The sequence below is a fragment of the Erythrolamprus reginae genome, chromosome 6 (assembly GCF_031021105.1).
Source record: "Erythrolamprus reginae isolate rEryReg1 chromosome 6, rEryReg1.hap1, whole genome shotgun sequence".
Taxonomy (NCBI): Eukaryota; Metazoa; Chordata; class Lepidosauria; order Squamata; family Dipsadidae; genus Erythrolamprus; species Erythrolamprus reginae.
In genome coordinates this window covers 90,998,247-91,252,293 of record NC_091955.1, presented here as the reverse complement: position 1 = coordinate 91,252,293, position 254,047 = coordinate 90,998,247, and the positions used below count along the sequence as shown (strand labels likewise).

Here is a 254,047-nt window from a genome sequence, read left to right as displayed (position 1 = left end):
AGTGAGGCTGCTATAAATAGCAGCCTATGGGTTTGGCCATTGTGGAGGATTATCTGATCGTTGTGTTTCGTGACTGCTTTACTGACTTTGACCTTTTGTGTGCTGATTTTTCCCCGCTTTGAAACTAAACCAGAGCAAAGTGTGTTTCACTTTGTGAACGAAGAAGGACTGTGAATTGCCTCACAGCTGCAAGCTAAGTATCACAGAACTGATAAGGGACTTGTACAAATTACCAATTTGTTTGGAGACCATTGCTTTTTGCTATATCAAAAGAGGGCTTAGGTTAAGTGAATTTTCATTATAAAGAACATTGTTTTGAATTTTCAAACGTGTGTGTGTCTGAAATTTGTTCCTGTGAATTTTTGGGAGGAGTCTACCAGAGAGCCCGACAGAACAATGTCCACCACTGGTGATAATATGAAAAGTATTTTACAATAGGTCCTCACACTTGCCACAGTTGTAGCATGGTGACATAATCAGAATTTCAGTGTTTGGCAACCCACATGTATTTACAAAGGTTGCCATATCTTGAGATGTTAATGCCCTTTGCAAGAATCCCAGATGGCTTCCGACAAGCAAAATCAATGGGGGAAGCTTGATTCGCACTTAACAAGTGCAGTGATTTGTTTAATAATTGTGGCAAAAAAAATGGTTGTCAAATTGGGAGAGTCACAACTTTACTCTGGGTGAGATCATCCAAGGGCATGGGGTGAGGTATCATCAATATGCCGATGATAACCAGCTATACATCTCCACCCCATGTCCAGTCAATGAAGCAGTGGAAGTGATGTGCCGGTGCCTGGAGGCTGTTGGGACCCGGATGGGTGTCAACACATTCAAACTGAACCCAGACAAGACGGAGTGGCTGTGGGTCTTGCCTCCCAAGGACAATTCCATCTGTCCGTCCATTACCCTGGGGGGGGGGAACTACTGACCCCCTCAGAGAGGGTTCGCAACTTGGGCGTCCTCCTCGATCCACAGCTGACATTGGAACATCATCTTTCGGCTGTGGCAAGGAGGGCATTTGCCCAGGTTCGCCTGGTGCACCAGTTGCAGCCCTATTTGGACAGGGAGTCACTGCTCACCGTCACTCATGCCCTCACCACCTCGAGGTTCGATTACTGCAACACTCTCTACAAGGGCTACCTTTGAAAAGTGTTCTGAAACTTCAGACCGTGCACAATGCAGCCGCGAGAGCCATCGTGGGGCTTCCAAGATTTGCCCATGTTTCCTCAACACTCCATGGCTTGCATTGGCTGCCCATCAGTTTCCGGTCACAATTCAAAGTGTTGGTCATGACCTTTAAAGCCCTACATGGCTTTGGACCAGATTACCTCCGGAACCACCTGCTACCGCACGAATACCAGCGACCAATAAGGTCCCACAGATTTGGCCTTCTCTGGGTCCTGTCGACTAAACAATGTCGTTTGGTGGGCCCCTGGGGAAGAGCCTTCTCTGTGGCGGCTCCAGCCCTCTGGAACCAACTCCCCCCGGATATTAGAATTGCCCCCACCCACCCTGTCTTTTGTAAACTACTCAACTCATTTATACCGTCAGGCATGGGGGAGTTGAGATATTCCTTCCCCCTAGGCCATTACAAGTTATGCATGGTATGTCTGTGTGTATTTTTAGTTTTATAATAAGGGTTTTTAGTTGTTTTATTATTGGATTGTCACATGCTGTTTTTATCCTTGTTGTTAGCCGCCCCAAGTCTACGGAGAGGGGCGGCATACAAATCCAATAAATTATTATTATTATTATTATTATTATTATTATTATTATTATTATTATTTACAACTGCCTTTGCAACAGACATTCTGGTCCCAATTTTCGCCTTAAATCGAAAACTTCCTGTGTAGAGAATTTTGTATTTTAAAAAATCATTTCAAAATGATTGCTCAAAACAAATCTGTCAGACCAAACTGCCAATACTAATAAAGATAATGACTCCCTTATAATGATAATAGTAATAATTATTTTGCCACCTCGAGTTTATAAAGTAATAAAGGTAGGATTTAAAAAATCTAATAAATAAATAAATGTTAGGAAGAGATATAAAATGGAGCACTTTGCAATTTTCTGTTGCAACCCTCCCTGGTTACCTATCTATACGCCAGGCTGTTCTTATCAAAGGTACCTTTGCTCCTTTATAGAAAATTAAACCTCATTATAACTGAAATAGGAACCGCTCGCCTGCATTATGCAACTACAAAAATATGCAACCTTTGACTTCGAAAGACTTGGAATAGAATGGAGGTGAAATGAAATATCACAATATGTTCCTGTCCTACTTTTTTGTGTTGTGGGGGGGAGTGTTATTTTGCCACTGATCTCGGCCTACATTAAACATAACAAAATATTCCTCTAGAAAAATGGTTCGGTCCAATTAATTGAATTGCAAGATTTTTCTACTTTTAAAAAAATATTAGCATTACAGTGCATTCATCTTTCGTTTCATTCATATTGCTTCTCTCTGTCTAATCTAGTCAAGTGAAAAGAAGGACTTGAAAGCAGGCTGAAAAAAGCCTTGAAAACAAGCTGGAAAAAGCCTCAAAAATCGATCACAAAAAAGCCTCAGGAATGGGCCAAATAAAGGCCTTAAAAACCAGTCCCATAAGCCCCACAAAACCAGGCCGAACAAAGCCTCAAAAACAGACTGAAAAAAGTCCCCAAAATTGTTGTGGTTAGCTCTGGCCCAGCTCCTGCCCCAAGGAATGTGAAGATGGATGTGGGGGAAACATCCACATGCCGCAGGCCTGTTTTGCTCCCGATGGAATCTGCTGATGAAGGCTCCTCTGACCAAGAAGATATGAGTGACAGGGAGGAGGAGAGTGGGGCAGACAGCTCAGAAGGAGATCAATTATCTAGCTCCTCCTTGGATTCAGAACAAGAGTTAATGATACAGCCACGCATGCGGAGAGCGATGCATAGGCAGCAACAACTGAGAGATTACTATCAAAGAAAATGAGGCCACCTGTGGTTGGGTGGGGCTGTGGTAATTAGTGAGGCTGCTATAAATAGCAGCCTGTGAGTTTGGCCATTGTGGAGGATTATCTGATACTTGTGTTTCATGACTGCTTTACTTTGACTTTTGTGCTGATTTTCCCCCGCTTTGAAACTAAACCAGAGCAAAGTGTGTTTCACTTTGTGAACGAAGGACTGTGAATTGCCTCACAGCTGCAAGCTAAGTATCACAGAACTGATAAGGGACTTGTACAAATTACCAGTTTGTTTGGAGACGAGTGCTCTTTGCTATCCCAAAAGAGGGCTTAGTTTAAGTGAATTTTCATTATAAAGAACATTGTTTTGCATTTTCAAACGTGTGTGTGTCTGAAATTTGTACCTGTGAATTTTGGGGAGGAGTCTACCAGAGAGCCCGGCAGAGCACATACATACATACATATATACGAATGAATGGAAGGGGCAGCAAGGTGGGACTATTCCAAAGGCTGAGTTTGCTTTCACCGCAACCAGACACAGGATCTTCTGTCCCATCTCAAGTTGGGTGGGTGACCCTCCTCAAAACAGTTCCTTTCCCTTCCAGCTCTTCCTCTCTCCACAGTTGGCTACCACCATTTGTGTGTTTTGTAACGTAAAATAATCTTCAACAAAGCGCTCTTTTCATGGTTTTCTTTCTAAAGTAAAGCCACCTGTAATGAAATATTTTCAAAAAAACGGATTTCTAGGCTCACCAAATAGAACTTTGGCAGGAAGAGAGATTACGCCCAAGAGCAAATATTTGGGGGAAATTAACCTTAGAACAAAATCTGCTTTCTTTTCAAAATGGTAAAACTCCAGTGATACATTTCCTCCCAAATTGCTAAAATCCAGCAATTTTGTTAAATATCCTAACTATGTTGTCAAGAGACAACCAATGTCCTTCACATCTCTTTGAGCTGGCAGTAAGCACATGGCCTTGAAGTTTAAAATTGCCCAGAAAACTGGTAGAAATTTAATTCTAGGTTCTACCTAAGAAGTTGGTACCCAGATTATTAAAACTGCCCAGAACATCATTGGGCTCCAGCTACCTGCCCTGGATGACATCTTCACATCTCGCTATTCTAGGAAGGTGCATACTATTCTCAAAGACTCTTCTCATCCTGCTTACAATCTTTCTGAACTGTTGCCTTCTGGCAGAAGATACAGAACAACTAGAACTCGGACCACACGTTTCCTGAATAGTTTTTATCCCAGAGCTATACTCACACTTAACAACAAACTAAAGGGTCATCATCAGTGAACTGTTGGACAATATTACTCAGTTTGTCATGTAGATGGTTGAGTGCTTTAGGGTGGGGGATTTGTAGTGGGTGGGACATTTTATTCCATTTTTTAATTCTATTTTTAATTCTATTTTTAAATTTACCTATTCTAATTTTATGTATGGTGGGACTGGTCTCTGGGTGTCACACGATTTTCGTTGCCAATGACAATTCGTTGTTTTGACAATGACAATAATTTTATTATTATTATAGACCCTGCCAATTTGGAAACCTTTGGTCAGGAATAAATCTTATCATCTTTCACTCAACTTCTCAGCTAAACTAGGTAGAAGATTCACAGGTGCAATAATTGTAGGCCACAATAAACCAAGCAACACCATTCTTACTGGCTGTAGAAAGTAAAGAAGATAATCTTGATAGAAATATACCAGTTACAACACGATAGGAAAGTGGCTGGAAGAAATTCTGAATGAGGAAATTGAGAAAAAAACAGAATTATTTCTACTAGGGATTTTTAATAAAATTTACAAAAAGGCAATTAAATACTTGATTATCCACATTTTAACAACGGGCTCTTTCATTGTTACTCTCTGCAAATAATGTTTTCCAAGCCCTAAGTCTTTGCAGGATTTTTTTCATTGCTCTAACATGCTCCGAATAAGTTTCTTTCCAGCCCTAACCAGGTGCTAACGATATTCCCAGCTCTTACCGGCATTATTATTATTATTATTATTATTATTATTATTATTATTATTATTAATTAGAGTTGTATGCCGCCCTTCTCCGGAGACTCGGAGCGGTTTACAACAGCAAAACAATACAAATCCATTAGTTTAAAAAAGACCATTTAAAAACCCTTAATATAAAAACAATCATACATCTCATGCAAACCATACATAAAGCGGAAAGGGCCCAGGGGAATCAATTTCCCCATGCCTGATGACAAAGGTGGGTTTTAAGAAGTTTGCAAAAGGCAAGGAAGGTGGGGGCAATCCTAATCTCCAGGGGAGTTGGTTCCAGAGGGTTGGGGCCGCCACAGAGAAGGCTCCTCCCCTGGATCCCGCCAGACGACATTGTTTGCAAGCTCTTTCATTGTTATTCTCTGCGAATAATGTTTTCCATGCCCTAAGTCTTTGCAGGGTTTTTTCCATTGCTCTACTTGCTCCGAATGTTTCTTTCCCAGTGCTAATGAGGTTCCCAGCTCTTACTGGCTTCTTTCATTGTTACTCTCTCCGAATAAAGTTTCTTTCCAGCGCTAACCAGGTGCTAACGATGTTCCCAGCTCTTACTGGCTTGCAAGCTCTTTCACTGTTACTCTCTGCAAAGAATGTTTTTCAAGCCCTAAGTCTTTGCAGGGTTTTTTCCATTGCTCTACTTGCTCCAAATGTTTCTTTCCAGCCCTAACCAGGTACTAACAATGCTCCCAGCTCTTTCCAGCTTGCAAGCTCTTTCATTGTTTCCATGCTCTGTGAAGAATGTTTTTCAAGTCCTAAGCCTTTGCAGGGTTTTCCCCATTGCTTTACCTGCTCCAAATGTTTCTTTCCAGGTGCTAATGATGTTCCCAGCTCTTACTGGCTTGCAAGCTCTTTTATGGTTACTCTCTCCGAATAAAGTTTTTTTAAAGCCCTAACCAGGGGATAAAATAATGTACTGACTAAGGACACCAGCCAGATGAATACCTGGTAAGCACATTCTTTTCCTTATTTCCCTCCCCCAAAACTAAGGTGCATTTTATACTCCGCTGCGTCTTATACACTGAAAAATACAGTATGTATCATTACCCATTGAGCTGCTTTCTTGTCATGTGTACATGTGTGAGCATGTGTACATGAAGATTTGTCTAGAAGTTGTAATGCTTCTTTTTAATTTTATTAATTTAACCCCTAGTGATATTGGACTATTTGCCCAACTTCTCAGTTCAGAAAGCCAGTATTATCCAAATGCATTACTAGGTAGCCTAATCAATCATTATTCAATTACAAAATTCCAGTTATTGATTGCTAATGAAACAGTCTTACAGAGTGGAATAATCGATTAAAAAAAAGGTTTTATTACAAACTCACGTCTGGAATAGGCGATGCATTCTTATGGGGCCAGAGAGAAATATTTCCACTCAATGTATGGTTAATTTGATTAGTTATTGAAGAAGCAGCCCAGTCTCTTTTCCTTAACTCAAACTTGAATTAATCTTGAAAGGGAGATGAAAACATAATTTGATTTTTTCCAAGGGGCTAAATTGGATCCGGTTATTTTATTTATTTTATTTCTTTATTTTGTCCAATACATAGTAATACACAATGAAGGTAATAGAGGACACCTTCGAGGAAATAGAATTAGAGAAAGAATAGAAGAGAGAATATAGGATAAAATAATCAATGAGAGAATAGAAGAAAGATATAGGGATAGAAGAGAAGATATACGGGATATAGGAGAGACAATAGGACAGGGGTCGGAAGGCACTCTAGTGCACTTATGCACGCCCCTTACTGACCTCTTAGGAATCTGGAGAGGTCAACCGTGAACAGGCTAAGGGTAAAATGTTGGGGGTTAGGGGATGATACTACGGAGTCCGGTAATGAGTTCCACACTTCAATAACTCTATTACTAAAGTCGTATTTTTTACAGCCAAGTTTGGAGCCGTTAATATTGAGCTTGAATCTGTTATGTGTTCTTCTGTTGTTGTGGTTGAAGCTGAAGTAGTCCCTGACAGGCAGGACGTTGCAGCATATAATCTTGTGGGCAATACTTAGATCATGTTTAAGGCGTCTTAGTTCTAAGCTTTCTAGACCCAGGATTGTAAGTCTAGTTTCATACGGTATTCTGTTACGGGAGGAGGAATGTAGGGCTCTTCTAGTGAAGTATCTCTGGACATTTTTGAGGCTGTTAATGTCTATGTTAATGTCTAATGTTTGGGTTTGATGCTTTCTCTGCGGTAATCTATGTAAAGGTTTGTTTCACCAAGTTCATAGCATCTCTTGAGTTCTGCCCGTAGTTCGCGAGAGCGAATACTTTGGAGGAGAGAATCCTCCAACGTATAATATAATCCTACGTAGCTTCTGCTCTGGCAATCTCTCACTATTTACCAGAGCTTACAAAACTTTTGCCAGACCCATCCTCAAATACAGCTCCTCTGTTTGGAACCCATATCGCATCTCAGACATTAACACCCTTGACATTGTGCAACCATCGTAAACATGAACCAGTAGCCAAGCATCTTAATTTTAATCTTGTGACCTTGGGGATTCTGCAATGGTCATAAGTGTGGGAAAACAGTCATAGGCCACTTTTTTCTGCCCCGTTCCAATTTTGAAAGGTCACAAATTGATAGGTTGCAAGTCGAGGATTATTCATACTTGAGTAATCGAAGATGACCTCTTGGTGGCAGCAGATATATACTGTATACAGGATATGTATTTAAAATTGCTAATCCTTTGCTGCCATCTGCTGGACATGTGGATTTGGCAGCCTAAAGACAGTAGCTTTGAATGTGTGAATTCTGTGCCACTTATCCAAATATTTGTTCCAGCTACCAAGAAAAAACTGGCTCTGGATTCGGTAACATTTTTGGCAAACGCTGTGTAATTGGCAAGGCTGGATTATTCCGGCAACGTAGCAACAGTTATTTTTGTGGCAGTTTCTCACCAACACTGAAAGCATCTCTGAGTGATTTTTTGCAATACGGAGCTTTTAACTGGGAGTGGGAAAGGGAAAACACTAATCTTCAGCCAAACTTTCACATTCACAGTTGGTTTAATTGCTTAATTGCTGTTATTGACAATCTTGTTAAACAATAATGAAATGCTTGTTTACCTTTTAAAGCTTGCCCGAAGCTTCCCATCCCGCCTGATTAATTCCAAGCTTGTTATTTACAAAAGCTGTTAAATGCCTATTGATTAACTTCCAAAGAAAGAAACTTTAAAAATAAGTTCAAAAGAAATACCCACCGGGCAACGTCCCGACTAACTAAATCGTAGTTAATTGGACAGTCGCTTTCATCCCGTATGTCAAGGATTTATTTATTTATTTATTTATTTATTTATTCTTTGTCCAATATACAATACATATGGAAGAGAAGAGACATTAAGTAATATATATAAAAATAGAAAGTAAAAAAGAAGAGAAGTAGATGGGAGGGAGAGAATATATATGATATAAGAGATAGGGAGAGAATATATATTATATTACATCAAACCACACCCAGCCACCAGTATTTATAGAAGGAAGGCAGCTAAGGTCTCGCAGTGTTCGCCTGAGAACAAGGACAGAAACACCAGCCTGAAGATGACGAGTGGGACCTCGTCGAAACGTCGCCAGAAATTTCCAAATCCTACACGGGAAGAAACCCGAATATACCAAGACCGTCATATATACACACACACACACACACACACACACACATATATATATATACAGAGAGAGAGAGAGGGGGAGAGAGAGAGAGAAGGAGAGAATATATATAATATATGAGATAAAGAAAGACAATTGGACAGGGGACGATAGGCACGTCAGTGCACTTATATACACCCCTTACTGGCCTCTTAGGAACCTGGAGAGGTCAATCGTGGAGAGTCTAAGGGAGAAATGTTGGGGGTTGGGAGTTGACACTATTGAGTCCGGTAATGAGTTCCACGCTTCGACAACTCGATTGTTAAAGTCATATTTTTTACAGTCAAGTTTGGAGCGGTTAATATTAAGTTTGAATCTGTTGTGTGCTCTTGTGTTGTTGCGGTTGAAACTGAAGTAGTCGTTGACCGGAAGGACGTTGCAGCATATGATCTTGTGGGCAGTACTCAAATCGTGTTTTAGGCGCCACAGTTCTAAGCTTTCAAGACCCAGATGGTTGCTGTCAGTCTTGATTCATTGTTTGGCTTGGTTGTTTGGTTTTGTGGCTTACCATGTTGTGTAAACTCTGCCATTTGGACTAGTTTATGGCTCGGTTTATTGCAAAGCCACACTGGCTTAACTGTGTTCTGTCATTGTGGCCATTTGGTCTCTGGCTGGGAATTATAAATACAGTGGTACCTCTACCCACAAACGCCTCAACTTACAAACTTTTCTAGATAAGAACCAGGTGTTCAAGATTTTTTTGCCTCTTCTCAAGAACCATTTTCCACTTACAAAACCGAGCCTCCGAAACTGTAATTGGAAAAGGCAGGGAGAAGCCTCCGTGGGACCTCTCTAGGAATCTCCTGGGAGGAAACCGGGCCGGGAAAAGCGAGGAGAAGCCTCTGTGGGTCCTATCTAGGAATCTCCTGGGAGGAAACAGGGCCGGAAAAGGCATGGAGAAGCCTCTGTGGGTCCTATCTAGGAATCTCCTGGGAGGAAACAGGACTGGAAAAGGAGGGGAGAAGCCTCTGTGGTGCCTATCTAGGAGTCTCCTGGGAGGAAACGGGGCCAGAAATGGCAGGGAGAAGCCTCCATGGGGCCTCTCTAGGAATCTCCTGGGAGGAAACAGGGCCGGAAAAGGCAGGGAGAAGCCTCTGTGGGGCCATTCTAGGAATTTCCTGGGAGGAAATGGGGCCTCTACCCTCCCTGTGGTTTCCCCAATCGAACGCATTATTTGCTTTTACATTGATTCCTATGGGAAAAATTGCTTCTTCTTACAAACAAACAAACAAACAAACAAACAAACAAACAAACAAACAAACAAACTGTATTCTGTAAATGCCAGCTTCAAAGAGACCAGCAGCGCCACCTGGTGGCACTCCATTTAACGCCAATCTTAGAAATTGGGGGGGGGACCAGACTCATAGACCCTAATAGTACTTAAACCAAACTGACTGCAAAACGGAAAGTGTGAAGCGCTTCCCTGACTAGACAAACAATAGGAAAAAAATAAAATAAAACCAAAGCAGTAAAGCAGGAACGCATTATAAATTATTATTATTATTATTATTATTATTATTATTATTATTATTATTATTATTATTATAGCCCTCCACTCCTCCACTGGCAACAAAATATCCTACGCCACTAGACTCACAATCCTAGGTTTAGAAAGCTTAGAACTACGTCGCCTTAAACGCGACCTAGGCACAGCCCATAAAATCATCTGCTACAACGTCCTTCCTGTCAACGACTACTCCAGCTTCAACCACAACAGCACACGAACACACAACAGATACAAACTTAAAGTAAACCGGTTGCAGAATTGGAAGGGGCCTTGGAGGTCTTCTAACCTTCTGCCCAGGCAGGAAACCCTACACTCCTTCAGACAAAGGGTTCTCCAACATCTTCTTAAAACCTCCAGTGTTGGATCATTTACAACTTCTGGAGGGAAGCTGTTCCATTGGTTAATTCAGGGGTTCTCAACCTGGGGGTCGGGATCCCTTTAGGGGTCGAAAGACCATTTCCTAGGGCACTGTTTCCCAACCTTGGCAATTTGAAGATATCTGGACTTCAACTCCCAGAATTCCCCAGCCAGCGAATGCTGGCTGGGGAATTCTGGGAGTTGAAGTCCAAATATCTTCAAGTTGCCAAGGTTGGGAAACACTGTCCTAGGGGTCCACTAAGACCAGGGGTGGGCTGCTGCCCAGACAGGGGGGAACACAGTTGTGTAGCAAAAACGGAGCTCCATCCCAGAGCAGCCAATTTGCACTGAAAGATGCTGAAAGAAAATGCAAGGCATCCTGCATAAGCCATGTCGACAGTGTGATAGTAAAAAATTTGGTAGCCCTTCACTGCCTAAGACCCTGGGAAAAGATAAATTTCCCATGGATTTAGAAACTAAAGCTTCTATTCTGACACCTATTGGAACATATTTTTACAATCTGGCCAATCAGGCTTTTACTGTGGGGCTGTCCCTTTGACCTCCCTGCCAATCAGCTTAAAGCTCTGTTGGGAGAATTGGCACTAGACTTATGGTTGGGGGTCACCACAACATGAGGAACTGTATTAAGGAGTCGAGGCATTAGAAAGATTGAGAACCACTGGGTTAATTGTTCTCACTGTCAGGAAATTTCTCCTTAGTTCTAAGTTACTTCTCCCCTTGTTTAGTTAGTTTGTTTGTTTGTTTGTTTGTTTGTTTGTTTGTTTTAGTCCAATACATAATACGCATTGAAGAGAAAGATATGTAATAATATAAGTAAAGAAAAGAATAGAAGAAAAGATATAAAAGTATAGGTGAACATATTTCAAAGGAAGAAAAGATAAATGAGATAAGGAGAGACAATTGGACAGGGGATGGAAGGTATACTGGTGCACTTATGCACGCCCATTGCCACCCATTGCTTCTTAAGCTGCCCTCAAGTGCTTTGGAGCAGTGTTTCCCAACCTGCTGGGGACTTCTGGGAGTTGAAGTCCAGATATCTTCAAGTTGCCAAGGTTGGGAAACACTGCTTTGGAGAATAGGTTGACTCCTCCTTCTTTGTGGCAACCCCTGAGATATTGGAAGACTGCTATCGTGTCTCCCCTGGTCCTTCTTTTCATTAAACTAGCCATGCCCAGTTCCTGCAACCGTTCTTCATATGTTTTAGCCTCCAGTCTCTAGTAAGAAATCCATAGAAAATATATTCGTGGCTGAGGAAATATTTGAGTAGGGAATTCCACAATTTGATCTGTTGAGCTTTCATTAAATTATGCTTACTTATCTGAATAAACTAGAATATTTTGCTACCTTTTCTTCCGCCGGGAGCTGCATCTTTACAATCATCCCTTGTGCCAATAACATTATGCTGACATTTCTTTTTCTTCTGTTTTTATCCTGTTTTTAAAACCGCCTCTTTTAAACTGCAGAAAAGCTGTTTGCACCAAGAGAGGGCAGTCTGTGACTGAAATCTAAAACTTTCAGATATCGTCCAGAAGGGTCCTTCTGGGCAGGAAATGTTGAGCATGGTTTTTTGCTTTGACCTCTGCTTGGGGGGGTTATGGAATAGTGAAATAATGTTAAAGTTCCTGGAACATTAGGGATTAACAATGTTTGGAGAGAGAGAGAGACAGACATAGAGAGGAGACAGAGAGAGAGAGACAGAGAGGGAGAGGAAGGAAGGAAGGAAGGAAGAAAAGGAAAGAAAGAAAAGGAAGGAAGGAAGAAAGGAAGAAAGAAAAAAAGAAAAAGAAAGAAAGAGGAAAGAAAGAGAGAGAAAAAGAAAGAAAGAAAGAAAGAAGAAAGGAAGAGAAAGAAAGAAAGAAGAAAGGGAGAGAGAGAGAGAGAGAGAGAGAGAGAAAGAAAGAAAGAAAGAAAGAAGAAAGGAAGAGAGAGAGAAAGAAAGAAAAAGAAAGGAAGGAAGAGAGAGAGAAAGGAAGAGAGAAAGAAAGAAAGAAAAAGAAAGAAAGAAGAAACGAAGAGAAAGAAAGAAATAAGAAAGGAAGAGAGAGAGAGAAAGAAAGAAAGAGAAAGAAAGAAGAAAGGAAGAGAGAGAGAGAAAGAAAGAAAAAGAAAGGAACGGAGAGAGAGAGAAAGGAAGAGAGAAAGAAAGAAAGAAAGAAAGAAAAAGAAAGAAAGAAAGAAAGAAAGAAAGAAAGAAAGAAAGAAAGAAAGAAAGAAGCCACCACCATCCTCTGCGCATCCCTCAAGCGCAACTCTCCAATCTCGCGCGGAAAAGGAAAAGCAATTCACAGCCGAGAGGCCGCAAACAACCAGCGAGCCCCTCCCGTTCGAAAGGGCGGGGTCTGTGTGTGTGTGAGAGAGAGCGGGAGGAGCCCTGGTTCTCCTGCTCCAATGAAAAGACGCTTCCGCGCCAAGCCCTCGGGAGCGGCAGCCAATGGGCGGCCCACCTGCCCCTTCGTATTTATAGTTCCTATTTAAAGAGCCCTCCGGAGGTTCGTTCTGGCTCTCGGGCGGGGCGGGCTGGCTCGGAATGCGGAAAAGTCCCGGTTTGCAGATTCCCTCCATCCCGCAACGCCGACCGTCGCGTTTGCCAACGGCTGGGAGGAGGGGAATGTGGGGCCCTTCGGAAAAGCTGCACAAGCTTCCTTGTGTGTGTGCGTGTTGCGCTCTGTGACGCGGAAGATGGAGAGGCTAGGAAGGTTCACACGTCACGCGGAACCCCGGGTCACCGAGCATAACGGAGGGTGGGTGAATGGGCTCATCAGAGGTGTCAAGGCATTGTCCCAAAGGTTTCTTTTTCAAGAGGCAGCTGGGTTTATTTTTTTAATTTTATTTTATTTTTGTATTATATTATATATTTTATTTTATAATTTATATTTTATTTTATATTCTATTTGTATTTTTTATTTGATTATTTATTTTATTTATTTATTAGATTTGTAGGCCGCCCCTCTCCCTGGACTCGGAGCGGCTCACAACAAAATAATAATGTAAATAAATCTAATATTAAAAAAATAAAATAAAAACCCAATATGAAAACCATGCAGCACAATCATTCCATACATAAACTATGTATACCCAGGGGTATGTAGTCCCCCCCCCATTTTTATTTTATTATTCATTTTATTTTATTTATTTATTTAAAAAATAATTATATCTTTGTTTTGGAAGATGCCCAGCTTAGAATTTTGTAGGGGATGCTGGTTTGATAACCTGTTTTATGGTCCTTAGAGCTTTTTCTCCCTAAAGGATTTCACCAAATTAAAAGGGAAATACTAATTACTCAGAAACAACATCAGCGATTTGACTAAAAGATTTATTGCACAGAGTGCAGCTGAGTGGCAGTACAACACCCAACATGCCCTCAACTGACCTTACAAACCATGGAACTGCGTTTCCTCAACACGATAAGCTAAACTGATTACTCACGGCTTAGGGCAGGGAGGGGGAACTGTGGGCCTTTCATGACTTATGGACTTCAGCTCCTAGAATTCCTGAGCCATGCTGGGAGATGAAGTCCACAAGTCATGAAAAGGCCCATGGTTCCCCACTTCTGCCTCAGGAATTCTGGGAATTGAAGTCCGCAAGTCAGAAGATCTTGACAGACTTGAACATTGAGTTCTTTAGGCATGGAAGCCAGCTGGGTGACCTTGGGCCTGTCACACACTCTCAGTCCAACCCACCACACAGTGTCGTTGTTGATATGTGTGTATGTGTGCGTGAAATATATTTTGCTGATAATGAAAATGAAGAGAGACTAGTATAGATCTATTTCAAACTACTTAGCTCTCATCAGCTAGCCATACCTTTTACTGGACTTGCTGATGAGAGGTAAGTAGCTTGAAATTTATTTATTTAGTCCAATACACAATACATATTGAAGAGAATAGACATGAAGTATTATATATAAAGAGAAGCTATAAAAATAGAGAAGATATATAAAGGAAGAAAAGATATATGATATATGAGATAAGGAGAGACAATTGGACAGGGGACGAAAGGCAGGTTAGTGCACTTATGCACACCCCTTACTGACGTCTTAGGAACCTGGAGAGGTCAATCGTGGAGAGTCTAAGGGAGAAATGTTTGGGGTTAGGGGTTGACACTACTGAGTCTGGTAATGAGTTCCACGCTTCGACAACTCGATTGCTAAAGTCATATTTTTTACAGTCAACCTTGGAGCGATTAATATTAAGTTTGAATCTTGCGTGCTCTTGTGTTGTTGCGGTTGAAGCTGAAGTAGTCATCGACAGGCAGGACGTTGCAGCGTATGATTTTGTGGGCAATACTTTGATCGTATTTTAGGCATCGTAGTTCTAAGCTTTCTAGACCTAGATCTATACTAGTCTCCCTTTATTTTCATTACCATTATATGGAATGTAGTTTGTCGGCTATAAAATTTAACTGCCTTGAATAGCCCCTGGAGCGTCCGGTAGGCAAAAAGGAAGCAGTATACATGCATAAATGCACCAAAGTGCCTTCCGTCCCCTGTCCTAATGTTTCTTTTACTAGTGTCATGTATATAAATATTATTATATCTTTGTTTACCACCAATGTGCATTTCATGATCCCTCATTTTTTGCTGGGGATGCATTCCAAGACTACCTGTGAAAAACAAATTTACATGAAGTAGAGGAAAGTAGTTTTTTAATGTATTTAACAAGTATTTGGACTTTTAAAACCCACCCTTTGCATTAAGCAGTCATTCTATGTTTCTCAGCTGGAACTACATGTGATATCCTACCAGTTTCTTTAATAGAGTACAGGAGTACTGTAGAAGAATTTTATGAATTTTTAACGGATTTAAATTTTTTAATGGATTTAAGCCCCCTTTGAAAACCCGTGAAATAGCAAATCCGGGAAAGATAAACCGTGAAGTAGCCAGGGTAAGCAGATGGTGTTTCTGTCCTTGTTCTAGGGCAAACAAAGCGAGACCTGAGCTGCCTTCCTTCTATAAATACTAGTGGCTGGGTGTGGTTTGATGGCTCAGCAATTGCCTGCTGTGTAGAAACTTCCTGGTGAGTCAGTGGGGTAACACCTGGGGTCATTGATGTAACTGAGGTATGCTGATTAGTTAATGGTTGTAGATTAGGCGTGATATCCTGAGTAGTTGGAGCTTGCAGGCTACTTGATTGTTTTGCAATGTTTGTTCTGAGTCTGGTTTCAGTTTCTATATATACAGTGTACAACCTTAACATTAACAACCATGAAAAGGAAGGCATATTTTTTGCTGATAATGAAAAGGAAGGGATACTCATTGAATTCTTTGTTCTGTACAAAGTTGAATGTGCTGACAACATGTGTAAATTTATTGTCAATCAGTGTTGCTTCCTAAATGGGCAGTTCGATTTCACAGAAGTTTGATTTACCTGGAGTGTTGTTTAAATGTTCCCTTTATTTAATTATTTTTGAGCAATGTGTGTGTAAGGTATTTTCTGCTTTGAGTAATTTATAAAAAAAGAACACAATAAAGGAAGGATATAAATAACATCTCCCAGTTCATTTGTTCCACTCTTCTTCTGGTTCTGCTCTAGCCATCTCTGTTTTCGGCACCAACAGCAAAACATAAAAGCTGTCACATTGTTCAGTTGGCAGAACATTTTGGTAACACTAATATGAATAAAGAAAGAGCAGCACCAGAGTTTTAAGCCCATAGATCTTCTGTTCCAAAGTTTGACCAGATGTGTACGCTGATTGTTCCTTTCCGATGTTCTCTGTGTCCTGTGTTAAATATTTGGGAGGGGGAGAAAAAAGCTCCAGAGCTCAAACTTAAATCATCTCCAGGACAGATGGATAATTCCCTTGTTGTGACATGTGTCATTAATGATGGGGTTGAAATTACGTTCAATAGGAACGGAGACATTTTAATAGCAGCTTGCCTCTGGCTTCTTCCACCAGCTCCCCAGTGAGGTTTACCAATTGACATCTTTATTTGGTTTTTAAAAATATTTAAGGGACGGCTGCCAACTTCTATAAGAGCTGCTTTCCATATGTTTTCTGCATGTGGTTGATTCTAGGGAGAAGAACATCCGACACGGTTTACAGTGATCCCGCGATTTTTGCAGGGGTTGCGTTCCCAGACTGCCCGCAAAAGTCGAATTTCCGCGAAGTAGAGATGCGGAAGTAAAAACACCATTTTTGGCTATGGACAGCCAAAAACTACCCCCGCGCACCCTTTTCCAAGGCTGCGCAAGGAGCCGGGCTTGAAGTTGGGGGCGGGGAGCGACGAAAGTGCGGAGGCCGGCAAATATTGTTTCAAATGTTGGCCGCCCCCCCAGCGCCTCCGGCCCCCTCGCCGCTACCCCCGCCCACCCGATCCGCCCCTCTCACCAGCTTTCTTGGGGCATGGGTCCTCTGCAGCAGCACTGGCGGCTACGGCTTCTCGTCCTCCTCATTTGGCCGCTAGCCGCTCTGAGCACTTTGAGAATGCCCACCCCGCCCCTCTGGCAGTCCCTTAGCTGAGAGTGCTTTCGTCCCAGCTGTCAGCGAGGGGGCTGCAGGAGAGGCGGGGCAGGCGTTCTCACAAAGAGAGAGCAACAGACAGAGCGAGATAGAAAGGAGAGAGGGAGAAAGAGAGAGAGAGCAAGAGGGGGGAGAGTGGAAGGTAGAGAGAAAGGAAGGGAGAGACAGAGAAAGAGAGAGAAGATAGGAAGGAAGAGAGAGAGTGAGAGAGCAAGAAAGAAAGAGTGAGAGAGGAGAGTGGAAGGAAGAAAGCAAGAGAGAGAGGAGTGGAAGGAAGAGAGAGGGAGAGAGAAATGATAGAAAAAAGGGGAGAAAAAAAGAGAAATGAGAAAATGATTGAAGCAGAGAATGACCGGAAAGAGAAAGAGAGAGAGAAGTGACTCTTGGTGATGATGTATGACATCATCGGGTGGGAAAAACCGTGGTATAGAAAAAAACCCGCGGAGTATTTTTTAATTAATATTTTTTGAAAAACCGTGGTATAGCCGTTTCGCAAAGTTTGAACCCGCGAAAATCGAGGGATCACTGTATATACCCATCTGGTGGAAAAACTTCATCCGATTTTTGTAGGTCAAATTTCTGAGAAAGCTCAAGAAGCAAGGATTTTGTGTTTATTCAGTTGACAATCACACATCAAAGCTGGCCGAATTTTTAACAAGGTTAGTCTGAAGTCTGAGAATGAGCAAAGCCATAGGTATCTTTTCAAACTTTGGAGCAGTCCACAGAGAAAGTGTCAAATTGTCAAAATGATGACTCAACTCTTATTGAGAGAAGTGCTGAATGCATCAAAGATGGAAAGTTAAAGGCAGAGAAGAAGGAAGCCCCGATGACTTATGCTTCCTCTCCTGTTCCGTGTTCACGACACTGGAAGTCAGATCTCCGCATTTTCTCTTCGTTGCTCAATAGCATAAAAAAAAAAAAATTCCAAAAGAGGGATTGACGAAGATCAACAGCTATAGGTTGTTGTGGCCTTCCAGCGGCCAGCGGAGCTGGCTGCAGACTTGGACAATGAGGAGGTTGGGGAGGAACATGGTCCAGTCCTGGAGTCCAAGGAAGGCTCTGATGAGTGCTCTGCATTGGAGGCAGAGATGGGGCCTGGGCTGTCCAACAGTTATCTGCTGCCTTCGGAATCGGAGATAAGTTGAGCTAAAGAACAGCTGGAGCCTGTTCCCAATATGTGTACACAGAGAGCTGTATGTGATTCCTAGAGAGGCCCCATGTAGTCTTCTCCCCGCCTTTTCCGGCCCTGTTTCCTCCCAGGAGATTCCTAGAGAGGCCCCACAGAGGCTTCCCCCTGCCATTTCCAGCCCTGTTTTCTCCCAGGAGATTTCTAGAGAGGCCCCATGGAGGCTTCTCCCTGCCTTTTCTGGCCCCGTTTCCTCCCAGGAGATTTCTAGAAAGGCCCCACAGAGGCTTCCCCCTGCCATTTCCAGCCCTGTTTTCTCCCAGGAGATTTCTAGAGAGGCCCCAAGGAGGCTTCTCCCTGCCTTTTCTGGCCCCGTTTCCTCCCAGGAGATTTCTAGAGAGGCCCCACCTTTTCCGGTTACAGTTTCGGAGGCTCGGGTTTGTAAGTGGAAAATGGTTCTTGAGAAGAGGGGGGGAAAAATCTTGAACACCCGGTTCTCATGTATAGAAGTTCGTAAGTAGAGGCATTCTTAGGTAGAGGTACCACTGTATCTCCTTGTGCGTAGGGAACCATGGCTCTGATTTTCTCTCTCTCTTAAGATTTCTCTTTCAAGGGAAATATAATATTCTGCCTTTTAAATATTTCCTGAAATATTTCATTCCCCTGGGTGGAATGGGTGCTAACTTGCTACAAGGCGTTAAAGGAAACAAGGCTAAAATGCTGTCGGACGAAGACAGGAACTCCAGATTGGAAGGCAGAAATACGTAAGCAAGCCGTTTACTCATGGCAGGCTTAACCATGGTGACACGAGGCACGGAGAGATTTATTGTTGATTGTACACTAAAGTGCATTTCAAAGTAAGGGAAGGGGAAATGAATCACTTTGCAGAAAGGAAGATATTCCATTTGGTATTTATTAAGAGATGGGGGGGAGAATAAAGCCAAGCACTTGCTCTCTACATGGGGCTACCTTTGAAAAGTGTTCGGAAACTTCAGATCGTGCAGAATGCAGCTGCGAGAGCAATTATGGGCTTCTCCAAGTATGCCCATGTTACACCAATACTCCGCAGTCTGCATTGGCTGCCGATCAGTTTCCGGTCACAATTCAAAGTGTTGGTTATGACCTATAAAGCCCTTCATGTCACCGGACCAGAATATCTTCAGGACCGCCTCCTGCCGCACGAATCCCAGCGACCGGTTAGGTCCCACAGAGTGGATCTTCTTCGGGTCCCGTCGACTAAACAATGTCATCTGGCGGGACCCAGGGGAAGAGCCTTCTCTGTGGGGACCCCGACCCTCTGGAACCAGCTCCCCCCTGAGATTAGAACTGCCCCCACCCTCCCTGCCTTTCGTAAACTCCTTAAGACCCACCTTTGCCGTCAGGCATGGGGGAACTAAAACACCTCCCCCTTGCCCATGTTGTTTTGTTGATTGATTGACTGTGTGCCTGTTTTTTTTATATATACTGTTTTTATGAGATTATTAATTTTAAATTGTAACTAGATGGGAGGGCATTGGATTTGGTATTATGTACTGTACTGTTTTTTATTATTGTTGTGAGCCGCCCCGAGTTTGCGGAGGGGGCGGCATATAAATCCAATAAACCTAACCTAACCTAACCTAACCTATTAATCGGGGTCTCAAGCAGAAGCTGGTGATAAATTAACGGCTTGCCACACTATCTATAGAAGGCCTGGTGTAAACCATAAAGCATTCCTTTGAGTGGTTCAAGGACATCCTATGCCCATCCACCTGGGCGGAAGCGGAGGAAGGACTTGCCAGCACAATCTGAGTGGGCAACGTGACAAGGTTGGGGGTAGGGAGGACAAGGGGTGTGAACTTTCAACCGAGTGGGAAACTCAAACTCAGGTTTCGAACTGCAGATTATGGGCAGAGTTTGCCTGCAATCCTGCACTGTAGTCAATGTGTCTGCAGTAGTTTCTTCGAAAATACGACCAGATCTTATTTTCTTTCGACACCTCCCTGCCCAAAAAGCGGCTAGGCCTTCTTTTTGAGAGGTGTCTTAATTTTCCCCCTGCAACAGTGATCGGACTCATTTGAGACAATGATGAAACCACATACAGACTACTACCCTTGTGGTGTGACCAGAACAATCTAGAACTGAACACTCAAAACCGTAGAAATGGACTTTAAGAGAAACCCTTCCACCCTTCCACCTCTCACAATACTAGACAACACAGTATCAACAGTAGAGACCTTCAAATTTCTAGGTTCTATCATATCTCAAGACCTAAAATGGTCACCTAACATCAAAAACATCATCAAGAAAGCACAACAAAGAATGTTCTTTCTGCGCCAGCTCAGGAAGCTCAAACTGCCCAAGGAGCTGCTGATACAGTTCTACAGAGGAATCATTGAGTCTGTCATCTGCACCTCTATAACTGTCTGGTTTGGTGCTGCAACCCAACAAGACCGACACAGACTTCAGAGGAGAATCAGAACTGCAGAAAAAACAATTGCTGCCAACCTGCCTTCCATTGAGGACCTGTAGACTGCACGAGTCAAAAAGAGGGCGGGGAAAATATTGACTGACCCCTCACATCCTGGACACAAACTGTTTCAAGTCCTACCCTCAAAACGTCGCTACAGAGCACTGCACACCAAGACAACTAGACACAAGAACAGTTTTTCCCCCGAATGCCATCACTCTACTAAACAAATAATTCCCTCAACACTGTCAGACTTTCTACTAAATCTGCACTTCTATTCTACTAGTTTTTCTCATCATTCCTTTCACCCATTTCCTCCCATGTTGACTGTATGACTGTAACTTGTTGCTTATATCCTAAGATTTTTATTAATATTGCTTCTTCATTGCTTATTTGACCCCTATGACAATCATTAAGTGTTGTACCACATGATTCTTGACAAATGTATATTTTATTTTATGTACGCTGAGAGCATATGCACCAAGACAAATTCCTTGTGTGTCCAATCACACTTGGCCAATAAAAATTCTATTCTATTCTATTCTTCTTTCACGAGCAAAATTAGCAAACTACACAACCCATGTGCCTTGCTTGGCCACTGGGCCACTTCTTTCATGGTCTTTCACTGGCCTTTGCCGGCAGGCCTGGGACCTTTAAGCATTGACATCTTGCTCTGACTGATAGTAGGATTGGAATTGGGTGAGTTTAGATGAAAGGGTTTAATATCGTGAATTTTAAGTCTTTGGTTTGAGGGTGGGGGTTTATAATTTACACCTGTAATTTGTATTGATTTTATTCTGTAAGCCACCCCGAGCCCCCTGAAGAAGGGCGGCCTAGAAATTTGACAAATACAGTGATCCCTCTATTATCGCGAGGGTTCCGTTCCAAGACCCCTCACGATAATCGATTTTTCGCGATGTAGGGTTGCGGAAGTAAAAACACCATCTGCGCATGTGCACCCTTTTTTTCTATGGCCGCGCATGCGTAGATGGTGGAGTTTGCGTTCCCCGCCGCCCACGCAAAGGGGAAACCCCATTCGGCTCCTCGCTGCTGCTGCGCTACCGAGCAGATCAGCTGCTGGGCGGCCGAAGGAACCTTCCCTGGGTCTTCCCCCTCTTGCTGGCGGGCGGGCGAGCGGCGGGCATCAGCGAGGAGCCGGGGTTTCCCCTTTGCGTGGGCGGCCGGGAAGACCCAGGTTGGGGGTTAGGGGGGGTGCTGGGAAGCCCCCCAGGCCGGCTGCGACCTTTTAAAACAGCCGCGCCGCTTCCCAGCTGAGTCCTGAAGCCAAACGCGGAAGTTCGCACCCCCCGAACCCGGGTTGGGGGTTCGGGGGGGTGCTGGGAAGCCCCCCAGGCCGGCTGCGACCTTTTAAAACAGCCGCGCAGCTTCCCAGCTGACTCCCGAAGCCAAACGCGGAAGTGGTTTTTTTTAAATTAATATTTTTTTAAAAATAGCGATATAGCGTTTCGCGAAGATCGAGATCGCGAAACTCGAGGGATCACTGTACATAAATATTGGTTGTAGGATGTATGAACATAGGTGCCTAATTTTTAACTGTGTGTTTTTAGAATGTAGTTTTATTATGTTGTAAGCTGTCCCGAGTGTCAGAAGGATGGCATAGAAGATATAGATAGATCTTATACAGTGGTACCTCTACCTAAGAACGTCTCTACTTATTAACTTTTCTAGATAAGAACTGGGTGTTCAAGATTTTTTTGCCCCTTTTCAAGAACCGTTTTCCATTTTACAAACCTGAGCCTCTGAAACTGTAACCGGAAAAGGCAGGGAGAAGCCTCTATGTGGCCTCTCTAGGAATCTCCTGGGAGGAAACAGGGCCGGAAAAGGCGGGGAGAAGCCTCTGTGGGGTCTAACAATCTCCTGGGAGGAAACAGGGCCTCCACCCTCCCTGTGGTTTCCCCAATCGTACATATCCTTTGCTTTGACATTGATTCCTATGGGAAAAATAGCTTCTTCTTACAAACTTTTCTACTTAAGAACCTGGTCACGGAATGAATTAAGTTCGTAAGTAGAGGTACCACTGTACCACTCTACAGAGGTAGGGCTGGATGCAAAAGGTCTGATCTGGACACCTACCAATAAAAGGTGCTGACAATAGGATTGGTTGGTTCGTGGGAGTAGGTTTCGTAAGTACTGTGATTGTGTACATGTGTAGGTGCTTTCACTTGCTGAGTTAGCATCTAATCCTGAAATTAGATCAGTATCAAATAAGAGTTGTTAATCTAATCTTATGCAGCATTTCCTTTGACAATATTACACTGCTAACCAGAGCATACAAAACATTTGTTAGACCAATTCCCGGATACAGCTCACCTGTCTGGAACCCACCTATCAGCCCTACCCCCTCTTGCCAGCCAATCAGAGACAGTCTGGCTCCTAATTTGGAACCTGTCAAGAAGAGAGGAAGTAGCGTCAAAGGAATCTCTGGAGGCCACCAAATCAGGGCAGGCTGTAGATTGGGGTACAATGGTGGTGGTTGGGCTGGAAATTGAAATTGGAGGGGAAGATGATCTATGGTGGTGCAGTGGTTGGAATGCAGTACTGCAGGCTATTTCTGCTGGCCACCTGCAATTTGGCGGTTTGAAATTCACCAGGTTCAAGGTTGACTCAGCTTTCCATCCTTCTGAGGTGGGTAAAATGAGCCAGATTGTTGGGGGCAATAGGCTGACTCTGTAAACCATTTAGAGAGGATTGTGAAGTGGTATATAAGTCTAAGAGGTATTGCTAAGGCTTTGTGCTGTCTTCTCCAACAGGCATCCTCCTAACCTGTCAAATTGCCATTCCCATCTCCCTCCCCTTTAGGGGTAGTGATTTCTGACAGTCTCAAAATGGATGAACAGTGCAGTCAGGCGGTAGGGAAAGCAAGTAGGATGCTTGGCTGCATAGCTAGGGGTATAACAAGCAGGAAAAGGGAGATTATGATCCCGCTATATAGAGTGCTGGTGAGACCACATTTGGAATACTGTGTTCAGTTCTGGAGACCTGACCTACAAAAATATATTGACAAAATTGAACGGGTCCAAAGACGGGCTACAAGAATGGTGGAAACATAAAACGTATCAGGAAAGACTTAATGAACTCAATCTGTATAGTCTGGAGGACAGAAGGAAAAGGGGGGACATGATCAAAACATTTAAATATGTTAAAGGGTTGAATAAAGTTCAGGAGGGAAGTGTTTTTAATAGGAAGGTGAACACAAGAACAAAGGGACACAATCTGAGGTTAGTTGGGGGAAAGATCAGAAGCAACATGAGAAAATACTATTTTACTGAAAGAGTAGTAGATCCTTAGAACAAACTTCCAGCAGACCTGGTTGGTAAATCCACAGTAACTGAATTTAAACATGCCTGGGATAAACATATATCCATCCTAAGATAAAATACAGAAAATAGTATAAGGGCAGACTAGATGGATCATGAGGTCTTTTTCTGCCGTCAGTCTTCTATGTTTCTCCCTATCGGGTTTGTTGTCCCAGGAAGATGGGGGTTGTTGTCCCAATGATTCTGGAGGTTTCCCCTTTGAAGATACAGTATCTCTATACCTAGAACGCCTCTGCTTAAGAACTTTTGTAGATAACAACCAGCTCTGTACAAATCGATGGCGAGACCACGCTTGGAGTCCTGTGTACAGTTCTGGACACTGCACCTCAAGAAGGATATAATGGAATTGGAAAGGGTGCAAAAAAGGGCAACAAGTATGATCAAAGAAATGGAGCACCTCCCGTATGATACCAGATAGCAACGCCTTGGTCTCTTCAGCCTTGAAAGATGGCGTTTAAGGGGTGACTTGATCGAAGTGTATAAAATCATGCATGGGATAGAAAAGGTGGATAGAGAAAAACTATTTTCTCTATCACACAATACTAGGACGAGGGGGACACTCCCTAAAGCTCATAGGTAAGAAAGTGAGGACAAACAAAGGGAAATATTTCTTCACCCAGAGGGTCGTTGGTTTATGGAATTCCCTGCCAGAAGAGGTCATGACAGCTGTCAGCCTGGATAGCTTCAAGGCAGGATTAGACAGATTCATGGATGCCAAGTGTATTGATGGTTATTGAAACGGATGTCCATGTGCCGCCTCTATGTTGGTTGAGGCAGGCAGGATTCCCTTGAGTACCATTTGTTGGGGGTCAAGGGAAAGTCTTGCCTTCTCTTTCTGCTCAAGATCCCCATGGACAATTGGTGGGCCACTGTGTGACACAGAATGCTGGTCTCAATGGGCTTTGGCCTGATTCAGCAGGGCTCTTCTTAGGTTCTTATGTGTTCAAGATCCTTGCAGCCGTTTTCCTTTTCCTTCCCTGAATGGCCTTCTTGCAAGCAATTGGCACACTCGGCGAAGGCTCAAGTTTTTCAAAGCCCAAGGGTGCAAGCTCTGCAGCGCGCAAAGGGTTTGGATCTCTAACTTTAGAATTTCGCAGTGGAGGAAAGGCTCCCTTCCCTTTTATCCGGCTGTGGCCAGTGCAGGCGGGGCACTGCACTTTCCCCCCTTTTTTTGTGCAAAGCATTTCCTCTGCATCTTTCTTTCTCTTCCTTTTTGCAAAACTTTCCCAGCTCTGTACCTTTTTCCCCCTTCCCAAAACATTCTCGGCTGGTCGCTGTGTCTTTTCTTTTCTTTCTGTCCTTCCTTCGTCTTTTGAAAACCTTCTCAGCTCTGCGCCTTTTTCCCCCACTTCCCAAACAGTTTGCAAACCGTTCACAACTGCCGCTGCGTCTTTCTTTCCTTCTTTTTGTCGTTCTTACCCTTCCTGGCTCTGCGCCCTTCCTTCCTCCCCACTTCCCAAACCTTTCTCAGCTGGGTTTCTTTTTTCTTTTTAAAAAATCCTTCTGCAAAAATCTCCCAGGCTGGGCTCTGCATCTCCCCCCCCTTTTTTTTTTTCTTTTGCAAACCCTTCCCCGGCTATGCGCTGCATCTTTTTAAAAAATATATTTTTTGCAAACCCTTCCCGGCTTGGGCACTGTGCTTTTTATTTTTAATTTAAAAAACCCTATTGCAAAAAACCTCCCAGGCTGGGCTCTGCATCTTTTTTTTTTTCTCCTCACCTTTCTCTTTTGCAAAACCTTCCCGGCTATGCGCTGCACCATTTAAAAAAAAATATTTTTTGCAAACCCTTCCCGGCTTGGGCGCTGCGCCTTTTTTTTTTAAAAAAAGAAAAAAATCCTTTTGCAAAAAAACCTCCCAAACTGGTCTCTGCGTCTTCCCCCCCCCCCTTTCCTTTTTTTAAAAAAATTATTTGGTGCAAATCTTTTGCAAAATAATAATAATAAATCTTCCCGCCGCGGCGGACGAGCTCTCGCGCCAGTCCTTAGGCTCCTCCTCCTCCTTCCGTGGGTAGGCCCCGCCCACGCCCGCTTGCCCCGCCCTCCGCCGCTCCATTTCGCCATCCAGCCCGTCCAATCGAAAGCCGAAAGCCTCGATAGGCGCTTGCAAAAAACAAAAGCGAGAGAACGAGAGAGCCGCGCCCTCGCCCGCTCGGCGATCGGCAGCGGCGAAGATCCCGGCTCCGTCCATTTGCGAGCCCGGCGGAGCGGAGCCGAGAAGCGCCGGCGAGGTGCAAAGAGAGGCGAGTGGCGCGTGCGCGCGATGCCCGGGAAATGGGGACAGTGGGGGGAGGGAGTGTGTTTTTGTGTGTGTAGAGGGGAGGGGGTCTCTAAGGCACCGATTCCCTTCGCTTCGGACCGGGCTACCGACCGACCCACCCGTTCTTTGGCTCCGCTTTGGCGGCTCCTTTGACTGCCCTCGCCAGCCGGTTTCCTAGCGGGGAACTTGACGCAAAGTCGTGCAAAACTGGGGGGGGGGGGGGGGTCGCCTTTGCAATCCCTACGCCCGCCCGGTCCGATCCAGGATTTTAGGGCGCATCAGCAACATAGCTTTGGCTCCCCCTCCTTCCCCCAGGAGATCCAGTAGCGGCTTGCTTGTTTATTTTATTTCTTTATGTATTGTCAGTCAGTCAAGCATGTCAGGCATTTATTTATTTTGCTGCTATCCTATACGTGTTTTGACAAATAAGTAAATAAAATAAGTGTACAAGGTAATAGGTATTGGTATAGATATAGACATTAGCAAAGTAGGTACAGGTAAATTAGGACAATAGGAATATATATATATATATATATATACATATGCATATACATATACATACATGTATGCATGTATATGTATATATATATGTGTGTGTATATATCATAATGCATCACAATATTATCTATATTGTATATGGCCTTAATTTTAAAAATTCAGCAAAAATGTAATACATACATACATGCATACATATATATATATGTACAGTATATGTATCACATGTTTTTGCTGAATTTTTAAAATTAAGGGAGACTAGGATAGCACTATTTCGGCCTTGCTCTGGCCTCATCAGCTAGCCATACCCTTACTGGGATTTGATCAACAGAAAGAACATATATGTATATATAAATGTATGTATCACATGTTTTTGCTGAATTTTTAAAATTAAGGCCATATACAATATAGATAATATTGTGATGCATTGTATATCACCCTCTGCGGGGGCCTCTTATAAAAAGAAAAATATCTATACAGTACACCATCAGGGTAGACATAAACAGCTGAAGCTGAGGCCTAATCTAGTGGTGGCAACATTTACCTCCAGTCCTGACCAGGAATAGAAATCCGGACCACTGGGAGGAGTAGCAGCTTCAACTACTGGCCGCGGCCATACAATGACAAGTGCGCAGCAGCCCGAGCAGGGACCTTCCTGGGCGTGGATGAGAGGCGGCCTGCTATTGGTTTATCGCTAGTGGTCGGGATGAATCCTAGAAGGTGATTGGTCAGTGAGCGTTCCCTGTGCCTCCACTCTTCCTGTCGCTGATAGCTGGAGCGATTGTGAGGGGAATGTTTATGTTCGGATGGAGGCGGCTGGCGGTGGGCCAGATAAATGGCCTCCGCGGGCTGTATCCGGCATGTGGGCCGTAGTTTGGGGGCCCATGTTTAATTTCCCCATGGCACACCTGACCATGTCTCGCAGCGCACTAGTGGGCCGCAGCACAGTGATTGAAAAACACTGGACTAGAGGATCTCGAAGGCCCCTCCTGACTGTTTATTTGGCCTCAACGGACAGCCATTCACTTAGTGACGTCTGGAGTTATGGCGGCACTGAAACGGGGTAGTTTCTCACCCTTACTGCCATTTGCGGCATTCTCGCGGCTGCAGCGATCAGAATTTGGACGCTGGACGGCAGAGCTCTATTTACGATGCCTGCGGTGTATCCCCTGTGATCATGTACATCGCGGGCCACCTTCGGAAGAGCGAAGTCAATGGAGAGGCCCGATTCGCTTAATGACTGTGCAGAACTAGGTTAACGACGGCAGCTTAAGCGTGGCAAGAAAAAAGTGATAACGTGGGACAAAACTCACCTTACAATTGTCTTGTTTACTCAGGGAAATGTTGGACTGAATGGCAGTCATAAGTCGAGGACGATCTGTATTCGGTGAAATGTCACCTATATCCTTTTGCCACCTAATGATGCTCCTCGGGCAATCCAACTGCTTGTATTCCCTATGTCAGTGATGGCGAACCTTTTGTTCTTCGGGTGCCAAAAGAGCATGGGTGCTACTGCGCAGGCACGAGTGCCCACACTCATAATTCAATGCCTGCAGAGGGTGAAAACAGCTTCCTCCAACCCCGGAGGCCCTCTGGAGGCTGGAAATGGCCTGTTTACCAATTCCTGGTGGGCCCAGTAGGCTCGTGTTTCACCCTCCCCAGGCTCCAAAGGCTTCCCCGGAGCCGGAGGGAGAGTAAAAACGCCCTCCCCCATTCCCCCGGAGGCTCTCTATGGAAGCCAAAAATGCCCTCCCAGAGACAGTGCGACCCACAAATCAGCTGGCCAGTAGGCACATTCCTATTGGAACTAGGCTAGGGCAATTTTTAAATTGTTTTTAATTTAAAGCAATTTAATCAATTGGAGAGGGGCAGCATATAAATTAGTTAATTAATTAAAATCCCACAATCCAAAAAACCATTCATGCCATTTATGGTCAGATCTCCATCGGATCAAGGACCTTAGGCTTACAGGAAAAGCCAGGTCTTTACAGCTTTCCGGAAGGCCGATAGGGTGGGGATAGTCCGGATCTCAGGAGGTAGCTGGTTCCAGAGAGTTGGAGCAGCCACAGAGAAGGCCCTTCCCCATGGACCCGCCAGCTGAAACTGTTTTGTAGATGGGAACCAGAGAAGACCAACACTTATAGCTCGCTGGGAGCTATGTGATAGGAGGCAGACTGCCGAAGATAGTCTGGCCCTAAGCCATGTAGACCTTTAAAAGTAAAGACCAGACACCTTGAATTTTGCCCGGAGACCAATTGGGAGCCAGTTCAGTCCATGGTGGAAGATTGGTGTAACGTGGGTGTACCTAGGTGAACCCACAACAGCTCGCGCGGCTGCATTCTGGACCAGCTGTAGCCTCCAAACGCTTTTTGGGGGTAGTATTCTCTGTCCCATAGTCAGGTAGACCAGGTTAGACCGGTCCCACCAGAGAAAAAACACTGAATTGATATACTAGGTTGCATAATTTTTTAAGAAAAATATCAAGTTCACCCTCTTTCACCACCACTACCATAAATTGCAGATAGAATAGAATTCTTTATTGGCCAAGTGTAATTGGACACACAATGAATTTGTCTTTGGTGCATTATGCTCTCAGTGTACATGAAAGAAAATATACATTTGTAAAGAATTATGTGGTACGACACTTAGTGATTGTCAGGGGTCAAATAAGCAATGAAGAAACAATCAGTATGAATACAAATCTTAAGGATACAAGCAACAACTTACAGTCATACAGTCCTAAGTGGGAGGAAAAGGATGATAGGAATGATGAGAAAAAACTAGTAGAAATAGAAGTGCAGACTTAGTAAACTGTTTGACAGTATTGAGGGAATTATATGTTTGTATTTGAAGAAAGACGAGTGGAGGAAAAGACCAATTTTGGTGGCTGCAGATGGAAAAGGTTCAAGCTGGAAGGAGGGGATGTTTGTGTGTGTGTGTCTTTTCTCTCTTATTGTGGCTATTGTAACTGCTGCCATCTGCTGCATGTTTTTGCAGGGGGCTCTCTGTCCAGTTATTGGCCGGCTACATACAGGAAGGAAAAAGTAACTTTTAACAGCAGATGTGCAAAGGGTTCATCCTGTCTTTTCCAGAATGGTTTGTTTTCTTCGCCCCTCTCTTCGCACTTAACCCCAAAAGGAGTTTTATAGCATTTAGCAATAGCATTTAGACTTATATATGGCTTCATAGTGCTTTTACAGCCCTCTCTAAGCTGTTTACAGAGTCAGCCTCTTGCCCCCAACCATCTGGGTCCTCATTTTACCCACCTCGGAAGGATGCGCACCCATGCTCTTTCAGCACCCAAGGAAAAAAGGGTTCGCCATCAGAACACAAGCAAAAACTTCAGAAGAGAAGGATTTGGGGGTAGTGATTTCTCAAAATGGGTGAACAGTGCGGTCAGGCAGTAGGGAAAGCAAGTAGAATGCTTGACTGCATAGCTAGAGGTATAACAAGCAGGAAGAGGGAGATTTTGATCCTGCTGTATAGAGCGTTGGTGAGACCACATTTGGAATATTGAGTCTTCGGAGAGGGGCGGCATACAAATCTAATAAATACAAAATACAAATACAAGCGGTGTGCCACAAGGGTCTGTTCTGGGTCCTATTCTTTTTAATGTTTGTGAGTGACATAGGGGAAGGTTTGGTAGGGAAGGTTTGCCTATTTACCGATGACTCTAAAGTGTGCAATAGGGTTGATATTCCTGGAGGCATCTGTAATATGGTAAATAATTTAGCTTTACTAGATAAATGGTCAAAGCAATGGAAACTGCAGTTTAATGTTTCCAAATGTAAAATAATGCACTTGGGAAAAAGGAATCCTCAATCTGAGTATTGTATTGGCAGTTCTGTGTTAGCAAAAACTTCAGAAGAGAAGGATTTAGGGGTAGTGATTTCTGACAGTCTCAAAATGGGTGAGCAGTGCGGTCAGGTGGTAGGGAAAGCAAGTAGAATGCTTGGCTGCATAGCTAGAGGTATAACAAGCAGGAAGAGGGAGATTGTGATCCCGCTGTATAGAGCGTTGGTGAGACCACATTTGGAATACTGTATTCTCCATACTAAGGAGCGGGTCCAGCAGTCATGTGGGTTTGCTCGCTGACCTATCCAATCAGGACCGAGCCTTATCTTTTAAAAAGATTGCTGGATCCGCCCCTTCCTAGAATTCGCTCAGTCCTCCTACTGGCAGGATTTGTGGTGGCTCAGCTCCTCTCAAATTCTAACACCTTCCCTCTCAATGACTTTCCTGCAAAACAACATCAGATAAGTTTCCATTTTTTTCCTATTACATTGCTACTTCCATTTAACAGGAGAGAAAAAAAAACCTTTGGCGCGAGTCAGCAAAACCTCTTTAAATTGTGTAGCCAGTGCTGGCCGCCTGGACCATGCCGCCGGTGGTCGTATTTTATCTTATTAAATCTACCTGGCCCTAATTGCGGAATGGGACACAGGAGCAGACCCCCTGTTCAGTCTTCCTGGACTTTAGACTGGGACTCCTTCGGTGCAACAGCCCTCAGCGCTCCATAATTTTTAGCGCCAGCGGCACACCCATGCCTTCCCTTTGGCGCCAAAGTCCACTGCAGGCCCTAAGCTAGCCGTGAGTCATGTCAGGCCTTTGGTCTGTCGCTAGGCCTCTCACTTACACGTCTGTGCTCATTAACTGTTTTTAATAGGAAAGTGAACACAAGAACAAGGGGGCACAATCTGAGGTTAGTTGGGGGAAAGAGCAGAAGCAACCTGAGAAAATATTATTTTACTGAAAGAGTAGTAGATGCTTGGAACAAACTTCCAGCAGAGGTGGTTGGTAAATCTTCTATGTTTCTATGTTTCTACAAGTATTTTAATTACCTTTGGTAAATGGAAGCCTAGACGAATAATTATTTCCTTAACTTAATCAAGGGAGTGGATTGCCTTTAACCAGGCATGTAAGTTTAATCCTATCATATCCACAGAGGGCATTCCACATTCTTGTAATCATGGATAGTTAATCCACAATAGACAATCCCAAATGCAGCAGCGTGGGAAGTAACACATCATTCCTGTGCAAGTTGCTAACTTTATGATTCCATAAAACTCTTGTTTGAAAGATTGCCTGTCTCCATTTGTTCTGCCCACCTGGTGTCAACATGGAGAATATTGTTGAATATTGTTTCCCAAAGAGGAAATAGTTTTTCTGGGACATTAGCTAAAAGTCTCCTTGAGCTGAACACCACTTTTGGTTTACTTCCTGGCTGCTTCCATGTGTTTTTCTTGGAAAGAGACACAAAAGGATGTGCTATTGTCTTTTTTTTCCATTTCCCAGTTTAGTCCAGATCTCTGGTTCTTTCTTGAAAGTCTCCCCTTCCAAAAACAACCAGAATTTAGTTTCTAAGCCCTGTTAATGTTAGGGGAATGTTGCTATCTATTGAGATTAGATCAGGTTTGGCTATGACTAACCTACCGTAGTTATAATCCTGCTTTACTCAAGGTTGGGTTTGGCCACATCATCATTTGATTCAGCCTGGCATATGTCGCGGTGACTTTTTTGGGGAGACATCAATATGAATTAAAAACTCATTGTTGAAAGCATTCATGGTCAAATTGCCGATAGAAAAAAGTGTTTGCAGTTAAAGAGTTGAATTGGTGTATGTGTGTGTGTGCTGATTCTGAGTTTTTTTCTTGTAGACGTTTCATTACCCAACTAGGTAACATCATCAATGTCAGAAGGAGAAAACCCACTCCCTTTTAACACTGATGATGTTATCTAGTTTGGTAAGGAAACATCTGTAAGAAAACAACAAAACTCAGAAAGCACCAAGTATCTCACAGTGGTTCAAATTCATTTGTACTCGCCCCGTACCGATAGTCCTTGATTTACAACCACTCATTTACTGAACTTTCGAAGTTAGAACACCACCGTTAACAAAAAGTAACTTCCTTTTGGCACGCGAGCCAAAAAAGGTTCGGCATCACTGCTATATATTGAACCTAAGCAGAAGAGCGACCTGCAGTTTTCCACATCATAAAAGAGACAATACATGTACAGTGGTACCTCTACTTAAGAACGTCTCCACTTAAGAACTTTTCTAGATAAGAACCGGGTGTTCAATATTTTTTTGCCTCTTCTTAAGAACCATTTTCTACTTAAAAACCCAAGCCCAGAAAAATTCTCAGGAAATTTAAGAGCGGCACAAAGGCCCGGCCAGTTTCCTGCCATTCCCCCTTTAATCCCGGCCACCTCAGGCTTTTCTGGGCTGCCAGAGGAGCCTTTCGGTGGCGCTTAAGGAGGCTTTGTCGGTCCAGAGTGAACGGAGCATTTTCCTTTCTCTGGGCACTTGGAGAGGGAATAAATCTGCCAGCACCCAGAGAAAAGAAATGCTTCCTTCGCTCTGGGCAGCTACTGTCCCTCTTCCTCCTCCTCCTCCTCCTATCCAAATTCCGAGCTTTTATTTCTTTCCTAATGGGTTTGCACGCATTATTTGCTTTTACATTGATTCCTATGGGAAAAGTTGCTTCTACTTACAAACTTTTCTACTTAAGAACCTGATCACGGAACGAATTAAGTTCTTAAGTAGAGGTACCACTGTAGTTATTGACTTAATAGCAGTTTATTAAGCTATCGTACAAAGTTACAACGGCATGTAACAAGGGATTTATGACCGTTTTTCACATTTACGACCATTGTAGCTTCCCCAGGGTGACGCGATCAAAATTCAAATGCTTGGCAACTGGTTCATATTTATGATAGTCGCAATGTCCCAGGGATCATATGATCACCTTTTGCAACCTTCTAATAAGCAGAGTCAATGGGGAAAGTCAGATTCACTTAACAACTTTGGCAAGAAAAGTCTTAAAATGGGGGAGAACTCATTTGACGAATCTCTCACTTAGCTGCATGCATTTTGGGCTCATGTTGTACCTTGCGCAACAGTAGTAACTGTGAGAGGGATCTTGGAGTCCTAATGGACCACCATTTAAATATGAGCCAGCCGTGTGCAGCAGCTGCCCAAAAAGCCAACACAGTTCTTGGCTGCAGTAACAGAGGGATAGGATCAAGATCACGTGAAGTATTAATATCACTTTATAAGGCCTTGGTAAGGCCACACTTGGAATACTGCATCCAGTTTTGGTCACCACGATGCAAAAAGGATGTTGAGACTCTAGAAAGAGTGCTGAGAAGAGCAACAAAGATGATGAGCGGACTGGGGGCTAAAACATATGAATAACGGTTGCAGGAACTGGGCATGGCTAGTTTGATGAAAAGAACGACCAGGGGAGACAGGATAGCTGTCTTCCAGTATCTCAGGCGTTGCCACAAAGAAGAGGGAGTCAAACTATTCTCCAAAGCACCTGAGGGTAGAACAAGAAGCAATGGGTGGAAACTAAACAAGGAGCGAAGTAACTTAGAACTAAGGAGAAATTTCCTGACGGTTAGAACAATTAATCAGTGGAACAGCTTGCCTCCAGAAGTTGTGAATGCTCCAACAATGGAAGTTTTTAAGAAGATGTTGGATAACTATTTTTCTCAAGTAGTGTAGGGTTTCCTGCCTAAGCAGGGGGTTAGACTAGAAGACCTCCAAGGTCCCTTCCAACTCTGTTGTTGTTATTGTTGTTGTTTTTATTGGTCGTAAGTCAAGGACTAGCTGTATAGGTTGAAGAATCTGATCAATAGTGTTTGATTTGTTAGGAGCTTGATAACATCTTTTGCCACAAACAATTTTTTATTAAAATTCATGATTTAATGCATTTTTAAGGGCCTTGACAAAGGGCAGTGCCTAGCTAACATTGGTTAGTCAATGCTTCTGCACCTTGTGCTGTCTGCTTGTAAACCAAATTGTAAAAGCAAAGGTACTTTAATGAAGGCCTGACTTTCCTCTATAGGCATTAGAGCCAGTGTTTTTTATTGGGATTTTATTAAATAGTACCTTGATTCTGTATCTGATAATTTTAATTGCATTTTGCTTTATTTATGGGGAATGAACACACACGAGACACTCTTGGTTTGACAGTTGCCTATAATTACGTATTAAAGAGGCATATTGCTGTATCAGGGGTTCTCAACCTGGGGGTCATGACCCCTTTGGGGGGTCGAACGACTGTTTCACAGGGGTCGCCTAAGACCATTGGAAAAGACAAATTTCCGATGGTATTAAGAACTAAAGCTTCTACTCTAGTGCCTTGGAACACATTTTTACAATCCGACCAATCAGGTGCTTACAGTGGGGGTGTCCCTCTGACCTTCCTGCCAATCAGCTTAAAACTCAGTTGGGAGAATTGGTGCTAGACTTATGGTTGGGGGGTCACCACAACATGAATTGTATTAAGGAGTGGCGGCATTAGAAAGGTTGAGAACCACTGCTGTACATTTTCAAATGAAATAATTTCTTGGATAGGAGACCACTTAGAATGGACAGTGCTACAGGTTAATCTGCTAGACAGACACTTTTCTATCCCAATATTCTATCCCATCCAATTAATTTATCTGATTATTTCTTTTTGTTCTGACAAGAAGGGAGATAGTTCAATTTGATCTAAGGCAGTCATGGTGGCACGCGGAGCCATATCTGCTGGTACATGAGCCAATGTCCTAGCTCAGCTCCAACGTGCATGTATGTGCCAGCCAGCTGATTTTTGGCCTAGAAAGAGGCTCTGGGAGGGCATTTTTGGCTTCCAGAGAACCTCCCACGGCTCCAGGGAAGCCTTTGGAGCCTGAGGAGGGCAAAACACAAGCCTACTGGGCCCACCAGAAGTTTGGAAACAGGCCATTTTCGGTCTCCAGAGGGCCTCTGGGGGTTGAAGGAAGCTGTTTTCACCCTCCCCAGGCATTGAATTATGGGTGTGGGCACTCACGCATGTGTAATAGCGCATGCCCATGTTCTTCTGGCACCCGAGGAAAAAAAGGTTCGCCATCTTTGATCTAAGGGCTTGATAATATATCCCCATTCTTTGTTGACACTTTGCTGTTCTGGACTCTACAACTAACTTGTGACTAATCGGTTTGATACTAGACTTATTATTATTATTATTTGCAGTTCTTCCTATGTTTTATTTATTAAGGGTATTATTGTTTGTTCTTCCCTAGGCCTGCAGAAGATGACGGAATACAAGCTTGTCGTTGTCGGGGCCGGTGGTGTGGGCAAGAGTGCATTGACAATTCAGCTCATCCAGAACCATTTTGTAGATGAATACGACCCTACAATAGAGGTAAATAAGATCCTATCGAGAATGGTGTGGTATCTTGTTTGTAAACTGCTTCTGCACTTTGCGCTGTCTTTTTGGAAACCGCTTCTGCACTTTGTGCTTGAGTTCATAAAAAAATGAAACTTTGATTTTGGGTTTTGCTGATTTGTGGTTATAGAAATGTCTAGCATATTGTACACGTAGCCCTAGACTTCCAACGGTTCATTTAGTGACTGTTCATAGTTACAACAGCACTGAAAACAGTGACTTCTAATCACATTTCCCACTTAATGACCATTGCAGCATCCTCATAGTTACATGATCAAAATCCATATGCTTGGCAACTGACGTGAGCCGCCCCGAGTCTACGGAGAGGGGCGGCATACAAATCTGATAAATTGAATTGAATTGAATTGACTCATATTTATGATGAATGCAATGTCTCAAGGTCTCAATTTTTGCAACTTGTTGACAAAGTGGGAAGCCAGGTTCACTTAACAACAGTATATTAACTTAACAACTGTAGTGATTCGCTTAACAACTGTGCCAAGAAAGCTCGGCGCAAAACTCACTGAACAAATGCCTCACTTATCAACAGAAAGTTGGGGCTCAGTTGCCGTCATAAGTCAAGAACTACAGTATCGTGCCAAAATTAAAAAAACCGAGGCTGTATGCTAATGCCTTATTCTACTGCACTAAAAATGGGAGGTCTTTTCCCCTTTTCCCTTTAACTCTACATTTTTTTTTCTTCCTCCCTTTTTTCACTCCTCCCTTCCCATTCTTTTCATTTTTGCGGATGGAGGTTCGTTCTCGGGGCTTGTGGGTTTGTTGCTGAACGTTTCGTTACCAGGCTAGTAAACAGAATTTAAAGCAGAATTTATGGCAGGGGCTCCAAAACTTGGAAACTTTAAGACTTGTGGATTTCAACTCCCAGAATTCTCCAGCCAGTTATGCGAAGCCAGATTTGCATAACAACTTCAGTGATTCACTTAACAAATGTGCCGAGAAAGGACGTAAAACAGGGCAAAATTTACTGCAGCTACCGTCTCGCTCAATGGCAGAAATTTTAGTCTCAACTTGTAGCCATAAGTCAAGGCGTTCCTGTAATTCAGGCTAGTTTTTCAGCGAACCTTAATTGCTGGTTTGGTATATGTAGAAAATGTGGAGGTTGCATAGTTGCATCATATGCTCTCATGGTTTATAACAAGCTGCGAACCTATTCCACATTTTAAAAAATATGAGTTGCGTCGTTGTGGTATTGTAAAACCTCCGAGTTTGTCAGCTGATTCTGTGAGGAATTCCACTGAAATTCCATGTTTGTTGCCTATGTTTCCCTTGTGACAAAATCCCCCCCCCCCCCCCGGCTGTTGGCTATCTAATATTTGAAATTTTATGATCTTTCAAAGAGCATTGAGCTGGAAGTTGGCACAATGCCATCTTGGTCATTTGAACATCACTTAATTCTCGATAGGAGCCCTATCATTTTCGTCACATAGAAACATAGAAGACTGACAGCAGTAAAATAATATTTTCTCATGTTGCTTTTGATCTTTCCCCCAACTAACCTCAGATTGTGTCCCCTTGTTCTTGTGTTCACTTTCCTATTAAAAACACTTCCCTCCTGGACCTTATTTAACCCTTTAACATATTTAAACGTTTCAATCATGTCCCCCCTTTTCCTTCTGTCCTCCAGACTAGACAGATTGAGTTCATGAAGTCTTTCCTGATACGTTTTATGCTTAAGACCTTCCACCATTTTTGTACTTTGGACCATTTTTGTACTTTGTTAATATCGTTTTGTAGGTGAGGTCTCCAGAACTGAACACAGTATTCCAAATGTGGTCTCAATCTCCCTCTTCCTGCTTGTTTTACTTCTAGCTATGCAGCCAAGCATCCTACTTGCTTTCCCTACCACCTGACTGCACTGTTCACCCATTTTGAGACTGTCAGAAATCACTACCCCTAAATCCTTTTCTTCTGAAGTTTTTGCTAACACAGAACTGCCAATACAATACTCAGATTGAGGATTCCTTTTCCAAACTTTTAAAGTTCAACTTTTAAACTTTGGTTCTTAATTAGTTGTTTCTGACCATGGTTTTAAGTTAAATTCGGGGGCAGAGAGGCAGTCCTCAGCAAGATCTAACATTTTAAGGGAAGGTCTCTCGCTAAGCCATATTTATTTCTTGGAAAAAAACTGCAATTGGCCGAATTCCTAATTGCATGCTAAATCAAAAGATTTATACAAGATTTATATAACCCAAAGCAAATCAACTCAGAAGGGTTTAAAGTGTCGTGAGTCACCAGTCTGGGTAAAATCCCTGGAAGTTTAGTGGTCTGGTCACAAACTAGATTTTTATGATCTGGGTACAACTATGATAGCAATAACATACCACTTCCGTCGTGCTTAACTTAAGCGGTTTACCAAGTCAGCATCTTGCTCCCAGAATCTGGGTCCTCATTTTACCGATCTCAGAGGGATTGGAAGGCTGAGTCAACTGGCCAGAATCGAACTGCTGGCAGTGGGCAGAGTTAGCCTGAAGGACCACACTGTAACCACCGTGGTTCTTAAACATCCTTCTGCTAACTTTCTATCACTCTCTCCACCTTTGAAAATGCTGTTTTGCCAGTCTGGTGAGCTGGTTTGACTTCAGGGCGGGAACTTTGCCCTGTCCTGCCATGCCCTCTTTATGCCTTTTGATAAAACCACTGCAAGTAAACGTTGATATTGTTCTGAACTCGACGCCCTGCTTGCATCATCAGAAAAAAAAAATGCAGCATTGGTTCCTTTTGCTGGATTTTGAGTGAGTAACTTTGCAGTGGTGTGGCTTATTATAAACTCTGCAATAAGCGTGCAGATGTGCTTATTCTCCAGAAATAATAATAATAATAATAATAATAATAATAATAATAATAATAATAATAACAACAGAGTTGGAAGGGATCTTGGAGGTCTTCTAGTCCAACCCCCTGCTTAGGCAGGAGACCTTACACCATGATATTTGTCTATTATTGATCATCTATCTAATTATATATCTATCATCTAACTTATCTATCTCTCCATCATCTCTGTTATTTGTCTCTTTTCTCTCTGTCTGTTTCTCTATAATAATGATAACAACAACAACAGAGTTGGAAGGGATCTTGGAGGTCTTCTAGTCCAACCCCCTGCTTAGGCAGGAGACCCTACACCATGTTATTTGTCTATTATTGATCATCTATCTAATTATATATCTATCATTTGTTGTGAATTGTTTTATTGTATGTTGTGAGCCGCCCTGAGTCTACGGAGAGGGGCGGCATACAAATCAAATCAAATCTAAATAAATAAATTTAAATTTAAATAAATAAATAAATAAATAAATAAATACATAAATTCGGATGCTTGCTTGGCAACTGACTCACATTTACGACGGTTGCAGTGTGCTGGGGTCACATGATCAATCCCCTTTTTGCCACCTTTTGACCAGCAAAGTTAATGGAGAAGCCATATTCACTTAACGACCAGGTTACTAAGTTAACAAAATGCAATGGTTCACTGCAGGAAAAAACAATTGCTGCCAACCCGCCTTCCATTGGGGGCCTGTATACTGCACGAGTCAAAAAGAGGGCGGTGAAAATATTTACTGACCCCTCACATCCTGGACACAAATTGTTTCAACTCCTACCCTCAAAACGTCACTACAGAACACTGCACACCAAGACAATTAGACACAACGTTTTTTCCTGAACGCCATCACTCTACTAAACAAATAATTCCCTCAACACTGTCAAACTTTTTACTAAATCTGCACTTCTATTTCTACTAGTTTTTTCTCATCGTTCCTATCACCCATTTCCTCCCAGTTATGACTATATGACTGTAACTTGTTGCTTGTATCCTTAAGATTTTTATTAATATTGATTGTTTCCTCATTGCTTATTTGACTTCTATGACAACCATTAAGTGTTGTTCCATATAATTCTTGACAAATCTATGTTTTCTTTTATGTACACTGAAAGCATATGCATGAAGACAAATTCCTTGTGTGTCCAGTTACACTTGGTCAATAAAGAATTCTATTTCTTATTTCTATTTCCTTAACAGCCGTGGCACAGAAAAGTCATAAAACGGGGCACAATCAACAAATTATTTCATTTAGCAATCTACATTTTGGACTCAGTTGTGGCCATAACTCGAGGACTACTTGTGCAGGGACCATTTTCCACATGTTGTAACATCCCCGTGGTCACAAAATCAAAATTCGAATACTAGATAATAGAGCCGGGGTGGCGCAGCAGGTAGAGTGCAGTACTGCAGGCCACTGAAGCTGACTGTAGATCTGTAGTTCAAATCAGCGGTTCATACCGCTGTAGATCAGCGGTTCAAATCTCATCACCGGCTCAAGGTTGACTCAGCCTTCCATCCATCCGATGTGGACAAAATGAGGACACGGATTGTGGGGACAATATGCTGGCTCGATTAAAAAGTGCTATTGCTAACATGTTGTAAGCCGCCCTGAGTCTAAGGAGAAGGGCGGCATAAAAAATGAATGAATGAATGAATGAATGAATACTTACTTACTACTTACTTACTTACTTACTCACTCACTCACTCACTCACTTACTTACTCACTTACTACCACTACGGCTGTATCTCAAGGACTGACTTATATTAATGTCACTTACTTACTTACTTACTTACTTACTTACTTACTTACTTACTTACTTACTTACTTACTTATCCATTTATTCATTCAGTTTTCAACCCTGAGCTACAAATATTCTCCTTTCTTGATGGATGACATTATATTTTTTTCCCCCTTCTTCCTTTACCTTTTCTCAGGATTCTTACCGGAAGCAAGTGGTCATTGATGGCGAAACCTGCCTCTTGGATATTCTGGACACAGCTGGCCAAGAAGAATACAGTGCAATGCGCGACCAATACATGAGAACGGGCGAGGGTTTTTTATGCGTGTTCGCCATCAACAACACCAAATCGTTTGAAGATATCCATCATTACAGGTAAGTTCCACTGGATTAATGCAGGATACCTGGTGGACTCCTGTGACTCTGCAGGAAAAATACAGAATAGCAGAGTTGGAAGGGACCTTGGGGGTCTTCTAGTCCAACCCGTGCTCAAGCAGGATGTTTCTATATCATGGGTGTCAAACATTATTTCATTGAGGGCCGCATCAGGACTGTGGCTGCCTGGGTCGGTGTGGTCAACTTGACGCCACTCCCCAAACTCCACATCTACCTACCTACCTACCCACTCACTTCTGTCTGTCTGTCTATCGTCTGTTTATTTTATCTGTCTCTCTCATCTATCTCTCCGTTTATGTTATTTGTCTGTTATTGATCATTTATCTAGTTATCATCTAACTTATCTATCCCTCCATCATCTGTCTATCTCTCTCTCTTTCTTTCTCTCTCTCCCATGGATGGATGGATGAATAATAGAAAAGATAGATAATGAGAGAGAGAGACAGACAGGCAGAAAGACAGACAGATAGACAGACACACAGACAGACCATACTGAATGGATGGACCTATAGTTGGAGAGAGAATGAAAGAGATAGACAGACAGACAGAAGAGAAAAAAACTTTTTCTCTTTCACTCTCTCTCCAACTATAGGTCCATCCATTCAGTATGGTCTGTCTGTCTATCTGTCTTTCTGCCTGTCTCTCTCTATATGTCTGTCTGTCTCTCTCTCTCATTATCTATCTTATCTGACTATTATCCATCCATCCATCCATCCTCTGTTTGTCAGTCTACTTTCTATACATTTTTCCTGTTTCTTCCTATCTAGAATCACTCTTACCAAGCACCTCCCTTAAATGCTTAGGACAGTGGAGTCCAGAAATGGGGTATATAAGTGGTGCAGCAGGTAGAGCGCTGTACTGCAGGCCACTGAAGCTGACCGTAGATCTGTAGGCCAGCGGTTCAAATCTCATCACCGGCTCAAGGTTAACTCAGCCAATGTGGACAAAATGAGGACCCGGATTGTGGGGGCAATAGGCTGGCTCTATTAAAAAGTGCTATTGCTAACATGTTGTAAGCCTCCCTGAGTCTAAGGAGAAGAGCGGCATAAAAATCAAAGGAAGGAAGGAAGGAGGAAAAAGAAAGAAAGAACGAGAAAGAAAAAGAAAGAAAGAAAGAAAGAAAAAGAATATTTGTCATCTGTGTTGCAGGAACATTACCAAGCTTTTAGAGAAGGGCCGTGTGATTGCTACTGATCCTTCTTGAATTGTTCTGTCAAAAACCCCTTTCAAGTTATTTTTAGCTGGGCTCCAGAACTAAGAGTCCTCAGGATTCACGGGCTCACTGGGAAATCCATTCAGAGAGATAATGAAAAGGCGATATAATTGCCATTCTCTCACCCGCTCGCTCATGTTGTTCCCCAATTATATGCTTGGAGTCCAAGGAAAATTACAGGCCTGGTAACATGTCAGGTTATTGTTGTGGGGTAAGTTAGAACGATTTGACTTGGTGAAAGCTGGTCTCAAAGCATCGGGAAGTCCTCAAAATCTTTGCATACACCCCACAGAGAAATGGTTTCTTTTGGGGGGTTTTTTGGGCTTGGCAGGTAATCCTCAACTTATAACAGTTCGTTTAGTGACTGTTGTATCCTACATGATTGGGTGGCATAGAAGTCTAAATAAATAATAAATAAATAAATAAATAAAGGCAACTGCACTGGAAAAAGTGGCATATGCTCATTTTCCACACTTACAACCGCTGTAGTGCAAAACGGTCATAAGTCCCCTTTTTTTCAGTAGCAGTTGTAAAATGGGGGAATTCTGGGAGTTTTCTACTATTTGGAGTTTGGAAATTTACAGAAAACATAGCCTAAACCTTAAAAGTTCACATAATTTTCATTGTAAAAAGAAAAAAACCTTACTCCCGTTCACAGAAGGCCAAAGAGAAAAAGGAAAAATAAATTCTGCCTCTTGCTGACTTTGCATCATTCCCCAGACACTACAGTTTCTAGCCAGCCACAAAATGTTAATTTTTTTTTCCCAAGCAGTTTCAGTGAAACTGAATAGTGAAATTTCCTAGGAAACAAATATCTTGAATAGGATAGAATATGGATAGAATTCTATTTGTATGGTACACAAGAAATTTTTGACTGGCACAGAAGCACTCAGTGTATTTGCAAAGCAACAGAGAAAATACTAATACTGTGTTTCCCCGAAAATAAGACACTGTCTTATATTAATTTTTGCTCCAAAAGTTGTGCTATGTCTTATTTTCGGGGGGTGCCTTATATTTCTCAAATAAGACAAATTCACAGGCAGAAAAGCTGACACCCCCAAAGAAAGTGTACCGTACAGTACACTGATTACGGTACGGTACCTGTCAGTATGGCACCCCCACACACAAACGACGGCACTTATATGGTACAACAGTATACTCCCGCTATTGCAGCTTCCGGCCACCAGAGGAACTACAGTCTACGCACTGTAGTGGAGACTGTAATGGCGGTGAGCCAGCAGACTGTGTCTACTGTACTGGACGGTACAAAGCGATGGAAGGGGCCAGCAGGGGACACCACATTATTACAGTACCGCTATGAACAGCTTTGAATGGTACCGTATGTTTTTCCACTGTACCGTATGTAAACTTGACTACGCCTTAGGGTGCCTTATATTAGCAAATTCTGCAAAACCTCTGACATGCCTTACTTTCAGGGTACGTCTTATTTTCGGGGAAACAGGGTACTAAAAGTGTGCAACCAGGAGAAGGGGAAACGAGGTAATAAAAGGATACATAAAATTACACTCCAGCTCAGTGGATTAACAGATTACAGAGTTGGAAGGGACTTGTACAACCCTCTACCCACTCAGAAGGCTGTAAACTATGATGGTGAACCTTTTTTGGCTTAAGTGCCTTCAGGAGGCCAAAAATGGCTGTATTTGGTGTATAAGATGCACCAACATTTCCACCCTCTTTTAGAGGGAGAAAGGTGCATCTTGTACTCTGAAAAATGTGGTAGGTGTTCAGCACTGGAGGGGGGGGATGTATTTTGTCTTTTATTCTTTTTTAAAAAAACTTCTTCATTTCCTTCTGTGTGGTTCTCAACCTTTCTAATGCCGCGACCCCTTAATACAGTTCCTCATGTTGTGGTGACCCCCAACCATAAGTCTAGCCCCAATTCTCCCAACAGAGCTTTAAGCTAATTGGCAGGAAGGTCAGAGGGACACCCCCACTGTAAACACCTGATTGGTCGGATTGTAAAAATATGTTCCCAGGCGCCAGAATAGACAATTTAGTTCCTAACCCCATGGGAAATTTGTCTTTTCCCAGGGTCTTAGGCGACCCCTGTGAAACGGTCGTTCGACCCCCAACCTTTAAAAGATTGAGAACCATTTTTAAATAGTTTTCTTGTTACTATAAAAAGAGAGAGAGAAAGGGGGGTACAAATTCAAAGGGAGGGGTAGGGGAGGAGAAAGGGGGTACAAATATAAGGAATTTGAGAGTAGAAATTACCCCCCCCCTTTCCCATTCCTTTCCCCCCCCCAAAATTAATAAATTAATAAATATATATATATTAAAAATAAATAAAAAGAGAGAGAGAGAGACTTTTGCTTCTTCTTTTTCTCTCCTCCCCCCACTTCTCCAGGGAGCAAATCAAGCGAGTAAAGGATTCCGAAGATGTACCCATGGTGTTAGTTGGCAACAAATGTGATTTGCCCTCCAGGACTGTAGACACCAAGCAGGCTCAAGATTTAGCAAGAAGTTACGGGATCCCTTTCATCGAGACCTCTGCGAAAACACGACAGGTAATGACGTCCAGGTGGCTATGACGGGGTAAAAAAAACTAAAGTCTTTTCCAGGTGGGACGGGCAGAATTCCTAGTAGCCAGAAAAGACTTTCTCCCAGGTAGTTTTTGAAGCACCTTTTACCTTTGGATACTCAAAGGTAAGTTGACCAATCTTTGTGTTATATGACTCTGCGAACCTATTTGTGGGACCATGGTGCTCCTTGAGCTTGGTTGTTTTCTTGCAGAAGTTTCGTTACCCAACCAGATAACACTGCATGTGTGCATCATCAGTCACTGCTGATGATGGTACCTAGTTTGGTAATGAAATGTCTCCGAGAAAACAACCGAGCTCAGAGAGCACCCAGAACCCCAGAGTTCAACCCTGAGCTACATGTAGTCTCTTTTATTGAGAATCTGTTTGCATATCCCCCAAATCCCTGATAGTTCATTTACTTGCTGAATCCTACATGATAGTATTGATTGCTTATATGTACCCTATGACAATCATTAACTGCTTTGTTGGCAAATGTATCTTTTCTTTTATGTACACTGAGAGCATCTGCACCAAAGACAAATTCCTTGTGTGTCCAATCACACTTGGCCAACAAAGAAGGCGAAACAGATAATATATGCTGCTAAAGCCTCAAAAGAGGAAGAAATTGCCAAATCTGTAAAGAAGGGGGATAAAACCTTCTTCAGATATATTAGTGATAAGAAGAAGAAAAACTGCGGCATCACGAAGCTTAGTACCGGGAATAATACATGCATTAATGGGAATAAGGAGATCGCTGACCATTTCAATAGCTACTTCTGTTCAGTTTTCTCAAAAGACACCTTACAAAATAATACTATAGAGGGATATAGCATTGCTTCCAGCTGTACGGATTCAGCTCCAGTGATCTAAGAAGCCGATGTCTTAGAAGAACTTGAACGATTAAAGATAAATAAGGCAATGGGTCCAGATGGCATCCACCCCAGAGTTCTTAAAGAACTCAGATCTGTCATTGCTACCCCCCTGACTGATTTGTTTAACCAATCCTTGTTAACAGGAGAAGTTCCTGAGGATTGGAGAATGGCCAGTGTTGTGCCTATCCACAAGAAGGGCAGTAGAGAAGAAGCTGGTAACTACAGGCCAGTTAGCTTGACATCAGTGGTAGTTAAAATGATGGAGACTCTACTCAAAAAGAGGATAAATCAGCACCTAAAAAACAATAACTTATTGGACCCAAATCAGCATGGCTTTACTGAAGGCAAATCATGTCAGACTAATCTCATTGATTTCTTTGACTATGTCACAAAGGTGTTGGATGAAGGTGGTGCCGTGGATATTGCCTACCTGGACTTCAGCAAAGCCTTTGATACGGTTCCACATAAAGAGCTTATAGATAAATTAGTGAAGATTGGACTTAATCCCTGGATAGTTCAATGGATTTGCAACTGGCTGAAGCGTAGACATCAGAGAGTTATTGTTAATGGCGAGTATTCTGAGCAGAGTCAGGTTACAAGCGGTGTGCCACAAGGGTCTGTTCTGGGTCCTATTCTTTTTAATATGTTTGTGAGTGACATAGGGGAAGGTTTGGTAGGGAAGGTTTGCCTATTTGCCGATTACTCTAAAGTGTGCAATAGGGTTGATATTCCTGGAGGCGTCTGTAATATGGTAAATGATTTAGCTTTACTAGATAAATGGTCAAAGCAATGGAAACTGCAGTTTAATGTGTCCAAATGTAAAATAATGCACTTGGGGAAAAGGAATCCTCAATCTGAGTATTGTATTGGCAGTTCTGTGTTAGCAAATACTTCAGAAGAAAAGGATTTAGGGGTAGTGATTTCTGACAGTCTCAAAATGGGTGAACAGTGCAGTCAGGCGGTAGGGAAAGCAAGTATAGAATGCTGGTGAGACCACATTTGGAATACTGTGTTCAGTTCTGGAGACCTCACCTACAAAAAGATACTGACAAAATTGAACGGGTCCAAAGACGGGCTACAAGAATGGTGGAAGGTCTTAAGCATAAAACGTATAAGGAAAGACTTAATGAATTCAATCTGTATAGTCTGGAGGACAGAAGGAAAAGGGGGGACATGATCGAAACATTTAAATATGTTAAAGCAGGGGTCCCCAACCGCCGGTCCGTGGACCAGTACCGGGCCGCAAGGCATGTTGCACCGGTCCGCGGAGTCAGCAGCTGCTGTGGAGCCGGCGAGTGCCAAGCTGTTTCCTGTCTCTTTCCCCTCGCGTTCACTCAGGACAGCCGTTTCCCTCGGGCTGAGAAAACCTTTACTTGCTTGCTTGCTTTCTTCCTTTCCTGTCTTTCTTCTCTTGTCGAAAGTGGTTTATTTCCTCCTTGCGAAGCCCTCGCAAAGCCCTTGCTCTGCCTGCAGCTCAAACGGAAAGGCTTTGGCATTGTGCAGCTCTTTTTTTGCTAGGCTCCCCCACCCTATTCCCGGGGTCCTGGGTGGGAGCGAAGCCAGTGGTGTGCGTGTGACCATGAAACCCCCACCACCAGCTCCGGTAATTTTCTTTTGGAAGGATTCCTTGCTGCAAGAAAATTACCGGATCTGGTGGTGGGCACTCCAAGCAGGCAGCGATCACAAAGGAAGGTGACTGTGTCCATGGAGGCACCTCCCCCTCCTCTGGGATTCCTTGCTGGAATCCCAGCCGGAGCGGGCGGTGGCGGGGGGGTGTCCTCTGAATCTGCTGAAAGGCAAACGGCGGTCCCGAGTGAACGCGAGGGGAAAGAGACAGGAAACCGCCCCTTCCTACACTTCCTCCCTCTGTCACCTCGGTTCCCCCGCAAAATTAAAAAGGGGGGGAGGGAAGAGAGACAATGGAATGATAAGCTATACCCTCATGCTTAACCCCGCCCAAAACCACACCCCTTTCCGCCCCCACCGGGCCATAGAAAAATTGTCTTGCTGAAACTGGTCCCTGGTGGAAAAAAGGTTGGGGACCACTGTGTCAAAGGGTTAAATAAGGTCCAGGAGGGAAGTGTTTTTAATAGGAAAGTGAACACACGAACAAGGGGACACAAGCTGAAGTTAGTTGGGGGAAAGATCAAAAGCAACATGAGAAAATATTATTTTACTGAAAGAGTAGTAGATCCTTGGAACAAACTTCCAGCAGACATGGTAGATAAATCCACAGTCACTGAATTTAAACATGCCTGGGATAAACATATATCCATCCTAAGATAAAATACAGAAAATAGTATAAGGGCAGACTAGATGGACCAGGAGGTCTTTTTCTGCCGTCAGACTTCTAATGGATGGACAGATGGAATAGTCCTTGGGAGGCAAGACCCACAACCATTCCATCTTGTCTGGGTTGAGTTTGAGCTTTATGGGGATGGTGACTTAAATTTTCTAGCAGGACTTGGCACTTGCCCATGCTGCCCAAAGCACCAAAACCTGCTTCATTGACAGTGGGATTGGCCAGCAAACTCACCTGACCTGAACCCCATAGAGAATCTATGGAGCACTGCCAAGAGAAAGATGAGAGACATGACACGGAACAATGCAGAAGACCTGAAGGTGGTCTTCCATAACACTTTAGCAGTGCCACAGGCAAACAGCATCCATGCCACGATGCATCGAGGCACTAATTGCTGCAAAAGGGGCCCAAACAAAGTACAGTGATACCTCATCTTACGAACACCTCATCATGCAAACATCTCGAGATACAAACCAGGGGTTTAAGATTCTTTTGCCTCTTCTTCCAAACTATTTTCACTTTACAAACACACGCCGCCACTGGGATGCCCCGCCTCCGGACTTCCGTTGCCAGCGAAGCGCCCGTTTTTGCGCTGCTGGGATTCCCCTGAGGCTCCCCTCCATGGGAAACCCCAGCTCCGGACTTCCGTGTTTTTGTGATGCTGCAGGGGAATCCCAGTAGGGGAATCCCAGCATCGCAAAAATGAGCACTTCACTGGCAGCGGAAGTCCGGATGGGGTTTCCCATGGAGGAGAGTCTCAGGGGAATCCCAGCAACGCAAAAACGGGCGCTTCGGCTGGCAAAAGGGGTGAATTTTGGGCTTGCACGCATTAATCACTTTTCCATTGATTCCTATGGGAAACATTGTTTCGTCTTACAAACTTTTCACCTTAAGAACCTCGTCCCGGAACCAATTAAGTTTGTAAGACAAGGTATCACTGTACTGAGTACATATGCATGGTTATACTTTTCAGAAGTCCGATATTATTCTATCTACAATCCTTTTTTTATTGATTGCATGTAATATTCTAGTTTTCTGAGATGGGGGATTTGGGGTTTTTATGAGCTGCACCTCATAATCATCACAATCACTACTTGAACTATCTTTGCCTTGTATGTTATGAGTCTCTCTCATATATTAAGTTTCACCTTTTAAGTTATATTACTGAAATAAATTAATGTTTGCACGATATTCTATTTTTTCGAGTTTTACCTGTACAAGAAAAAGACGTTTTGTAAGTGTCTTTGAATCGTAAAGCAATCTCGGGTTAAACTGGATTCTATGACTATAAGGCAGCCATGGAAACACCTGGATCTCACTGATAAAGTATAATTAATAACAGTGCAGAAGAAGTGATCTGTCACTTCTATCTTCAAGAAAGATCCCAAGATTTGAAGAATTCTTGGTCTCAAAATGTGTTCTCAGCACCAAATCTTTCCTCCGGGCATTGAATTATAAGTGGGCACCTTTGCACGTGTAATAGCACACGCACACGCTCTTTCGGCATCTGAGGGAAAAAAGGTTCGCAATCATTGTTAATAGTGAGTATTCGGAGCAGAGACTGTTTACAAGCGGTGTGCCACAAGGGTCTGTTCCGGGTCCTATTCTTTTTAATATCTTTGTGAGTGACATAAGAGAAGGTTTGGTAGGGAAGGTTTGCCTATTTGCCGATGACTCTAAAGTGGGCCATAGGGTTGATATTCCTGGGGGTGTCTGTAATATGGCAAATGATGTAGCTTTACTAGATGAATGGTCAAAGCAATGGAAACTGCAGTTGAATGTTTCCAAATGTAAAATAATGCACTTGGGGAAAAGGAATCCTCAATCTGAGTATTGCATTGGCAGTTCTGTGTTAGCAAAAACTTCAGAAAAGAAGGATCCTCCATCACCCCAGAGACTCTCTGGAAGACTCTCTGGAAGCCAAAAACGCCCTCCCAGAGCTTCTGTGTGAGCCTAAAATGAGCTGGCTGTCACTCACATGCACATTGGAGCTGAGCTAGGGCAAGGGTTCGCGTGCCAGCAGATAGGGCTCCGCGTGCCACCCATGCCATAGGTTCGCCATCACTGGGCTAGAGGTCTCTCTCCCCTACTTTTAACTCCAAAGCACAGCAGCCAATTTCCACTGGCTCTTGGGCGAGACTTTGCTTAACCGCCTGCTTAAAACGAAAACCGACTCTAAAGGAGTTGTGTCTTGCAACAACAGAGAGTGGAGGATGCTTTCTATACGTTGGTGCGAGAGGTTCAGCAGCACCGCTTGACAAAAGTCAGCACCGAAGAAAAGACTCCTGGGTGCGTGAAAATTAAAAAATGCCTTGTAATGTAACCGGGTAAGTTTCATTTTTGTTTAAAGGGTGAAAAAAAAAATCCTAAGCATTCGACAGGAGAGAAAAAAATGTAATCAACCAGTATGAATCAAATCTAATTTCCAACCTTTCTCTGATGATTCCTCCTAATTTTTAGAATGATTGCTAAGTAGCAGCTGATTGAATTCTTTTCTAAGTTTTCCGGGTGGAACTTTTGGTTGTCTCTGATTATATCCTGGGAGGCTGAACCTCTCATTGCCTACTACAGGAAGATCTCTAGGGCAATGATGGCGAACCTATGGCATGGGTCCCACAGGTGGCACGCGGAGCCATATCTGCTGGCATGCGAGCTGTTGCCCTAGCTCAGCTCCAATGTGCATGTGTGTGCCGGCCAGCTGATTTTTGACTCACACGGAGGCTTTGGGAGGGCGTTTTTGGCTTCCAGAGAGCCTCCAGAGGTAGGGGTAGGGCATTGTTACCCTCCTCCAGCTCCAGGGAAGCCTTTGGAGCCTGAAGACGGCAAAACACAAGCCTACTGGACCCACCTGTATTCGGGAAACAGGCTGTTTGCGGCCTCCAGAGGGCCTCCGGGAGGCAGGGGAAGCTGTTTTTGTCCTCCCCAGGCATTGAATTATGGATGTGGGCACTCGCCCACCCACGCATTTTTGGCACCCAAGGCAAAAAAGGTTCGCCATCACTGATCTGTGGGGATATTAAGGATTATAGTACAATACATTTGAAGGATGTATTGATGGATCTCGGCTGGCTCTCCAAAATGTCAAAAACAAAACAAAGCCAATTAAAAGATGTGGAGACTAATAAAACTAAGAAGAGCAAGAAAGGTGATTGGAAGGCTAGAGGCTAAAACATACAAATGGTTGCAGGAATTGGGTAAATCTGGTCTGAACAAAGAGGACATGGAGTGTCGTGATTGCAGTTTTTCAATATTTGAGGAGCTTCCACAAAGAAGAGGGGCTGATTTATTTTGCAAAGCACCTAAAGGCAAGGTGAGAACACAAGAACAAGGGGACACAATCTGAAGTTAGTTGGGGGAAAGATCAAAAGCAGCATGAGAAAATATTATTTTACTGAAAGAGTAGTAGATGCTTGGAACAAACTTCCAGCAGACGTGGTAGATAAGTCCACAGTAACTGAATTTAAACATGCCTGGGATAAACATATATCCATCCTAAGATAAAATACAGAAAATAGTATAAGGGCAGAATCGATGGACCATGAGGTCTTTTTCTGCCGTCAGACTTCTATGTTTCTATGAGAAGCAGTGGATGGAAACAAATTAAGGAGATGTCCAACCTAGAATTAAGGAGAAACTTGCCTGATCATTACAAAAATTAATCAGTGGAATGACTTGCCTCTAGAAGTGGTGGAGGCTCCATCATAAATACATGCCAGTTGCCAATCAACCCGGATTTTGGTCAGGTGACCATTGAGGATGCTGCAATGGTTGTAACTTTTTTTCACTGTTGTCGTAACTTTGAAGGGTCGCTGAACATAAGGTGAGGACTATTTGTTCTAAAGACCCCTGCACTGTATTCTAAGTGACTGAAATAACAATTGTTGGAAAAATGTAGATTATCAGTTGTTTCGATGTAGGCTTCCATGGCAATATCTATTGGGCACAGATTCTAGAGCAGTGGTCACCAAGCAGTGGTCTATGGACCACCAGGAGAAAATTTTGGTGATCCACAGAAAAATTACAGTGGTACCTCTACTTATGAACTTAATTAGTTCAGTGACCAGTTTCTTAAGTAGAACAGTTTGTAAGAAGAAGCAATTTTTCCCATAGGAATCAATGTAAAAGCAAATAATGCTGGCAATTGCAGAAACCACAGGGAGGGTGGAGGCCCTGTTTCCTCCTAGGAGATTCCTAGAAAGGCCCCACAGAGGCTTCTCCCCACCTCTTTCGGCCCTCTTTCCTCCCAGAAGATTACTAGAGAGGCCCCACATAGGCCTCTCCCCGCCTTTTCCGGCCCTGTTTCCTCCCAGGAGATTACTAGAGAGGCCCCACAGAGGCTTCTCCCCGCCTTTTCTGGCCCTGTTTCCTCCCAGAAGATTACTAGAGAGGCCCCACAGAGGCTTCTCCCCACCTTTTCTGGCCCTGTTTCCTCCCAGAAGATTACTAGAGAGGCCCCACAGAGGCTTCTCCCCACCTTTTCTGGCCCTGTTTCCTCCCAGATCACTAGAGAGGCCCCACAGAGGCTTCTCCCCACCTTTTCTGGCCCTGTTTCCTCCCAGAAGATTACTAGAGAGGCCCCACAGAGGCTTCTCCCCACCTTTTCTGGCCCTGTTTCCTCCCAGAAAATTACTAGAGAGGCCCCACAGAGGCTTCTCCCTGCCTTTTCCGGTTACAGTTTCGGAGCTTGAGTTTGTAAGTAGTAAATGGTTCTTGGGAAGAGGCAAAAAAAAATCTTGAACACCTGGTTCTTATCTACAAACGTTTGTAAGTAGAGGCATTTTGTAGGTAGAGGTACCACTGTATTTGCAGTTTTACATTACACTAAATACTATTTATCTTTTTTTTAAAAAAAATCATTTTAGTGGTCTGCGTGATTTAAAATTTTGAATTTAATGGTCCCGGAAATCCAAAAGGTTGGTAACCTGTTCTAGACACCACAATCTAGAGTAGAGGTTTCCTAATATTTGACCGGCAACTATGGCTGCCATCTTCCTGAGGCAAAGTGGGCTACTCTGCAGATAGGGTGCTATTTCTATAGCCAGGTGTTTTGTCTGCTGATTGATCTTCGGCCAAGCTGCTTTCCAATTGGTGAGGGCTAATCCCTAATTGGGGTCCAATCACGATTGGTTATCTTGGAGGGTGTTGCTTCCTGATTGGTTCTTTGTTTATGATATTAAAATTGGAAATTTTTGAAGAGCTGTTCATATAATTTCTATATGTGTATGTATGTACAGATATAAATATGGGTAGATCTGTTCTGTCGGGCTCTCTGGTAGACTCCTCCCAAAAATTCACAGGTACAAATTTCAGACACACACACGTTTGAAAATTCAAAACAACGTTCTTTATAATGAAAATTCACTTAAACTAAGCCCTCTTTTGATATAGCAAAGAGCACTCGTCTCCAAACAAACTGGTAATTTGTACAAGTCCCTTATCAGTTCTGTGATACTTAGCTTGCAGCTGTGAGGCAATTCACAGTCCTTCTTCTTTCACAAAGTGAAACACACTTTGCTCTGGTTTAGTTTCAAAGCGGGGGAAAATCAGCACACAAAAAGTCAAAGTCAGTAAAGCAGGCATGAAACACAACGATCAGATAATCCTCCACAATGGCCAAACCCACAGGCTGCTCTTTATAGCAGCATCACTAATTCCCACAGTCCCACCCAACCACAGGTGGCCTCATTTTCTTTGATAATAATCTCTCAGTTGTTGTTGCCTATGCATCGTTCTCCGCATGCGTGGCTGTATCATTAACTCTTCTTCTGAATCCAAGGAGGAGCTAGATAATTGATCTCCTTCTGAGCTGTCTGCCACACTCTCCTCCTCCCTGTCACTCATGTCTTCTTTGTCAGAGGAGCCTTCATCAGCAGATTCCACCGGGGGCAAAACAGGCCTGCAGCATGTGGATGTCTCCCCCACATCCACAGTCCTTGGGGCAGGAGCTGGGCCAGAGCTAACCACAACAAGATCTAATCATCATCATTTTAGCCGTTGTCTATCCACTGTGGGATGAAAGCCTCTTCTGCATGTTTCCATCCTACACGGTCATAAGCTTTATTTCGCCACTTGACCCGCAATATATCTATATTGTGAATCCTTGGAGAGGGGCGGCATACAAATTGAATAAATTATTATTAAATTATAATTAATTATAATTAATTATTATATCATCAGTAGTGGGTTGTACCCGGTACGGGCCACACTATAGTGTGGTAGCAAAAATAGTGATGCGCAATCAGCTGTGCTTCCCAGTGCGCACACATGCACACCCGTGCAAGATTTGGCTTTTGTGCATGCGCTGCAAGCAAAATCTTGTCTGAGGATGCGCATGCAAGAGAATTGCAGCCAGATTTTGCACACCCCCACACCTGCCTTGCCAGGATGGAGCTCCACTCCTCCATCCCCACCAGTGCACAGCAGGCTAAATCTCGTGTGAGGACGCATGCGTGAGTGGGATTTCGGTGGTTTTTTGGCAATATTTTTGCTTCCACACATGCGCACAAGCAAAACAATCGGCAAATATAGTTAAAATCTTGATCACGTGAGTGTCCTCACGCATGTTTTTGCTTATCTGCGCATGTGGAGTAGCCAAATCATGCACAGTGGTGCACATACGCATGTCATTGATGCGCAGCTGTGTGCGCATCCCGGAATTTCCTACTGGGACAGGGTACCTGACTGCACCAGCTTCTGGCCACCACTGATCTCCACCCTTACATAATTTTTACTTGTGCACTCAGGAGTTGGCAGGATCTTAATTAGGTCTTATTTTGGGGGGGGGTGGCTTATATTGGGCACTACATAATTTTTGGCTTTCATGGCACCCTTAATTGGCTTATTGGCGTGGCTCATTTTCTGGGTTGTTTTTTTTTTAACAATGCAGTGGTACCTCTACTTACGAACTTAGTTCCGTGACCAGGTTCTTAAGCAGAAAAGTTTGTAAGAAGAAGCAATTTTTTCCCATAGAATCAATGTAAAGGCAAATAATGCATGCGATTGGGGAAACCACAGGGAGGGTGGAGGCCCTGTTTCCTCCCAGGAGATTCCTAGAGAGACCCCAAGGAGGCTTCTCCCCACCTTTTCTGGTCCTGTTTCCTCCCAGGAGATTCCTAGAGAGGCCCCATGGAGGCTTCTCCCTGCCTTTTCCGGTTACAGTTTCGGAGGCTCGGGTTTGTAAGTGGAAAATGGTTTTTGAGAAGAGGCCAAAAAAAAATCTTGAACACCCGGTTCTTATCTAGAAAAGTTCGTAAGTAGAGGCGTTTGTAGGTAGAGGTACCACTGTACAATGAATCATAAATTCAAGGTATTGAATTGTGTATGCATCATAAAAATGTATCATTAAATGTCTCTTTAAAAACAAAACAGCTTATGGGCTGAATTCACACTACACGCTAATCTACCAAAGCTCGGCCAAATCTACCAAATTTTTTTCCCTCTTCTCTCCGCAGGGCGTGGATGACGCTTTTTACACATTAGTTCGAGAGATCCGGAAGCACAAAGAGAAGATGAGCAAAAACGGGAAAAAGAAGAAAAAGAAGTCCAAGACGAAATGTCTAATCGTGTAAATCAAATTCCAAAATACTGTCGATCCTTTTTTCTCCGCCAGAGATCCTTCGGTAAACCCGACTCGTGTTTTTTCTACTATTCACACTAAATTATTAGAAACAAAAACATTTTTAACATCCACGTTTTCCTCCATCGCGTCGCTTCCTGAACCTGCCAACTGTGTAGTTCCCTACAGCTTATTTTCTGCACGGTGGGAAAAAATAAATAAGTGTTGGAAAGCTGGTTCTTCAGTTTCCCCACGCTTGTGAAACACAAACCGACAGATCCTCCTGAAAGAAGTTCTTCCAAATCCCTTGGCGCACGCAGAATCTTCTAATTGTCTCCTGGCTTGTTTTCGTCCCTCCCCAGGAAGGTTGAGACTTTTCCGCACTTTTGAGGACCAGCCTTAGTGGTAAACGGAGGCTGGAACAACAACTGTGGTAGCAAATAAACACCGTTTTCCTTCTCGGGGGCTCAGTTTTATGCATGATGTTTCTTGCTCTAGGGCAGTGATGGCGAACCTATGGCACGGGTGCCAGGGGTGGCACACGGGGCCATATCTGGTGGCACGCAAGCCGTTACCCTAGTTCATCTCCATTGTGTATGTTGATTTTCAGCTCTTCCGAAGGCTCTGGGAGGGCATTTTATATAGTTTACTTATATAGTTTATTAGATTTGTATGCCTCCCCTCTCCGAAGACTCAGGGCGGCTCACAACATAGCAGTAATACAATCCATTACAAATCCAATAGTAGAAAGTTAAATCAATTTTAAAAACATTAATACATAGTAAAATCCCTAACTATACAACCAAACGCATTCAACCTAATTCATCATACAGTAAGGCCGAAAACATAATGAAAAGGGGGAGAAGGTGGTAATTATCCCCACGCCTGTCGACAAAGGTGGGTCTTCAGCATTTTATGGAAGGCGAAGAGGGTGGGGGCTGTTCTAATCTATGGAGGGAGTTGATTCCAGAGGGCTGGGGCCGCCACACAGAAGGCTCTTCCCCTGGGGCCCGCCAGCTGACATTGTTTGGTCGACGGGACCCGGAGAAGGCCAACTCTGTGGAACCTAATCGGTCGCTGGGATTCGTGCGGCAAAAGGCGGTCTTGGAGATATTCTGGTCTGATGCCATGTAGGGCTTTATAGAATTTTCGGCTTCTGGAGTCTCCAGGGGATGGAGGGGGGCATTTTTGCCTCTGGAGCCTGGGGAGGGCGAAAAATGGGCCTACTGGGTCCACCAGAATTTGGGAAACGGGCTGTTTCAGGCCTCCAGAGGCAGGAGATGCCATTTTAGCTGTCCCCAGGCATTGAATTATGGGTATGTGCGCTAGCGCATGCGCGATAGCAAATCACACACACGCTTTCGGTACCCGAGGGAAAAAAGGTTCGCCATCACTGGTCTATGACTTGTGTTATGGGAATGCCGTCAACCTAAAGCTAGCTCAGATACGGCGGGTGTGGCATTCTACAGGAGCTGTGTGGAAATCATCTGGTTACGAACCAGTTCTGCCAGGCAAATGTTTGGATTAGTCAACCCTGCAAAGATGCACGTACGAGTAAACTAATATTCCCACAGATCCGACTGCGTACAGGTGTTGTGTTCTTATTAGTCTGGTGACAGATTATTCCAGTCCATGCAACATCTTGCTGGTCTTAATGCGACCAGAGTGATGAATTCTGGGAATTAGGGAACCTCAACCCATTTAAGATGCTGTTTTTTAAAATATTGGAAGTGCAGGCAACCCTTTGGTTAAATGCATGTAAAGTCACTGTAAAAAAATATGTATTTTTCCCCCCAAGTAACTGATATGAATGACCTTATGCTTTAATCCCACTTTAAAAGTATGTTTAATGCAGGAAATTTAACAAATTCCCACCCACCCACCCACCGCCCTTAAGGTCTTAATGCAACCAGAGATAAATTTTTAGAATTTTGGTGCCTCGACCCATTTAAACTGCTGTTTTTTAAAGATATTGGTCAACCTTTTGACTTAATTGGTTAAATGCATGTAAAGTCACTGTAACGAAAAATATTTTTTTCTCTCCAAGTAACTGATATGAACACGTTATGCTTTATTTTAATAGCAACTTAAATGTATGTTTAATGCAGGAAGTTTAACAAACTCCCCCCAAACTGCGCTTAAAGTATCCCTGAATTAAATAAGATTCTGAATCCATCCTATTTCAGCCCTTATTCTCAACGGAGCATCAAATCTATGTGTCAGGTTTGCATTAACAAGAAACCCGGTATCCAAATGCAATTTGTACTTTTAACCCATGCCTAATTTTAACTCCATTGTTGCACACAGTTTTGAAATGGTGTTACGATGACTAGGGGGCATTCTTTCTCAGTGGGTGAAAATATAAAGGGAAAACTTGCTGGGTGGTGACTTTACCATCTCCAAAATCAGCACGGAGAAATTAAGTTAATCAAACTTTGGCGTTCGTGTTTGCATCTGTAGCACAGATACAGTTGCATCTGTAGCACAGATACAGTTCGTCCTTTATTTACAAACTATTCATTTAGTGATCATTCGCAGCACTGGAAAAAAAAGTGGCGTGACCATTTTTCACATTTATGATTATTGCAACATCCTTCATGGTCATGTGATTGAAATTTGGATGCTTGGCAACTCCTATTTATGACGTCGGAGTGCCTGGGTGGGGAGAATACTGTAATAATTTGGAGAAAGGATCTTAGTGCAATATTTCCCAACCTTGGCCGCTTTAAGATGTGTGGACTTCAACTCCCAGCATTCCCCAGCCAGTATTAGATGCCTGAGGAATTCTGGGAGTTGAAGTCCACATAGTTGGAGTCCACGGAGAGAGGTGGCATACAAATCCAATAAATAAATAAATTAAATAAATATGGATTTGTTGGAGTAACATTGGTTTACTGGAAGGAATGTATCTACACCAGGAGATAAAGTTTCCAAATCTGAAGAAACAAGTTCCAAATTGATTTCATTCTAAAAGACAATACAGTAGTACCTCTAGATACGAGCTGCTCCACATGCGAGTATTCCAAGATACGAGCCACGAGGGGAGAGAAATTTCTTTTCGAGACCCGAGCTCAAATTCGGGATACGAGCCGAGCGTCCACTAGGTGGCGCAAGAATCCTTGCTTCTGGTTATCTCGGAGGGGAAAAGCAAAGTCTAAAGCCATTTGTTCCAGATACGAGTTGTTCGACATACAAGCTCCCTTCTGGAACGAATAAATTCGTATCTAGAGGTACAGTGATCCCTCGAGTATCGCGAGGCTTCCGTTCCAAGACCCCTTGCGATAATCGATTTTTCGCGATATAGGGTTGCGGAAGTAAAAACACCATCTGCGCATGCGCGCCCTTTTTTTCATGGCCGCACATGCGCAGATGGTGGAGTTTGCGTGGGCGGCGGGCGGCACCCAGGGAAGGTTCCTTCGGCCGCCCAGCAGCTGATCTGCTCCGCAGCGCGGCAGCAGCGAGGAGCCGAAGATGGGGTTTCCCTGTTGCCCAGGCAAAGGGGAAACCCCATCTTCGGCTCCTCGCTGCTGCCGCGCTGCGGAGCAGATCAGCTGCTGGGCGGCCGAAGGAACCTTCCCTGGGTCTTCCCGCCGCTCAGGCAAAGGGGAAACCCCAAGATCGCTTGCCGCTTGCCCGTCACCCGGCCGCTCGCCGCTTGCCCGTTCACCCGCCCGCCTGGCTGCTCGCTTGACGCTTGCCCGTTCACCCGCCCGCCCAGCTGCTTGCTTGCCGCTTGCCTGTCACCCGCCCACCCAGCCGCTCGCTTGCCGCTTGCCCGTTCACCCGCCAGCCCGGCTGCTCACTTGCCGCTTGCCACTTGCCCGTCACCCACCCACCCAGCCGCTCGCTTGCCGCTCGAGAGCAAGAGGGGGAGAGATAGAGAAAGAGAGAGAAGGAAAGAAAGAGATGAGAGAGGGAGGAAGAGAGTGTGAGAGAGGAAGAAGCAAGATAGAGAAAGAGAGAGAAAGAAAGATGAAAGGAGTGACGTCATCGGGTGGAAAAATCGCGATATAGCGTTTCGCGAAGATTGAGATCGCGAAAATCGAGGGATCACTGTACTACTGTATTGCTTTCAGTCTTTGCTAAGTCTCTCCTAAACCTGCTTAACCTTAATAATTTAATTCTATTGTTGTGATTTCCTTTTTGCAAACTAAATCTATGTCTCACCTGCCCCTCCTTTTCTCAAATGTTAAATTTCTTACTAGCATTATTTCTGGAAAATGGCAGTGTGTCTACCTAGAATATATTATAACTATTTTTGTATCCAGTGGTTCTCAACTTGGGGGTCGGGACCCCTTTGGGGGGTCAAATGACCATTTCACAGGGGTCAGCTAAGACTGTGGGATAAGACAAATTTCCCATGGTGTTAGGAACTAAAGCTTCTATTTTGGCACCTTGGAACATATTTTTACAATCTAATCGATCAGGCGTTTACAGTGGGGGTATCCTTCTGACCCTCCTGTCAATCATCTTAAAGCTCTGTTGGGAGAATTGGTGCTATAAATCTATAGTTTTAATAGTATTAAATCTATCTCAATTAATAGCTATCACCCACGCTGATATACCAGATACCTCTCTCTGGCTTTGCTTCCAACTCCTGATTTCTGCAGAAGGAACGAACGCATCATTCAACAGATTTTTATTATTACATTACAAACAGATCACCCACCATTTAACTCCTGGACTACACATGCCTTGTAGATTTTACAATTGGTTGGTGCTCAACTGTCCTCGTAGTATCGTTGTTTCAGAGCTCGGTATTTTCGGAGGAAGTATAAGGCTTCTAGTTCTTTGATGACAAATTTGCCTCTGGCAATCAGTTTTTTAATTTCTTCTGGATCCTTCACGTCCTTGTTTTTCAGGAAAGCCGCCTTGAGTCGAGTTCGAAAGTAGTCAGCCCCTTTGGGGTACTCCTTTCCCAGATACAGTAGCTTCAAAACACAAGAAAGGTTTGTTAGCGTTCAACACTGGGCTTATACCCAATGTTAGAATAACGAACTTGAAACAGAGTATATGTGACAGTGGTGGTTGTTCAACCAATAACAAGGCCAATATAGTAGAGTATAAACATAATTTACAATGTACAGTGGTACCTCTACTTACAAACTTAATTAGTTCAGTGACCAGGTTCTTAAGTAGAAAAGTTTGTAAGAAGAAACAACTTTTCCCCATAGGAATCAATGTAAAAACAAATACTGTAATGCATGCGATTGGGGAAACCACAGAGAGGATGGAGGCCCTGTTTCCTCCCAGGAGATTCCTAGAGAGGCCCCACAGAGGTTTCTTCCTGCCTTTTCCGGCCCTGTTTCCTCCCAGGAGATTCCTAGAGAGGCCCCACGGAGACTTCTCCCCGCCTTTTCTGGCCTTATTTCCTCCCAGGAGATTCCTAGAGAGGCCCCACGGAGGCTTCTCCCTGCCTTTCCCGGCCCTGTTTCCTCCCAGGAGATTCCTAGAGAGGCCCCACAGAGGCTTCTCCCCGCCTTTTCCGGCCCTATTTCCTCCCAGGAGATTACTAGAGAGGCCCCACAGAGGCTTCTCCCTGCCTTTTCCGGCCCTATTTCCTCCCAGGAGATTCCTAGAGAGGCCCCACAGAGGCTTCTCCCCACCTTTTCCGGCCCTGTTTCCTCCCAGGAGACTCCTAGAAAGGTCCCACAGAGGCTTCTCCCCGCCTTTTCCGGCCCTGTTTCCTCCCAGGAGACTCCTAGAAAGGTCCCACAGAGGCTTCTCCCCACCTTTTCCGGCCCTGTTTCCTCCCAGGAGATTCCTAGAGAGGCCCCACAGAGGCTTCTCCCCGCCTTTTCCGGCCCTATTTCCTCCCAGGAGATTACTAGAGAGGCCCCACAGAGGCTTCTCCCTGTCTTTTCCGGCCCTATTTCCTCCCAGGAGATTCCTAGAGAGGCCCCACAGAGGCTTCTCCCTGCCTTTTCCAGTTACAGTTTTGGAGGCTTGGCTTTGTAAGTGGAAAATGGTTCTTGAGAAGAGGCAAAAAAATCTTGAACATCCGGTTCTTATCTAGAAAAGTTCATAAGTAGAGGTGTTCTTAGGTAGAGATACCATTGTATACAATAAATTATTGTATATACAGTAAACAGCTACATACATATCCAAATCAAACAATCATATACAGTTCTAAACATGCAGCAGGTAACCATTAATGCTACACACAGTTCCATACAATACCATAATATAATACATGGACCAATATTAAGCATACAACAGGTACATAGACCAATATTTAACACACAGCAATATACACTGCTCAAAAAAATAAAGGGAACACTCAACACATCCTAGATCTGAATGAAATATTCTCATTGAATACTTTGTTCTGTACAAAGTTGAATGTGCTGACAACATGTGGAATTGATTGTCAATCAGTGTTGCTTCCTAAGTGGACAGCTTGATTTTGACAGAAGTTTGATTTACTTGGAGTTATATTGTGTTGTTTAAGTGTTCCCTTTATTTTTTTTGAGCAGTATATTAGCACACAACGATGTCTTAGCACACAGCAGTATTAAAGCACACAGCAATATCTAGCAAGCATTAGCAAGACTAACCGCAATAGACACCGACAACAACCAACAATACAATACAACCCAATAGAGAGTAACACATCGGTCTCCCTTATATGGCTAATTGCAGCCATAGCTCTTAAAGTGACATTATACTATTTCCTCCAAACATACGTTGGTTAGTTAATATATTGACAAACCCAACTGGTGAAGGACATAGGACAAAAGTTGAGTTATGCACATAACAAATCATAAGAATTCTTATTTAGTCCAGTTACTCTGCCGGTCCTAACCAGGTGTCCTTCAAATGGCTGGACATAAAACTCCCATCTGGCTGGGGAATAGAGGTCCAACATTTTCGGAGGTCACCCACTGGGAGAAGATGGAGTTACTCCTCAGAACTTACATTTTTGTACAGATTCCGTACTTCGTATCTGAGGGGGTTGGCCATGTTGTCAGTTGAGGCATATATCCGTTTTTTTCATGAGGACTGGCATATTTACCTGAGGAAAAATCAGTTTGAAATGAGGGGCATGATGAAATCTGAACAGCTCATTTTATGACAAGAGTCCTTGATTTATGATTTAATTGAATTGAATTGAATTGAATTGACCTATATGCCGCCCAAATCCCGCGGGACCCAGGGTGGCTCACAACAATAAAATAATAGAATAATACAATATCATTATTATTATTATTATTTATTTATTTATTTATTAGATTTGTATGCCGCCCCTCTCTGAAGACTCAGAGCGGCTCACAACATGCAATATACAGAATACCAATCCAATATTAAAAACAGTATTTAAAACTCTTATAATAAAAAACAATCATGCAACCCACATAAACCATACATAAAATATAATAGCTGAAGGGTTAATATTAATTTCCCCAAACCTGGCGACATAGGTGGGTTTTCAGGAGCTTTCAAAAGGCAAGGAGGGTGGGGGCAGTCCTGATCTCCAGGGGGAGTTGATTCCAGAGGGCCGGGGCCGCAACAGTGAAGGCTCTTCCCCTGGGTCCCGCCAGACGTCATTGCTTAGTCGACGGGACCCAGAGAAGGCCAACTCTGTGGGACCTAATCGAACCCAAAATTCCATCCATAAGCAGGAATAGTTAAGTAGATCTGGTCCCATTTTACAACCTTTCTTGCCTCAGTTGTTAAGTGAAGTACATTGGTTATTAAGTCAGCAAGACAGTTGTTAAGTGACTCTATCTCCCCCCCCCCCCCATTCATTTTGCTTGTCAAAGGTTGCAAAAGCTGGTCACATGACCTTGGGACACTGCAACCGTCATAAATATTAGTCAGTTTCCACGCATCTGAATTTTGATCACAGCCATGGTTAGATTACAATGGTTACATGAACAAGGATCATAAATTACATTTTTCGGTGCCGTCGTAACTTTAAACGGACACTAAATGAATGGTTCTAAATCAAGGACTATCTACAATCCAATTCTTCAAAACAATCTCTCAACAGGTGGATTTCAAAACTGGATTAGTGGATGTGGAAAAGAACCGATATTCTAGTCTCAAGAAACTGCTCAAAAAAGAAAAGGGAGCACTTAAACAACACAATATAACTCCAAGTAAATCAAACTTCTGTGAAATCAAATAGTCCACTTAGGAAGCAACACTGATGGGTATTGTAGTACTCCCAACTTATCAAGTGGGTTGAAGGCTACAGCTGCAAGCTGCCCACCAATAAACCGAGTCTCACCGGAGTCTGGGAGGCTCCCAACTCGGTGAAAATGTAATTGCACAATTTGATTAAATTTTGCTACCTGCGCGGAGTCCCGGAATCAATTCACCCAGCTGTTCGCAGAGTATACGGGAGGGGGGCTGTCGGCTACTGCGCCTGCGCCAGAGTTCGAGGGGCGGAGCCAGACGACTCTTCCAATGTCCTGAATGGCATTGCCCTAAAGATTCGCAAGCGAGGATAAAATAGAGATAGGAAAATTGAAGAGGAGCGCCTCTGCTCTTTCGGAAAGAGTCCCATTTAACCAAATGGACTTTAAATCGCTTCCATTCACACGACAGCCAAAACTGGATTAACTTTAAAGTTTTAAGGGTGCTCAGTATTTCCCTGCGTTAGCATGTCTCATGTTAGTATGTAAAAATACATGCAACATTTAATATATAATATATACCACCCATTCTTATTTGCAAAGTTTAGATCAGTATTTCTGATCTAAATCATGTATTTTTAAAAACATTTTTAAAGAAAAATTTATTAATTTCCAAATATTTTCTTTAAAAACAATGATATGATTATACCTTTAGTACTTTGCATTGTTATATAAAATATTTCATATCGGCTTGTCATCACAGTACACTTATTCGAACTTTATCAACATAATTATACATTTCTATTTGTTTATATACTGATCAAAAAATAAAGGGAACACACAACACAATATAACTCCAAGTAAAAGAGCATCAGCACCAAAACAAATTCCTTGTGTGTCCAATCACACTTGGTCAATAAAGAAATATACTCTGTCCTATCTCTGCGGATTTTATGCAAGAAAAATCTCAATGCGCCTGCGCAGACTTGCCTTGCAATACCAACCATGGGTTATGAATTGACGGATGGGAAAATCATAGTGGAAGAACAAAATGGAAGTTGCCCCTCCCATCATCACTTCCGAACTCGATTCAACGTACCTACTGGCAAAACTTTCATCATTGAGCGGGGCGGAGTGCCCCCCTCCAAACAAAAAACACCCCCAAACCCATCTTTACTCCTTTTTCCTTCCGAAACGCCACTCATCCCGATGGTTCTCTTTCAGTATATTGGAGACGTAAGTCTAATATAGACTCCGCAACTTTCACTTGGGAACCCGAAGAGTCGTTTAAACTTAGCCCTTCCCTACCTCTTGGGTGAATTCATTTTCCCTTTGCCAGGAGGTGTCAAGGGGCGGGGACTCTCGGAGAGCTGCGTGGAGGGGCGGGACTGGTCGCCGTAGAAACGGAGGGGCGGGGTCGTCAACAACTTCTCGGTCCGGTTGTTGGGGGCGCCGCTGGAAAAATGGTGAGTGACGCCATTTCCCCTCTAAATCTGAGGGGACCCTTATTTGCATATCTAGATACATATGCAAATCAACCCCCCGCATCTCGTTTGCGAACGCTTTGCAATGAGATGAAACACGCGAGTTGGGTCAACGTGTTGTGTGAGTGCCAAATAGGTGGACCTGGCACCTATTTCCTCCTTTTTTTTAAAAAAAATTAAATAACACGGATTTCTTTTGTCCATCTGCTTCTTTTCATTAAAAAATGTTTTATTTCCACTTGGAGACGCTAAACTGAAAGTGAGAATGAGGCTTTTGTATCAAATTCTAATAAGGATTCATGCCTGGTTCCTGTTAAACCTGTGGTGGCTTTACTTAGCAGGTGGATATTCCACAGGTGATGCCCTCTGAAAATATTTACTCACCCTTTGCATCCTGGACATAAACTGTTTCAACTCCTACCCTCAAAATGTTGCTACAGAGCACCACACACCAAGACAACTAGACACAAGAACAGTTTTTTCCCAAACGCCATCGCTCTGCTAAACAAATGTTCCCTCAACATTGTCAAACTATTTACTAAGTCTGCACTACTAATACCACTAGTTTTTTCCTCATCATTCCTATCACCCATCTCCTCCCACGTATGACTGCATGACTGTAACTTGTTGCTTGTATCCTTAAGATTTTTATTAATATTGTTGCTTCATTGCTTATTTGACCCCTATGATAATCATTGTGTTTTTTTACCTCATGATTCTTGACAAATGTATCTTTTCTTTTATATACACTGAGAGCATCTGCACCAAAGACAAATTCCTTGTGTGTCCAATCACACTTGGCCAATAAAGAATTCTATTCTATTCTATTCTATTCTATTCTATTTTATTCTCCCTTGGTCTTGCACGTTCATTTCACCTGTGGAATATCCACCAGGGCTCTTTTTCCTTTTTTCCTTGCCTGCCAGTGAGTTCTCCCTTCATAATACAAAAGTGTCCTGACTTATAACCATAATTGGGAATCTGAATTTCTGTTGCTAGGTAGGGTGGTCCTTAAGAGTGTCACACCCCATTTTACAACCTTTTTTGACTGGGATTTCAATAGCAATAGCCCTTAGACTTATATATGGCTTCATAGTGCTTTTATACCCTTCTCTAAGCAGTTTAAACTCAGCCTATATTGCCCCCAACAATCTGGGTCCTTATTTTACCCACCTCGGAAGGATGGAAAGCTGAGATAACCTTGAGCCCGGTGAGACTTGAACTGCCAAGTTGCAGGCAGGCACCAGGCACCAGAATTAGACTGCAAGAGTGCGCTCCAACCACTGTGCCACCATGGCTCATCATACATTGCAGTCAGGCGAGGTTTGCTATTTACCGCTGCTACCGGTGTGATGTGTGTGCACCTGTGTGTGTGAGAGATTTCAGCCATATTCCGCATGCACGGAAGCAAAAAACTGATGAAATATCATGCATGTGCACATCCCCTCATGAGTTTTTGCTTCCTGTACATGCACAGAAGCAAAATCTTGCTGGGACGTTTGTGCGCGCGCGTGCTGGAAACGCAGAGCTGTGTGTGCAAGTCCATTTTTGCTTCCATTGTGCAGTGTGGCACGTACCAGATAGCAACTTGATATTTGTTGCAGTATACATTATATTAAGTGGGTCGCCATAGGACGCCGCCTGATTTTACAATCTTTTTTATTTTTGGTGGCAGTCATGAAATGAACTCATTTTATTCAATCGGTGCGTTGTTGGGTGGGGGGCTTTTTTTTTTGCCCCAAACTGGAAGTAAATGGAAGCAATCGGGCAAAAAGAAAAACCCACCGAAAATCACAGTCATATAACAATGAGAAGGTATGACTATTGGATTTCCAGAACCAAGTCATCTATAGGTCTAGAGTGGTTCGTTGTAATTTCAAACAGTTGCTGGTTGTTAAATGAGAACTACCCACAATCCAAGACCGACCATTTTGTGAAGCGTTAGAAGAGATTGAGACCTTCATTTGTGGCTTCGGTTTGTTGTTAACATGGGAGAACACCCTGTGTTTGTGTGAACACACATACAGTGTTACCTCTACTTACGAACTGAATTCGTTCCATGACCAGGTTCTTAAGTAGAAAAGTTTGTAAGAAGAAGCAATTTTTTCCCATAGGAATCAATATAAAAGCAAATATTCTGCGGAGAGGGGCGGCATACAAATCTAAATAAAATAAATAAATAAATAAATAAATAAATAAATAAATAATGTGTGCGATTGGGGAAACCACAGGGAGGGTAGAGGCCCTGTTTCCTCCAAGGAGATTCCTAGAGAGGCCCCACGGAGGCTTCTCTCTGCCTTTTCCGGTTACAGTTTCAGAGGCTTGGTTTTGTAAGTGGAAAATGGTTCTTGAGAAGAGGCAAAAAAAAATTGAACACCTGGTTCTTATCTAGAAAATTCGTAAGTAGAGGCGTTCACAGGTAGAGGTACCACTGTATTTAGGCTGATGGAAAGATGGAATTCAGACTACTCCCCCTTCCCCCGTCTTGTCAATTTTATTGTGTTTTTCTGATTTTCTCTGTTCTTTCTTTTCTCTCCTCGCTGCATTTAGGGTCCCAAAAAGAAAAAGGTATGTAGGTAGATACCTAAATTAATCTTAGAGGCATGTTAAGATATTCATGAACTGGGAGAGTCGTGATAACAAGGTTAGCCAATGAATAGGCATAGCAACTAAGTGATGCAATGAGATGTAAACACATGAGTCTGTGCAGAGAATAGAAACTGAAGTGCATGGCTACTCCCACTCTGTACTCTCTCGCTCTGAACTCTGCTGAAATGAAACTAACTGTTCTATGCTGTCTGTTACTGCGTGAAGAAGAACTATGCTAATGGTATTGTAAATTCATCTCTTACTATGGACAAGAATTCTTGCAATTTCTTGCCATTGACCAACATGGCTGAAGTTGCTTGAGTTGAATTCCAGAACATCTAGAGAAGATGGGATTGCCTACTGCTGTTCTAGATGGCCTAGGATTAGGAATTAGGAAGGAAATAGAAAATAGGTTAGCAAATGTTGTATTGCCTCTGTTCAAATCGATGGTGAGACCACATTTGGAGTGTACTGTGTACAATTCTGGTCACCGCACCTCCAGAAGGATATAACAGAACTGGAAAAGGTGCAAAAAAGGGCAACAAGAATTATCAAAGAAATGGAGCACCTCCTTTATGAAACCAGGTTGCAATGCCTTGGTCTCTTCAGCCTTGAAAGACCCCGTTTAAGAGGTGACTTGATCAAAGTGTATAAAATCACACATGCGATTGGAAAGGTGGATAGAGAATAATTCACCACCCTTATTCTCCCTTAGAGAATTTTTCTCTATCACACGATACTAGGACGAGGGGGCCCTCCCTAAAGCTCATAGGTAAGAAAGTGAGGACAAATAAAGGGAAACATTTCTTCACTCAGAGGGTCCTTGGTTTATGGAATTCACTTCCAGAAGAGGTCGTGACAGCTGTCAGCCTTGATAGCTTCAAGGCAGGATTAGACAGATTCATGGATGCCAAGTGTATCATAGGTGGTTATTGAAACGGATGTCCATGTGCCGCCTTCTATGTTGGTTGAGACAGGCAGGATTCCCTTGAGTACCATTTGTTGGGGGTCAAGGGAAAGGGAGGGTCTTGCCTTCTCTTTCTGCTCAAGTGGTGGGCCACTGAGTGACACAGAATGCTGGTCTCGATGGGCTTTGGCCTGATTCAGCAGGGCTCTTCTTAGGTTCTTATTTATTTATTTTATTTATTTATTACCGTACTTAGATTTGTATGCCGCCCCTCTCCGAAGACTCGGGGCGGCTCACAACACGTGGAAACAAATCATAAATAATCTAACAAATTTAAAATTAAAAGATTTAAAAGACCCCATATACTAACAGACATACACACACACAAGCATACCATATATAAATTATGTAAATAGTCTTTCCAAGAGAAGAGAAAGCCTGTCTCCATACTGGATTTGAACTTGATAGACCTCTTGGGAGGATCTTCTGCATCGGAGATTCAGAAAGTCTTAGCATTCAGCACCACCATTTTAATTCTCCAAGTGCTCCATGACATTCCCACGTGATGGGGCATTGTGGGTAATTAAAATGGCAGGTCTGATGCATCCATGTGATGGGAGCAGATTTATTCACCCTGTAATCTCTCAGTTGCCCGTTGCAATGTCAACAATCTTTCCAATAGGAAAATAAAAGATCTGCAGAGGCAGATACGTTGACATCAAAATTAAGAAACAAAGAAAACTCAGAATACTATAAAATTTGGAATTCATTTTATGAATGGTGAGAAAGAAGGAAAGAAAAGTGAAATTACAGTATAATAATTTATTAGCTATAAAAATAAGAAAAATATGATTATTAAAATAATAATATGTTAAAGGTATATATTGAAATAGAGGATTTGAATTAGTTGAAATATTGCCATACTGATTAAAATAAGGCGGTAAAAAAAGCTAACAAGTGTATAAAATTAATAAATTAATAACCAGAACATATTTTTTCTTACCAGTTGTATTTTCCGTAACAAAAATAAAACAAAATGTGTTTAATGGACTGAAATGTCTTAATTTTAATATGCTTCTTCATTTTTTTCCCTTTTTTCTTTTCTTGTTTGTTTTGTAGATGTGTTTGTCTTAATGTTTTTTATGTACTTTTTGTGTATTACTTTTTTAATGTTTAAATTTCAATAAAAACTTTTTTTTTTTTAAAGGAAAATAAAAGATCATCCTCCATTCCACAGTTTCAGAATGAACTTATGTCTCCTCAGTGCCCAGATTTGAAAAGTGGATATATTTTTACCAATATAATTTTTGGAATAAGAAATATATGGAGTCCCTCTTCTGCTGCGTCCATTTTTAGAAGGGTCTTGACATTTAATTTTCTTTCTTTTATTTTGTTTGGGTTTCAGTCTGCTGGTACTAAGAAGATTAGTAAAGCTGAGCGGCTGAGGCTGCTAAGAGAAGAGGAGGAACGGCGATTGTTTGAGGAAGGTAGGCGGATTTCAACCCCCTGTATTACAAGCGATCCTCGTCTTACAATGGTTCATATAGTGAATATTTGAAGTTACAATGGCTCTGAAAAATTAACTTTTTTTCACGCGTGATCATCCACTTCAGACTGTTTCGGGTAAACCGATAGTAGCGACCTGCGCAGGGGTGGATTGCAATTAATACGGTAATAATAATAATAATAATAATAATAATAATAATAATAATAATTATTATTATTATTATTATTATTATTATTATTATTATTATTATTATTATTATTATTATTATTATTTATTAGATTTGTATGCCGCCCCTCTCCGAAGACTGCTGCTGCTACCAATGCGCTGAGCGTGCGCAGCATGGGGAGTCTCACGTGCGTGTACAAGCTACGGGTGTGCACGGGTCCCCAGCATGATTTTGCTTCCGCGCATGTGCAGAAAGCAAACACACGCTGAAATCTCGTGAGGGGACCTGTGTGTGAGAGAGATTTCTGTGATTTTTGCTTCTGCGCATGACGGAAGCAAAAATAAATCACTGAAATTTCTCTCATGGGTGTGTCCCCTCATGAGATTTTGCTTCTGCATATGCGCAGGAAGCAAAAAAATATGAAAAATTAAAGAAAAAAGATGGTACTGGAGCAAATTGCGCAATCTGGCGGCCGCTCCTGGTACGCAGTCGCCTACCGCACTGGTAGCAACCCATCATTGGACCTCCGGTGGTAGTAGCGACCTGCCTTGGCACTATGCCATCCTATTTAGGCACATTTTGAAGCAAAACACATGCACGGAAGGCCACAGACATGTGTGGAAGGGGGTGCACGGAAATTTGCACACTCACATTTATAAACCGGTAGGGAACGTAAGTGAATACCACCATTGCAACACCACCTGATCTAAATATAGATCAAAATATATGACAACTTAATATTAACCGCTCCAAACTTGACTGTAAAAAATATGACTTCAGTAACCGAGTTGTCAAAGCGTGGAACTCATTACCGGACTCCATAGTGTCATCCCCAAACCCCCAACACTTTACCCTTAGATTATCTACGGTTGACCTCTCCAGATTCCTAAGAGGTCAGTAAGGGGCGAGTACAAGTGCACTAGAGCAGTGTTCCCTCTAATTTTTTTTTGGGGTGGGCGGAAAAGTATAGTGTCTGAGCGGCAGTCCCTTCGGGACTGGGCGGCACTCTTTCCCTCTCACTCTTTCCCTCTCGGCTTCTGGGCAGGTTTGAAAAACTCTGAGTTGATGATGATTTTTAAGTGAGCCATTGCTCATTGCTCAGCTTAGAGGGAACTATGCACTAGAGTGCCTTCCGTCCCCTGTCCTATTGCTCTCCTATATCTCCTATACCTTTCTTCTATTCCTCCTATATCTCCTATTCTCTTCTTCTATTCTTTCATTGATATATTTTAGTATGAGTATCTCCTCTATAACCTTCATCATGTATTTTACTGTGTGTGTGTGTGTGTGTGTGTATACTTATGACCTTTGCAGTGTCCCGGGGTCGTTTGATCCCTTTGAACAATCTTCTGATGAGCAAAGTCGAGCGGGGAGCCAGATTCATTTAACAATGTTACTAACTCAACAACCACAGCAATTCACTTAACCAGGGCAACAGAATCGACTGTAAAATGAGGCAAAACTAACACAAACCATTGTCTTCCTTAGCAATGGAAATTTTGGGCTCGGTTGAGGTTGTAAGGACTACCTGTATTTATGTTTAAGGAATCAGGATTATCAAATAAGCAAATAACAATAATAAAAATAAAAATAAAATAGAAATAGGTCTATTTAGAGAAGGACGGCCTATAAATTTAATTTAATAAATAAATTTAACTAAATAAAAAAAAAGTAAAGTGAAAATAACATAAAATAACATAAAAGATTATAAAATAAAAATAATAAAATAAAATAATAAAATAAAAATATAAAAATATGAAGCAGATATAAAATTAAATAATAAATAAAAATATTTAAATAATAAAATAATAAATAAAATAAATAAAAATAAATAATAAAATAAATAATTAAATTAAATTAAAATAATAAAACAAAACAAAACCTCATTAATCGTGCCTTTTGGTTTTATTCCCAGAGCAAGCCCGCTTACGTGCTGAGCAGGAACAAGCTGTGAAGGCCGAAAAGGAACGTATTGAAAGAGAGAAGACAGAACGCCTTGAAGCTAAAGTGAGTTCCCCCAGATCTTGCTGTGGATAATATCTAGTGCAGGGGTCTCCAACCTTCGGAGAGGGGCGGCATACAAATCTAATAAATTATTATTATTAATTATCACTTACCAGGCTGCATGTTTGATCAATTGAAGTTTCCGAGTGATCTTCAAGGACAAGGAGTCGAGTTGCAATGGATTACATGGGTTTAGAACAAATAAGAGATCTCTTTCCTGTCCCATTCAGGATCAAGAACGCCGGGGTGAAGAGTTAACTGAACTTTCTGAGTTAGAAGAAAGCTTTCTCCTTGCAAGCCAATGGAAGGCGAAAAGCCGAGCCATTGCTAAGGTACGCGTGCCTTGGAATTTATTTATTTATTTATTCAGTTTTTTTTATGCCGCCCCCTCTCCTTACCCTCAGGGCGGCTTACAACCTGTTAGCAATAGCACTTTTTAACAGAGCCATCCTATTGCCCCCACAACCCGGATCCTCATTTTATCCACCTTAGAAGGATGGAAGGCTGAGTCAACCTTGAGCCGGTGATGAGATTTGAACCGCTGACCTGCAGATCTAGCAGTCAGCTTTAGCGGCCTGCTTTTTTAATCATTGGATTTGTACTGAGCTCTGCTGTTGTGAGCCGCTCCGAGTCTTCGGAGAGAGGCGGCATACAAATCTAATTAATAATAATAATAATAATAATAATAATAATAATAATAATAATAATAATTACTGCACTCTACCCACTGCGCCACCTCGGAATATTTGGGCCCTGCTTGCTACGAGGGAAAAATGAAATTTACAATGTAATTTTTAAAGGATGCAAGTCTTTTACAAAAAATCTACATTGCTGTGAGATTTTCCGTGTACAAGTAGTCCTTTATTTATTTATTTATTTTATTCATTCATTCATTTATTCATTCATTCATTCACGCAGGCAGGCAAATATGTATTTGCAATATACAACAGGTCTTTCTTTCTTTCTTTCTTTCTCTTTCTTTCTTTCTTTCTTTCTTTCTTTCTTTCTTTCTTTCTTCATCTATTCAACTTCTATGCCGCCCAATCTCGAAGGACTCATGAAGCGAGAACTACCTCTAAACAGATGAGCGGTCCTGTGACTCTGTTTACCTGCCTCTTTTTCAAATCCATCCACATCTTCTCTGCTTTCTATCTTCATCCATTTATGTCTTGGTGTTTCTCCAGTGGGAACATTATACACGTTGTGACGGCAGTCCAGACCCAACAGTTGCCCAGGAAATCAATACTTTTATGAGTTTGTGGCAAGAAGAGACCCAGAATGATATTACGACGGTAGTGGAGAAAGGCAGCAAGGTGCTAGAAGTAAGTCCCAGCCACTATTATATCCTATAATAGCCATTCCTCCAGCCAGAGATGGGTAATGTGTCTTCACATGGTAGAGTAGAGTAGAGTAGAGTAGAATAGAATAGAATAGAATAGAATAGAATTCTTTATTGGCCAAGTGTGGTTGGACACACAAGGAATTTGTGTTTGGTGCAGATGCTCTCAGTGTACATAAAAGAAAATATACATTTGTCAAGAATCATGAGGTACAACACTTAATGATTGTCATGGGGTCAAATAAGAAATGAGGAAACAATATTAATAAAAATCTTAAGGATATGAGCAACAAGCTACAGTCATACAGTCATAAGTGGAAGGAGATGGGTGATAGGAATGATGAGAACAACCTAGTAGTAATAGTAATAATTTAATTTAATTTAAAATGATATTATATTATATTCTGTTCTGTTATACTGTACTATATTATATTACATTTAATTTAATTTAATTGTATTTAATGTTTAAAAAATTTAGATAATGTCCAACTTACTCTCAGTGTGACTCAGGATGGTTTATAGAGAAAAAAAACAAAAATCACACAAAAATACAATACATAACGACAGCTCTCCACATACAATGACAGTTGAGCCAAAAACTTCTGTTGTCAAGTTGTTAAGGGTGTTTTGCACCATTTTACAACCTTTCTCACCACCATTCTTAAGCGAATCGCTGTGGCGGTTCACTTAGCAACACAGGTTGTTCAATGAATCTTGCTTCCCCATTGACTTTGCTTGTCATAAAAGAAGATATCAGATGATTCCGGGACTCTGCAACTATCATAAATACATGGCATCTGAATTTTGATCAGGTGACTATGGGGAGGCTACACGGGTTGTGGAGAACAGTTGTAAGTCACTTTTTCTCAATGCTGTTGCAACTTTGAAAAGTCACTAAACAAATGGTTGTAATTTAATGTAATGTAATGTAATGTAATGTAATGTAATTTAATTTAATTTAATTTAATTTAATTTAATTTAATTTAATTTAATTTAATTTAATTTAATTTAATTTAATTTAATTTAATTTAATTTAATTTAATTTAATTTAATTTAATTTAATTTAATTTAATTTAATTTAATTTAATTTAATTTAATTTAATTTAATTTAATTTAATTTAATTTAATTGCTGCCTAACTCTTCAAAGATTCTGGGCGGCTTACAACAAATAAAAACAATATTTAAAAGAACAATTTAAAAAATACAGTGGTACCTCGGTACTTGAACGCTTTGGTTCTCGTACATTTCGGATACCGAACAAAATTTTCGGCAAAAATTTGCTTTGGTATCTGAACAAAAATTCGGATACCGAACAGCCACAGAAAATTTTGTTTATTATCCGAAATGAGGGGACGGGGTGAGAAGGAATGGGAGTCGGAATCCGACACGCCCATCCTGGCCGCCCACTAAACAGCCTCCCAGTCGTGCTCCAAGCTGTAGGAAGGAGGGGGCGGCTGCAATACCGGCAGTTTCCGGGGGGCCTCCTTTTCTCAGTGGTTCGTCTTGTTCCCTTTAAGCAGCTACACCAACTTTCTCCTTCCCAACAGCGGCAGAGGCTTTCCTTCGAGCAGCAGCAGCGCCGGGAACGTCAGCGGCTTCCCTTTCTCATGTCACGTTCCCGGCGCTGCTGCTGCTTGAAGGAAAGCCTCTGCCGCCGTTGGGAAGGAGAAAGTTGGTGTAACTGCTTAAAGGGAAGAAGACGAACCACTGAGGAAAGGAGCCCCCCCCCCCTCCGAAACTGCCAGTATTGCAGCTTCCCCCACTCTTACTACAGCTTGGAGTGCTTAGACCTCAGATCTTTATCCCATAGGAAATAAAGGAAATAGGGGCTGGAAACCAATTAAACCCATTTCCATTATTTCCTATGGGATAAATTAATTCGGTACTCGACCAAATCGGTTCTCGACCACACTTCTGGAACGAATTGTGGTCGAGAACCGAGGTACCACTGTAATTACAAAACCCTAGTAAAAGCCATACATATCTCTCAAGATCTCTCACGGCCACATTTAGATGGTATCTCACTCAGTCAACGGCCCCAGGCCTGTCGGAAAAGCCAGGTCTTTACAGCTTTGTTGAAGGCCAGTAGGGTGGGGAAGGTATGGATCCCCGGGGAAAACTGATTCCAGAGAGCCAGAGCCACCACAAAGAAGGCCCTTCCCCATGGCTCCGCCAGTTGACATTGTTTGGTTGACAGGACCTGGAGAAGGCCAGCCCCATGGGCCATTATCGGTTGCTGCGAGGTATACGGTAGGAGGCGGTTCCGAAGATAGTTGAGGACTACCTGTATGAGTGCAAGTGGAAGATAACTGCAGGGCAGGAAGGTAGATCAGACACAATACACTTCACACATGGACTCTGTGTTCTGAATTCCTGTGTCTTCTAACGGAGTGGAATGTCTTACAGCTGATTGTCAAGTTAGAAATGTACGTCCTGGAGACGCCCTTTGACGAGATCTCTCTCAGTGATGTCCTTCAGTACCAGGAGACTATTGTGCAGTTGCAGAATTTGCTTTGTCATAAATACAACCAAGCCACAGAACATCTGCTGAAGGTAAGTGTTCTGTCTGAGCTAGAAGCCCACCAAGAATTGGGTCCACACAGAACCGGATTTTGCAGTATCCTTCCCCAGGAGTGGGTGAGAATGGAGATTTTGCAGTATCCTTCCCCTGGAGTGGGTGAGAAAGGAGATTTTGCAGTATCCTTCCCCTGGAGTGGGTGAGAAAGGAGATTTTGCAGTATCCTTCCCCTGGAGTGGGTGAGAAAGGAGATTGTGCAGTATCCTTCCCCTGGAGTGGGTGAGAAAGGAGATTGTGCAGTATCCTTCCCCTGGAGTGGGTGAGAAAGAAGATTTTGCAGTATCCTTCCCCTGGAGTGGGTGAGAAAGAAGATTTTGCAGTATCCTTCCCCTGGAGTGGGTGAGAAAGGAGACTGTGCAGTATCCTTCCCCTGGAGTTGGAGGGAATGGAGATTTTGCAGTATCCTCCCCCGGGAGTGGGTGAGAATGGAGATTTTGCAGTATCCTTCCCCTGGAGTGGGTGAGAATGGAGATTTTGCAGTATCCTTCCCCTGGAGTGGGTGAGAAAGGAGATTTTGTAGTATTCTTCCCCTGGAGTGGGGGGGAATGGAGATTTTGCAGTATCCTTCCCCTGGAGTGGGTGAGAATGGAGATTTTACAGTATCCTTCCCCTGGAGTGGGTGAGAATGGAGATTTTGCAGTATCCTTCCCCTGGAGTGGGTGAGAATGGAGATTTTGCAGTATCCTTCCCCTGGAGTGGGTGAGAATGGAGATTTTGCAGTATCCTTCCCCTGGAGTGGGTGAGAAATGAGATTGTGCAGTATCCTTCCCCTGGAGTGGGTGAGAATGAAGATTGTTCAGTATCCTTCCCCTGGAGTGGGTGAGAATGGAGATTTTGCAGTATCCTTCCCCTGGAGTGGGAGGGAATGGAGATTTTACAGTATCCTGCCCTTGGAGGTTGGAGAGTTTATAGTATCCTTCCCCGGGAGTGGGAGGGAATGGAGATTTTGCAGTACCCTTCTCTCTGTGTCCTCCTATGGGGCTGTCCAATGCATGTATTTGTATCCAGTGTCTTTTCAGTTTTTCACAAGTCCACCAAGCATGTTAAAATGCCCTTTCGGGTTTGTTTGTTTGTTTGTTTGTTTGTTTGTTTGTTTGTTTATTTGTTTATTTATTTATTTATTTATTTATTTATTTATTTATTTATTTATTTATTTATTTATTTATTTATTTATTTATTTATTTATTTATTTATTTATTTATTTATTTATTTATTTATTTATTTATTTATTTATACCTTTATCCATCTCAGGCAATTTCTTGGGTTAGATTGGTGCAATTTTTTTATTTTTTTTAAAAAATCCATTCTAATGCTCTTTACAGCAAGCCAGTAGTTACGGAGAATCTGAGAGTGGAAATATGGAACTTATCATGAGAGAGAAGGACGTTACGCTGTGCCTTTGGGCCAATCTCAAGAAGAATGCAAGGTAGAAATGATGTTCTTTACAACACATCAGAGTAATTAAGGCTTCACGTTACGTTCATATTGAGATGAGCCACAACTGGGAAGTAACTCATAGAAATCATGGGTGGGAGCGTGTCAACGATGCAGTCTGTTACAACATACAGTTAGTCCTCTCTTGCCTGCAAGCAGCGTGGTCACTACGCAAAAATTACATGTGTCCAGTTTCCGGTTTCTAATGCATACACAAACACATAGTTGTTAGCAGTTTACTTAAGATCCTGGACACAAACTGTTTCAACCCCTACCCTCAAAACGTCGCTACAGAGCATTGCACACCAAGACAACTAGACACAAGAACAGTTTTTTTCCAAACGCCATGACTCTACTAAACAAATAATTCCCTCAACACTGTCAGACTTTCTACTAAATCTGCACTTCTATTCTACTAGTTTTTCTCATCATTCCTTTCACCCATTTCCTCCCATGTTGACTGTATGGCTGTAACTTGTTGCTTATATCCTAAGATTTTTATTAATATTGCTTCTTCATTGCTTATTTGACCCCTATGACAATCATTAAGTGTTGTACCACATGATTCTTGACAAATGTATATTTTATTTTATGTACGCTGAGAGCATATGCACCAAGACAAATTCCTTGTGTGTGTCCAATCACACTTGGCCAATAAAATTCTATTCTATTCTATTCTATTCTATTTTATAACAGCAGACAAAGAAAAAAAATCAAGTCTCTTAAAAGAGTTGGCTTGGATGTTTGCCTTTAACAGGAGCACATACAGAAATAGTCAAAATCCTGTCCAAGGTTCTAAGAGCCAACTCAGGGTTGTTAGCCAATCCAGAAGACACAATTCCCCAAGCAGTGGTCAGAAGACATCACATAAGTGTCGGAGTTCAGACGGTTAATTCCAGTGGAGGATTATGAGTCTAGACCAGGGCTTCAAATAGGCACAGCCTTATTTATTTGTTTGTTTGTTTGTTTGTTTGTTCGTCATTCATTCATTCATTCATTCATTCATTCATTCATTCATTCATTCATTCATTCATTCATTCACTCATTATTTAGACTTCTATGCCGCCCAATCCCGAAGGACTCAGGGCGGCTTACAATAATATAAAATTACAAATACAGTAGTACCTCTAGATACGAGCTGCTCCACATGCGAGTATTCCAAGTTACGAGCCAAGACGCGAGCAAAATTTCTGTTCGACACTCGAGCTCAAATTCAGGATACGAGCCGAGCGGCCACTAGGTGGCGCAAGAATTCCATGTTTCCAGTTATCTCGGCGCGAAAAGCAAAGTCTAAAGGCATTCGTTCGAGATGCGAACTGATAGACATACGAGCTCAGGTCTGGCACGAATTAAACTCGTATGTCGAGGTACCACTGTACAATAAAAAGGAAGTCAAATATAAAGTCAAAAACTGTAAAACCCCAATTAAAACCCACAGTTAAACTATCTGACCAGCATACATGCATACCATTCACACAATTTGGCTGTGAATAGATGTTAATTCATGGTCCCCAGGCCTGCTGGCAAAGCCAGGTCTTTGTGGCCTTGCGGAAAGCCAGTAGGGTGGGAGCAGTAAGGACATCGGGACGGGGGGGGGAGAGAAGGCCCTCCCCCACGGCCCCGCCAACCTGCATTACTTAATCTACAGGACCTGGAGGAGGCCAACTCTGTGTGCTCTTATTGGTCTCTGGGAGGTATGCGGCAGGAGATGGTCCTGTAAATAGCCTGGCCCTGAGCCATGTAGGGCTTTATGAGTAATAACCAACACCTTGAATTGTGCCCGGAGACTAATAGGAAGCCAGTGCTGCTCACGGAGATATGGGTGTATCTGCCGGCACGCGAACCATTGTCCCAGCTTAACTCCAGTGTGCATGTTCGTGCTAGCCAGCTGATTTTTGGCTTGCGTGGAGGTTCTGGGAGGACATTTTCAGGAGGGGCTCTGGGGGGGTGGGGGAAGGCATTTTTGCCCTCCCCAGGCTTCAAGAAAGCATCTGGATCCTGGAGAGGGTGAAAAATGGGCCTACTGGCCCTACTGGAAGTCAGGAAATGGGAGAGGAATGAGTGGGGAAGTTTTGCGTTCATGTACAGGACACGGGGAAGGTTGGGGGATCACACATGCATACACAGGGTTGTGGTACATGGGGGCATTGAATTATGGGTGTGGGCATGCACACATGCACAGTAGTGCGCGCACACACGTGCTTTCGGCACCCGAGGAAAAAAAGGTTCACCATCACCGCTATATGACCTTGGTTGCATTTTCCTTTCCCCCACCAGATTCCGGAACCAATTATTTAAGGACGAGAACCAACAACCCTGCCATGGATTTGAACTTCCCAAGCCGTTGACCACCTGCGATGTGGCTGTACGCATCTTGCACACCCCTTACGACCATTTGTCGCCTTTTCACGATTTCCCCAAAGAACTCCCAAAGCTGGACCTGCCATCCGCCGAGGAGATGGCCGAGGCTCAGCTCAGCAAGGACACAGGAGTCCAAAGTGAAGATCGGGATACCCTGAAAGCCTTTTCTGAGGTCAAAACGGAAGCTTCAACGAGAACCATGGTAAGACGGGGCAGAAGCTGGCAGGGGGGAAAAGGACTTCCCTCTGTGGGTACTGTGATGGTTCGCCTGTATCCTGCACAAATAGTTATGGACTCCAAGTCCGAGGACGCAGTGACGGTGGAAGGGCTAGGCAGGCGTCCTGTATTACTAGTACCTGACAGTGACAGTGACAGTGATGAGGGGCCTTTGGCAGTGGTGGGTCTCCACCTGGTATAGCTGTGATCAGTGATCTTTTAGTGGTTTTTGATGGGTTCCAAAGGTCGGCCCGGCTGTACATATGCCCAACATGTGTGTATGAGCCTCTCTGCGTGATTTCACTTCTGCGCATGCACCTGAAGCAAAATCTGATGCGAGGATGCTTGCGCGGGTGAGATTTCAACAAATTTTGCTCTCTTTTTGCCGAATTTTTGCTTTGAGTGCATACGCAGAAGCGAAATCTCGCACAGGGGCATACACACACCTATTGGGTGCCTGTGTGCCTGCGCCAGCCTGACGATTCCATACTGGTAGGGAAAAGTAAGTGCTGCCCTTCGCTGGCCTTTGGCACTTCCTGTCAGCTATAACAAAGCATTTCCTGTCAGCAATGAGTTCCTGCCAGCAATGCCCAGGGCTGAGTGACTTAGGGGAAGAGGAGGAGCCACTTTTGGATGCTAGGGTTCGAAGGTCACGCAAAAAACAGGAATGGTTGGCTAGGAGAAGAGTCACTCATAAGTAGTGCTGCTGGGTAATTTTGTCACGCCCTCACACTATTTAAGGGCGAGGTACGCTCTGCCTTGTTGCAGAAAAACAACATTGTTCTTTGAGGGTTCATGTTGTCTGGACTCTTGCATTCGGTTTGGATTTTAAAAAGGACATTCTTGGCTTTGCTAATGAGATTCGTTCTGCTAGCCAATTTCTGAAAATTCTGTCTGAGAACTCTGGCGACAGCTGGTAATTATTACTGGGTTATCTTTGCTCTGGGACTTTAACCAACTGATAACATTGATTCCTCTGTAAAACTGTATAGAATAGAATAGAACAAAAGAATAGGATAGGGTAGAGTAGAGTAGAGTAGCGTAGCATAGCATAGCATAGCATAGAATAGAATAGCATAGAATAGGACATTGGAGGTCTTCTAGTCCAGCCCCTTCTAGTCACTGTCTAATTTCTTCTTAAAAACAGTATGGTTGAACTCTATTGATTTTGCCAGTTTTAAGTGATTTTAATATTTGATTAATCAGAGGAGAATTTACCCAGCCTCCAAAAGTGATTTATTAATATCGTTCAACTGGCCAGCACTTGTGCTAAGCCCGTGATGGTGAACCTATGGCACACATGCCACAGGTGGCACATGGAGCCATATCGGAGAGCATGCGAGGCATTGTCCTATGTCAGCTCCAGCATGCATGCGTGTGCTAGCCAGCTGGTTTTTGGCCTTGGGGAAGGCCGTTTCTCCCTCTGGAGGCTTCAGGGGGGAAAAACCGTCCAACGGGCAAACCAGAAGTTCAGAAAAACAGACCTCCGGTTTGCCTGTTGCAGTGTTTTTTGCACTCCAGAACCTTCAGGAAAGCTTCCCGAAGCCCCAGAATGCGAAAAACAGCACACCAGGCAAACCGGAAGTCCGTTTTCCGAATTTCCGGTTTGCCCATTTGGCTGTTTTTTTACCATCCCAGGCTTCAGTGAGGCCTGAGCCCATGCGCAGAGACAGGGAGGGGTTATGCGCATGTGCATGGGCAGCATGGTGAGTGCGTGCGTGTGCAGGGGGAAGGGAATGGGTCTGGGCACATAAACACACACACACTTTTGGCCCATGAACTGAAAAAGGTTCGCCATCCCTATCCTAGGCTGTTGTCTTCTCCTCCTTGTAGACCTATAGCGATGTCTTCAGTTATTCGGAAAGAAGAAGGAGCAGCAGCTCCGGAAGTAGAGACGAGCATTATACCAAAAGCTCCTTTTTCCTTCGTTCCACCTCCCGAGGTAATGGGGTCCCATTCTGAATAACGACATTTCTTTACGGTTAGTCCTAGTAGTTTAATGATGATAAATGGGACCAGGAAAGTGACACAGTTGTAAGGCCAAAACAATAAAAAAGATAAAAATTACACAATGGCCTCGCTTGGCAACAACAATTGCAGCGATTGTGCCCTTTTCTTCCACCTGAGTTGTGCAATGAGCTAAAAGATGAATTTTTGGCTGCAGGAAGCCCCCATTCTTTGGTTTTAATAATGAAACTTATCAATCTTCTATCTGGCTATTTTATTTATTTGTCTCTGTCTGTCTGTCTGTCTGTCTGTCTGTCTGTCTGTCTGTCTGTCTGTCTGTGTCTGTCTGTCTATCTATCTATTTATCTGTCTGTGTCTGTCTATCTGTCTGTGTATGTATGTATGTATCTATCTATCTATCTATCTATCTATCTATCTATCTATCTATCTATCTATCTATCTACCTACCTACCTACCTACCTACCTATCATCTATCTATCTATCTATCATCTATCTATCTATCTATCTATCTATCTATCTATCTATCTATCTATCTATCTATCTATCTATCTATCTATCTACCTACCTACCTACCTACCTATCTATCTATCTATCTATCTATCTCTCTATCTACCTACCTACCTATCTTCTGAGCATGCACAGGATGCATGCGTGAGATTTCGGTGGGGTTTTTTGCTTCCGTGCATGCACAGAAGGGACGCATGTGCAAACTTTCAGCGATTGTTTTTGCTTCCACACTTGCGCAGAAGCAAAAAATCGGCGAAACCTCACATGCGTGTGCATCCCCTCCCAAGATTTTGCTTCCTGCGCATGTACAGAAGCAAAATCTCACTTAGATGTGCGCACGTGTGCCAGAGACGCAGAGCTGCACATGTAGCTCAATTTTTACTACCGGTGGGATGGTGTCGACCGTACCGGTAGGAACCTGCTATTGATTGTTGGGGAGAAACTGGGAGGGAGAAGGAGTATTAGATGTAAGTGCCACCTTGAGGTGTTTATACAAATGTCAAAAGCCAGGGGAAACCAACAGACCAATAAATAATAAAACTTTGTGATTTCTAAACCCCTTCTCCATTGGCCCAAAAGGCAAACATAGCAGCATCTTTGCTACTGTGGCCAAATCAATTTGAGAGGCTGCCAGGCCTTGGCAAGGAGAAATATACTATGCCTTTCCGCTGCCCTTTCGGATGAAATGAGGGATTGCTGCTAATGAGCTAAGACCTTCCCACCTGTCTGTCCTTTTTCAGCTCACGTTTCGGCCCTGCGGCTCTTTGATATCAGTGAATTGGACATCCTGGAAGATTACACGGTGGATTTGCACCAGTTCATGTCAGTGGGAGGCGTCTACCATTGCGATTTGCTGAAGCTCCCGCCTCAAGCCAAGCAAGTCAAAGGATGGACCATGGTGGAAGTAATGTTCATTTTAAAGAGGGAGGGGTTGGGAAAAGGGGTTGCTTGCCATGTGAGCTCTCCTTCCCAAATACAATTTTCTCCTTTCTTTTAAGCAAAAAGAAAAAAAGAGAGAGAGAAAGAGAGAGAGAGAGAGCAAACTGGGTGTTCACGCAAACCTTCATCAAAGGCAATAAAGACCTTGTGGCTTTATTACCCTACACATTAGACCACATCTGCAGTCCACTAACATAGATTGTCTGAGATATAAGTGTTGTGTGAACAAAGCCCCAGTATACACATAACATAGAAACAAGTACATGGCGGATCTTCTAGTATACACATTTACCTTAGTGCAAATTAAAGTACAAAAAACTAAATTAGGGATTACTGTAGCCTAGAGGATAATTCTCTGCCTTACAAGGCAAAGGTTGCAGGTTCAAATCCCAGTGGGTATGGCTAGCTGATGAGGCCAAAATAAGGCCGAAATAGATCTATCCTAGTCTCCCTTAATTTTCAAATTCAGCAAAAAAACATGTGACATACACACACACACACACACACACACACATACATACATACATATATTCGTAGATTTTCACGGGTATATGTATGTAGATTGTTCTGAGTTCGGGTTTTGCCCCGTGTAATATTTTGCATGTCTATGCGACGTTTGTATATATATATATACAATATATTATTGCAGCCTTTTCCTTATAAGGCAGAGAATTAACCTCTAGGCTACAATATCCAATCCAGTTGTGTACCAGGGAAAGGTTACATATTTTTTGTGTCGAATCACCCTGGTATATTGAAGGAACATTACATACCTAGTTTCCTCAATCATTTATCGTATGGTTTATAGACTCGAGAGGAGGTATGAGTTGAGTTATTTCTACAAAAGAGCTAAAATTTCTTCATTTCTTTGCTTGAAGGTCTTGGATAAAGGATTAGAGACTTACCCCTACACTGCGACATGTGAGGAATCTGAAGACAACTCAGGGGTGACTGTGGGAATCACCATCCATCTTTCTGATGCTGTGATTTATTTTGAAGAACCACTGATAGCAAGGTGGGATCGTCAAGGTACCGTACACTTCTAACCACTGCTGCAAGAATTATTTATTTATTTATTTATTTATTTAATTGTTTATTTATTTTTTTATTTGATTTGATTTGTATGCTGCCCCTCTCCGCAGACTTGGGGCGGCTAACAACAGCAGTAAAACAGTATAACAAAATCCAATATTTTAAAAAAACAGTTAAAAACCCATTATATAAAAACCAATCATACATACAAACATACCATGCATAAAATTGTAAAGGCCTAGGGGGAAAGTGTATCTTAGTTCCCCCATGCCTGGCGGCAGAGGTGGGTTTTAAGCAGCTTACAAAAAGCAAGGAGGGTGGGGGCAATTCTAATCTCTGGGAGGAGTTGGTTCCAGAGGGTTGGGGCTGCCACAGAGAATGCTCTTCCCCTGGGACCCGCCAAATGACATTGTTTGGTTGACGGGACCCGGAGAAGACCCACTCTGTGGGACCTAACTGGTCGCTGGGATTTGTGCAGCAGAAGGCGGTCCCAGAGATATTCTGGTCCAGTGCCATGAAGGGCTTTATAGGTCATAACCAACACTTTGAATTGTGACCGGAAACTGATCGGCAACCAATGCAGACTGTGGAGCGTTGGAGTAACATGGGCATATTTGGGAAAGCCCATGATTGCTCTCGCAGCTGCATTCTGCACGATCTGAAGTTTCCGAACACTTTTCAAAGGTAGCCCCATGTAGAGAGTGTTACAGTAGTCGAGCCTCGAGGTGATGAGGGCATGAGTGACTGTGAGCAGTGACTCCCGGTCCAAATAGGGTCGCAACTGGTGCACCAGGCGAACCTGGGCGAACACCCCCCTCGCCACAGCTGAAAGGTATTTCTCTAATGTAAGCTGTGGATCGAGGAGGACGCCTAGATTAGCCAGATTTCAGTCAAGGAGAGAAGTAACTTAGAAGTAAGTAGGAATTTCCTGACAGTTAGAAGAATTAACCAGTGGGACAGCTTGCCTCTAGAAGTTGTGAATGCTCCAACACTATAGGTTTTTAAGAAGAGACTGGGCAATCACTTATCTGAAATAGTATACTGTAGGGTCTCCTGCTTGAGCAGGGGGCTAGACTAGAAGATCTCCAAGATCCCATTCCATTCATTCCTGTTCCCACTTGCCTTCCCATCCCTTCCCTTCCATTATTCTAGTCTATTTTTCAAAGCACCTGAGGGTAGAACAAGAAGCAATGGGTGGAAACCAATCAAGGAGACAAGCAACCTAGAACTTAAGAGAAATTTCCTGTCAGTTAGAAGAATTAACCAGTGGAACAGCTTGCCTCCAGAAGTTGTGAATACTCCAACACTGGAGGTTTTTAAGAAGAGAATGGACAGTCACTTATCTGAAATAGTATAATGTACTATTGAGCAGGGGGCTGGACTAGAAGACCTCCACGGTCCCTTTCCAACTCTGTTATGAACGGGTCCAAAGACGGGCTACAAAAATGGTGGCAGGTCTTAAGCATAAAACGTATCAGGAAAGACTTAATGAACTCAATCTGTATAGTCTGGAGGACAGAAGGAAAAGGGGGGACATGATCGAAACATTTAAGTATGTTAAAGGGTTAAATAAGGTTCAGGAGGAAAGTGTTTTTAATAGGAAAGTGAACACAAGAACAAGGGGACACAATCTGAAGTTAGTTGGGGGAAAGATCAAAAGCAACATGAGAAAATATTATTTGACTGAAAGAGTAATAATTCGTTGCACGAATCCCAGCAATCAGTTAGTTCCCACAGAGTGGGCCTTGTCCGGATCCCGTCAACTAAACAATGTCGTTTGGCGGGACCTAGGGGAAGAGCCTTCTCTGTGGCGGCCCCGGCCCTTTGGAACCAACTCCCCCCAGAGATTAGAATTGCCCCCACCCTCCTTGCCTTTTGTAAGTTTCTTAAAACCCACCTCTGCCGTCAGGCTTGGGGGAACTGAGATATTCTTTCCCCCTAGGCCTTACAATTTACGCATGGTATGTTTGTATGTATGTTTGGTTTCATAATAAGGTTTTTTTTAGTTGTTTAGTATTGGATTGTTACATGCTGTTTTTTATCACTGTTGGTAGCCGCCCTGAGTCTGCAGAGAGGGGCGCCATACAAATCCAATTAGTAATAATAATAATAATAATAATAATAATAATAATAATAATAATAATAATAGATGCTTGGAACAAACTTCCAGCAGACGTGGTTGGTCAATCCACAATAACTGAATTTAAACATGCCTGGGATAAACACAGATCCATCCTAAGATAAAATACAGGAAATAGCATAAGGGCAGACCAGATGGACCACGAGGTCTTTTTCTGCTGCCAATCTTCTATGTTTCTATGATTAAGTGTGAAGGCTGCTGGAATCGAGAAGTTGTAAGAAATTTAAACAGCTGAGAGAAACACATTTATTTATTTGTTTGTTTGTTTATTTATTTGATTTTTTTTTAATGCCGCCCTTCTCCTTAGACTCAGGGCGGCTTACAACATATTAGCAATAGCACTTTTAAAAAAACAGAGCTAGGCTATTGCCTCCACAATCCGGGTCCTCATTTTACCCACCTCGGAAGGATGGAAGGCTGAGTCAACCTTGAGCTGGTGATGAGATTTGAACCGCTGACCTTCAGATCTACAAGTCAGCTTCAGTGGCCTGCAGTACAGCACTCTACCTGCTGCGCCACCCCGGCTCAACATATGCGGTTTTTCTTTTCTCCCATGTACCAGAGAAATACTGGAGAACCGATGACATCGGGGAGGTGAACTACAGCATGAAAGAGAAGGAGATCTCCTTCAGAATGAACGGCTTCTTCACCGTCACGTTGCTTCAGGATGCTCACCTCAACATGCCCTATCAAGCCTGGGAGCTCCAGCCTGTAGCGCTCAACAAAGCTATTTTTAGTGTCCTCACCACCTTTGCTGAGGTCGAAATCCACATCAAGGTACGTGGGAGACAACGGACAGATCTGTGGCGGGAGTACAGGTAGCCCTCGACTTACATGAGTTTATTCAGGGTCCGTTTAAAGTCGCGACAGTGCTGAATTGTGACCGGAAACTGATCAGGAGCCAATTTATGACACTTGCAGTGTCCCAAGGTCACTGTGATCTCCTATAACGGCCTTCTGAAAATAAAGTCAGTAGGGAAATTGGATTCACTTAACTACCGGGTTGCTAACTTAAGAACTGTGGTGATTCACTTAACAACCGTGACATGAAAGGTCGTAAAACGGGGCAAAAGTTGCTTAACTCTCGCTTAACAATTTAAATTTTGGAGGTCAATTGTGGTTGTGAGTTGAGGACTACATGGAGTTACAATCGCATGCCATTTGGGGCATTTTGGGATATCTGACTGATCTGTGAAACTCAGATAACAGAATAAGAGAGTTGGAAGGAACCTTGAAGGTCTTCTAGTCCAACCTCCAGCTCAGGCAGGAAACTCTATATCAGTGATGGTGAACCTTTTTTCCCCTCAGGTGCTTAAAAAGTGTGCGCGTGTGCTATTGCACATGCATGAGTGCCCACACCTAAAATTGGGTGTGGTTTTGCCCTGGGGAGGGCAAAAACAGCTTCCCGCATCCCGAGGCCCTCGGGAGGCCAGCACTAGCCTATTTCCCAACTTCTGGTGGGCCCACTAGGCTCTTGTTTCACCCTCCCCAGGCTCCAAAGGCTTCCCTGGAGCCGGGTAAAAACACCCTCTCCCATCCACCCGGAGGCTCTCTGGAAGCCAAAAACGCCCTCCCAGTGCCTCTGTGTGATCCAAAAATAAGCTGGCCAGCACACAAATGGACATTGGAGCTGAGTTAGGCAACAGCTTGTGTGCCAGCAGATATGGCTCCATGTGCCACCCGTATATCCGCCTTGCTTAGCAACATAAATTTGGGGCACTTTGTGGACATGAGCCGAGGGCTGTCATTTGCTCACCGCTTAGGAAAAGTCTGAAACGGCTGTTTAGCGGCTTTTCTGTTTCTCTGAGGCAGGACAACCAATGCATGATCTACTCTGTGGCGACAATGGAAGAGTCTGACCTGCTCATGGGGCTGAGAGAACAATGGATGACGCCCATGGCCCTCATGATGGCCCTGAAGAGAGCTGGCATGAACATCTTTCCCGCCGAATACTCCACAAAGTACGTCAGCGTGAACAAAAAAGTAAGTAGCCGGGAAAACCATTTTTTTCTGCCGCCTCCTCGTTTCATGTGTCCCATTTGGGTAAGAATGTGCAGCCATTTGGGGTTGTCTTACTAGGGTTGCTGTAAATATAGGAGACAAGTCCAACCTTGGCAACTTTTAAGGCTTGTGGACTTCAACTCCCAGAATTCCTCAGTCAACCTGGAAGTCTCTAGCATGGAAATGTCTAAGTGCACAAGCCTTAAAAGTCCTTCACCTACACCAGGAGGGTCCAACCCTGCAATTTTAAGACTTGTGGACTCTGCACAATAGAGATCACTTTCAGTTCTCTCTCTAATCTCTATTATCTATCTATCATCAATCAATCTCATCTCTCTCATCTATTCTTTCTCTCTAATCTCTATTATCTATCATCAATCTATCAATCTATCATCTCTCTCTGTCTCTCTAATCTCTTATTATGTATCATCTCTCTCTCTCTCTCTCTCTCTCTCTCTCTATCTAATCTCTATATTTTTTATTATTTATTTATTAGATTTTTATGTCATCCTTCTCCTCACTCAGGGCGGCTCACATCGGGAGGGGGGGGGATACAATATATAGAAATCTAAAATTAAAAGCATCCAAAAACCACATTTCTTAAGAAGCCAATTTCTTAAAAACCATCCAACTATACATACCTACCTACCTACCTATCATCATTCTCTACCTACCTACCTACTTACCTATTCTCTCATGTATCTCTAGCTAGCTATCAGATCCTTGTTAGACGATGAATCAATTCAGAGAGATGATATAGACAAATGTGATAGATTAGATCGATAATATATAGATGAGAGATGATGATGATAGAGAGAGAGAGAGGGAGGGAGGGAGAGAGAGAGAGAGAGAGAGATATGATAGATCAATATAGAACATCAAGAGCAGAATTCTGGGAGTTGAAGTCCACAAGTCTTAATGTTGCCATGTTTGGGGACCCGTGACAAGAGAGAGAAGCATCAAGAGAGGCAAATCAGGGTTGGCCCTTGTTCCTGTGCTAAGCTTCACTGGATACTTTCATCTACTTTTTTTGACAGACGCTCTTGGCAGAAATCATGGTTTATCAGCAAATGTCTCTTGTTGCAACCTCTTTTGCCTTTGGCTGGAGCAAGTGGAACCTGAAGAGTGGAGAGAACAATTTGGTCTTTAAGGTAGGAGTGAGTGGCCAGACCAGAAACCCTCCAGGTTAAATATAAGCAGAGCTGTCCCCAAGGCCCCACTCTAGGTGGCATACAGGTGGTTGAAACCAATCAAAATATCCCCAATCATTGACACCTGTCTACCTCCCCACACCAAAAAACCCCCTTGTGTGGTTTTTATTAGATAGCACAAAAATCAGCGATAAAGCCAGTCAAGTAACAAGCAATAAGGATAAGATTACATCTGGAGTCCTTGGATCCTACCCCTGAAGAAATGTGGGCAGCTGTGACAACACAAATCAGGTTCTGCCTATTTGTGTGTGTTCCATGTTGCCGCTTAACATTCAACTTTATCCATTATTACTCTTTCATTTTTTAAACGGTTGAACACATTCCTTCAGAAGCTACCAATGTGTATTGCGTCAGCCTTGAAATGAGGGATCCTTGCTGCGCTCTGAGCTTGGTTGCTTTCTTGCAGACGTTTCATTACCCAGCTAGGTAACGTCATCGGTGTTAGAAGCAGTAGCCACAGCACTAGAGAGAAGTCCCCTGAATGTGGGCTCCAGCAGGAATCCAAAAGCTTGGAAGACAAAACCTCTGGTCCCGGGGGTGATCCACCCAGATTGGATCTTGCAACTGAAGATTTATATGCCGCTTCATAGTGCTTTACAGCGTTTTTAGCCTCCCCTGGCTCTAGGCAAGACTTTAGAGCCTGGGGAGGGCAAAAACGAGCCTATTGAGCCCACCAGAAGTTGGGAAACAGGCCATTTTCAGCCTCCAGAGGGCCTCCAGGGGGCAGGGGAAGCTGTTTTCACTCTCCCCAGGCATTGAATTATGGATATGGGCACTCACGCATGCACAATAGTGCACGCACACACTCTTTTGACACCCAAGGAAAAAAAGATTTGCTATCACTGTCCTATACCATTTCAGACAAGTGGCTGTCCAGTCTCTTTTTAAAACCCTCCAGTGATGAAGCACCCACATCTTCCGGTGGTAAACTGTTCCACTGGTCAATTGTCCTCATTGTTTGGAAGTTTCTCCTTAATTCCAGGTTCCTTATCTCCTTGATTACTTTCCATCCACTGTTTCTTGTCCTGCCCCTCTGGTGCTCTGAAAAATAAATTGACCCCTTTTTTCTTTGTGGCAAGCACTGCATTCTAACCATTGCAGCCCCAGGGCTCCTTCCCTCCTAGAAGGGAGTGCTCTAGCCGTGATGGTGTTACCTAGTTGGGTAATGAAACGTCCTCAAGGAAACAACCGAGCTCAGAGAGTGCCCGGATGTCCACCCTCTTTTTTTCTCCTGCCCAATTGCAGGCCTGTGAACATCTAACCGACGACGACGAGATCCAAGACGAAGACTGGGACCTTTACATGTTCAACGGCCAAAGAGCTCAGAAGCTGGCAATCGGCGAAGAGAGCGAGGCCTTCTCCCAGAACATTGCAGAAGGCTCCGAATTCCACTCCACTCTTTATCATCTCCTGAAAGATTACGGGAGCAACGATGCCATGGACCGGGTCAGGCAGAGCAACTACCTCTTCATCGATGCCGTCTACCAATTACTCCTCGCCACCAGGGTGTTGACATACTCCTAACAATGCCAAAGGTTGCTTTAAAAACTTTATTGAGTTCAAAGACACTCCAGTCAATGAGAGGTGGAAGTAATCACAATTCGGACATCTTTTTTTAAAAAAAAGAAAGGAAAAATAAATAAGCGATTTATAAATAGACCACGTGCCCTGAATTTTTTTTTTTAAAAAAATATTTATATATGTATATTGTTTCTGTAAGCTCTTTGGTGAGATTTGGGGGGTGGGAGGGTGGTAGGGGAGAGAAGAGAAAGATGGACAAAATTAAAAAAGAAAAAAAATACTTTCAATCATTCTACTTGCTTGACCAGAGAAGAAAAGAATCGTATCTTGTTTCTGAACAGCGTGGTCTCAAATTAACAGCAATATTAGAGGACGCATTAACATTGCATTTTCTCTACAGTCAGACATTTAAAAATGTGATAAACCTAAATTGCTTGATCCACCTGCTCGATTATTCCATTTAAGGGTACATGTTGAACAGGCACTAGAAGAGGTGTATTTCTTTTTCAACCTTAACAAGTCTAAGGTGGGTGGACTTCAACTCCCAGAATTCCCCAGCCAGCCAGGAGAATTCTGGGAGTTGAAGTCCACCCATCTTAAAAGTTGCCAAGACTGAGAAAATCCTACAGTGGGGGGGAGGGCGAGGAATCCATTCTGATTACTGCTGAATTATACAGGCGGTGGTCCATGGTGAAGGAGACGTGTGTATGGCCACAATAATTTCTGTACTGAGCTCCAAGCGGTGCCGGTGCCCTCAGGAGAGGCTTCCACAGATTGATTGACGGGAAATCCCGTAGCAAACGTCATCAGGATGACCAAGAGCACAACAGCCACGACAGAGGCGTAGAGGGCTTTGCTAATCCCGGAGCAGGAAATCCTAAGAGTGGAGGCCCAAGAAGACACTCTCGAACATCTGCAAAAGAAGGGTGGGGGGAGAGAAAGCATGGAAAACTAGACATGGAGCCCTTTACCCAAGCCCTACCTTCAATGGCAATTCAGATGCTACAACACATGGACACGGACTAGACAAATCTCAACTTCCTCAGGGAGAAATAATACGTAACGGGGAACCAGATCAGGGGTGAAATTCAGCAGGTTCTGGAGAACCAGTAGTGGAAATTTTGAGTAGTTCAGAGAACTGGCAAATGCCACCTGTGGCTGGCCCCAGGAGTGGGGATTTTGCAGTATCCTTCCCCAGGAGTGAGGAGGGGATGGGGATTTTGCAGTATCTGAACTTTTCTAGATAAGAAACGGGTGTTCAAGATTTTTTTGCCTCTTCTCAAGAACCATTTTCCACTTACAAACCTGAGCCTCCGAAACTGTAACCAGAAAAGGCAGGGAGAAGCCTCCGCGGGGCCTCTCTAGGAATCTCTTGGGAGGAAACAGGGCCGGAAAAGGTGGGGAGACGCCTCAGTGGGGCCTCTCTAGGAATCTCCTGGGAGGAAACAGGGCCTCCACCCTCCCTGTGGTTTACCCAATCGCAAGCATTATTTGCTTTTACATTGATTCCTATGGAAAAAAATGCTTCTTCTTACAAACCTGGTCACAGAACGAATTAAGTTCGTAAGTAGAGGTACCACTGTACTTTTTAAAAATATTGAACTTCTGGGAACCTTTTTTTAAAAGTCCTATGTATGGATGCGCCCAATCATCTATCCAGAAGCTAAGGGATGCTGAGAAATCACTGTTACTGCCTCAAATTCTAAATTTCTAAATTTCTTTTCCGTTTTGTCTTATTTCTTCTAGACTTACAGTGAGCGTAGTCCCCATTTACTTGTGTTGGTTTCCTTTTCGCTCAGCTTTCGTGCTTTACCATCTTGGATTTCTGGAGCTGTCGTTTCCTGAAGAGCATTCCTGTAAAGGGGTGATTTCGATTTTGGATTAAAAAGGCCCTGCTCGTTCAGGTTGGTTCTAGGAGAGATCATTGCTTCTCAACCTTTGTGATGTTAAGATATAGGCATGTTGGCTTCCATAATTCCCCGGCTACCGTAATTTAAGATATATGGAATTCGACTTCCAGAATTCCCCAGCCAGGATGCTAACTGGGGAATTCTGGAAATTGAAGTCCACACATTTTAAAGGTGCCTAAATTGAGAAATATTGCTCTAGACCACAGGTGTCAAACTCAAGGTCTGGGGGCCGGATTCGGCCTGTAGATTGCTTAGATCTGGCCCACTGGGCCGCCTGGAAACAGTAAAGGACCGGTCCACGGTGCCTCCATTTTCGCTGGCAGAAGGGTTGCAGGAGGCCATGGCAGCCGGAAACGGAGCTCGGGAGCCACACTGCGGATTGCTTGGGCCCCCACAGGCACGCCTGACAAAAGTGATGTTGAGCTGGCCACGCCCCCTGCCCCTCCTCCCAAGGTTAAACACAACCCTGATGCAGCCCTCAATGAAGTTGAGTTTGACACCCTTGCTCTAGACTGACATGTTGGCAGGCTTCAGCGGAGTCACAATTCACCTGCTTATTCTTTAACCACATGGAACCATGATGGCAAACCTATGGCACCCATGCCAGAGGTGGCATGTAGAGCCCCCTCTCTGGGCTTGTGCGCTGTTGCTAGCTGCTCTTTTGGTTTCCAGCGCGCTCATGTGTGCCTGCCAGCTGGTCTTTGCAGGTGTTGGCCCTAAAAACAGCCAAAAAAGAGGTGCTTTTCGGGCTGTTTTCAGGCTGGTTTCCAAAAACGGCTTGGAGAAACAGCCCCCAAAACAGCCTGAAAAATGACCTGAAAACAGCTCGAAAAACGATCTGAAAATGGCCCAAAACACAGGCATGCATGCACTAGCCATCTGATCTTTGGATTTCTGGCGTGCGCACATGCACGTCTGTTCTGGTTTGGGCACTTGGTGCCGCAAAGGTCCACCCTCAATGACATAGAACAAACCTTCCTTCTGTGTTTAAAGAAATTAGTGGCTTCTAAGGGGAGGAGCTCCCGTCTTTGAGGCGCCAGGAAGAAAAAATGAGACTCACTCTAATTCAAGTTGTTCTTCCTCCGACTCCGTCCAGGAAGTTGAGCTAATGAGGCGCTGTAGGGAGGGCCGTTTTTCTCCTTGTTTGGTTCCTCTGACGCTCCTAAGGACAGGAGAATCAAACTGGCTGAAAGAACTTTCGGCTGCTTTTTTTTCATGAAATATTCTCTCTCCAAGAAAAGTACAGGAAGGAAGGAAGAGCAAGAAGGAAGGAAGAGAGAGGAAAAAAAGAGAGGGAGGCAGAGAACAGGGGAGGGAAGGGGGAAGATGAGGGAAGGAAAGGAGAGGGAAGGTTTAGTAGAGGAGGGGAGAGAAAGGGAAGGAGAGGAGCAGGTGTTAGGAGCAGAATCTCCTGACTCTGGCACACTGCAACGGTCATAAGTATGAGTCAGTTGCCAAGCCTCTGAATTTCGATCATGAAACCCTGGGGAGGCTGCAACCATCGTTAAGTGTAAAAAATGGTCATGTCATTTATTTCAGGGCCACTGTAACTTTGAACAATCACTAAATGAACTTTTGTAAGTGGAGAACTACCTGTACATTTTTGTATACCCCGTTCAGTGCACAATTGCATTTCAATGCCATAACATTCTACTGAGAAAATATGAGTTATTATTATTATCATTTATTAGACTTGTATGCCGCCCTTCTCCGAAGGCTCTGATTTCAATTAATATATACTGACTCAAAGAAGCAAAACTAAGGCCGTTTCCATCCTCATTTCTTGGAGCGCCAAGCATGGCATAGTGGTTTATTCCAGCTGTAGGGCAAACTCATCTGGAAGAAGCCAGGTTTTGGAAATTTCCTTCTGTCGCTATCTTAGATGTCACGCATAGACAGATACAAAATGCTCTTACATACCAACTCGAGCGCCTGTTGAATTTTTCATTCCGGTTGCTTCCGTCCGTTTCGTTCATCTGAGCCTTTGCAGGAACAGGGGGAGGGAAGAGGAGAGGTAGGTCACCATCTAAGTAGCGGCTGACCCTTTGGAAGTTAAGGATCGGTCAAGTACTGGGAAACACCTACATACCAGTTGCAAAAAAGTGATTGCGTTTCCATTATTGTTCCTAGGCAAGGGCGCAGTGCTAACTCTGCGTAGTGATGAAGGCTACACAAGACAAGAAATACACTATTTGATCAGTTAGGTATCGCACATCCTGCAGGGCTCCTGCGGTTCTTCTAGGCTTGTAATGGCGGACCTGTGGCACGTAGCGTCCTCTCTGTGGAAGCCGTCGACTCAATTTAGCTCTGCTGTGCATGTGCGCGCACTTCCCGCTGATCATCAGGTCTCTGCTGTGCATGTGCGGGGGTAGGTGGGGCACGTTTGGGGAAGCTGCAGGGGGCATGCGGGGGCAGGCATGGAAGGCGGGGGGCATGCAGGAGGTGGTGCATGCATGCACGGGAGCTGCACATGCATGCAGGGGTGGGGCGCATGCAGGGGCACGCATATGCAGGGGCGCAGGGGCATTGCATTTTGAGAATTCGGAGGGGCGTGCGCATGCACACATTTTGGCCACTCGGTCCAAAATGTGTGCATCACTGTCCTAAGCAAAGGTGAGGCTTGTCTGAATGAAGCAGAACTTCTAAACCAGTGTTTTTCAATCTAGGGGTGACATTTTTTACCATATTTAAGGGGTTGTTACAAAGAAGAGGAAGTCAAAGTATTCTCCAAAGGTCCTGAAGGTTGGACAAGAAACAATGGGTGGAAACTAATCAAGGAGAGAAGCAGAACTAAGGAGAAATGTCCTCATAGTGAGAACAATTAACCAGTGGAACAGCTTGCCTCCAGAAGCTGTGAATGCTCCAACACTGGAAGTTTTTAAGAAGATGTTGGCTAACCATTTGTCTGATTTAGTGTAGGGTTTCCTGCCTGAGCAGCGGTTGGACCAGAAGACCTCCAAGGTCCCTTCCAACTGTTATTCTGTTCTGAACCTTGGTATCTTTAAAATGGGTGGACTTCAACTCCCAGAATTCTGGGAGTTGCAGTCCACCCATCCTAAAATTGACAGGGTTGAAAAACACAAATTTAAGAAGTTGCATGGAGGTCCAGCGCGGATTTCGCAAACAGGTATTCATCACTGAACAGAATATACCGTAAAAACTCTACAGAGCTCAAATCTTCGGCCCAGCTCTCTTTTCTACATCCAGCCTCTCTTTTTATTATCAGTAGTACAATTAAAGAGAGAGCGAACAATACTCCATGATTCTTTCTCGCATAGAGCTTCACTTATCCGGGCCATATAAAGAAGGGGTTCCCCAACCTTTGGGGCACCAGGAACCAACTGGAAACAATTTTTCCTTGGACCAGGTGGGGATGGCCATGGTTTTTGGCACTTATCTAGAATTTTGCACATGCATTGATGGATCCTAACAGGCCACGGATCGGTACTGGTTAGCAGCCCAGAGGTTTGGGGGGGGGGGGGGTGTCCCCTGTTGTAAATTATGGGATTTAAGCAAACATTCGAAGCGACGTACTGCAATCGTTAATGGGAGCACTAAAAGCAACAAAGGTTCACAGATTTTAGATAGGAAAAGGATTACATTTTCCACTCAGTTCCTCAGCATCTATTTAATGAAATGTAATCTGCTTTTTTCCCATCAGCCACAATAACTGATCATCAATTGTGGATAAAACAACATTACAAGTATTTAATATTTCTCCAGAGAAATATATGGTTCGGACTACCATAGTTATTTTTTAAAAGATTTTTTTTTGAAAAAAAAAAATCCATGGGTTCATTTCACATATGAGATGATCCCAATTGCTGCAGAAACTAAATTACGAGCAGGATTTGTAACGTGACTCGCAAGGTCAATATTGGTATTTCACACTGTAATTTTGTTCACACTTAAGAACAATTTGGGAGAGAGGTTTAGGTGAGGAATTGGTTGGCAAATGAATCAATAGCACAAGTAAAAGGCTAAAGAAATGCACAGACACCTTCCTTGATTTTTTTTAAAATTCTTACAACCAACTTGAATTTCCTGCTTAATTAATATACAGTTTTTTTTCAAAATCACATTACTTAGCCCAATTTCCCTTCTTTCCCACCAGATCACCAATTTAGGTCTGATCTTAGTGAAGCCAGTGAAAATGGATCATTCTCAATTGCAGGATCCAATCGGGGTCAGTCACCGGGACCCAAAATTGACTCTTCCAAGTTTTTGGATTCATGCTGGAGCCCATCTTCACGGAACATCTCTCTACCAAGAGGGTGTGCTTTGGGCTATTCGTGTGTGTGGGTATGTGTTTGTGTGTGTGTGAGAGAGAAAGAGAGATATTTATTTGATGTCTGGTTGTGTGTGGCTTTTTAGTGTTGATTGGGGTATTGATAGCCAATCAACAACTAAAAAGCCACATACAATCAGACACCATATAAATCAGGGGTGGGCTGCTACTGGTTCACCCCGGATCGGGTGAAATGGTAGTGGCAGCGTTGGGAGGCTCCACCCACCAACCCAGACATCATCATGGATGATCTGCGCATGAGCAGAAGCGCTGGGCGCACAGTCACAGTTCCGAACTGGTAGGGAAGGTAAATGAAACCCACTACTGATATAAATGTCGCATACAAAATAGCCCAAAATACACATATTCTGGTAGAGAGAAATTCCCTGAGGATGGGCTCCAGCACATCTCCGAAAGTTCAGAAGACTAAATCTCTGGGTCCGATGACTGACTCAGATTGGATTCTGCAACATTATCCCGAGACATGTTTATTTGCCTTCATTTGTGCTTCTCAATTGCATCTAATGGTTCACTAGAAATGTAAATTTAAAGTTGGAGCACAAATCTACGCTCCAATTATCACCCCATCCTTCCAGAGGAGAGTGTGTGCAAAGAAATTGTATTTCAAAGTAGCTTAAGTCATGATAAACATGGAAATACAACTTTTTCACGTCTCAAGGTTAATATTTAAGATACTTTTCTGAAATCCAGATGGCTGTTTTATTTGATTTACCAGCAATGTGGAATTTGATAACGGATGAGCATATTTTACATGCCCCATCTGAATTTGTAAATACTTTTTTTGGAAACCAGAATGAAATGTCATAAAGACATTTTAATCTACATGAGCTATTTGCGTACCATTTTATATTCGTCAGTTTACTTTAGTCAGTTATGCAGAAAACAAAGCATCAAATTCTCCAAGCAAGGAATTTGGTTCTGTGATGCCCTGAAAACCATGAACATTGTTCTTTGACTTTTCACCACATATTAACTGCAGATAATAATAATAATAATAATAATAATAATAATAATAATAATAATAATTAATAATAATTTATTAGATTTGTATGCCGCCCCTCTCCGAAGACTCGGGGCAGCTTGAATTGAAATACCTAATATCACCCATTACATGAACTAATATTTAGAAAGATCACAAATACAGAATTCTGGTAAACACTAAGAGCAATTTGGAAAAAAACCAAAACAACAACAAAGAAAAAAACCCCCAAAAGAGACTGAATTGAAAAGACCTGGCTACAAAATAGTACAAGTTCAAGGTATTGTTGTGATCCACCAGCAGCCTGCGCAGTTGGCACCCGAGTTGGACAGATATTATGCAAGAAAACGGTGCCAATTTTCAGGCACATCACTGGAAATTTTACAGGATTTGGATTATGCATTTTGCAAGGCTGCAAAGAGAGAGAGAGAGAGACAGAAAAGAAACTGCAAGAATTGCTCAGAAGTATTACAATTGGATTGCGAAGGCAGAGCGCAGCACATAACAATGTGCACAAAGCAAGAAGCTTGCGACGCGTGTACCTTGATAGAACCAGAGTGTTTTTTAATCGAAGAGTCATCTGAAAGTGCAAGAGAAGTAGAAGAATAAACATTAATCAGGGAAGCAAGGAACTTCAATCAAACTAGAAGAGGGACTCTGTAGGAAGGACAGGGATCTCTGTAGCTGAGTCTAAATTCGGGGTAATGAATTGATTTGGAGAAGATATCCAGAGTGGGATCACCTCTTCCATCGCAGAACTCACGCCCAATTTCTTTGCCTTTTCTTAGGTGCCCCTATCTGGCATGGCGAGTGAAGACCAATAGTTCTGAAGATCAGCCACAAACCTTCCCCACCATGAAAATCTTACCTGTGGAGGTTGTGAGAGTTCCAACACTTGAGACTTTCAAGGGGAGACTGGACTGCCATTTGTCCAAAATGGAGTAGGGACTCCTGCTATAGCAGGGGTTGGACTAGATGACCTGCAAGGTCCCTTCCAACTCTAATAATCTGGAATTTGCCCCAAGGCTGCATCCTCTGACACCAGTTGTCCCAAAAGTGCTTTTTCCAAAAGGCAACTGGACTCTTACTTTTCCTCGAGTGGTGGAGGGTGGAAGGATTTATATTCCTGGACATTAGCACAGATAAATCTCCAAGTGGCCACAGTGACCATCAGAGAGAGTGCTAACCACTAGAAGACTGCAAGGAATATATACTGCTAAAATAAATAAATAAAGGGAACACTTAAACAATACAATATAACTCCAAGTAAATCAAATTTCTGTGAAATCAAACTGTCCACTGATTGACAATCAATCTCACAGGCTGTTGTGCACATTCAGCTTTGTACAGAACAAAGTATTCAATGAGAATATTTCATTCATTCAGATGTAGGATGTGTTGAGTGTTCCCTTAATTTTTTTGAGCAGTGTAAATCCTTCCCTTCCTCCCCCATTCAGTCAGAATGGAAGAAGCTTCTAGGATGAGAAGGGAAGCGTCTTCAAGAAAAACAAAGGCCAGTTGCCTTTTGCATTTTATGTGCCCTGGGAGCTTAACCACTGAAGAGAAATTCCTTGAGTGCCCAATCACACTTATTTATTTATTTATTTTTAATTTATTCAATTTTTATGCCGCCCTTCTCCTTAGACTCAGGGCGGCTTACAACATGTTAGCAATAGCACTTTTTAACAGAGCCAGCATATTGCCCCCACAACCCAGGTCCTCATTTGACCCACCTCAGAAGGATGGAAGGCTGAGTCAACCTTGAGCCGGTGATGAGATTTGAACCGCTGACCTTCAGATCTACAGTCAGCTTCAGTGGCCTGCAGTACAGCACTCTACTTGCTGCGTCATCCCGGTTCTATTAAGTCATACACTTGGCCAAGAAATAATTCTAATTCTTCTGAAAAAAATGAACAGAGGAACCTGCCATGCAAGGAGGAAGTAGCTCCAAGATGTTTGCAAAGGGAAGGCCAATAGGATGACTACAAACGTTGACCGAAACCTCACCTCTTTTTATCGGCAATTCACATTGAAAGGTGTGGGGGGTTTGATTCACTGGCTGTGGCTATCTTAACCCTCCCCTGCAGACAGCTCTGGAATTACAAATCAGAAAAATATAACCTGCAGGAGAAAGCTCTGTGGCCTCCCTTTCCCCCTTTTGTCAAATCAACTTAGCTGGATTGAGAGATGGGGCTGTGTTTCATATAAAAAGTCCGGCATGATCATGTAATAATGGAAATAGCTGAAAGAGGCACCATTGAGCCTCGCTGGCGCAGTGTTTAGAGTGCCGTACTGCAAGGTTACTTCTGCTGACTTGCCAACTTCCTATAATTTGGTGGTTCGAATCTAACCAGGTTCAAGGTTGGATTCAGCCTTCCATCCTTCAAGGGTGGGTATAATGAGGACTTCCAGATTGTTGGGGGCAAGAGGCTGATTCGATAAACCGCTTAGAAAAGGTGTAAAAATCTAACGGCTATTGCTACTGCTTGATTTGAGCCTAGGACATGGCATTATCGGACTTCCACACATATACTCAACATCTGATTATTTAGACCAGGATCCTCCAAACTTAGCAACTTTAAGACTTGTGGACTTCAACTCCTGGAGTTCCCCAGCCACCTGGCTGGGAAACTCTGGGAGTTCAATTCCAAAGTTGTCAAGTTTGGAAGCTCCTGATTCAGCCCACTGATCTTGCCCTGGAAAGAAAAAGCAGGGACGATGATGTCGCCCTTGTTTCAGTCCACATCACTTTGGTGGTTACCTCGGTCCCCCAAAGAGCTGAAGCACTTCTCATTCTGGAGTAATAGCTCCTTCAGCTCTTCCAGTTCTGCGTGCTCTCTTGCGTATGTACGCTTTAAGTTTTCCACGTGCTGAATCATCACTTCTACTGCCTTACTGACCCGGCTTTCCTACGGAAGAAAAGGTAGGGAAGGACAGAGGGTGGTGTTCTACATTTAGGCAAGAAAAACAAAACGCACGGGTACAGCATATGTGGTACCTCGCTCAATAGTGTTGTGGTTAGCTCTGGCCCAGCTCCTGCCCCAAGGACTGTGGATGTGGGGGAGACATCCACATGCTGCAGGCCTGTTTTGCCCCCGGTGGAATCTGCTGATGAAGGCTCCTCTGACCAAGAAGACATGAGTGACAGGGAGGAGGAGAGTGTGGCAGACAGCTCAGAAGGAGATCAATTATCTAGCTCCTCCTTGGATTCAGAACAAGAGTTAATGATGCAGCCACGCATGCGGAGAGTGATGCATAGGCAGCAACAACTGAGAGATTATTATCAAAGAAAATGAGGCCACCTGTGGTTGGGTGGGGCTGTGGTCATTAATGAGGCTGCTATAAATAGCAACCTGTGGGTTTGGCCATTGTGGAGGATTATCTGATCCTTGTGTTTCGTGACTGCTTTACTGACTTTGACCTTTTGTGTGCTGATTTTTCCCCACTTTGAAACTAAACCAGGGCAAAGTGTGTTTCACTTTGTGAAAGAAGAAGGACTGTGAATTGCCTCGCAGCTGCAAGCTAAGTATCACAGAACTGATAAGGGACTTGTACAAATGACCAGTTTGTTTGGAGACGAGTGCTCTTTGCTATACCAAAAGAAGGCTTGGTTTAAGTGAATTTTCATTATAAAGAACATTGCTTTGAATTTTCAAACGTGTGTGTGTCTGAAATGTGTACCTGTGAATTTTTGGGAGGATTCTACCAGAGAGCCCGACAGAACAAATAGTAGTAACTGTGAGATGGATCTTGGAGTCCCAGTGGACAACCATTTAAGTATGAGCCAGCAGTGTGCAGCAGCTGCCAAAAAAGCCAACACAGTTCTAGGCTGCGTTAACAGAGGGATAGAATCAAGATCATATGAAGTTAATACCACTATATAATGCCTTGGTAAGGCCACACTTGGAATACTGCATTCAATATTGGTCGCCACAATGTAAAAAGGATGTTGAGACCCTAGAAAGAGTGCAGAGAAGAGCAACAAAGATGATCAGGGCACTGGACGCTAAAACATACGAAGAATGGTTGCAGGAACTGGGTATGTCTAGTTTTAATGAAAAGAAGGATTAGGGGAGACATGATAGCAGTGTTCCAATATCTCAGGGGCTGCCACAAAAGAAGAGGGAGTCAACCTATTCTCCAAAGCACCTGCCATAGGACAAGAAGCAATGGATTGAAACTAATCAAGGAGAGAAGCAACTTAGAACAAGGAGAAATTTCCTGACAGTGAAAACAATTAATCAATAGAACAGATTGTCTCTTCTGGAATGTGAATGCTCTTAACACTGGAAGTTTTTAAGAAGAGATTGGATAATCATTTGTTTGAAGTGGCTTAGTGTTTCCTGCCTGAACAGGTGGTTGGACTAAAAGACATCCAAGGTTCCTTCCAACTCTGTTATTCCAAATTCTTGCCTTCGTTGACAGTTTCATTGGGGTGGGGGAAAGTGGACTTATATACGAATGAGACCATAACAAGACACCCATCTTCTTTTGAGTAAAAAAAATCAAAGACTGCATATCAAAGCCATCCCAAGTACTCTGGTTAATGTTCAATGGACAGAAAGACTCAGACTACTACAAAAAATGGGAAACGTGGTATAAATGGACCAAAGAAGTATTATGATATGTAAAATGCAAAAAAATAATTAAAACATATTTTTAAAATTGAATAATCAATTATGTATGTGTGTGTATACAGTATATATATTCCTTTTCATTATCAGCAAAAATATGTTACACGCACGCACGCACACACACACACACACACGTCACATGTTTTTGCTGAATTTGAAAATTAAGCGAGACAAGGATAGATTTATTTCGGCCTTGTTCTGGCCTCATCAGCTAGCCATTCACTAGGATTTGAACTTGTAGCCTTTGCTTTGTAAGGCAGAAAATTAACCTCTAGGGCTAGGCTACAGTATCTAATCCCTTCAGTTTTGTACCAGGGAAGAGTTATATGTTTTTTCTTTTCGACAGAAAAATCATACATACATACATACATACATACATACATACATACATACATACATACATAGACGCATATTCATACATATACATATATTTTCTGCATGATTATTTGCAAGAACGCCCACATCCATAAAACCCAGCCAGGCGGCAACATCTAATCAACATCTGTCAGATGTTGACCCGCTAAACCAGGCCTGATTTATCATTGTGAAGGAGACAAGAAAGTCCCAGGGATGTAGATTGGTTTGGGTGGTAGGCCTTGCCTTCTCCATACGTGCGCATTGGAAAAAGACAGCAGGTGGGCCCATGAAGTTACCAGGAATCAAACTCAACTTGGAGAAGACCTTTCGATTCTTTACAACTTTGGGGGGGACAACCTACCTGATGAACAGCTCCCAACATTTCTGCTTTGCTGGCGATTCTGGTGGCATGCTGATCAAACAGGTCCAGATTCTTCTGAAGCTTCTTAACTATCTCCTGCACCTGATTATCTTCACTGAGAGAGGCTAAAGACTGAACAAAGAACATCAGGGATGTGCATGCAAACAGAAGACAAGCGTTGTGCTCCACACACCAATTGAGAAACAATGAATGGGACATTTAGCTCTAAAATGATTTTTGAGCCCTGTTTTCAACAGTGTAATTGCCATTCTGTTAGGAGTGTGTGTAAAACTAGTTGGGTTTTCCAACATATAACTTAAGCCAGCAATGCATAGTTAAGAGCTTTAAGAGCAGGTGCTGCAATCAGCTATAAAAGGGAGTCAGCAGCTTCCCTCTCTCTCAAAGCCTAGAGTTTTGAGACTCTTCCTGATATCTCTCTTATTTTATGCTGGTTTGTCTAGCATTCATTCTATTGTAAGGACTACTATGTGTAGTAAGAACTACATGTTCTAATGTTAGTCTGTATATATATTAATTGTGGCTGGAATTGTATATGTATTAAGAATATTGATTGCTGTATTTGTGAATGACTAGGACTGTTACTGATTACGATATATGCTTAATGTAAATAATAATTATACATTTAATGTATGTGGTCTGGTTATTTGGAGTACTGCTGATACCTCTAGAATATTACCTGGATATCCTCCACCTCCACATTTTCCGTTGCGCAGGGATAACACAGCTCATCCTCTAACACATTTGCATCAATAAATCCATTAGCATCCAGTACAGAGAAACCTCTTTGTCTGTGGCTAGATATCTGCATAATAGTGTCTTCAAAGCAGTATAAATGGCTATTATTTAATAAAGGTCGACCCCACCTCTTCTCAGGAACTCAAGGGAGAGAGCTCTTTCATTTTATACCCATTCTGTAAGCCATGGTGGGCTGATAGAACAGACTGACCCAGAGCTAATGGAGCTGAAGATGGACTATTAGGATCTGGATCTTAGTGCTAGTCCTACATTTTCACAATTACACCACAGTGGTTCTTGTAGCTTCTAGCTTTCTCTTAGTCTAAGACCTTCACCGTTTTCCACCCATTAGCTCAAACTACCCTGGGCTACTTTGAAGAATTGGCTTCCTTTTGGGTTCTATTGTTTCAGACTTACCGTGTTTCCCTGAAAATAAGACCAGGCCTTATATTAATTTTTGCATTAGGGCTTATTTTGGGGGAAATACGATAGATACAGGACATTTGCTGTTGTTTTTTACTCTCTCACTTTAAGAATGGCCAAAGCTGAGAAAGACTGATCTAGAAGTTAGGTCTGCCTTCACCCTCTGAAGCAATAGATGCATATAGCAGAACCCATCTTCCTCCTTCTTACATCAAGTAGTTTCAAGGCGCCATCAATTTCTTTCTTCAGGTTCCCTTCTGCCAGATCCCGAGATCGTTCTTCAAGCCTGACCCTCTTCTCTAAAGTAAAGAGGTCACACTTGAATCCAAGAGACAGCCTTAGAAATTCAGCCTGGAAAACAGAAGAAGAGCAAGCATCCTTACTAGGCAGAATACCAATTGGCTAATCTTTTTCTGGGCAAAAATAAATAAAAATTGGTTATTGATTCTAGCAGGAAGAATTCTCAAGTTGAATTCTGCATGATTTTGAGCCCAAAAATAAGGATAAACTTTCTGACAGTGAGAACAATCAATCCATCATTGGAGACTTTCAAGAAGAGACTTGATAGTCACTTGTCTGAAATGGTATAGGGTCTGCTGCCTGAGCAGATGATCTACAAGATCCCTTCCAACTCTGTTATTCTGTACCTGGGTGGCAATGCAGGAGGTGCCACATGTTTCAAGTCAAACCAGTTCAATTCTGAAATAATCCACATATACATATACAGAGCTTCTGCTCTGGCAATCTCACACTACTTACCAGAGCTTACAAAACTTTTGCCAGACCCATCCTCGAATACAGCTCATCTGTTTGGAACCCATATCACATCTCAGACATTAACACCCTTCAAAATGTCCAAAGATACTTCACCAGAAGAGCCCTTCACTCCTCCACTCAAAATAGAATACCCTATGAGACTAGACTTTCAATCTTGGGCCTAGAAAGTTTAGAACTAAGACGCCTTAAACAAGATTTAAGTATTGCCCACAAGATCATATGCTGCAACGTCCTGCCTGTCGGTGACTACTTCAGCTTCAACCACAACAACATAAGAGCACACAACAGATTTAAACTTAATATTAACCGCTCCAAACTTGAGTGTAAAAAATATGACTTCAGTAACCGAGTTCTCGAAGCGTGGAACTCATTACTGGACTCCATAGTGTCATCCCCAAACCCCCAACACTTTACCCTTAGCTTATCTACGGTTGACCTATCCAGATTCCTAAGAGGTCAGTAAGGGGCGAGTACAAGTGCACTAGTGTGCCTTCTGTCCCCTGTCCTATTGCTCTCCTATATCTCCTATACCTTTCTTCTATTTCTATATCTCTTCTATTCTTTCATTGATATGTTCTATTACTATACCTTCTTTTCTATTATTTCTTAGATATATTTTACTATGAGTATCTCCTCTATAACCTTCATTATGTATTTTACTATGTGTATATAGATATATACCCACTAAAACCCTCATTATGTATTGGACAAAATAAATAAATAAATAAATAAATAAATAAATAAATAAATAAATAAAATGTAAAACCATCCTTTGGAGTATGAAACCAGCTGTTTCAAGCACACTCCAAATGTTTTTTTAAAACTTTTAATGTTGTTCTGCTCTTAAAACAGAAGATCTGGAGCACAACACCCATCCAACTGCTAGGATGGCTCTTTTCACATGTACAGTTGCTGTGTTGCACGCTAAAAGTGGCTTTCTGCTCAAAAACAGACTGTTGAATTAATTCAAAGAGTTCAACTCTAATCATTTTTCATGTGGTTAATTTAATAAGCAATAGGTGGCACTAGTGCCAAAAGTAACTATTCGTTTCACTTATTTACATTCAGTTAAACACTAATCCTGCCAGTTAATTCAACACTGAGAGTTTCTTAACCTATCTCTGTTTGTTAGAGCTTGAATTCCAATGGCCCAAACCTTCCTCAAATGGAGAAAGTATCACACTGATATAGGATTTAGGTAGGTGGAGCAAGGACATTGAAATTAACATCCTCTCTCAGTTAACCAGATCCTACCTTGTCTTAAGAAATACTGGCAGATGCTCAAACTTAAAGCATGGACTCTTCACACCCAAAATCCTGCTGCCCCTCCCCCCTTTCCTGGAAAAACAGCTTTAAAAATATGAAGACTTAACAAGAGGAGATAGAAAAAAGCAACAAATAATGCGTATGCTTACCTCTACTTCTTTCTCATTGGGAGAGCAACTGAAACGAGAGAAAACAGAAGAGAGAATATTGGTAGAGACACAAACCTGAAATATCCCTTTCTAAAGTCTTCGCAGATAAACTGCAATTCTCCAAATTCCTAATTTAACAACCATGCTGGTCAAAAGGTCTGGAGACCCAGCACCACCAACATCTCAAAGGCATTGGGGACCTCACATGATGGAACAAGGTCTACTTTAAGGGAATATTTGCACACCAGTTCTTATGCTGTCAGGCAGAGGACAAACCTCTGACCTTTCAATTGAAGTGACACAGAATGGCACATCAAGTAAATGTGGAGTTTTAGAGTAGAATTTTAAAAAAAGGATCCTTGTGGATTTTACTATCCTAATTGTTGTCTCTAGGGGGTGGTGATGATCTCCATTTCAAGGCCCATTGAGCTACTGCTGTCTGAAGACATTATTATTATTATTATTATTATTATTATTATTATTATTATTATTATTATTAATTAGATTTGTATGCCGCCCCTCTCCGCAGACTCGGGGCGGCTCACAACAATGATAAAAACAATATATAATGACAAATCTAATAATTAGAATCTAAAATAACAATGGTATATTTAAAAAATCTAAAAAGCAAGGAACCCCAATATATATATATATATATATATTAAAAAAAACATACATACAGTCATATCATGCTACATTGGCAGGGGGAGATGTCTCAGTTCCCCCATGCTTGACGACAGACGTGGGTTTTAAGGAGTTTACGAAAGGCAAGGAGGGTAGGGGCAGCTCTAATCTCTGGAGGGAGCTGATTCCAGAGGGTCGGAGCTGCCACAGAGAAGGCTCTTCCCCTAGGTCCCGCCAGACGACATTGTTTAGTCAACAGGACCCGGAGAAGGCCAACTCTGTGGGACCTAACCGGCCGCTGGGATTCGTGCGGCAGAAGGTGGTCTTGCAGATATCCTGGTCCGGTGCCGTGAAGGGCTTTATAGGTAATGACCAACACTTTGAATTGTGACCGGAAACTGATCGGCAACCAATGCAGACTGCGGAGTTTTGGAGTAACAGATATGTGGGCAGCATGACATCATGGAGTGCTCACCGTATTGGTACCTATTTATCTACTTGCATTTGCATGGTCTTAAACTGCTAGGTTGACAGGTGCTGGAGCGAGGGTGGGAGTTCACCCTGTCATGTGGCACTTGGGTCTCAAATCCTCAGTCGTGAGTCCTTGAGTGTCCACAAAAGATCTAAGTTTGGTCCACCTTAACTCCCATGGTTTTCTCTTGACTGTTAGTAGCTCAGATTCTTGTAGAGAACTTAAGCTTCCAATAAATCTTTATATTCATTTGAGCTGCCTGAATCTCTTGGTTTCCCCAGCACCTGGGGGTTACACTAATTTAACAACTGCAGTGGTTCCCTTAACAACTGTGGAAAGAAAGGCCGTGAAACGGGGCACACTCTGTTAACTCGCTTAAGGACATAAATGTTGGGCTCAATTGTCATCCTAAGTTGAGGACTACCTATATTTCCCACAAATATTCCAGGCAAAAGAGAGGCTTGGGCTACCAGAGGGGTAAGCTTGATATTCTCTGCATTCATAGAACTTGAACAGGGGAATGAGTAGGACGTCTCAAGGTGGCATCTAGAACAGCGCAAAAAAAAAATAATAGTCCAACCCGCAGGGAAAAAAACAGGCTAAAAATTGGGCACATTGTCGCCATCTTGACTTTCCTCCCCATAAAGTGTTCGGAAACTCCAGATCGTGCAGAATGCAGCTGCGAGAGCTATCATGGGCTTTCCTAAATATGCCCATGTTACTCCAACACTCCGCAGTCTGCACTGGTTGCCGATCGGTTTCCGGTCACAATTCAAAGTGTTGGTTATGACCTATAAAGCCCTTCATGGCATTGGACCAGACTATTTCTGAGACCGCCTTCTGCCGCACGAATCCCAGTGACCAGTTAGGTCCCACAGAGTTGGCCTTCTCCGGGTCCCGTCGACTAAACAATGTCATTTGGCAGGACCCAGGGGAAGAGCCTTCTCTGTGGCGGCCCCGACCCTATGGAACCAACTCCCCACTGATATCAGAGTTGCCCCCACCCTCCTTGCCTTTCGTAAGCTCTTAAAAACCCACCTCTGTCGTCAGGCATGGGGGAATTGAAATATTCCCTTCCCCGTGGCTTATAAAATTTATGTATAGTATGACTGTATGTATGACTGATCTCTTAAATTGGGGTTTTTAGAGTTTTTAATATTAGATTTATTTACGTTGTCTTTTTATTGTTGTTAGCCGCCCCGAGTCTGCGGAGAGGGGCGGCATACAAATCCAATAAATGAATGAATGAATGAATGAATGAATGAATAAATAACTCGAATGTATTTCTGAAACCAGATACTTACATATCCTGGTTCTTTTGACACAGGAGGCTTCTTGACAGATCCGGACATGAAGATGAATCACCTGCCAAAAAAGAGGAGTCGTAACCATGGAACAGGTTGTCTCAGGGGTTAAATCCAGCAGGTGCTGACAGGTTCTGGAGAACCGGTCGTGGAAATTTTGAGTAGTTAGAAGAACTAGCAAATACCACCTCTGGCTGGCCCCAGAGTGGGGTGGGAATAAGGATTTTGCAATATCGTTCCCCCTGGGAGTGGGGAGGGAATGGGGATTTTGCAGTATCCTTCCCCTGAGAGTGGGGAGGGAATGGAGATTTTCCCTAGGTTCCTGCTTGCCAAGAGTTTTATGTATCTGAAAAAAAAAGAGTAACAACAATACCAGTCTTGTTGCTGGAGGCATCTTCCATAGCTTCCTCTTTTGAAGCAACAGTTGCTTCCGGCAATGGTAAAGTAGAGAGGTGTGTTTTCCCCTCCAGTTCCAGTAGTGTAGAGTCTGTATCTATAAAGGCAGAAGACGAGGGGGAAAATTGCTAATATGATAGCCGTCTCAGATCCCTGGGGTGTAAAGATTTTCATACATTTGCACAGCGGAAAAGCCAGCCTTCTGTTAAACAGACATAACTTGATGGCTTTCAACCATATTTCTGAGTCTTTCTCTCTTTGTTCACCAGCAAAATTCTTTGGGGGGGAAGGAAGGAAAATGCTAGTTAGGGAAAAAAATACTTAGTTCTTTACAGATGTAGGAAAAGCCAGATCTGGATTCCCACTGTAATCTATGGAAGATCAGAAAAGTTTTTTTTATTCAACAATCATAGTCAATGTTTCTTTTTGACCAAAACACTGATCGTGAGTTATTATTCTGGGGTCATATATTTATTTCCTGCAGAAACCCACAAACTTTTAAAATATTCTTTGCTCCACTAACTACTCCTCTCTTTCAGGCACTCAGAATAGAGCTGGAAGAGACTTTGGAGGTCTTCTAGTCTAACCCCTTGCTCAAACAAGAAATCCTATACCATTTCAGACAGGTGGTTGTCCAGTCTTCTCTTAAAAACCTCCAGTGATGAAGCACCTACAACTTCTGAAGGCAAGCTGTTCCACTGGTTAATTGTTCTCACTTTTAGGAAGTTTCTCCTTAATTCCAGGTTGCTTATCTCCTTGATTAGTTTTCCATCCACTGTTTCTTCTCCTGCCTTCTGGTGCTTTGGAAAATAAATTAACTCCCCCTCTACTTTGTGGCAGCCCTTCAAATACTGGAATACTGCTATCATATCGCCCCCTAATCCTTCTCTTCTCTGTACTGGCCATATCCAATTCGTGCAACCATTCTTCATATATTTTTGTCTCCAGGCCTTTAATCAGTTACTATTCTTTACACTTTTTCCAAAGTCTCAGCATCTTTTTTGTAATGTGGGGACCAAAACTGAATGCAGTATTCCAGGTGTGGCCTTACCAAGGCTTTATAAAGCAGTACTAATACTTCACATGATTTTGATTCTATGCTTCTGTTCATACAACCAAGGACTATATCGTCTGGCGGGCCCCAGGGGAAGAGCCTTCTCTGTGGTGGCCCCGGCCCTCTGGAATCAACTCCCCCCGGAGATTAGAACTGCCCACACCCTCCTTGCCTTTCGTAAACTACTTAAGACCCACCTATACCGCCAGGCATGGGGGATTTGAGACATCTTCCCCCAGGCTCATTATTATTTATGTTTGGTATGTATGTGCTGTTTGGTTTTAATTATGATAGGGTTTTTAGTTATTTTTAATATTAGATTTGTGCCATTGTAATATTGTTTTTATCGTTGTTGTGAGCCGCCCCGAGTCTTCGGAGAGGGGCAGCATACAAATCTAATAAATTGAATTGAATTGAATATTAGCCCTTTTGGCAGCTGCAGCCCAGTGTTGGCTCATATTTAAGTGATCATCTACTAGGACTCCAACCTCCCTCCCACATTTACTGGTTTTAAGCCAGGTTTCGCCTAATCTTCAACGTACCTTGTGATTCTTTAATGCCCTCTGCGGCAGATATAGAAGTTTCTTCAGATGAAATTAGTTCACTAGGAAAAAAAAAGAGAGATGAGTGTGTTGTGGCCCACCAACTACCAGTGGAGCTGGCGGTATACTTGGATGATGAGAGGAACTTGGGCCAGCTCTGGAGTCTGGGAAAAGTTTTGACGCAGAGATACAGCCAGTGCTGTCTGACCTTTCCCAGCCACATGAAAGGCAGTAGGAAGAACAGCTGGAGCCTGTTCTAGATGCACGTATGCACAGAGAAGTTAGGAGAGGGGAACAAAGGAGGACAAAGAGTCGACTTAGGAAGCAAAACACATGTGGATGTTGAATAGCGCCTCCCTGGCTGGGGAATAAATAGAAGGAAAGGGGAGTTGTTGTCCTAGCAGACAACAGTTCGTATTTCTGAAGATTTTGCTCATTTCATTTTGTGCCACAGAGACTACTTGCCAGAACTTAATTTACAGCCTTCCAGTTGGGAGCTCATGGTCTTGCAATTTGCAATTATCGCAAGGAACCGATAAGGTCTGTTAATGCAGTTAACTCTTTGAAACTAGTGTCTGGACTTTTTGGCAATTAATTCACAATAAAGGGGGGGGGGGGTTGTGGCAAGGAATCTGTTTCTTACTTCTGCCTAAGTCTGGGTCAGAACAGAGTATACAATCCAATAGCAGAAAAGCAACCTGGATTATGAAATGGATAGATCTTCTCTCACCTGAATAAGGTGTCTGTTAATTCTCCAGCATCACTCTCCTTGAAAAAAAGATGAAACATCTTAATATTCACAGCCAAACTTAAAATATTGGAAGCATTTATTTTTATACATGTAAAAAGAAAGAGGGGACATTTCCTTGAAACTGCCTTGAGTTTCTGATTTGATGGCTTTATAAATTGCCAGGCGCAAATAACCAGGAACATTTGTTGAGTTCAAAGCACAGAAGAGTATATTATTTATTTATTTATTAGATTTGTATGCCGCCCCTCTCCGTAGACTCGCTATTATGACTAGCTATATTCAAGAATCTGGTCAGCTAACAGTCAAAATTAAATTGGTGCAAGATAAAGATCTATAGAATTCATGGAAGGCTGAACTTGGGTCTCTAGTGGCTGTGCGATGACACCAAACTAATGACATGTTTAATTCTACCTTCCAGCCCAGCCTGCTCATCTCCCAGAATAAATTCTATTAATAATATACACTATGAGAAGGGGGGAAACAGGGTCTGGAGGGTGCGCAGCTTCCGTATGCTCAGTCCTGACTATGAAGTTTCTGAAAGAAAGCACTTAGACTTATATACCTCTAAGCGGTTTACAGAGTCAACATATCGCCCACAACAATCTGGATCCTCATTTTACCCATCGGGGAAGGATGGCAGGCTGAGTCAACCTTGAGCCTGGTGAGATTTGAACTGGTGAACTACAGCCAGCAATCAGCAGAAACAGCTTGCAGTACTGCACTCTAACCACTGTGCCACCAAACCTCATATAGCGGTGGGAGGGGGGAAAACATCCCTTCCCCAAACAAAGCTGGGTGGTGGTGGGAAGCCTTCCATCCCCAAATGGAGTTGTGAGGAGGGAGGAAGCTTCCTTTCCCCAAATGAAGCTGTGAAGTGGGGGGGGGGAGCCTCCTTTCCCAAAATGGAGTTGGGGGGGGGAGCTTCTTTTCCCCAACAGAGCTAGGAGTGGGGAAGCCTTGTGTGCCCAAACAGAACTGGGCTGGAATCTCCAGAGATCTGGGAAGGCAGGAGCCGCAGAAAGTGAGAAGAAAGTATGTGCTTCTCTGACCTGAAAAATCAGCTGGCCGATGGGAGGCACATGCACAGGGGCAGCGGAGCTGAGCTGGTCAAACGGCTCGCATGCCTGCAGAGAGGGCTCTGACTGCCATCACGGTTCCAGTAAATTCTTTTCTTGGAAACAAGTAAATGGAACTAACCTTGGGAGAATCACCCTCCATCCTTATCCCGGAGATCAGGTCTGCATCCGTCTGATTACCAACCGACTGGTGATTACACCTGTTAGCAGAAAGCAAAATTTGCATACGGCTGCTAGACAGCTTTCCCTTCCCCTAAAGTGAAACGCTGGGGGTTATTTTTAATCTGCAGCTTTTACCCATGCGAAGAGTCCAACCCAGCTGCAAGACAAAACCAGCCCTAAGACCAAGTAGTGTGAGTAGCTGTCATTAGTTTCCTAACCCTTGTAACCGAGATGATAACGGCATTCAAAGAGATGAAATGGCAAAAAAAAGAAAGAAAAGCTTTTGGAAGTAAGAGCTTTCTTAATTACGAGAGAGAGAAAATAACCAGATGATGCCTCTCCTATAGTGGACAATGGTTTATTCAATGTCCTTTCATAACATTCTGCCCTCAATTCTTATCGTTGAACGAAACTATAACTTTAGTTGTCAAGGTTCCAAGTAAAATCCCCAATGAAAGATCCTCAAAGTTCCATTTTGTCAGAAATGTTATATTGGCAGATCTGGGAAAACCTGAATCTGAAAGCTTCTGGGTTTTCCCCACCCAGAAGAAAGTCCAAATCCCTGCCCCAGCACCCACATGTCCCTCACATGGTCCAAATCAATGCACTGTCCCAACTGGAGAGACCTTCCAGTCACACCCCTCAAGGTGCAGGGCAGAGTGGCCTTGACTCTAAGGGAAAGGAATGTTATTTTGACTACATATCTGCCCAGCTCCATGCAAACCCCCCTCCCAGTTTCCCATAGCACCAAATATGGCAGGCCTAAAGATCCAAGGCCCCCAAAATGGTTGCCAGACCCCACAGGAACCCTAACACACCCAAAAATAAAAATAAGTTGGATATCAACTGTTCAGATCAGAAGGCTGCTAAAAAATGTGACGGATGAAACATAGTAACTGTATGGGGATCACACCACCCAGAGGAACAGCGGAATAGAGTAGAGAGGAGAAGAGAAGAGGATACAGAGGAGGAATAGAATAGAATATGGAATGGAATAGGAATAGAAAATATGGAATAAAATAGAATAGGAATTGAGTAGAATAGAGTAAAGAATAGAATAGAAACATAGAAGACTGACGGCAGAAAAAGACCTCATGGTCCATCTAGTCTGCCCTTATACTATTTCCTGTATTTTATCTTACAATGGATATATGTTTATCCCAGGCATGTTTAAATTCAGTTACTGTGGATTTACCAACCATGTCTGCTGGAAGTTTGTTCCAAGGATCTACTACTCTTTCACTGAAATAATATTTTCTCACGTTGCTTTTGATCTTTCCCCCAACTAACTTCAGATTGTGTCCCCTTGTTCTTGTGTTCACTTTCCTATTAAAAACACTTCCCTCCTGGACCTTATTTAACCCTTTGACATATTTAAATGTTTCGATCATGTCCCCCCTTTTCCTTCTGTCCTCCAGACTATACAGATGGAGTTCATTAAGTCTTTAAGTTCATTAAGTTCATTAATAGAAAATAGAAAAGGAATAGAATAGAATAGAATAGAATTTTTTATTAGCCAAGTGCGATTGGACACACAAGGAATTTGTCTTGGTGCATATGTTCATAGTGTACATAAAAGAAAAGATACGTTCATCAAGGATCATAAGGTATAACATTTAAAGAAACTGGCAATGTAGGAGAAAGATTGAGAACTTAAAAAAATAAAATTGAGCTGCATGTAGCCTTTATCAACCTTGGAAGAGGCAACATTTTAAAAGTAGGGTCTCTGGTCTTACTTATATTCATCCAATATCACATCCGATGTGGTTCCATTTCTTAAGTGTTGTTTCCCAAATATCAACAATATTTCAGAATTTCCAACAGTCCTGGGCACAGAGTGTCTTCGAACCAGTTGCAGAGAATCAAGGGACAATGCTTCTGTTAAAGACACAGAGGAGGAGAGCGCAGCAGAATTATTAATGGGAGGAAGCCTATTGAGTTGGGATGTCAATGCAGATTCTCAATCATTCAGGTTATCTCAAACATGTTTTTTTCCCCCCTAAGAGGCATCTGGGACTTTCTTAGTGTTTTCTTTGAAAAAGTTTCTCTTCTCACCAAGAAGCTTCTTGAATGAGAAAAGTTAAAAAAAAAAAAACACCAAGAAAAATTATAGATGCCTTTGGGGTGGGGATAGGAGAAGACTTTTGGGACAATTGAATTGAGATATAGCAAAGTACAGTTTGATCTAACATGGCCAAGTTCAAATAGTTTTTGCAATCTGAGAGTTTTACATTCAAATGGCCATTCAAAAAACTGATTGCTCAGTAAAGATATTTCAGTAGGAAACATTTGAATGGCTGCTTAGCTGCAGTTAGCTGCAGTTTCAAAAAAGGATGCCTACTTTAATCTTCATCCACAGATGAAGGATAGTTATAGTTTATAAGATTTGTATGCCGCCCCTCTCCAGGGCGGACGGAGGGCTTGAAGGAGGACTCCCCTTGCAGGTGCAGGACTTTCCTTGAAAACAACGTTCCCTCGCTGTCTACCCTGATGCCTGACAAATGTTTCGCTATTTCCAATTGTTTCCTTTTTCTCTCTTCTTCCAGTTTGCTGTCATGTTTCCTTCTGTTATGTCCTATAGGGGCACTGTAAAAAGTTTTTTTGAAGGCATGAGATGCCTATATTTATCACATTACCCCACTAGAAAAAACAAACAAACAAACAAAATCCCAAACCATACTGAGTCTCCATGACACGGTTTGGTTAGTAGTTAACAAATGTGTTTTGGAAACTTGTGGGATAGATGCAAATGCTAATGAACAAAAGCATAAATACATACAATATGAATGAAAGAATATTAACTACAAAATAACAGCATTGGAAGGGACATTGGAGGTCTTCTAGTCCAACCCCCTGCTAAGGCAGGAAACCCTACAGTACTCCAGACAAATTGTTATCCAACATCTTCTTAAAAACTTCCAGTGTTGGCGCATTCACAACTTCTGGAGGCAAGCTCTTCCACTGATTAATTGTTCTAATTGTCAGGCAATTTCTCCTTAGTTCTAAGTTGCTTCTCTCCTTGTTTAGTCTCCACCCATTGCTTCTTGTCCTACGGCAGGTGCTTTGGAGAATAGATTGACTCCCTCTTTTTTGTGGCAGCCCCTGAGTTATTGGAACACTGCTATCATGTCTCCCCTAGTCTTTCTTTTCATTAAACCACACATAACCAATTCCAGCAACTGTTATTATATGTTATAGCCTCCAGTCCTTTATTGAAATATCTCCATTGAGGGCTGGTCTAAATCATTTAGAAATAGAAATAGAATAACACCTGTGGAAGGAATTTCAGAGGTCTTCTAGTCCAACCCCCTGCTTAGGCAAGAAACTCTACACCACTTCAGACAAATGGCTATCCAACCTCTTCATAAAAACTTACAGTGTTGGAACATTCATAATTTCTGGAGCAAGTTGTTCCATTGATTAATTGTTCTAACTACAACTTAATAATCATACTAAAAGGGGAATGGAAGAACCTGGATAATGATGTTACAAACAAAAGGATTCCCAAACTTTGTATATGTTGCTTCCGAGTCTTCCACCCTACCCCTTTCTTAAAACAAATAAAATGAAATTCAAAATTTGAAAAATAATGCATAGCAACATGCAAATCAGATATAGATTTCTTCTCCAGGGCTGTATGCTCCTCTTCTTAGCCAATCCATTTGCACCCAAGGTATATTTTAAGCTTACCTAGCAGTAAAATATCTTCTGTGGACCAGAACGTGCTCCAAGGCCAGGACAGCTGAGTTCCTAGTCTTTGAAAGCAACAGGTTTCCTATTTAAGGAAGAGGAATTGAAAGTAAGGAGATTGCCTTCTAGAAAGCAAAATGCAGTTTGACTAATTTACAGAAATGATCCCAGGCCTGCCAGAAAAGCTAGGTCTTAATGGCTTTCCAGAAGGCTGGTAGGGCAGGGATAGTGAGAATCTCCGGAGGCAGTTGGTTCAAAAGGGTCGGAGCTGCCACAGAGAAGGCTCTTCCCCGTGGCGCCACCAACCGATATTGTTTGGCAGATGGGACCTGGAGAAGGACAACTCTGTGGGCCATTACTGGCCGTAAGGAAGTGTGAATAGTTGACAGTTCCGTAAGTAGTCTGGTCCTAAGCCATGTAGGGCTTTAAAGGTGTCTGGAGACCAACTGGTAACCAATGCAGCTCATCGGGAGTTGGAGTTATTCAGGTGTACCTTGGTATCCCTACTATAGTTTGTGCAGCTGCATTTTGCACCAGCGTCTCCGAACGCTCTTCAAAGGTAGCCCCATGGAGAACACGTTTCAATACTCCAGGCGTGAGGTGACTATGAGTGACTATGTGAAGAGCCTCCTGGTCTAAGTAGGCCCGCAACTGGTGCACAAGACAGACCTGTGCAAAAATCCCCCTAGCCACAGCTGAGAGATGTTGCTCTAATCTCAGCTGCAGGTGTAGGAGGACACCCAAGTTGCGGACCCTTTCTGCGGGAGTTATTTCTTCCCCCCTCCTCCAGTATCAAAGACAGATGGATGGTATAGTCCTTAGGGGGCAAAACCCACAGTCTTGTGGGGGTTGAGCTTGATCCTGTTGACTCCCATCCAGACTCTTACGGTTTCCAGGCACCGGCACATCACATCCACCACTTCGCAGAATTTGCTCTTGTATTGTTGTATAAATTAATTTAAAAAGGAACACTATGTACTGCTGGGTGCCAGCTTGGCTGGTTTCAGAAAAGGGACCAATTCATGGAAGTCACAGGGGTCAATGTCTATTAGATGAACTCTGATGGGCATCTGCTAAGAGATTAGTGGGCTTCCACGTGCAGTGTGTTGGCTGCAGCGAGAACAGATCACTTGACTAGAAGGACCAGGGCACCCTAGGTTCTGCTATTATGCTCTTATCAAAGCAGGTAAAACAATGTTATCAAAGCATGTTTGTCATGATAACATGGGGCAGGGATGGCAAATCCAGAAATAGCAATAATGTTTAGACTTATACATCGCTTCATAGTGTGTTACAGCCCCCTCTAAGCAGTTTAAAAAGTCAGCCTCTTGACCCCAAAAATCTGGGTCCACATTTTACTAACCTTGGAAGGCTGAGTCAATCTTGAGCCAGGATCGAACTCCTGGATAGATAGATAGATATATAGATAGATAGATAGATAGATAGATAGATAGATAGATAGATAGATAGATAGATAGATAGATAGATAGATAGAGATAGATAGATAGATAGATAGATAGATAGATAGATAGAGATAGCTAGCTAGCTAGCTAGCTAGCTAGCTAGATAGCTAGCTAGATAGATAGCTAGATAGATAGATAGAGATAGATAGCTAGATAGCTAGATAGCTAGATAGCTAGATAGCTAGATAGCTAGATAGATAGATAGATAGATAGATAGATAGATAGATAGATAGATAGATAGATAGATAGATAGGATAGATAGCCTGCAGTACTGCATTCTAACCACTGTGCCACCAAGGCCCATACAAATGCTCATAAAGAGAAAATTTGTTGATATTATTTTTCATCTCATGTCAACTGATAGTATTTAAAAATTAAAGAGTTTAGTCAGGATTAAGGTGCTTTGATACATGAGATTTGTCACAACGTACAATTAAACAAGATATAGCATAATCTGGAATCTGTCTGAACTCCAGTTCTGGCTAATTGCAGGGGGTGGGAATCAACACCTCCTATGAAAGTAATCTCTATTTAGGATCAAAAGTGCCAACCAATGTTTTGTTCATGTCTTTGGAGATTCTCAATTGTGCAGGTCAGGGTCCTTTTCCAAAAAAGACAACTGGACTTTGTGGTTTTTTTTGTTTGTTTGTTTGAAAATGTTCTGTTTCTCATCCAAGAATGAGTTGCCTTTTGGAAAAGCACCTTTGGGACAAGACCTTGTTCATTGACAGGGACATTCCGTACTTTTACCATCTCGGCCCAAGATCAACTTTAGAAGCAAGAATGTTATGGATGATCAGTTCCTCTTGAACTTCTATTCCAACCTACATTTCCAAAAGTTGTCTGCGCTTACCTTCTCTTCTGTCCTTATCTCTTCATTGACGCTTGATGAAGGACGGTCATCACACTCAAACATACACTTCTATTGTAACAGAAAGCATGCTGGTTAGGATAGGATAGGATAGGATAGGATAGAATTCTTTATTGGCCAAGTGTGATTGGACACACAAGGAATAAAGAAAAGATACATTTGCAAGAATCATGATGTACAACACTTAATGATTGTCATAGGGTACAAATAAGCAATCAGGAAACAATATGAATATAAATCGCAAGGATACAAGCAGCAAGTTACAGTCATACAATCATAAGATAAAATACGAAGATAAAATACAGGAAATAGCATAAGGGCAGACTCGATGAACTATGAGGTCTTTTTCTGCTGTCAATCTTCTATGTTTCTATGTAAGTGGGAGGAGATTGATGATAGGAATGATGAGGAGACTAATAGTAATAGTAATGCAGCCTTAGTGAATATTTTGACAGTGTTGAGGGAATTATTTGTTTAGCAGAGTGATGGTGTTTGGGGAAAAACTGTTCTTGTCTCTAGTTGTCTTGGTGTGCAGTGCCCTATAGCAGTGTTTCCCAACCTTGGCAACTTGAAGATATCTGGACTTCAACTGGCTGGGGAATTCTGGGAGTTGAAGTCCAAATATCTTCAAGTTGCCAAGGTTGGGAAACACTGCTCTATAGCATTGTTGAAACACTTTATGTGCAGCATGCGACAGGGTCAGTAAATATGCTGGAAGAAAGGTCAGTGTACCAAGAAAACTACCATAGCTATATTTTGGAAGCATGATTGCTATCCAAGAGGACAAGTGTTAAATGCTTGAAGCAAAGAAGAAATTGTTTGGTTCCTGCAGAGGTAGTATAGAAACATATTTTTCATGAACCAAAAAGGTTGAATACATGTTTTGCTTGCTGTAGGCTTTAATATGCAGCCTGCCTTTCAGTTTTAGGTCTGGGAAAATCCCTGCTTGATGTTTTCAATCAGCACAGAGGATGCTGTTCTAAGGTTTGATCATCTAGATTTGATCATCCCGGTTGTTGTTTGGTGCAGTAGAGATTAGGAACCAAACAAAATTATCCTTCAAGGATAATTGCTTGCTAGCCAGTAGCCATTAAACCAGTTAGCCCCAAAATCCGAGACCTTCTTCTGACAGTGTCTGAGACAACCCCCCAAATAAATTGACACAGTCCCAATTTGGCTAATGACAGCCTGACAATTATCAGCAGGCCCAGTTTTAAAGGAAAAGTATTCAGGATAAAGATATTATAATGCCCATGCTTCACTGCATCACACAAGTAGTATCCAAGCTCGTTATTACATTTAGCTGTGAGGACTTGTGGTACTCTTTTCCCCACAACAGGGGTCAGCAAACTGTGGCTCTGAAGTCACATGTGGCTCTTTCATCCTTTTGTTGTGGCTCCCTGTCACTGTTTGACTCCACAATTGATAGGGCTTTTGGTTAGAACAGGTAGAGGAAAAAGGATGCCACACTAGGAGAAGACTCTATGGTGGGGAAACCAGACTTCCAGTCTGCTCCAGAACTGAATGGGAGGCTTCCAGTTAGGACCTTTGGGGCTCTTTGAGTGTTTAAGGTTGCCGACCCCTGCCCTACAACAACAACAACCCTGTGAAGTGGGTTGAACTGAGAATGAATGATGCCTCTTCCAGGCACTTCCTTCATTATACTTGCATCTTTTATTTTTATTCTCTTTTATTGATTTTACTGCAATGCTTTTGATTGTCAGGAGCTGCCACGACTCTGGGAATTCAGCAAAATGCAAGTTTAATAAATTATTATTAGACAACGACAGAATGCAGAGAAACCTGGACATTAGAGCCAGCTTGGTCCGCAGTGGTTCTCAACCTTACTAATGCTGCGGCCCCTTAATACAGTTCCTCATGTTGTGGTGACCCCCAACAATAAGTCCAGCACCAATTCTCCCAAAAGAGCTTTAAGCTTACTGGCAGGAAGGTCAGAAGAACACCCCCACTGTAAACGCCTGATTAGTCGGATTGTAAAAATATGTTCCAAGGTGCCAGAATAGAAGCTTTAGTTTCTAACACGATGGGAAATTTGTCTTTTCCCATGTGAAACGGTCATTCAACACCCAAAGGGGTCCTGACCCCCAGGTTGAGAACCACTGGTCTAGGGGTTAAGGCACCAGGTCAGAGTCTGGGAGACTGTTGAGTTTTAGTCCTGCCTTAGGCATAGAGGGCAGCTAGGTGACTTTGGACCAATCACCAGGGCACTGTGAGTTCTAGTCTGAGTCCCGAGTCTGAGCTGCCCCGAGTCTTCGGAGAGGGGCGGCATACAAATCTAATAAATTATTATTATTATTATTAGTCCTGTTTTAGCCATGAACGCCACCTGGAAGACTTTGGGCCAGTCACTCTCTCAGCCCAACTCCCCTCACAGAGTTATTGTTGTGGGGGGAAATAGGAGTAGAAAGAATGTCATGTATGATCATCAGCTTATTTGTAAAAGTAATAATGGCAGGGTACAATAAATGAATAAAAATGCTTAGAGAGACATAGGTATCTACATGTTGCTAGCCTTCAATACCTCCATGCAGCCAACAATTAGGGATGATGGAAGTTCACCAGTTCTCGAGGCTTGCTTTAATTAATTAATTAAACTTCTGGCTTAGTGATCCAATGAATTATTAAATGATGAGCTTTAGCTTATTAGGTGGGAAATATATTTACCAGTCCAAGTCTTGTTATATTACAAATTTACGTAGTTTGCAATCCAATGGAGGCTTTACAGCTTCCTCTAAAGAAGCTTATCCATCTTGGGAGTTTGTGTTGGAACACGACCTTCACAATTCCCAGCTTGTGCAGCTAGGAAGCATGGGAGCAGTAGTCCAACGTGTGCCTCAAGCCTTGCTAGGCCATTCAGTGCAATTTAGGTTTTGTCACTGGAGGATGCTGGGAAATCTGGGCATCTCAGTTCTAACTTGTAACTAAAATAAAGAGTTAAATGAACTGTTAAATAAACAAATAAATAGAAAGCCCTACCTGACAAAGCACACCATAGAGCAGTCTTCTTAGATACTTCTCCTTGAGTGACTCCACAGCAGCTACAAAACAAGGCATTAGACAACAGCTGATGAGTGTATGTAAACGAAAGCTTTCCCAGTCTCATCTAACAAAAATATATTCAATAAACAAGTATAAGGAAGCCTCCGTCTAATAGAGATAGTAATCAACATATGACCATAATTAAACCCAAAATATATGCTGCCAAGTGAGAAATTTATTAAATGTGTTCAGCCCCAGTTTACAACTTTTCTTGCCACTTTTTAAATTTTTTAAATTGATTTTTCTATGAAATACATTTCTTAGTGCTTAATAAACATTATGTTGTCTGGGTATTTTGTTTGCTTAATCTCCACCCCTTTTTTCCCCAACCATTGGTAAAATAAATTCCATGTTTGATAATATTCTACATCTTCTTTCTGTTTAATTTTCAATGTCCATCTATCCATTTCTGCACAGTCGACCAAGTATCTTTCCTGACTCTCTCTTTATCCAGCGGTATATCTTCATTTTTCCAGTATTGTGTGAATATAATCCTCGCTGCTGCTAAGTCATGCAATATTAAATACATACTTTTTCTTATCATTTTTTTTTCTGATATTATACCTAATAAAAACAGTTCAGGTTTAAAATCGACACATTTCCCTGTCATATTTTCTTGTGCATCTTTGCCCATTTTTCATTTCTTTTTTGCTTTGGCACAAGTCCACCACATATGATAAAATGTGCTTGCCACCTTTCTTAAGCAAATCACTGTAGTTGTTAAATTAGTAACCCGGTTATTAGGTGAATCCGAATTCCCCATGGACTTGGCTTGTCAGAAGGCAGGGATGGATTCCTTCAGGTTTGGACATCATCGCCCGAACCAGTTGGGTGAATCTGGTTCCATCAGTGCCAATCCGTGGGCACCATATTTTGGGGGTGGAATTTTTGATGAATTTTTCCGTGTTTGGGTGGCTTCTACTCTTCCGCTGCTTGAAAAAGAGCCCTCCCACCTGCCTGACCTTTATTTCTTAGCCCGAAGCACAGCTGATCAGATCCTCAGCTGAGTTCCGAGCTGATTCCTGCTACTGAGCATGCGCAGAAGCCAAATTGCACAAGGGAACATGCCCGTGCGCGCGATCGGTGAAACGTCGCGATGCAAACCAGTGGCGAAGGTAAGTGCAACCCACCCCTGTCAGGTGGGACAGTGCAACCATTGTAAATGTGAATCAGTTGTCAAGCATCCAAATGTAAATAATGTGAGCAAGGAGATGCTGCAACAGTCATAAGTACGGAAAACCATCATAAGTCACTTTTTTTTTCAATGCCACTGCAATTCTGAATGATCATTAAAAGAATGGTTATAAGTCGAGGACTACCTACATACCACTACACTTGCTCTAAACTCTGTCGATCAATAGCCATTGACAGACCTACTGCAAGGCCCCCGTTTCCACAGGCAAAGTTTTGCTAATTATAGTTTTTGAGGAACAATAAGAAAGAGAAGTTGCCTTCACACCTTTCTTGTTTTGGAGCCAAGTTCTGGACCACACCAGGAACCTGAAACCATGTGGCAACCTCTGCTCTTACACAAGTATGAGTCATCTCTAGAAATCACAGAGCTAGATGGGACCATATCAACCCTCTAGCCTTCCATTGAGGACCTGTATACTGCATAACTCAAAAAGAAGGCCGTGAAAATATTTAATGACCCCTCGCATCCTGGACATAAACTGTTTCAACTCCTACTCTCACAACGTTGCTACAGAGCACTGCACACCAAGACAACTAGACACAAGAACAGTTTTTTCTCGAATGTTAAACAATTCTGCTAAACAAATAATTCCCTCAACACTGTCAAACTATTTACCAAGTCTGCACTACTATTATTATTAGTGTTCTCATTGCTGCTATCACCCATGTGGTCATTGGGGGCTACTTGTAGAGTGATGCCAGAGGAAGCTAAAGCCTTTGAGACCAACCATTAGGTCTTTCTCCTTCTCCAACTCTTTGCTCTCCAATCTAAAATAATAGCAATAGCAGTTACGACTTACATACTGCTTCACAGGGCCTTACAGCCCTCTCTAGGTGGTTAACCTAGTCAGAATCTTGCTCCCAACAATTTTAGGTCCTCATTTTACCAATCTTGGAAGGCTGAGTCAACCTTGAGCCCAGTGAGATTTGAACTGCCAAACTGCAGTCAGTCAGCAGAGGTAGCCTGTATTACTGCACACTAACCACTACACCACGGTGACTCATACTGCTAGTCTTCAATGTTAGGGCACGTTGAGACTAGAATTTCATGCTTGAGGCCAGAGTTTTTGTGGCTTAAGCAAGACTGCTGTCAAGTAATTCATGCCCAATTTTAAAATCCGCCTTGCCGTGATATTAAGCGAATCACAGCAGCAATTCACCCAGCTTTTAGTGAACTCAGATTCCTCCATCGACTTCGCTAGTCAGAAGCCGGCTGGGAAGGTCACCGATGGGGATCACATCCCCCCAGGATGTTTGGATTGTTGTAAATACATGCCAGTTGCCAACTGCTTAAATTTTGATCATATGAATGCGGGAGGGTGGCGTAATGGGTCACAAGTGTGAGAACCAGTCGTGAGTCACTTTGTTCAGTGCTGCTGTCATTTTGAACAGTTGCAAAACAAAGGGCTAGCTATCATGGCAGAATCTCCAACCAATGATTTTTGGCAAATGGCTGACAAATAGATAAAGAAGAACAGAGTTGGAAGGGACCTTGTAGATCATCTAGTCCAACCCCGTGCCCAATTTCTGACAAATAGAAGTCCAATATCTTCTTGAAGGCCTCCAGTGATGAAACTCCCAAAACTTCTGAAGGCAAAGCTGTTCCATTGTTCTCAGTGTCAGAAATTTTCTCTCTCCGGGTTGAATTTCTCCTTGATCAGTTTCCATCCACTATTCCTTGTCTGGACTTCAGGTGGTTTGGAGAATAGCTTGATTCTCTCCTCTCTGTGGCATCCCCTTAAATATTGCAAGATTGTTATTGTGTCTCCCCTGGTCCTTCTCTTCACTAGAGTAGCCATGCCCAGTTCCTGCAACCATTCTTCACATGTTTTAGCCTCCAGTCCCCTAATCATCCTGGTTGATCTTCTCTGCACTTTTTTTAGAGTCTCAATATCTTTTTTATAGTGTTGTGACCAAAATTGGATGCAGTATTCTAGATATGGTCTTACTAAGGCTTCATAACCCCCAAGACGAATCTAGAGTCCAACCTAAAAGGACAGAAGAACCAAAGAGTTGAGAGATACTTACTACTTTGTTCCTTAACTTGACATTCCAGTTGTTGGCAAGTCCGTGTTAAGTCTGTATTTCTACCATGGAGACTTCCTTGCTCGGCAACGCTTTCTTCTAGCTTCTTCTGTAAAGACCCTACTTCCTTGTGGGCAGCGTGAAAGTCACTCTCGCGATCCTTAACCTTAAAGAAAGCAGCAACAGCAGGTCAACACAGGTTTTCGGCATCAAATGCTGCAAGGCGCGCTCTGCTTCAAAACCCCTATGGACAGCTTCAAAAAAGAGACCAAAAATATATTTTTTCTCTTTCCGGAAGCCATGAACTCTCTGTGCTTCTGCATTTTTGAGGGACAGGTTCTGCTTGCTGGTGTGCACCAAAGCGTTGTTTTCCTGTGCAGAGCACAAGAAGTTATCACCCGCCTTTCCCCCCCCCTCCCACAGCTTAGCTTTGACTTCTTCCGCAATCACATTTCTGCAAGTTCCAGATGAGCACACCAGTTCTGCTTTTGTTAAACCAAGCGGCCTGTAGCTGGCTATCATAAAACTCTTTCTCCCCAATATTTTACAGAAGGAAACTGAGCCGCCCCCCCCCCCCCAATGGGGAAAGCAGTCTGGACAGACTAAAAGAAATAATGCAAGCAGTCACAAGCCAGGATTGCACATTAAGACTTCATAAAGAGAAGAGAAGGAAAAACCTCTGTAGCTTACAAGTTCTTGACTTATGACCACGATTACAGTACATACACCAAATAACAGAGTTGTTAATCCTGGAATGCACTACCTGACTATGTGGTTCCAGATGAGCACACCACTTCTGCTTTTGTTAATCCAAGTGGCATATAGCCCACCACTCTAAAGCTTTTTCTCCCTGATATTTTACAGAAGGAAACTGAGCCCCCTATGGGGAAAGCAGTCTCAACATACTAAAAGAAATAATGCAAGCAGTCACTTTGCCATTGCACTTTAAGACTTCATAATAATCAATATTTCAAAGCACCTCAGCAGCTGGATTGAGACAAAACACAAGGGAAGGGGGGGAGGGGAGGGGTTAGGGGGAGAGGAGAGGAGAGGAGAAAATAGTAGGAAAGAAGAGAAGGGGAAAGAAGAGAATATAGAAGAGGAGAAGAGAATAGAGGAGAGGAGAGAAGAGAAGAGAAGGGAAGGGAAGAGAAGAGAAGGGGAGAGAAGTGAATATAGAAGAGGAGAGGAGAATATAGTAAGAGGGGAGGGGAGGAGAGGAGAGGAGAGGAGAAAAAACCTCTTACTTTACAGGTTCTTGACTTATGACCATAAGTACATACCCCACAGTAACAGAGTCCTTAATGCCTGGAATGCACTACCTGACTGTGGTTTCTTCCCCAAACCCCCAAAGCCTTACTGTAAACCTCACCCCATTCCTAAGAGGTCTGTAAGTAGCGTGCATAAGCGCACCAGCATACCTATCGTCCCTGTCCTAATATTCCCTTTTATTCGTATCCATTTCATATACTCATAGTTATGTTTATACCTATATCAGTTATCTAATACATGTTTGCTGAAATAAATAAATGAAGGCCAACATTTCTGTTGCTAAGCAAGATAGTCATTAGTTTTTGAGTTTTAACAATCTTTCTTGTCATTGCTAAGTGGAATCACTGCACTGGTTAAGTTAGTAACATGGTTGTAAGTTAGTAACATGGTTAGTAACATGGTTGTTAAATGGCTCCCCCATTGACTCGGCTTGTTAGAAGGTCACCAAAGGGGAACAAATAAATATGAACCAGTTGCCAGGTACCCAAATTTTGATCTCATGACCAAGGGGAATGTTGTAACGGTCATGAGATAAACAATCCTAAATCAGGATTCATGGATGCACTGAATGGCTGAGCCAGACAATTCACACTGCTTCACACTTTGGCATCTCTAAAGAGTTCCTTTTTAAAAAAATTAAAGAGGTAGAAGATTATTCTATCTTTTAAAAAACAATTAAAGACATAAAAGCACAATGTAGGATACCTACCATCTTCCCAGCTTCCTCTAATTGTCCAGTCAGGTCTTGCAGTTTCAATCTTAAGATGTCTGCTTCTGCCAAAGCATCTTCTTCAAGCTTTTTGGTGGACTGGATCTCCTGTTGCCTATTAAGATTTGAAGCAAAACACCAAAAACGAGCCATGTTATTCGAAGTTGAATTACTCTTTCTCTCTCTCTCTGTTTGCAAATAATTCTCTGTAAGGGCAACTTTGAATTCCTGGAAGCTACAGGTAGTCCTCGACATAGAATTTAGAATTCTTTGTCCTTTATTGGCCAAGTATGATTGGACACAGAAGGAATTTGTCTTTGGTGCATATGCTCTCAATGTACATAAAATAAAAGATACATTTGTCAAAAATCATGAGGTGCAACACTTAATGATTATCATAGGGTACATTAGTTAGCCCTAGTCCTTCTCTTCATTCAACTGGACAGATCCAGTTCTTAAAGTTGTCAAAATTAGACACACTTGGCATAAGTGAAGGACTTTAACACTAGTGGACTTCAACTCCCAGAATTCTCCAGCCAACATGTTGGTTGGGGAATTCTGGGAGTAGAAGTCCACAAGTCTTAAGCTTGCCAAAATTGTACATCCCTGACCTATGCCCTCTTACCTTCTACAGAAATGCATCATGTGAGTATTATGGGCTACCAATCCTTTTTGGGTTTAGCCTTATGCAGATGTTACCATATGGCAACCGAAACTGGGGGCATTATGTACTGAACTGTAGGGAATTTGCAACCGGGTAGATGCAGAAGCCATATATTCTATACAATGAAGAACAACAACCTGGACAAAAGCGTTTTCTTTAAATGTAGCTGTTCCGTTCTCATCCTCCGCATGTTTCCTGCCATTTTAATGAGCTCCTTATCCAGGGATTCCTTCTGAGCTTCCAAAAAATTTAGTTTCTGGAGCCATTGGGATCTTTTATTCTCCAGAGTTTTCTTGAGGTCCTGTGTGGATAGCAACACAAATATCTGTAGAGCATAGCAATCTTTTGGTTGAATTCAGCTCACAACCTTCCATCTTGTTTTCCACATCCATCTCACACACACACATATAAAACATCATGTGCTTACAGGCTGCTTGGGAATTGGACAATTTGGGGGGGGGGGTTTGGGGGGGGTAGTTTATTAGGAGACAATTCAGGGGTAAAATGCTATTGGTTCAGCCCAGTTCGGGTGTACTGGTAACAGCGGCCAGCAGTGGTTTGGAGAAACTAGTAGCAGAAGCAGCGCGAGGCTCCACCCACCCATCCAGATGTCACCATTTCCATTTTTTTAACCATCTGCGCATGCGTCAATGGAAACCCACGTGGCCCAAGAGGAAGCAAACTGGCAGCAATGTAAGTTAGAACCCACTCCTGGCGTGTGCGCTTCTGAACCAATAGGGAAGGTAAGTAGATTTCACCGCTGAGCCAATTTCATGAGGCTACACTGCGCTTACATCATGGTTCTTTCTTTTCCAAGAAATACAGAAGAGTAGCTAAGGAGCCCTGATGGTGGAATGGTTAAAAAGCTGTTCTGAATCCTAACTCTGCCCATAGCTTGCATTGGCTGCCGATCAATTCAAAGTGTTGGTCATGACCTTTAAAGCCCTACATGGCATTGGACCAGATTACCTCCAGAACCGCCTGCTACCGCACGAATCCCAGCGACCGATAAGGTCCCACAGAGTTGGCCTTCTCCGGGTCCCGTCGACTAAACAATGTCGGTTGGCGGGCCCCAGGGGAAGAGCCTTCTCTGTGGCGGCCCCGGCCCTCTGGAACCAACTCCCCCCAGAGATTAGAACTGCCCCCACCCTCCCTGTCTTTCGTAAACTACTCAAGACTCATTTATATCGCCAGGCATGGGGGAGTTGAGATAGCCCTTCCCCCTAGGCCATTACAAGTTATGCATGGTATGTTTGTCTGTATGTTTGGTTTTATAATAGTGGTTTTAGTTGTTTTTTATTATTGGATTGTACATGTTGTTTTTATTATTGTTGTTAGCCGCCCCGAGTCTACAGAGAGGGGCAGCATACAAATCCAATAAATTATTATTATTAATTAGTTTGGAGTTCAATCCTGACTGACTCAAGGTTGACCCAACCTTCCATCCTTCCAAGGTCGGTAAAACGAAGAGCCAGATTGTAAACCACCCAAAGTGCTGTAAAGCATTATGGAAAAGTATGTAAGTCTATTGTTATGTTGGGGTGGTAATTATCTTCAATTACACTCATATTATTGCTCCTTCCTATTGTCTGTTCACTTAAGACAACACAGCATTTGTTTTGCGGTGTGTGTGTGTGTTTGTTATAAAACTAAACCCGCTTTAACAAAAATTAATGTTCCAGACCCCAAATAAAGCCTGATTGCTTGTTTCACACAACAAGCAAAGACAAGGTTATCATAGGGTTAGGATTTGAATTATTCTAGTAAGGTTCTACTAGAATTGCAGTTATGGCTAGGATTCTACCAGAAACCATCCCATTCTATTTCACTCAGGGGATTTATGGACCATCAAGGCTTTCTCTCCTCAGATCCTTAGAAGTACTTTGGTGGAATCCTGACTATAAACCATGGAAGTGATTCTGCTACTTCAGAAATTCTGAGAACAAGGGGAAAGAATCAATGCTAGATGCCAAGCTGTTGTAGGCCCTCCTATTAACAGAAAGCCCCACAACATTAGCACCTCCAGAAAGGAAAAAGAAAGAAAATAATCTAAAAACAGATCAGAGCTTTGGCAGCAGAAGGGAAGATCTTTCACTTCTTCCTTTGTCTATTTTCTCTGATCTGCTGAGAGGATGCTGCAAAGCCATCAAGCTACCATTCTGCATTGGTTGCCGATCAATTTCCGGTCACAATTCAAAGTGTTGGTTATGACCTTTAAAGCCCTTCATGGCATCGGACCAGAATATCTCCGAGACCGCCTTCTGCTGCACGAATCCCAGCGACCGATTAGGTCCCACAGAGTGGGCCTTCTCCGGGTCCCGTCAACCAAACAATGTCGGTTGGCAGGCCCCAGGGGAAGAGCCTTCTCTGTGGTGGCCCCGACTCTCTGGAACCAGCTCCCCCCAGAGATTAGAACTGCCCCTACCCTCCTTGCCTTTCGTAAACTCCTTAAAACCCACCTTTGTCGTCAGGCATGTGGGAACTGAGATATCTCCCCCGGGCCTATACAATTTATGTATGGTATGTTTGTATGTATGTTTGCTTAATAATGGGGTTTTTTAAATACTTTAAATTGTAAATTATTAGATTTGTCATGAACTGTTTTATTGTGTTGTGAGCCGCCCCGAGTCTACCGAGAGGGGCGGCATACAAATCTAATAAATAAAATAAATAAATAAAAATAAATTCCCCTTAGAGAACCCAAAGTTGTGAGGCAAAAATATTTACCACAGAATCCTCAGATATAAAATATCCTGATATCTCCAACGGCATGTTTGCTGGGAATTCATATTCCAATGCATTTGAATGGTGCCAGATTCATTAAAGGCGAGCCAATGCTTAGAAAGGAATTTATCATCAGGGAAGATAACCTAAGAGCATGCTTGTCTGCCATTCAAGGGTTATTTACCACCAAGGTCTTCTGGTAAGTTTCTTGCAGATCCAATTCACCGTCTGTTGGGTTCGGCAAAGGCAGCCCTGCTAAATCTTCAACTTGAGAAAGTTCTTCTCGCTGCAAAGAAAGAGTGAGATTATTGTTTGCATTCAAGAAAAATGTGCTATTCGCAACTCAAACCAGGGTTGTATAAAGACAATTTACCTCAGATCCAAGTCCCCTTTCAATCTAATGACTCTTTTATGATACCTTGGGAAACATCCAAAGGTATCATAAAAGAGTCATTAGATTGAAAGGGGACTTGGATCTGAGGTAAATTGTCTTTATACAACCCTGGTTTGAGTTGCAAATAGCACATTTTTGTTCTTTTTGTTGTTGTTCAATCCCTATGTCTGCCTCTTCACAATGCCATGGACCACAGCATGCCAGACCCGCCATTCTCAACATGGAGACTTCAATTTAAGAATTTAAATTTTTATTCTGGTTTTATGTCTCCAGTCTGAAGAACAAGCAATACAGAGTACAGTGGAACCCCGACATAAGAGCTGCTCTACTTAAGAGCAACTCGAGATAAGAGCTGGGAGGGGAGAGATATTTTTGTTCTACTTACAAGCCCAAATTCGAGATACAAGCGCCAAGGAGCTGTCTCCTGAAGCCAAACGCTAACTTCCGCGTTCGGCTTCAGGAGACAGCTGCGAAGCGGCGCGCGTGTTTTAAAAGGTTGCAGCCGGCCTGGGGGGCTCGGGGGGGGGGTGCTTGCAGCTTTCTTTCTTGCTCTTTTTCTTTCTCTCTTTTACCTTCCCTTCCTCTATTTCTTCTTTTCTTTCTCCTTCCCACCTTCTTCCCTCCCTCCCTCCCTTCACTCATTCCTCTCTTACTCTCCCCTTTCATAAGTTTCCTTGCTTCCTTCCTCTGTTCCTGTCCCTTCCCCCTTTCTTTCTTTCTTTCTTTCTTTCTTGCTCTTTTTCTTTCTCTCTTTTACCTTCCCTTCCTCTATTTCTTTTCTTTCTCCTTCCCACCTTCTTCCCTCCCTCCCTCCCTTCACTCATTCCTCTCTTACTCTCCCCTTTCATAAGTTTCCTTGCTTCCTTCCTCTGTTCCTGTCCCTTCCCTCTTTCCTTCCTTCCTTCCCACCCTCCGTCCATTCATTCACCCATTCCTCTCTTGATCGCTTAAAGCCGGTCCCTGGTGCAAAAAGGGTTGGGGACCTCTGTCCTACAGGATTGGCTGGCAGAGAAGTTGAACATATGTAAATTTAAAAGTTTAAGAAAGTTTACAAGTTAAGTGAAAGAAACTTCATTATTCATTTATATGTACATGTACATTTCTTCATTAAAAACATGTCTTTCTGCATAATTTAGACTAAATTTGTGAGTTTTTTGAGGGCTGGAACCAATTAAAATTATTTACATTAATTCCTATGGGGAAAAGTCGTTCGAGATAAGAGCTGCTCGACTTAAGAGCCCAGGTCCGGAACGAATTAAACTCGTATCTCGAGGTACCACTGTAATTCAAAACTGTAAAGAAATTGCAGGTTTTAAGTTATTTGAGTCCATTGTTCTCTTTTCTGTTATCATTCTGTCCCCACTATGCCTTTCAAGACAGAAGGCAAGATTCAACAGGTATAGCTGAGATTTAGTGGCTTTTAAAAATGAATTTCTACTACCCTTCAGGAGAGCTTACAAAACAAAACACCAAATACCTTTAAAGAAATGCATTCAAGCACCTGAGAGAACAACAAAAGAACTTTAATATTTAAAAGCAGAAGAACAAGGATGTATTCGCCAGGCCTCTCTGGAGGGGGGATTCTATAATGTAATCAGCATCCCAGCGTTACCTCAATGGAATGGGTTTGGTTTGGTTTGGTTTGATACGATATGGCTGGAATGGAATGGAATAGAATAGAATAATGTATTGGCCAAGTGTGATTGGACACACAAGGAATTTGTCTTTGGTGCAGATGCTCTCAGTGTACATAAAAGAAAATACATTTGTCAGGGAATCATGAGGTACAACACTTAATGATTGTCATAGGGTAGAAATAAGCAATCAGGAAACAATATTAACAGAATGGAATGGAATAGGGAATAGAATGGAATGGGAAGGATTGAATGTAATGGGATGGGATAGAATGGCAGGGCATGGCTGATATGGAATGGATCTACGATTGACCTCACCAGATTCCTAAGAGGTCAGTAAGGAGCGTGCATGAGCCGGGGTGGCACAGCAGGTAGAGTGCTGTACTGCAGGCCACTGAAGCTGACTTGTAGATCTGAAGGTCAGCGGTTCAAATCTCATCACCGGCTCAAGGTTGACTCAGCCTTCCATCCTTCCAAGGTGGGTAAAACGAGGACCCGGATTGTGGGGGCAATAGCCTAGCTCTGTTAAAAAAGTGCTATTGCTAACATGTTGTAAGCCGCCCTGAGTCTAAGGAGAAGGGCGGCAAAAAATCAAATAAATAAATAAATAAATAAATAAATAAATAAACAAACAAACAAACAAATAAATAATAAATAAATAAATAAATAAATAAGTGCACTAGTGTGCCTTCCGTCCCTTGTCCTATTGTCTCTCCTATATCTCCTATATCATTTCTTCTATTCCGATATCTATATCTATATCTATATCTATATATATCCTTTCTCTATTCTTTCATTGATATATTTTATTCCTATATCTTATTCCTATATCCTATACCTTTATTCCTATATTTTATTCCTATATCTCTTCTATTCTTTCTCTAATATATTTTACTACGAGTATATCCTCTATAACCTTCATTGTGTATTGGACAAAATAAATAAACAAACAAACAAACAAACAAATAAATAATGGAATAGAATGGAATGGCTGTAACTCTTAGAACAGAACATTTATATGCTATATTTTCGTTTATAGTCTGGACTCAACAAGCAGTATTGAGAAGTAAGAAAAAACTAGATGTTGTGTTACCCAAACGAGAGAGAAGGCAGCAAAAAAAAATCTTATTGGCTTTAGCAAATATTTAAACCAAGTGTCTTCAGTTCTGGTGTTTCTCATTATCCCCACCCATCATATTCCATTTACCAGTTTTAAAATGGTGGCCTTGAACCTTTCTCCTACTCGCTCTGGCCCTTGAAGAAGCAGTAAAACCTCTCTGTCCAGTGATTCATCTAGCGCCGTCCACTCAATTCCAGGGATCTTAATGAGAAAAAAACAATTTGAAAAAGTCACATGATGCTCCTGAGCTGGAACATGACCTATACACTACACCGAGCACTCATTTGCTTTTCAGTTAATCTAAAATAAGCAGAAAAGATATTAGAAGCTACCCAGGTACTTCAAGGAAACATTTCTCAAACTTCTTTCTTGCGCTATTCCCAATGTTTGTCCGATGTTATGAAAGCTCTAAATATCTAACAGTGGGATAAATACAGATAGTCCTCGACTTACAACCTCAATTGAGCCCAAACATTCTGATCCTAAGTGAGACATTTAAGTGAGTTTTTCACCCATTTTACAACCTTTCTTGCCACACTTGTTAAGTTAGTCACAGAGTTGTTAAGTGAAACCAGCTTCCTCATTGCATTTGCTCATTGAAAGGGGATCACATGACCCTGGGACACTGCAAACAATCGTCATAAGTACATGCCAAGCCTCTGAATTTTGATCACGTGACCATGGGAATTAATTACCGTATTTCTCGGAGTATAAGATGCACCCCCCCCCCAAAAAAAAAGAGGATAGAAATGTTGGTGCATCTTATACATCAAAAATACAGCCATTTTTGGCCTTCTGAAGGCCCCGTGTACTATTTTTGAGAAATATGGGTCCGTTTTTTGCAAAAATTGGATGTGCAGAAGGTTTGGGAGACCTGCAAAGTGCTACTGCGGTCTGGGTAAGGCAAAAATACTGGTTTTTGAGAAACAAACCAGGCAAAAATGGGGGTAGGTTTGCCATCCCCCAGCCCCCAAGAGCACTGTGCGAACCCTCTGCGCAAAAACTGGGGAAAATGGGTTTGTTTTTGCAAAAACCAGGGCACACAGTGGGTTTGGGAGGCCTGCAGAGTGCTCTTGGAGGCTGGGGAGGGCAAAGGTTTTTTTTTCATTACTTACCTCATTGTAATCTTACTGTATCTATTCACCGATGCATTTTATAGTCTGAAAAATACGGCATTAGGGGAGTCATTAAGTGAGTTTTGCTCCATTTTATGTCCTTTCTTGCCACAATTGTTAAGCCAATCACTGCAGAGGTTAAAGTTAATGAGACGGTTGTGAAGTTGTGAATCTGGCTTGCCAACTGACTTTGTCCGAACTTGCAAAAGGTGACCACCTGACCCCGGGATACTGTAACTATCATAAAGATGGGTGAGTTGCCAAATATCTAAATTTTGATCATGTGACCCATGGCGATGCTGAAACGGACGTAAGGGTGAAAAACAGTCATAGGTCACCTTTTCCCTTGTCTTTGTAACTCTGAACAATCATTAAATGAACGGTTGTTAAGTCAAGGACGACCTATACAATGTAGACGCATAGATCAAGATTCTTTCCTTCCCGCTGAGGATCCCATGTATAGATCAGCCATGGGAGTTAAAAATTCTCGCGCAAGGGCTCCTAAGAATTCTAAATAATTTCAACTTCTCCTGTTTTGAAAAGGTATTTCTGACCTCTGATGGTTCCTGTGCCAGGGCCAGTTCGCAGTGCAAGGAATTGGTTGCTTCCAGGAAGCTGCTGTTGAACTTGTAGATTAAGGGGAAGTTGATGCCATTCCTAGTAAAAACACATATACATATACGGACACTTATTTCGAGCTCATAAACACCATCGCAACCTGCATCTTTTTTTGTGTGTGTGGCATCCCAAAATACTCACGAAATCAGTTCTTGCTGCATTTGCTGAACGTTGTTCAACAATTTATTTTTCTCTATGCGCAGCGCCTACAGTTGGGAATAAGAAAAAAATGGCCCTATAAGCAAGAAACAATAATCCCTGGCATTCTCATTTCCTCGCAAAAGTATCATAATGTTACCTCTATCACTGATGTGTATTCCTTCAAGGTAGAGTTTAGTTCTTGTATATCCAGCTCCTTCTGCAATGATGAAGAGGAAGAGTGGTTACACCAGATTATGCCTTAACGGGTCCAAAGACGGGCTACAAGAATGGTGGAAGGTCTTAAGCATAAAACGTATCAGGAAAGACTTCATGAACTCAATCTGTATAGTCTGGAGGACAGAAGGAAAAGGGGGGACATGATCGAAACATTTAAATATGTTAAAGGGTTAAATAAGGTTCAGGAGGGAAGTGTTTTTAATAAGAAAGTGAACACAGGAACAAGGGGAAACAATCTGAAGTTAGTTGAGGGAATGATCAAAGGCAACATGAGAAAATATTATTTTACTGAAAGAGTAGTAGATCCTTGGAACAAACTTCCAGCAGACGTGGTTGGTAAATCCACAGTAACTGAATTTAAACATGCCTGGGATAAACATATATCCATTGTAAGATAAAATACAGGAAATAGTATAAGGGCAGACTAGATGGACCATGAGGTCTTTTTCTGCCGTCAGTCTTCTATGTTTCTATGTTTCTAACTAACCATGCTTTAATAAATAAATACGTAGTTGGCTTTACCCAGTACACCAAACTTATGATTTCTAAATTATGATTGTCCCACACCGGCCTGTCTGTCTGTCTGTCTGTCTATCTATCTATCTAAGCAAAATACCACTCATGCGTCATCACAAAATTCAATTCAATTCAATTTATTAGATTTGTATGCCACCCCTCTCCAAAGACTCGGGGCGGCTCACAACAATAATAAAAACAATATTACAGCGAAAACAAATCTAATATTAAAAAGCACATAAAACCCTATCATATTTTTAAAAAGCAGATCAGAATTGTAAAGTCTACAAACTTGAAACCTGGCATGTATGTTCCTCTTGGCTTCTAGGTGCTCGCTAAGAAAGAATTTTTTGAAATGATAATCATATCATGAGTTTTTCTTATATTATTATTTACACACTCTGATGCTAAGGAGTTAGACATTCTACTCCCCCTCCCCACCTGAAAAGAACTCTGTTCCAAGAGTTCCAACTGCCAGTAGGCATGGCCAACACGTGACTTATCTGGACTGGGAGTTTAGACATTCTACTCCATGCTAAAGAGTTCAATTTATAGCAAAGCACGGGTAGCCAGATACTAGTTTATTTAAATGTCGCATTTTTGAACCACTCATCTCCTCCAAAGAAGGATTCTTTAGCATGTGTAAATTCAAAGTACGAATAACTAGACTGTAGCTGGTCTGTGTAAAGGTAGTCCCTGATATGTAACAGTTCATTTAGTGATTGTTCAAAGTTGCAACGGCATTGGAAAAACTGACATATGACCATATTTCACATCTATGACTGTTGCAGCATTCCCTTGATAACATGATCAAAATTTGTCAATTGACTTATATTTATGTAGTGTCCCAGGGTCCCAGGCCAAAAGGGAGGAGAATATAGGAGGATTATGCGCGTATGTGCTCATACCCATAATTCTATACACACACACACACGTGCATGAGCGCGTGACACCACCATCCCGCTCCCAGCACATGATGGCATGCTTGTTTTTCACTCTCCCCAGCTTCAGAGCCTTTCTGGTGCTCATCTCTGTTTCAAAGCTGAAGAACCAGGACTGTCTGAAGATGTCTCCATGGTCATGTGGCCGGCATGACTAAACACTGAGGCACACAGAACACTGTTACCTTCCCACCAAAGGTGGTCCCTATTTTTCTACTTGCATTTTTTATGTGATTTTGAACTTTTAGATTGGCAGAAGCTGGGACAGGTAGCGGGATCTTACTCCATTATGAGGCATTAGGGATTTGAACCGCTGAACTCCCAACCTTTTTGATCGACTAGTTTATTTACATGTCGCATTTCTGAACCACTCCCTCAAAGAAGGACTCATGTGTAAACTCAAAGTAAGAATAACTACACTGCAGCTGGTCCGTATAAATGTAGCCCCTGACTTGTAACAGTCCACTGCGTCCCTTGTAATATAAGAATATGGAAGGCCAAAGCAGATGTGATGTGATTGCAGGTGAGATGCCCACCAAGACAAAAATGGAAGGGTGCTTTATTGTTGCAAAATGGGATTGTAAAATAGATACTATCCCAAGCAGAGTTAATGATGTTTGGTTACTTGTTTTTTTCCCCCAACATACATTCAAATTAGCTGCAGGTGTTTGGAAGGAAGCAGAGACAAATCTATGCAAAGCAAAGGCTTTGACAACAAAGACTTTTTGGAGAAAATTGTACACAAATACAGGCTGTTCTAAGCCCAGATTTGCATAGCTGCCCGATGCATTGCAGGGATCAAGTCCCAAACAGGAATATAGATTGTCTGTATGTATTGCAACAACCTGGATCATTTCTCTGTGTGGTCTGCATTACATTTTGGCGTGCTAGTTATCAATTTACATTTGGGTAGAAATGTCTAATTAATTGTAGGAGGAGGACAGGAGAAGCATCAGATAGATGGTGAACAGCCATAGTTCCCGCTAAGCTGAGCAGTGAGCAATCGCTCACTTAAAAATCATCATCAACTCAGAGTTTTCCAAACCTGCCCAGAAGCCGAGAGGGAAAGAGTGAGAGGGAAGGAGAGAGAGAGGAAGAGAGAGGAACAGATAGAAAAAAGAGAGGAAGGAAAAGAGAAAGAGAAAGAATGGGAGTAAGGAAGAGAGAAAGAAAATCAAAATCTAGTTTGAAACTAGCTCAACTATTTAAGTGGCATTTTGATATTGATAGAGTTGCCCTATTATGAGCTCACTGTTATAGACACACAGTACAGTATTTTATTTTGAAATTCTCTGAGGCAAAACAGGGTGGGTTTTTTATTTGTTTGTTTGTTTGTTTGTTTGTTTATTTATTATTTCTGTGCCGCCCAGTCCCAAAGGGACTGCCGCTCAGACACTATACTTTTCCGCTCCCCCCCCCCCAAAAAAAAAAATTAGAGGGAACACTGTGAACAGCTGTGTAAATTAGATACACACACATATATATATATATATAGAACACATAGACATATATAGAATTCTATATTATAGCCCATAGCTATTTAAGATATCCCCTTCCTGTTAAACTTTCCATTTTTCTCTCTTTTCTTCCTAACATCTCTTCCTGATCACTGTATCGGCTCACTCCTCAGACCAAAGCTGTTCATCAGCTAAATGCCCCCTTAGAAATACTTCATGCAAGATGCAGAGTTGTAGGCCTATAGCTCTAGGTATGGCTGCCAGTTACTAATAGTTTACTTCAGGGGATGAATTTTCCCATTTTCAGTGTCTGAAGTATACAAACCAACCTCAAGTCCCAGAACTAAACTTTTCTTTCCTTTCCCTCCTTTCCATCCATCCTTCTTTCCTTCTTTTTATTTCTTTCTCTCTTCTTTCCTCTTTTCTTTTTCTCCCCCTCCATTCTCTTTCCCATCTTTCTTTCTTTCTTTCTCTTTCTCTTTTTCTCCTTCTCTCTCATCTTTCTCTCTCTCTTTTTCTTCCCCTCCCCCCTCTACATTTATTTAGTAACCATTCATTAAGTTATAAAAGCACTCAAAAAAGTGACATGATCATTTTTCATACAATCATCGCAGCATCCCCATGGTCACATGATCAAAATTAGACACTTGGGAACTGGCTTATATTTATGACAGGCGCCATAAGTAATCACTGCAGTGATTCACTTAAAAACTGTGAACCATATCGTGGGGAAAAACTCACTTAACTTTCCGAGCATTGGAAATGTTTGGCTCAATTGTGGTCGTAAGTCAAGACTCATCTGCAATATTTTTAATACATTGTTGTTTGGAAGCCTCTTATTTCAAATGTTAATTTTGTTTCAATGTTCTGGGTTTTTAAAAATTTCCTGTTGTGTTCTATACATTGATTATTTGAGGATTTTTTCCCCTTTTCATTTGTTCTAAGCAGCGATAGATATTATGTAAATGTAAAAACAAGTAGCTATTGCATTCCCCAACATCTGCATTGCAAACTTCTGGTATGCAAAACCAGAACAGTACAGGCTATCTTCATCCCAAACTCTTACACTGCTGTCTTTACAACCAATTATAATACACAGTGAGGCTCAGCCAATAGCCTATAAAGCAATATCTAAACACTTTCCATACGAATATATTTCTCTAATAAAAGAAGATATAGAGAGGAAGCCTGAATTATTTCTATTGGGCATAATTGACAAAAATATAAAAAGGAAATAAACTCCTTGATTATAACATCACTACTACAGCTAGAATAACATATGCGCAATTTTGGAAAAACGAGGAAACACCAAATAGGACAGAATTAGACAAATATTGGATTGTGCTGAAATGGACCAATTAACAAGGAAAAAAGAAAAAGACGACACTGAATACTACTCAGTATGGAATAAATTATATGAATGGCTGAAAGAAAGAAGGAATGGATAGGAAATGAACTAGAACTGTCAGTACTTGAAAGAATAAACATCTAATCTTTATAGATCATTGTACAAACAAGTAATTTATAAAAATGTAAAAAAGTTGAACAACTATCCTTGTGGTGTGACCAGAACAATCTAGAACTGAACACACTCAAAACCGTAGAAATGGTGGTAGACTTTAAGAGAAACCCTTCCACCCTTCCACCTCTCACAATACTAGACAACACAGTATCAACAGTAGAGACCTTCAAATTTCTAGGTTCTCAAGACCTAAAATGGTCACCTAACATCAAAAATATCATCAAAAAAGCACAACAAAGAATGTTCTTTCTGCGCCAGCTCAGGAAGCTGAAACTGCTGATACAGTTCTACAGAGGAGCTGCTGATACAGTTCTACAGAGGAATCATTGAGTCTGTCATCTGCACCTCTATAACTGTCTGGTTTGGTGCTGCAACCCAACAGGACCGACACAGACTTCGGAGGATAATCAGAACTGCAGAAAAAACAATTGCAGCCAACCTGCCTTCCATTGAGGACCTGTATACTGCACGAGTCAAAAAGAGGGTGGGAAAAATATTTACTGACCCCTCACATCCTGGACACAAATTGTTTCAACTCCTACCCTCAAAACGTTGCTATAGAGCACTGCACACTAAGACAACTAGACACAAGAACAGTTTTTTCCCGAACGCCATCACTCTACTAAACAAATAATTCCCTCAATACTGTCAGACTTTCTACTAAATCTGCACTTCTATTCTACTAGTTTTTCTCATCATTCCTTTCACCCATTTCCTCCCATGTTGACTGTATGACTGTAACTTGTTGCTTACATCCTAAGATTTTTATTAATATTGCTTCTTCATTGCTTATTTGACCCCTATGACAATCATTAAGTGTTGTACCACATGATTCTTGACAAATGTATATTTTATTTTATGTACGCTGAGAGCATATGCACCAAGACAAATTCCTTGTGTGTCCAATCACACTTGGCCAATAAAAATTCTATTCTATTCTATTCTATTCTATTCTATTGGTATAGGGAAAGTATATTGAGGGATGTAAACGGAGAGATGCTTACTGTAAACATGGGGGAATTGTACCCCTATATGTTTGTCTGTCTTGTTTATGTAGGTGTTTTATGTATATATGATAAAACATTTTTTTAAAAGAATATATTTTCCTTAATCCCATAAGATAGTACTTGTTTAATTATGCCAATTGGGACCTAAAGCTTCTTCATTAAGTGACACATGCAATCTTTTGAAAATTAAATCAGGCTAGAAATTCTTCAATGCAATCGAGGACTCACAAACCTTAAGGAGTGTTGTTTCTTTATTTCTCACCGTGCTTTCATAAAGGTGTGCTTGTATCTGGGAAAAGAAGAACAAAAACTCACTATGAAGTTGCATCCTAGCAGGAAGAAATTCTACTAACATTGTTTGTTTCTCTTTTCCCTAACGTAGTGGGTTTTTTTTTTCTAAGATGGTAAGATAAAACAGAATTGCCTTGTTATGGCTCTTATTATAAATTCCAATCGATATATCAAATGATAACCTCAATGAAGGTCATGAACGACTGTATAATCTACCATATTAGTCCAGCATGGGCTGATAGAAAGGAAAGTGTGGGAAATCTAGGACCTGCATCATTTGTAGCCCAGCACCTTCACTAAACACACCTTACTGGCTTCTAAGTTTTTTAAATTTCTTGTTTTTAACGAATGGCGATATTACATTAGCCAGGAGACTACAAGGCTAATGCAGAGTTGTAGTTTGGCTGCCTGTTTATTAGCAACGTTCGATTAACGCTCATGTTCTTCCCAGGTGCATCGCAAGAGGCAGAGCTAGTTCCGCACCACATAGAAAAACAACTGGCTTTCATGCACCATCATCCAGAGCCCTCTCACTCCACTGAAGCCATCTTACAAAGGGGCGTCCCAACCAGGAAGGCTCAGCGCTAGCAGGATTCTGTCTTCACAAAGTGCCAGCTCATCTCCACACCCAAGTGGTACCTATTTATCTAGTCACATAAAACATGCTTTCGAACTGCTAGGTAGGCAAAAGCTGAGGCGAGGGACAGGAGCTGACCCCGTCGCACGGTGCTAGGACTTGAACCGCCGGAGCAAAAATCATCATTAAGGCCCCGTACCTCTCTGGCTTCTGGGTTCAGAGAGAGGGGGACTGGGCCCCAAATTACTCTGTGAATTTCCATGCCTGGTTATATGCATCATAAATCAAGAGAACACACTACCCCGACTACCATCTTATCTGTTTTTGCTAAGCACTTACAGAAGGGAACACAGAAATCCTGGTTCCGATGGTAGGGTACACACTGCCTGGAGTGTATGTATGTTCTAACTGAAGCACCAGAAAAATGAGTGGAAATGAATAATTGGCTGGAGAAATCAAAAGAAAGCCTTCAAAGCATCGGTGTGTTTTAAAGGACAGGCACATGTTAACAGTTTAAAGCTCATACCAATATGCTTTGCAAAATCTTGCATGCTCTAATAGGCTATATCAGTGATGGCAACCCTTATTTATTTATTAATTGATTGGTTGATTTTGTCCAATACACAATGAGGGTTTTAAGTGGGTATACACATAGTAAAATACATGATGAAGGTTATAGAGGATATACTCATAGTAAAATATATCTAAGAAAGAATAGAAGAGAAGATACAGGAACATATCAATGAACATATCAATGAAACAATAGAAGAATAGATATAGGAATAGAAGAAAGGTATAGGAGATTTTTGGCACTGAGTATCCAAACTGGAACACAGGTACACGTGCCGGAGCAGCAGAATGCCAAAAACCAGCTGGCTGGCACGCACATTCCTATTTTGGTGGGATTTCAGGCAGTTATCTGGCCATTTTGAATTTTAACCATTTTAGCCATTTTAAAACTCAAAATGGCCTGAAAATGGTCCATAAAATGGCCTGAAAAACACCCAGAAAACAGCCCTGAAAATGGCTTGAAAAATAGTCTGGAAACATCCTGGAAAACAGCCAGAAAAACTTGGAACATTTCAACTATCTGAAGCATTGAACTGAATCTCTGCCACCCCACACTGAAACAAAATGTAAGAGTCACTTACTTGGAGTTCACTAATATTCTGGGACAGCTCCTCAATCTTCTTCTGGAGACCATCTGAGTCAAGAGCATTTCTAATATTCTGATTTAAATGACATATTTGTTATTACTGGTTTCCTTTTGTACTAGTTGTCTTTCCATGAAAAAAAATACCTTAACAGAATAATAGAATTGGAAGGGAATAATAGAATTGGAGGTCTTCTAATATAATCCAACTCAAGCAGGAGTTGAATCCATGACACCATTGGCAGCATTGCCCGAACTGGATCCATGCATCATAGTCACATCACCAGCGAATCGCTAACGGTTCAGGTGATCTGGTCCGTGCCAGGAGGAACCCGCCCTTGGCAGGAACTGAAAAAAGTAACTAAAAAAAATCTTCATATGATTCAAAGTGTATTGTCACCCATTCTTACCTCCTCTTGAAGAGCAGAAATCTTAAGAACAAGGGACTGATTCTCTTTTTCCTGATTATGAGAAGAAAGTGGAGAAGAGAAAAAATCAGATGTTGATCGGGAACCTGAGTTGTGTGTTGACTTACATTCGACACTTGCTCCATAATGCAACACAATTTGGATTGTAACTGGGGTGGGCTGCTGGGGGTTTGCAGGGGTTCAGGAGAACCTCTAGCTAAAATTCTGTGCAGTTCAGAGAGCCCCCAAATCCCACTTCTTGGCTGGCCCCGTCCACCCCTCCTCTCCTAGGAGTCCCCACGTGGCCTGTTTTGGATGCAGGTAAGTGTAGGGCACGCAGGGGAGGGCAAAAAACGGGCCTACTGGAAGTTCGTGAAGGCTGGAAACGGGTTCGTTTCCAGACGCCAGAAGGCCTCCGGAGCCTGGGGAGGCCGTTTTTATCCTCCCGGAAGTTCGAAGAAAACCTCCAGAATATGGGGAGGGCAAAAATGCCCCCCGGAGCGGTATAGGAGGCCAACTAGGCCTTGCCCACCCTATGCTAAAATTTTTGAAGCCCACCCCTGCTGCACGAATCCCAGCGACCAGTTAGGTCCCACAGAGTGGGTCTTCTCCGGGTCCCCGTCAACTAAACAATGTTGATGGTGGGACCCAGGGGAAGAGCCTTCTCTGTGGCGGCCCCGACCCTCTGGAACCAACTCGCCCCAGAGATTAGAATTGCTCCCACCCTCTTTGCCTTTCATAACCTTTCGTAAGCTTCTTAAAACCCACCTCTGCCGTCAGGCATGGGGGAATTGAGATACTCTTTCCCCCCAGGCCTTTACAATTTTATGCATGGTATGTCTGTATGTATGTTTGGTTTTACAATAGGGGTTTTTAACTGTTTATATTGGATTGTCATATGCTGTTTACTACTGTTGTTAGCCGCCCCGAGTCTACAGAGAGGGGCGGCATAGAAATCCAATCCAATCAAATCAAATCAATAGGGCCAAAGTCAGACTCCTGCATACAAACATCAACTTACAAGCTGTTTATTCTGGATTGCCATCAACTGCCTTTTTTCCTCAGAAGTACCTAGAACGTTCTTCGTTTCTTCCATTTCCTCTTTTAAAGTTTTCACCTGATCTGCAGACTGCTGGAAGCTAGAAAGCCAAAAATAAAAAAACAAACATTTGTGATAGACAAAGAAACCTGTCAGATCCCCCCACCTCCCAATGTTTCTTTGTGGATATTTTTATGTGTTATTTTACTGTATGCACCAGGATCACATTCTGGGGATAGATGTAAATAAATATATATTTTTATTACAGCTACAGTGAAATTCAATAAAATAAAAATAAAAATGATAACAGCAGCATACAATAAACAAAATCTAGATATAATGATTGAAATTAACAAAAGATTAAAACAGTGTACAGTATATCAGTCTTTCCCAACTGTGGCATTTTGGAAGATGGGTGGACTTCAATGCCCAGAATTTCTCAGGCAGCCAGAAACATATTAGCTTATTTTTTTCAATTTTATAACAAAGACATTTCAAAATTGAACACATTTCTTGAACATACGTGACATAATTCTCTGAGTAAAACCAAAGTCTCCTTCGAGTCAGAGTTCTTGGATAAAGTGCCCTGGTTCCATATTTAAAACACAATTCTACTTCAGCTTCAACCACAATAACACAAGAGCACGCAACAGATTCAAACTTAATATTAACCGCTCCAAACTTGACTGTTAAAAATATGATTTCAACAATCGAGTTATCGAAGCGTGGAACTCATTACCGGACTCAATTGTGTCAACCCCTAACCCCCAACACTTCTCCCTTAGACTCTCCACGATTGACCTCTCCAGGTTCCTAAGAGGCCAGTAAGGGGCGTACATAAGTGCACTGGTGTGCCTTTTGTCCCCTGTCCAATTGTCTTTCCTTTCTTTCACCTATCATATATATTCTCTTCCTTTCATATATTTATTTATTTATTGGATTTGTATGCCGCCCCTCTCCTCTAAGTTCACTTTTACCATTATATATATTACCACATGTCTATTTTTCTTCCTATGTATTTGTGTATTGGACAAATGAATAAATAAATAAATAAATTTCGTTTGCATTTTTTATTATTAGATTTTTCTCCATAGGTGATATTAACATGTGCAATGACTTCAAACAGTGATATAGATATAATAAAGCCCAGAAATAAAGACATGCACTAAGTACTCTAAAAGCAATGTTTTAAAAGAATTTGTTGCAATACTAAGGGTGTGAGTCCTCATTTACAAATCTTGTTAAACCTACAAAAGAACTTTCATTTATTTTCGAAAGCATTGCACCTTTTCATCTGGCTCCGTACTTCCCCGTTGTCTTCCACCAGTCTATTATTGGTCTCCTCCATGGCATCCAGTGCCAGCTTCAACTGGTCATTTTCCTCTTGAAGTTTCTGGTTGTTGAACTGAAGATCAGCTACGCAAGTAATCAAGTCAGACGTTTCTCTGGAAGGGTAAAGACAATAGGACCTACTCATTTTTTTTTACCTTCAATTGGGCCATATATTTAATGGAGGAGATCAACAGCAGGATGAGTGTTTAATGCTAAGAAACTCCCTCCCTATCTGCACCTATTCTGGCTGATGTCCCATCACCCAAGAATAATTCTTAAGGAACAGCACTCTATTTCTTTCCACTGATAATCCAGATTCCCTCATTCCCTTAATTTTTATTAAACAGTTTTTCCCCAATTTTATAACATAATTATCATTGCTGCACCTTTTCCACGTAAGTATATCTCCATTTTCCCTTTTCTATCCACATATACATACATACATATACTTTTTCTACACATATGAATCTACTAATATATACAATACCTCTTATATCCATACATATGTTCTTCTGTTATATATACTAGTTCATATACGGTGCATCTTATGTCTACTATTGCACTAATTTATTTACATTACATTTTATATTGGATCTATTTTTGCAGTTTTGTAATTGTTACCTGATTCTTTAATCTTTCTTCCCTTAATGCTTTCTTAATCTTTGCATCTTTCCTCTAACCATTTACTGTATACTGTTCATTCCATATCAAATAATAATTGGATTCTCCTTCATCCTTATCTTTGAGAGGACATTCCTAACTGCAAATAATAGGCAGTCCTCAACTTACGACCACAATTCAACCCCAAATTTCTGTTGCTAAGCGAGACAGGGGTGAAGTGAATTTTGCCCAATAGTCACATGGTCAAAATTCAGACTCTTGGAAATTGATTCATATTTATAACAATTGCAGTGTCCCAGGGTCATGTTATCACCTTTTGTGATGGAGAAGTTGGATTCAGTTTAACAATCAATAACTCAATAACTGCAGTAACTCACTGAACAACTTTGGCAAGAAAGGTCATAAAAAGGAGGCAAAACTCACTTAGGAAATGTTTAGCAACCGAAATGCTGGGTTCGATGGCAGACAAATCCAGCATTTCGAGGACTACTTTTATAAACAACAAAGGCAAACTCACTGCTTCGTTACAGTTTTTTGGTGGTTGCCCTGTTGAACTTCTCTTACTATTAGGATACTATTTACCCAGCATTCAATTGGGTTTTGTTTTCCAATCTCATACACCCATTGCTCTATATCCTGCCCCCTTGGGACAATACAGAGTGAGTTTAATTTTTTGTGTTGCAGCCATTCAGATGGTAAAATGTTGTCATCGCATACTTCCAGTCATTTAAAAGACACAGGGTACCCATTATTCCTGCACAATTCCTATCTCTGATCTTGCATTCGCTTGTTTCTCATTTCTGAAACCCGTTGACTAAAACAGGACTCACAAATCTCCTCTTGACACATCACCGCCAAGTGCTTCTAGGCTTCCAGAAGTTATGTTCAGCCTTTTTGCTGCAAAAAGAGATTTTCAGTTGTAAGCCAAGAAGGAAGCCAACTTCATGCCAGACCATTCCGTAAGGCATGTTAAGCGCAATGGTTGCCTCTGCATGACTGATATTACACTTTCACTTATGACCGTCCTCAAAAGCCCTAATTTAGCATCTGACAAAAGCAGAATGAGTCATTACGCATCTTAGAACTAGCAATAGTACTTAGATTTATATATATCTTCATAACCCTCTCTGAGTGGTTTATAGAGTCAGCCTATTGCCCCCAACAATCTAGGGCAGTGATGGCGAACCTATGGCATGGGTGCCACAGGTGGCACGCGGAGCCATATTTGCTGGCACGTGAGCTGTTGCCCTAGCTCAGCTCCAGCACACATGTGCGCACCGACCAACTGATTTTCAGCTCACACGGAGGCTCTGGGAGAACATTTTTTGGCTTCCGGGGGGCCTCCAGGAAGATGGGGGAGGATGTTTTTGCCCTCCCCAGGCTCCAGGGAAGCCTCTGAAACCTGGGAAGGGTGAAAAACAAGCCTACTGGGCCCACCAGAAGTTGGAAACGAGGTGTTTCTGGCCTCCAGAGGGCTCCCCAGACATTGAATTATGGGTGTGGGCACTCATGCAGGCATGTAAGTGCGTGCACACAAGTTTTCGGCACCCGAGGAAAAAAGGTTTGCCATCACAGATCTAGGGTCTTCATTTTACCCACCTCAGAAGGATGGAAGACTGAGTCAACCTTGAGGTGCCGAACTAAGCCAGCAGTAGCAGAGGTGGGATTCAGCAGGTTCTGGCCAGTTCTAGAGAACTAGTAGCAGAAATTTTGAGTAGTTTGGAGAACCGGTAAACACCAGTTTTGACTGGCCCTGCCTGCCCCCATGTATTCTCTGCCACCCGAGTCCCAGCTGATTGGGAGGAAATGGGGATTTTGCAGGAACTTTCCTTTGGAGTGGGGAAAGTATGGAGATTTTACAGTTTCCTTCCCCTGCAACACCTACTAAGCCACACCATGCCCACCAAGCCAGACCATGCTATTTGCTAAGAACCGGTAGTAAAAAAAAATTGATTCCCACTACTGAGCAGTAGCCTACAGTACTGCATTCTAACCACTGTGCCACCACAGCTCATTGCTACCATAGCAATGATAATCAATTTTAACAGGACAGGGATAATAGATACCATTGAAAGGAACAAAGGAAGCTAATACATCCTTAGTTCACCTAATTCTGGACTGATCTTCCTCGCAACAACTCTCGTGATATGATCTGGTTCCTTATTCCAATATAACATTTCAATATTGTTTTTAAAAATATTCAATAAAAAAGAAAATGCTGGCATGTTGCAGAACAAACGACCAACTTATTAGCTGAAACTTAAGTTTGCAAATGTGTTCAGCAACCTAGAAAATAATTCACCTGCTCTGCAAATAATTCAGTCAATCGTTTAGCATAGATCCTTACTTTCTAAACTGCCTCAAGAGCTCTTTAGCAAGATTTATTGCGATGAAAGAATTAAATTGTATTAACATTTCAAGACTTTTTCCCCATTTTATTACAATGAAATAATTAAATTGTATTAACATTTCAGGACTTTCCCCCCCACTTTTAAAGACAACCCTATATACAGTATCACAGCATCTATGTTTGGAGAGTTAAGGTTTTTTTCATAATCTTAGGCTGCAATGAGAGAAGACAACTAGCTGGATACCCATGTTTCACTACAAAACTATGTGATTGAGCTTGATAAATTGACAGTTAAACCTTGAAAATTTATGAGTAGTTACAATCGGGCTTGATACTTGAAAATTTATGTAGAATGTGTAAATCCTTAGCATCAGAACATATTAATATAAGGCAACTGGCAGTTGCAACAGAATTCTTTTCAGGTGGGGAAGGGGAGTAGAATGTCTAAACTCCCAGCCCTCAGGCTGGATGAGTCACACGTTGGGCACACCCATACCTGGTTTAAAGGGGTAGCATCAGAGCGTGTTAACATAAGGTAACTGGCAATTGAAACAGAGTTCTTTTCAGGTGGGGAGGAGGAGTAGAACATCTAACTGCTTCGTATCAGAGCGTGTTAATATAATACTGTATAAGAAATACTAATGAGCTGATGGTCATTTTGAAAAATCCTTTCTTAGCAAGCACCTAGAAGCCAAGAGGAACATACGTGCCAAGCTTCAAGTTTGTAGGCTTTATAGTTCTGGAGATTTTGTGATGAGTGAATGCAGAGTTCTCCATCCATCCATCCATCCATCCATCCATCTATGCCAAATGATAGATAGATAGAAAGATGAGGAACTCTGCAGCTGGTGGTTTACATAATCATTTTTATTAATTCTGAATGCAGTTCAATAACTCTGATAAAGAAATACCTGAGAAATTATTTTCCGGCGTTGCCTCCTTGATGGATAGCTCATTCCTGAAAAACAGTAGGAGGAGGGGGTGTAATTCCAAGTATCTGAATCCAAGGTAACAGAAATGGCTCTAATCAATGATATTAAACATCTTTTGCATTTTTAATAGAGTGTACTGAACAACCTTTTTCTTCCTCATGATTTGTAACCAGTTTTCTGTTTCTTAACTTATATCATGGCATGATATCATCCATCCCAATTTCTTATGTATCTATTTAGTCACTATGGAATACATGGATCTACTCTGTAGTGGTTTGCCAACTATGGTAGTTAAAAACCAGAAAGCAAAGAGAAGGAATAAATTAATATTTTTTTCCAATGGAGAACAACTAGATATGTGATCTGTTAAGAATTTAAAGAACTCCAGAAGTTTTTTTAAAAATTTATGTAAAGCAGGGGTATCAAACTCAAGGCCCCCACGGGGGCCAGATCTGGCCCACAAGGTGCTTAGATCCGGCCTGTGGGGCTACCATGGAAATAGCAAAAGACCAGCCTGCAGTGCCTTTGCCAGCAAAAATCAAGCTCGGGCGGCCCTTGTGAGCTCCATTTTGGCTGGTTGTTGAGAGTCTGTTTTTGCTGGAAGAGTGCTTGGGTCGCCACAGCTGTCCCGACACAAGTGACATGGTGCTGGCCATGCCCACCTGGCCACAGCCACCCTGGCCCACCGTGGTCAAACCTAACCTGAGTTTGACACTCCCTGATGCAAAGAGTTAATCAATGGAGTTAAGATCAATATATGGGTTTATCATGCCTTGCACTACAAAAAAACCAGGTACCAGTTTCTTTTGCAATCTTCAATCCATTCTTTCATGATGGCATGGTAGGTCTCCAAGTCCATAGAGATATCCCTATGGTCAGGATCAAGCATGTTGCATAAATCTTCAAGGCCGCTGTCTTCTGAACTCCGACTGGTCGTGTTCCTCAGGAAATCAACTAATTTAGAAACGGCAACTTTGCCTAAATGTAACAATGAAAATTAACATAGAGGTTCATGTTCAATGTTCTTTGTTTTTTTGTATAGCTTGTTTTAAATTATCTATTTATTTATTCATTTATTTTATTTGTCAAACAAATTATGAGTAAACAATTGGCATTCTGACTGCTAATGTCAACCCTTGACCTTTAACTGCAAACTATGCTGACAATTTTCAACAAGAAATAGTCCTGGGGAGGTCTGTTGCAAGGTTGAATGGTCATAAATTGAGGACTACCTGTATAAGTAGCCTCCCAAATTCATTCTGGAATTCTTCAATTGTTACATTACCTCTTCTTTCCACATCGCATGCAGAAAACATAGTAGTGAGTAGATCTTCTTCAGAAATCAGACTTATGTCAGAGTCTTCATGGTTTCTGTTGTCCGTTGACATCTTCCATCCTATGAAGACAAAGAATATTGGAAGCTGGTTTGTTTTTCCACATGTAGCTAAGATAATTGTTTTTAACTGAATTTCCTGCTTATTTTTTAATGTCATATATATTTATCTAGATTAAATATATTTGAACTTTGAAGCAAAATGATTTGCTTCTCAAATTCAACTCTTCTCACGTCTATCTTTTCCTTCCTTCTGTTCAGCTTGTACATTTATTACATCTGCAATCAGATTGAAAAATCCATTTTGTGTTTGTGGGACTGCCCTCTCCTTGTTAGTTTTCACAAACTAAGTCATACTATAAAAGAGCAGCATACATCATAAAAAGCAGAACAAAAAGGAAGGGAAAGGGAGAAGGGAGAAAAGAAAAAAGAAAAGGGGAAAGAGAAAAGGAAAAGGGGGGAATGGAATAGAATAGGAATAGAACAGAACATTGAAACGGACCTTGGGGGTCTTCTAATCCATCTCCCTGCTCAAGCAGAAAACCCTGTAATATTTTAGACAAATGGTTATCTAATCTCTTCTTAAAAACATCCAGTGTTGGAACATTCATAATTTTTGGAGGCAAATTGTTCTACTGATTAATGGTTCTCATTGTCAGGGAATTTCTTCTTAGTGCTAAGTTGCTTCTCTCCTTGATTTGTTTCTACCCATTGCTTCTTGCCCTACCCTCAAGTGCTTTGGAGAATAGCTTGGCTCCCTCTTCTTTGTGGCAACCCTTAAGATCAGACTAATATAAATAATACAAAAGTAGCCTGTGTGGCTTCCTTCAGTCCTCACCAAAGGAAAATCTTTTGGGTGGTGGTGAAGGAAGAGTGGGCTGTATGGATTTTGGTCCTTGTATAGATACATCAGGACTCGATGTGAAATAATTGCATTCCAGAGGTGATGTGAACTTTGGCTCGATATTACTGTTGCCATAAAGATAATCAGAGGTTGACTCTCCATATTTAATGAAATGGGGTGGACTGTTCCCTCTCTGATTTACCAAAACCCATGATTTGTTGAGCTTCTCTTTATTCCCACCCAGCGAAAAGGACTCAGAGCGAATATCTGAAATACGTCGATGACGTGGTGTTTGCACCACGCCAGGGTTTGGAGAGAAGAGGTTGTCACTGGAAGGACTTAGCAAAAGGAAATTAGTGTCCAGGGAACTGTTGCTTTTTAGCGTCCTTTTCTTCAAGATTTCTTCCAGGTTCTTCTTTGTATTACCCTGTGGACTGTCAAAGTTTTTTGATTGGAATTTTGGAATCTGCAAGGCAGGATTTGAAGCTTGGTCCATCATGTTGATAGTTTGGAGCTTCCTGCAAAGGCTGGCCACAGGATGATGGCGTTTCCCAGAGGTATCTTTGGAAGACATTCTTCCCCGTTTGAAAGGTTACCTTAAAAGGGGGAGAAGATACTATATTTTTAAAAATGATTACGACTGAACCTTCAGTTATTTCCTTCATTTATCCAAGATTGAAGTTTATTTATTTATTTATCTAACGGATTCATATGCTTCCCCTCTCCGAGGACTGGGGCGGCTTACAACATATAAAAAACAATGTACACCGAAATCCAATTAAGTTAAAAATCTAAAAACCTGAAAACCAATTAAAATGCACTCATATCCCTTCAGTCAATAAACATTCATCGGCCGGGGACAGTGCTTAATGACCCCAAGTCTGGCAGCATAGATGAATCTGCAGACTCTTACAAAAGGCGAGGAGGGTGGAGGCAGTACGAATCTTTGGGGAGAGCTGACTCCAGAGGGCCGGGGCCCCCATAGAGAAGGCTCTTCCTCTAGGTCTCACCAAGCAATATTGTTTAGTTGATGGGACCTGGAGAAGTCCAAATCTGTGGGACCTAATCGGTCACTGAGATTCATGTGGTTCAAGCACAAAGTTAATTTTAAAAGAAATGGGAGGAATCACTATTTTAACTATTTTTCAGGTTTTAGTGTACAATAGGAACAATATAATTTAGCCAGAGCGATCTCTAAAATATGCCATCCCCCTTAATGTACTTCATCATTCTATCCATTAATTCAAGACTTACAGAATCTTTCAGATTCTTAATTTTTTTATGGATTTTTTTTATTAGAGCTATTTAAAGGATTTCTATGATTGCCCATCTCAGGTCTGGGTGGCTAACAATATCAATATAATTAATATAAGTTTTAATAATCACCACTCAAACAGACTAAAATAATCATTATACATTGCTTTACATTATTATAAATAAGGTTGGTTCTTTTTTTGGCAGCAAGCCAACTCTCTTTCATTTATTATTCAAATAATCTAAATAATTTCAAAGGGGAAAAAAACTTGGTAGCTCTGAAAGCTATTCTGAGGCATTCTAGTGTTGCTTGTCTTTACTTTTTAAAAAATTGTTTATTTATACCTTTTCATTTAATATACATAAATAATAATACCATTCCAGCCCTTAATTTCTACCTCTATTATCCAAACATTGATAAAACAAGCCCAAAAGAACTTTATCCTCTTTTGTTTTATTTTTAATGCCAATCTGTTCATTTCTGCACATTCTAATATTTTTAAATTACATCTTCTAAACTTTGGAATCCTCCTCAACATATACCTCTCATTCTATCTGTATATTTCAAGACTTAGGTTTTTCAGATTCTTTTTTTAAAATATATGTTTTATTCGTACATTTTTTTTCATTAAAAACACAAAAAATTCCATGTCTATCTGAAGAGCTTGCTGTCTGAGCATAATTGATTTTAACTAAAGGTACAACAATAGCATAATAATAACCATACTTCATGTTTGAGTGCCTGAATATGAAGCGACTGTTTTTTTCAAGAAATATGGGTTTTAGTATGTTTTTAAACTTTAGATTTCTACGTGTTTTGTATTTTTTTGTTGTGAGCCACCCTGAGTCCGAGGAAGAGGGCTGCACAGAAATCTAATAAATAAATAAATACTAAACCATCCAATAATCTTAATAAACATAGCAATATTATTTATTTATTTGTTTATTTATTTATTTATTTATTTATTAGATTTCTATGCCGCCTTTCTCGAGGCGACTCAGGGCTGCGTGCAACAATATTATTATATATTAATATTGTATATTATAATATTAATCATAAATAAAATAATTAGCTTGTCCATCTTGCAATATTTTTACTATGTCTTTCTTTTTACATTCTAACCTGTGTTATTTATTTGTTTGTTTGTTTGTTTGATTGATTTCTATGCCACCCTTCTCCTGAGACTCAGGGTTTTTGTTAGTTAACCATTGGTAAAACATATCCTATGTTAAAAAGTATTCTGTTTCTTCCTTTTCTTTTATCTTAAATGTCAATCTACCCATCTCAGCACATTCTAATATTTCCATCTTCCATCTGTTGGGACCTCATCATTTTTCAGATTCTTATACAAGTGGTCCTAGACTTACAATCATTTGCTTAGTGATTGTTCAAAATTACAAGAGCACTGAGGAAAAAACAAACATTCTTACGACCAGACCTCATACTTATAACCATCCCAAGTCCCTTAATAAAGTCACATAGGGTTTTAAAAGTTGACACTGTGGCTTTGAATTGGGCCTAGAAACAACCTGGCCACCATTTTGTCTGTTAAAAGAGTAGCCAAAGGCAGGTTTTAACATCAGGGATGCAACTGCTGCTTTTGAAAGGCAAAATGGCTGCCCAATGGGAACACCACTTTCTCTGTAAAGCAGAGGTCTTCAAACTAGGCAACTTTAAGACTTGTGGACTTCACCTCCCAGAATTCTCCAGCCAGCATTGGCAACTTTGAGATTTGTGGACTTCAACTCCCAGAACTCTACAGCCAGCATTGGCAACTTTGAGACTTGTGGACTTCAACTCCCAGAATTCTCCAGCCAGCATAGTCTTAAAGTTGCCAAATTTGAAGAACTCTGCTTCACAGGGAAAGTAGTGTTCCCATTGGGCAACCATTTTCCCATTGGGCAACCAATGCTGGCTGAAGAATTCTGGGAGTTGAAGTCCACAAGTCTTAAAGTTGCCATGTTTGAGGCCCCCTGGTGTAAATAAACCTGAACTGTGAAGAGACCATTGCTTTGATCTGTAGCAGTTGCTTTACAAAAGAATTTAAAGGTGGGGGGGACAAGGAAGGAGATTAACAGGCAGGAAGGGGAATACAGTAGCTGGAAGCACAATGGTTACTTTAATGAGTCCTTGAGAATCTTTTTTTTGATGGCAGCGGCATAGAAATCAACAACACACAGCCCGTGCAGCTGACTCCATCTTCTAGTCAAGTCAGTGCCAAACCATCATTTCCTAACGTTCAAAAGCAAACTGTCAAAAGTCTTCCTTTGGCAGAAAAATAAAACTGAGAAAGAGCAAGGTGAATTTTGGCACAGCATGAATATATTTACATGCAATGTTATTGCAAAGAAACTATGTAGCTGACAAACGATTATGTATTTTAGATTTCATATATAAGGAGTTTAAAGATTCATCATTTGAGCTTCCATTTTCCTCTACTTGATGCTCACTGAATATATACTGCTCAAAAAAACAAAGGGAACCCTTAAACAACACAATATAACTCCAAGTAAATCAAACTTCTGTGAAATCAAACTGTCCACTTAGGAAGCAACACTGATTGACAATCAATTTCACGTGTTGTCAGCACATTCAACTTTGTACAAAACAAAGTATTCAATGAGAATATTTCATTCATTCAGATCTAGGATGTGTTCTTTTGAGTGTTCCCTTTATTTTTTTGAGCAGTGTATAATAAGAACAACAGAGTTGGAAGGGACCTTGGAGATCTCCAACCCCCTGTTTGGGCAGGAGAACCCTACACTATTTCAGACAATTATATACTGTATATTGCTGGCTAGGAAATTCTGGGAGTTGAACAGTGATGTAAAGCACCAATTAGAGGGAAATGTAAGTTTAAATCATAAGCTTACATTATCTCAATCATGGTCCCACAGAATTAGAGACTATAGGAGTTTTAATCTAGCATATCATGGTTGGAAAAAGCCCTGTACATGAGACATAGAAAACGTCAACCAATTAAAATTGGACATAATAAATATTCTGTTCCCATATAATAAATATGGGAACAGAATCTCCAGGATGCATAGAATTTACTAATCTTGAAAAATACTGATTTTTAATTTTGATATAGCCAATTTTCTCCCATACTGGTGAAAGACAGGAAAAGACTCCAAAGATTGATGACCACTTGCTTTAGAAGGCATCCTTATTTCATTTACTCCCAAATATAAAATCAACTGTATGCAAAATATAAAATCAACTGTATGCATTGGCCTTCCCACCTAGAAGATTGCTGTACTCATAACTACGGTAATATCACTTGCATATAGTAAATTTCCTTTCTGGATCTCTTACCCATCATAATAAGCTTCAACCGCAACAACACAAGAGCACGCAACAGATTCAAACTTAATATTAACCGCTGCAAACTTGACTGTAAAAAATATGACTTTGAAGCATGGAACTCATTACCAGATTCAAAAGTGTCAACCCCTAACCCCCAACATTTCTCCCTTAGACTATCCACGATTGACCTCTCCAGGTTCCTAAGAGGTCAGTAAGGAGCGTACATAAGTGCACTAGTGTGCCTTTTGTCCCCTGTCCAATTTGTCTTTCCTTTATTTCATATATCATATATATTTTCCTCCTTTCATATATCTTCTCCATTTTTACATATTATCTTTATATATATTACTTCATGTCTATTCTCTTCCATATGTATTGTGTATTGGACAAATGAATAAAAAAATAAAAAAAAATAATAATAATAATAATAATAATAATAATAATAATAATAATAATCCCTTTTAAAAATCTCCTCTCCAATATGTTTAATTCTTAACTTTGGGTACATGTATTTTAACTCATGCTACCTCCTTATCCTAGTTTTGTCTCCTGGGACTACCACCAGTCAATTCAATTTTATTCCTTTGGGATTGAGTCCTTTGGGACTGGGTGGCATAGAAATCAAATAAATAAAGAATAATAATAATTCCAAAATCATTGCTATAGCTAAATTATTCAACTAGTTGTTATTTCTTCTGCTTCTTAATTTTAGGACTCATTTCTTCATTTCCTTCTTTGGTATCTTAATTCATCTTTTTTTTCACCATTTCTCTACAACCCCAAAATAAAACCAAAATGTAACTTTCACTTTATCTTGTAGTCTCATATTAACAAACAATACTGTTCTTTTGTCGCTTGATTTAACATCAGTAATGTCAATATCGTCATAATTCTTATATTTTAATTTACTCTTATTTGTAAATTTATAGGTTGTTCATATCTTTTATCAGGAAAACTTATACATGAACATATTAATTATACAATGTATTCTTATTTCAAACAATTGCTATTATAGATTCCCTTAATAGAATTTTCTCCAAACCGAAGGAATCTGTTTCGAACAGCTAATGTAAAAGATCATACCGAGTTCACAGTGCACTTTAAAAAACCAAAAACATCAAATATTCCACCAGGATTTCTTTGCTCCAGGCTGGTCACTTTCCTGCATAGACAGACAAATGTTGGGCTTTGAACTGCAAGCAATACAACATAAAAATGAGAACGTTGAAGTTTCTCTCAATATCATACCCCCAGGAACATTCAATGGAAACTCTTTCTCATTTTTTTTCTTTTAAAAAGGCCCAAAATAACACTAAAAAAGGCACATCAAGCTCTGAAAATAGAAAATCAAACTTATTCCTCTCTACTGCTCTACTGCTGGGGGCGGAGCTAAATATAGTCATGTGACCAGAAACACCGGAGTTATATTGGCTTCTTAATTAGCCACATTTTCCTGCTTTTTAGATTGTGTTTCTCCTTTCTGATGTGTTGGGGGGGGGGGAGGATATTCTGTCAGAAAAGGAGCATTTAAAAGGGACAATTCACCAGTCATTATTCTTTTTATGAAATTTGGAGTAATCTGGGTTGTTGAACAGAATGCCAGGGAAGAGTGTGATTTGATTCCTTAAAAAAAATACTTTATTGAAGTTGTTGTTTTTTTAAAAAAAACGAGAGACAATGAATAGGAATGGAAAAGAAGTCAGAAAATTGAGAGAAATGGCAAATAGAAGTGCAATAAAATTTACAAAGATAGAAAAATGCATTTAAAGGAGAGTGACTTCCAACTTGCTTTTTAGCAGATATAAATGACATTTTTCTTCAACTTGTGTTCATCAAATGCAATACAACCTCCATTTTTAATCTATACATTTGACCCGTGTTTCCCAACCTTGGCAACTTGAAGATATCTGGACTTCAACTCCCAGAATTCCCCAGCCAGCATTTGCCATGCCCCCGCTGGCATTGCTCCACAACCCCCCAGGTGGGTCCGCCCCACTATTTGAGAAACACTGAGTTAGTTCAAGGTAAGGACCTAAGCTTGGAGTTTCCTTGTAGAAAGGGTTGGGGATTCATTTGAGCAGCCCATATGTTCAAAATCAGAAAGTTTGCCCCAAATGTTATCTTATATCCATTGGGTATTATGACAAAGCATGTCAAGTTGACGGACACTGCCCTTTCCATCAGAACACAATGTATGCAATAGTTGACTTTAATAAATCCCACCCCTCCCGCTGTTTGGGGATCTTCTCTCCGCAATGTTGATTTCAGAATCATTGATTAAATGACAAATATAAGTTCTTGTCCATATTAAGAGTGAGGGGAAATGATCTGTATCTGACTAATGCTTTTTGACGGCACTTATCTGAAAGAAACAGGAGGAAAACATCATCTTAGTCATATGTAGATACATCAACTAAAATCAATTGGAAGCATGCTTGGCATGCTTTAATTTGAGCATGATTAGACACGGAGACAGACCATTATTAATTGTTTCTTGACACATAAAACAAACTTTCAATAAGTTCTTCCCTTCAACCCAAGATACAGACATACAGCTGCAACTTTCCCATTCATTATTATAATGAAAAAAGTGCAGAGAAGAGCGACAAAGTTGATTAGGGGACTGGAGGCTAAAACATATGAAGAACGGTTGCAAGAGCTGGGCATGGACAGTTTAATGAAAAGAAGGACCAGGGGAGTCACAATAGCAGTCTTCCAATATCCACAAAGAAGAAGGAGTCCAAAGCACCTGAGGGCAGAACAAGAAGCAATGGGTGGAAACTAAACAAGAAGAGAAGTAACTTAGAACTAAGGAGAAATTTCCTGATAGTCAGAACGGTTGATCAGTGGAACAGCTTGCCTCCAGAAGTTGTGAATGCTCCAACACTGGAAGTTTTTAAGCAGATATTGGATAACCATCTCCCTACGAAAGCAATCCTAGGTCTAGAAAGCTTAGAACTACGACGCCTAAAACATGATCTAAGTATTGCCCACAAAATCATATGCTGCAACCTCCTGGCTGTCAATGACTACTTCAGCTTCAACCGCAACAACACAAGAGCACGCAACAAATTCAAACTTAATATTCATCGCTCCAAGCTTGACTGTAAAAAATATGACTTTAGCAAACAAGTTGTTGAAGCGTGGAACTCATTACCGGACTCAGTAGTGTCAACCCCTAACCCCCAACATTTCTCCCTTAGACTCTCCAAGATTGACCTCTCCAGGTTCCTAAGAGGTCAGTAAGGGGTGTACATAAGTGCACTAGCCTGCCTTTCGTCCCCTGTCCAATTGTCTCTCCTTATCTCATACAGTATATCATCTGTCTGAAGGAGTGTAGGGTTTCCTGCCTAAGCAGGGGGTTGGACTAGAAGACCTTGTTCCCTTCCAACTCTGTGGTTGCTGTTGCTGCTGCAGCTGTTGTTGTTGTTGTTATTATTATTATTATTATTATTATTATTATTATTATTATTATTATTATTATTACATTTAGAAACTGCCTTACCTCACTGAGGTTATCTTCCTCTTGAAGGTATTATTTATTTACTTACTTACTTACTTACTTACTTACTTACTTACTTACTTACTTATTAAATTTGTATGCCACCCCTCTCCGCAGACTCGGGGCGGCTCACAACAGCAACAGAAAACAATATATAATACAAATTCAATAATTAGAAAGCTAAAAACCCATAATTTAAAAAAACATGCACACAACATACCATACATAAACAGTATAGGCCTGGGGAAGATATTTCAGTTCCCCCATGCCTGAGAGGTGGGTTTTAAGGAGTTTGCGGAAGGCAAGGAGGGTGGGGGCAGTTCTAATCTCAGGGGGGAGCTGGTTCCAGAGGGTTGGGGCCGCCACAGAGAAGGCTCTTCCCCTGGGACCCGCCAAACAACATTGTTTAGTCGATGGGACCCAGAGAAGGCCAACTCTGTGGGACCTAATCGGTCGCTGGGATTCGTGCGGCAGAAAGCGGTCATGGCGGACAAAAAAAATATTTATTTTTGAACTGAAGTAGAGGTGATATAGGTATCGCCCACAAATCTATATCCAAATAATTATTTCCGGATTATTAATACAGAATGCAGTGGCCAGTTTGCTAACATAGACACCTGGTTGTCTACGTGTTAGGTCTTTGTTGGATCTCACTCCTTCAACATTAGAGCAATATCGTCATTGCTACTAATGAGTGCTGATGCATTTATTTGAAGTTGGAAATGTGTATGTCAGAATCCTGCGTGACTTTTCCTGAAGACAGCATCCTCCCTCTTTTCCAGGAGATGTCAACTACTCCAAGTCTTGACAAGAAATCCCTTTGGGACCCCTAATTTTTGCTTCGGGAAGGCGTTTCTACTCAAAAGGCTTAAATAGAGTTTCCAGCCTAAAAAAACTCCCCACATTACATCCTATCTATCAGAAACTCTCTCCTCCCAAAGATCAGATCCCTAGGACAGCAGAAAATGAAGGTATGTAGAAATGATGCTTATTTCTTCATGATTCCTAGATGATCAAGTATGTATATAACTAGTGGCTTTTAGGAAGCCACTAATTGAAATCCAAGGAACACAATTAGCAGCCTAATGAGATATTTGCAAAATCCGACATAGGAAATACAATTCAGAATTCTGCAAAAGTAACTTTTAAATTTTAAATATTATTGCCTATATCTTGGGTCAAAAGGGTAATCTAAACTGGGTTTTAACATGAAACCTCTGGATTTTAACACGAGATCTTTTATATCTTTTTAAATATTTACATTTTTAAAAAGGATGAAAGCTGGGAAAGTCAAGATGAAGGGCATAACTTGGGGGAAATTATGGTGTGAAGTATTGTGCTTAAATATCTACTTCATCTAAAATCAACCATTGTCTGGATCAGCTATATGGCTAAAACAGCAAAAATTGCTGTCATTTAACTTTATTTATTTTATTTTATTTATTTATTTATTCATTTGTCCAGTACACAAATACATAGGAAGAAAAATAGACATGTAGTAATATAAAAGAGGGTGAAAGTGAACTTAGAGGAGAGGATATATGAAAGGAAGAGAATATATAAGATAGGAGAAAGAAAGGAAAGACAATTGGACAGGGGACGAAAGGCACACCAGTGCACTTATGTATGCCCGTTACTGGCCTCTTAGGAACCTGGAGAGGTCAATCGTGGAGAGTCTAAAGGAGAAGTGTTGGGGGTTAGGGGTTGACACAATTGAGTCCGGTAAAGAGTTCCACGCTTCAATAACTCTATTGTTGAAATCATATTTTTTACAGTCAAGTTTGAAGCGGTTCGTATTCAGCTTGTCTGTCTGTCTGTCTACATATCCTATATCTTACATCTTACATCTTATATCTTATCTCTTTCTCTCTCCCTCTCTCTCTCCTCTCTGTCCATCTTAAATTTTGTACTCTTTAAAGTTTTCCCTTAGTAGAAAAAACATTTTTTAAACTGGGTGTTACTTTTGATTCAGCATTTGTTCCATGAGAGCTCAGTTATAACTGTATGATGTGTGTAGGTATGTGTTGATATGTGTGTGTATGTGCGCATTATGGATGTTGAAAAGCCAAACAGTTGTTTTAATGCTCAATAATGGAGAGCTAAGCACCACATTTTCTTGATTGTTTTTAGCGACTGCATGGGTGGACAAATGGTCCTTTGGCCCTCTACCTTTTGGCATCGCTCATCACTTTTTCCTGGGGTGTTCCTCAGGTAAGGAGAAACTTGTGTCTGGGATAAACATATATCCATTGTAAGATAAAATACAGGAAATAGTATAAGGGCAGACTAGATGGACCATGAGGTCTTTTCCTGCCGTCAGTCTTCTATGTTTCTATGCTATTTAGTCACCTGTTTGTAAACTCTTTTAAGTTTATGCAAAGTTATGATCAAGTTCCTACCTTGATGGACTGTGTGATTTAAGCTGAAAGTAATCTGTTTGCTGAAATTTGTGCAACATTATTCCTTAACCTATTAATAAATCTTGTTAAAGAAAATACAGGCAATCTCATTTTCAGAATAGAATAGAATAGAATTCTTTAATGGCCAAGTGTGATTGGACACACAAGGAATTTGTCTTTGGTGCAGATGCTCTCAGTGTATATAAAAGAAAATAGACAATTGTCAAGAATCATGAGATACAGCATGTCATAGGGGTTAATTAAGCAATCAGGAAATAATCAATATTAATATAAATCGTAAGAATACAAGCAACAAGTTACAGTCATACAGTCATAAGTGGAATTGGAATTGGAATAGGAGTTGAGTAGCGTAGAATAGAATAGAATAGAATAGAATTTTATTGGCCAAGTGTGATTGGACACACAGGGAATTTGTCTTTGGTGCATATGCTCTCAGTGTACATAAAGGAAAATATAGATTTGTCAAGAATCTTGTAATACAACACTTGATGATTGTCATAGGGGTCAAATAAGCAAAGAAGTAACGATCAATATTAATAAAAATCTTAAGTGTTTTCAGCTTCCAAGTCAGCTACCAAGTCTGACAATAGTCAGGTGTAAGTTGTGTTCCCATACCAGACCACTTCTAAAATTTGTTCTGTAAATAGCAAACATCAGTTCTGCAGCATTTTCTCACCGCAAAATTGTTTTTTGACAGAAGACAAGAGAGAGGGGGAGGGAAGGAGGGAGGGAGAGGCAGAAGGGGAAAGGAAAGAGAGAGAGAGAGAGAAGGAGAGAGAGAAAGAGAGAGAGAGAGAGAGAGCATCAGGAAGAATAATGATATTAAAACTTGAAGCTGAATTTGTGTACTATCAAAGGTTTATTGATTATATTCATCATCTGGCTGTGGTTTTTTTCTCTCATTTCATTCAAAAGGGTCACTACCAAAGAAGAAACTGGACTCCTCAAGCCATGCTGTATTTGAAAGGTTCCCGTAAGTCCCAGTGCCAATTTATCTCTAGAAAAAGAGGCCAGAAGTGGGGTTTCCTTGCACTTTAAACCCCGGTCAAATGTTGGCAGTTAGGAATTAAAAGTGTGTTTTGCAACGGCTAAACTCATCCCAGGTTGCAAAGCACAATTGCTGGGCTCATAAACACTGGTGGCCTACTACCGTAACGTTAAGTTGCTACGTTCCGATAGCGATTTTTGTGATGTGCAGGCAGCTGTGCATCCCTGATGCCTGCTCACGCCCGGTGAGATTTGGCTTCTTTGCATGCACAACAAGCCAAATCTTGCGTCAAAATACTTGTGCGATACTTGGTGATTTTCGGTGATTTTTTGCTTCCGCGTATGTGCGGAAGTAAAAATATTGATGAAAATCACTGAAATCTCACTCGCACGCGAGTCGTCACAAGATTATTCTTGCTGCGCATGTGCAGAAGCCAAATCTCATGCTGATGGGCACGCGAGCATCCGCGACGGCCCCGGAGAGTGCAGTGGTAGCACCAAAGATGGCAGTCCTTCGCTTACACCTTAAGAATCAATCCAAGATATTAAGAAAGCACCAGAATTTTTTCTATTGGGCATATCGAATTATAAATATAAAAAAGATATATATTACTTAATAGTTCATATATTAGTAGCAGCCAGGATAGTTTTTGCACAAAAATGGAAAGATTTTGAGATTCCAAAAGAAACAGATATTCTTAAGAAGATTTTAGACTGTGCCGAATTAGATATGATGACGAGACGGTTAAATAATCAAGAAGAATCAGAATTTTATGATATCTGGCAGAAAGTATATATTTGGCGGGAAACAAGGAATAAGAGATAAGCGTGTTGCTATATTATTTTGCATATTTGAATTTAGTATTAGAATTGTATAAGACAGTAATTATTAGTATAAATATAAATCTCTTTCATCTCTTTTCTTTTCTTTTTTTTCTCTTTGTCTTTTCATAAAACTTTTTTCTTTTCCATATATATCTTTATAAATTTTGATACAGATTTATATTTATATATTAAGATTGATACTTTTATTCTATATAACAATATGTATTTTACAGATAAGCTTTTTATTTTCATATGAAGACTTCTATCTTGAGCGGAGCGACTGTAGCTCCATTAAGTGTTATATGTTTTGTTTGTTGTGTTTGTTACTTTGAAAAAACAAATAAAATGTATTTTAAAAAAAAAGAATCAATCCAATATATTGAAATCCGTGCCAGGTTTTTCTCCGATGTAGGAAATTGTTGTAGACATTGAAGCTTATTCCGATTCATTGAAGGGGTCAGATAGATGACCTTCCCATTTCGTTGCTTTTCAGAAGGCCGTCGGTTTGTCTCAGAGGAGGAGAGCCAGCAAAAGGCTTTGTACGACCGCTTGATGCAAGGTGAGAGGGCTTGTGCATGGGGTAAAATGCAGCGGTGGGCTACTGCCTGGATGGGGGGGAAACGCAGTGGGGTAGCGAGAATGGAGCTCCACCCCAGAGCACCCAATTTGCACTGAATGTTGTTGAACGAAAATGCATAAGCCACGCCCACAGTGTGGTAGTAAAAATTTGGGCAGCCCTTTACTGGTGAAACATCACCAGTTTGGAACGGTTCTTCCGAAGTAGTAGTCAAAAATACTACCGATTTGAGCAAACCAGTATATCCAACGATCAGGTGGACGACAATCAATTGTGATACGTGATTAGCTAGAATAGTTGGATTTCTTACTTTCTAGCTTTTTCCCCCTCGCCAAAATTACACGAACATCTATCTATCTATCTATCTATCTATCTATCTATCTATCTATCTATCTATCTATCTATCTATCTATCTATCATCTATCTATCTATCTATCTATCTATCTATCATCTCTATCTATCTATCTATCTATCTATCTATCTATCTATCTATCTATCTATCTATTTATTAGATTTGTATGCCGCCCTTCTCTGTAGACTTGGGGCGGCTAACAACAGTAGTAAACAGCATATAACAAATCTAATGTTTAAGATAATTTAAAACACTTATTTAAAACCAAAGATACACACAAATATACCATGCATAAATTGTATAGGCCTAGGGGGGAAAGGGCAGTTCAGTTCCCCCAAGCTTGTCGACAGAGGTGGGTTTTAAGGAGCTTACGAAAGGCAAGGAGGGTGGGGGCAATTCTGATCTCCGGGGGGGAGCTGATTCCAGAGGGTCGGGGCCGCCACAGAGAAGGCTCTTCCCCTGGGTCCCGCCAGACGACATTGTTTAGTTGACGGGACCCAGAGAAGACCGACTCTGTGGGACCTAACCGGTAGCTGGGATTCGTGAGGCAGAAGGCAGACCCGGATCCATACATATGCCATAATATCAAAACATCCATAATCAGACATTTCTGTCGAAAATTCCATAAACATATATCCTTAATTTGCTCCATTTTATACTTTTATTTCCAGTCTACTTTCCTTCTATATTTACTGGGATTAGACAATTTGCAATTATGTCGCCTCTGATTTGATCTAAATCTAGTTCAATCACATGCCAAAATGTCCTTCCTGTTAATGACTACTTCACCTTCAACTGCAGCAATACACGAGCCCACGTAATAGATTCAAACTCAATGTAAACTGCTCCAAACTCGACTGTAGAAAATACGACTTCAGCAATAGAGTAATCAACGCCTGGAATGCACTACCTGATTCTGTGGTTTCTACTCCTAACCCCAAAACCTTTAACCTTACACTATCTACAGTTGACCTCTCCCCCTTTCTAAGAGGTCTGTAAGGGGTGTACATAAGCGCACCACTGTGCCTACCGTTCCTGTCCTACTGTCCTATTGTCCTCTTTTATCCTTACTTATTTTTACTTACTTAATGTTTATACAAACTACAGTAATACTATCCAATACATGTTTGACAAATAAATAATAAAATAAAATAAAATAAATATTTCATACCACTTCCATAGAAAACAGAATGATACAGTTGGAAGCAGTGATGGGCTACTATGGGAACGGTCAGGAACGCGGTTCCGGTAGCAAAATTTGGAGCTCCACCCGAGAGCACCCAATTTGCACTGAAAGATGTTGAAACAAAATGCATAAGCCACGCCCACAGTGTAGTAGTAAAAATTTTGGTAGCTCCACACGACATCTCTGACCTTTTAAAGTAACCTGACCCTTCCAAAATGATTTTCTTGAGTGAGTTTACACAAATCAGAAACGGGATATTAGAGATCTGAAAAAAGTTCAAACTGACAAAGTATAATTTCATTGATTCATTTAGTGCGGTGATGTCAAACTTGATTTCGTTGAAGGCTGCATCAGGATTGTGTTTAACCTTGGGGGGGCTGGGGGGGGTTGGGGGTGTGTGGCCAGTTTGCACAGGAAGCTGGGGGTGCACGCATGCAGGGGACTCTTCATGCTGCGCGCATAGCGCACCGGTAGCAGCAGGTAAGAGCAATCTGCCCTGGCCTGGGAGATATGACTCTGTGTGCTATTTCCAGTACGTGCGCCATCGGTTCACCATAATGGCCCTATAGCATTTCATCCAAACGGTTGTTGCATGCACAATTTTAGGAGGCAAGTCATTCCACGGATTAATTGTTCTAACTGGGATTGCGATGTCGATGATCCATACTTTCTTTTTCTCCATAATCATGATGTCTGGTGTGTTATGTTTCAAAATTCGGTCAGTCTGAAGTCGGAAGGCCCACAGTAGTTTTGCTTGCTCATTTTCAACCATATTTTCGGGCTTATGATCCCACTAGTTCTTTGCCATTGGTAGATGGTAGTTCGGTTGTTGTTGTTGTTGTTATTATTATTATTATTATTTTCACAAAAAAACAGTAATACATAGCGAACGAGATTTATATGCTGGATTTTGTATCACAATATCACGAGTCGAACATTTCCCTATTGTCATTGTTGTTATTGTTTTGTTGTTGATTGTAAATTGAGGATTATCTAGACAAGCTCTGTTTGAGGGCTTGTAAAAAATGCAATATCTATTTGATAAATGAAGTCACGTGCAGATCAGAGGTGGGTTCCTGCCAGTTTGGACCAATTCTATAGTACCGGTAGCGGGAATTTCCCCCTGCTCACCGAACCAGTAGCAATGGCCGGCAGGACACGCCCCTGACCCTGCTGGCTTAATTTCTCCTTAGTTCTAAGTTGCTTCTCTCCTTGATTAGTTTCCATCCATTGCAGCGATGGGTTCCACTTACCTGCATACCGGTGCGCTGCTCATTTGGGCGGTCACGCGCATGCGCCCCTGTACATGCGCAGGAAGCACAAACCCACCAAAACCCTATGAGGGGATGGACGTAGGTGTGCGCTTTTAATGATTTTTTTTGTTTCTGCACATGCGCAGAAGCAAAAAATTGCTGAAATTTTACACGTGCGAGAACTGGTCCGAACCGGTAGGAAGCCACCAGTGATCTGGCCCTGAAAGATTCTGAAAGGCCTGTCTTTTCTACTCTCCCAAATATGAACTTTCAGGCTTTGCCTGTATACAACTACAATATAGTAACAGGATCACTGGTGACTTTAATCTACTGTGTGTATGTGTTTGCCTAAAAATGTACAAGCCACAAACTCGTTGACTTCCATTAACCTCAAGATATTCAACAATTGCTAAGCAAGAGGCAAGAGACAACCCTAATCTTTAATACCATCTTCTACATTTCTTCTAACTCCAAAGCAAAAGAGGAAATTAAAAAGAGAAAAAAAACCCATCAGAATGATAGTAGGAAAAATTAAGAATTCAAATTACTTCTGATATTTAATTCTCGCAGGATTCCCTGATATTTCCTGCCGGTCCAGTATAGCCATCTGACCTTGAGGATGACATATGTGTGTATATGTATGTAACATATTTTTGCTGATAGTGAAAGGCAAGGGAGACTAGTATAAATCTATTTCAAGCTATTTTGCTCTCATCAGCTAGCCATCCCCCTAGCGGGATTTGAACCTGGGGAGTCTGCCTGTAAGGCAGTAGCTTTAACCTCTAGGCCACAGACTCTCTTCCTCTCAGCTTGTACCAGGGAAGAGCTATATGACGAATCACCCTGGTATACCCAAATATGGGAGGGAACATACTGCTTCCTTTTTGCCTCTCGGTCCCTCCAGCGTCCATATCCAAGGCAGTTACATTTTAAAGCCGACAAATTATATTCTATATGTGTAACATATTTTTGCTGGCAATGAAAATTATCATATACAGTGGTACCTCATGATACGAACTTAATTGGTTCCAGGAGGAGGTTCGTAAGGTGAAAAGTTCGTAAGACGAAACAATGTTTCCCATAGGAATCCATGTAAAAGCAAATAATGCCTGCAAATCCTTCAGGAAAATCCCAAACTTTAGAAGGGAGGCGAACAGAGGGCAGGGAGGAGCAGCTAAAGGGGGCAGGTGGAAGAAGCAAGGCTAGGCTAAAGGATGAGTGGGAAGGAAGAAAGGCAAGGGGGGCGCCCCTCCCTTTTCTTTCTTCAAAAGACACAGTTTCAGTGCCTCTGCAAGCACGCTGTTCTCCTACTTTTTAAAATGCAAACTCTTTCCCCCTCCAAGCCGCCCCTCCCTTTTCTTTCTTCAAAAGACACCCTTTCAGTGCCTGTGCAAGCACGCTGTTCTCCTACTTTTTTAAATGCAAACTCTTTCCCCCTCCAAGCCGCCCCTCCCTTTTCTTTCTTCAAAAGACACCCTTTCAGTGCCTCTGCAAGGACGCTGTTCTCCTACTTTTGTTAATCCAAAGTCTTTCCCCTTCCAAGCCGCCCCTCCCTTTTCTTTCTTCAAAAAAGGAAAAAAAAGAAGAAACCCCTTCATCCCAGCAGCAGCGGCTTGGGTTCGTAAGGTGAAAATAGTTTGGAAGAAGAGGCAAAAAAATCTTAAACACCGGGTTCGTATCTCTAAAAGTTCGTTAGAAGAGGCGTTCGTAAGATGAGGTACCACTGTATATATGAGAAAGTAGCATCAATTCAAGGCCATGAATAAAGAGTTCAACAAATTAGTTCCTGTATTCCCCATGCTTCTTCTTCTTCCTCCATGGCATAGCAGTGAAGACGAAGGGAGACTTTATGTTCTGCCTGTCCCTTTCCGCCTCTTCCTCCTCATCGTATCTTTCGTCATCCTCGTCCAATTCCTCATCGCTTTGGTGAGGGCTGTTGTGCTGAGAAACTGAAGGTGAGGGAGGAACTGATGAAGGACGTGGATAACGAAAACCGTCCGTCTGTCAAAGAAGCAGAAAGCAGAAGAAATATATATACAAATGCGGAAGGCAAAGTAGACCACACACACCTATCTAGATGTTCTGATTAACCACCCTCACAGTTCCCTTGATGTTGATGTTAGTAGATAAGATTGCTGACAGCCAAAAGTCCAATTTATAACACAGAAGTTATCTGCTCCTGCGATGTAGCCTGGGAAATTTGAAAGACTTCTGGGAAGTTTTTACATTAAAATATATTTTATTCTTTATACGGTTTCCATCTTGCTTTGAAAGGTTAACAGGATCCACAATGGATTAAGAATCAGCGTCTCTGCTAGATAATAGACAGTCAAGCTGAAATTAAGTTAATTAAGTAAAAATAGCAAAGGGGGGAAAAAACAGAATTGAACATTTTAGGTCAAGCTTTGGGAGTTGTGAAATAGGAAGTGAGAAAGAAAGAAGAAAGAAGAAAAAGAGAGAGGGAGAGAGAAAGAAGGAAAGAAAGAAGGAAAGAAAGAAAGAGAGAAAGAAAGAAAAAGTAGGAAGGAAGGAAAGAAAGAAGGAAATAAAAAATAAGGAAGGAAAGAAGGAAAAAAGAAAGGAAAGAATGAAAAAAGAAAGGAAAGAAAGGAAGAAGAAAAAAGGAAAAAAGGAAGGAAGGAAGGAAGGAAAGAAGGAAAAAAGAAAGGAAAGAAAGAAAGAAAGAAAGAAAGAAAGAAAGAAAATGATTTCCACCTTTGGACATCTTGTTAATGTTGTTAGCAATAAAACTATAACTATACTTGGATGAACATACCGTATTTAAAAATTGGATATTTAGCAAACTATTACAAACTATTCTACAGGTGGTATCTACCACCGGCAAGACTTGCCAAAATTTACCCAGCACTACAAAATGTATGTTGGAAATGCAATAAAGAAAAAGGAACTTTCTTCCATATGTGGTGGTCCTGCCCTAAAATCCAAAAAATTTGGGAAACAATTTACAAATGGTTAAAGGAAATCACGAAGGAGGAAATAGAGTACTCACCGGAGGGGATGCTCCTCGGAATTTGGAAAAAATCTTACTCGAAACAAACCCTTTTTTTAGTGACTCACATAAATACAGCTACAAGAATTGCAATTGCGCAAACATGGAAGAACAAACAGACCCCCAATGTAAATTTAATAATAGAAAAAATATATACATGTGCAGAAATGGATAAATTGACAAACCTACTTAAGGGAAACAGAATCAACGAAACTAAAAGCATGTGGAACAATTGGCACGAGTGGATTCAAAGGAAAAGATTTGTATAACCTTATACAAAATAGCAGTACAAACCTTAAAAAAAAAATGAAAATACCATTTGAATGTTTTTACCCTGCTTTGCATTGCATAGTATTAAGTTAATATTATCCATATAACAACTGTAACCGGTAAAAAAGTTGGATAAGACCTGTAAACTGTATAAACAAATTGTGATATATGTATCTATAAAACAATAAAAAGATTTGCAAAAAAAAAAATGTTGTTAGCAATAAAACTATAACTATACTTGGATGAACATACCGTATTTAAAAATTGGATATTTAGCAAAAGACAATACGCAAGAGAAATGAGCCAAAGAAAATGACTAAAACCTCCTCCAAATCAAGGGCTTCTTTTTAGTCATCTGTTGAAACCTGGCAACCCACTGGACAAGTTTCTGCAATTTTATGGACAAGGGTTTTTTGGAAATGGTTTGCCATTGCCTCCTTCTTCAGGCTGAAAGAGTGTGCCTGGCCCAAAGTTACCTATCTGGCTTTATGCCTAAGACAGCACTAGAATTCACTGTTCCCTGATTTTTCACCCGGTGTCATTAACTACTACGCCACGCTCGCTCTTTATATAAAAATAGATGATATGTTTATAATCCCAACTATTTGCACATTAATGCTTTCATTCCCTCGGAGAAGGGCAGCATTCAAATCTAATAAATAATAATAATAATAATAATAATAATAATAATAATAATTGTTCTGCCGGGCTCTATGGTATGAGCCTCCCGAAAATTCAAGGGTACAAATTTCAGACACACACACACACACACACACACACACACACACACGAAAGTTAAAAAACAATGTTCTTTATCACAAAAATTCAAAAGAAACAAAGCACCCTTTTTGTATTGCAAAGAGCACTCATCCCAAAACAACCTGGTGGTCTGTACAATTCCCTTAATCAGTCCTTAAGTACTTAGCTGGCAGCTGTGAAGGAACGTCACAGCCCTCCTTCTTCCACGAAGTGAAACACACACACACTTTGCTCTGCTTTGGTTTCAAAGTCGTGAAAAATCAACAAAGTCCGCAAACAGCAAGGCACGGTCCTGAAGAACAACGATCAGATAATCTTCCACAACGGCCAAGCCAGCATGCTGCTATGTATATCAGCAGCTCTAATTGCTGGAGCCCCATCCAAACACAGGTGGCCTCTCTTATCTCCTGTAATATTTCTTCAATTGGTCTCTTCTATGCATAATTCTGCGCATGCGTGGGTCTAACACTTCCTCATCCAAATCGACCGAAGATAATGGAGATTGGCTTCCTGGGCTGTGTGCCAAGCCCCCCTCTTCCAAGTCACTCCCACCTTCTTCTTCGTCCGAGGAAACTACACTACCTGACTCTGTTGGCAATAAAACAGGCCTATATGACATGTTGATGTTTCCCCTGCATCCACCTCCACATTCCTTGGGGCAGGAGCTGAGCCAGAGCCAACCACAACAACAACAACAACAGCAACAAATAATAATAATAATAATAATAATAATAATAATAATAATAATAATAATAATAATATGCATGCCCCGAGTCTTCGGAGAGGGGCGGCATACAAATCCAAATAATAAATAATAATAAATAAATAAATAAATAAATAAATAATAATTTAAAAATGATTACCGTGGGTGGAGCATTTAGTTCCATCTCAAATTTTTCAGGAAAAGTCCGACTCAGAGCTAAGTGTCTGGCATGCATATAAAACTGTAAGAGCAAACAGAGAAATGTGCAAATTTGAAAAAAATCCAAATAAAAATGGACTCTGAAATGTAAATAGAGAGAAAGTTTAACCGTTTTTGTAAATCAAGAGAAAGTTTAACTGTTTTCTAATCCCACCCACAGAAAGAGAGGAGCTGTTTTGCAGTTTGCAAAATAAAAGATGTCTGCAGGGAATGGTTAAAAATTGTCAAGATACCAATCTCAACTCAAGATGTGATTAAAGCTGCAAAAATGCAACGCCCATAAACAGCAAGCAGAGCTTTGATTGGGCTAGAACTTTGACTTTTTTGAACTACATTTTGCAAAAAATCCTGCCAGAATTTTTTTTAAAATTTATCTATCTATCTGTCTGTCTGTCTGTCTGCCTGCCTGCCTGCCTGCCTGCCTGTCCGTCTGTCTGTCTATCTATCTATCTATCTATTAGATTTGTATGCCGCCCCTCTCCGTAGACTCGGGGCGGCTCACAGCAATAACAAGGACAATGTAAAAACAAATCTAATAATTTAAAAAACATTAAAAAACCCATTGTTAAAAGCAAACATACACACAAACATACCATCTAAATCAGGGGTGTCCATACCTGGCAACTTTAATAATTGTGGACTTCAATTCCCAGAATTCCCCAGCCAGCATGGCTGTTTGAAGAATTCTGGGAGTTGTAGTCCAAAAGTCTCAAATTTATTTATTTATTTGTAAAAATTATATGCCGCCCATCTCCAATTGGACTCTGGGCGGCTTATAATAATAACAACAGTTTAAAGACAGTATAAAAATACGGCTTACAATAATAATAACAACAACAGTTAAAAGGCAATATCAAAATACATAAATAACCCTTAAGAAACCATACATGCTGTCAATCATTCATGGCCGAATCAAGATTGATTGATTGGTTGATTTATTTGATTGATTGATTGATTCATTCATTCATTTATTCGACTTCTGTGCTGCCCAATCCCGAAGAACTCAGGGCAGCTTACAACAATGATAATAATACAATAAAATGGATACAAAAGATAAAAGAAATCAAACATTTCTAAACTAAAAGATTATAAAACGAAACCCCATAAAGATAAAAACAGTCACTATCATACACATGCACACCATTCATAAAATTAGCCATGTAGAATGTAAAATTTATGGCCCTCAAGCCTGCCGGCACAGCCAGATCTTTGTGGCCTTATGAAAGGCCAGCAGAGTGCGGGCGGTGCAGACATCGGGTGGAAGTTGGTTCCAAAGAGCCGGGGCAGCCACAAAGAAGGCCCTCCCCCATGGTCCTGCCAACCTTCACTCCTCCACTCGAAACAGAATGCCCTACAAAAGCAGACTATCAATCCTAGGTCTAGAAAGCTTAGAACTACGACGTCTAAAACACGATCTAAGTATTGCCTACAAAATCATATGCTGCAACGTCCTGCCTGTCAATGACTACTTCAGCTTCAACCACAACAACACAAGAGCACGCAACAAATTCAAACTTAATATTAATCGCTCCAAGCTTGACTGTAAAAAATATGACTTTAGCAATTGAGTTGTCGAAGCGTGGAACTCATTTCCGGACTCAGTAGTGTCAACCCCTAACCCCCAACATTTCTCCCTTAGACTCTCCACGATTGACCTCTCCAGGTTCCTAAGAGGTAATTAAGGGGCGTACATAAGTGCACTAGCCTGCCTTTCGTCCCCTGTCCAATTGTCTCTCCTTATCTCATATATCATATATCTTTTCTTCCTTCATATATTTTCTCCTCTATTTTTATATCTTCTCTTTATATATAATGTCTATACAGCATCACTCTGCAGCATCACTTTATATATAATGTCTTCATGTCTATTCTCTTCAATATGTATTGTGTATTGGACAAAATAAATAAATTAATAAATAAATAAATAAAATAAATAAATAAATAAATAAAATAAAATAAAATAAATAAAATAAAATAAATAAGTAAGTAAGTAAGTAAGTAAGTAAGTAAGTAAGTAAGTAAGTAAGTAAGTAAGTAAGTAAGTAAATAAATAAATAAATAAATAAATAAAAACAAAAACCTGCATTGCTTAGTTGACGGTGTTTGGGTTTGGCAAGTTTGGCCGAATTTTACGCAAAATTCAGCCGAACCCGAACCGAACCCAAACTCGAACCCGAACGGGGAATCCCTCCCAAGAAGAGATTCTGGGGGTGGAGCTTTGACATCACCGGAAGGTTGCTAAGGACGCCAAGGTGATCACTTCCTGGATTCCTTAGCAACCTGCCGGTGACGTCAAAGCTCCGAATGCCGAACACAACCCCGAACTTTGCCCGAACTTTGGAAAAATTTCGAGTTCGTGTTTGGCATACCGAACACCATAAAATTCGGTACGGACCCTAATTGTGCGGGTTCAGTTCGCCCATCACTAGTCATGGGATGAAGATGTATAAGTGGGTATCATCAGAGTACTGATGATACCCCAACCCATACCGTCGGATGTTCTCACCCAGCAGCCTAGAGGTCAACCTCTGACACCCCACTAACACCAACTACGAATGACTGGAGAGATAGGAGGAGAACCACCGTAAAACGGTACCTCCCACTCCCAATCCTCCAGTGGCCCCAGAAGGATACCATGGTCGATGGTATTGAAGGCCACTGAGAGGTCAAAGAGCACCAGGATAGAGGAAGATGATAACCTAACAGCCCCAGGCCTGCTGGAAAAGCCAGGTCTTAACGGCTTTCCGGAAGACCGGGAGGGTGGGGATAGAGCAGACCTCTGGAGTTAGTTCCAGAACAATCGGAGCTGCCACAGAGAAGGCCCTCCCTCGTGGCCCCACCAACCAACATTGTTGCCGAGGTTGGATGCACCTGATCTAAACAACTTACTCTCCCTAAATATCTCCAGTCCAGCAGATCTGAAAGCCTTTCCGTCCGGTTCCTCTGGACAATTCTTTGCCGCCGTGACTGTTGGCAGAATGAGTACAGGAACTGGGTCAGCTGATTGCAGGACTCATCGGGAGAACGGAATCGCCGGTCCACAATATAAATGCCTGAGAGAGACAACTGGGGTTAATTGCAAGTGAGAATGTCAGAATAGATCTGGACAGCAGTTGTTATGCTGATATACTTATCCAGTAGTTCACATACTGGATGGTTGCACTTGAATGACATCATCTGGCTGTAGCCTGAGTCTTCTTACCATAAGCAGCTGGGTCAGCTACATGTTCCTGCATGAAACAGCCAAATCCTGACAGGTTCGTGGTAACACTGGGGATGCCCATGACGGTGCATTCGGCTGTGAAAAGATAAAAGTAGACAGAATTTCAGACCAGCAACATAATATGCAATATCTCAACACAAGTAGGAGTTGTTGAGCCTCATTGAAACTATGGGCCAGGATTTTTTTAAAAAAAATTCAAATTGGCACCACTGCAGATATTGACTTGTTGCAAGGGAACTGTGTTGAAAAAGCAGTATAAATTCAATTTGCAAAGAAAATTCAGAAGGAAGGAAGGAGAGAGGGAGGGGGAGGGAAGGAAAGAAGGAAAGAGGGAGAGAGGAAGGAAGTTAGGGAGGGAGGGAGAGGAAGGGAAGGAAGTAGGGAGAAGAGGAAAGGGAGGGGAGGGCAGGGGAGAGGGCAGGAAAAAAGAAAGGAAATGGGGAGGGAAGGAGGAGGAAGGAAGGAGAAAGAAAGAGAGAGGGAAGGAAAAAAGAAAGGAAGGAAGGGAGGTGGAAGGGAAAGAAAGAAGGAAGGAAGGAGGAGGTAGGAGAAAGAAAGGAAGGAAAGAAGGAGGAAGGAAGGAAGAAGAAAGAAAGAAAGGAAGGAAGGAAGGAAGGAAAGAAAGGAAAAAAGAAAGGAAGGAAGGAAGGAAAGAAAGAAAGAAAGGCAGAGAGAGGGAGGGAAGGAAATAAGAAAGTGAGGGAGAGAAGGAAACAAGGAAGGAAGGAGGGAGGGGGATGGAAGAAGGAGGGAGGGAGGAATCCAAGGGTGGGAGAGGGAAAGGAAATAAGGAAGTACTGATGGAGGGAGGAATAAAGGAAGGAGGAAGGAGAAAGAAAGCGAAAGAGAGGGAGGGAGGGAGGGAGGAATAAAGGAAGGAATCAAAGGGAGGGGGAAGGAATGAAGGAATGAAGGAATGAAGGAAGGAAGGAAGGAAGGAAGGAAGGACTTCCTGTATCTGGCAATTATTAATAAACAATATATGGAAATAATTCAACCTCCTCACCTGGAGTATACCCCCAGGGTTCATAATATGAGGGAAAGACCCCGAGGTGGCAGCCTCTGACAAACTCTTCATAGTCCATTGGTAATAGTGGACTGGTTGAAGAAAGAAATTCGGGATGCAGGATGACCTGCAGAGAAGAAAGAAGAAATTAAGAAAATCCACGTTAGTTTCCCAGCAGGGATCTGGAGGACTGTCAAGCTGAGAATAGAGTCGCAGTTATCTTGACGAGGTGGATGGGGAGAGGGCTGAAGTATGGATTTGACCTCTTTAGTAGCATCCCACAATCTAAATTCCATAAAGGTGGCAGGGGCGGAACAGAGAAAGAGAAACTTAAGCCAAAGCAAGATCAATATTTAATATAGCAACTCCCCAGATGTTTCATTTCCCCCCCCCCATTAAAATTTAGTTGGGGACTGTTCTGTTGGATCAGAACAAAGGGGAAATCCATGAGCTGAGATTTCAAATCAAACACTTTTATATGAAAAGCAGGATTTATACAAGCAAACTCAGACATTTCAGTCCATCTTGGCAGCTTTCCCTGTTGAATTGTGCACCTCTGCGCATGCGCCCGGGCTCCCATGCAATCATGGGCTTCCCTTGGTATGCCCATGTTACATCAACACTCTGCAGTCTGCATTGGTTGCTGATCAGTTTCCGGTCACAATTCAAAGTGTTGGTTATGACCTATAAAGCCCTTCCTGGCACCGGGCCAGGATATCTGCGAGACAGCCTTCTGCCGCATGAATCCCAGCGGCTGGTTAGGTCCCACAGAGTTTAGAGTCCCTAAACAATGTTGGCTGGCGGTACCAAGGGGAAGAGCCTTCTTTGTGGTGGCCCCAACCCTCTGCAACCAGTTCCCCCCAGAGATTAGGACTGCCCCCACCCTCCTTGCCTTTCGTAAACTTCTTAAAACCCATCTCTGCTGTCAGGCATGGGGGAACTGAGACATCCCCCGCTTCGCCTATGTAGTTTTATGTATGGAATGTTTGTGTGCTTTTAATGTTAAATTGTTATTTAGACTTTTAATATTAGATTTGTTATTGTATATTGTTTTATCACTGTTGTGAGCCGCCCTGAGTCTTCGGAGAGGGGCGGCATACAAATCTAATTAATATTAATAATAATAATAATAATAATAATAATAATAATAATAATAATCCACTTTACACACATGTGTATTCTCCACGCATGCACCGGGCCCCCAAAATATGGCTAAGTAGGATGGCATTACATCCAGACGGGTATGTAGGCTGGGCGTCCCCACAGTCGCCGCTATCGGTTCACCCAAATCAGTCCGAACCGGCTGAATACCAACTCTGAGGATCCCGTCTTAATACCTTAATTCGATCCGTTCGATTATTGAACAAGCCGATGCGTCTGATGGTGCTGAGGATGGGATCGCTGGAGTCATCAATCATGTTGTGAGTTGTCACTGGCGGGAGACTCTGCCGCTACCAATGAAATGAAAGAAGCACATTTTTAAAAATTAATTTTGTATACATAGACAAACATTTTAATGGCAAACAAAACAAAGAAAAGAAAAACATAAAACATATTTTTGCATTTGCATAAAACATAATTTTGCATTCGCTGTTCATGTAGAATTTTCAATCGTCGAATTTTCCATTTTTCCCCTTTTTTCTTTTGTTAACGTACTGCTTTGCATATTTACATTTTTAGATATTTATCCTTGAATTTTATTTATTAATTTCTTAGATTATCTTTCTATGTAGTTTCTTTTCTTTTGTCCTTTCTTTCCTCTAGCCAATTATAAAAATTTCCCCATATCTTATAATATTCTGAGTCTTCTTTCCCTTCTAGCTTTTTTGATAGCATATTCATCTCTGCCCAAACCATCACCTTTTTAATTACTATCCCTTCTTCTGGTCTTCTATCAGATTTCCACTGTTTCCACTTGCTGCTGTCAAAATGTCGTACTTCTTTAAAAAAAATTCTTATTGAGAATATCCAGTAAATATAATTCTGGGAGTATTTTTCACTTCTTCTTTTGTTATTTCTTTTATCCATCCCCCACCGTGTTCCAATAATTTTTGACCTCTGAACAGGTCCACCACTGATGATAAAAATTTTCTGTTTTACACTTCCAGCATAGCGGAGAAACATTTGGGAACATTTTAGATAATCCTTCTGGTGGCAAGTGCCAATGATAGAACATCTTACACTGGTTTTCCTTGAATGTATTAGATCTGGTTATATGCCAATCAAAAGTCCAAAGTCTTTCCCATTTTTCTAATTCAATTGAATACCCAATCCCCCCCCCCAACTTATCATATTATCCTTTACAATTTCCACCTCTGCAGGTGGGCATATTTTACAGGGCCCAAAATGCATTGAAGATGCAAAATGATGCTTTGGGTCGAAGTCCTTCAAATGGGAGGCAGCCTTGAGTTTTGTAAAAGCTTCCCCATCAGCCCGTCGGAAGAGGTGGAAAGTATGTTGGGAATATTTTCTGTGGCTTACTTGTTCCATCATGAGAACCAGCTATACTTGATTTAATCTAGATCGAGTTAAATCCCAAAATGCTAGAGAATTCTTGGAATCCTGGCACTCTGACGAATCAGCCATCAACAGGCACATTGAGATAAACCACATCTACAAACTATTCAAAAGAGACAAACATAAAGCTAAATACTGTACCACATTTATTGTTGTAAGCCACCCACAGTCCTTCCGGAGTGGGCGGCATACAAATTTAATAAACAAACAAACAAACAAACAAACAAACCACCTCTTTGCCAGCAATCACCACCCATGTAAACAGAGATTAACACTAAGATTAATGATACACCAACAAGAAGCCAGATAATTAATAAATGAATGAATGAATGAATGAATGAAGGAAGGAAGGAAGGAAGGAAGGAATCAAGGAATCAAGGAATCAAGGAATAAAAGAATAAAGGAATAAAGGAATAAAGGAATAAAGGAATAAAGGAATAAAGGAATAAAGGAATACGCAAACAAACATTAAACAATATTCCAGTCAAGGAACGACCAATTCAGACCAACAATCAAACACTAAACAACAGCCTAATCAAGGGACCACCAAGAATACCCCTGCCAACACTTACAGGGCAAGCCACTCACTAGTATAAACCCCACTCCCTTCTTGTATTGATGATGTTACTTAGTTTGGTAATCAAATGTCTGCAAGAAACCAGGTTACGAGAGCACCAAGGACTCTACAGTTCAACCTTGAGCTACAAATATTCTCTTCTCTTGGTTTAGCGTAGCTGAGACAATAATACATACCTTCTTGCTCAAATAACAGTCATCAATTTTGGAAAACATTGCAGAAAAAACACACCTGGGTTGAATAGATGGCTCGTTTCATAATAGTTAGGTCATCACGATCTATGATCTTGTTCATATCAGGAATTTCTCCTCTGTGGACGAGAGAAAATTAATTCTTTAGCCAAAAAGAAAAAGAAGAGGAACAGGAAGAGGAGGAAGGGGGGAGGAGGAGAGGAAGAAGAGGAAGAGGAGGAAGAAGAAGAAGAAGAGGAGGAGGAGGAGGAGGAGGAGGAAAGAAGAGGAGGAGGAGGAAGAAGAGGAGGAGGAGAAGGAAGAGGAGGAAAAGAAGAAGAAGAACAGAAAGAAAGGAAGAAAGGAAGAAAGGAAGAAAGGAAGAAAGGAAGAAAGGAAGAAAGGAAGAAAGGAAGAAAGGAAGAAAGGAAGAAAGGAAGAAAGGAAGAAAGGAAGAAAGATGATTGAATTGCCCAGATGACAGAGAAAAGGAGGCAGTTTTAGATATATTATTATATACACATAATATTTTATATACCTAGCATATATCGAAAATTAAACTAGAATAGATTGGAAATAGGAGTTAAGATTCAAGAATATGACTATTAGAATTGAAAAGTGGGAAAAATTGCATAGTCTGATGTTTATTTTTTAAAATTAAAACACTCTGCCAGTGAAATTGGGTTCCAGAGACACTTGCGCTGGTCCTTCTCTGTTTCCAGGACACTTCACTGGCCAGATCAGGCCCACGGACCTTGAGTTTGACACCCCTGTGCTAGGGAAAGATGATGACTGGCATGATGTAGAGCAGTGTTTCCCAACCGTGGCAACTTGAAGGTATCTGGACTGGGGAATTCTTGGAGTTGAAGTCCAAATAGCTTCAGGTTGCCAAGGTTGGGAAACACTGATGTAGAGCACTGATGGCAAACCTATGGCACGCGAAGCATTGCCCTATGTCAACTCTAGCGTGCATGCATATACTGGCCAGCTTATTTTCGGCTGTTTTTGCTCTCCCCAGATTTCAGGAAAACATCCTGAACCCCTGGGACAGCAAAAAACAGGCCAATGGTCCAACTGCAAGTGCAGAGGCTTCAGTGAGGCCTGTGTTCATGTGTAGGGGAAAGCATATGTGGGTGGGTGTTGTGCTCATGCGTGGTTGTGCAGGTTGGGAGGTTGTGCCCGTGCACAGGGGGGGAGGGAATTGTATTATGGACTTGCACACTTTTTTTTGGCACTCGAACAATATTGCATTCCTACCTACATAGAAACATAGAAATTCTATGAGTCTATGGAGAGGGGTGGCATACAAATCAAATGAATGAATGAATGAATGAATGAATGAATAAATAAAATAGAGACATAGAAGACTGACGGCAGAAAAAGACCTCATGGTCCATCTAGTCTGCCCTTATACTATTTCCTGTATTTTATCCCAGGATGGATATATGTTTATCCCAGGCATGTTTAAATTCAGTTATGGTGGATTTACCAACCACGTCTGCTGGAAGTTTGCTCCAAGCATCTACTACTCTTCAGTCAAATAATATTTTCTCACGTTGCTTTTGATCTTTCCCCCAACTAACGTCACATTGTGTCCTCTTGTTCTTGTGTTCACTTTCCTATTAAAAACACTTCCCTCCTGAACCTTATTTAACCCTTTAACATATTTAAATGTCTCGATTGTGTCTCCCCTTTTCCTTCTGTCCTCCAGACTACACAGATTGAGTTCACGAAGTCTTTCTTGATAGGTTTCATGCTTAAGACCTTCCACCATTTTTGTAGCCCGTCTTTGGACCCGTTCAATTTTATCCGGGGTGAGAGCCGGGCTGGCGCAGCAGGTAGAATGCTGCACTGCAGGCCACTGAAACTGACTGTAAATCTGTAGGTCAGCGGTTCAAATCTCATCACCGGCTCAAGGTTGACTCAGCCTTCCATCCTTCCGAGGTGGGTAAAATGAGGACCCAGATTGTGGGGGCAATAGCCTAGCTCTGTTAAAAAGTGCTGTTGCTAACATGTTGTAAGCCTCCCTGAGTCTAAGGAGAAGGGCGGCATAAAAATTGAATGAATGAATGAATGAATGAATGAATGAATGAATGAATGAATAAATAAATAAATAAATAAATAAATAAATAAATATCTTTTTGTAGGTGAGGTCTCCAGAACTGAACACAGTACTCCAAATGGAGCTCACCAGTGCTCTATATAGCGGGATCACAATCTCCCTCTTCCTGTTTGGAAGGGGGGGGTGTACGCCGTTCCAATAGCGAAAATGGAGCTACGTGTACATCTCCAGGTGACCGGAGGGGAGGGGCGCACGCATGCTTTGGAGCAAGATTTGGCTTCTGTGCATGCACAGGAAGTGAAATCTTGCGAGAGAGATTTTCGGCGAGTTTTTGCTCCAGCACATGCTGAAATCTCACGTGCTATGCATCTTCTCACAAGATTTGCTTCCTGCATGTGAGCAGAAGCTAAATCTTGCTCTGATGTGCATGCACGCCCGCATGAACACCAGCCACCTGGAACTGTATGCACATCAGCACCGGTAGCGGAGGTAAGTTGCAACTGAGGGACCACCTTCTGCGGCACGAATCCCAGCGACCAGTTAGGTCCCACAGAGTGGGTCTTCTCTGGGTCCCGTCAACTAAACAATGCGGCTTGGCGGGACCCAGGGAAAGAGCCTTCTCTGTGGCGGCCCCGGTCCTTTGGAACCAACTCCCCCCAGAGATTAGAATTGCCCCCACCCTCCTTGCCTTTCGTAAGCTACTTAAAACCCACCTCTGCCGTCAGGCATGGGGGAATTAAGATTCCTTTTCCCCCTAGGCCATTACAATTGTATGCATGGTATGTCTGTATGTACGTTTGGTTTTTTATATTAAGGGGTTTTTAATTCGCTTTTAGTATTGGATTATTATTGTACACTGTTTATGATTGCTGTTAGCCGCCCCAAGTTTTCGGAGAGGGGCAGCAAATAAATAAATAAATAAATAAATAAATAAATAAATAAATAAATAAATAAATAAATAAATAAATAAATAAATAAATAAATAAATAAATAAATAAATAAATAAATAAATAAATAAATAAATAAATAAATAAATAAATAAATAAATAAATAAATAAATAAACAAACAAACAAACAAACAAACAAACAAACAAACAAACAAACAAACAAACAAACAAACTCCCGCCTGCACTCGAGCCAAAAAAGTTTCACCATCACTGATCAGGGAACATTGCACAGGTAACATCATTTTGCCAAATTCTCACCTTAGCAGCGCTTCGTAGAGTTTCTTACCAAATTTCTCCTTCACTGAATGCGCGGTGTCCCTAAAAAATGATAAAACAGTGTGTAATGTATTATTATTATTATTATTATTATTATTATTATTATTATTATTATTATTATTAATTAGATTTGTATGCCGCCCCTCTCTGAAGACTCGGGGCGGCTCACAACAGTAATAAAAAAACAGTATAATAATGAAACAAATCTAATAATAAAATTGCATTAAAACCTCCAACAATTAAAAACCATACAACACATATATTCCCCATTCCGTTCTCCATTCCCCACCATCCAGTCGGAGCTGAAGAAGCTTCCTGGATGAGAAGTGAAATGTCTTCAAAGAAAAAAAACTGATGCAGCTCAAGAGCTGAAGAAGCTTCTTGGATGGGTAGCAAAACATCTTCAAAAGAAAAATCAAGGAAGTCCAGTTGTCTCCTGAAAAGGCAACTTTGGGACTACCTTATGTGTGGGTCATAAAGAAACCTATAGAATTTCACCGAAGAGTGTCGAGGGGGAAAGAATTAGATTAGATTAGATTTATTGGATTTATATGCCGCCCCTCTCCGCAAACTCGGGGCGGCTCACAGCAAAGTAAAAACAATACATAATAGCAAATCCAATACCCACCAATCCAATTACAATTTTAAGCTAAAAAATTCATAAAAAACAACCCCAGAATATTAAAAAACAAGCACACAATAAATCTAACACCAAAACAACATGGGCAAGGGGGAGATGTTTCAGTTCCCCCATGCCTGACGGCAGAGGTGAGTTTTAAGGAGTTTGCGAAAGGCAAGGAGGGTGGGGGCAATCCTAATCTCAGGGGGGAGCTGGTTCCAGAGGGTCGGAGCCGCCACAGAGAAGAAACAATTTGTCTGTGAGAAATGGAAAGTTTTGGCAATACAGTGATACCTCATCTTACGAACTTAATTGGTTCCGGGACGAGGTTTGTAAGGTGAAAAGTTCGTAAGACAAAACAATGTTTCCCACAGGAATCAATGGAAAAGCGATTAATGTGTGAAAGTCCAAAACTCACCCCTTTTGCCAGCCGAAGCGCCCGTTTTTGCGCTGCTGGGATTTCCCTGAGGCTCCCCTCCATGGGAAACCCCACCTCTGGACTTCCCTGTTTTTGTGATGCTGCAGGGGAATCCCAGCAGCGCAAAAATGGGCGCTTCGCTGGCAATGGAAGTTCAGAGGCGGGGCATCCCAGCGGCGGCGGCTTGGGTTCGTAAGGTGAAAATAGTTCAGAAGAAGAGGCAAAAAATTCTTAAACCCTGGGTTCGTATCTCGAAAAGTTCATATGATGAGGGGTTCGTAAGACAAGGTATCACCGTAGTGCAAATGGCAATAATCAAGATTACAGTTAGCATAGCATAGCAACAGCATCTAGGCTTATCTGCTGTCCCATAGCTCTTTACAGCAATCTCTGGGTGGATTAAAATGTAGAAGCAATATTTGCAACCCAACAATCTGGGATCTCGTTTTACCGACCCGGGAATAACGGAAGACTGAGTCCACCTTGAGCCACATCAGGATCGAACTCCAGGCTGTGGGCAGAATTAGCCTGAGAACAGTTGGCCTTAAAGTTAGAGAGAGGACATGATCATACGCCCATTACATTGGACAACAGGCAGAAATTTACCATAACTGTTTCCGGACCGCCTGACCTTTCAATGTCTCCACGTTGAAATTGTTGGTGTTTGCTGGCATTATAAAGAACACAACGACTGTGACATCACTCCTGTGCACCTAAAAAGGGAAACACACATTTTAAAGTAGAGGTAAAGATATTTTTCTCCCCTTTTACTGCTTTTCCTGTTCCTGTCTTTTAGCTGTGTCCTAGTTACCGCACAAAAGAAATATAAGTTTGGGTGATGGGCTGCCAAAATTTTACTGCCCCGGTGGCTGTGGTTATTTTGTGGGTGTGGCTTGATGTTCATGTGACTGGGGATGGCTTATAGATCATGTGATTGGGTGGGAGTGGCTTACCGACCAAGATAAGTTTTCAAATAGGTGCTTGGACTCTTTTTCAGTAGATTGTTGCATTATCTGAATAGCCACCAAAAGGACAAATGACAGCATGATTTGTTGAGCAGCACAGTAACATTTTAAAGTTTTGTACTCAACTCGCAAGGTTCAGTAGATTAGGCAAGTAGCTCAATTTTCTTTAATTGCTATAAAAGTTTAGTTCTAGTTTTAGTTAGTTGGGGGAAAGATCAAAAGCAACGTGAGAAAATATTATTTCACTGAAAGAGTAGTAGATCCTTGGAACAAACTTCCAGCAGACGTGGTTGGTAAATCCACAGTAACTGAATTTAAACATGCCTGGGATAAACATATATATCCATTGTAAGATGAAATACAGGAAATAGTATAAGGGCAGACTAGATGGACCATGAGGTCTTTTTCTGCCGTCAGTCTCCTATGTTTCTATGTTTCTAGATAATGATTAAAAGGATTAAAGCATTTATGGGTTAAAGCATACTATTTAATTATTTCCTATTTTAAAAGTAATTAAAGATCATACTAAGGTAGTAGAGAAGGAAGGACAGTAAAAAAAACTATTAAGTATTTAATAAATAGTGCACAAACTTATTATCCCCCCCCCCACTGCGTCTCATACAAACATAGACACCCCCCCATGGGGGTAGCAGCCCATTACTGTTGGTGAATCTTTCAATACTGATTGCTGAGGAATGACTACAGAAGGATTGTAATAGGTCAGGAGATTCCAACCTTGGCAACTTTAAGATTTGTGGACTTTAACTCCGAGAATTGAATTGAATTGAATTTATTAGATTTGTATGCCCCCCCTCTCCGAAGACTCGGGGCGGCTCACAACAAGACAGTAATGCAATACAATACAAATCTAACGTTAAAATTTAAACTAAATTAAAATACATGTATAAAACCCCCATTAACTACACAGTCATACACACTCGGTCCAGCTGATCAATATAGAGGTCAGAGAAAAGGGGACGGGAGGTTAATTCCCCCACGCTTGGCAGCAGAGATGGGTCTTTAGCATTTTGCGGAAGGCAAGGAGGGTAGGGGCAGTTCGAATCTCCGGGGAGAGTTGATTCCACAGGGGCGGGGTCACCACAGAGAAGGCTCTTCCCCTGAGTCCCGCCAGACGGCATTGTTTAGTCGATGGGACCCAGAGAAGGCCAACTCTGTGGGACCTAATCGGCCACTGGGATTCATGTGGCAGCAGGCGGTCTCGTAGGTTTTCTGGCCCGATGCCATGTAGGGCTTTATAGGTCATTACCAACACTTTGAATTGTGATCGGAAATTGATTGGCAGCCAGTGCAAGACGTGGAGTGTTGACGAGACATGGGCATATCTGGGGAAGCCCACGATAGCTCTCGCGGCCGCATTCTGCACGATCTGAAGTTTCCAAACACTCTTCAAAGGTAGCCCACACTTCCTGGGCCAGTGTGGATTTGAGGCCATGGATTTGAGTTTCCCCAAAGATATCTTTCTGGTTGGCCATTGGCGGCATGAAATGCTGAATTTATTTATTTTATTTATTTATTAGATTTGTATGCCGCCCCTCTCCGAAGACTCGGGGCAGCTAACAACAATAAAGAAAACAATGTAACAAATCTAATATTAAAAAGTAATCTAAAAAACCCCAATTTAAGAGACCAATCATACAAACAAGCATACCATGTATAAATTCTATAAGCCTAGGGGGAAGGGAAAAAATTTCAATTCCCCCATGCCTGATGACAGAGGTGGGTTTTAAGGAGCTTGCGAAAGGCAAGGAGGATGGGGCCAACTCTGATATCTGGGGGGAGCTGATTCCAGAGGGTTGGGGCCGCCACAGAGAAGGCTCTTCTACTGGGATCCGCCAAATGACATTGTTTAGTCGACGGGACCCGGAGAAGGCCAACTCTGTGGGACCTAACCGGTCGCTGGGATTCGTGCGGCAGAAGGTGGTCCCGGAGATATTCTGGAGAATTTGGGTCTATGATCGCCACTCTCCCTGTGACTGACGTTGTGACGCTTCTGAGATACCATGTCCTTTCTTCCTTACCCTCAGCAGGAAATTCAATCGTGATAAGGCCTCTAAAAACATGTCCGCTCCTTTGTTGGAAAACTCGTACCTCCCGGCAATGAAGAAAAACAAAGTCTTTTCAAGGCTGAAGTCAAGATGGCTGTAAAGAGAGCAAACAAGGGCACAACACTGCAAACGGGTTGTTCAAACAAACCCACCATCGGCGATGTTGAACAAAGGTCGCAGGTGCCTAACAACAACATTGGAAACTGAGCATTCTCTCGCTTGCTTTTCGCTATGTGTGCATATCCTGAGATGTAAAAATAAAAATAAATCTGATCTCCCACTGACACACAAAGCCGAAGGAATGCTTCAAAGGAACAAAATCCCATCAGAAAAGAACTTGCAAATACACGCATGATATTGATTCAAAGATTATACAAAAAATTCAGTTAAAGACATAACTCCTGAAACCCCGACTCCCACTTCTCCCAAAAACCCATTTGTAGGATTATTATTATTATTATTATTATTATTATTATTATTATTATTATTTATTTATTAATTAGACTTTTATGCTGCCTTTCTCAAAGCAACTCAGGGCAGCGTACAACATTGTAAATACAAACAATATATGTGAAGAAATCTAATTTTTAAAAAAAAGAAATATACAAAGTTATATACAGTGGTACCTCATCTTACGAATGCCTCTTCTAACGAACTTTTCAAGATACGAACCCGGGTGTTTAAGATTTTTTTGCCTCTTCTTCCAAACTATTTTCACCTTATGAACCCAAGCCGCTGCTGCTGGGATGAAGGGTTCCCCCCCCCCCGGCTTGGAGGGGGAAAGACTTTGCAGAGAACAGCGTGCTTGCAGAGGCACTGAAAGAGTGTCTTTTGAAGAAAGAAAAGGGAGGGGTGGCTTAGAGGGGGAAAGACTTTGCAGAGAACAGCGTGCTTGCAGAGGCACTGAAAGAGTGTCTTTTGAAGAAAGAAAAGGGAGGGGCGGCTTAGAGGGGGAAAGACTTTGCAGAGAACAGCGTGCTTGCAGAGGCACTGAAAGAGTGTCTTTTGAAGAAAGAAAAGGGAGGGGCGGCTTGGAGGGGGAAAGACTTTGCAGAGAACAGCGTGCTTGCAGAGGCACTGAAAGAGTGTCTTTTGAAGAAAGAAAAGGGAGGGGTGGCTTAGAGGGGGAAAGACTTTGCAGAGAACAGCGTGCTTGCAGAGGCACTGAAAGAGTGTCTTTTGAAGAAAGAAAAGGGAGGGGCGGCTTAGAGGGGGAAAGACTTTGCAGAGAACAGCGTGCTTGCAGAGGCACTGAAAGAGTGTCTTTTGAAGAAAGAAAAGGGAGGGGCGGCTTAAAGGGGGAAAGACTTTGCAGAGAACAGCGTGCTTGGAGAGGCACTGAAAGAGTGTCTTTTGAAGAAAGAAAAGGGAGGGGCGGCTTAGAGGGGGAAAGACTTTGCAGAGAACAGCGTGCTTGCAGAGGCACTGAAAGGGTGTCTTTTGAAGAAAGAAAAGGGAGGGGTGCCCCCTTGCCTTTCTTCCTTCCCACTCACCCTTTAGCCTAGCCTTGCTTCTTCCACCCGTCCCCTTTAGCTGCTCCTCCCTGCCCTCTGTTCGCCTCCCTTCTAAAGTTTGGGACTTTCCTGAAGGATTTGCACGCATTATTTGCTTTTACATTGATTCCTATGGGGCACATTGTTTCGTCTTACGAACTTTTCACCTTACGAACCTCCGCCTGGAACCAATTAAGTTCGTATCATGAGGTACCACTGTATTAGATATTTTAGCATTTTGTGTATATCTTTCAAAATAAATTAATACTTACTAACTAATTAAGTAGACAGACCAAATGCTTTTAACAGTATCATTTTAACAAAAGTCAAACCAGACATCTTGCAGTTGTGCAAGTGCCTATAAGTAATAAATCTGGTATTGGTTAAAACTGGTTTAATTGTCCATTTCAAGTCTGTGTATATATTTAAGTCCTGTGTATATATTTAAGTCCTCATATACACATGCACAAACTTGCATGTAAGTATATGGAAGAGACTTGAATATAGATTTTTTTTTCTGCAGTACTAATCTAATCAAACATAAGAGTATCTGAATACACTAAATCAAGGAATTCATTACTTTTGCCTTTAGACTCTTTTAAAATGCTACATGTAATTTTCAACACTTAAACAAGAAGTTAAAGACCATGTGATTATTATTATTATTATTATTATTATTATTATTATTATTATTATTATTATTTGTGGTTAGCTCTGGTCCAGTTCCTGCCCCAAGGACTGTGGATGTGGGGGAGACATCCACATGCTGCAGGCCTGTTTTGCCCCCGGTGGAATCTGCTGATGAAAGCTCCTCTGACCAAGAAGACATGAGTGACAGGGAGGAGGAGAGTGTGGCAGACAGCTCAGAAGGAGATCAATTCTCTAGTTCCTCCTTGGATTTGGAACAAGAGTTAATGATACAGCCACGCATGCGGAGAGCGATGCATAGGCAGCAACAACTGAGAGATTATTATCAAAGAAAATGAGGCCACCTGTGGTTGGGTGGGGCTGTGGTCATTAGTGAGGCTGCTATAAAGAGCAGCCTGTGAGTTTGGCCATTGTGGAGGATTATCTGATTGTTGTGTTTCGTGACTGCTTTACTGACTTTGACCTTTTGTGTGCTGATTTTTCCCCGTTTTGAAACTAAACCAGGGCAAAGTGTGTTTCACTTTGTGAAAGAAGAAGGACTGTGAATTGCCTCACAGCTGCAAGCTAAGTATCACAGAACTGATAAGGGACTTGTACAAATTACCAGTTTGTTTGGAGACGAGTGCTCTTTGCTATACCAAAAGAGGGCTTGGTTTAAGTGAATTTTCATTATAAAGAACATTGTTTTGAATTTTCAAACGTGTGTGTGTGTGTCTGAAATTTGTACCTGTGAATTTTTGGGAGGATTCTACCAGAGAGCCCGACAGAACATTATTATTATTATTATTATTATTATTATTATTATTATTATTATTATTTTACTTACAATCAGTCCTCACAGTTACACGATCAAAATTTGGACACTTGTCAAACAGATGTTACCATCTGCAACTTTCCCAGCCAGCTTTCAGAAATCAGAGCCAGTGGGGAAAGTCAGATTCACATTACGACCATGTGATTCACTTAACAATTGCAGTGATTCATTTAACAACCGTGGCAAAAATGGCCTTAAAGTGATCCACAAACCACCTTGCTTAGCAGTGGAAATTTGGGTTCCGATTATGGTTGTAAGTCAAGGACTACAAGAAGCCGGGCTGGCGCAGTGGTTAGAGTGCAGCACTGCAGGCTACTTCAACTAACTGCTAGCTGTAGTTCAGTAGTTCAAATCTCACCGCCGGCTCAAGGTTGACTCAGCCTTCCATCCTTTTGAGGCGGGTAAAATGAGGACCCTGATTGTTGGGGGCAATAGGCTGATTCTGTAAAACCGCTTAGACAGGGCTGTAAAAGCACTACGAAGCGGTACGTAAGTAACTGCTATTGCTTGGTTGGAAAGATAGCATATCTTGCTTGCTCCTAGATTCCGGAGTAACACAAGTATCCATTTTGAAAAGCGGATCCTACCCGTAGAAATGACCTCGGACGAACTCTTGGATCCTGGCTTTATTGGTGGCATGCAAATTCTGAAATTCGTGCATAGCCGAGAATTTCTTAATGTTGAGGCCGTTGGGTGTGACAACATCTGGAAAAGAAAGACAACGAATTTACAGGTCTAGCCTATTAAAATCCAGCCATTCGCAGCCCTGCTGGAATGCTCTGGTGGTGGGGGGGAGAGTGCACACGCTTGCCAGAGTCTCCCCGACGAGCTGCTCTCCTGCCTGGAGGATTTCTTTTGCTGGTGGCTCCCAGCCGGGATTGATCACCACCGCCACCGGCCGGCTGCAGAAACAGCGGCAGAGGTTCCCCGGTCAGTCCCACCCAGGAGCCACCGATAGGAAGAAATCTTCCAGGAAGGAAAGCAGCTCATCGGGGAGACTAGACAAACTAGACAATGTCGCTTGGTGGGGCCTAGGGGAAGAGCCTTCTCTGTGGGGGCCCCAGCCCTCTAGAATCAGCTTCCCCCATAGATTCGTACTAACCCCACCCTCCTCATCTTCCTCGCAAGAGTGTTAAGATTCATTTATGCCGCCAGGCTTGGGGTGATTAGACTCTAATCCCATGGTTGATGAATGTCATATATGGTTGTTGTCTGAGTGGGTATGATTGATTTTTAATAAAATTGGAGATTGTACATTGGATCATTTAGTTTTAAATTAATTGTATTTAGGCTACTGTATTTTATTGTTTTCTTTTATATGTTGTAAGCCGCCCCGAGTCCTCTGAGAGAGGCAACATATAAATCCAGTAGATAGATAGATAGATAGATAGATAGATAGATAGATAGATAGATAATAGTTAGATAGATAGATAGATAGATAGATAGATAGATAGATAGATAGATAGATAGATACAGTACATAAATACAGTGATACCTCGTCTTACAAACCCCTCGTCATAAGAACTTTTTAAGATACGAACCCGGGGTTTAAGATTTTTTTGCCTCTTCTTCTGAACTATTTTCACCTTACGAACCCCCACTGCCGCTGGGATGCCCCGCCTCTGGACTTCCGTTGCCAGCGAAGCGCCTGTTTTTGCACTGCTGGAATTCCCCTGAGGCTCCCTCCATGGGAAACCCCACCTCCGGACTTCCGCGTTTTTGGGATGCTGCAGGGGAATCCCAGCAAGGAAATCCCAGCATCACAAAAACAGGCGCTTCGCTGGTAACGGAAGTCCAGAGGTGGGGTTTCCCATGGAGGGGAGCCTCAGGGGAATCCCAGCAATGCAAAAAAACGGGCGCTTCAGCTGGCAAAAGGGGTGAATTTTGCGCTGAAGCAGTGATTTGGAAAGCAATTATCTTCTATCCAAGCATAGATACTGCACAGATTGTAAACTGTACTGCACTTGGACAAATGCCAGGCTTAATGATCTACTTCCTCAAGGATCAGTGACCTTTTTTTGTGCAAAAGGCACATTTCACAATGGTGCATATTGACACGTGCCAGTTTCAAATAATTCTTTACAAGCAAAGGTCCCAGAGAAGGAATCTCAAGTCCAATTTTCTGTGAATAAAAATGATTATTTAAAGACTTTGCCATTGGATGTTAAGTCTTGGTACCCTTGATAGATTCCTTATTGTTATGTATTGTATTGCATTGTTTTTTTAATATGTTGTGAACCACCCTGAGTCTTCAGAGCAGGGCGGTCCAATTAATACATAAATAAATTAATAAATATTCCAAAATATGGTAAAACGTTCTATTGGACTTTTTGGTGACATTTCATATTAATCTGCCAATAAACAGAGCCTCTTGAGATGCCAGTAGATATAGACCTTGTAAACATTATTTTATGCGACTCAGGAGAGAAAGAGGAGGAGGACGACAGCAACGACAATGACGACTATGGGGTCCTTGATGCTCTCTGAAGTTGGTTGTTTTCTTGTAGATGTTTCATTACCCAAATTAGATAACGTACTGGGGTAACAAAATGTCCGTCAGAAAACAACTAACTTCAGAGAGCACCAAAGAGTCCATAATAACAATAGGATTACAACATTGTTCTTTCAAGGTTAGGCTCACCCTGTTCTCACTATTATTTTATTTATTTATTTGTCCAATATACAAATACATAGGAAGAAAAATAGACATGTGATAATATAAAAGAGGGTGAAAGTGAACTTAGAGGAGAGGATATATGAAAGGAAGAGAATATATAAGATAGGTGAAAGAAAGGAAAGACAATTGGACAGGGGACGAAAGGCACACCAGTGCACTTATGTAAGCCCCTTACTGGCCTCTTAGGAACCTGGAGAGGTCAATTGTGGAGAGTCTAAGGGAGAAGTGTTGGGGGCTAGGGGTTGACACAATTGAGTCCGGTAATGAGTTCCACGCTTCTATAACTCGATTGTTGAAAGCATATTTTTTACAGTCAAGTTTGGCGCGGTTCATATTAAGTTTGAATCTGTTGCATGCTCTTGTGTTATTGCGGTTGAAGCTGAAGTAGTCATTAACTGGTAGGACGTTGCAGCATATGATCTTGTGGGTAATACTCAAATCGTGTTTTAGGCGCCGTAGTTCTAGGCTTTCTAGGCCCAGGATTGTTAGTCTATTTTTGTAGGGTATTCTGTTTCGAGTGGAGGAGTGAAGGGCTCTTCTGGGGAAATATCTTTGGACATTTTCAAGGGTGTTGATGTCTGAGATGTGGTGTGGGTTCCAGACAGATGAGCAGTAGTCAAGGATGGGTCTGGCAAAAGTTTTGTAGGCTCTTGTGAGTAGAGTGAGATTGCCTGAGCAGAAGCTGTGTAGGATCAGGTTAACAACTCTAGAGGCTGTTTTGGCGATATTGTTGCATATAAAATATTAACAAAATATTTTTGAGGATCTCTTTCTGTGCCATAGGCTGTGAGAAAGATGGATCTTACCGGTTGCTCTCTTCAACATGTGATCCGCTTCGATGGCCGTTATCTGAGATACTGTGGTAAACACATGCGCGCAATGCACCGAGGCCCGTTCCATGCAGTATTTGTGGTATATCTGCCTTTCTCCGGCTTCTTTATCTATATCAAACTGTTAAATGGAAAGGGGAAAACAGCACTTAAGACTTATATGCCGCTTTACAGAGCTTTACAGACGTCTCTAAGCAGTTTACAGAGTCAGCCTCTTGCCCCCAACAATCTGGGTCCTCATTTTACGGACCACAGAAGGATATTTCAGTCCTGGAGACCTCACCTACAAAGAGATATTGATAAAATTGAACGGGTCCAAAGATGGGCTACAAAAATGGTGGAAGGTCTTAAGCATAAAACTTATCAGGAAAGACTTCATGAACTCAATCTGTATAGTCTGGAGCAGTGTTTCCCAACCTTGGCAACTTGACGATATCTGGACTTCCACCATTCTTGTAGCCCGTCTTTGGACCCGTTCAATTTTATCCATATCTTTTTGTAGGTGAGGTCTCCAGAACTGAACACAGTATTCCAAATGTGGTCTCACCAACTCTCTATATAAGGGGATCACAATCTCCCTCTTCCTGCTTGTTATACCTCTAGCTATGCAGCCAAGCATCCTACTTGCTTTTCCTACTGCCCAACCTCACTGCTCACCCATTTTGAGACTGTGAGAAATCACTACCCCTAAATTTTCAATTCATTACTTTTTATTCTGCTTTCAGGTGCTCTGGAGAATATGTTGATTCCTTCCTCTTTTTTTCTTGGTGGCTACCCCTAAGATACTGAAACACTACTGCAGGGAGGACTACCCTATACTTCCGGCTGGTGCTGAACAAAGGATGACCTTGAATCTTGGAATTCTTGAATTCTTGGAAAGAATTTGTTGTGGCTAGTATCCAGTGAAGTGCTGCAAAAAATTTTACTACCACACTTATTTTGTGGGTGTGGCTTTCCAGCTATGTGACCAGGTGGGAGTGGCTTGATGATCATATGACCAAGGGATGGCTTAAAGGTCATGTGACTGGCTTAAAGGTGGCCAACTTGACGTCATTCACATCAAGGGTTAGGGTTAGGGTGCCTGGCCTCCCCTCCCCTCAAAGAGATACAATTTCCCTCTCTATTTACTATTACGGAACATCCAAAATATATTATTTAATTCTATGTATATATGCCATATGTGTACATACATATTACACACAGGCACACACAAAAATATACATTATGTACTACATAAATTTATGTGTATGTACACACACACACGCATGTACAGCTTTTCTAAAATTTTACACATTCAACCTCATTTACTGTCATAGGAAAAACATACCCAGAGCCCAGAAGGGAAAAAAAGAAAAAAACACAATTTTTTTCTACCGGTTTCTGCGTATCTGACCGTACACGTAGGAGCCCATCACTGCTAGTATCTTTCCCTCCCATGCAACCACTTCTCCCCAATTCCCATAGTACTATTCTACTTGTAGCAGGCCAAAGTCTCTAACTCAAAATGATGGCTTCAGCCTAACACAGGGAGAGGCAACTAAGAAATATTTGCAACAACATCATTATGTAAATGCTGCTGTTAAGAACACACAACAGATATCATGGTGATGTCACTGTATAGTGTTGCCATTTTGGCACGGAGTGTTGGTGTTTACTGATGAAATCTACTGGCATTGGTCTTGGGAACAGGTGAGTCTTTGTCCAATAGGTCAATGGGACATTAGCTTGGTGGATAGTTGACTTTCTTCCAATGAAGAATAACCACACGAATCCGATTAAGCTACTTGACTCCAATGACTGGACAATCATGACAATTAAACAATTAAAGTCCAACTCACCCTCATTGTGACACTGATCTAAACTCCATGGCTTTCAAAGCTAAATTCTAGTATAAGGCTTCGTTAACAAAACCTTACAAGTTTGAAATTACAACCTGACACTGTCTCGTTTGCAGCCTGGGAACTCAGAGAGAAAGTCCTTTCTGTTCTGTCCTAGAGACCAATCCCCCCCCCCCCCAAGAAATAGGCCCACACACACTGATTTTACAAGATTTAAGCATGTAATTCTAATATTTTAGGAGCAGGGAGGTTTGGATTTAGAAATCCAGCAACAAAGCAAGAAATAGGTCTGCTTGGTGCTGCTAATTAAAGTCTGCGGAGAGGGGCAGCATACAAATCTAAATAATAAATAAATAAAATAAAATAAATAAAGTCCAAAACAGAAACCAAAACTCACAGATATTTTCTTTGATCACACAGAGTTGTGCATGCGTGTGTATGTGTTTACATACACATACAGTTTATATAGTTGATAATGTATATTTTTGTGTGCCTGTGTGCAGTACACACATGCCATATATATACATAGAATTAAATAGTAGATTTTGGATGTTTAGTACAGTAATAGTAAATAGATAGGGAAATTATATCTCTTTGAGGCGAGGAGAGGCCAGGCACCCTAACTCTAACCCTAACCCTTGACGTGAGTGACATCAAGTTGGTCATCTTTAAGTCAGTCACATGACATTTAAGCCATCCCCCAGTCACATGATCATCAAGCCACTGCCACCTGGTCACATGGCCAGCAAGCCACACCCAGGGGTGGCCAGAAGGCAGGACGGGGTGGAATGCAGTTCCACCGGCGGAAATGAAGATGCGTGCGCAGCTCCAGCTGTTCGGCGGCTGTCACTTCCTGGATTACTGGGCTCGGCTTGGTTCTCCTTTTTTCCGCTGCTGCTGTTGTGTCTGCGCTCTTTGCTTTTTTCCTCTTTCTTCCTTCCTGGCCTCGGACGAGCTTTCGTCTCTCCTGCCTGGCTCCCCTCCAGCCTGACGTGGCCACCTCCCACCTGAGGTGCAAGCAGAAAGTGTGGGTGGAAGTAGCGCCTGCAGCATTTATGCTTCTGGCAGCCCCCATTCACCTACCAACCAGCTTGTGGTGGGTGTGTGTGACCTAGGAAGGAGAGCGCGGGAAACGGCAAGCAAATTGTCACCCCAGCGAGCAACACTGGTAAGGTTGTAAGTTGAGGACTTAACAGTCCACTTTGGCCTCCCCAACTTCTATCTTTACTACCAAGCCACTATTTTAACCAAGCTTAAAGATTGGATAACACTACAAAACACGAGATTACTTTCCCTAGAAGGATTTAATCTACAATCAGGATGGCATACATTTCTAATGGTAGAACCAAATAAAATACCAAAATACTTTAAAAATCATCATATTAGAAATACATTAATATCGACATGGCAACAGATTAAAAAAACCTATTATCTAGCAACTCCAAAATGGCTATCCCCAAATGAATCTTTTACGTACCAGACCCCTCTTTCAGTACCAAAAATAATAACCTACTCTAAATTACTAGACGCTAATGATAACATTTTCACCAGACAACAACTACAAGACAATGGAGTACCCATAGACTGTTTCACATACATACAAATAAACACAAAATATAAACAACACAAAAGTACATTTGGCTTTCAAAACACAAATCCTCTCGATTTAATAATATTTGGATCCAATATAAAAATGATCTCTAAACTATATAGCTACTTGTTAAAGCAGGATACTATAGAAGAGCAAGTGAAGGGATCAATGATTGCATGGACACAAAACTTTGGACACACAATAAGACTTACAGAATGGGAAAAAATATACACAATTAATTATAAAATGACGCTCGCTGTATCCTACAAAGAAAATCTTTACAAAATGATATACAGATGGCACCTTCCACCAGCTAGGCTTTCTAAAATGTACCCAAACATATCTTCTCTATGCTGGAAATGTAAAAAAAAAACCAGGGAACAGTCCACTTGAACAATGATGATCGTTCAAGCCACTCCCACCTGGTCACATGGCTGGCAAGCCACTCCTACCCAGTCACATGACTATTAAGTCACACCCACAAAATAAGCCACACCCACAGTGTGGCAGTAAAAGTTTTGGCTGCCCATTACTGGCCCCACCCACAAAATAAGTCACGCTCACAGTGTGGTAGTGAAAATTTTTTGCAGGCCTTCACTGGCGAAGGTCTATTCCTGACTTCTTGCCAAGTAATTGTTGATACAGGGTGGCCTGTGGAAGATAATGGCCTGGCAACTGTCCAAGCCTGATAAAGGTCTGCGGTTGTGAAAGCTCATTAAAGGCTGTTTGCCGGGAGTTTGCTGGAGAGGAATTCCCTTTAACCTAAATTAAAGAGGTGTCAGTCCGAAGCCATTTTAGTTGGCCAGCCGCACTTTATGCTATTTTAAAAGGTATTCTTTGCTGTGAGAATTTGGGAGGGGTAATTGCATGAGGGATGCCTGCATGTAGCCATAAACAAATTCATTCTAGAAATAATTTTCTTAATTACTTTTAAAAGAATACATGATGATTTAATTTCAATTTACTAAAGATCCAGATGACGAAATAAGGGTTGGTGGCAGCAATGGATAAGTCGTTAACATAGAGGTGAAAGGATTAAATTAGATATTGAGTTAAGATGTTTATGTTTTATTATAGATAGAAAAAGGGAAGAGAAGGGAATAGATTTCAAGATCTTTCCCACATACCATTACATCAAAAGAGTTTGTAGAATCACATTTATTTATTTATTTATTTGTTTGTTTGTTTGTTCGTTCGTTCGCCCGCCCGCCCGCCCGCCCGCCCGCCCATCTATCAATCTATCTATCTATCTATCTATCTATCTATCTATCTATCTATCTATCTATCTATCTATCTATCTATCTATCTATCTATTGGATTTGTATGCCACCCCTCTCCGTAGACTCGGGGCCATAGTTCCCTCTAAGCTGAGCAGTGAGCAATCGCTCACTTAAAAATCATAATCAACTCAGAGTTTTCCAAACCTGCCCAGAAGCCGAGAGGGAAAGAGTGAGAGGGAAGGAGAGAGAGAGGAAGAGAGGAAGAGAGAGAAACAAGTAGAAGAAAGAGAGGAAGGAAAAGAGAAAGAAAAAGAATGGGGGTAAGGAAGAGAGAAAGAAAATCAAAATCTAGTTTGAAACTAGCTCAACTATTTAAGTGGCATTTTGATATTGATAGAGTTGTTTGTTTGTTTGTTTGTTTATTTATTTATTTATTTATTTATTATTTCTGTGCCGCCCAGTCCCAAAGGGACTGCTGCTCAGACACTATACTTTTTCCGCCCACCCCCCCAAAAAATTAGAGGGAACACTGCTCGGGGCGGCTAACAACAGTAATAAAAACAGCATGTAACAATCCAATACTAAAACAACTAAAAAAAACCCCTTATTATAAAACCAGACATACATACAAACATACCATGCATAAAATTGTAAAGGCCTAGGGGGAAAGAATATCTCAGTTCCCCCATGCCTGGCGGCAGAGGTGGGTTTTAAGAAGCTTATGAAAGACAAGGAGGGTGGGGGCAATTCTAATCTCAGGGGGGAAGTTGGTTCCAAAGGGCCGGGGCCGCCACAGAGAAGGCTCTTCCCCTGGGTCCCGCCAAACAACATTGTTTTGTTGACAGGACCCGGAGAAGGCGAACCTGGGCAAACGCTCCCCTCGCCATAGCTGAAAGATGGTTCTCTAATGTGAGCTGTGGATCGAGGAGGACACCCAAGTTGCAGACCCTCTCTGAGGGGGTCAATGATTCCCCCCCCCCCAGGGTGATGGACGGACAGATAGAATTGTCCTTGGGAGGCAAAACCCACAGCCACTCCGTCTTATCAGGGTTGAGTTTGAGTCTGTTGACACCCTAGCGAGAAGAGAGACAAAGTCACAAATGCAGCAGAGGGGTTGCACTAGAAGATATCCAAGACCCCTTCTTATCATTCCATGTTCGCCCTGCAACAAAGAAAGTTGAAAATAAATTATGAAAAAAAAAATGCAAGTAGCATTTTACTCACCTGGTCCAAATGATTGTAAAAGTCTAGGCTGGCTGCACAGAGGTACCTTCCTAACAGGGTCGCATGGGTTGTGAAAATGGTTGCAACTGGAAGCTTTCTGAACCGGCACAGGATGAGGCCGGGACCAGCTTGCCATTCATGGAAGTGCGCTATAACGTTGGGCATCTCTTCAAACTGACAGGCAAGCTGCAAAGGAGAGAGGAAAAGGGGAAAACGGATTACATCCCGTCCTAACTTTCCAATCTCTGCATTTCAAAGAGAATCAAAAAAGGAAAAAGATGGCGACTTACAATGTCAATAACCAAGTCAGTTAAAAACCTAGCGGCACATTGGCTCAGTTGGGTTAAAAATACAGTAATTCACTTTCAACTTTGTCTTTTGATAGATGAATATGGAATGAAAAGGGTTGGAAGGGATCTTGGAAGTCTTCTAGACCAGTGATGGAAGAAATGTTTGTTTCCTTGGTTGCCAAAAGAGCGGGCATGTGCGCTATTGCGCATGCACGAGTGCCTACACCCATAATTCTGTTATTGTTATTGTTATTGTTATTGCTATCGCTATCGCTATCGCTATCGCTATTGTTATGTCAATACAACACAGCAAACGAGATCCCTATGCTGGATTTGGTATTTCATCACCAGTCGGGCGCTTCCCAAGCACCTAGGACTGTGTGATGTAGTGGTGAATTATGTTTGCCGATCCCAGTAAAGCGGCCTTTTGCAATTGACAGATGGAGATTTTGTCAATTCCGATGGTTTTCAAATGTCCGTTGAGATCCTTTGGTACTGGGTTCCGCCAGATGACATTGTTTCGTCGACGGGACCTGGAAAAGGCCAACTCTGTGGGACATAACTGGTCGCTGGTATTCGTGCAGCAGAAGGCGGTCTTGGAGACATTCTGGTTCAATGCCATGAAGGGCTGGGGAGGGCGAAAACACCTTCCCCCACGCCCCGGAGGCCCTCTGGAGGCTGGAAATTGCCTCTTTCCCAACTTCTAGTGGGCTCAGTAGGCTCATGTTTTGCCCTCCCCAGGCTCCAAAGGCTTCCCTGGAGCCAGGAGAGAATAAAAATGCCCTCCCCCATTTCCCCGGAGGCTCTCTGAATGCTATAAACGCCCTCCAATCTTCTATGTTTCTATGTTTTATGTCTGTCTGTCTGTCTGTCTGTCTGTCTGTCTGTCTGTCGGTCTGTCTGTCTGTCTAAATTTAAATTTATAGCCCAACCTTCTCCTAATGGACTCAGGGTGTCATACAATTAAAAAAAATACAATAATAAAAATACCATTTAAAAACCCCGATATTAAAACATTGATACATTAACTACATTCCATCAAGAGATCCAAGGATATGTTGTGTGTGTGTGTGTGTTTGTGTGTGTGTGTGTGTGTGTTGTAACCAGGAAGAAACTCCGATGGTGCTTTTCCAAAAGCAACTGGACTTTATTTGGGGATGGGGTAGGTTTCCTTGAAAAAGTTTCACTTCTGTTATCAGGTCAGTTACACAAGTGTTAAGGACGGAAAAAGATTAAGGAATCAAGCAGAGATTTGAGCAGGAGGTCACCAACTCGAGATCGGAGGAAGTATGAGAAAGGAACTCAGGTAAAGCCTGTCTTAATTTTGTTTGTTCCTTCTGCTTTCTTTTATCTCTGGTTCATACAATTCATTATCCAACAAGCTGCCTAATGGCTCTTTCCTATCTTCCCCCAAGGACAGCTCGATGCTCCTTTACTGATGCTGCTCAGGAAGACGGGGTTAAAGTGCACCCATGAGATTCTTCTGAATCCAGAGGAATTCCAGGGACTACTTGGGGATTGCCCCATTAATAAGGGATAACGGATGGAAACCGATCAAGGAGAGATTCAACCTGAAACATACAACATACAAACATAGAAGATTGACGGCAGAGAAAGACCTCATGGTCCATCTAGTCTGCCCTTATACTATTTCCTGTATTTTATCTTAGGATGGATCTATGTTTATCCCAGGCGTGTTTAAATTCAGTGACTTTGGATTTACCGACCACGTCTGCTGGAAGTTTGTTCCAAGCATCTACTACTATTTCAGTAAAGTAATATTTTCTCACGTTGCTTCTGATCTTTCCCCCAACTAACTTCAGATTGTGCCCCTTGTTCTTGTGTTCACTTTCCTATTGAAAACACTTCCCTGCTGAACTTCTTGAAAGATTTTACTTCCTGCGCACGCAGCTCCATTTCCGCTACCGGAATGCCACCACCACCCCGTCCAGGTAGGAATCCAATAATGGTGGCGGGTTGCACTAAATGACCAACAAGGTCCCTTCCCTCTTCTCTTCTCCTGTCCTCTCCTCCTCTCTCCTCTCCTTTCCTCTCGCCTCCCATTCCATTCCATTTTCCATTTCATATTTTCTACTCTACCCTCCCATTCCATTTTCCATTCTATTCTATTTTCCATTTCTTATTTTCTACTCTACTCTGTTCTACTCTACCCTCCCATTCAATTTTCCATTCCATTCCATTCCATTTTCCATTTCATATTTTCTACTCTACTCTTTCATTCCATTCTATTCTATTTCCCATTTCTTATTTTCTACTCTACTCTACTCCACTCTACTCTGTTCTACTCTACCCTTTCATTCCATTTTCCATTCCATTCCATTCTATTTTCCATGTCATATTTTCTACTCTACTCTACTCTTCTCTTCTCTACTCTACTCTACTCTACTCTGGCAGTCTGAGTGATCGCTTATCCACCAGCGTCAGAGGTTACCAGAGCACTAGAGCAGTGATTTTCAACCTTTTCTGAGCCGTGGCACATTTTTTTACATTTACAAAATCCTGGGGCACACCACCAACCAAAATGACACAAAATGACACCCTAAGACACTCTTCTCTCTTTTTCCATCCCTGCCTCCTCCTCCCCCCTGTGTATGTGTGTGTGTGTATAAATACACACTTTTGAACTATTTCCAAAAACAGGTGAGGGCTGGGGGTTTTCTCTCTCTTATTCTTTGGGTGCTTTTTATCATATGCTTTAAATCAAGAGTTACTTCTCTCTTTCTTTTGTTTCTCTCTCTTTCCTCTCATTCTCTGTCTCAATTATTTTCTCATTTCTTTTTTCCTCCCCCTTTTTCTCTCATTTCTCTCTCCCTTCCTCTCCTTTTCTCTCTCTCTCTTGCTTTCTTTCTCTCTTGCTTTCTTTTCTCTCTTTCGCTCTCTCTTGCTTTCTCTCTCTTGCTTTCTCTCTCTTGCTTTTCTTTCTCTCTCTTGCTTTCTCTCTCTCTCTCACTCTCTTTCTCTCTTTCTCTTTCTTTCTTTCTCTCTCTCTCTCTCTTTCTCTTTCTCTATCTCTCTCACTCTCTCTCTCTCAGCAAAAAGTTGTGAGACCGGAACCTGAGCTTCCTTCTTCGCGGCACACCTGACCATGTCTCGTGGCACACTAGTGTGCCACGGCACACTGGTTGAAAAACACTGCACTAGAGGCAAGGATCTATACAAGTAGACCCTTCCAGGTAGAAAGCTAGATGAGGGGTCCAGTTCCAAACGCAGCACCTCTTTCAAAAACCAGGCAATTAGCGATCCAAAGATGAGGGCATCATTGGCTTCTCGGTCATGGTAAGGAATTCCGATATGGCTGGCTTCCCAGAATTCCCCTTTCCACCTGTCCAGATTCCAAGCTGCTGATGCGATATCGAACAAGACCACGTAGGGGCTTCCTTCAATCAGCCATCTCCCAAAATGGACCTGTCGAAGGGAGGTGGAAGAGTTAGGGCAAAGCATGGGAGTTCACGGTCCACATTCATTGCTCAATAATACAGTTCCAGGGACATAATCGGTTCTTCCATCGAGTGAGTTCATCTTGGCAATTAAAAACTTACTAAGGTCAACATAAAGATTTGCAATGATAATTTAAAAAAAACAAAAAACTGTTCTTGTGTCTAGTTGTCTTGGTGTGCAGTGCTCTATTATTATTATTATTATTATTATTATTATTATTATTATTATTATTATTATTATAGAAACATAGAAACATAAAAGTCTGCCATCAGACTTCTGTTTCTATGTTTCTATAATAATAATAATAATAATAATAATAATAATAAAGCACTGCACACCAAGACAACTAGACACAAGAACAGTTTTTTTCCAAACGCCATCACTCTACTAAACAAATAATTCCCTCAACACTGTCAGACATTCTACTAAATCTGCACTTCTATTCTACTAGTTTTTTTCATCATTCCTATCACCCATTTCCTCCCATGTTGACTGTATGACTGTAACTTGTTGCTTGTATCCTAAGATTTTTATTAATATTGCTTCTTCCTTGCTTATTTGACCCCTATGACAATCATTAAGTGTTGTATCACATGATTCTTGACAAATGTATATTTTATTTTATGTACGCTGAGAGCATATGCACCAAGACAAATTCCTTGTGTGTCCAATCACACTTGGCCAATAAAATTCTATTCTATTCTATTCTATTCTATTCTATTCTATTCTATTCTATAATAATAGTCTCCAGAGAGGGGCGGCATACAAATCCAATAAATAAATAAACAAACAAACAAACAAACAAACAAACAAACAAATAAATAAATAAATAAAGCAATAGTAATAATAGTAATTATAGTAATAATTTGGATTTGTTTGTTTATTAATGTGAACAGAGGATAGGGACCTTATGAACCCAATAACTTTACTCTGCTTTAGATTTTTTTTTAAAAAAAAGGTTTCAATTTTCTAGGGGGAAATTGGTTTACCTGGTACCCATTGGCTTTTAACACATCCATCGCTTTCTTCACTGCTGCATTGGGAGGTTCACAGAGTTCCACTTGGGTTTTCACGTTGTGCTCAAAATAAGGGCCAAGGAGAAAGTAATTTTCTCCCCATTCTTCTAAAGTGGTTTTGGCTTTTGTCTGGATCACCGTGCAGATGCCACCAACTGAAATAAAAGCAGGAGAGATATGAATTTTAACGGTAAAAGCACGTTACTTTTCTTTCCTTCTTTCCTTCTTTCCTTCTTTTCTTCCTTCCTCCTGCCCTCCCTTCTCTCCTCCTAATCTATCTCCTTCCTTCCCCTCTGTCCCTACTACTCTCCCTCCCTTTCCTCCCTCCCTCCCTCCTTCCCAGTCCTTCTAACCTATCTCCTCCCTCCCTCTCCTCCCTCCCTCCCTCCAGCCCAGTCCTTCTAACCTATCTCCTCCCTCCCTCCCTTCTCTCCTCCTAATCTATCTCCTTCCTTCCCCTCCGTCCCTACCACTCTCCCTCCCTTTCCTCCCTCCCTCCTTCCCAGTCCTTCTAACCTATCTCCTCCCTCCCTCTCCTTCCTTCCACCCTCCCTTCCTCCCTCCCAGTCCTTCTAACCTATCTCCTCCCTCCCTCTCCTTCATTCCTTCCTCCTTCCCTTCTAACCTATCTCCTCCCTCCCTCTCCTTCATTCCTTCCTCCTTCCCTTCTAACCTATCTCCTCCCTCCCTCTCCTCCCTCTCCTCCCTCCCTCCCTTCCTTCCTTCCATTTTGGAAATGCCGTGTGACTTTTGGTTTTTGCCTGTGCCTCCATGGGCCGGTCACAAACAGCGGGCGGACTGCATCCGGCCCGCGGGCCGCATCGTGCCCAGGTCTGCTCTTGAGGTTGGAGAGGGTGAAAAACGGGCCTTCTGGGCCTCCTGGAAGTCAGGAAACGAGCCATTTCCAGCCTCCAGAGGCCTTTGGGAGGGGTGAGAGAAACAGCTTTTACCCTCCCCAGACATTGAAGTGTGGGTACTCGCGCAAATGCAACAATGTGTACACACACACTTTTGGCACCTGAGGGAAAAAAAGGTTCACCATCATTGCACTAGAACAGTGATGGCGAACCTTTTTCTCCTCAGGTGCTGAAAGAGCGTGGGCGTGCGCTATCGTTCATGCGTGAGTGCCCAAACCCATAATTCAATGCCTAAAGAGAGCAAATGCCCATGTCACAACAACACTCCGCAGTCTGCATTGGTTGCCGATCAATTTCCGGGCACAATTCAAAGTGTTGGTCTTGACCTATAAAGCCCTTCATGGCATTGGACCAGAATATCTCTGAGACCGCCTTCTGCTGCACGAATCCCAGCAACCAATTAGGTCCCACAGAGTGGGCCTTCTCCGGGTCCCATCAACTAAACAATGTCATTTGGCGGGCCCCAGGGGAAGAGCCTTCTCTGTGGCGGCCCCAACTCTCTGGAACCAGCTCCCCCCCAGAGATTAGAACTGCCCCTACCCTCCTTGCCTTTCGTAAACTTCTCAAAACCCACCTTTGTTGTCAGGCATGGGGAAATTGAAACATCTCCCCCGGGCCTATATAATTTATGTATGGTATGTTTGTGGGTATGTCTGTTTAAAAATGGGGGGTTTTAACTATTTTAAATTTTAAACTGTATATTATTAGATTTGTTATGAATTGTTTTATTGTGTTGTGAGACGCCCCAAGTCCACGGAAAGGGGTGGCATACAAATCTAATAAATAAATAAATAAAAACAGCTTCGTCCATATTCTGGAGGCCCTCTGGAGGCTGGAAATGGCCTGTTTCCCAACTTCTGGTGGGCCCAGTAGGCTCGTATTTCGCCCTCCCCAGGTTCCAAAGGCTTTCTTGGAGCTGGGGGGAAGGTAAACACGCCCTCCCACATCCTCCTGGAGTCTCTCTGGAAGCCAAAAACGCCCTCCCAGAGCCTCTGTGCAAGCCAAAAATCAGCTGGCCGGCACACACATGCACGTTGGAGCTGAGCTAGGGTAACAGCTTGCGTGCCAGCAGATGTGGCTCCGTGTGCCACCTGTGGCACCTGTCCCATAGGTTCGCCATCACTGCACTAGAAGGACTTCTACAATCCAGGGAAAATGCGTATATTTTTAACAGGGCAGGAATGGACCTGTTGAGACATTTGAAAAGTTGGCAGTGTACCAGCAAAAGGACAGCTCTGTAGCAGAAGGGATGTTTTTTTTTTATTGCATAGTTTGTGTTGGGTGTGGAGTGACAACTTAACCGCCGGAGAGGTCTCCTGTCACCTCCTATAATCCCTGCCTGCTCTGTGGTTTCATTGGGGCCCCTTAGCAAAAGCTGCTTTGGAATACTTGCAAAAAGCACCTTGCTTAGTGCAAGTAAAACCCCAGTTGTGGAGCTGCAGATATTTGCAGTAAATCTCATTACTAGGACAATGCCCTTCATGGCATCGGACCAGGATACCTGCGAGACCGCCTTCTGCTGCACGAATCCCAGCGACCGGTTAGGTCCCACAGAGTTGGTCTTCTCCGGGTCCCATCAACTAAACCAGGGGTCCCCAACCACCGGGCCGCGGACCAGTACCGGGCCGCGGGGCATGTTGCACCGGTCCGTGGAGTCAGCAGCTGCCGGCCCTCATGCTGCCACCCCCTCCCTCCAGCGCTTCGCCTCCCGCTGGGCAAGAGGCCTCGGGAGGCAGGTTCTGCCAGCCACAGGACGATGGATTGGACAGAGGGGCGGGAAGGACCGAGAGGCTCAAGCCTCTTTTGGCTTCTGCCGCGGGGCGCTTTTGCGTTTTTGGCTGGGGGGAGGCAGGAGGGCCAGCCTGACCCCCTCTCTCCAGCGCTTAGCTCCCGCTGGGCAAGAGGGCTTGGGAGGCAGGTTCTGCCGGCCATAGGACGATGGTGGGAAAGAGGGGCGGGGAGGACCAGCACCCCCATGCTTAATCCCGCCCCCAACCACGCCCCTTTCCGCCCCCGCTGGGCCATAGAAAAATTGTCTTGCTGAAACTGGTCCCTGGTGGAAAAAACGTTGGGGACCACTGAACTAAACAATGTCGTCTGGTGGGACCCAGGGGAAGAGCCTTCTCTGTGGTGGCTCCGACCCTCTGGAACCAGCTCCCCCCAGAGATCAGGATTGCCCCCACCCTCCTTGCCTTTCATAAACTTCTTAAAACCCACCTCTGCCGTCAGGCATGGGGGAACTGAGATATTCTTTCCCCCTAGGCCTTTACAATTTTATGCATGGTATGTTTGTATGTATGTCTGGTTTCATAGTAAGGGGTTTTTTTTTAGTTGTTTTAGTATTGGATTGTTACATGCTCTTTTTATTACTGTTGTTAGCCGTCCCGAGTCTACGGAGAGGGGCGGCATACAAATCCAATAAATAAATAAATAAATAAATGCCTTTCGTAAACTTTTTAAAAGCCACCTCTGCCGTCAGTCATGGGGGAATTGAAACATCTCCCCCTTGCCCATGTAGTTTTTGTGTATGATTCGATTGTGTGTTGTTTTTTTACATATTGGGGTTTCTTTTTTTGGACTTTTAATCTAAAACTGTAACCTAGATTTTTAAATATTACATTTGTTACTATGTATTGTTCTTCACTATTGTTGTGAGCCGCCCGGAATCTGCGGAGAGGGGCGGCATATAAATCCAATAAATCTAATCTAATCTAATGCGGTAGCGAAATCCAATTTTTTTAAATTGGCGATTCTGTGGGCGTGGCTTGGTCGGCATGACTTGGGCGAAGGATACTGCAAAATCCCCATTTCCTCCCCACTCCTGGGGGAAGGATATTGCAAAATCCCCATTCCCTCCCCACTCCTGGGGGAAGGATATTGCAAAATCCCCATTCCCTCCCCACTCCTGGGGGAAGGATATTGCAAAATCCCCATTTCCTCCCCACTCCTGGGGGAAGGATATTGCAAAATCCCCATTCCCTCCCCACTCCTGGGGGAAGGATATTGCAAAATCCCCATTCCCTCCCCACTCCTGGGGGAAGGATATTGCAAAATCCCCATTCCCTCCCCACTCCTGGGGGAAGGATATTGCAAAATCCCCATTCCCTCCCCACTCCTGGGGGAAGGATATTGCAAAATCCCCATTTCCTCCCCACTCCTGGGGGAAGGATATTGCAAAATCCCCATTCCCTCCCCACTCCTGGGGGAAGGATATTGCAAAATCCCCATTCCCTCCCCTCTCTGCAGCCAGCCAGAAGCAGTATTTACCATTCCTCCAAGTCCGAACGACTCAACATTTCCACTACCAGTTCTCTGAACTACTCAAAATTTCTGCTACCAGTTCGCCAAAACCTGCTGGATTTCATCCCTGGCAGGATCTTTAGGGACTTCTTTCCAAGATCCATTTTGTAAATATCACCTCTCCTATCCATATAAAATATGGATAAACTGTCTTCCTCCCTGCATCTGATATATTTTTCCCACCAAAAATTCTTATTAAAATTATCATTATACACATATGCTACTTCTTCTCCTTGTGCCATTTCCATCATTAGATGTTGGTGATTATGTTGTTCTGTCAGGAAATTTATCCTTATTTCTAGGTTGCTTCTCTCCTTGATTAGTTTGACTCCCTTTTCTTTGTGGCAACCCCTGAGATATTGGAACACTTATATAATGTCTCTCCTGGTCTTTCTTTTCATCAGAATAGACACATCCAATTCCTGCAACCGTTCTTCATATGTTTTAGCCTCCAGTCCCATAATCATCTTTGTCGCTCTTCTCTGCACTTTTTCTAGAGTCTCAACATCATTTTTGATTGATTGGATTGGATTGGATTGGATTTGTATGCCTCCCGTCTCCGTAGACTTGGGGCGGCTAACAACAGTAGTAAACAGCATATGGCAGGCCAATATAAACAGTTAAAAACCCCTATTGTAAAACCAACATACATACAGACATACCATTCATAAAATTGTAAAGGTCTAAGGGGAAAGAGTATCTCAATTCCCCCATGCCTGGCGGCAGAGGTTTTTACATTGTGGCGACCAAAACTGAACGCAGTATTCCAAGTATGGCCTTCCCAATGCCTTATAAAGTGGTGTTAACACTTCACATGATTATTCATTCATTCATTCATTCATTCAATTTTTATGCCGCCCTTCTCCTTAAACTCAGGGCGGCTTACAACATGTTAGCAACAGCACTTTTTAACAGAGCCAGCATATTGCCTCCACAATCCGGGTCCTCATTTTACCCACCTTGGAAGGATGGAAGGCTGAGCCGGTGGTGAGATTTGAACCGCTGACCTTCAGATCTACAGTCAGCTTCAGTGGCCTGCAGTACAGCACTCTACCTGCTGCGCCACCCCGGCTCTTAATGCAATCGCATGTCTGATTCCTATTCAGTTAATCCTCAACCTACGATCCCAATAGAGCCCCAAATTTACGTTGCTAGGTGAGACATTTGTTAAGTGAGTTTTGCTTCCATTTTATGACTTTTCTTGCTAGTAAGTGAATCAGTAACACCGTTGTTAAGTGAATCTGGTTGCCCCCCTTCATTGATCTTGCTTGTCAGAAGGTCGCAAAAGGGGATCGTGTGATCCTAAGACCAATTTCAAAGGCTAGTCGAACATTTGCGCCCGCCGTGATTAGATCTCTGGGGGGGTTGCAAGATATTATCCTGACTCAGTTTCCCTTTATCTTTAGCCATATAGGGAGATGGACAGCTGAAGTTACTGATTTATTTCTGTCCTTATAGCAGGATAATGGAAATCAATAGGTTTTGGAGCAATGTCACCGAATAGCACCCATCTGTTTGAGTTCGGTGCTGAGCCGCCCCCTCTACCAGGAACAAGACAAAGTAGATCAAAATAGATTGAAGGAATGTTTTGAAAGGAATGAATTTCTCCAGAACTGGAGAACTTTATGGCAATTTTGACCCAGTTTACCTGATATGCATTAATTTGTGCCTTTATTTGTGAACATGTACATTATCTATTCTCATGCCTAGCCATTCCAGATGGCTTCCAAATAGCTTGATGACTTTCAATAAATACAATAAAAGGGCAGTGTTTCTCAACCCTAGCTACTTAAAGATGTGTGAACTTCCTGCTCTCCCTCCCTCCCTGTCCCTCTTTCTCTCCCCTCCCTCCCTCCCTTACTTCCTCCCTCCTTCCTTCTTCTCTCTGTCTCCCTCCCCTACCTCTCCCCCTTCCTTCCTCTCCTCTTCTCCCCTCTTCCCCTCTCTCCTCCTTCTTTCCTTCTTTTCTTCCTTCCTCCGTCCCACCATCCCTCCCTCTTCCTTCTTTCTAACATTCTTCCTCTCTCCTTCCCCTCCTTCCTCCCCTCCATCCTCCCTCCCTCCCCTCCTTCTTTCCTTCTTTCCTCCCTCTCTCCCCCTTCTGTTTTTCCTTCCTTCCTTCCTCCCCCTCCTTCCTGCCATCCTTCCAACTCCCTCCCCTCCTCCCTCCCTCCCCTTACCCCTCCCCTCCCTCCCTTCATCGCTTCCTTCCACCCTTCCAATTTCCTTCCTCCCTCCCTCCCCTCCTTCCTTCTTTCCTTCTTCTCTCTCTCCCTCCTTCCTTCCCTCCTCCCTTTCTTCCTCCCTCCCTTCCCTCCTCCCTTTCCTTCTTTCCTCCCTCCCTTCCCTCCTTCTTTTCTTCTTTCCTCCCTCCCTTCCCTCCTTCTTTTCTTCTTTCCTTCCTTCCTTCCTTCCAACTTCCTCCCTCCCTCCCTTCCCCCTCCCCTCCCTCCCTCTCTTCCTTCCACCCTTCCAACTTCCCAAAATTATTCCAGCTGATTCAGGTTTGCACAGATTGCTTGCAGCAAACTGAAATTAAGTCAAGGCCATCAGTTTGGGCATCCCCACTATCCATGGATTAAAAATAAAACAGTGGCACTTTGAGTTTACCAGCAGAACAAACAGACATTGCCCAACCATTTCTGAAGGGAGCCATGCTACAACATTTTTTTCCATGTTTGATGAAAGTAGGGAATGGTTAAAGAGAAGGTGCATCTAACCCAGGGGATCCCCAAACTTGGCAACTTTAAGACTTGTGGACTTCAACTCCCAGAATTCTGGAAGTTGAAATCCACAAGTCTTAAAGTTACTATAAAGGATAAAATGTTTATCCTCTGTAACCTTCATCATGTTTTGGACCTCCACTCGTAACAGAATACCCTATGCAACTAGACTCACAATCCTAGGTTTAGAAAGCTTAGAACTACGTTGCCTTAAACACGACCTAAGCATAGCCTATAAAATCATCTGCTACAAGGACCTTCCTGTCAGCTTCAACCACAACAACACACGAACACACAACAGATACAAACTTAAAGTAAACCGCTCTAAACTCGACTGCAGGAAATACGACTTTAGTAACCGAGTAGTTGATGCATGGTACTCACTACCAGACTCTGAAGTATCATCACCTGACCCCCAAAACTTTACTCTTAGACTATCCACTGTTGACCTCTTCTGATTCCTAAGAGGTCAATAAGGGGCGTGTATAAGTGCACTAGCGTGCCTTCCGTCCTCTGTCTTAATGTTTCTCTTTTATGAGTATCATGTATATAAATATTATTATATCTTTGTTTACCACCAATACATACTGGATAAAGCAAGCAAGCAAACAAACAAATAAATAAAAATAAAATAAATAAATATTATTTTTTTTTAAAAAAGGACGCTAACCTTTATTGGTGACTTCCCAGGAGATTTCGAAGAGCAAAAGGTCTTCTACTGGTAAATCTTCACCGTCCCATTGTGGAAGGCCATTGAGGGAAGTGACCGAAAGGGATCGGACCAGAGGCATTTTTGCTCCTAGTCCTTGCTGTCTCCCGAGGCAAAGAGTCTCTGTAATGTTTGCACGGATATCTTTAAATGATAGGTCTTCCCCACTTGGTGCAGGAGGGGGCTGTGTTTACCCTAGAGAGAAAGAGAGAGTGAGAGAGAGAGAGAAAGAGATTTGACCAGGAAAAAAAAGAACAAAGGAAAAGGGGGGGAAAGGCAGGTTTTTGTATTGTTTTTTTAAAAAACAAGAATAATATTAGTAAAACTTGTCGGAAAGCTTGGCAGGGTTTTCAACAAACGGAGTAGCTTTGCAATGGCTTGACGGAGGTGTTTTTCTCCTGCCGGTTAAAAGAGGGAGCTGTAAGCCTGTGATTTTTCTCGCTTGCAGAACTGAAATGGAGAATGAGAAGGAAAGCTCCAGGGGGAAATACAATTGTAGAACTGTAGGCTAGAAAAAAAATAGAATAACAGAGTTGGAAGGGACCTTGGAGGTCTTCTAGTCCAACCCCCTGCTTAGGCAGAAAACCCTACACCACTTCAGACAGATGGTTAACCAACATCTTAAAAACTTCCAGTGTTGGAGCACTCACAACTGCTGGAGGCAAGCTGTTCCACTGATCAACCGTTCTGACTGTCAGGAAATTTCTCCTTAGTTCTAAGTTGCTTCTCTTCTTGTTTAGTTTCCACCCATTGCTTCTTGTTCTGCCCTCAGGGGCAACTGTAGAATAGAAAATAGAGCAGAGCAGAGCAGAACAGGACAGACGTTGCTCAAGCAGGAGAAAAGGCTACTGTTTATTGTTTCTGGTGGGCTTATGATAAAACAGAGAAATATAGGTAGTTCTCGATTTACAGCCATTCGTTTAGTGACCATTTAAAATTACAATTTTTTAAAGCTGAACAGCTGTGCTTTGGGCAAAGAAATAAAGGTCAATATTAACCCGAGGGTGGATGGAAGGGCTCTTTTTCAAGTGGTGGAAACGGAGAAGCCATTCAAACACGGAAACATTTGCTTTTTTTTTAATTAATATTTTTATTGATTTTTATAATGTAAAACACACACACAACATATAACATATAACATGTGCTCAGTGATCCCACCACCAGACAATCGATCATACCCCACCACCAGTTGGGGGTATTTCTTGTATAAATCATTTAAACCCAAGAGTGAAATATTTCTTTACATATTATAGAGTGATTCCAACTTGTTTTTTATAGCTTGGTCTCGGATCCTACCTATATCGTCTAACACGGAAACATTTGCAATTAAAAAAAAAAAAGGTGTTAGCACCCACAATCTGGCAATGACCAAATCGCATCGGTTGGCACCTTTGTGACGTCACCAGCAGGTCACTACCAGTTCTGGCGGTCTGAACCGATAGGAACCTACACCTGTTGAGGTTGTAACATTTTTTACATTCTACAATACTAAAAAAAGTTGGAAGTCGCTGGGATTTTCCCTTTTCATTGCCCTTCTTTTTTTCTTCCCCTCATCTAATTTTTCCAACATTTGTTTCTATCTGGGTGTTTTATCTTACACTAAAATAACAGCAAACCATATCAAGAATGACTTGCAGGATTTGGGTTGGGCTGGTCTAGAGAAAGGATGGATCAGAGGTGACATGATAGCAATATCCCCTCAGAGAGGGTTCCCAACTTGGGCATCTTCCTCGATCCACAGCTAACATTGGAACACCATCTTTCGGCTGTGGCAAGGGGGGCGTTTGCCCAGGTCCGCCTGGTGCACCAGTTGCGGCCCTATTTGGACAGGGAGTCATTGCTCACAGTCGCTCATGCTCTAATCACCTCGAGGTTTGATTACTGCAATGCTCTCTACATGGGGCTACCTTTGAAAAGTGTTCGGAAACTTCAGATCGTGCAGAACGCAGCCGCAAGAGCTATAATAGGGCTTCCTAGATTCTCCTATGTTTCTACAACACTCCGTGGCCTGCACTGGCTGCCGATCAGTTTCCGGTCACAATTCAAAGTGTTGGTAATGACCTTTAAAGCCCTACATGGCATTGGACCAGAATACCTCCGGAACCGCCTTCTACCGCGCGAATCCCAGCGGCCGATAAGGTCCCACAGAGTTGGCCTTCTCCAGGTCCCGTCGACTAAACAATGTCGTCTGGCGGGCCCCAGGGGAAGAGCCTTCTCTGTGGCAGCCCCGGCCCTCTGGAATCAACTCCCCCGGAGATCAGAATGGCCCCCACCCTCCTTGTCTTTCGCAAATTACTCAAGACCCACCTATATCGCCAGGCATGGGGGAACTGAGACACCTCCCCCAGGCTCTTATATTTTATGATTGGTATGTATGTGTTGTATGGTTTTTTAACTATTGGGGTTTTATATATATATACATATATATATATATATACAGAGCTGAAAGGATTGGATACTGTAGCCTAGAGGTTAATTCTCTGCCTTGCAAGGCAAAGGTTACAGGTTTAAGTCCCAGTGAGGGTATGGCTAGCTGATGAGGCCAAAATAAGGCTGAAATAGATCTATCCTAGTCTCCCTTAATTTTCAAATTCAGCAAAAACATGTGACATTATATATATAGGATATATCTATCCTAGTCTCCCTTAATTTTCAAATTCAGCTTAAACATGTGACATATATATATATATATATATATATATATATATATATATATATATTTGTTTTCGTAAATTTTCACGGGTATATGTATGTAGATTGTTCTGAGTTCGGGTTTTGCCCTGTGTAATATTTTGCATGTCTATGCGACGTTTCGGTGAAATCACATTCACCATCATCAGGCTGAAGTTCCAAGCTTCGTGTTGTTACAACAACACGAAGCTTGGAACTTCAGCCTGATGATGGTGAATGTGATTTCACTGAAACGTTGAAAATTAATGGAGACTAGGATAGATCTATTTTGACCTTATTTTGGCCTCATCAGCTAGCCATATTATATATATAATATTAGATTTGTTTTACTATTATGGTCTTTTGCTATTGTTGTGAGCCGCCCTGAGTCTTCGGAGAGGGGCGGCATACAAATCTAATTAATAATAATAATAATAATAATAATAATAATAATAATAATAATAATAGGGGAACGCCTTGCGTGCCTTTTGATATGGCTCCACGTGCCACCTGTGGCACCCATGCCATAGGTTTGCCATCGCTAGTATAGGGTCTCCTGGTTGAGTAGGGGGTTGGGCTAGAAGACCTCCAAGGTCCCTTCCAGCTCTATTTGGATTGAACCTACCCACGATGTTCTTGCATTGCAGACATTGATCAGCAGATGGCAATGCTGGTATTGTGCAACTCGGATGGATGCTACTCTGTTTTGTGGGAGCAAAAACGCAGGTGTCATGTTGTGTGACTAAATCCTAGATGAATGTGTGTGGACCTCGCAATTTTAGGAAGCCTACAAAAGGATGAGCGAAACAGAGTCCCCTGCACAGAAGGGCAGAGTCGGCTTTAATAGGTTGCCTAAGGAGCAGCAAGAGGACAAAGAACAAGGAAGACACACAACTTTGAAACCAGAACTTCACTAAGGTATGTTCTTTGACCTGAAGTGACCAGATACTAACTTTCGGAAGGAATAACATTAAAAATATCTCCAGATTGAATTACTCTATGCTTTTTTCCCCTCTCTGCATTTGCTGGGTTTACACTGACAAATCTTATTGATCAACTATTGAAAATTCTCTTTCTAGAGAACTTTCGTTCAGAACTTGTCCTTTGGATTGCAACTGACTCTTTCACTTCTTCTTGACTTTTTTTTAGCTTCATTATAATTTTATTTCACAATCCCATCAGTACTTTTGTCTTCATGAGCTGGACAAATTGTTTGAACTAAACTTGAAAGCTGAAAACCTCCTTGCTTGCAGCTTGCATTCTTACTTTATCCTGAATTCTTTTCATAGAGTTCATTTATTATTTATTTATTTATTTATTTTTATTAATCTATATTTATGTATTTATGTATTTACGTATTTACGTATTTACGTATTATTTACTTATTTACTTATTTACTTATTTACTTATTTACTTATTTACTTATTTACTTATTTACTTATTTACTTATTTACTTATTTACTTATTTACTTATTTACTTATTTACTTATTTACTTATTTACTTATTTACTTATTTACTTATTTACTTATTTACTTATTTACTTATTTACTTATTTACTTATTTACTTATTTACTTATTTACTTATTTACTTATTTACTTATTTACTTACTTACTTACTTATTTACTTACTTATTTATTTTGTCCAATATAATACACATTGAAGAGAATAGATATGTAATAATGTAAGTAAAGAAAAGAATAGAAGAAAAGATATAAAAGTATAGGTGAACATATTTGAAAGGAAGAACAGATAAATGAGTTCATGACTATTCTTTAAAAATCTAAAAAATGTTTGATCAACGATGACAGAAACACAAAGAATCTTTCTAGTGTCATCCCCTAACCCCCAAAATTTTACCCTTAGACTGTCCACAGTTGACCTCTCCCAATTCCTAAGAGGTCAGTGAGGGGCGTGCATAAGTGCACCAGCATGCCTTCCGTCCTCAGTCTTAATGTCTCTCTTATATTTCTACTAGCTCCATGTATACGGACTCTATTATTCCCATGGTTATTTCTTCTATACTATTCCTAATGTCTTTCCTTCTATTCTTCTATTGATGTATTTTACTGTGATTATATCCTCTGAAACCTACATTATGTATAAATAATTCTGATAGCGCCAACAAAGAACCCCCTGCCTGCCTGGATGACTGAGAATCTCAATAGACACTCAACAGAATAGCTTGTCTTCTGAATTGTGAGTGCTCCATTGCTGGAGGTTTTTAAAAAATAGAAGGACCACCATTTGAACAGGATTGTATAGGTTTTCCTTCTTTGAAGAGGGGGTGGGACTAGAAGACCTTCTGAGGGCCCTAAGGTTATTCGATGTTATATAATGGAGACATATTTAGCTGTTCATTTTTTTCTTTTCTCCAGATCCTTTCTTAGGCATTCAGACATGATTAAGCTCCTATTCTTACTGTCCTTCATGACTGTCCTCAAACAAAACAGAATTCTTGGAAAACCTGTCCACGGGGACCTCAGTTCCATCCTGAAGGCTGGCTTCTCAGGTAGGTGTTGTAGATTTGCCGTTAACCTACCTGCCTCTCGTATTTACTGACATTACACATTATTCCTGTTCTGTCTGGGTTCCCCCAGACCTCAACACCAACTGGAAAAAACAGCCAGACACTCTGGTAAAAGCAAAAGTACTTTATAGCTGGAAAAAATAAACACAGAGGAAAACCTGTTCTTCCCAACAGACAGGCTATAATACTTTACAGCAGAGTCCTGATGTCCAGACAATACAGCAAGCTTCTTGCTGGCACACCCACCCCAAGGTTTCAGTAGTCAAAGGCACAAACCAGGATTCCAAGACGCCAAAGTTCACAGCCAGGTCCCAAGACTCTCAAAGATAAAACTCCACAAGCCAGGAAGGGTGGGTCTGCCTTTTAGCCTTTCCAAAGAGCACCACACCCAAACCCAGCTGTTGCCTCTTTAATGCTGAAAGTACCTAGCCAATTGGTCCCTTCGCTGTGTAGCTCTTCTCTGTCGCAGATCAATTATGGCTTGTGCATTTTCCTCTAAGGAATCCAGGCTGCTTGCTGGGGAGAGCTCCCTCTGGGGGGACTCTGGCTGTCCTCCCTCTTCTTCAGTCTGGGATTCCTCCTCCTCGTCTGCCTGCACCTCCTGTTCCTCATCCTCTCCCTCTGAGCTGGAAACCGACAGAAGATCAGCCGTTCCCTGAGGGGCCTCAGACGGAACCACAACAATTCCCAGGTGGTTTGATTACTGCAATGCCCTCTACATGGGGCTGCCTTTGAAGAACGTTTGGAGACCAAAAAATTCCCAGAGTTTTAAGTGATTGGGGCTCACTAAGATACTGTAACATATATAATCAATCAATCAATCAATCAATCAATCAATCAATCTGTTTCACTCCAATTGGAATTCATGATAGAATAAAACTGCCATCAGCTACCACTCATCTTCCCCTGAATAAAAGAAGAATATATGAAAGAAGAAAGAACATAGACATATTTGGAGAGAGGGGGAAGGTATTGTCCAGAAAGTTACAGATCCAGTGGTTAAGACACCAGGCTAAAAACCAGGAGATTGTGAGTTCTAGTTCAACATTAGAAATGGAAGATTAGTGGGTGACTTTAAGCCAGTTCTTCACTCTTGGCAAAATCCATCTCACAGGGTTCTTGTTGGGGAGGGGGGAAAAGAAGGAAGAAGTAGTTATTTAGATATATTTACTGCCTTCAGTAATTTCTAAAAATAATGACGATAGGAAAAAAATCAATCAATCATAAAGAAATTTCACTAGGGGGAGCCGCACTTAAATTTATTTGTAAAATATCATGCTTATACTTCTTATATTCATATTAATGATTATTATTATTATTATTATTATTATTATTATTACTATTACTATTATTATTATTTATTGGATTTGTATGCCGCCCATCTCCGCAGACTCGATTTATACTTTGTCTGTAATCTTATACAGAGAGATAGTTCGCTGACAACATGTTTGACAAAATAAATAAATATAAATAATTTTAAAAAAATTAAATTTACCTGCCCTGGGATTTCTTACTTATTGCTATTCAGAATTGAAAATAGGTCATTATATACTAGGATTCCTTTTATAGAGTAGTTTTTTGTAAAAAGCTCAATGCAGGCACATCTACCACAAAGTGGGTTTTATAACTAGGTTCAGTCTGAAATTAGGTTCTCATAAAACGGGTACAATTGGATCAGAGCAGAGGGTAATGTAATCCAACATCTTATTCTCTAACGAAGAGCAGGGAGATGCTTTTAGAATTCTTTATTGGCCAAGTGTGATTGGACACACAAGGAATTTGTCTTTGGTGCATATGCTCTCAGTGTACAAAAAGAAAATATACATTTGTCAAGAATCATGAAGTACAAAAAATGTGGTATATTACTTTCTGGGCGATACTTGTAATACCCTTAAACAACTGAAAAAACTGATCTAATAAAAAGAAAGGTCAATGAAAAAGGCAACATGTAAACAAAAGAAAATAAAACACCCCCAGGAGAGAAACAAATTTAAGTTTAAGAGAAACAAATTTAAGTTTAAGAGAAATCCTTCCACCCTTCCACCTCTCACAATACTAGACAACACAGTATCAACAGTAGAGACCTTCAAATTTCTAGGTTCTATCATATCTCAAGACCTAAAATGGTCACCTAACATCAAAAACATCATCAAAAAAGCACAACAAAGAATGTTCTTTCTGCGCCAGCTCAGGAAGCTCAAACTGCCCAAGAAGCAGTTCTACAGAGGAATCATTGAGTCTGTCATCTGCACCTCTATAACTGTCTGGTTTGGTGCTGCAACCCAACAGGACTGACAGACTTCAGAGGATAATCAGAATTGCAGAAAAAACAATTGCTGCCAATCTGCCTTCCATTGAGGACCTGTATACTGCACGAGTCAAAAAGAGGGCGGGTAAAATATTTACTGACCCCTCACATCCTGGACACAAATTGTTTCAACTCCTACCCTCAAAACGTCGCTACAGAGCACTGCACACCAAGACAACTAGACACAAGAACAGTTTTTTCCCGAACGCCATTACTCTACTAAACAAATAATTCCCTCAACACTGTCAGACTTTCTACTAAATCTGCACTTCTATTCTACTAGTTTTTCTCATCATTCCTATCACCCATTTCCTCCCATGTTGACTGTATGACTATAACTTGTTGCGTATATCCTAAGATTTTTATTAATATTGCTTCTTCATTGCTTATTTGACCCCTATGACAATCATTAAGTGTTGCACCACATGATTCTTGACAAATGTATATTTTATTTTATGTACGTTGAGAGCATATGCACCAAGACAAATTCCTTGTGTGTCCAATCACACTTGGCCAATAAAATTCTATTCTATTCTATTCTATTTAATTTGTGTGCATTGTTTAATGTCTTCTTAAATTGGCCATGCTCATCTAACCTATCCAGTCACATGACCACCCAGACGGTCCACCCTCCCGCAACAGTCTGAGGTACTGTGAATTGCCCCGTTTTAAAAGATTGAGGACCCCTGCCTTACCGTGCCCTGCCTTCTTGCCCTACATTGCATAGGACCAGAATACCTTCGGGACAGCCTTCCGCCGCACGAATCCCAGCGACCGATCAGGTCCCACAGAGAGTTGGCCTTCTCTGGGTCCCGTTGACAAAACAATGTTGTCTGGAAGGCCACAGGAGAAGAGCCTTCTCTGTGGCGGCCCCGGCTGTCTGGATTCAACTCCCTCCAGAGATCAGGGCTGCCTCCACCCTCCTTGCCTTTCGCAAACTAATATTTACTGACCCCTCACATCCTGGACACAAACTGTTTCAACTCCTACCCTCAAAACGTTGCTACAGAGCACTGCACACCAAGACAACTAGACACAAGAACAGTTTTCCCCCGAACGCTATCACTCTACTAAACAAATAATTCCCTCAACACTGTCGGACTTTCTACTAAATCTGCACTTCTATTCTACTAGTTTTTCTCATCATTCCTATCACCCATTTCCTCCCATGTTGACTGTATGACTGTAACATGTTGCTTATATCCTAAGATTTTTATTAATATTGCTTCTTCATTGCTTATTTGAACCCTATGACAATCATTAAGTGTCGTACCACTTAATGAACTCAATCTGTATAGTCTGCAGGACAGAAGGAAAAGTGGGGACATGATCGAAACATTTAAATATGTTAAAGGGTTAAATAAGGTTCAGGAGGGAAGTGTTTTTTTAATAGGAAAGTGAACACAAGAACAAGGGGACACAATCTGAAGTTAGTTGGGGGAAAGATCAAAGGCAACATGAGAAAATATTATTTTACTGAAAGAGTAGTAGATCCTTGGAATAAACTTCCAGCAGACGTGGTTGGTAAATCCACAGTAACTGAATTTAAACATGCCTGGGATAAATATATATCCATTGTAAGATAAAATACAGGAAATAGTATAAGGGCAGACTAGATGGACCATGAGGTCTTTTTCTGCCATCAGTCTTCTATGTTTCTATGATTCTTGACAAATGTATATTTTATTTTATGTACACTGAGAGCATATGCACCAAGACAAATTCCTTGTGTGTCCAATCACACTTGGCCAATAAAATTCTATTCTATTCTATTCTGAAAACCCACCTCTGCCACCAGGCTTGGGGGACATAACTGACCCTTAGCTGTTTCATTTTATGTATGGTTTAATTGGTATGACTGTTTTTATAATTGGGTTTTTATAATTGTTTTTAATACTGTATTAGATTTGTGCTTTAGTCTTCGGAGAGGGGTGGCATACATGCCTAATAAATTATTATTAATTTTATTATTATTATTATTCTCCAACTGAATCTCCTTTCCTAGATCCACCTCCTGAATGGCAGAAAAAGAGGAATTCCTATTACGCGACCCAAGACTCTGAAGAGCCCAACCAAGCTGATCCGACCAGCCTTTGCTATTTTATCCAGGAAAGCGAGACAGAAAGCCAGATCTCGTGTAGGCTCCGGTTCACCCGGAGTAAATTCAACTTCAATTCTTTTGGACTCCGATTCGGAAAACGCCAGGGGTCTCCCTTAGCCGGAGATGGACAACGGGCTTCTCGAAACCATGGGGAAATCGTGGACACCCTGTTCAAGGCCAACCTGCAGAGGAGATCGGCTCCGTGTGATGACGGTTCCAAAGACAATTGTTTAATTTCGAAAAGCCGGTTTTAGGTCCGTGATCACAAACGGTGGCTCTCTAAAGTGACATTTGGGGAAGGCAATTCCCATCACAAACTCATTAACCCTGGTTTCTAGTCCCTGGATATTCAGTGCAGGTAGTCCTTGAGTTACGGCCACAATTAGAAGCAGAATTTCCATTGTTTAGCGTTGCAGTCGTAGGTGGTTTGTGACCAGTGATGGGCTGCACTTACCTTGTATGCCGAGATGCCTCCGGGCGAGTGGTGAATGTGGGAAGGTGGGTGATGGGCATGGACTCATGGGCAGGGGTCAGGCATGCATGCCTGCCATGTCCTGTATACACGCGCTTGAATCCCAGCATGTTTCTGCTTCTGCGTATACGCAGGAAGCCAAACCTCACAAGGGGACGGGTGCATAAGATTTCGGCTTTTTTTTTTTTGCTTCCGGGCATATACCAAAAAAAAAATTGACAATATCTCCCACACCCACGTTCTTGTGTGATTTTGCTTCCTGTACATGCGCAGAAGCAGAAACACGATGGGATGCACATGCACGCATGCAGGAAAACAGAAGCTGTGCGCACAGCGCAACTTTAGCTACCAATGCACCGTCCTTGTTTTTTAAAAAAAATATATTTTATTAGTTTTTGCACACACATAACACAATACAAACAACATACAACAGTGCTCTGTGCATGTGTCCCATCATCCGACTAAACATACATTCCCCACCACCAATTGGGGGGGGGGTGTTTCAATTATTTACGAGTATATATTCTGTTATTTCCTCAGCTCTGATTTGAAATTATTTACAATTCAAAGAGTGATTTGAGTTTATTTTTCACCTTTTCGTCACAAATTTTACTTAGCATATAATCCCGCACCTTCTCCCATCGTTCCATCAGTTTCTCCAGTTTGTTTTCATTAAAGTTGTTTAATCTTATTTCCATAATTTCAAAGTGAATGTGGTCCACCATGCACCATCCTTATCTGTATTGATAGCAACCCAATACTGTTGGGTGAGCACGCCTCTTGGGTTTGTGCCAATTTTTATTTTTTTAAAAAATAGAAGCCAAAAACAAGATGGCAGCGCATGTACAGAAAAAATAATAATAATAAACAATTCCAAAAAGAGAGGAGATGGTAGTGCCGACGGACTGACACCGACCGAACCATTTCTGTAATGTTAGCATGATGTCACCAGAAGTTTGCTACCGGTTTGGGCGAATTAGTCTGAACCATGAGGAACTCACCTCTGAGCTGTAAGTGCGAGGACCTGTCATAAGTAACTTTTTTTCCAATGCCGTCATAAATTAGAGCAATCGCTAAACAAGTGGTTGTAAGTCAAGGACAACATAAACTGTATGTATTCAGTTTTTTCTAAATCCGAAACATATCCTGTTGGTAAGACTCAGTTTTAAACGTTTGTTTCAAAATATATTAAAATGCTGACCGCTTGCTCAGTGTCCCTTACAGTCAGGTATGTTTGTTCAAATAGAGATTAAAACATGTAACCCAGGCATGCAGTTTAATAAACTTCAATATCTCAATAGTGCACATGAAACTGTTGACATCCATTTCTTTTGGGAAAAGAGTGCAAATCCTGCTTTCTCTATCTGATATCTTTGGAGCTGCCTAAATAACACCATCCTTGTTCTGTCTGGGCTTGGTAGCGGTGAATAAAAAGCCACACACAAGGTCTCAAACTTTAAGATCGATATAATGTACAAAATGTCACCCAGCCATGATCAGGAACGTTGTTTGCCACACCCTTTCTCTAAAGCTGTCTCTCATATACTGGCAAGGTGTAGCCAGTGATGGACTCCTACGGGTACATTTGGTACACAGAACTGGTAGAAAAATTTTGGTCAGTTACGAAGAACCAATAGAAAACTTTTGAATTTTTTTTCTTTTTTTCTCTTCTGTGTTCTGGGTGTTTTTCATATCGCAGTAAATGAAGTTGAATGTGTATAATTTTAGAAAAGCTGTGCGTGTGTGTGTGTACGAATAATTTATATAGTAGATAATATATATTTTTGTGTGCCTGTGTGTACTATGTATGTACAGATATGGTATATATACATAGAACTAAATAGTATATTTTGGATGTTCAGTAATAGTAAATAGAGAGGGAAATTATATCTTTTTGAGGAGAGGCCAGGCCAGGCACACTAACCCTAACCCTAACCCTTGACATGAGTGACATCAAGTTGGCCACCTTTAAGCCAGTCACATGTCCTTTAAGCCACCCCCAGTCACATGACCATCAAGCCACTCCCACCTGACCACCTGGCCAGCAAGCCACACCCACAAAATAAGCCACACCCACAGTGCGGTAGTCAAAAAATTTCCAGCTCTTCACTAGGTGTGACCAAGTGTCCCATAGATCTACTAACGCCAACAACCCTTCCTTCTTAGATATTCGTGTCTTGACCGCGTTCTCCTGACTCTTGCATCTAATTTATTTATTTATTTATTAGATTTGTATGCTGCCCCTCTCCGTAGACTCGGGGCAGCTAACAATAATAAAAACAGCATATAACAAATCTAATATTTAAAATAACTAAGAAAAACCTTATTAAAAACCAAACAAGCACACACACAAACATACCATGTATAAATTGTATAGGATATTTCAGTTCCCCCATGCCTGATGACAGAGGTGGGTTTTAAGGAGCTTACGAAAGGCAAGGAGGGTGGGGGCAATTCTGATCTCTGGGAGGAGCTGGTTCCAGAGGGCCGCGGCCGCCACAGAGAAGGCTTTTCCCCTGGGTCCCGCCAATCGACATTGTTTTGTCGACGGGACCTGGAGACGGCCAACTCTGTGGGACCTAACTGGTCGCTGGGATTCGTGCGGCAGAAGGTGGTCCCGGAGATATTCTGGTCCGATGCCATGAAGGGCTTTATAGGTCATAACCAACACTGTGAATTGTGACCGGAAACTGATCAGCAACCAATGCAGACTGCGGAGTGTTGGTGTAACATGGGCATATTTAGGAAAGCCCATGTTCTGCACGATCTGAAGTTGGAGAGGGGGAGCTCCTCCCGATTCCCCCTCGTCCTCTGACTCACTAAGTCCCATAACTGGGGTTGCTACAGTCTCTGGTGGTTCCCCAGACTCCAATTCCCCTTCACTCTCAGACTCAGATGTCCTGCGATGTCAGTACTTCTCCGTTTCCTGGTCTTTGAAATCCGTGACCAGCTGAACCAGACATGGACCACTCACAACAACCCCTAATTTGAAAATGCATCACGATGAGGACAAAAGAGTGCACTTGTTTGCATATTAATGGTGCATGGTAATAAGTCCCTTGCGTGCTTCTATTTCTTTCCCTTCTCTTTTTCCTTGGACGTTTCCATGCAGGGTTTTTTTGCTTTATTCGCATTGTAATTCCACTACTGAATGACCTCACACCGTTGTTCTTCTTGGCTGGCTTAAGCTGACCTAATTCTGGCACAACTGCAGCACGTCTAAAAATAAAAACTGCCTTGAAGTGGAATGGCACTGTTCTTTAACAGAAAATGTTATTGTTTTCTTGGCAATAATGCAGAAGCGTTACAGTGTTCCCTCGATTTTCGCGGGGGATGCGTTCCGAGACCGCCCGCAAAAGTCGAATTTCCGCGAAGTAGAGATGCGGAAGTAAATACACTATTTTTGGCTATGAACAGTGTCACAAGCCTTCCCTTAACACTTTAAACCCCTAAATTACAATTTCCCATTCCCCTAGCAACCTTTAGATCCGGGGTCCTCAAACTTGTCAACTTTAAGGCTTATGGACTTCAACTCCCAGAATTCTCCAGCCGGCATAGCATAGCATAGCTGGCTGGAGAATTCTGGGAGTTGAAGTCCAGAAGTCTTAAAGTTGACAAGTTTGAAGGCCTCTGCTTTAGATTATTACTCACCATGTTTATTTATTAAAGTTTCTTTTTTTAAAAAATTATTAAAGGTGGAGGAAAGTTTGGCAATGAAATATGATGTCATCGGGCAGGAAAAACCGTGGTATAGGGGGGAAAACCCGCAAAGTATTTTTTAATTAATGTTTTTGAAAAAACGTGGTATAGGCTTTTCGCAAAGTTCGAACCCGCGAAAATCGAGGGAACACTGTATTCCCGTTCAGAGCTGAAGAAACAGCTTGGTCTTCAAAGAAAAACCAGACTAGTCCAGTTGCCTCTTGAAAAAGCGTCTTTGGGACAACCGTGGCCTGGATGACTGAGAATCCGCCATAAACAATGCAAAAGCAATTTATTTTTCATGACTTTTTTCAACATCTTCATCTAGCTTTCACCCTGTGCCTCACCAGATCCTTCCTTCCTTTCCCTCCCTGCCTTTTAATCCCTTGTAGCTTCCTTCCTTCTTTTTAAATAAATATTTTTATTAATTTTTATAATACAGTAACAATAGAACTTACACACAACGTATAACAATGTGCTCAGTGTTAAGTGCCTGCCACCAAACAACATTCATACCCCTCCACCAAAATGGGGGCATATTTTGTATATACCATTTTAACTCAAGAGCAATATATCCATTTACATATTATAAAGGGATTCTAATTTATTCTTTATAACTTGGTCTCGAATTCTACTGACCACATATCCTCTTACCTTGTCCCAATGTCCCATCAGTTCCTGCCGATTGGTTTCATTAGCCGAATTCATCCTCTTATCCATAATCTCAAACTGAGTGTGATCCACTGTTACCAATTTTGTATTGTCCTTCCTTCCTTCCTCTCCCTGCCTTTTAATTCCTTGTCTCTCCCTCCCTTCCTTCCCCTCCCTGCCTTAATTCCTTGTCCCTTCCTTCCTTCCCCTCCCTGCCTTTTAATTCCTTGTCCCTTCCTTCCTTCCCCTCCCTGCCTTTTAATTCCTTGTCTCTTCCTTCCTTCCCCTCCCTGCCTTTTAATTCCTTGTCTCTTCCTTCCTTCCCCTCCCTGCCTTTTAATTCCTTGTCTCTTCCTTCCTTCCCCTCCCTGCCTTTTAATTCCTTGTCTCTTCCTTCCTTTCCCTCCCTGCCTTTTAATTCCTTGTCTCTTCCTTCCTTCCCCTCCCTGCCTTTTAATTCCTTGTCCCTTCCTTCCCCTCCCTGCCTTTTAATTCCTTGTCCCTTCCTTCCTTCCCCTCCCTGCCTTAATTCCTTGTCCCTTCCTTCCTTCCCCTCCCTGCCTTTTAATTCCTTGTCCCTTCCTTCCTTCCCCTCCCTGCCTTTTAATTCCTTGTCTCTTCCTTCCTTCCCCTCCCTGCCTTTTAATTCCTTGTCTCTTCCTTCCTTCCCCTCCCTGCCTTTTAATTCCTTGTCTCTTCCTTCCTTCCCCTCCCTGCCTTTTAATTCCTTGTCTCTTCCTTCCTTTCCCTCCCTGCCTTTTAATTCCTTGTCTCTTCCTTCCTTCCCCTCCCTGCCTTTTAATTCCTTGTCTCTTCCTTCCTTCCTCTCCCTGCCTTTTAATTCCTTGTCTCTTCCTTCCCCTCCCTGCCTTTTAATTCCTTGTCCCTTCCTTCCCCTCCCTGCCTTTTAATTCCTTGTCCCTTCCTTCCCCTCCCTGCCTTTTAATTCCTTGTCCCTTCCTTCCTTCCTCTCCCTGCCTTTTAATTCCTTGTCTCTTCCTTCCTTCCCCTCCCTGCCTTTTAATTCCTTGTCCCTTCCTTCCTTCCTCTCCCTGCCTTTTAATTCCTTGTCCCTTCCTTCCTTCCTCTCCCTGCCTTTTAATTCCTTGTCCCTTCCTTCCTTCCTCTCCCTGCCTTTTAATTCCTTGTCCCTTCCTTCCTTCCTCTCCCTGCCTTTTAATTCCTTGTCTCTTCCTTCCTTCCCCTCCCTGCCTTTTAATTCCTTGTCCCTTCCTTCCTTCCCCTCCCTGCCTTTTAATTCCTTGTCCCTTCCTTCCCCTCCCTGCCTTTTAATTCCTTGTCTCTCCCTTCCTTCCTCTCCCTGCCTTTTAATTCCTCGTTTCTTCCTTCCTTCCCCTCCCTGCCTTTTAATTCCTTGTCCCTTCCTTCCTTCCCCTGCCTGCCTTTTAATTCCTTGTCTCTCCCTTCCTTCCTCTCCCTGCCTTTTAATTCCTTGTCTCTTCCTTCCTTCCCCTCCCTGCCTTTTAATTCCTTGTCCCTTCCTTCCCCTCCCTGCCTTTTAATTCCTTGTCCCTTCCTTCCTTCCCCTCCCTGCCTTTTAATTCCTTGTCCCTTCCTTCCCCTCCCTGCCTTTTAATTCCTTATCCCTTCCTTCCTTCCCCTGCCTGCCTTTTAATTCCTTGTCTCTTCCTTCCTTCCTTCCCCTGCCTGCCTTATAATTCCTTGTCTCTTCCTTCCTTCCTTCCCCTCCCTGCCTTTTAATTCCTTGTCTCTTCCTTCCTTCCCCTCCCTGCCTTTTAATTCCTTGTCTCTTCCTTCCTTTCCCTCCCTGCCTTTTAATTCCTTGTCTCTTCCTTCCTTCCCCTCCCTGCCTTTTAATTCCTTGTCCCTTCCTTCCCCTCCCTGCCTTTTAATTCCTTGTCCCTTCCTTCCTTCCCCTCCCTGCCTTAATTCCTTGTCCCTTCCTTCCTTCCCCTCCCTGCCTTTTAATTCCTTGTCCCTTCCTTCCTTCCCCTCCCTGCCTTTTAATTCCTTGTCTCTTCCTTCCTTCCCCTCCCTGCCTTTTAATTCCTTGTCTCTTCCTTCCTTCCCCTCCCTGCCTTTTAATTCCTTGTCTCTTCCTTCCTTCCCCTCCCTGCCTTTTAATTCCTTGTCTCTTCCTTCCTTTCCCTCCCTGCCTTTTAATTCCTTGTCTCTTCCTTCCTTCCCCTCCCTGCCTTTTAATTCCTTGTCTCTTCCTTCCTTCCTCTCCCTGCCTTTTAATTCCTTGTCTCTTCCTTCCCCTCCCTGCCTTTTAATTCCTTGTCCCTTCCTTCCCCTCCCTGCCTTTTAATTCCTTGTCCCTTCCTTCCCCTCCCTGCCTTTTAATTCCTTGTCCCTTCCTTCCTTCCTCTCCCTGCCTTTTAATTCCTTGTCTCTTCCTTCCTTCCCCTCCCTGCCTTTTAATTCCTTGTCCCTTCCTTCCTTCCTCTCCCTGCCTTTTAATTCCTTGTCCCTTCCTTCCTTCCTCTCCCTGCCTTTTAATTCCTTGTCTCTTCCTTCCTTCCCCTCCCTGCCTTTTAATTCCTTGTCCCTTCCTTCCTTCCTCTCCCTGCCTTTTAATTCCTTGTCCCTTCCTTCCTTCCTCTCCCTGCCTTTTAATTCCTTGTCCCTTCCTTCCTTCCCCTCCCTGCCTTTTAATTCCTTGTCTCTTCCTTCCTTCCTCTCCCTGCCTTTTAATTCCTTGTCTCTTCCTTCCTTCCCCTCCCTGCCTTTTAATTCCTTGTCCCTTCCTTCCTTCCCCTCCCTGCCTTTTAATTCCTTGTCCCTTCCTTCCCCTCCCTGCCTTTTAATTCCTTGTCTCTCCCTTCCTTCCTCTCCCTGCCTTTTAATTCCTCGTTTCTTCCTTCCTTCCCCTCCCTGCCTTTTAATTCCTTGTCCCTTCCTTCCTTCCCCTGCCTGCCTTTTAATTCCTTGTCTCTCCCTTCCTTCCTCTCCCTGCCTTTTAATTCCTTGTCTCTTCCTTCCTTCCCCTCCCTGCCTTTTAATTCCTTGTCCCTTCCTTCCCCTCCCTGCCTTTTAATTCCTTGTCCCTTCCTTCCTTCCCCTCCCTGCCTTTTAATTCCTTGTCCCTTCCTTCCCCTCCCTGCCTTTTAATTCCTTGTCCCTTCCTTCCTTCCCCTCCCTGCCTTAATTCCTTGTCCCTTCCTTCCTTCCCCTCCCTGCCTTTTAATTCCTTGTCTCTTCCTTCCTTCCTCTCCCTGCCTTTTAATTCCTTGTCTCTTCCTTCCCCTCCCTGCCTTTTAATTCCTTGTCCCTTCCTTCCCCTCCCTGCCTTTTAATTCCTTGTCCCTTCCTTCCCCTCCCTGCCTTTTAATTCCTTGTCCCTTCCTTCCTTCCTCTCCCTGCCTTTTAATTCCTTGTCTCTTCCTTCCTTCCCCTCCCTGCCTTTTAATTCCTTGTCCCTTCCTTCCCCTCCCTGCCTTTTAATTCCTTATCCCTTCCTTCCTTCCCCTGCCTGCCTTTTAATTCCTTGTCTCTTCCTTCCTTCCTTCCCCTGCCTGCCTTATAATTCCTTGTCTCTTCCTTCCTTCCTTCCCCTGCCTGCCTTTTAATTCCTTGTCTCTTCCTTCCTTCCTTCCCTTTCTTTCTCTCTCCCTGCTTCTTGCTTCCCTCCTAGTCTAGGTTACCTAGTCACCTTACGGTGAGACTAGAACTCCCAATCTCCTTGTGATTGGCCAAAGGTCACTGAATCAGCTTTTATGCGTAGGGTGGGACTGTCTGACCTAAGCACAAAATGGACACAGAAGGGGGAAAAAAATGAACATGAAACCAGAATGGGAGCACACACGAAAGAGCTGGTTTTATTTGTTCGGAACACCTGCATTTACAACACGGTGGATCTTAGCGATGGTGGAAGGAAGCTGGTACCCTTTTCAAGATGTTTACTGGAAGCTCGGCTATGGAGTTAACACAGAAGTGTTGGCTTAACACTGCTTGTCTTCTTGTTTACGGAGAACGAAAGCATCTCTAAGCGCCTACAGGTCCTTGAGGTCCTTCTGGACGTTCCACAACGTAGAGGCGCTGTTCTGGAGTTGCGTCACCTCGTTATCCTTCAGCTTCTGGTTGATCACGCTGGTCAAGCCCACGGATCCCAGCACGCAAGGAAGGCTCAGGAACACTTCGTTTTCAATGCCGTACATACCCTGCCGCCAAAAATGAGAGAATTAGAAAATCCCCTGGCCTCCAGCTTCACCGGAAAGTGCCATCACTGTTGACTACGTAGGGATTTTAGGCTGATTCCCTCTTTAACTCCACTCCCGGGCTCTCTGCTGTTCTTCCTACACTGATGTAATTGTTTTTAGAATAGAATAGAATAGAACAGTAGAGACCTTCAAATTTCTAGGTTCTATCATATCTCACGACCTAAAATGGTCACCTAACATCAAAAACATCATCAAAAAAGCACAACAAAGAATGTTCTTTCTGCGCCAGCTCAGGAAGCTCAAACTGCCCAAGGAGCTGCTAATACAGTTCTACAGAGGAATCATTGAGTCTGTCATCTGCACCTCTATAACTGTCTGGTTTGGTGCTGCAACCCAACAGGACCGACACAGACTTCGGAGGATAATCAGAACTGCAGAAAAAACAATTGCTGCCAACCTGCCTTCCATTGAGGACCTGTATACTGCACGAGTCAAAAAGAGGGCGGGGAAAATATTTACTGACCCCTCACATCCTGGACACAAATTGTTTCAACTCCTACCCTCAAAACGTCGCTACAGAGCACTGCACACCAAGACAACTAGACACAAGAACAGTTTTTTCCCAAACGCCATCACTCTACTAAACAAATAATTCCCTCAACACTGTCAGACATTCTACTAAATCTGCACTTCTATTCTACTAGTTTTTCTCATCATTCCTATCACCCATTTCCTCCCATGTTGACTGTATGACTGTAACTTGTTGCTTATATCCTAAGATTTTTATTAATATTGCTTCTTCATTGCTTATTTGACCCCTATGACAATCATTAAGTGTTGTACCACATGATTCTTGACAAATGTATATTTTATTTTATGTACGCTGAGAACATATGCATCAAGACAAATTCCTTGTGTGTCCAATCACACTTGGCCAATAAAAATTCTATTCTAGAATAATTTATTGGCCAAGTGTGATTGGACACACAAGGAATTTGTCTTTGGTGCATATGCTCTCAAGTGTACTTAAAAGAAAATATACATTTGTCAAGAATCATGAGACACAACAATTAAATGATTGTCATAGGGACCAAATAAGCAACAAGGAAACAATCAATCTTAATATAAATCTTAAGGATACAAGCAACAAGTTACAGTCATACATTCAAGTTGCCCCTTATTTTTCATGAAAATAAAGTGAGATCCAAGGAAACATTCATGCTGGCAAGAGTTTGTCACTATAACCTTACAATTAAAGTAGACCTTACAGGCTGACTCCCCTTTCCTCAATCCTAACCCATTTCTCTCTATACTCATTAAATTTCTATATTTATCTCTATATTCACCTGAAACAGGGATCTCCAAAGATGGCGACCTTGTTTGACTTCAATTCCCAGCATTCCCCAGCCAGCACTGCTGGCTGGAGAATTCTGGGAATTGAAGTCCCCAAGTCTTAAAGTCCCCAAGTTTGGAGACCCCCCCCTGACCTAAAACAAAGGGAAGATAGAAGTATATCAAGAACGGAAACTACCGCCATCTCACACCGCCCCTTACCTTAACCATGGTAGACACTGGGTGGACTCGAGAAAGGTTCTTCAATATGGTTTCTAGAAGATCAGCCACACTAAAGCCAATGGCCCAGTTGGTGTAGCCTTTCAGTCTGATCACTTCATAAGCACTATTGGAAACACAAGAGGAAGCAGAGGTCAGCTTGGTCAAGAAGAAACAAAAAGTTCTAAAGTCTGGAGAAGTATCTGAAATCGCCCTTGTCAAAGGAGACAAATGGCCGACGTCGTTTTCAAGGAAGGAAAATTCAAGGAAGGAATCCACGAAAGGAGAAACTAACCATCTGCTATATCCTTCCCCTTTCCCCCCAACATCTGCTGGTCTACAGCAGGGGTCCCCAACCAGTACCGGGCCGCGGGGCATGTTGCACTGGTCCGTGGAGTCAGCAGCTGCCGGCCCTCATGCCGCCACCCCCTCCCTCCAGCGCTTCGCCTCCCGCCGGGCAAGAGGCCTTGGGAGGCAGGTTCTGCTGGCCACAGGACGATGGATGGGACAGAGGGGCGGGAAGGACTGAGAGGCTCAAGCCTCTCTTGGCTTCTGCCACGGGGCGCTTTTGCGTTTTTGGCTGGGGGGAGGCAGGAGGGCCAGCCTGACCCCCTCTCTCCAGCGCTTAGCTCCCGCTGGGCAAGAGGGCTTGGGAGGCAGGTTCTGCCGGCCACAGGACGATGGCGGGAAAGAGGGGCGGGGAGGACCAGCACCCCCATGCTTAATCCCGCCCCCAACCACGCCCCTTTCCGCCCCCACTGGGCCGTAGAAAAATTGTCTTGCTGAAACTGGTCCCTGGTGGAAAAAACGTTGGGGACCACTGGTCTACAGGACAGAAAAGAGGCAGCCACAAAGCATTCTTTCCAGTGGTTCAAGGACAATTATGTCCACCCACTGGAGCCGGAATCAGAGGAAGGGCTGGCCACACTGGCACAATCTGAGTGGGCAATGTGACAGGTTTGTGGGTGGGGGACTGTTGTGGTTAGCTCTGGCCCAGCTCTTGCCCCAAGGAATTTGCATGTGGATGTGGGGGAGACATCCACATGCCGCAGGCCTGTTTTGCTCCCGATAGAATCTGCCGACGAAGCCTCCTCTGACCAAGGAAGCATGAGTGACAGGGAAGAGGGGAGTTTGGCAGACAGCCCGGGAGGAGATCAATCATCTGTATCATCCTTGGATTCTGAACAAGAATTAATGACACATTCACGCATGCGTAGAGTGATGCATAGGAGACAACAACTGAAGGATTATTACAAGAGAAAATGAGGCCACCTGTGGTTGGGTGGGGCTCCAGTAATTAGGGCTTCTGCTATAAATAGCAGCGTGTGGGTTTGGCCGTTAGCAAAGAGTATCTGATCACAGTTCTTCAGGAATCGTGTGTTGCTGTTTTCTGGACTTTGTTGATTTTTCACGCCTTTGAAACCAAAGCAGAGCAATGTGTGTGTGTGTGTGTGTGTGTCTCACTTCGTTGGAAGAAGGGGTGTAAGGTTTCTTCACAGCTGCTAGCTAAGTACTTAATGACTGCTTAAGGGAAATTGTACAGTCTACTTGATTGTTTTGGGACGAGTGCTATTTGTAATACAAAAAGAGTGCTTAGTTTATTTTGACTTTTGTGATAAAGAACATTGTTTTGAATTTTCAAACATGTGTGTGTCTGAAATTTGTACCCTTGAATTTTCGGGAGGCTCCTACAGAGAGCCCGGCAGAACAGGGACAAGAGATGCGAACTTTCAACAGAGTGGTGTCAGGATGGCTCTGGAAATAAATTGGAACTTTGAGGAATACTTTGACTCACGATTCTGATTTAGTTCGGAGGTTACCTGGGAATCTTGACACTAGTTGTGAAAATGAAAACATAATTTTTTTTAAGGACTGGCTTATGCGCAGGTAGCACATTTTCCGAGGTATATTGGTTAAAAATTTTGAGCTTTATCTGCAGATGGTCTTATCCAGAGGTATAAATACTTTCTGTCCAAGAGAATCAATATTTTGTTTTGTTTTGTCTGTTGCTTCCATAACTCCACCGCGCCATACCTCTCAACCACCTGCTTGTGGACTTTCTTCCATTCTTCTGGATCTTGGTCAGTCCCCATTTGTGGGTTCAGTTCCTGCAGAGAAACACCTGCTACGTTGACCCCACTCCAGATCGGTACTGAAAGAGTTAAAAGAAAATGTACTGCGATGTAATATACATTCAAACAATGCCATTATGTTTCGGTGAAATTATCATTTTTGGTTTCCAAACACAGCAATGTGTGGATTTTAGCTCCCAGAATTCCCCAGCTAGCATGGAGAGTTGAAATCCACTGATCTTAAAAATGCCAAATTTGAAAAAACACAGGCATTCCTTAATTTATGTCCAATTGTTTATTTGACTGTTCAAACCACAGAAGATCCCCTCCAGCCTTAAATAACACACTTTCAAAATTACAACACCTTCTTCCCACCTGTCATGTGATTCCCATTTTGGGTGCTTGGCAACTGGACTGCCTCTGTGGCTATTTGCAGCATGCTGTGGTCACGTGACTGCTGTTTATGGGTTTTTTGGGGGTGGCGGAAAGTATGACTCTTAACTCATTTTTTACTTTCCTGATTTAGTGGCATGAGATATCAGAATGAAAGTTCAGGAAGAAATGATTCTGATCACATTAAGAATTGTTTTTTGATTTTTTTTAAAAAAATAAAGTTTTTGAACAGTTTTAAAAGCATATAAATACAAATATATATACAAAACCTACATTCAAGACACAAGATAACAAAACCTAAACAGTTAATAGTGATATTCACTTAGCAGCATTGCCTGTCGATATTCCCTGTGTATCTATATCACTTAGAGGGGCGGGATACAAATCTAATAAATTATTATTATTATTATTATTATTATTATTATTATTATTAGTTAACTTATCTATACTCATATATTTCTTAAACTCCAACCCATTACAATTTTTTTCTGTCATTTAACATCTTGTCTAAATCTATCTACCTTTCACCTTATATCCTAAATGCATAACTGATTATTTAAATTTGCTTTTGTGTTCCAAACATTTATTCCATATTTAGTAACATAAGATATAATGTCTTGGTAAGGCCACACTTGGAATACTGCCTCCAGTTTTGGTCGACTCGATGTAAAAAGGATGTTGGGACTCTAGAAAGAGTGCAGAGAAGAGCAACAAAGATGATTACGGGACCGGAGGCTTAAAATGAAGAACGGTTGCAGGAACTGGGCATGGCTAGTTTAATGAAAAGAAGGACCAGTGGAGACATGATAGCAGTGTCCCAATATTTCAGGGGTTGCCACAAAGAAGTGGGAGTCAAGCTATTCTCTAAAGATCCTGAGGATAGAATAAGAAGCAATGGGTGGAAACTAAATAAGGAGAGAAGCAACCTAGAACTAAGGAGAATTTTCCTGACAGTTAGAACAATTGATCAGTGGAACAGCTGGCCTCCAGAAGTTGTGAATGCTCCAACACTGGAAGTTTTTAAGATGTTGGATAACCATTCGTCTGAAGTGGTGTAGGGTTTCCTGCCTAAGCAGGGGGTTGGACTAGAAGACCTCCATGGTTGTTGTTGTTGTTGTTATTATTATTATTATCATCATCATCATCATCATCATCATCATCATCATCATTTATACCGCCAGGCATGGGGGAGTTAAGATATTCCTTCCCCCTAGGCCATTACAAGTTATGCATGGTATGTTTGTGTGTATGTTTGGTTTTATAATAGGGGTTTTTAGTTGTTTTTTATTATTGTATTGTACATGTTGTGTTTATTATTGTTATTAGCCGCCCTGAGTCTGCGGAGAGGGGCGGCATACAAATCCAATAAATTATTATTTATTATTATTATTATTATTATTATTATTATTATTATTTCAGAATGAAAGTTCAGGAAGAAGTTTTTCTGATCACATTAGGAATTGCTTTTTGCTGCGTAAAGGAAACCAATGGTAGGTCAACTTCGATGCCTTCTAGAATTTTGCGTTTCAACTCCCACGAGCGTCTTATCTGAAATGATCCCTAGAGCAAGGGATTGTGGGAGATGTAGTGTGGGAAAGTGTCAAACTGCCTGCACTGCAAGACTTCCAGGAAAAGTAAGGTCTACTTACCACTGGAATCGCCATGTTCTCCCAAGACCCAACCGTGACAGCTGGAGGGATGGATGTCCAGTTTTTCTGCCATCAAAAAGCGGAACCGAGCAGAATCGAGGTTACAACCGCTGCCGATGATGCGATGCTTCGGCAGGCCGCTAAGTTTCCATGTGACATAGGTCAGGATGTCCACTGGAGAAGGGAAGACAGACAGACAGACTGAAGGATGGATCCCGCCAAGCATCTGTTTAAGATGGCAGCATTGGGTGGCGTACGCGGGCACGTCTGTTGCACACGGGCGCGATTCAGGTTCCTGTACATGCACAAAAGCCGAATCTTGCGCGACAACACTTGCATGTGGGAGATTACACCAATTTTTGGCAATTTCTTTGCTTCCACCCATGTGTGGAATTTAAAAAAAGCCAAAAAATTGTGAAATCTCACGCGCATGAGCATCCTCACGTGAGATTTGGCTTCCTGCGCATGCGCAGAAGCCAAATCTCGTGCTAATGCATGTGCCCGCGCACTGTTATCTGGAGCTGAGTGCACCACTCCATTTTTCCAACCGGGACTGGGCACCTGACTGTACTGGCTGCAGCCCAATGCTGTTCCTAGTAAGAGATAAATGTCTTCACTACTAGGCCACCACGCTGTTCATATCCAAACTACACTAAAGTATTAAAAATAATACATGTTTGCTTCAATCTTATGCTGGATAGCCAGACATTCTGAAATTCCCTGATATTTTCTTGACATTTCCCTATAACTTACGATCTAGTTAAGGCGCGGTCGTAGATGACATCATACCAAACGGCTAAGCCATGGAGAAATATCAGTAGCCGAGGAAACATGTTGTTGCCACAGTTATGCTCATTTTTGCTTGACTCTGTCTTCTGGGGTTTTTTTACATGACTTTTCCCTGACTTTTAAACATTTTAATGCAGTTTTCTTTTTCCCGATTTATTCCGTTTTTTCACAAATTCCCTGATAATTCCAATATTTCCCCAACCGCTGATTTCTCTGTTGACCAGGTTTGCTGGACACACTGTCAGAGGTGGTATTCAGTCGGTTTGGAATGGTTCACCCAATCCTGTAGCGGAAATCACAGGTGGGAATTGGTCTTGGCTCTATGGCATCCTATTTGGGCATGTTTTTTTTTTAAAGTTTTCTTTATTGTTTTCATAAATACATATCACATAATTTAGTCAGTTTTACAGATCTTAATCCATCTTCATTACCTTTTGTAGTTATCTTTGATTCTTTTACTTCTTACATTTGATAATATACATTTATTTATTTACTTCATTAATGTAATACATTTTCTAAATAAAAGAAAATACAACATTTGGGAGGTATCTGTTATTTTTTACGATTTGTACTGCTACTTTGTATTGTATTATTTTTGCAGTTTCTTTTGAATCCATTCATGCCATTTATACCATATACGTTTTGATTCATTAATTCTATTTCCCTTAAGTGAGTTTGTGATTTCATCCATTTCTACACACGTATATATTTTATCTATTATTAGATTTTCTGTTGGGAGTCTGTTCATTTTTCCATGTTTGCGCTATCACTATTCTAGTTCCCTTCCACCTAATTTTGATTTTGTCCCCAAGCCCTGATTTTACCTGGGTTGGACACCACCAGAATGATGCAATTTGGACTGTATTTCACCACTTGTGGGATAATGAATTTGAAGACATTGACGTTCCTCTGAACTAAGTCGAGACGGCTTTCTCCTTCCTGCTGGCGGACCCCGGCGGTTACAACCACCACCTTTGAATTAGCGGTCACAGAATAATCTGAAGAGAAAAGAAGGAGAGGTGGAAGTTATTTGCATGGATTACATTTGGGTTGTTGTTTTTTCAAAAACGTTTGCAAACAGCAGAAAAACCCAGGGGCCAAGAACCTTCTCGTCTCAAAATTGCTGTTTTGGGAGGCAACTGGACTTTTTTTTTCTTTTGAAGATGTTTCGCTTCTCATCCAAGAAGCTTCTTCAGCTCTGAGTGGATGGTGGGGAATGGGAGGATTTATACTCCTTGCAGACAGCTGGTCATTTGCATCCTTTTAGAGGGTCGTTGAGGCCACTTGGAGGTTTATCTTTGTCCTCAGGGGTCACTTGAGTGACTCCTGGTTCCTTTAATTTGCAATTTTTTTTCATCTGGAATTCCGTTTTTATTCCCACCCCATCAGTTGATGACCGCTGATCCAGATCATGGTTGTCCCAAAGGCTTTCTTGTTTTTTCTTTGAAGAGGTTTCGCTCCTCATCCAAGCAGCTTCTTCTGCTCTGATTGGTAAGTGGGGAATGGAAGTGGTCGAGAACTTTTTTCTCTTCTTCAGCAAAATTTCATTGCTCATTTACCTGAAATTCTGGTCATCAATGACCACCAAGAAACTCAGTAACCAGGATAGGATTGATCTTGACTTCTTGGCGATCTTCCAATTATTCACCAAATACAGTGATACCTCGTCTTACAAACTTAATTGGTTCCGGGATCAGGTTCTTAAGATGAAAAGTTTGTAAGATGAAAGAATGTTTCCCATAGGAATCAATGGAAAAGCGATTAATGCGTGCAAGCCCAAAATTCACCCCTTTTGACAGCCGAAGCGCCCGTTTTTGTGCTGCTGGGATTCCCCTTAGGCTCCCCTCCATGGGAAACCCCACCTCCGGGATGAGGTTCTTAAGATGAAAAGTTTGTAAGATGAAACAATGTTTCCCATAGGAATCAATGGAAAAGCGATTAATGCGTGCAAGCCCAAAATTCACCCCTTTTGACAGCGAAGCGCTCGTTTTTGCGCTGCTGGGATTCCCCTGCAGCATCACAAAAACACGGAAGTCCAGAGATGGGGTTTTTCATGGAGGGGAGCCTCAGGGGAATCCCAGCAACGCAAAAACGGGCGCTTCGCTGGCAACGGAAGTCCAGAGATGGGGCATCCCAGAGGCGGCGGTGGGTTTGTAAGGTAAAAATAGTTTGTAAGAAGAGGTAAAAAAATCGCAAACCCCGGGTTTGTATCTCGAAAGGTTTGTATGATGAGGCGTTTGTAAGATGAGGTATCACTGTATTTGTTTGGGGATGGTCAACGGGGCAAGGGATGTTGAGAGAGACAATGCAAACCTTACCCTTGTTTGCTACGATCTTGGGTGTTTTCAGAAATAAGCTTCCGTGTTGTAAATCTAGCATTTCTCCTTTCAGTTTGTCTTCCAGGACATCCACGAGAGCAAGTTCATCGCAGAGACCCTGGCATCAGGAAGAAACAAGGTGGCAAGCGTCAATAAGCATGAGGACTGGCACACTTTGTATATTAATAAAACCAACCCATCTTGGAAGCAATCAATCTATCGTAAGTAGGTTGTCAGCGTTCCAGTAAATACCTCCAACGAAATAAAACTCTGGGGCTAGAAGTTCCTCAAAGTTCCAATTTATTGCAGATGTCATGTTGGCACATCTGAGGAAATCCAGGATTTCCCCATAGAAACATAGAAGACTGACGGCAGAAAAAGACCTCATGGTCCATCTAGTCTGCCCTTATACTATTTCCTGTATTTTATCTTACAATGGATATATGTTTATCCCAGGCATGTTTAAATTCAGTTACTGTGGATTTACCAACCACGTCTGCTGGAAGTTTGTTCCAAGGATCTACTACTCTTTCAGTGAAATAATATTTCCTCACGTTGCTTTTGATCTTTCCCCCAACTAACTTCAGATTGTGTCCCCTTGTTCTCGTGTTCTCTTTCCTATTAAAAACACTTCCCTCTTGAACCTTATTTAACCCTTTAACATATTTAAATGTTTCGATCATGTCCCCCCTTTTCCTTCTGTCCTCCAGACTATACAGATTGAGTTCATTGAGTCTTTCCTGATACGTTTTATGCTTAAGACCTTCCACCATTCTTGTAGCCCGTCTTTGGACCTGTTCAATTTTGTCCATATCTTTTTGTAGGTGAGGTCTCCAGAACTGAACACAGTACAGTGGTCCCTCGATCATCGCGAGGGTTCCGTTCCAGGACCCCACGCGATGATCGATTTTTCGCGAAGTAGCGGTGCGGAAGTAAAAACACCATCTGCGCATGCGCAGATGGTGTTTTTACTTCCACCGCCCTTCGCCCGCCCACCCCGTTGCTCGCGCCTGGGGTTTCCCCGCGCGCGTGCCGCCCGCCCGCCCACGCTGTTGCTGGGGCCGCTTCCCAGCTGGGGAGCGGAGCCGGGGTGTCCCCAAGCGCGCGCGCGCGTTGCTGGGGCCGCTCCCCAGCTGGGGAGCGGAGCCGGGGTTTCCCCAAGCGCGCGCGCGTTGCTGGGGCCGCTTCCCAGCTGGGGAGCGGCCCCAGCAACGCGTGCGCGCTTGGGGAAACCCCGGCTCCGCTCCCCAGCTGGGGAGCGGCCCCAGCAACGTGAACGCGCTTGGGGAAACCCCGGCTCCGCTCCCCAGCTGGGGAGCGGCCCCAGCAACGCGCAGCGCGCTTGGGGAAACCCCAGCTCCGCTCCCCAGCTGGGGAGCGGAGCTGGGGTGTCCCCCGCGCGTGCCGCCCGCCCGCCCACGTTACAGTCTGATTCAACATAATGCAGCTTTATCATTTCACTCTGCACCGTTTGTTGCACATTTTCTGGTATTTTACCACAATGTATTTTGTTCTTGCATTCATACTTTCCGAGAGGAGAGCAACAGAAATCAATAAGCTGGCTCTCGGAGAATAAGTAGACGTGGACACTCGCAAACCGCTCCCTGGCTGGAAAATAAATAGTAGGGGTTTGGGAGTGATCGATTTGGTTTGTTTTCTAGTGTACAGAAAGCAATTCGGATTCCTTGGCCAGAACCAGGTTTGTTGGGACTGTGTGGTTTTTGTTTATCCATGTGAATAAAAGACTGTTGTTGCTCTGTTTTGAAGTTTGTTTTACTTGTGAGTGTTGTGAATGTGCCTTGTCCACTTCAGGTCATGTCAGATTCTGAGGAGGATGAGCCAGGCCCCTCTGGATACCCTGGGCCAGGGGAGCTGCCAGATGAAGCAGAGAGCGAGAAAGTGACCCGAGTGAGCCTGAGGAACCACTACAGGGGCTGATATGACAATGGGGGAGTGGCCCCAGTCAGAGGATGAGGAAGACATTAGAGTGGAAAGTCAGTGGATAGACCCTCGCTATAGGAGACTGCTGAGAAGGCGAGAGGAGTTGCAAAATAAAAGGTATTAATGTACAGACTGAGCCTCTGGGATCTGATGTCACTTCCAGGTAGTATAAAGGCAAAGGATTTTGGGAAATTGGGTATGGAGTTTGAACATTCAATGGATGAGACATGAGACTGGGGGTGTGATTGAACAAGGCTTTAAAACCACAATTTCTGCCTCAATAAAAGGCATTCTCTGCTGGATGCTTGTTGCCAGGACTCCGGTGAACAAAATCCATATGCTTAAATGATAAATGGACTTTGTTATCTAAGGTAGTGTTTCCCAACCTTCCCAAGCATTTGCTGGCTGGGGAATTCTGGGAGTTGAAGTCCAAATATCTTCAAGTTGCCAATGTTGGGAAAGACTGATCTAAGGAATGCTAATTAGGCAGACTTCGGTGCCTTTCCCAGACATTATGTTTAGCTCCAAAGAAAAATAACTCCTTTTCCCTGGCTGTTTAAAGTCTGCTTTTTGTTATGAGTGCTTACATCAATAAAGAGTTTGATTTATTCATAAAATAAAGGATTTTTGAGTCAGGGGTTTTGCTCTGAGGGCTGTGCACAGAACAGTGAGTAGGCGGCTTATCATTACTTGCAAAGGCTGGGTCAGAACACCCAGCACATAAGCCTCTGAAATGGACATACACACCTTTTCCAGGATACTGACAGCACAGGCCATCCCCACCTGACCGACTCCTACCACGGTGACCTTGTTGTTCGGTTGAGTGCTGGGCTGGGTAATTGGGGTGATCAGTTTGTCCTTGAGGGAAGCCATGGCTTTCTGGAAAATAAAGAACAGACAGACGTGTCAACAGGGTGTCCGGGGGGAGAAAGCATTTTGAAATTCTGTAACTTGTGATCTAGTTAAGGCGCGGTCGTAGATGACGTCGTACCAAATGGTTAAGCCGTGGAGAAATATCGGTAGCTTGGGAAGCAAGTTGTTGCCAGAGTTATGCTAATTTCTGCTTGACGCTGCCAGGCAGTGCAATCTGGTTTTTTTTTTAAAAAAAACATGATTTTCCCATGATTTTTAAACATTTTAATACAGTTTGTTCCCCACCCCCTGATTTATTGTTATTTTCATGAATTCCCTGATAATTCCCAAACTGCCGATTTCCCTGGTAATTCCCTTATTTTTCCATGACTTTTAAACATTTTAATAGTTTGTTTCCCCCCCCCCTGATTTATTCCGTTTTTTTCATGAATTCCCTGATAATTCCCAAACTGCCAATTTCCCTGATAATTCCCTGATTTCCCTGTTTTCCAGGTTTGCTGGACACCCTGGTGGAGCAACCTCAATAATTCAATGCCCCACCAAAATGGAATCCTCAATATATAACCGCCAGCATGGATTCTATCCTTTTTAATCTTAGGCCTTCAAATGTGGCGACTTTGAAGACTTGTGGACTTGTAGGGCTTTAAAGGTCATGACCAACACTTTGAATTGTGACCGGAAACTGATTGGCAGCCAATGCAAGCCACGGAGTGTTGAAGAAACGTGGGCGAATCTTGGAAGCCCTACGACGGCTCTCGCGGCTGCATTCTGCACGATCTGAAGTTTCCGAACTTTTCAAAGGTAGCCCCATGTAGAGAGCGTTGCAGTAATCGAATGTCCATAGTAACGGCCAGACCCAACTCCATTCATTCCTCGACACTACTGAGTGCTACTAAGAGCCTCACAAGCGACACAGCAAGGATTTGCTTACTGTATGTAGCTCGACTTGAAAGATGAACGGAGACGTTTGTCTTCTCCAAAGAAAACAAGGCAGAATAAAGTAGGCCTTTGTTCACTTCCTTGGCAATGTGAGATCACAGCCCGTTGAACACATTTTTCAGCCAAGTCAAGAACTTGCTGGAATCAAAGCGAGGAAAAGAGCAGAAGCTCTTAGTGGGTTTCCAACAAAGCAGCCATATTGTGTGTTCTGTCGGGCTCTCTGGTAGAATCCTCCCAAAAATGCAGAGATACAATTTCAGACACACACACGTTCAAAACAATGTTCTTTATAATGAAAATTCACTTAAACCAAGCCCTCTTTTGGGATAGCAAAGAGCACTCGTCTCCAAACAAACTGGTAATTTGTACACGTCCCTTATCAGTTCTGTGATACTTAGCTTGCAGCTGTGAGGCAATTCACAGTCCTTCTTTTTTCACAAAGTGAAACACACTTTGCTCTGGTTTAGTTTCAAAGTGGGGAAAAATCAGCACACAAAAGGTCCAAGTCAGTAAAGTAGTCACAAAACACCACGATCAGATAATCCTCCACAATGGCCAAACCCACAGGCTGCTATTTATAGCAGCCTCACTAATGACCACAGCCACACCCAACCACAGGTGGCCTCATTTTCTTTGATAATAATCTCTCAGTTGTTGTTGCCTATGCATCGCTCTCCGCATGCGTGGCTGTATCATTAACTCTTGTTCTGAATCCAAGGAGGAGCTAGATAATTGATCTCCTTCTGAGCTGTCTGCCCCACTCTCCTCCTCCCTGTCACTCATGTCTTCTTGATCAGAGGAGCCTTCATCAGCAGATTCCACCGGGGGCCAAACAGGCCTGCAGCATGTGGATGTCTCCCCCACATCCACAGTCCTTGGGGCAGGAGCTGGGCCAGAGCTAACTACAACAATTATGGGTGGGTGGTCTCTGCCAGGGGTAAGATGCTCTCTGTCCGTCATCAGAGAGCCGGTCGTGAAGGGAGTGCGAGGCTCCGCCTACCCGCATACCACCATTTGGGTTCTTTTACCCTCTGCGCATGCGCGAAGCATTCTATTCATTTGTTTGTTTATTTATTCAACTTCTATGTTGCCCAATCCTAATGGGACTCAGCTCAGCTTACAACAATATAAAAATACATTACAATAATAAAAGAAGTCAAATATTAAATATTAAAGACAATAAAAACCCCAATTATAAAACCCACAGGGCAAGCAGTCCAATCCATACACATGCATGCCACTCAAACACAATTTGGCCATGACAAATGTAAATATTCCTGGTCCCCAGGCCTTCAAGAAAAGCCAGGTCTTTGCAGTCTTTTGGAAGGACAGTAGGATGGGAGCAATATGGACATTGGGGGTGGGAGTTGGTTGCATAGGGCTAGGGCAGCCACAGAAAAGGCCCGCCCATACGGTCCCGCCAACCTGCACTGCTTAGTCAATGGGACCTGGAGAAGGCCAACCCTGTGTGATTTTATTGATCTCTGGGAGGTATGCAGCAAGAGAAGGTTCCATAAATAGTCTGGTCCTAAGCCGTGTAGTCATTCTGTGCATGCGCAGAGGGTGCCTGTGGTGGCCTGAATGCTCTGCTAGCAAAAATGGGCTCCCAAGCTCCATTTTCAGCTGGGATGGCCTCTTGCAACTCTCTGCCAGCGAAAATGGAGCTCGGGAGGGCCACGTGCGGTAGGTTGATAATGAATAACTGCCAAAGAATGTGGAATGCCTGTCTGGTTAATATTGACGAAACATCCTACTTATTTACTCAACCCTCTTTCCTGTTTGAGGAAATGATTATTTACTCAGCTTTTGTTTTAATTAAAACTCTTCTATTTGTCTAGGGTAAAAATTAACTAGGCACTCTTCTGTTTAGTTAGCAATCACACCTTGACACGATCTCTCTGTATACTATATGTTAGGTATTAACTATATATTAATTGTAACTAAATTAGTAAAAGTTAATATTTTATACTTGTATACACAAGAAATTGATATAAAAATAAACGCAAGTCCCGAGCAAGACAGGTCTCTGAACAGCCAAGGATTCGCACCCAGAGAGAAGGTTTTATTTATTATTTATTATTTAGATTTGTATGCCGCCCCTCTCCGAAGACTCGGGGCGGCTCACAACAAGATAGATAGATAGTTTTCCTAGCTCAGAACTGTTTTGCTCAAGAAACCATGTCTCCTTGTCTCTGATTCCTACAGCACACAGCCTTCCAAGCTCTGTTTTCACTGGCAGAGGCACCATAGACCCTCCCAAATTTGGCACCCCTCCCCAGGCTTCAGGGAAGCCTTTGGGATCTGGAGAAGGTGAAAAACAGGCCTTCCGGGCTCACCAGAAGTTGGGAAAAGGGTGGTTTCTAGCCTCCAGGGGGCCTCCAGGGGAGCAGGGGAGGCAATTTTCACCCTCCCCAAGCATTAAATTATGGATGTGGGCACTCGCGCAGGTGCGATAGTGTGTGCGCATGTACTTTTGTCACCCAAGGGGAAAAAAAGGTTCGCCATCACTGCCCTACATTGAATGGTTTCGTCGATCAAAAACGTTCTGCCCTTGTCGATACTGGGGCAAAGGAGGGCGGTGGGCCGAGTCTCCCACTTACCTTTTTCTCAGCACTCCAAGATGGAGGCCACCGGTTGCCGCTATCTTCGTCATCCGAGGACCCCGTGTCGTAACAAACAACTAAGAGTGTGAAGTCGTCCATAGTGAACTTCTACTGTTTCACAGCAACCACAGCAGAGACGCAACAGACAACTGACATGGTCCCTGCCTCGAAAGGCTTACAATCTACAACAACAGACAAAACAGGAATGGGAAAAGGAAGGGGGGGGGGAGAGAAGTCAAGGCCCCATAGTTGCCAAGCAATCCTGAGTTTAATCACCATTAGTAGAAAGCAATGATTGGGGGTTTCTTGGCTCCCAATGGGTCCGATGGCGACCTGGGAGTGCTACAGGGGATGAAGTTGGAATGTGCAAGGATTTTTTTTTTTTTACACTTTGGCAACTTCAAGAGGTGTGGACTTCAATGTCGGTTGAATATGCACCTCTCTTGAAGATGCCACGTTTATGTTCAGAAGCAGTGGGAAAACCTTGGGCGGCAGAGTTAAGAGAGAGATTAGCCTAGAATCCCTATGTAGTCACAAGAGGACCAAGTCCAACCCCCCAAATGTTGTTAACTCTTATCTCATACCAAGCACAGGCCATTAGCCCTACATGGCATCAGTCCAGATTACCTATGGGACTGCCTGCTGCCGCATGAATCCCATGGACCGGTTTGGTCCCACAGTCGACCTTCTCCAGGTCCCATCAACTAGACCAGACTTGGGCAAGATGCGGCCCGAGGGCCGGATGCGGCCCGCCCACTGTTTGTGACCGGCCCGCGGAGGTTGGTCCAACTTTTCTTGATAAGAACTGGGTGTTCAAGATATAATATATAACATATAATAATATATATATAATATAATACTATACTATACTATAATATAATATATAATTATAATTTATAATTATAATATAATTAACTCAGTTCTACCCAATAATATACAATATTGGAGAGAACTGAGTTAATAATATTAGTCCAGCCCTCTAAAGCCATCCCAATTTCTCATGCGGCCCTATGGCAAAATTAATTGCCTACCTCTGAACTAGACAATGTCATTTGGTGGGCCCTAGGGGAAGAGCCTTCTCTGTAAGGGCCCCGGCCCTCTGGAATCAGCTCCCCACAGAGATTCATACTGCCCCCACCCTCCTCGCCTTCCGCAAGAGTCTTAAGACTCACCTATGCTGCCAGGCCTGGGGCTATTAGATCCTTGCCTCCTGGCTAATGAATATGTTGAGAGAAAGTGGACTGAATGAAATGGCTGTTTTTTATGGTTTGGGGATTAAGATGTTTTATATTGTTTTGTTGTATGTTGCGGGCTGCCCCGAGTCCTCGGAGAGGGGTGGCATAGAAGTGCAATCAATCAATGTGCATAAGCACGGTTAGCAATAAATCAGATTAATTGGATTTTCATTGTTAGACCTCTATTGTCTTCTGACAGTTTTAAAAACAGTGCTTGAAAAAGGTCACACTCCCAATTGTTCCCACTTCTGAGGCACGCCATCAATTGGGGCAAAGTATAACAATGGATGGATGAATAATACAATAGAATTTAATTTTTGGTGGCTAGGATCCAACCCATGTGGCTTTGGAACTATGGTTACACACTTAAGATCAATGCTCTTTTTCATGGCCAACCGGAAGGATTCTGAGTGTTAAATGAGGAAAAGACCCATTGCCAAAGGGTGAGCCATGCACATTTGACTCTAGTTTGTGAGTTCACGTGAACAAATGCTACTAATAAATCTGAATTTGCAGGAACACTCAAACTCACCTTCCTGGAACCTTCCAGAATTCTTCACAAAGGAAGTACATTTTTGTTATTTTCCAACTATCCCAATTAAGGTACAGTGATCCCTCATTTATTGCGGGTGTTACGTTCCAGGAACACCCACAATAAATGAAAATCCGCAAAGTAGGGACCAATCGGCCAAGCAGGGAGGATGTTCCAAGGGATCCCCGCCAACGCCGGGATGGGAGCCCCTGGGAACAAGCTGGAACTCTACGAGGAAGTCAAGCTCTACAAAAACACTTGAGAGCGAGAAAAGTACGACAACATGGCCAAGCTGTTTGCTGTGGTGAAGACCATGCAAAGCCTTGGAGAAGGCCTACATCAAGGACTGCGTCAACACCAACGAGTACACAGCCGCAGAAAGGCCGCCGAGGCAGAGGACAATGAGCCTCCCGCTTCCCTCTCGGCTCCGCCACAGCCTCCTGACCCGCGAGCAGCCCTAGAATCCTGGCCACCAAGGCGTCCCCCCCCCCCACGCCCAGCCATTCCCCCGCCGCTGGCTCCGGCGACACAAGGCCCTGACCGCACATGTATAAAATATAATATATAAAAACCCGCAATGCACCGAGTCCACGAAAGGTGAACCGCGAAGTGGCGAGGGAACACTGTATCACTGCTTCAGGTGATCTTGGGACCACAACTAAGCCCAAAGGCTTAACGGTGCTCAGGAAGACAGCAGCTAAGTGACTTTTGCCCTATTTCAGGCCACAGTTAACTGAATCACAGCAGTGATTTAGGCGGTAACACGGTAGTTAAGTAAATTTGGCTCCCCTGCTGACTTTACTCATCAGAAGTTCACAAAAGGAGATCACAAGATCCCAGGATATCACAACCGTCATAAATCTGAGTTGGTTACCAAGATGACCAGAGATACCACAAGGGGTGGGTGAAAACCAGTCTATGTCAGTGCTGTTGGAACTTCAAACAGTCACGAGACAAACGGTTGTAAATCAAAGGACCACCTGTACTGAGCCACCCTACTCCCAATCAGGCCCCTTGTGTTTTTAATGAAGCTAAACTGAAACAAAAGAGGGAGACAATATTTTTACATTCCTTGCTTACAGCTGTGGGATTCAGTCCCTCCCATTCCAGGAGTCCCCACACGCTCCTTCCTAGGTTAAGTGCAAGGAGGCCTCCTAGGCCCAAAATAGGGCGCGGGAGACGTGTGGGCCCGCAGCCCATTTTCACTTCCCAGGAGGCTTCATGGAGGCCTCTTAGGCCCGTTTTCACTTCCCAGGAGGCTTCAGGGAGGCCTCTTAGGCCCGTTTTCACTTCCCAGGAGGCTTCAGGGAGGCCTCTTAGGCCCGTTTTCACTTCCCAGGAGGCTTGAGAGAAGCTTCCTAGGCCTATTTTTGCTTCCCAAGGAGCTTCAGTGAGGCCTCCTAACCTTGTTTTCGTGTCCTAAGAGGCTTCAAAGAGGCTTCCTAGGCCATTTTCACTTCCCAGCAGGGTTCAGGGAGGCCTCCTAGGCCCGTTATTGCTCCTCAGCAGGCTACAGGGAGGCCTTCTGGGCCTGTTTTCACTTCGCAGGAGGCTTCAGCGAGGCCTCCTAGGCCCAAAACAGGGTGCATGTGTGCACGCACTTGTCTCCCCATCATTTTGCTTCTGGATGGTGCAAGAGGTCGAGTGCTGTCTGTCACATGCCCATCAAGCCATTGCCCATCATTAAGATCGGTGAGTCTTTGCACTGACAGAACTTAGTAGAGGCTTGACTTTTTTTAAAAAAACAGGGAACTTTTATTCTGGCATTTTCAGCACCGCTCCAGCTCAGCTTAAATAGAACAGCGAACAGACTTCTGAAAGCTCCTTTTATAGTGCGGCTCTCAGACAGCCCACCAATCACAATGCTTTAACTTCCCGCTCGAAAGGCCTCTTGTGCTTAGCCAATCAGGCTTCAGCATCAGCCTTCCTGGCTGGTCATAAGTTGAGGCCTTTGCGTTCATGGCGGGGTTGCAATTCGAGGACTTAACCCTTCCTAGGCCTGTTTTCGCTTCCCAGGAGGCTTCAGGGAGGCCTTCTAGGCCCGTTTTCACTTCTAAGGAGGCTTCAGTGAGGCTTCCTAGGCCCATTTTTGCTTCCCTAGGCCCAAAACAAGGTGCATGTACAGTGTTCCCTCGATTTTCGCGGGTTCGAACTTCGCGGAAAGTCTATACCACAGTTTTTCAAAAATATTAAAAAATACTTCATGTTTTTCCCCCTTTACCACGGTTTTTCCCACCCGATGACATCATATGTCATTGCCAAATTTTTGTCTGCCTTTAATAAATATTTTTTAATAAACTTTAATAAATAAACATGGTGAGTAATAATCTAAATGGTTGTTAAGGGAATGGGAAATTGTAATTTAGGGGTTTAAAGTGTTAAGGGAAGGCTTGTGATACTGTTCATAGCCAAAAATAGTGTATTTATGTCCGCATCTCTACTTCGCGGAAATTCGACTTTCGCAGGCGGTCTTGGAAAGCATCCCCCACGAAAATTGAGGGAACACTGTATATGCATGCGGGTTCCCCCTGCCCCATTTTTGCTCTTGGGGGTGTGTGCAGGAGTCCGAGTGTTGCCTGTCATATGCCGATCAAGCCATGCCCACAGAATTGCTAATAATTTTTTTTTTGGGGGGGGGGAGGGAGAAATCCCACCACTGCTTTAGGCCCCAACATGTAGAAACCAGAAACTACAGGTAATTCTCAGCTTACGACGGGCTGCTAGCGACCTTCAAAATTACAACAGCCCCCGCTAAACCTACACATGCCCCAATTTCAATTGGCATGTGACTGCATTTCAGGCAACTAGTCCACACTTATGATAGCACAGCAGATATGCAACTGAAATGTACAACGTAATTCCACCCCCCAGAAACCAATATTTCTGGTTTCCAGGGGGGAAAAAACAACCCAATGCAAACAATGGGTTTGCTTAACAACTCCAGGTATTGCTTAAGGACTGTGTGGCTGCTTTACAACCACAAAAGTCCCTTCACGATGTAGCAAAACCAAGGTCATAAAAACTGAGTCCGCGCTCACGAAGGTTCCACCTTGTATGTACTCTGTACAATTCTGCCAGGCTCAATTACATTCATAATTAAGAGGACTTAACACGCAAGGGAACCCTGCTTAAACATGTTACAATAGACTCTTTGGAGGGATGGAGACACAACAAACGCCAAGAGACTCTGCCCCATTATCTTGCAGCCTTTTGGAAAAAGCCTAATTTTGCTTTTTAAATTTTTTTAAAATAAAAGCAGAATTCTGCAAGGTCGGCTCGGGCAGGATGTGACTATCCGCTTGGGTGTGAACCGGAAGACTCTGGCAAGAGTTCAAGCAAATATAAAGTGCGTAGTTTTGTGGTTGTGTGTGTGTGTGTCACATGACCTTCTCGGCACCTAAAGGAGACTGCAGCTTGCAAAAAAAAAAAAAAAACATCAGGAAAACAAAAAAGTCATTCTTCTATTCCGGGCGGGGGGGGGGGGGGCAGTTCTCCATTTTTACTCATCTCAAACCCTCCTGGCAATTCCACCGCCAGTGAGGGCGGGGCCGGAAAAAGTGAGCATGCAAATTTTTTTTACAGCTCCCCCCCCCTGGAAATTAAAAAAAAAATCCTCTCCGCAGACCGCGTGTTCCTAGGCACATCACTCTCCCTCCTCTCTCACCCACCACTCTCTGCTGCTTGATTGACAGCCGATTCCCCAAAGCCTCTCTATTCAACCCTGGGATTATGATGCAACAAGTCCCCTCCTTCTCGGCATCTTATCCAACATGATCTGGGGGGGGGGGCTTTGTTTTAACCCTCCCCATTCAGGAGAAAAGAGATCCGGGCAACAGTTCTCGGCCTGGGTGGGGGGCTTATAAGAAGGGAAAGAAAACTGAAAACGACCTCCCTGTAACCCTTCGGGTTCGGCCTTTGGGGAAATGGAAGAAGGTTATAAATGCATTTAAGAGGAGGAAAAAAACCGCAGAGGGATGGGGAGAACATCCATCCTTCCTCCCTTCCCTCTTGATCGCATCCTTTTTATTTAGCGTTCCCCTTTTTGTTATTTGTAGGTAGGAAGATGGATGGATGGATGGATAGAGATAGATAGATGATAGATAGATAGATAGATAGATAGATAGATAGATAGATAGATAGATAGATAGATAGATAGATAGAAAGAAGACAATCCCAGGCCTGGGGCTGGATGATTGAAAGGGTGGGGGCAGAAAGAGAAAAACAGATGCACCAACTTGATCCACGAGCATCTTCCCGGATCGTTTTCCAGCCCACATTGCACAGCGTGGGAAAAATACATACATATTTGCAATAGTGTATGTACAGTATATATGTATGCTTGCCGCTATTGCAAATATACAGTATATGTATCCCAAATATATATGTACTTGCAATAGTGTATTCATAGTATGTTTGCCGCTGTTGCAAATATATATAATATATAAAAACACATACATACACTACTGCAAATACACACACACATATATGGAATCTATATTCCAAATATATTTGCAGTAGTGTATGTATGTGTTTGCCACTACTGCAAATATATATGTACTTACAATAATGTATTGCAAATATACATATACTGCAAATACACACACACACACACACAATTTTATATGTATATATTAATATTTTAAAGGGGGGACGGGAAACCCCCAGATCTGCTAGAAAAAGAGGCTCGGGGTGGTGGGGGGGGGGGAAAGAGATGCGACCGGGCTCTCCAGGACTCACCTCTTAGGCTGGCTGGCTTGCTTGGTTACTCGGGACCGGCGGATGGACTGGATGGCGGGCAGAGCGCGGCGGAGCAGCCTGCAGGAGACGGAGGAGAAAAGGAGGAAGGCAACGCGCCGGGTCAGGCCGGCAAGGACAGGGGAAGAAAGAAACGGGAGGGGTTGGGGATGGCGGGGCGGATCCGGCTCCCGCCGGCGGTGCTCTCCTCGGGTTACGGCTTTCGTGATTGGGAAGCCGAGCCTCGCCCGCCCCTTCGCCTCGCGCAATCCCCTTCAAGGACGCCGCGCAAGGGTGAGAGCGCTTTCTCCTCCTCTTCCTCTCGGCTGCGCGGGCCCGAGCATCCTTTGCCCGCCCGCTTTTCCCTCCCTCGCCGGCTGCTAAGCTCTGCCGACAGGCCGGGGCCGAAGCGGCCATCGATCCCTTGACGCTCCTGCTTTAGGGGAGGGGGGTCCGCCTGCCCCAAAGGGCGCAAATCCTTTAGGATTAGCCCGGTGTGGAATATGGGTACAAGTGGTCCTCGATTTACGACTCTAGAGTAGGAGTAGGCCAAGTTGGCTCGTCTATGACAGGTGGACTTCAGCTCCCAGAATTCCTGAGGTGATCGTGCTAGTTCAGGAATTCTGGGAGTTGAAGTCCACGTGTCATAGAAGAGCCAGTTTGGCCTACCCCTGCTCTAAAGGGGAGGCCAAGCTTTATGAAATTTAACAGATTAACAGAGTTTGGATGGGACCTTGTGGGTCATCTAGTCCAACCCTCTGCCCAAGCAGAAGACCCTTACAGAGAAAGCCTTGGTTAAGTGC

At 42.4% G+C, this 254,047-nt stretch overlaps 6 protein-coding genes across 16 annotated transcripts; 2 read left to right on the top strand and 4 right to left on the bottom strand.

Moving 5' to 3' along the window:
* The first annotated feature begins 25,073 nt into the window (after nucleotides 1–25,073).
* On the top strand, nucleotides 25,074–55,742 carry KRAS (KRAS proto-oncogene, GTPase). Of its 3 annotated transcripts, XM_070754382.1 has the most exons (7): nucleotides 26,025–26,106; nucleotides 35,673–35,794; nucleotides 40,593–40,771; nucleotides 44,374–44,533; nucleotides 49,926–50,041; nucleotide 50,073; nucleotides 55,174–55,742. In XM_070754382.1, the coding sequence occupies exons 2-7, from the start codon at nucleotides 35,684–35,686 to the stop codon at nucleotides 55,288–55,290; spliced, it is 684 nt and encodes a 227-aa protein (XP_070610483.1). In that variant the 5' UTR covers nucleotides 26,025–26,106; nucleotides 35,673–35,683; the 3' UTR covers nucleotides 55,291–55,742. The 3 variants fall into 3 exon arrangements, with proteins under 3 accessions (XP_070610481.1, XP_070610482.1, XP_070610483.1); XM_070754380.1 differs by lacking the exon at nucleotide 50,073 and having other exon boundaries at nucleotides 25,074–26,106; nucleotides 49,926–50,049; XM_070754381.1 differs by lacking the exons at nucleotides 49,926–50,041; nucleotide 50,073 and having other exon boundaries at nucleotides 25,077–26,106.
* Nucleotides 55,743–59,901: 4,159 nt separating this feature from the next.
* On the bottom strand, nucleotides 59,902–64,476 carry ETFRF1 (electron transfer flavoprotein regulatory factor 1). Its single transcript, XM_070754379.1, has 4 exons — nucleotides 64,458–64,476; nucleotides 63,575–63,709; nucleotides 62,196–62,292; nucleotides 59,902–60,208 (listed from the first exon to the last, which is right to left on the bottom strand). The coding sequence occupies exons 3-4, from the start codon at nucleotides 62,238–62,240 to the stop codon at nucleotides 59,999–60,001; spliced, it is 255 nt and encodes an 84-aa protein (XP_070610480.1). The 5' UTR covers nucleotides 62,241–62,292; nucleotides 63,575–63,709; nucleotides 64,458–64,476; the 3' UTR covers nucleotides 59,902–59,998.
* Nucleotides 64,477–64,718: 242 nt separating this feature from the next.
* DNAI7 (dynein axonemal intermediate chain 7) lies at nucleotides 64,719–91,401 on the top strand. 6 transcript variants are annotated; one of them, XM_070754373.1, is made up of 16 exons: nucleotides 64,770–64,824; nucleotides 67,393–67,410; nucleotides 69,744–69,825; nucleotides 71,927–72,018; nucleotides 72,246–72,347; nucleotides 73,200–73,337; nucleotides 75,762–75,908; nucleotides 77,256–77,359; nucleotides 79,645–79,930; nucleotides 81,778–81,886; nucleotides 83,160–83,317; nucleotides 84,237–84,387; nucleotides 87,093–87,307; nucleotides 88,343–88,513; nucleotides 89,569–89,682; nucleotides 90,988–91,401. In XM_070754373.1, the coding sequence occupies exons 1-16, from the start codon at nucleotides 64,822–64,824 to the stop codon at nucleotides 91,264–91,266; spliced, it is 2,169 nt and encodes a 722-aa protein (XP_070610474.1). In that variant the 5' UTR covers nucleotides 64,770–64,821; the 3' UTR covers nucleotides 91,267–91,401. The 6 variants fall into 6 exon arrangements, with proteins under 6 accessions (XP_070610476.1, XP_070610475.1, XP_070610478.1 ...); XM_070754371.1 differs by having other exon boundaries at nucleotides 83,160–83,323; XM_070754375.1 differs by lacking the exon at nucleotides 67,393–67,410 and having other exon boundaries at nucleotides 64,719–64,824.
* IRAG2 (inositol 1,4,5-triphosphate receptor associated 2) lies at nucleotides 91,279–158,761 on the bottom strand. 4 transcript variants are annotated; one of them, XM_070754367.1, is made up of 39 exons: nucleotides 158,631–158,761; nucleotides 158,466–158,544; nucleotides 152,813–153,414; nucleotides 151,927–152,037; nucleotides 151,439–151,619; nucleotides 150,621–150,667; nucleotides 148,190–148,256; nucleotides 146,693–146,851; nucleotides 145,389–145,506; nucleotides 144,371–144,421; nucleotides 143,959–144,036; nucleotides 142,172–142,228; nucleotides 136,417–136,476; nucleotides 136,260–136,324; nucleotides 136,055–136,157; nucleotides 134,473–134,586; nucleotides 131,422–131,523; nucleotides 128,651–128,814; nucleotides 127,850–127,964; nucleotides 125,872–126,034; nucleotides 122,587–122,648; nucleotides 119,572–119,640; nucleotides 117,256–117,340; nucleotides 115,302–115,443; nucleotides 113,525–113,603; nucleotides 112,307–112,344; nucleotides 111,577–111,638; nucleotides 109,958–110,077; nucleotides 109,585–109,645; nucleotides 107,185–107,212; nucleotides 105,203–105,343; nucleotides 103,814–103,945; nucleotides 101,223–101,370; nucleotides 99,004–99,041; nucleotides 95,263–95,340; nucleotides 95,094–95,155; nucleotides 94,234–94,335; nucleotides 93,016–93,117; nucleotides 91,279–92,176 (listed from the first exon to the last, which is right to left on the bottom strand). In XM_070754367.1, the coding sequence occupies exons 3-39, from the start codon at nucleotides 153,390–153,392 to the stop codon at nucleotides 91,933–91,935; spliced, it is 4,128 nt and encodes a 1,375-aa protein (XP_070610468.1). In that variant the 5' UTR covers nucleotides 153,393–153,414; nucleotides 158,466–158,544; nucleotides 158,631–158,761; the 3' UTR covers nucleotides 91,279–91,932. The 4 variants fall into 4 exon arrangements, with proteins under 4 accessions (XP_070610468.1, XP_070610469.1, XP_070610471.1 ...); XM_070754368.1 differs by lacking the exons at nucleotides 99,004–99,041; nucleotides 101,223–101,370 and having other exon boundaries at nucleotides 158,466–158,761; XM_070754370.1 differs by lacking the exons at nucleotides 95,263–95,340; nucleotides 99,004–99,041; nucleotides 101,223–101,370 and having other exon boundaries at nucleotides 153,245–153,414.
* Nucleotides 158,762–168,112: 9,351 nt separating this feature from the next.
* GYS2 (glycogen synthase 2) lies at nucleotides 168,113–213,183 on the bottom strand. Its single transcript, XM_070754366.1, has 16 exons — nucleotides 213,002–213,183; nucleotides 205,365–205,546; nucleotides 204,151–204,342; nucleotides 200,627–200,812; nucleotides 194,730–194,874; nucleotides 191,834–191,951; nucleotides 188,265–188,385; nucleotides 185,867–185,973; nucleotides 184,206–184,265; nucleotides 181,000–181,078; nucleotides 179,012–179,125; nucleotides 177,675–177,801; nucleotides 176,648–176,743; nucleotides 176,335–176,498; nucleotides 173,387–173,467; nucleotides 168,113–170,485 (listed from the first exon to the last, which is right to left on the bottom strand). Exons 1-16 carry the CDS (start codon nucleotides 213,120–213,122, stop codon nucleotides 170,264–170,266), a joined length of 2,115 nt encoding a protein of 704 aa, XP_070610467.1. The 5' UTR covers nucleotides 213,123–213,183; the 3' UTR covers nucleotides 168,113–170,263.
* An 18,064-nt stretch (nucleotides 213,184–231,247) lies between these two features.
* LDHB (lactate dehydrogenase B) lies at nucleotides 231,248–253,601 on the bottom strand. The gene is made up of 8 exons (XM_070754365.1): nucleotides 253,248–253,601; nucleotides 243,076–243,207; nucleotides 240,388–240,505; nucleotides 238,894–239,067; nucleotides 237,281–237,454; nucleotides 235,201–235,318; nucleotides 233,170–233,293; nucleotides 231,248–231,615 (listed from the first exon to the last, which is right to left on the bottom strand). Exons 2-8 carry the CDS (start codon nucleotides 243,199–243,201, stop codon nucleotides 231,448–231,450), a joined length of 1,002 nt encoding a protein of 333 aa, XP_070610466.1. The 5' UTR covers nucleotides 243,202–243,207; nucleotides 253,248–253,601; the 3' UTR covers nucleotides 231,248–231,447.
* Nucleotides 253,602–254,047: the final 446 nt, after the last annotated feature.

Excerpts from the sequence above, each read along its gene's own strand:
- KRAS (XM_070754382.1), top strand. The coding sequence starts at position 35,684 with ATGACGGAATACAAGCTTGTCGTTGTCGGGGCCGGTGGTGTGGGCAAG. Across the intron at positions 35,795-40,592 it reads AATACGACCCTACAATAGAG|GATTCTTACCGGAAGCAAGT; the intron begins GTAAATAAGATC and ends ACCTTTTCTCAG. Across the intron at positions 40,772-44,373 it reads GAAGATATCCATCATTACAG|GGAGCAAATCAAGCGAGTAA; the intron begins GTAAGTTCCACT and ends CCACTTCTCCAG.
- DNAI7 (XM_070754371.1), top strand. Across the intron at positions 72,019-72,245 it reads CAGAACGCCTTGAAGCTAAA|GATCAAGAACGCCGGGGTGA; the intron begins GTGAGTTCCCCC and ends TGTCCCATTCAG. Across the intron at positions 84,388-87,092 it reads AGCAAGGTGGGATCGTCAAG|AGAAATACTGGAGAACCGAT; the intron begins GTACCGTACACT and ends CCCATGTACCAG.
- IRAG2 (XM_070754367.1), bottom strand. The coding sequence starts at position 153,392 with ATGTCTTCCAAAGATACCTCTGGGAAACGCCATCATCCTGTGGCCAGC. Across the intron at positions 145,507-146,692 it reads GTACGGAGCCAGATGAAAAG|CTTCCAGCAGTCTGCAGATC; the intron begins GTGCAATGCTTT and ends TTGGCTTTCTAG. Across the intron at positions 103,946-105,202 it reads GCGCCTTGAAACTACTTGAT|TCTTTAGCCTCTCTCAGTGA; the intron begins GTAAGAAGGAGG and ends TTCTTTGTTCAG.
- GYS2 (XM_070754366.1), bottom strand. The coding sequence starts at position 213,122 with ATGCCTCTGGTCCGATCCCTTTCGGTCACTTCCCTCAATGGCCTTCCA. Across the intron at positions 179,126-180,999 it reads GAGCCATCTATTCAACCCAG|CGGCAGAGTCTCCCGCCAGT; the intron begins GTGTGTTTTTTC and ends TTTCATTGGTAG. Across the intron at positions 170,486-173,386 it reads AACTAAATGCTCCACCCACG|ACGGACGGTTTTCGTTATCC; the intron begins GTAATCATTTTT and ends CTTCTTTGACAG.
- ETFRF1 (XM_070754379.1), bottom strand. The coding sequence starts at position 62,240 with ATGGCCAACCCCCTCAGATACGAAGTACGGAATCTGTACAAAAAT. Across the intron at positions 60,209-62,195 it reads TACGGAATCTGTACAAAAAT|CTACTGTATCTGGGAAAGGA; the intron begins GTAAGTTCTGAG and ends TGTGTTTTGAAG.
- LDHB (XM_070754365.1), bottom strand. The coding sequence starts at position 243,201 with ATGGCTTCCCTCAAGGACAAACTGATCACCCCAATTACCCAGCCCAGC. Across the intron at positions 240,506-243,075 it reads CTGTCAGTATCCTGGAAAAG|GGTCTCTGCGATGAACTTGC; the intron begins GTGTGTATGTCC and ends TCCTGATGCCAG. Across the intron at positions 235,319-237,280 it reads AGAACATGGCGATTCCAGTG|TACCGATCTGGAGTGGGGTC; the intron begins GTAAGTAGACCT and ends TAACTCTTTCAG.